Genomic DNA, 281,359 nt, shown 5'->3' with positions numbered 1-281,359 from the left:
GAGCAGATAAAATCAGCTCCCAGCTCGTGAAATCTGCTTCCTCAGAAACTGCCCACCAAGTAAGCGTGAGAAACATTTAATATTTTGAAGCCCCATGGCTACTTTCTGATCTAATTTTACACTTAGATGAGCAAGTTGAGCTGCTTTGAATTTAGCCAAGTAATTTAAATAATTTTTTTGTAGCCCCTTCTCTTCTGTACAGCTGGTGTTGGACAAAAGCTGGAATCCAGCTCTGTGAGGGACAGGACAGGCACAACTGTGGCCTGAATGAATCAGTAGGAGAGGTGTTGATGTCACCTGTGCTTTTTCACACTTTTCTTTATCATTTAGCTTTACTTAACAAAAGCTCTAGCAATAATAAAGGGCTAAACAACTTTTGATAGGCACCTATGATTAAAAATTAATTCAAATGTTCATTATTCCAGAGGGAGAAAAATTAACTTAGATCTGAGGAAACAGGAGTTTGCCTGCAGAGAAACCATGGAAATAGCCTCAAACCCGTTTGTAATACTTAGACCTGGTGATTTGTGGTTCTGTTGTTCTGAGAGCTCTTATGCTCCAAGTGCTTTATGCAGCCAGAGGTCAATCCTGGCTGACTTAGAAGACTGTAAGTCAGCGGCAATAATATGTAACCTGAGAAAGATTTGACCTCTGGACTGTATTTAGGGATCTTCGGCCGTACCTCAAAGTAGGAACGTGCAAATAATAACATACATTAAATTTAAGCCTGCCAGTCTTTCACTACTGGACCTTTATCCTGGCTTATACTGGAAAACCTTTGCAAACAGAACTCCTGTGTAGCAGTAAAGTGGCTGGGCTCAGTAGGAATACATGTAAAGTCAAAGATGCACATGTATATTTAGAAGGTTGGAGCCCTCCCCAAACATCCTGCTTGGTGAATAGTTGAAGCCATGAATAAAAGATCTCTATTTGACTCAGTGGTCTCTCCAGGCTGGGTTCATTTCCACTTACAGATTATTACTCACCAAATGTATAGTCTATGGAAATCTAACTAATTTGTTGTTGTTTTCTGGTAGCTGCATCCTGCTGAGTTATTGATTGTCTGGACTCAAGGTATGCGTGTTATTGTAATAGGCTCCTGAGCTGTTAGCACACCATTGATTCAATATTTCTCTGGAGCAAAAGCCTACTGCCAAGGAATTTCCAGGCACTGAGAGGCTGTAACTATTCCTATAAATTTTATTCTGAGCACTTTGAACTCGGACAAAACTCTTCTAGCTGTTGCCAAAACATTTCTTGTTATTAGCAGTAGGAGCGGGAAGCTAAATAAAAAATGGGAGCAAGAGAAACTCCTCTGCTGAAGGGAAGCTTCTAAATGTGCTTTACTGACTGCCCCTATGTTCTTTCTTACCTGCCCCTAAATTAGGGAGGCAGGACATCCTGGTGAGGGGCAGACACAGTAAATAAGCTCATGGAATTCTCTCCCTGCCTGCCGGGTGCCCCCAAAAATGTGTCTCCCATTTCACAGGCTCACATGCGAGGGTTTTCTCACTGAGCAAGGACTGAGTAAGGAGGCTGAGCAAGCCTTGTGCAATCTATTCCTAATTGTTAGTGGGGTACACAGGCAATCTGGAGACATTTAGAAAAGGAGTGTGTCTGTCACATTTGGCTGCAGGACTCTGCAGGATTATGGACATATTCTCTAACTTATTTCAGATACACTCATGCCCAGCTCTGTGCTTGCCTTTTCTTCTTTTGGTAGGTAGAGTGCTGTTTGCAGGGGAGGTAACATCTCCCGTGGAATAAGTGACACTGGGTGGGGTGAGGGCTTTATAACCATAAGCAAGGATCAGCTCGTATTTGTCCATGGCTAATCCCTCGCCTGTTTCATCACTGATTCTCCCAGCTGAGCAACAAAGCCTGCAAGGAACCAACTTAAAAAAAAAAAAAAGCTGCATGAAACTAAAGGAAATCAAAAGCAAATTATTTTCCAGATTATAGCCCTCCAGAGCTGCTGAGATATTGCCCATTTTTCACAGCAGACAAAAACATTTTCCTGGGGATCAATTTAGCTTCCAGAAGTCGGCTCCTTTCAACCCATAATCCATCATATTTCCCCATTTGCAATCTCTCTGTGTCTGAGTGTTTTAAGTTTCCTATGAATTATTTTATAAAGAGTATAAAGAGGCCTTTTTTCCTGCTGAAATGAGGGAGTTGCCTTTCTGCCCTATCAGGTCAGATACCATTAGACTGTTGTACAAGGGGGCCCTGCCATCCATACCTCCATATTGGCAACTACCTTAGTAGGCTCATCTGTCAAAGAGATCCAGTAATCAATCACTGCAGTGATCAATATGCAGCTTATGCATTCATCATTCCTTTGAGGAGACTATTAGGATGAAGTTGTCAGTGAAACAGGAACAAAGGGAGAAATATACTGAGATGGCTGAGGGGTGGGAATGTGTGTTGGGGCAAGAAAGAGGAGCTTAAAAGAAGGAAATACAGCTCTACTGAAAGAGGGAGAGAATTTTGCACCTTGAGGGAAGAAGTTTGTGACAGATTTATCTGGATGCCCAGGAACGTGGTGCAGAAGGTGACTCATCTTTCAAGAGGCGGAGTGGTGTAAAAATTTCCAGATCTCTTGATTGGTGTGTCACTATGATTTGTGGGCTGCTCTGCCAAGGTAAAACAGGTACCACGAGGAGCTGGGCACAAGCAAGGCGAGGAGGAAGAGGCAGGAAAGCTTGCGAATGAATCCATGAGAAGCACGTTGAGGCAGGGAGAGGACTATTTATTTATTGCTCAGAACTCATGCCTTTATTCCATTTAATCTGAGCCCAGGAATTATTGCAAACATTGATGATCACTTCTGCCTTGAAAAACACACCAGGGTCCCTCCAAGTCTCAGCAGCACAGACACTTGGAGGCATTTGTGATGAGCATAAGCTCCCTGCCTGGGGCACTCTGGCCACAGACCCCCCCCAAAGCCCACACTAAATCTGCCTCAGAGACAGGACTACGCTTCCATGTCTCCTTTTCCAAAGGCAAAGGAGTCAGATTGGTACCCAATTCTCACACCAGGTCCAGTGGAGTCAGAGGAAAGGGTTAATACAATTGGACCTTGGGACTTTTCAGACTCACTTATGATTATTCCCTTATCTGATGCAGAGCCATTACTTAGTCACTGTAATAATTTACATTAATTGGATGTAATGCATAACAAATTTATGAGACTGGGGCTAGGCTCAGCTTTTGCATGAAACTCATCTTTGTGATGTGCTGACCAAGCACAACGGGCTGGGATCTGCCAGTCAGAGGAGAAGTGGTGCTGGCCCACACTGCCCAGGGACAGGAGGGAATGTGCTCAGCCCCAGCTGGACACTGCTGAAAACCCCTCAGCTGTGGTTGCTGTGGGGCTCTTACAACCATTATGTGTTATGGGTATGTCTGTCCAGCAAACAGCTCCCACCCTTTGGAGAGAGGGATACAGTTGTGTTTGCCACAGATTGTCTCCTGTCTGGTTCCAAGCTGAACTGAGAGAGGAAGAAACTTGGATGTTTCTTCAGCTGAGTGTCTGAGCCAAGCCGTGGGTCTGTCAGCCACACAACTGGAGGCAAGTGGTGACTGGGAGGCTCTGACCAGAGGTCAGACAGGACTCAGAAACAAAGAGGAAAGGGAAAAGCCTGTGATGTGATCCCTGGCGCTAATTAGCTTGACCCCAGTGATTGTGTCTTAAAGTAACACAGATGACCTCTGACCGTGAGGTTCTTCAACTGTGATCCACTAAAAGTTGTGGGAATGAGTTTTGCTTTGCATGTGGCCCCAGGGTATTTGCCTCTTAACTGATTTGTGAGAAACCTTGGAAAACATAGAATCCTTCCCCTAACCTTCATATTCTTACTTTACAAGACTTTCCTTCCCAGACCTAATGACCAATCATAAAAGCATTGGTCACCTCTAAACGCTGAAGTCCAGCATGTGCCAAGGGCCAAGTTCTGCTGGTTGGTTCCATTTTGCTGCTTTCCTCCCCTGGTAACTCCACTCTTTTCCTTCTTGGGGTGTCCCTACATTGGCTGGTGACCCCAGTCTTGAGACACTGGGGCTGGCAGGAGCAGGACTGGCTCTGCAGTCAGCTCTTCCTGGAGGTGCTGTAGCTGTCAGGGTTGTACTTGCACACAGTTTACCTTCCCCAGGCTCCGTTCTGCTCCATGATGGTCCAACCAGTGCCCAAGAATCTAAAGTCCTTCTCTCTTGACAGTCTCTTCCAGGGTGCAATGTATCTTAGTCATTTGTCCTAATAATTTATTACAGAATTAAGTGTATTGCCTAGGAAGCATGCCAGTAATGCTCTGCCAGTATATGTACAACACTTTGTTAATTAAAAGTATTAGGCGATATAGACTCTATTGTTGTGAATTAATCCGTTTAATTACAAAGAGGATCAAGTATCATAGTTAAAATAATAGCTTTTGTCATGCACCAAGGTGAACGCCTTGCATTTGGCAAATATTTTTTCTGTCTAAGTAGTAAATCATTGCCCATGTTCATGTTTCCCTTCCTCGCCATGCTGTGTGGTCACCAAGCTGCTGCCAAGGTGGAGTGACAAGGAATAGAATTCACTTTTTTCCTGTCTTTAGCCCACCAGGTGGGACTCTTCCGGAGCTGGGAAGTGCAAGTGCCACAGGCAGCACGGAGCTCTCCCTCCTTCCCGCACCCTCTCCAGACCTGCAGGTATTCATGTGGAGGGCTGGGAGCCGGTGTGACAATCTCACAGGGCTGCCGGAGGTATCGAAATCTATTTCCCTTATTTATTTGGGGGATTACTCTTTTCTCTCGGGCAGGAGTGGAGCGCAGGGGGTTGAAGGAGGCTTAATCCCCGAGACAAGAGGAAACCTTGGAAAAGGTTAATTGCTGGGCTTTGCGTGTTGTGTCGTGTGGCTGCTCAGGTTACAGCAGCGATGCCATCTGCTCAGCACCCCGCCCTGCATAATTCACCAGCCTCGCATGTCGCTGTTGGGATGAGCGTTCGGATGAGCGCTCTTGGGCTATTCATGAGGAAGTTACCTTTAGGCAGAGCTCAGGTAACCGGTTACACGACACCCCAGACTGACTTCTGCTCTCTTGTCCTTTTGCCCTTATTGTTCCTGTCCCCAGCTCGTGGGAGTTTAGAGTCGGTGGAGAGGAGCTGGCTGGGTGGTCTGTCCCCAGCCTCCTCCTCCGAAGGCACAGGGCACTGTCCTGTCCCCAGCCACTCCTCCAAAGGCTGAGGCCACTGTGCTGTCCCCAGATTTCTCAAAGGCACAGGGCCCTGTCACAGCCAGTGCTGCTCCCCACCTTGCCCTGCTCAAGCACCACCTCTTCGTGACTCACTCTTTCAGACTGGCACAGCAGGTTTGATGCTATTCCCTACTCAACCCATCTCCTTTCCCCGTGTGTTTGGGCATGGACAAATGCCATGCAAGGACACTTCATTTTCCTTTTCCCATTAAAAGCTCAACCTGTTTGGAAGTTCCTTCTGGCTTCTCTAATGGCCACAAACTCATGCAGGGTTTCACCTGCCACCAGAGCTGTGCTTTAGGGCTTCAGCCTGCCCAGTGTGCCACTTTATGGGTGATATTTCAGCAGCGCAGTGTGATTGGGATGTTTTCCTACCTCTCCATGCCCAGGCCTTATGTGAGCTAAGCCATTTCCACAGGGTTTAAAAACTTGATATGGAGTCAGTCTCCTCTGCCAGAGCACCCTTCTCATCTCTGCTGTGTAACCTGAGTTCAATAGCTCCCTCCCCATGAATATTTAACTGAGGATCTTAGCAGATGAGCTCCAGCTAACATGTGGCAAACAGATTTCCAGTACAATAGGGCCTGCTAAAATGATGATGCATAAAAGAAACCCTGGAAGGAAAGAGAAGGTTCACATTCTGGAAAGGGAAGCACAGCTGAGCACAGTGAACTCCAACCAGCTGCTCCACTGAGCTGAGGAAGAGGAGCAAGGAGGGCAAAGAGACAAAAACAGCTCAGGCAGATAAACTGGAGCTCTTCTGGTTTGCCTATAAACCCTTATCTATGTGAGCTTGGAGTGGTTTAACTGATATTGCAGCAACCTGCTGATGAGAGACTCCTGGGTTGAGTCCATATAATGGCTTGATGGACATATAATGCATGAATTTGCATAGTCTGTTTTAGGTCTTTCATAGGGATGACTTATACAGATCCTCCAGCAGTGAGTTCTATTGGCCTGTAATACTCTAGGGGAAAAAACAATCAGCCTGATGATTTTACTGTGTTCCACTTAATTCTTCCACAGAAAGGAACTGAGCAAAACTATGTTTTATTCTTTTCCTTGGATATTATCTTGATTATTTGCAGGTAACTACTGTGTACAATTTCTCAATATACTCTATCCAGGTAAATCTGTGGTTCTGAGGTTCATTAACTACAAAATAGAGGATTAATTTCAGATCCAATGAGAGATTAATTTGGCAATTTCCATTCACCAATGAGGTGAAAACCAGCAGTACTGTCAATACCGAAAGGTCTTTCTGCTCTATTGAACAGCCTCAATATTAACAGTAATCTCTGCTGCTCTCTTCAGCCAAAAAAGAGATACTCTGACCCCCACCCCCCAAGGACTCATTAATGATAAAGGGCCCAGATTACCAAATTAAACTGAATTACTTTGACCCAACTAAGGGCAACAGGTTAATTTTTGCATAAACCATGACCATGTTCGTGCCTGAATTGCTCTCCAGGCCTGTGCCTGGGTGTGGGGCTCAGGGACACCGAGAGGTGAAGGTCTCTGGGAGTCTGTGCTGCTGAAATATTGGCTGTTTCACCAGGTTTCCCTCCTGAGAGGGATAAGCAGGATTTACAAGGCAGGGCTGATTTGAACTGAAGCAGCCATTTGCACAGAATAATTTCCTTTTCAAGTCCTAAATTCAGACTTTATGGCTTCCCCTGCTCCTTTTGGTCTGCTGTGTGTCCTCCCTCTGATCCCACTTGTCGTTCACACAGCTCAAAGCAGAGGCTGCCCTGCCAGGGCCAAGGAGAGGTGACAGTCACCTGAAAATTGGGACACTTGTTCCAGTTTGTAATCCCTGGATGTGCTTGTACACCAGAAAAGGCAGGTAGTGAGAAAGGGGCTGCACTGGACCCAGCTGTGGGGCTGGAAACCTTTAACAAAGCTGAGGCTTAGGGCTGTGAATAGAGGTGTAGCTTCTTGGGAGAAAATTCCAGCCACCAACGAGATGGAAGTTTGGCCACGTCTTAGCAAGTCCAGCCAGGAATGCTGGCACAAAGCCTGGGTTCACTCCCGTGCTTCTGGGACTAACAAGACTCTCCTTCCTAATCCATGTTTAGAATTTAAAATTAATCTGCTGCGAGAAGGGGTGAAGAAATCCCTTGGGGAAATGTGAGGCTTTGGAAAAGGACCCTCAGCAGTTAGGGCTCCAAAACAAGGAGCAGGGTCTGCCCTTATCCACCTGCTCCTACCCACCTCCTCTCCCAGGGCCTCCTTGCTCCTTCCCAGTTGTTCAGGATCCCCAGACAAGAGATCCTACAGGGATAACTGGGATTCCTCTATGGTGCAGAGCCTGGGGTGCTGCTGGAGGTGGCTCAAGGCAAGCAGGGTTCAGGCTTCTCCATGAGCAACCTCTGGCTTTGTGCTAAGCTCAGAATTTACTGGTGTTAGTCAGGTTAATGTACTATTACTTTGCATATTAATAATCTCTTATTACATTTGTTCTTAAGAGTGGTATCATGTTGAGGCAATGAGGATTAATGGCACCTCGGTAATATTTACATATTTACATTATTAAAAAGTGATACATCTTTTAGACAGCCCTGGGCACGGTGTAGAATTGCAGATGCTGCTCTGAGCCCACCACAGCCTTCAACCCATGACACCTGTCCTGCTCAGAGTCACCTTCCCCAGGTGTTTAGCAGGTTTAGCCAGGGTGAGGAGACTTGGGCACCCTCCGGGCAGAGCCTGTGGCTCCAGACACCCTCCTGCTATCCCACTCATCCTCCTGGCAAACCTGTCCTGCTCCATGGACCCAGTGACCTCAGCTCTCCCAAAGGGTGCTCAAACCACCCCTCCCTCAGTGGCTGGGAGATGCTGGGGGGCTGCAGCAGGATGTTGGTTCCCTCCCTGGTGTGTCTAAGGACAATGGACAAGGGACCAAAGGTTTCTCCCCTACCACGTTGCATCCCCAGGGAAAGGCTCTGCGACTTGGCTGGAGGCTCCCAATCACTTCTGCAGTCCTAAACTTAATTAAAGCTGCCAGCTTCTAATTAAACTACTTAATTAAGTGCCACATTGTCAGTAGGTAAAGATGGAACAGACTTAATTATTTAACACAATGACATAGAAGAAAAAACCCACTTTAAAAGCGTGACATCTCCTAGACAGACAGGAGCCCACCCTGCCCTTCCGTGTGCCACCCTGCAGTGCCAACGGCCCAGCCGCTGTTCCCACCAGCAGCCTGGTGTGAGAAAAGCCTTTTAGAGCTGTTTCGAGTTTCTCCAGAAAGGAGATATCTAAAATTTCCAATGACACCACCAGCCCTGCCTGGGACACTCCGAGTAGGGTCAGCACCCCTCTTCTCACTGCCTCTCTGCTTTCCTGACTTGTCCCCAGATGTGGATCATTAACCCCAGATCACAGGGCGGTCATCCTGACCCCGCTGAATCAATGAGCAGAGCCCAGCAGCCTGCCCAAGGTCAGGTCTTTGCCTCCACACGTTGGCAGAGGCTGCTGGGTGTGTGCTCTCCCTGCCCCAGGACCCCACAGAGCAGCGCTTGTCTTCACCCACCACCTACTTCATCTCATTTCCATCTTCCTTTTAAAACTCTGGCTAAAGGCTCCTGTCTTCAGGGTGATGTAACCTGAGTGACTCCCAGGCTGGCATTCTGCGGGTAAGATTAATGGCACTGTCTTGTCAATAAATCCATAAAGACCCCAAACCCAGTGATGAACGTGCAGAAGGTAAAGGCAATGGTTAATATCTTCCAAATAGGCCCCAGAGCCTTTGAGTGCAGGGAAAGAGGAAAGCACTGGTGACCCTTGTTAATCTTTTCACTGGCTCCAGCAACTATTGGCACCTTTCGCTGGCCAGAAATTTGCAAGTCTTTGGGGAGCAATGATTTCACAGTCGGGGTCTCTTTGAGAGAGAAAAAAAAATCCCTTTGCTCCTAAAATGGGACCATTCTTCCAAATGAAAATTGACATTTTGGTTTGAACTTCATGACCTCCAGTAATCACACTAATGGCCTTAGCTGGCTGGCTGTGGCCAGGACTGATGGGACCTGTATGGATCGCTGGAAATGGGCCGGGAGACGAGGACAGCACAGGCTGCTAACACTGGGCTCTAACTGGCCAAGGCACTGCAGGGGGTTTCTGACCTGCTCTGGAGACTTTGAACTGCATCAAGTTTGATCTTGGGTATTGACATAGTGGTCACTGAGTGCTCTGAGCCATCCATCCATCCATCCACACCCCTGTCCATCCATCCATGCCAAGCTGTCAAAGCTAAGGAGCACCCATGGAGCTGGCAGAGGGCAGTTCATGTGCTCTCCACAGCTCCCAGCCTTTCTCAGACACTGCCCCTGTGAGTCAAGGACCAGCAGCACGGGAGAGGGGCTCCCTGCCAGCCCCTCAGCCCCAGGCTCTGAGTCCAGCTGTGCACACTTGTCCAGGAATAGCTCCAGGATCCTGGTTCCCACCAGCCCAGCATTGCAGGGGCAGCCCCAGGCAGGGCCGAGCTGGAGGCAGGTTTCCCTTTGCCCCCTCTGCAGACACACAGTGAGCAAAGGTCCTCCCTCTCCCTTCTCTTCCTCAGATGAAAATTCCCATTTCACACTTGTAATCCACCTGCACCGTGGTAGCCGGGGTCAGGAATTGGCTGTAACTAAGAATGCAGGAGGGTACTTTTATTTTATTTTTTTAATACCTCATTTAGTAGGTTAATATTCCATGTTATTTTAGGCTGTTTGTTCTATACATCTGCCACCCAAGCCTGTACAGATGTTTTAGGATTCTTTAATCCTGACAAAGGACTTAGCGTTAAGGAAAAATGGGTTACATAAAGATCCTTATCTCCTTAAGAAATAAAGCATGTTTTGGGCATATTGTGTACAAAACAAGACTAAAATAGAGACAGAACATTCTGGGGCCACTTACCAGATGTCCAGGTTGGAAGATGTGGGTCTGGTTTGCCTGCAGTTTTCCTGCCTGGCTCCTGAACCAGAGCCACAGCCTGGGATGGGCTCTGCTGAGGAAAGAGGGAGATGTTTCTGTGGGAGGCAAAAGTGCCAGCTCTGGTGTAGACCAGGAATTATTGAGCTCATGGAACTTCCCATTAACAGCAGCCTCCTGGATTAGATGGCAGGAGTTTTGCTTGGGAGAGGACTTTTCCCAGGACACCAGCTCAGGCTGATGCTCTGCCCATGGCAGGAAAGGTGATCCCAAACTAAACGCCTCTCCCAGCCTGGAGCTGCTGGAGTTTCCAGGCTAATGTACAGTATTTTATCCCACAAAATTGACACAGTTCTCACATTTTTGTAACTCTGGTGATTGATCCAGCCCGTGTAAATTACAAAAAGGAGTCACAATCCTCTAGAGTCTGAAGCAGAATATCAAAAGAGCATGGGCTTATGCTGCCTTAATTAAAACTTCGTTTAATTAAAAACCTTGAGAGCTTTATTAGACTCAGTAATTGATTTAATTTTCTTGTGGAATTCTATTACAAAACACTTCCAGCACGTTGGCTTTGGGATCCTGGCTTCAGCACCATCCTCCTCCCTGAGCAGCACCTCTGCCCTCTCCAAGAGACAAATCCCAAGCTCCTTGGCCGGCAGATCTCAGAGCCTCACAGGATATTCTCGCTCGGTGTGGGGCTGAGCTCCTGGCTGGAACAGGCAGCACCTGAAAGGTCTCCCTTGTCAGAGAAGTCTCTCCCTGTCCCTCAGCTGGCAGAGCAGCCAAACCGATCTCCTCCTTCCAGAAGAAGTTGGGGAGTAGCTGCATGGGAGATTTGTGCTCTCAAACATGCTCTGATCTCTCCGAGGTGACACAAAACCCTCTGACTTCTCCCTAGGGCTGAGCCTGCTTTGGCACTCTGGGATTCACTGTGGTTTTTGCGAAGAGACCATGTGCAGGGGAAAGGCAGGAAGAACTAATCCCCACCATGACAGGTTTTGCAGCAATTCCCAAAGGTGAGGGTGCCCCACGCCTCGCTGTGCCACCCAGACAGGCTGGCACTTGGCCTTCCTGAATTCCCTTTTTGCTCCCAGCTCTGCTCTTCACTTGCTGCCTCAAACCAAAGCGAGTGGTTCCGTGCTAGGAATCAGCTGCCACATTTCCTCCAACCCAGGCTGCATCTCTGTGCCAGGAAGGATTGGCAAGGGGCAGAGCTCTGGGAATTGCCCCAGCACCACCTCCCCAGCCAGCTGGCAGTGGATACTCTGGAGAGATGATGGGTGTTAAAGCCTTTCTGGTCAGGACACAGGGAATCAAACAGTAAAATAAGAATAATAAAAAAAACCCCTCGCCACCACACAATGATTGTCTGATCTATATCTATTTCATAACATCCAGAATTAATAGGATACAGGAGTTAAAGCAACCATGGCAACTGAATGCAGAAAGGGCTGTCCTTGTAAATAAATGAATTCATAAATAACTCACAAGTGCTGATATAAAAAGTCATGGGAATCTAATGCAATGCTAATGCAATTCAAACCTTCCCTTTTTTCCATGCAGAATTAGAATACTGGGTGCGCCTGGCTTTGCTCCGTTCTACAAGTGTCATTCTTAAGATAATAGAACTTGCTAATTGTACCAGGAGCCAGGCTGTGATTGATGAGGGCTTTGGGTTTTTGTCTCCTTCATGTTCTTCTGAGCAAAATGTTGCACCAGTAAGTTACAGGCTGGAAGTGAATTAGGGAAAGCTAGAGAGCAAGGAGCAGGATTCATCCTGGCAGAGACACTCCAGCAAAATACATCTGTTTGGTGACCCTCAGTGGGGCATTTCTGGATGCAATGTTCTCAACTCCTATTCCTGTGCTTCCTGCGGTGATAAAATATATATAATATTATTGATGAAGGGCAAACTTTGCCATGGAGATCCACATTTCCCCACATAAGGAGAGGGGCAGTGCTACAATCTACACCAAAATCAGCTTTATTTCCTTGCAGTGATTTCCCCCAGTTTGAAAATCATTGCTGATAAATGTTGGTATATTTGAGGACAGTTTGGTCTTATAAACACTTTATTACTTTTTCTTGATAATTTTTATCGCTATGGATTTTGCTACTGTTTGATGCTGGAAAACCATTTTCTCCTTTGCACTACACAGTCTAAGCATAATCAATGTCAAAAAGATTCCCAAAAACTTTTGAACACTGAACTTTCTCTCAAACTGTCAGCAAAGCATTTTTCCAACTTGCAGCCAAACCCTTCCCCAGACCTCTTGGACTGCCAGTGCCGATTGCCCTGGGAACACAGGGACAAACTTCCACTTAGCAAAAGAGACAAAGGGTGCAGTTTGCCCCTCAGAAATGTGAGAGTTCGGTTTATCCCCCAAAAACAGAGGTGAAGAAGGCTCAGGGGCCGGCAGTGCCACAGAGGATGCAGGGGGTTCCCACTGATGGTCCTTCCCTCCGGCACCGCTCCCATCCCGCAGCTTTGATGTATCAGGAGGGACGGGACAGGGCACGAGACGAGGGGGACATGCCCGCTTCACACCGAGAGAGCCTCGGGGAAGAGGTTTCGCCCTGAATTCAAAGCTTCCAGTGTTTTGGAGTTGATTTTCCCCCTGGCCGCCGCTCCCCGTCGGCTGCGGCGCGGCAGCCGCAGCATCCCTGGGGCAGGAGCACCGCCACGTGGGATGCGGCCGCAGGCACAGCCCCGCGCTCGCCCCCGCCGCGGCGACCCTCGGGGGCTGCCCACGCCCCGGCCACTCGGGGCTGACCCTCGACCCGGACGGGAGGTGCTGCCCAGGGAGTTTGAGGTGCGGGGTTGCTCACCTGCTCCTCCCGATTGGTTTTGAAAATTAATAATGAAAAAAGAGCTCTTGCAGTAATGTACATTGAAATTGCACTATTATAAACGTATTTAGAGCACCCCATCAAAAAGCATCTGGTGTTTTGGATTCCTGGCCCAGCGGACCCTCTCGGGCTGACGGCTAATCTTGGCCAGTGAGGACTTGACACCGACTGATGCTCTGGAATGATGCCTAAGAAACAGGGGCAAATTCAGCTTTCCATTGATCCCACCAAACTGAATGCTGTCCCTAAATGTGGCACACAGCCAATGCCCAGGGTAGGTGATTTCATCGATTCAGAGCTCAGGCACAAACCCCTTTGCCAAGCGAAGGTTTGTCTCTGCTCTCTCCTGTCGCTCAAGCATGACATGGCCCAGCACTGTAGGTGACACAAGAGCAGGTTGCTGTGGCCAAACTGACCCCAGAGCAGACAGATCTCATCCACATTGGAGGATCCTGATGGATCTATGCAATGAGTTAAGAGCACCCGCACATCTGCACATGATATGATTGAGATACAGTATTAATGAATGGAAAAACAGGGAACTGAGATTCCCAGAGAAAAAGTGTTACTTTGACCTGAAATATCACCCTTAGAGAAGCACTTTGCAGAGCCAGAGGATTTGGGAGGCTTCCTGATCCTGCCCACCAAAGCTCAGCTCCACGAGGCAGGGATGGATTGGATTTTACTGCCTCCTGCTTAAATTAGACCCAGCCTACAAAGGAACAGAAGGCAGTAATGACACTTCTCCTCAAGAGTTTTCTGCATAATAGGCAGTTTCTGACATCAGCCAGATCGAGACTCGCCAACATGATGCAGCAACAAGCTTTGGCAGGAATTCTGTCCCTGGCAAAGCATCCCATTCTATTTTCATTTGTTTTAGAGACAGTTACTCACTCACCATATGTGTGCAGCTGGCTCCTGCTCCAGCCCCCGCAGGTCAGCAGGAATCTTTCCATGACTCCAGCATCTTTAGAATAACTACCTTCCCATTTTCCAGAGGTGGAGGGAACAGCCAGGCTAGTGAGGCTCTGTCTTTTGGGGTAGTTAAGTGTCCCTGCTATAGGACAACACACATTTTTTATGTGCATCAACCTTTTGTGGGTTCACTGGGATCCCACCCACACTGGCACTGGCATTGGCATTGGACTTTCTCTCTCTGTCCTGATTCCTGCAGCACAGAAGGAGCAGTTTTCTGGGGCAGAGAGGAGGCAGGCAGCCCCCAGCCCCCCTGAGCAACTCCTGGTTTGTTTTTAGAGCAGCAGAGGCTGGCAGCAGCAGATTATTATGCCCGAAAGCAGCCTGAGGTGTCACGTAGATGGAATACATCAAACATTACTGTCTCACTGAGCCTCGCACCAATCATTTATTTCTTTAGAAACTGCAGACTGCTCTAGTTTTATATTTCGCAAGTCACCTGTAAAATATATATCCATAAAACTCTTCCAGGAGGAGGATTCCTGCAGGGATACAGCAGCCTGGCCTCGCTGAGCTGTGCAACCCAACCATCTGCGCGGGCATTCAGCGTCTGAGCTGGCACTGCTGCTCCCCAGCCTCGCAGGGTGTTCAGTGCGGGGTTTGGGGGTCTGTACATCCCTCACTCCCAAAAGGGATCCAAAAGGATCCAAATGCTGCCAAACCCCAAATAACTCCCCAAAACAAGGCTGCTGTTCTGCAGCCCTGGGGAAGTGGGAGAGCCAGGGGCTCGGAGCGCTGCTCTGAGAATGCAACCGGCGGTTGCAGGGCTGCAGGACTGGGAATTAGTTCCACTTTCTGCTACACATCTTTTTATTTGATTAGTCTAATAGACTGCATTATTATTTACCACATGCAAATCTCCTCAAACTGATTAAAGCTCACATTTCTAGCCACGAGATGAGATCTGGAAAGAAGTAATAAGGAAAAAATATTTCACAAGCTTTTGCACTTTAGATTTGCAGGGAGGATCGATTACATTTAAAATTTAAGGGCCAGACTCAATCCTAAATCTCCTTTAAGGAAAAGGAAAGAATTCCTTTAAGATTTCCTTAATTTGTTATATTTCTTGCCCAGCAAAACCCAAGGGAGTTAAGATGTTGCTGGTTTTGAATGGTGCTTTTGGATATGACTTGAAGGCAGCAGTGAATGCTTGAAAAATACCATGTTAACACTTTATTATCTTTAAGCCCTGAAGAATTATGGATGTCTATATGGCCTGGAATTGCTAGGGAAGTAATTGTTTCTGGGTCACCCAAGGAAACTTGTTAGCTATTTTTCTGGATATACTTTTCAGCCCATGGATTTTTATTTACTGATTTGTACTGGCTACCAGATAGTGCTGGATGCCAGACATTTATAAAGCACAATCCCCATTTCAAATAAAAAGTGTCCAAAATGGTCAGTTAGGCTGTAGAAAGTATATGTTGCAGAGATAGAGAGAAAGAGAAAGGAGGAGAGTCTTGCAAAGAGCTCATTCCCACAGCAGCTATGTGGACATTGTTATTTTTTGTAAAACAGGTGTGGAAAGGTTAAAGAACAAATATGGATGTGATTTTTCTGAGCTTCAGGTATTTTATAGGGTTGAATACACCTTACAGCCTCCTTCACACGAACCTGTAAATGAGAACCTCTCCATAAAACCTTGCTTACGCCTGCAAAATGGTGATGTTTTAGCTCTCCACAAGTAATAGTATTGAAAGCTTTCCTAGGCAGGGGTCAGGCCCATTTTATTGTAAGTGCAGATCCATTCAAAGTGCAAAAGGACTGAGCTAAAGGACATCTCGATATTACAGGGCTGTTACTCCAGCTCCAGCCTAAATGACCTGAGCGAGGCTGAAGCATAACGCGGTGCCAGGCAGCAGGGCTGGAGGTCGCCGTTCCCAGGGAAAGATCACATTCACAAAATGGCTCAAAAATGGGGAGGGAATGTCTCTGCAGGTTTGACTCCTTCGCTCATCTCGGGCTGGCATGAGATTGACTCCATGAGCTAACACTGGAGCCATTCATCCAGACAAGGTCTGTCCATGACGGGGAATTTGCTGGCAAAAATTCCCCTCCAAATGGGAAGAAAAAGATGTTTCCATTATAAAAGGATTGTGACGACTCAGCTGTGAGTTTTTTGCCCTCAACCTCGAAGGCATTTCTTGCATTCCTGTCTCAGCACACCACCTTAGCGGCCCTTCACGTGCAGCACCACAGCAATTCATCATTACCCAGTCTCCAAATTATTCTAGTGTTGATTAAATTAGTAAATGCAATCACAATCTGAAGCAAGTTAATTGAGAGAATTTATTTGGCCCTGACAGTTTTATGCATGTTTGATTAAGTATTATAAGGTTTGTTTTTGATTTTGCATAATTTAACTTTAAATCCTGCGCTGGGTGGGGGAGGGAGCATCAACTATTAATGACCAAAATAAACTCTTTTAAGATGCTTATATTTATGATTTATTTCTAAAGGCAATATCTTCCAGATTTTTTTTGTTCTGTTGCCAAAGTGACAAATATGTTTGAAGCAATATTTTGAGCCATTCGCTTCTCGCTATAAATCTTGCGAAATGTGTCCAATTCATTAAAAGTTTTGAAAGAAGTACAAGTTAGCATTTATATTGCAACAAGTGACATATAAATGTGTATGTTTGTCTTCAGAGCGGGCCATAAAGTATCTGAGCCCTCGCCGGCCGCGCTGACGGGGACTAATAGCCCGCTCTCGGGGCTGATGATGAGTTTCATCACAAATCTTCAACGCTGTCAACACAAAACTGTTCAATCAACAGGAATATGAGTTGTGTCTTTAGTAAAATTAGCACAGGGAAGAAATACAGCCCCGAGGGCTGTGGGCGGGGTCCCTGCGGGCTCCACTCGGAGCCCTCCTTCAGGATCTGATCTCTTTGAATGTCAAAGCTTCGATTCATGCCTGACCCCAGGGCAGTTTATTGTTTATGGAGCCCCACGTGCATTTCAGCAGCAGAGAGGTCAAAATGTGCCAGGCAGAAAATTGAATGGGGCTGTCCTGCTTTTTGTCACAGAATTATGGAATGCTTTGGGTTGGAAGGGACCTCAAAACTCAACTCGTTCCACCGCCTGCCAGGGGCAGGGACACCTTCCACTAGACCAGGCCAACCTGGCCTTGAGATGAAGGTCACCCTGACCTAAGAAACTAAAAGAGTCAGCCTTGGCACTGGTGCACACACATGTTTGGGTTGTGGGGTCACTCAGTGGAGCTCCCTGGGGTTTCCTGGAGGGTAGCAAAGACCCTTCCCACCCAAGGGATTCTTGCAGGACGCCGGGGCCCCCTTTGCCGCACTTGCACTCAGCAACATCCCCGTGATTCCCCACGGCAAAGCTGCAAAGACAAAGTGCCTTCATACTTCTGTTGCTAGGGCTGAAATTCCCATCTCTGGGTTATGGCTCGAGTCCCAAAGAATGGCAGAGGGGAATAAATGGAATGTGGCTCTCCTGCTTATCCAAGTCACCAAGCAGATATTCCCAGTTCCATGCTACTGGGGAAATTTATCAGCTCCGCACATCCCCTTCTCCCTCCCACCAGGAGGCGTGTGGGGATGTGGAGACGCCAACTTCCCAGGAGAACTCCCCTGGTGTTGCCTTATCCAGAATTTCCTCTTGTGTTTCAGGATCAAGCTGCTCTGCAGGGCAGGGGAAAGGGAAGGCAGGAGCTCCGGGAGGCACCGGGAAGCCGGGAGAGGTTTGGCTGTGCACAGCAGCAGCTCTCAGAGGTGACAGATGGCCCGAGTTATTATTATTTAATGTTTTTCCACCGTGGCACTGCCCAGACAGCAAGTGGGGCAGGGAGCCAATGCCGAAGTTGTGTATTCTTTCCACTGTGGAGAAGAAATCCTAATTAAATCTAAGGGAAAACAGCAGGGAGGAAATTATTTGTTTTTCTTCCCTTTAGGTCGTTTTGAATTTTTCTCCACCTGTTTGTTTTTTAGGAACATTTTGGGTCTTTTTGGGATTCTCTGGACAACCTTTGGCTGCCGCTCCGGTTACGCTGGACACGGCCGCCTCCTCCGGCACCCTCAGCCCCGGTGTGACCCCCCCGGTGTGACCCCCCCGGAGTGACCCTCAGCCCCGGTGTGACCCCCCCGGTGTGACCGGGCCCGGCCGCCCCTCGCCCCCCGTTGCCCGGGCAACGCGTCCCCGCCGCTTCCGGCCGGGGGGCGGCGCGGCGCGATGACGCCATCACCGCGCGCCGCCGCCGCCGCTCCCCGCCCGCCGCCGCCGCCGGAACCGGAGGAACCGGAGCCACCCCCGCACATGCGCAGAGCGGGCGCCCGGCGGCCCGGGCCTCGCTCCGCCCGGGCCCGGCGCGGCCATGGGCACCACGGTGAGTGCGAGGCACGGCCCGGCGGGCGGCGGAGCCCGGGCCTCGCCCTGCGGCGGCGGGAGCTCCGCCCCGGGGCCCGGCGGTGCGGCAGCGCTCGGTCACTGCCCGCCGGGGCCCGGGGGGTCCCTGTCCCCGGGGTGAGCCGCGGCCGTGCGGAGCTCCCGGGGAAGGCCAGGCCGAGCTCCCTCCCGCAGCTCCTTCCCCGAGAGGCCGCGGTTCCGTTCGGGATCGGTGGGATGTAGGAGGAGTTGGCGTTTCCCCTCCTTCCGGCGCTGCCGGCGCTCATCCCTCGGCTCTAACCTTTATTTGTCATTGTCCCTAACCTTGTGCGGCTCCTCCTGGAGCACTCGGGTCCCGCCGGGGGGTCCCGTCAGTCCGGGCGGCTCGGAGCTGCCCCCGCTCCTCCCGGAACGGGGAGTGCCCCGAGGCTGGGCAGGTCCTGCCTGGAATGTCCGATGGATGCGGAGAGGCAGCGCGGCGTTCCCGTGCCTTTCTCACCGCACGCTCCCTTTTCAAAGGAGAGGCGGTGAAAGCTCGCCAAATCGAAGAGTTATTCACGTTTTTAACGTCCCGGTGAGGCCACCACGAATGAGGTGCCGGGGGTGACAGCGGCGTGGAGGACACGGAGGTGCCTTGAGCTGGAATCCTCTGAGCTGTGGGGTGATGGCCAGAAAAGGCCGAGTTGGCCCCCAAAATTATGGAATGGGTGTCCAAAGCTGTTTATGGGCGTCACGTGCAAAATACAGACTGGGGGATAATCACAGAATCACGGAGGGGTTTGAGTTGGAAGGGACCTTACAGCTCATCCCATTCCACCCCCTGCCCTGGCAGGGACACCTTCCCCTGTCCCAGGCTGCTCCAAGCCCTGTCCAGCCTGGCCTTGGGCACTGCCAGGGATCCAGGGGCAGCCACAGCTTCTCTGGGCACCCTGTGCCAGGGCCTCCCCACCCTCACAGGGGAGGATCTGCTATTCCATATTCAGTTTGGAAGGTCTGTGCTCCCTGCATCGTGTTTCACGTGCCCCAGAACAGTTTGTGACAGGAGAGGTGACCAGCAGGAGCTCATTGTGATTTTCTGTCCTGGCATTGACTACCAGCTCACTGATTCCTCCCAGCATGGATCAGTAAGCTGGAATCCATTTATTGCTAAGTGTTGGATTCTTTTTAGAGTCTTTATGGGCTTAAAAATTCATGCTTGAGGCGGGGCCTAGTAACTGTGAACATTTTAATGCACAAAATGAGCAAATTGAAAATTATTCTGTCATTTTGCCTTTTAGATCAACTCCTGTGCAGAGAATTGTGAGTTTCTGAAGCACCTCAGCAGTTTCTGTCACTCTTCCTAGAAGGTGTCACAGGAAAACTTCACTCTTTTGTTCCAAGAATTCAGTGGCATCCCAGAAGGGCAGCGGAGCCCCGACCTGCTGAGTGGATGGCAGCACCCCTAAAATGTAATAATTCAGAGTTTATTTTGTCCTCCCAATGTCCCCCTGCTCGTGCCTTTTCCAGTGTTGATATTTGAGTTCATCCAAAGAGCAGGAACCCACCAAAGGGTGTTTGTTCCCGTGGTGGGCACAGTAACTGTGCAAGAGGATGCTGGAAAACTTTGTGTCCTGCTGAAGGAAGTTGCAAGGAGAGGCTGCATCGTCAGGAATTGAATGCTCTGCATCCAGAGCATGTGATTTTTGACCTGTCTGCTTTAGTCCTCCAAAAATATCTCTGAGAGCAAACGCTGAGCAGTTCATACCCATCATGTGGGAAGTGTGTCAGGTCACATGCTCCAGGCACAGAACTGGGTTGGTTTTAGGCAGCGTTGGTTCAGTGTCTGAGCAATTTCTGTGCCTTGCAAAAGCCACATTTCTGAGCTGCTTGGCATTTCCTGGCTACAGACAGGAAACAGGGCAAGAGGCACCTAAAATTATGAGGGTGCCTGTGGTAATTGAGGAGAAGCGGAGAACCCTTGGTTTCCTAAATTCCCTAAATCATCATTTAGCCCCTACTCCTTTTTTGGTAGTCCCTGATGCATGTAGAACCAATACTGCCTCGCATTTCTGTAACAGCAAAAAGGAATTGGAAGCTGGAGCTGAGCAGGAGAGATCAGAACTGCAATTTCCATTTCCATGGAATTTGAGGCAGGAAGCAGGGCAGAGACTTCCCCACTGATGCATGTTCTATCAGAGAAGGATTTAGGTATCACAAATACAGTTTCCTGCAGCTTTATAATTTGGTCTGTGGTTAGTTCTGTTAGTAAGGAAACGAAAGAATTTGTTTTACTTTTAAGAATAGCCAGATTTTTGGTTCAACAAAGGAAAGATCTGCCTGGATCTGAACACTTGGGTGTGCGAGGAGTCTGGGGAAGTCCCTGTTGTTTTCCAGCATTATCTGATGAGTGCATTGTCATTTCATAATTCCCGGAATTTGGCACATCAGGAGCCTGGGGTGAAGCAGAGAGCAGCTAAGAGGCTCCTGCTCATCACTCACACAACAACAATGGGTGTGTGGAAGGATGTTAAGATTATAAATCCTAAACACTGCAGAAGATCAAGATAATTTCACTTATCTCTGCAGGTCCCAAGGGGAGAAATAAACTGGTGGATGCCTTTGAAAGGCTGCCTGGCCTTGCCTTGCAGTGACAGCAAGAGCACAAGGCTGGCCTGAGCCAGGGGAGGTACATCCTGTGGAGTGTGAAAAACATGATTGCCTCATTGTTCTTCCAAGACCTTCCATTATTTTCAGTTTGTTTATTTGGTGAAGCTTTGCCAAGTTTGGAAATGAGCACAAATCTAGAATTCACTTGCAAAAGTACTTGGAGACTCTTTTTATTTTTACTTTTAAAGGAAATAACGACCTGATGCAAACACATACATTAATATTACTGCTCTCACATTAATATTATTGCTCACATGGGTGGGCTCTTGCAGGGTGGCTGTTGGATTAGGAAAGATCTGTGAATTAGCCAGGATCATTTCAGACCAAACCTCTTTGCTGAATTAACACTGGATAAAGTTTACAGCAGGCTACAACTGGTGCTGGCCGGGGAATTTATTTGGAATCTGGCGTGGAAATAGAATGCGTTTGTGTGGGGAGTAAGAAGCAAAGAGGAAAAACAAAGATGTTTTAAGGGAAGAAGTTGAGGTTTGGAAAGCAGTAGTAAGTGAGTGCTGATGCTGAAATCAGGCGGGATAAGTTGCTCTATTCAGCAGCTTCAGGAGAACTGAAACTTTCTATTGTGCGTGTTACTTAGAGAAACCTTCAATTGTCTGAGTTATTTGCCAGCACCAAGCCAGACTCTGCTCACTGTGCTTCCCTCCTGTGCCTTCCCGCAGGTGTCTCCCTTCGCGGACATCCAGCCCAGGGTTAGCTGTGCCAGGCTGCCGGCTCTGTCCCGCTGCCATCTGATATGTGCCCTGCGGCTCGTGGCCTGGGGCCGGCTGCGCGGGGCGGGGCCCGATGCCGGTGATCCCCATTCCCCGGCGGGTGCGCTCGTTCCACGGCCCCCACACCACCTGCCTGCACTCGGCCTGCGGCCCCGTGCGCACCACGCACCTGGTGCGCACCAAGTACAACAACTTCGACATCTATCTCAAATCGCGATGGATGTACGGATTCATCCGCTTCCTGCTGTACTTCAGCTGCAGCCTCTTTACCTCCATCCTCTGGGTGGCTCTCTCGATCTTGTTTTGCCTTCAGTACCTTGGCATCCGCATCTTCCTGCGCTTCCAGTACAAACTCTCCATCATCCTGCTCTTGCTGGGGCGGAGGCGGGTGGACTTCAGCCTCATGAATGAACTGCTCATCTATGGGATTCATGTGACCATGCTGCTGGTGGGGGGGCTGGGGTGGTGTTTCATGGTCTTTGTGGATATGTAAATAAAACCAAGCGCATGTGGGATCAGGAGGTGACTTTTCTTCTACCCCTAAAATGTGTCAATATCCTCTTCTTTTTTTTTTTTTTTTTCTAATATAAATTAATTTATTTCTCAGTGCTAATTTTTGTGGATAAATTAACATGCTTGTCTCTGGAATTTGTATCTCTTTGAGGGTCGAGGTGCCATTTTGATTATCAAAGTGCAACACTTGATTGGGTGTTTTATTCTTTGCACAGTGCAGGTTAATATAAGTTTCTTTTAATCCATAAGAGCCTATTTCGTTGGTGTTCCTGTACTCCTGTGGGCATGAAGAAGGCCGTGATTTATCTGGAGGACAGAAGCCAGATAATTTTGCACCCCACACTCTTAATCCATCTTCACCATTTTCCTAAAAACGTTCCTTAATATCTCAGGCCTGTAATAAGTATCTTTCTTGTAGGTTTACATTTTGCATATTCCCAATAAGAATCTGGGGCCAAAATTCAACAGACTGTAGAGCTTTGGGGGCTTTTTTCCCCTCTTTTATTTTTAGATTTGTGCAAGACATACATTTGCCCCACTCTACTGTTTCATCCACTTTAAGGTGATTATATAGCTTTGAGTGGCTTTGTCCTTTTCAGGCAGTTAGTGCTGAGTAATTGAGTCTTTCCCTAATAGCACAAATCCACGGGAGGGATGGGAGCAGGGCTTGCTATCATGTGCTCCTGAAATTCCCAGTCACGGCAAATATGTTCTCATTTTGCAGTGATTAAGGGGGACCCATTGCAATGATCCTCAGCGTTCAGATCTTGGCATTTGGTTCTACTTTTCCCTGAATTGATTAGTTCCAGCTTTCTCACAGAGATTCTTCTGTCTCACGGAGTACAATGAGGTGAGACTGTCTTACCTAGGAGAGATTGGTAGCAGAGTGCAGTCTGAGCTGGCAATAATTGTTCCCTGAAATGACACGAATTGTTCTACCTCTGCAGCGGGGGTGGGGGGGGGGGGGTCACTGCAGAGCGTTACCAACAGCTCAAAAAGGCAGTTGAATTTTAAGCTCAGTTCTACTGGTCTTGATCTAAGTTGTCACTATGCAGTCAGTCAAGTAACTCTATTTATGGAGCCCAGAAGCTGGCCTGAAGTTTATTTTTATATTGCTTTTGTTTGTTTGTTTTGCCTTATAATGGAATATTGCCTTTTTCCCTGCATTCTTTAAAGAAATGTTTGAAAACAAGTTGGTAAAAATGATGGAGAACTTTTTCCCTCTGTCCACAAAATCTTTGGGGTCAATCATAGGGAAATAAGCAAGAGTGGAATTACATGACTGTGTTTTTTATCTTCTCCTTGGTCAAAGCTGTGAGTGCCGTTTGCACACGGGGAAAGATCCTTCACGTTTCAGCTTGCGAGTGGTGCAGCCTTTTGCTGACATACTTCGGTTTGGAGGCTTATGGATAGAAAATAGAGAAGCTTCTGTGTGGAGCCCAAAGCTAAAGCACCCCCCGAAATTCTGTCATTATGGAGTGTTACAGATAACACAGCTGAACAGCAGAGCTGAATAAATAATGGCCACGGTGGTGTGAACTTTAGATTAGCCCCGAGAGAGCCAAAGGCTCTTTCTGCAGCAGAGATGTAGCATCAGCATCTGTCACAAACTGGTGTCTGGAACTTTCCTCCCAACAGAGATCTCCCCAGAGCCTTCTCTGGGATTGTTCTCCAGACCCCAGATCCTGAGTGTCCTGTAGGTCTGAGCTCCAGCTTGCTCTGTGTGCAGAGAGAGCTCCCAGTAATCCCCAGCCCGGTACTTTCCTGCCCAGTACAGCTGCCAGCCCGGAGCGCTGCGGACTGGGGGAGGCTCTCAGGGTGGCTGTGCTCCAGAATTCCTGCAGCAAACCTGTCACAGCCGGCCAGCAAACAGCCCTGGGAGAGCAGCCGGGATCCTCCTTGGGTGGTGGGACCTTGTTTCACCTGGGAGTGGCTGAACTTCAGCACTCCTTGGGTGAAAGGGTGATTTGTGGTCCCGTGCCTGCCAGGCCCGCTGTGATGGACACACTCAACTGCTTGGCCAAAGCTGCGGTGGTTTGGTTCCGGATCCGAAGGAAACAAAGGTTTGGGCCGTCCCCAGGTCGTGAACTTCTCTGGTTTCACGGTGTTCTTTGAAAACCCCCACAGGAACAGGGTGACACAGCCGGCTTTGATGTGTGTGAGCCTGTAAAGCAGAGCAGCGATCATGCGATTAACACATGAATAGCAGGTGGTTCTTCCAGCGCTAATTTGGTCAAGGAACAAAGGAGCTTGTGGGTACAAGGAGTCTCACAACCTTTTTCATCACTTGTAATTTGACTGCGAGCCAACTGCTTTATTCCATAAATATGACAGCCTGAGGGAGCCTTTTTTGAGCTGTCCCCGCTGAGCAGCTGCCGGGGTGGGGGGATCTGCCCTGGAGCTGGAGCCTCACAAGGTCACTGCTGGAGGCTGAGACCCCTTGCCAACTGCAGATGTGGGCAAGTGACTGATGCTGAGCATAACCTCGTTATCACAGAGCGTTCAGATCTCATCTGGGGAGCTTTGGCTCCTTGTCACGTCCTTGGTGCAGGGAGAGGGAGATGGAGCCTCACTTTTGTGCCTTCCTTCAACAAACCCGCTTTGGCCGCTCGGACTTCCATTGGCCCTGTGTTCTGAGGAAGAAGGACGTGTCCTTGTTAAATCACAACAAATAACCTTCGCCAAATGCCCAGATGTTCCTCAAGAGAGACCCTGGGGCTGAGCTGCCTTAGCTCAGTGACTCCCCAGCATCTTCTACAAAGGTGGCCAAGTACCTGCACTCAGAATGGCCTGAAGCTCAGGTCTCCTGTGGCACACAGACACCCCAGAATTAGGTGATTGAGGCAGCCTCAAAGGCACCATGACGTTCAAAAATCTCTGATTTTTGGTCATTACCAGCGCTTGGACCCCTTGGTGGTGTGATCCTACCAGCACAGTTGGGGAAGTGAGGTCCCTGTGAAATCATGCTGGCAAGGAAGAGGAATTAATTTTCAAATTATTTGTTTTATGATGTAATAATTTAGACATTTTAGCTCTACCTGAGTGGAGCAACATTTGGCACTTTTCCTCGTCAAAGCGTTTTCCAACTGGAGCTAATTAAACCTCACAGCATCCCCAGGAGGTTGCAGAATAAGTAAGATCTTGGGAATGATTCAGAATGTAAATTCATTGGTTTTAATTTTTTTAAAAAAGCTTTTAGGATTATTTTGCCAAAGTATTTCTTTCTTGCAGAATTGAGATTCTAAAACTTTCTTAGAAGTTGAAAGGGAGCCAAGCCACAACTGAGGGAGGGAGAAAGAGGCAGATTGAATGTTGTATTAAGGTTATGCAAAGCATAAGTTGAGGTCTTTTCCCCCATTTAGTTTAATTGAAAACCTGGCATTTTTGATAAAGGGACACACAAAACATTGTAGAATACAAGTAAGGAAACAGGGGAAGTTGAACTTTCTGCTGTTCAAGAGTGGTTTATAATGATATTTGCCAGAAATATTTCATGTTGAGCAGGTTCTTGCAGACTGTGCCTCGTTGGGGAAGTTTGTGTTCTTTTGAGTATTTCACTCTTTTCAAATTCAGTGTTGGGAAGGATGGATCCAAAATATTTTAAGTCTATTAAAGCTATATAGATGGATTTAACTCTAAAATTATTGCAATTTTCATTTCAGCATTCCTTCATGCCAATCCCATCCTGAACAGTGAGAGCAGATGGTTTGTTGGGATTTTTCCTTTCTTTCCATGTTTGGTCTTTAAACATTTCTATTCCACGTGGTGGGTTAAAAATGTCCTTAAGACTAACCAAGAAAAATATTAGAAATACTGATCTGGGAGAGTGTATCCTTTGCAGACCTACTCCAAACCCCCTGGAGAAGGAGTCCTGCTCGCTCCAGAGCTTTTGGGGTGTTTGGGTGACAGGGGGATCCCGGCTGAGGAGCCGTGCGGTGGCGAAGCCGCCTTGGGCCTGTTGTTCAGCCTGGGAGTGTTTGAACGAGACTGAAGTGTTGGAGTTTCACCTCGTTAACTCTTCAGAACATGGCACCAGCTGGTGTTTTGGGTGCCTGTAAAATTCTGTATGAAACATGCCACCTACATTAAACTTGGGTGTTTAACATGTTGGTGGATGGGTTGGGAAGAAAAAGGAAGGATTTCCTCTTCTCGTGGTGGTATCGCTGTGATGTGGGGATGTCCTGGTGGTGGGATGGCAGGGTGGGGGCACAGTTTGGGTTGAAGGTTGAACTTGATCTTGGAGGTCTTTTCCAAAATTAATGACTTTGTGGTTCTCTGAAACAGGGCAATGCAGGGTAGAGGAGACAGAAGGAGCTGTCACTTCCCACTGAGGGGCACAGCAATTAATTCCTAGAAGGTCCTGTCTTTCCTCCTTTCCCTGCTGGAGCTGAGCTTGCTGTGCAGAGCTGTAGTTTTGGGACACAATTGTGATGCTTCCTATGGGAATAGGGGAATATTCCTGCCATGGTGGACTTTGGCATTCCTATTATTTTTGTGTGGAAAGTACTACAGTGACGTGCAGCAGCATGAAACCCTAAAATAGATGCTGGACAGGACATGCTCTCCAGCGACTGGCAAAGTTGGAGTCCATGGAGCACAGGTTTTGGAGGCCCAGTATGGACAGGACCATTACAGACCAAACTGGAGACATATTTGTGTGGATAGAGCAGCCCACAAACCCCATGTGTGCAGGAGATGCTCCTTTCTGGTATCCCAAGAGCTGAAGAGTCACAGTGGAGAACTTGAAGGGGAAGGAGGTTTCTAAGAGAGAGAAGGACTTGGGCAAGGACGGATATGTTTTCACTTTCAGTAATATGTGGTTATCGAGCCTTTGCCATCTCCTGGGGAAGAACTTGTTTGCCCAGTTCCTAGAGGGAGTTTTGGGACTTTTGTCCCAGTTTATAGTTGTAACTCTCAAAAAGTCACTGGGAGCAGACTGGAGAAGAAACCAGCCCCTCACCTGCCTGAAGGCTCACTGCAATTCTTCCCAGGGTTCTCTTACATCACTGACTTGATTTCCCTCCCTCCTGGAGGGAGTAAATTCTTTACTTTCAAGTAAATTCTTTACTTCCAGTTGTGGAAAACAGCACGGCACATTTCCCTTCAGGAACAGCTTTGGCTGTTCTGGAGCCTCTAGCACACACAGATAGAACACTGTTCCAGCAAACATGTTGCTGGAAAATATGAAGCCTTGTTATCTTTCTGCGTTTTTATTTAGCCAAACAAGGTTTCCATAGCTCCTGGACAGCTCTGCTGCTGGGGGAAAGAAAAAAAACACCCTGTCATTTCTTCACCTGCCAACTCTCTGCACTAATTTTGTCTCCCTGCTTCAAAGCTCTCGTCGTGCCCAGAAAACGTCAGTTCAAAGCGAAGTTTTGTCCAGTAATGAGCCAGTGAAAATTGTTCAGTGTAAGATCTCCTTGTGCAGCTCTCAGAGCTGTGCTGAGGTGGGAGCAGGCCGGGCGGTGGGGTCTGCTCCGAGCTCTGAGCTCGGGAGGCTGCAATCAAGGCTGATGTTCCACAGGAGTAGCTTTAAGGTAACAGATAAAAGGAGCATCCCTGCACTTCCTGCATCTTCCCATGTGATGAATTCATCTGCTGAGGGGAAAAAGAACCCCATCCCTTGCACAAGGGCTGTAGGAACAGGACACTTCTCTGTGCTGATGCGTGTTAGGCTCCGCAGAGCCTCTTCCCCCGCTGACCTCCACCCCACACTGCCCTGGCTGTGAGAGTGTGCTCCAAGAACGTGGGATGTTCCCTGGGCTGGGGAAGTGTGTGAAAGGGAGCTGCTCCTGCCAGGGCTCAGCCTTGTGACTGCAAGACTGTGGCCTGCAAGGGCCACATCCTGGCCTTGGATGCACAAGACTGTAGTAAATCAGAGCCTCTAATGCAGCCAAAAGCCAACTTTTCCCTGCAAGGAAAGCACTGTGTGTAACACCAAGAGACAAATACCAAAGTCCTTAGCTGGTTCTTGAATAAAAAAAAAATAAATCTCCCGTTGGCCCTGGTGAGAGTTTTGCCTGAGTAAGGACATCCAGATTATGCATGCTAATTAAATGAACGACCCATCCCTTCAGAGTCTGCTCTCTGCTGGGAATTCCCCTCTGAGTAACTTGCTCCCAGTGAGGAAAGGAGTTGCATGAAAAATTTCCCAGATGGTGAATCTGTTAGAGAAAATCACAATCTGTTTGTGGCTTTTTCAAACAAAAAAGAGCACAGGAGACGCTGTGGAATAAATTTGTTGTTGCAAACCATTTGCTCGGTAATGGGGAGAATTTAGATGGGCAAAGACCTTTTTGTTTTTCTTTTTTTTTTTCCAGAGGAGTCTTATCTCCTTGCCTCGAAAACCGAGCAACGGTTTAAAAAATAAATCACAGCGATGTATATTTGAAAAGCCCAGCGCGGTTACTTTAACGCTGCCTGTTCGTTTATTCTGCCATCGAGGGTGTCTGAAGCTGCCGGGGGACAGCGGCCTCGTCCATGCAAAGCTCCCGAGGAACAATTGCTGCTGTGTGCGGCACAAAGGGGCCGTTTCACACAGCGCCGTGTCCCGCTGGCTGCCCTGCCAGCATCCCTGGGCACAGGGACCCACGCAGCCCCGGGCCCCCGGCCAGCCCCGCCGGCTCTGGGGCCAAAACCAACCCCAGACGGTGCGAGGGGGTTGGGGAGCGCTGGGGTGATGGAGCAGGGAGGCAGCCGGGCAGTGGTGCCAAGGCAGGAGCAGCAGAGGGGAGCCTGAGGGGTGCCAGGCTGTGCCCCGGGGGCTGCGGTCCCCGCTCCTTCCTGCAGCCCCTCTGCAGGCAGGGAAGGGACCGGCACCGAGGAGGGCTCGCATCTGTCAGAGCCCAAGACAGCGCATCCCTGCCTGCACTCTGCCTGTGCTGCACCACCGGTGTTGCCCGGCCACGTTTCGCTTCAAATCTGAATTTCATAAAAAGCTCCGAGCCAAGAAAAATCCTTCCAAGTTTGTCTCTTTTTTTCTTTCTTTCTTTCTTTTTTTTTTTTTTTTTTTTTTCCATTTTAACTTCAAATGAGCACTGCTTAATAGTTTCTTGGAAAGGCGTTTGCTTGCAGTTCTGTGCAATGTAGGCACTGTTACTTCCTTCTTTTCCATGTGAGGCTGACTGCAAACTGTCTGGTGGCAAACATGAAACCAGCGTTGTGCAACGGGGACGGGGATGAGAGGAGGGGGGAGCAGCACAGGCGGCTAAAAGGGCCGGAATTTTCAATGTGGAGCTTTCCTAGCAGAACTGATAGGGAATTCTTGTGCATACATTGCTTTAATCAGCCCTTTTAATAACATCAGAAGTGCTAGGAATTACATAACCACGCGCTGTCTGGGTATTGCTGGGTTGTTGAGGAGAGATTTATGTGCCTTCAGGACTTGCTGAACCTCAAGGACTGAGGGTCCAGCACGAGGCACGACAGGGACTTGCCCAGAGTTCTGTGCTCCAGCCTTTCCTTGCAAACCGAGCTGGTAGTGCTGATTTGCCAACAAATTTCCTATTTACTGTTCACCAGAGCATCAGTTGTGACAAATAGACAGAAGAAGGCAGCATTTCACTGAAAGCATTTTATGTACTGATTAAGACACCGTACAAAGAGCTCCTCTGGGTGCATGGGGAGTCTGGGTTGCAGAGTCGCTATTGCAGCGTTTGGGGGGCTGCAGTGGAAGCTTTGCAGGTCAAAAATCACCAAAATTGATGTATTTCTGCACTCTGACTGCCCAAACCAGGGGAGTGCACTGACTGCTCTTTGCAGGAGCAGGGGGTGGTTTCCACAGAGATTGATTGTTCGAGTTGTGCCCGTGCTCACTCATTGTGAACGCCTTCGGAAGGGGCTGGATGCAGAGAAAACACAGGATAATTTTTCTGATCAGTAACGACATGATAGCAATGTGCTACAATAAGGACAAGAAAATTTCATGCTTCAAGGACTGTAGCTGCTTCCAGAGAGGGCAGGAGGGGGCTGGTGCTGCTGGGAATGGTGGGCATGCGGGGAAGGGCTGGAGGATTTTTGGTCTCTTCCTTTAAAGCATCAAGCACCAAAGAAGCAAGAAGCAAGACCTGAACCCCTGGTTATAACTCTGTGTAAATGTCTAATTCTGCTGCAATCAGTGGCAAACTCTCAGCGCTTTCAACAAGGTCAGGGTTTCACCTTGTTTCCTCTCCAACAAACCTGCCTCTTCTTGGGGAAATAAATAAACCAGTTGAAAGCAAAGCCCAGAAGGTCAAGTTGCAACACTCAAACCTACAGAAGATGTACATTGTTTGTGTCCTGTGTCAAACAAGAAATATGAAGCCAAACCCTGAATTCCCTCATTTCAGGCCGCTGCTGGGGGATTTTTCCCAGGCTGACTCTGCTGTAATTCCTGGGTTGCTGCTCCTTTCTGGCTGGTGCAAGAGAGCAGCCCACGGATGGGAAGAAGATGGGTTTGCTTCTCCAATGTGAAGGGCAGGCACAGGGGATTGAATTCAGCCCAGGTGTAGAAGCTGCACCTCCCTAGGGGGTCCAAAAGCCCCCAGCATGATAAGAGGGTGGTTTGGAGAAACCACCCCACTCCTGGAGGTCCTGCTGGGCCAAGGCACCCATCACTCATGGCTTGAGCTCCACATTGGTGACAGAGTGACGTGAGACCACCAAGGACAGACATGGGCAATGAGCAGATTTGTTCAGGAAGAATTTCTTCACAGAAAGGGTGGTGAAACTTTGGAAGGGGCTGCCCAGGGAGGTGGTGGTGTCCCCACCCTTGGAGGTGTCCAAGAAATGCCTGGACATGGCACTCAGTGCCCTGGGCTGGCTGACAAGGTGGGGATCGGTCACAGGTTGGACTCAATGAGCTGGGAGGGCTTCTCCAGCTTCAGTGGTTCTGGGATTCTGTCATTCTGCTCACAGCACGCCCATGACCTTGAACATCTTTTCCATCCTTCCAGCACATGATTCGGGGGAGAAAGCAGGGACGGGGGCGGCGGCACAAGTATCGAAACGTTTGTTCAGCAATTGCTGCAAAAAAGAAAAACTTGCTTCAATCTGCAGAGATGCCAACTGAATTTTGTTTTGTTTTGGTGCTTTGGAGGCGAGCCAAAAGCGGGATGTTGTGAAGTCTTCGGCAGCTACTGCCTGCTTGTTCCATACCAAGCATAACTCTGGCTGTATTTTTATCGGCAAACTCGGTCCCACGCACGAGGATGTGCAAACGGGAGCCGTGGCTGCAGGGCTGCGCTCCCGGGGCACCGCGGAGCAGAGCCCAGCCCCGCCTGCAGCCAGGAGATGCCCTCCAAAGGTTATCCCTCTTCCCTGCCAGCTCTAGGAGGAACAGCGAGCGGTTTGGATTGGAAAGGGGGTGTAAAGCAGCTCTGTTCCCATTCGGGTCGCCGTTCCTCGGTCTCAGGGCCGGTTCTAGAGAAGTCCTGGCTGCGGCTCCGCAAGCTTGCAGGGAATTTCGGGGATTGCTTTTTGCATTTCACGTGGGGCCGAGGCGGTTTGTGCTGTGTCAGCAGAAGAGCCTGTGCTCTGCCTTGCACAATAGATCGCCGCTGGGTATAAATAGCCTTTCGTGCCTGTCACCTCGGTGACTTTAATGGCGATGCCCTGATTTATCCCTGCTTCCAGAGGATGCTTCAGGTGTGTGCTCTCCCCCCGGGACCGAAGGAGCATTTAAATTAAACGCCTGTTTAAGAGGCTCTGAGCAGCGGCACTCTAAGCCCGGGGTTTTTAGCGTTTTCCAAAGCTGGGATGGCACGAGGGGGGAGAAGCGAGCCTGTTGTCGCTGTTTAAGCACTACAACTGTTGCCTTCACAAAGGATCAGTGCTCAGAACAGGGAGACATCTTAAGAATGCCTGACAAATATATGTACATTCGGGGACCACGAGCCTCGCAGCCGGAATAGGATGAAGGGAATTGAACATGACAGAGCTCCACGGGGGGATTGAGCCGATGCTTTACCTGCCTCCAACCAGCCCCCGGGATCTCTGGGGTGGGACAGAGGGGCAGAGGAGGAAATGGGGGCTCTCTCCTGTCCCTTCTGTCTCTTTGTCCAGCTTCACATCTCGCTCTCATCACTGTTTTCCACGTCACAGCCCCGGTATCAGCTGGGGTCAGCAAGTGTTATCAATTCGTGATTTATCTCGGAGCGTTACAGAATCCCAACCCGAGTGACGGGAGATCCGTGGTGAGATCTGACCGGCTGGCCCAGTCCATCCCTCACCCCGTTTGCCCTGCCTGCACCCTGGTTGCCCCTTTGTTCCCAAGAAAAGCCCCCGAGGTGACTATGGATGCCTTTTTAAATGCTCATCGTCACATTATCCATCAGATACATATTTACAATCATTCATTAAATTAGGATGTACGTTTCATTCTTCTTTCTTAGAATATTAATGCCTACTCCTGGCTGAAATGCCATATGAATATTCATTAAAAAATCAATCAATTCCTTTGCCAGGAATGATGTCATTTGAGCAATAACTGAAGCAGTAATCGAGCATGCTATGAAAAAACGATGAATGCCATCAGATCTAATGTTTATTGAACTCCGTGTGGGTAAATCACAGCAGGTTTTTTCCCATGCTTTTGTGTGCATTCACTGGTGCTCCAGTTCCTCCTGGTGCCAGGAGCCCAGCCCAGCCCCAGCAGGAGCGGGAGCACCTCGGAACAGGTGGGAGACATCGCACAGGGATGGATGGGTCTGGGGGCTGGGCAGGACATCCCATCCCTGCCAAGCTCCTTGTGAAGAGTGGATTAAAAATTTCTCTTATAACAATGGGAGACAAAAGCTCTCAAAATAGTTGTGGGAAACCTGGGAAATGAATCAGCTGAAGGCTTCTTCCCAATAGATCTTTGGCTGGTAAAGCTCTCTCCCCTTGCTTGGAGCATTGTCCTGAGTGGGCTGATGTGGTGGCTTTTCTTGGAGTGCCCTCTCTGCTTTAATGGTGCAGCTACCAGGGCAAACACGGAATAAAGAGAAACAATGCGCTTCAGGAGGGATCATTATTACTCTAAATTTTCTCAGACCAAGACTTTCTCAACAATAGCAAAGGAGCTGTGCCTACGCACGGGCCCTGCTGCAGCTCCTGTGATAAGATCACACTCGAGTTCTGTGGGAAATTCAAAGAGGTTTGACTTAACTTCAGCACCAAGAGTCACTTGACCCCTCACAATAAAAATCCAGACCATCTCGTGGCCAGCAGCAATATTTGAGGAGAAGTCTGGGCTGCTCCATGCCCCTGCCTGGTCCATTGTCAGTGACCAAGACAGGAGCCCAGGGTTGCTGGTTTAGCTGTCCATGTGCTGCCATGACCAGGGAAAACCCTCCCTGTGGGTGTCAGCCCATTTCCAGCGGGGACAGAGCCGCTCCCAGCAGCACCTGCTGGTGACACCGGATCCCGGGCTCCCGGGGAGGAGGAGGAGCAGGAGCAGGAGCCAAGGTTACCTGCTCCCACCCCCAGCACTGCAGCACCGACTCGTGAATCAGGCTCTGACAGCGCTGACTTGCTGCATCAGTCACATCACAGACACTTCAACCCAAAATATTCCTCTACAGAAAGGAAGGGGAAACACAGACCGATTATGCCAGTCTAATTTACATGCTTAGCTTAGAAAAATCAAATGCCTGACTCTGTCTCTGGCAGTTTCACGCTCTCATCGAGGGTATCATCATCTCCTGCAGAGCCGACACGTGGCCACCTCCTTCCCTTTCCACCTGGCCAGAGTTATTTGGCCTCTAAGGGTGACCTGAGCATCATGATTTAAAGGCATCTTGCTTGTGTTTCTGAGCACCTGCATCAGAAATAATGAGGGGTGTAAGAGGATCTGTAGGGAGAGCCTGAGCACCATTTATTGGCTCAGCAGTCAACTGAGTGGTCAGCTTTAAATGAATTAAAATTATGAACCAAGAAAGACTTTGAAAAAGTGATGGTTGTATCAAAGAAATGAGCCACACTCTCTGAGAGGCCTGAGGGAGTCTGCAGGGACTTTTGGGTTGAGATACAGCACCAGGTGTTGCTTGGCGTCCCCAAATCCCCCAGGCTGGCCACAGACACCCCTCCACGTTACAGGGGTGCACAGGGTGCAGCTTCACCTCCTCTGCCAGACCCAAAAGAGAAGCTCCTTTCCAGTTTTAAAACTCTTTAAAGCAAACACTGACTCCAATGCAAGAGCTGCAGCAGGAGCGAGTCCCTTGGAGAGCCGCCGCAGTCACCCAGGGCTCTTGGAGCCGGCACTAACGGGACGTCTGCTCCCGCAGCCAAGTGTCAGATGGTTCATCTGGGGAGCAGAAATCATGGGCAGAGCTCAGAGAGAGAGCAGCCAGCCAGAGCAAGGCTTGTGGTGTCCTGTGAATTGCGCCAGCCCGACTTAAATACCATTTCTGAGCTTTAGAGGCAATTAAATATCAAGATCATTTACCAGACAAGGTTCTATCCACCAACACGTTGAGTCTTTAAGATGAAAGCAGATATTTTTATGGAAATTTATTTTAATGCCGCTCCTGGGAAAACAGTCTGCAGGCTGTGTCCAGGGAGGTCAGAGGCTCCCAGGCTGGCAGCCTCAGCTGAGCCAGGCTGTGAGTACCTGCCATGAGTTAACACAGCCAGAAAACGCCTCCCAGGGCTGGGCTTTCTCTTCTCCCTCTTGCACAGGCACCACACCATTATATAATAAATAATTACTAAAACAGGCCAATGATACATGATTTTCTGTTGTTGTCCTGCTCTCACCTCGGGGGACCCAGCTGGAAACAAGCGGCGCCTTGCGCTTCTGGAGCAATTCTCCCAGCAGGATCTGAAGGATTTCTCTATTTACTAACAAGTAAAGCCTTTTTACACACAGCCTTGTGCCAGTTTAGTCAGGACAAGACAGCTGCCTTGGAGACATCTCATTTCTGTTTGGTTTAACTTATTCCTAATCATTTTAATGTAAATCAAATAAGCCTGGTTGGAGTCAAAATAATCCACATCTGCACCGTGTCAGCTGCGTGGCACAGGGTGATGCTCGAGCCTTTTGTAGAGGCTTTGTGTAAAGAACTCAGAGCTTTATTTACATTATTCATCAAAAACAACAACTTTAACTTCACCCCATTCCTGGAAGTGTCCAAGGCCAGGTTGGACAATGCTTGGAGCAACCTGGGATAGTGGAAGGTGTCACTGCCCATGACAGGGGCTTGGATCAAAATGGTCTTCGAGGTCCCTTCCAAACCATTCTGGGATTCCATGAATATCTGACTCCATCCCAAGGGCTCCCTTGTTTTATCCCATGAGTGACTTCATGGGCTGATGTGGGGAAGCCCTGCCCAGAGCAGTGAGGTGGCAGAGGCTGCCAGCAGTGCTTCCCTTTCCTGGCTGACATCACGGGAGCTGGAGTGGATGGAGGGTTGGGAGAGCTGGAGCCATCACACCCCTTCCAAAGCTGGGAAGGAGAAAACCCCATGGAGAAAAAATGTCAGAGCTGAACAGCCACCAAAGACAACAAACAAAAGGCTTTCTTGGGTAAGAAATCATCTCCCCGGGTGCTGTGGCTTTGGCTGAGCAAAGATTTCAGGGGCTTGTCCCAAAATGTGGTGTTAACACCCCGTCTCTCCTCCCGTGTACGGCCCTGGAGGCTGTGGGGGGTGTTCTCCTCCCAGCTGCAGTGGTGACTGCTCTTGTCACAAGAGCCCTGCATGGCAGAGACCTCGCAGGGTCACGGCCGCGTTCGGAGAGCTCAGACACCATCAAAATGCCAATTCTGAGCCCTGGGCCTCCCAGGGGAGCTCTGGGGGCTGACATGAAAACATTGCTGGGCTGGAATGAGACCCCCCGTGACCCAGGAGAGATTTACTGCAGCAGGGTTAGAGCTTTCCCAGTGAAATCCACGCCAGCGAGGCTCCCTGATGGGAGCAGAGAGAAATCCTGGGAGGGAGATGGAGACACCACAACACGGGAGGCAGGGCCGGCAGATGAAGTCCCGGGATGGCCACACGTTGTCATCAAACCTCTTTATCTCCATTTTCCAAGGGGAAAGGCGGTGTAAGAGCTGCCTTCAGTCCTGATTTGAGCTTCGTGGCTGAGAGGGGTGGACCTGGAGAGTCGCTGCTCTCTCTGGCCAGAGCCCCTGCCCAGCTGATTGCCACAAATCCCCCACGGGACCGGTTCCCCCCTCGCTCACAGTGTCGTCGTTTTGTACAAGGGCATTAAAGATTGTCTATTCCTGCAGGAGGGAGCACGACAAGCAGAACTCATAACCTGGCAAAGTTCGCTCGGCTGCTGTGAAGGGGAGAGGAAAAGGCAGATCCCTCTGGCATAAATAAGTAAAGCACATAAACGAGGGGTTCTGATACATTTTGTTTTGTTATTTGCCGCCATTCACGGTGTTATGCTAATCCCAGTGAACTCTGCTCGGCTGTACCAGAGCTGCCGTGTCCTCTCCTGCCTCCATGAATATCAATCGTGCTGAAGTGGTGCCGAAATGGGCCATCAAAGGGAAGGTTTCTGGGGATTTTCTCCACCTACCACGTGGCCTTGTAGTTCACAGCCCGGCACAAGTATCGGTCACGCGTCGGGCGGGGGAGATAAAACTTATTCTACCTACAAAGCAAACTACAAAAATTCTTCCTAATGCGACAACTGATGTGCTTTGCAAAGCCCTCTGAAGGATTGCTGCAGGAAAAGGAGTCTCCCGGCAGACTCCCGGATTTTTGCTTCTCTTCCAGCATCCCTTCCAGCCCGGAGCTGCCCCGATGGGTGCTCAGGGTGATCCCCACCACCGCCAAGTGCTGGGAATCAGCGCATGGCACACCTCAGCCATGTCCAGGGGCATCCCCGCAGCAGCATCTCTGGAGGCAGGAAGATTACAAAGACCTCGAAGGTCTTGCTCATTACCAAGTTCGCTGGAAAGTCACGTCCCCGCACAAAATAAATCAGAGATTGGTGCAGAGATTGATGCTTTGCCATGGGCTGGTCCCCAGCCAGGCTGGCTCCCTCACCCAGACATCCAGAAATACACCTGGAAATCAAGCTGCAAGGTGTATTTTAACCACCTTCAGTGGCCTTAGAGCCTAGAATTTGGAGAAGGAACAAAATCCCTGAAGCTTTGCAGTGAACGAACAGAGAAAGTTCAGCTGAAGAGCTGCAGCCTGAAAGGGTTAAAGGGACGTGGGATGCTGCAGGATTGTTTCTTCTGCTTCACTAAACCACTGTTCGGATGGAAAAAAAAAAAAGTTAGCTTTTCTCCTCCAAGAATGTAAATGTTGGGTATTTTATCAAGTGATTTCTTCAGCCCTCAAGCCTTTCTTCAATTTGAAATGCTAGATTGAAAAAAACGCCGGCAAGAGAGAGAGAGAGAAAGAAAGAAAATATTTCCGCAGCCCAAGAACACTTTGCAGACATTATGGAAAATGTTGCCTGGTTTGTTTCCTCCACTCACTGAACCAATCTTTCGCATTAAAATCAGCAGAGTAGTAAATAAACATGTTTTCTCTAGCCCCGGAGCCATTCCGAGACATCAAATGGTACTTAAGAAATGTTTCTTTCTCCATCACAGAACATTTTAAAAATGTCCATGGCTGAAGGGAGGGAAGATGCTCCTGGACTGGAGCATTAACAGGCTCTGCTGTCTCTCAGAGCTGGGGAGGCCCTGGGCGAGTCACAGAGCTCAGACTTTCTCTCCTGTTGGAGCACTGGAGGAGGAACAGAGGTTTTCCAGCTCTGCAGCCTCTCGCAGCTCCCCGTGGACGTGGCTGGATTTCCTGAGACCCTCGGAGAGGCGCTGGGGGCTTCCAAAGCCCACATCCCTGTGCTGAGCCGGAGCACGGAGCCGCCCAGTGAGGCACCTCGGGACAGCACGAGTGGTGTCCCCACGTCCTCTGTGACACGGGGCTGCTCTGGCATGGGCTTGGAGCTCAGGGAGGGACAGGGGGACAGTGCTGGCCATCCCACAGGGATGTTTGCTCCCGAGGAGCAGTGCTGCAGCCCCAGGAGTGGTTTGGGCACACTTGGGGCATCTCCTGTGCCAGGGAAGCTCTTGCAGGAGGTATTTCTCATATTTCACCTTTCCCTAGCCCAGGTTGCTCCAAGCCCTGTCCTGCCAGGGATCCAGGGGCAGCCACAGCTTCTCTGAGCACCCTGTGCCAGGGCCTCCCTACCCTCACAGGGAAGGATTTCTTCCCAAAATCCCATCTAACCCTGCCCTCTCTAAGCTGGAAGCCATTCCCCCTTTTCCTATCACTACTTCCTGACGAACTGATGTTGAGGTGCTTCAATGAAAACCAAGGAAGGGGAGCTGGGATTGTCACACTGGAAGGGTTGTACAACTGCTCTGCCTCAGAATGCAGTCTGGGGACATATTTCTCAAGCATCATTTCTAAAAAAAACCCCGAATTTATCTTGAGCAGAAAAGCAAATGTGTTTGTCCTGACCTGACACTGTTTTTTAAAGTGTCAAGTGCTAATGAAATTCCTCAGCCTTGAGCAGTTCTAGGCATTCAATGCTGATTTTTAAAATATGGGGATATTTTGCTGCAGATTTTAAGGCAGCCTCGAAATGATGAATGTTCTCGAGTGTGAGAGGAAAGAAACTTCCAGATTCAAAGAAGTTCTGACATAATCTCGCATGCAAAGCAGACAGCAAGAGGCTCCTGCTTTAAAGAGGTTTTTTGTTACTCCTTTGAAATTCCTTTAGCAGACCAACGCCGCACACTTTCATCATGCAAATTTGCTGATTTTAATATTTTGGGCTTAGAGAGGCAACAAAGCAAAAGGACTTTTTTTATTTTTTTTAGGCTATAGGATGAAATTTGGAATGGAAATGTGCCCACAAGGCTCGAGCAGTCCCAGCTCAGAGAACTCTGCTTTTTGTGATGCTTTGAAGGCTTTTTCTGCAGGAGAAGGGTACGGAAGAGGCAGCCCTGGAGCTGTGGGTCAGCATAGGGCATCTCCCTCTGATATTAAATCAGGGCTGGGAGACCATCAAAGACCAAAACTCCAGTGGGTTTTCCTGGGGATGGGAGCTCATTATATAATGAAATAACTGAGATAATACAGGTAAATAAAAATAAATAACAGGAATGAGATTAAATGAAAAAAACCCATTAAATGAAGTGAAAAAATAAAAGAAAAAATAAATTATTAGGTAAAAAAGAAATGAAAATGAAATTAAGAAGGAAATAATAAAATGAAATAAAAAAGAAAAATAAAATGAAATAAAATATAAACAGACAAAATAAATGAAATTTTAAAATGAAAGAACAAAAGGAAATAAAATAAACGCAGAAAAAAAGAAAATTAAAAAGAGAGGACAGAATGAGATAAAAGATAAAGCGATAATAAAATGAAATAAAAATAAAAATTAAAAATTTTTAAAAATAGACCAAAATAGACTAAAATTAAAAACTGAAATAAAATAAATTTAAAAAAAAATGAAATAAAATAAAGTACAAATAAAATGAAATAAAGTAAAAATAAAGTAAAAATAAAATAAAATAAATAAAATAAAGTAAAAATAGAATAACATAAAATAAAGTAAAAATAAAATAAAACATAAAATAAAATAAAATAAAATAAAATAAAATAAAATAAAATAAAATAAAATGAAATAAAATGAAATAAAATAGGCTGAGTAGAACACATTCCCAGCCCAAGGCACGAGCTCAAGCCCCGCGGTTCCCGCCCCGCTCCGGGCCGTGCCCGCCCCTCCCGCGGCCCGGGGCTGGGGGGGAGCGGGCCCGGGGGGGTTCGGGGTGTCCGCGGCCGGTCCCGCCCCCCGCGGCTCCTCCCGCGGGTCCCCCGGGCCGGTGCCGCCCCCCGCGCCCGCCCCCGCCCCGCGGGCGGCCCTGGCGCGGAGCCGCTGCCGGTGCCGGTCCCGCCGGGCCGGTCTGTGCGGCGGCTGCCGGCGCTGCTGGGCGAGGTCAGGGAAAGTCCATGTGAGGAGCGGCTGGAATCACTTCCTGCCGCCGCCCGGCCCCGCCGCGTCAGGCCCAGGGCAGCCTCGGGGGCCGGCGCCCCGCAGGTGAGCGCAGCCCCGGGACCCCGGCCCGGCCCCGACCCCCGCCCCGAGCCCCGGCCCGGCCCCGGCCCCGCCACGGCAGCGCCCGGGGCAGCGCCGAGCCCGCATCGCCCCCGGGCTGGGCTGGGCTGGGCTGGGGGGGGACACGCACATCGCGCCCTTCACCCGCAGCCCCGGGGGTCCCGGCCGGGCCGGGGGGCGCGGGGAGGGGAAGGGGAAAGGGGGACCCGCCGGGGCTGTGCCCCCCCCCCCCCCACCCCACACCCCCGGTACCCCCCGTGGGAAGCGGGGTTTGGGGGGGTCGGGGCGCTGCTGCCGGTCCTGCGGCAGGGTGGGAACCGGGGGTTCGTGGGAGCCCCCCCTCGGAGGGGGCTGCGGGGCTGGAGGTCGCGTTTGGGGGATAAATGCAGGCGCGGGCTCGGACTTTCGCTCCCAGGAGAGGGAAACGCTGCGAAAAGGGAGAGATTGAAATCCAAAACCCGGCCGAACCCTGAAACTGGGATTTGGGGATGGACCCCCGAGCCCTGGGGTGGCGGGGGCTCCCCTTGCACGGCGAGATGCGCCCCCGTCCCAGCGGGGACCCCTCTGCCGCGGGGGGCTTGGGCAGCCTCGGTGGTGCAGAAATTCGGGGTAGGAGTTGGGTTTGGCTGGGGGAGCGCCGGCGCTCCCCTGCCCGCCGCAGCCTGCTGTAGTTACAGCGCTCAAGGACTTCTCCAAACATCTTCCCTGCCGTAGGAAAATCCAACGCCAGCGGTACATCGCGTGCTGCTCCGCCGGCCCGGCCGACGGCGAAGTGCAGGATCACTTCCAGCCAAGTCTCCATTACCCGCCGGCTCATTAATTTGAATATTCCCTTTTTTTTCTTCTTTTTTTTTTTTCCCTCCCCTCTCCTCTCCCCCCTCCTCCTTTCCGGAGGCATTTGCGAGGCTTGTGGGCAGCTTGATGTGCTCACTGCCTGCCAAGTGTTTGCCTCTCGCCCTGCGTAATTGAGGGGCTGGCGTGCCGGCTCACCTTCTCCAGCTGAAATATTAAACAGCAGGAGAAGCTGGGATCGGTAAACAAACCGGGATGATTGCTGCTGCTCCGTGGGGACACTGGCGGTGGGGTCCTCGGGAGAACCGGTGCTGCTCCAAAGTGCAGCATCCCAGCACGGCTCACCCCCAATTTCCTGCCAGATTCACAGCCTGCTCTGAAATTCTGAAAGCTTTTAACTAAAAAGAGCAAAGCTGAGCTGTTCCTTATGAGCTGAATTGCTGTGTTTTGCCCAGCTGAGGACAGTAAGGCTGTGACCCCAAGGTGTGGATGATGGAGGTGATAATGCTTGGATTTGAAGTAAGTGGCAAATATGAAAAAATGAGAGGTCTCATCCTCTCCGCCCTGAGAGTAAATGCCCTTCTGTGGCTGTAACTGCTCTGTTTTGGGGTTTTTCCTCCTGCAGAGGCCTTTTAATTAAGGCTTCACAGGGGAAAAGCTGTCGTATTGGGATGCTGGAGGATGGGGATGGATTTCAGAAACTTAAAATTTGTCGAAAAAACCTCCCAAGGCGGCTGGAATTACAGAGAGTGGGGTAAAGCCTGGCAACAATCAGGACAGGAGCAGGGGGGTCCCACTGGGGCCAGAGATGTGGTTTGTGTGTTGGTTGTGCTGTGGCTGTGCAGGTCAGTGTTCACAGTACATTGTCCAGGGCTCCCCAAGCTTTTCCCAGAGCCCCTCTTTGTTCTGAGAGATGGATGCCATTAGCCAGGATGCGTGTGTTGATGCTGGATCACTTTGGACACGATATTTTTGGAGCCCTCTGGCAATATAAAAGCCTTTTAGCTCCCCCAGCCATGACTGTGCTTTCCTGAGGGAGCCTGCTGGAATTGGAGGCAGATTTTGGCTCCTCTCAGCCGCTGCTGGTGACAGGGCAGCATCCCCACGCTCGGCAGGGACACAGAGCATCCTCACTGCTAGTGAGCCCAGTAAAGAAAAAGCCTTTCTCCTTGAGCTTGAGCCTGGCTGGAGCGTCCAGGTGAGTCCCTCTGGACTGGGCTTTGGCTCAGATCCCAGTTGGAGGCGTCAGGAGGAGCGAGGCCGCTTTGCGGCATCGCTGGCTGGGGAAGAAACACCAACAAAGCTCCTGCCAGAGCCTGATCCACCCAGGGAGCTCTGAGAAACCTCCAGACTGTGCTTTCCTGGCTGGGGACACAACCCAGCTCACCTTGGAATGGAAATATTTATTTCAGGCTGTCTTGTTCCACAGCCTGTGGTCCCTGCCTGGCCTCCTGGAGGGCTCATGCTGGGCTGTGGGACCAGCAGGGATGGGATCGGAGCTGGCTCTGCTGGCACACCAGCACTGGGGTGCCATGGATTGGGGACAAACATCATGGAACAACCTGGGAAAGGGTGCTGAGACTCGGCTCCTGCTCTCCTCTGTGTTTAAAAATACTCGAGCCTGACAAAATGGGGTTAGAAGGAGGATTCAGCCATGGCTTTGAATTTTTCCAGGTTTTCTGAGCCAGCAGCTTTTCAGGGTGGGATGTACTGGGCCGAAGGGAACTGCTCTGGGACAGCTCCAGGGATGCTGAGGAGCAGGGGGGCTGCACTTGAGTATCTTTCCCCCCCTTTTTCTAACCTGTCTGAGTTTACTTGAATCAAATGAAAGAAATAAAACCCAGGCATTGAGCTGGAGGAAATTAAAGGGAATTGTGAGTTCGCTGCCATACCTAATGGCCAGAGCAAGCATCGTATCTTGCTGCAATTAGGCTTCAAATCGAGCTGAGCCTGTGTTTGGCATCCAAAGAGCAGCTTCCCAGCCCATTTATTCCTCATCCAGGGAAGTGGCAGCAGATCCGAGAGCCCTCAGCACCCACTGCGATGGGCACACCTACAGGAGGGTGTGTAGGGTTTTTTTTTTATTTTATTAAATCAAGCCTGTAGAGCAATTGAGAAATAGGTGAAGCGTGCTTAAAAGAGGGTGAGGCTGTTGGTTTTCTCTACCTGACTTTATTTGCGAAGTGACAGGAATTTTGACAGGCTTTGTGTCTTTTTTAGCAAATCAAGTGTCATGCCAGGTTTGCCTGTGGATGAGATCATTTGCAAAATATGTTTCCCAGCTTGCTTCAGGCATAATTCATTGTGTCAACTGCAATTGCTCATTTGCTAGGAACTGTGATTCATTAGCGGTTTATTTTTTGTTGGGGTGTTTTTTTTTTTTTTTTTAAGTTCAACTTGTTTTTAAGCAAATGTTTGGAGGCAGAACAGGAATCTGAAAAAAAACCACCAAAAAAAAGTTAAATCTTACATTCTTTGTAGCCACAAATTCTGCTGTGAAGGGAAAACTTGCTAAAATGCCGTGTTCCCGGGGAGGGAGAGGCAATCCCAGGCGAGCTCCCCGGGCAGGATTGCGCTCGGGTTTGTCATGTGGTTACTCCTAAATGGGGACGGAGGTAATAAAAATCGGACTGCTGGGACAGAGCCTGCCACGAAGGGGATGGAAGCAGCGTGTGGAGCTTCCTCCTTCTCCCTGCTGGGGGGTTCAGCCCGGTGAAGGATCCCACTCCTGCAGGCTGGGCTGGACAGGAGGGCTGGGGGATGCTGGTGCTGGCAGCCCGTGCGCTGTCGGGGCAGTGGCGACGGGAGCAGTTCTTTGGTGCGGTGACCAAGACCCCCCGAAAGCTCCCGGCTCAATGGGATAGAATGAAGATAAATAGCCCTTGGCACAGGTTTTGTGCTGTGTGTGTTCCCGGGGCTGCTCGCAGCCGGCGCAGTTTGGCCTCAGGCTTTTCAGAGGTCCTCGCGTCAGACTTTTTACAGAATTTTGCGTGTCAAGTACATTTTTTGGTGTTGCGTTTCCTATGAAGACAAATATTTCAGTGCATTTTTTTTTCCCTATGGTGGGTGGATGGGGGGGGGGGGGAGCAGGAATCGAAGCTACAAACTACTCTGCCCTAACAAACCAGCCTGTGTGGGCTGAATAAATTGATACACTTTTCACCAAAAGATTGATTTTATTTTTTTTCCATGCAACTCCTAAGTGATTATGAAACGTACATTTAAGCAGAAGTAACTTGACAGGTTGGTTTTCTTTTCCCCCGTGCAACAATTCTCTATAAAGCACTCTTTAAAATGTTTTAGAGTTTTTGGTTTTGTTGGTTTTTTTTTTTTTTTCCTTGAGTATTTGCACATTCTGTTTTTTAAAACTGATAAAAGATTTTTTACAGGCCAAAAAAAAAAAAAAAATTGGGAAAGGGGGAGAGAGAGCACAGGAACGTGGGGAGTCTGCTGACTTCTGGCGCGCCGGCGCCGTGCCCAGGCCCTGCCAGTTTGCTGCGGAGCCCAGTGCCAGGAGCCAAGGGCAGCAGAGCGTGAGCGGAGGGAGGTGGCTCCATCAGAGTGACCATATATAGTCACTGGGACGAGATTAAACCCTTCACCTCCCCGGTGGCACCCCCACGGCCACAAAGCCAATATCGGGGTCTATTCATCGTTTGTTAAAACAGCAGGAGAAAATTCCTCTTTTCCCCCCAGCAGCATCTTGGTGGGAGCAATCAGGGCTCCCCCGGTTTATGGGCTGGTGTTTCTCATCCCTGGCTGTCTGGGGGCTGGATTTCAGCAGCACAGCCTGTGCAAGGAGCTGGGAGTTCAGCGGGGCTGAGGTGGTGGTGGAGAAGGGTCCTGCGTGCGGGTGCCAGCGCTGGCGCCGCTCCACACGCGCGTTCCTGCCGTGGTATCCACTGGGAAGCGTATGGCAGCCTGGGATATATATACATTTTGTGTGGGGGGACATGTTTTACATGCCAGTTCTCCCTGTCATAGGACAAACATTTACGCTCCAGTTACGTGAAGCATTAGGGAAGCAGGGATTAGGTTTGGAGAGAACATCAATCCTTGCGGGGAGGCTGTAGGAGACGCTGGCCAGTGATGACAGGGCAGAGGGGTGATAATGTTTTGGCCCTCCTGAGCTCTGATGGGATTATGCTGCACAGAGGTGTAACATAAATAAAGGGTTGGTGTTTCAAGGTGTGCGCAAAGGAGATGGGGAGTGAGGGTTTATGCATTTGAAGGTGGATAAAAGGACTTGTTTTTCAAGGGAAGAGGCAGATGGGGCTTGCTGGGAGACTTCCAGGGGGATGCATGAGCCTGGCTGCCCTGTGGGACTACAGACCCCTCCTGGCAGAGGCAGTGATCCGTGGCTGAGATGCTGTGGGATGAAATTCCCACAAGCAGGAGTAGCCTCTCTCCATAGGTGCCCCTTCACTGGAAACCTCCCTCAGCACTGCACCGCCCGCAGCGACCTTAAAGGACTGAGCCCGAGTAGGATGATGTGCATTTTGTTTGTTCTGTTGTGGCTGGAATCACATCCTCATGGCAGAAATAGGGATTATGATTTCCTGATGAGCATAAGGAGGCTTTGTATCCCTCTGACTGGATCTTCTCCCTTCTAAGAAGTTCTGATGGACTGTGAGGGAAAACTCTGGGGTTTTTGCATCACCCCTGTAGCTGCAGCCTGGCCTCAGGGCAGGTGACAGAACCGTATCTCTCACACATTTCTACAAACCAAAGTTGTTTGAAACTTCATCTGTCTGCTCCCCAATTATCTGCTCCTTCTGTGCCTCCGTTTATCCATGCTAACATCATCAATACATGCCCATGCTTAATGAAACATTATTGCTTAGGTTTAATTGTCTCCTAATTAAGTAAAATAAAATTTTGCACGGCGGTTGCAACGGCATCTTTCCTGTCTGGGAATTCTGCTGTGCTTGAGGTACCTGAGCCCTGGGAGTGGTGACAGCCACAGCAGTGCCATTCCATGGAGAAAGGGATGGACAACAGCAGCAGGCACCTCCCCTGAACCTGCTGCTCCTCTCTGTCACCCTGGTTAAATTAGATTAATTGCCAGCACCCTTTTTTTTTGGGATAAATCTCTGTGTTTGGTAAACCTGCTGGGATTGTTGCTTCAGCACATCCCCGCTAAAAGACAGGACCTGGGGCCATGCTGAACACCTGCAAAAGGTGCCCCTGTTCAAAGTCAGGGCATGCAAGTATAGGGCTGAATTTTTGACTCTTGTCTGAGCACAGTTTCTACTCTTAATGCATCATTAACATGGTTTTCTGCATTTCATTCAGCTCCCATTACAGCAGTCAGTTCCGTCTGTTAATTTTGGTGTGTTGATATTTTTGTTGTCAGCAGTTTTTTTCTTTTTTGAAGCATATAAAAACCATTAGTGTGAAAGAAGATTAAAAAGATACATTACAATTAAAATGTTAATGAAATCGGCATCATACAACTTTTGAAACCATTTAGGCATTAATCTTTCTTGGTCTCATGTCCATTAACTCGGGCGATTCTTATTCCACACTGACCCCTGCTGAGAGAGTCGTGCTATAATTGGATTTTAAGAACTGGGGGGAAGAAAAGGAGGGAGAGAGAAAAGCCTTGAAAAAAAGTGGAAGTTGGGAAGGTTGCCTTCGCTTTCTGCGTCGTGTCCATGGAAATGAACCCGACAAAACCCAGCCCTGCTGCTCCATCACTCCTGAGTGCTGTGTTCCCCCCACGGGGCAGGTCTTGCCTGGGAATGTGGGAATGCTGGGGTCAGAGGTTGGGCAGAGCCCTGGGAAGCTCCAGGCTGGCTCCTCCTGGGCACTGGCTGTCACCGTGACCTTGGGCAGGACATGAGCACCAGGCTCGGCTTTGGTTGATCCCGGTGTAACGTGAGCAGGGCCGGAGCGGGATGGTGCAAAGGCTTTTTAAGGCTCTGGGAGGAAGGGAATGGGAGAGCAGCAAGGAATCGTTTGTCATTATTGCTTCAGCTTTCCCCAGTTCCTCCACAATAGTATTTCTGCATTTTATCTGTTTGGGTTTGTGTTTTTTAAATGGCTCTTTTGCAGCTTACACAATATTTGAATTGGGACCAGCCCCCCTCCCCAGGCGAAAGAGGAGGATTGACTAATTCACAGGCTGTGTCGTGAATCCAGCATCAGGGCTTCTTGACTCATCACACAGCTCCCAGGATCTGTGCCATGGCCCCATCAGGGCTGTGCTCAGCCTCTCCAGCCTCGCCAAGGCTCCAGCCCATCCAGAACACTCTGTGCTGGTCAATCTGAGCCTTACACACTCCTGGACACCTTCTCCAGAGCTTTGCCTGTGCTGTCCAAGAACTTTACACCTCCTGTGGGATGTTGGATGAATTGGGAAGGGCAGATCCTTTAGGGAAGAACACAACTGTCCTTGCCAGCACGGGGATGGGATTTGGGGTTTTTGGGAGGGTGGGTGGGTGTGCTGCTCTCCAGGCAGTGATGCACCTCAGGGCTGGCTGAGCTGGAAGTCAAGGGATGAGCACATCCCCGCTGAGGGAGGAGTGGGGTACCAGCCCAGCTCATGTTTATGCTGCAAGCATGAATTTTTATTTATTTATTTATTTTAAAGCAAAAAGCTGAATGGGTCCGTGGAAGGCGCAGAGCTGCCGTCTCCCAGCGCTCCGCTCTCCCCGCTCGCGGCGCCGTCGCTCCCCGCGTTACCAGGCGGGCAGGAGAGGAGGGATGGATGGTGGGGGGCTGGCCAGGGAGCCCACTGGAGCTGAAGTATCTGCAGGGCTCGGCAGAACACGCTGGCAGTTTCTCGGGGCTGGGTTCATGCTGTGGGAAGTGAGCCGTGAAGCACAGAGCGTGCTGCTGGCACCGCATCACAGGGACGCGGGCATTGGGCAACGCTGGGCCATGGAAGTGCTTCCTTGGAGCTCTGGAGTGCCTCTGCACACACAGCAGAGCCTGGGGTTTAATTGTTTTCCTCCCTTTTTATGTGGGTAAAAAAAAAAAAAATAATTTATGGTGGTGTTGTTTTGTGTCGAGGCATCGCATGAATTTATAACCTGAGAGAATTTGGGATGAGGATCCAAAATTGTCACATAATGGCAGGAATGGGGAAGGCCTCGCCAGAGTGTGACCCATCCTTGTCCCAGCTCAGCTGGTCAGATGAACTGGGGGTGTGTTCTGGCACAGGAGCACCCCAGAGGGGTGGTTTGTGCCTTTGGGTGAAACCAGCAGCATTGGTGCCAGTCAAGTTAAATGTCCTTAGGGGAAGGAAAATTGTAGGCCCAGGAAGAGGGAGCAAGGAAAAGCAACCCTGTACATTCACAGTGAGTGTTTCTGGCTCAGCACACAGGTGGGAATGATTTCTAGCAGGGTGAATTTCTGTGCTGCAGGCTGAGCGAGAAGCACACCAGAATCAATATCTCAGTAGTCCAATAAAACCTGTGGGAATTTCATTTCAACTCATTTCAAGTGATCTAATAACTGGCCTTTCAGGTGACTGCTGGGTGTTTGGTTTCTTTGTGCAACTGTAAAAATGTAGATTGAGCCCAGTGCAGTGCTTTGGTTTGGCAGTGGGAGCCTCCATCCCAAGGTTTGCTCTGGGGTCAGGCAGTGAGGGCTGGGACTGTTTGGGAGCTTGGGGCTTTGGCTCTGGGTGGTTTTCAGATCCACTGGTGGATTGTACTTCCAGCTTGCAGCACTGATTCAGTGTCCATCCCAGCTCTGCATTCCCTTGGGAGCCAGTGGGAGCTTCAGCAGAGCAGCTGGAGGTACCCGAGCCACATGGTACCCTCATGAATATTTTTGCAATCAAGTTTAGGAAGTTTCCTCATTTACCTTCCCTTTAAGATCCCAAAATGGCTGTTGCTTTGTCTGTGAGTGCCTTAGGAGAGGTGTATCCTGCAGTAGTTGCTGACTAATCTGAATTTGGCAGGAGAAACGATGCAGGAGGGAGGACTTAACTTTTTGCAGGGGGACAGGAGGGCAGCACAACTTGGAGGGGGTGGAGAAACCAAGGGAACCTACAGCCTGTGTGTGTCTGGTCCAGGCTGTCACCCCTGCACAGCTTGGCAGAGCATGGAGCTTAATTTTTTTGCTTGACCATCATCAAAACACAGAGAACTCCAGTGGTACATTGGTGATGTCACAAAAATATCCCAGTGGCCTTTACTACTCTTTCAGAAGGTTTTAGAAAGTGAAAGTCATGACTTGTTGGTTCTTTTCACACCTCCCAACCGGGATTTCCCCCCAGAATCCCTGAAGCACTGTAGATGCAGTTCAGTTGCAATGTATTTATGGGGCATCACAAGTCACGCCAAGTGCCAGCCCCACCACCAGAGCCGTGCTCCTGCAGCCTCCCCTGGCTGTGCCTCAGGGATTTGTGCAGTTTGGGTGGTTTGGTGTCCACTCCCCACCCTGCAGCCTGCCCTTGACCTGTCCTGCGTGCCTCAGGGATGTTGTCCAAAGCCCAAGGTGCAGCTTTAGCAATGGAAGTACTGGGTTCAGGAGGTTCTCACACCCTGGTGCCCGCCCCAGCACGTGCCGGTGCTGCGGTGTTTGCTGGGACCTGGGAGAGGTTTTCCCTCCTGGTGTCTGGGTGACGGCTGTCCAGGTGACAGGAGGTGGGTTGGGAGCTTAGGAATTGTGTCTGGTGGTGCCACCCACCAGCATGGACGGATGTGTCAGTTCGGGGAAGGCAGGGAGAGATTTGCTGGCAATTTTTGGGAAAAAGCCCAACTTCCCAATGCTTGCAAACCCATTTGAGGGAGTCTGGGGTGAGGTGTAGCAAGGAGCTGCTTGGAACTTGTTTCGAAAGGTATGAAAAGGAGAGATGGGATGGAGTGAAGGATTGTTCTCCTGCCCATCACTGGATGTGGTTGGAGAAACTCTCCAAGTTCCCAAAAGTTGTTGAGGGGAGGAATGATCTCATGTGTCTGGGATGGTTTCATGCCCAAGGCAGGGGTTGAGCTGCCTCAGCGAGCTCAGACTGACATCCCAGAGGCTCTTTTCTCCTTGCCTTGGCTGCTCAGATCTGGTATTTGAATTTTAGTCTTCATTTTGTAGGTGGGACAAGAACCACCCACCGTGCAGGCTGAATGATGCCCTGTTGTGCGTGTCACAGGCGTGGGGGGCACTGGCTGCACTGTACGTGCTTCCCACTGTGGTCCTGAGGGTGCCATGGGCAGAGGCTGGGGACAGTGGCTCTGTGGGACGCACACTGGTGTTGGCACTGCATGGCAATGCCCTTGGGAGCACAGCCCACACCATGGATCCTGCTCCGTGCTTTCCCCAGATCTGAGTTACATCATTTGTATGATTGGCCCCAAAGTGCCTTTCCTTGCTTCTCGCACCACTCCTGATTTCGTCTCCTCGTGCAAGGGCTGCCCCAGGAACTACGCTCTGCTCCTTGTCGTTCAGGGGAGGTTAGCTCAGCTTTAAACCACCTGGCTGTGGCTGTTAAGTCTTGGTGACGTATTAAGTATTTAATATCCAAGTGCATTCGCTTCCCACCCACATCCCCCGTTGGAGACGGGCCGAGGGAAATCGCCGGCGCCCACATCTAAGAGGCTGCTGCCCGGCAGAGTTGTATAAATGGCTTCCTCCTGGACCTCTGCTTTTATGTTTAGTTCCTGACCTAATTAGCCTTGAGCGATGGCGTGAGCGGAGATCTCGTGGCTGCATCCAGCACCTCCTCCCTCGCAGAGATTTCGGGAAGATCCCCGGCTGCCCGAGGGGACACCTGGCCCGGTGGGGACGTGGCAGCGGCGTCAGTGTCTTAATTCCCAGCTCTGCATCCGTGAGCCAGCTGGGCCAAAGTAGGAGTCACCCAGCTAAACTGGTGTCCCCCGCACCTGGTGGCAGGCAGGGCATGCCCTGGTGCTGCCACCTCTGCCTGGTGGCAGTGTGAGATGGGAGAATCTGCCTTCCTCACCGCGGGTCTGTCTGTTGTGTTGCAGCTTCATTTCTGGGCCCTTGCTTAACTCGTGCAGTACATCAGAGGCTCTTGTGAAATGTAATGTGCTGGAGCAGCAGCACAGGAAAAAGCTCTGCCTTCTGTGAAGCCAGACTGTTGCAGAGTAATTTGTTTTGTAAGATTTTGAAAGGCAGTGTTGCAATCTGTAACAGTAGAATAGTGGGAAGATGGTCAGGTGGTTCTTGGGACTTCAACAGACAGATTTCATGTCTGTGTGTTTTTGCAACACCTTTCTATAAAGGGAAACATAATTTAAAATATGATTACTTAGTGTTGTAACAGTCTTCTCAAACGTTTTTGCATTATGCAGAGATCATTATCAGAGGCTGATATTAACTTGCAAAGAATATTATGCAAATCATTCTCCTGTTCTTCTAAAAAGAAATTTCCTTCATAATGCAAAGCGTGACAAAAAAAATTGTGCAGAGGCTTTTGGCAAAATTACATTCAGAAGATGTAACAGTTTTTCTGCTTACTAGCACAATCCGTTTCTGCCTTTTGACTGGATTTGCTCAACTCAAGCTGATAAAGGCTGAATTTTAAAACCAGGGCTGGGGCTGGGGGGAGTGTGTTGTACCTCGTGGGTTCAGGGATGGTCAGGGAGGGTTTTCATGCTTAGATGGTTGTTTCAAATCCATCCTGATGGTGATTACAGGCTCTGATATTCTCAGCTGTTCCGTGCTGTCTGAAATTACGTGGTGGTGCCTCGTATTCCATGGGGTGGGGATGCTCTGCATCACCCTCAGCACGAGCAGCAGTTCCAGGGAACAGGACTGGGGTAGATTTCATAGGGACGGACTCCCCACGTGTCCAGGATCACCAGTTTCAGCCTCTGCATCATTGGGACCAGTAAGACCACCCTGAGTGGGGGGCACTGCAGGAGTGGTGGCAGGTTGGACCCCAGATGCCGGCCGTGGGATGGGTGGTCCTGCCCCATCCAGCCTTCACAGAGACACGGGATCACGTGGAAAAGACCTCTGGGATCATCAGGTCCAACCTGTGGCCCATCCCCACCTTGTCCCCAGCCCAAAGCACTGAGTGCCACATCCAGGCCTTCCTTGGACACCTCCAGGGACAGAGACCCCCTGGGTAGCTCCTTCCAATGCCTGACCACCCTTTCCATGGAGAAATTCCTCCTGATGTCCAACCTGACCGTCCCCTGGCACAGCTTGATGCTGTGTCCTCTTGTCCTGTCAGTTGTTACCTGGGAGCAGAGCCTGACCCATCCTGGCTGCCCCCTCCTGTCAGGTGGTTGTAGAGAGCAATAAGATCTTCCCTGAGCCTCCTTTTCTCCAGCCTTGGCATCTTCCTGGTGTTTCTCCAAGCATCAGCACGTTCCTGGAGGTAGTACTGGCCCGGCTGAAGCCATTGAGGATTTTGCCACTGACTTTATCCCTCCTCCATATATTTTTTGTGTGTGTTGCAAACTGGTTGGATCAGTTCAGAGCTGCCCCTTCCTCACATGGAAACCAGACTGTACTGAAATCGAGCGGATTGTTTTACAGGTATTGGCTGTTCTGCTTTTATTATAGATTGATTGACAAAAATAGACCCTGATAAATATTGTAAATGACTAAAAGACTTGCAGGCATCACAGTCAGCTTTGGAGAGGCTCATTTGCTATAGATCCCCGTTTTTCAGGCACTTAACACCATTTTGAGAAAACCAAGTCCTGAATTTTTTTAGGCATTTCTCAATACAAATGTGATTGAGAAAAGTCAGTAATATTCAGACATGTAGATTGAATTACAGCGGCAGGGAGAGTTTTCACTAACACAGGAAATTTTCAGGCTCTCTTTTTGTGTCTGGTTAGATAACTCAATATTTAAAAATCAACCCAAATTAGATAAATAAGCTGGAAGTCATAGTTAGCATTCGTCAAGCAACTTAGGCTGGATGTTCCAGCACAGCCTGACTCCACCTCTAGCTGCAGGGTTTCCCTGTTATGAACGGGTGAATACTAATCCTTGTTTATTCTCTGCTGCAGAGAAATGGATTTATCCGGAGTTTTCTGCCTGGAAAAGGAGCCCTGGGTGCGAGCGGGGTTGGAGCGCCCTGGGGCGGGTGCGATGTGCGCGGTGAATTCCACCCTTCACACCTTCCACCAACACCAAATCCTTTATTTGGGTGACACAGAGAACTTTTAACACCTCGAAAGCGGCCCCAGGGTGTGGTTGTGACATGAAAATCAAAGCAGTGAGGGGTTACAGGGGTTGGCTCTGCCCTCTGCTTCCCTGGCATCTCCTGGGGTCACGCTCATTCCTGATGGGAGCTGCTGGTTGAGCCTGGAGATCCGTGCTGGAACCCACTGGGTGAATTACAGGGAGAGACTGGCTTTTTATTTTTTAAAGATTGCAAGGCAGGCCGAATCAAAGTAGGGAGGTGTTTTATTCTAAACAGTGTGGCAGAAAGGAATCTTTTTATCTTCTGGGTTTCTTTGTTTCCAGAATGTTTCGTAGCACGCACTTGTAGCAGAGCGGTGTTAAGCACATTCCTGCAAATCTCTTTCTGCTATCCTCTGGAAAAGGGTGATGCTGCCAAAATCAAATCAAATATTTAGCTCGAAACTTTCTTTTTTGTTTTGCTTCAAAGGATGCCTCCTTTTGACTGTATTTCTTTGGGTTTTATAGTTTTTCTTAGAAGAGCATTTGCAGTGTTCATCGAGCTCCTTCCAGAGAAGCTGTGGCTGCCCCATTCCTGGAAATGTTCAAGGCGAGGTTGGACAGGGCTTGGAACAACCTGGGATAGTGGAAGTTGTCCTTGTCCATAGCAGGGGGTGGGATTGGATGGGCTTTAAGGTCCCTTTCAACCCAAACTACTCTGGGATTCAGTGATTCCCTTTGTTTTCCCCCTTTTCCCAATGAACCTCATTTTAGGCTGTGAGTATCAGCAGTGGCTTTTATCCTGTGCTGCCCTTCTGCAGCTGTTACATCCCTACCTGCCTCACTCCAGCTGTGTTCTTACCCCCAGGCATTAATAAAACCAAAGCAGGGGCCAGCGTGATCATCTCCTGCCTCTGTCTGCTGCAGGGAAACTCTTCCCAACAGAGTGAAAATTGCAAGTGGTTATGGAAATTATGGGGCAGGGAAGAAATAGCATTCCAACCTGGTTTAATTTGTGAGTGGATATCCTGGAAATAAGTTATAGCAGTGCGTAGCACAGGTTGTTCTAACGTGAATGACGGGCTCGCCCTTGTGCGAGCGTGATGCTGCCTCATGATGTGGGAGCAGATATTATAACCTTGAAGAATCTTGTAGGACATAAAAGTTTTAATTAAAAATCCAGCTTGGTCGAGGGTATTTTGGTTTAGTATGAATGTCTTCATTTCTTTTGAAAAAGAATTAAATGAAACCCTTAGTATTCCTTTTTTTTTTTTTTTTTTTTTGATTTCTGCATATTTATTCTTGAAGTTGAAGCATTAGAAAATAATTGAGTAAAACAAAATCCACAAGGCTTCAAATTACCTCTAGCTTAATGTTTTATTTAAAAGGTTTGCTAACTGACATTCTTTATAATGAATTAGGTCACGCGGCTCCGAAGAGTGTTGTCGGTTTTCTTTTTTACATTTAAATTTGAGGCTGCTTCCCTTGGAACTTGGGCTCTGCTGCCAGAGCTGTGCACGGTTGTGACTCCCCGGCTCAGGGAATCTCACTCTAATTATTCTCAATCACACCAGTGCAAATGAATATATCCATGTTTGGAGGATCGAAGCGGTGTTGTCATGGCAATCTCCGTAAGGTCATGAGAAACTCATGGATATTGTTCACTGCCTTTCCTGGGAGGCTTCTCCTACCTTTGCAAGGCTCTGGATTTGGGGAGTTTGGGTAATAACTTTGAAACACGATTGTGTAGGGGTTTGGTTGGAAGGATTTGCTGTTTCCTGCTGGGGGTTGAAGTGAAGGTGGTGAAGGGTTGGTGGCTCACTGCTCGCCCTCCTCTGGGCACCACATCCCAAGCCAGGACGTGGAGCCAGGCTTGCTCTGGAGTCTGGGATCCTTCTAAATCTCAGGGGTGACAGAAGGGTCCTTTGGTTGGTGCTGGTTAATGGGGCTCAGTGTGCTGGGATGAGCTTTGGCTTGGGTTTTGTTGGGAGAGCTTTGCTTGTATGCAATTTGAAAAAAACCCCAAATAATAACAAAAAAAGTACCCCAAAACAACAACAAAATACCCAACCAAATGAAGCCAACTTTCTTTTCTTTAAGGCTACGTTGAATGAAGCAACCTGGTCTAGTGGAATGTTCCCTGCCCACAGCACCTCTGGTGACTTTATAAATATCTGGTGTGGAAGGACAAAGGAATTCACTGAAATTGGAATTCACTAATATTGGAATTCACTAAAATTGGTGTTTTGCAAGTCTTGGCTGAGGCGATCCATGTAGCTGTGGTTTTATGGTTTTGTGTTTCTAAATTCTTTTTGTTTTTAAAAAAACCCAAAAGAAAACATAACCAAAAGTAAATGTTATTGATAGAGACCCATCAGAGCATTTTAGGCACATTAAAACTGTAATTCTTTTGCTAACCCAAGACATACATATGTGTGTGTATATACATATATATATATATATATATATATATATATATATATATACACATACACACCCTTATCTCTTTGAGCCTTCAGACAGCTCTAGCACATCCCTGTGCCAGTTTTTTACATGCAGGTGGCTTGGTTTGGAAGACCTGACCTTACTTAATGATTGATATCGATATTCGACAAAAATACTGAAAACTGAAAGACAATCTTACACTTTATTGGCTGTGGAGGAGCCGTGGCTGTGCCTGCAGGGTGTCAGCTGAGTCTCTTGCATTATTTTTGTTATCTGCACTTAATTGCTTCTGGTTGCTGAGTCTTTGGAGATGTTGAGCCTCTCTGATCTTGTCCTCTCACACCCAGCGTGTTCTCACGCAGCAGGGGAAGAAAACAGGTTTTCACAGGGTTTTTCACCTGGCAGGTGTGCCCTGTTGGCCCATCCCTGCAAGGCCTGGCTTGCAGAGCCCCTGCCCTGCCCGGGTGTGCCCCTGTCCACACAGGACACCCCGCGCTGGCACCTCTGTCCTGCCACTTGTCTGCCCACCGTGGGTCTGTTTTGACCTGACTTTCTCCAGAACTTGACACACAGGTTGGATTAAAGGGTTTTAAATCAGAGTTTTAGGTAGGCAGAGTCGAGGTGTAGAGATGAGTTGGTGTTAAAACCCTCAACAAAACACTAAGCAAGTGGAATTTATAATTAAAGACCTATTTGCATTTAAAAATCATTTCAGTTTACCTTCTGGCCTAGTGCTTTCTCATTGACTGTGGTATTTCCATCAACACTTCCAGGTCTCCAGGACTTGCCAAAAGCCCTAAGAGCAACTTACTCTGATCCATTCTACCTTGTCCACCCAACACCTGGAGGAGTGGCCAGTGAGCTGTGAGGGGCAAAATGCGTCTGATGAGGTTAAAAAAGGCACAGGGGAGCCTTTAATGCTGGGAAAGCCATTAACTGCAGCTTCTGCAGTATTTAACAGGGCTTCAAACCCCTCTGATTATCTCTCCCGTTGGCTTTTGTCAATCATTTTGTTGACTAACATGTCCCTTTCAGCTTTGTTGACAATAAAATGTGAGTAAGCAGAAAACTCAAATTTCTGAATGATGGCTCGTGGCAATTTCCTAATTTCCTGAGTGAGCACAGGCTTCTTGGCGTTTCATTCCTGTGCCAGAAAGACTATTTGCTCATACAAAGTTCTTCATTGTAACAGGAAAAAATCAATTTGATTACTTTCATGTCAGCATGCATGTCTAATGGCTTAGAAGTTATTGCAGCCATAAAATATACAGTATCATTTCTCTCTCACTCTGAAATTTGACAGGATTAATATAGTCAGCATGAAATCTTAGTCATAAAGTCGACCATAAGTGATGGTAAAATTAGCTGCTGAAATCGTCTGCTTATGGAAAGCATCTTCTGTTTTTCCTTCAGGGAAAAAATACCGAGGGGCTGGCGTGCGGATGGGAAGGGAGTGTTTGCTCTGATGGGAAGATGTCCATTTTATTTCGTGCTCTTCTGACGAGGGGGATCTGTGATGGCCCCGACAGCCCCGAGGGTGGTGTCACCGCCTGTCTGTCGCTGGGGCTGGGCTTCGTGTCCAGCACAGCCCTGCAAGTCATTCCCTGTGTGAGACGCACTGCAGGGCCTGAAGAGCATCATCCCCCACAGAGGCTGGACTTTGGGTTGGGAAGCAGAGCTCGTGGCGTGTCCATTGGTGCTGTGTGTTCCCCAGCAGGGAGTGTGGGCTGTGCTGCCGATTTATCTCGTGCAGAGCAAGCCTCGTCGTGGTTGGAGGCTGTTTCTTCCCTTGGGTCAGTGAGGTTGGAGGGAGGAGAGGTCCAGGTGAGGTGGGTTTCACCCATGGACTTTAAGTGGATGCTCTTCCTCCTGGTGCCACATGCTGCCACCTCTGTGGTCACCTGCTGTCCTCGCCCTGTCCCCTTGGGAAGTGGCTGAGCACCTTCAGGGGGGCTCTGCAGGAAGCTCTGAGCTGAGATGGAGAAAGCTGTGCTTGAAGCTGAGTTTCCTTCTGCGTGACTGCCCTGGGAGGCAGCGGATGGCCGGGACAGCCGTTCCTTCCTGCTCACCCAGCTCCAAACCTGCCCTTGGAAGTGGAGAGGAAGTGCTGGCTTAGGCAGACGTGTGATCCTGCACCAGCCCAGCCTCCAAACTCCTTGTTCATGGGTTTGTTTCATGATGTCTCATTTCAGCTGCATTGGGTAAGGCGCCCGTGCTTTTTTTTTCTGCTTATGAGGCTGATTCCAGTAAGAATTAAAGAGCTTGGTATCTTTAATGGCAATGAGCTACTATCTTTAATATCAACTTTAAAATTAAACCAAGGGAAGGCATCATCTTGCTTATGGACATTAATTGCCCATTCCAGAAGGTCCCAGAGCAGGTTTTGTTGCCGGCCCTTGGCCTGCTTGGCTTTGCCAGGGGAAATTTCTCCTGTTCCTTGAGCAAAGACACAAAGTTTTACTCCTCTGGGGGGAGTCAGGGGTCCCTCACGTTGTATCCGGATGTTCCAGCTTGGCTGGAAGCTGTGTCCTGCTGGTTTCACATGTTGTGCCTGCCTTGGCAGCCTGTGGTGAAAAGTTAATATCTGGTCATTGGTTTTGGCTGCATCTCCAAGGCAACTTCATTCATAGGCAGCTCCCGGTTCATACCGATCCGGACATGCCTGGGTGACTAACTCCAGCTCCTGTTACATCCCAGAGGAGCTGTTAACTCCTTCAGCCCAGCAGGGAATACAGCAGGGAATGGGCACAGAGCAGATGGGTGCCATAAACACCCAGCAAATCAGACCTGCTCTGCTTTGGTTTCCTTCCCAGTGCCTTGTTCAGTGTGGAGAGCAAAGAGCTCGTCACTGTTCAAGATCCTTCTCAGTGCAGGAAGGTCTCAGACTAAGTTTGTTCCTCCTGGAATTATTATGCTTCATTATCCTCTGGTTTGGGCAGAACGTTGCCTGTGGGATCTGCACTTACTGCAGAATTCCATTTGGGGAAAAGGAGCTTGGCTGAGCGCTGTACTGCGCCCCAAAACGCAGGGAAAATGTGATTTTGTATTTCATGCAACACCAAGGGAGGATCTTCCTCCAAGGGGCAGGTGATGAGGGGAGACCACCACGTTCCCAGGTGTGTTCAGGGTCCACGAGCCCTGAGGTGGAGCTGTACAGGTTAAACATGGAGATGTCCTGGTCCCTCACTGATGTGCCTATTTCTGTGTGAGTTCTCCAAATCCAGCTTTACAGCCTCCAGAGACTGCTTCGATTCTCACCAAAAGATGTAGGAAGGATGAAAATGAGCCAAACTCTGGGCTGTTTGCTGTTTGTTTCTCTCACAGCAGTGCTGAGAGGTGCTGTTTCAGGAGATGATGATTTGTCCTTAAAATCCACAGAGCTCGCTGGGATGGATCCTGAAGCACCAGTCCCCAGGAAAGCATCTGTGTCCAGGAAGGAATGGGGCTGGGAGAGAGGCAGAACACATCTAGCTCAAACCAGCACCAAGCAAAGTTTGGCTTGAACTTGCTGAGCGTGGTGGTAAAATCATGGAATGGTTTGGGTTGGAAGAGACCTTGAAGCCCATCTTGTTCCAACCCTGTTCCGTGGGCAGGGAACCTTCCCCAGGCCAGGGTGCTGGGATGTGCCCTCTTCCGTTGTGCATTTGAGTACTGGTGTGGTCCATGTACCCACCCTGGATGTGGTGGTGCTCTTTTGAGGCCCTGGAAGTGATTTGGCAGGAGGGGACAGGTAGGAAAAGCTCGCTGGGTTTCACTGGACACATCCCTGCCCTCTGTGCAGCCCAAGTGGGGCATCACAGCAGGAATCAAGGGTCAGGGAGGCTCTGGGCATGGCTGAGATGTGCAAACCTGAGACCCTGTTAATTTTTTAATGCATTTTGGGAGATCTGTTACGCTGAAACGTCAGGCAGAGAATGAAACATGCTGGGAATATGAACCTGCTGTGACTCGGGGTGGTACCTGTGGGAGAGTTAATGAGGGAGACATGGGACAGATTATCCCAAGGACCTGGGATGCAGCTTGGTTCCCCTAAAACCTGTCTGGCCAACCTCCCTGCTCCACATGCTGCTTTCCCTTCCTAGAGAGGAAAACCTGCTCTTGGACTCTTGTGGAGCTGCCATAACTCTCAAATTTTAATAATAGATTACCATTAGTATCAGCCTTATATAATGCACAGCTCATTATTGCTTACTCAGAATAATTTTGCAGCCTCCTTATAGAACCTTGGAACTTTATTTGCTGAGTATAAAATATGCAGAAATGCATGAATAGTTTTAAGACTTGGTACCCTAAACTAATACAGTGTGCTGCTTTTTTTTTTTTTTCCCTGCACCATGATTGAAGTCAAATTAACATATTTACCTTCAGTGCTCCCAGGAGTAGCATTAAAAAATTCAAGAGGTGATTCAGAATAGTCTCCGATTTACTGTGTTTAAAGCTGGATTTCATTTCTCAGTAAAACCATGCGAACACTTGACTCCCTTTCAGCTTTCCAGCTTCTTTCCTCCCCGTGCAGGTCCTCGGACTTACCAACAGATGGGAGCAGTATTATTACCACTGCGTTCCCAAAAGGAAGCTTTTTATTTTATTTTGTTGGTTTTTCGGGATGGTGGAGAAAGCAGGGGCAGAGGGGAAGGGAGGAAATGAGTTCTAACAAATGGCACAGGAGTGTGGCTGCTGTTTTAATCTCGAGTAAGGAGAAGGATGCAGTGTGGTTTCTGTCTTTCCCAGGGCAAATCATGGAGCCTCATTTTGGCTCTATATTCCCATCTTCCCAGGAAAAAAAGCTGTGTAAAGGCCAGGGTGGAAATGGAAACTTATTTTATTGCCCAGTGGTTTCTTTATTCTTACAAAAGACACCTGTGCCGTCCTGCTGTGCTTTCATTTATCCCTACAGCTATAGGGTGCAGCTCCTTTAACTCCAAGGATTTCAGACCCTGCAACAGTCGGGTTCAGGGATGCAAATCCTGCTCCAAAGCCCCCAGGCTGCTCCAGCATCTCCTCTGTCTTTACAGCGTGGAGCTGCTGCAGGGAAACCTTTGACCTTGTCACTTTTCCTGCCCCAGGGAATAAATATCCCAGGGAGAGGGTCTGTGAGAGGAGCCTGGGTGCGGTCAGCATCCTCTGAGCAGGACAAATCCACCTGCTAATTCTCTTTACCATGCACTAGAGACACTGCAGTGGGTTTTTTCCATGCCTTCTGCTAGATTAGGAAGTTGTTTGAGCAGATGTTGTTTCCTAAGAAAATGGGTTAATGCTTGGTGGTTAGAACGGTGTGGCAAAAAAGCTTATTTGTGTGAGGTTTTGGCTAATTGCCTTGCAAGAGTTACAGAGCGTTGCAACAAATTTCCTGCATTTCGCAATCGCCATGGTTCTGGTTTAACTGGCCAGAAAGATTTGCAAAAATACACAAATAAATGGAAAAAAATAGGCAAATCACTGGCTGGCTTGCTGCAAAAAGCTGGAGGGCCTCGTGAAGAGTCTCCAGGTCTGAGCAAGTGGTTGAGGCTTGGGACTGAGTGGATCTTGGGGTTTTGTAGAATTCCAGAATGGTTTGTGTTGGAAGGGAACTTAAAGCTCATCCCATTCTACCCCCTGCCATGGGCAGGGACACTTTCCACTGTGCCAGGCTGCTCCAAGCCCTGTCCAGCCTGAACTTGAACATTTCCAGGGATGGGACAGGACTACTGCCCACTGCTGCCTTGGCTCGTGGGACTGGTCCCACCAGCACAGATGGAGCTGGGAGCTGCCCTGTGCTGGGAGCATGGGGAGGAGTTTCCATCTGAAGGCAGGGATTTGGTAAAATGGGCCAGGAAAATGCAAATCAGGTGTTGCTGTTTCTAAGAGCATCACCATGAAAAGACTTCTACTGCGTCAAAAAGCGCGGCGGCGATGAGCTGGTGGGGCTGGAAGGGACCTGGGGAGCTCTTCTGGGAGCCTTGGGGTGCTCCAGGGAAGGGTGGCCATCCTTCAGCCACTCCTGCCATCCTGTGCCATGGATAAAAGCTCTGTCTGCGCCTGAATTCCCAGAGCCATGTGCCGGCAGAGCTCTGGGCCGGGGGCTCGGGCATCGGCCAGCGCCGCATCCCCCAGTGCTGCTTAAATCACTAATTAGATTCTGTCTGAGCAGCAGCAGAAACCAGGAATAAATGGACTTGGCTCCATAAACTTAGCGCTTAAATATTTTCCCAGGCAGGGGAAAAAAAAAAAACCCCACAACATTTGCTTTCCATGCAAAACATATAAATCTTGGAAAAGTTCCCGAAGTTGTGTGTTTAACTGTTCATATCTGTGTGTTTGTAGGAGAGAAGTGGTTATTCCCCTGCATAATTATTTTCCTTTCTAAAAGGAAGCTGGAATGTTTGTGAGGAAGGCATTTGAAGCCAGTGGTGGGGATGAAGGAGAGTGAGGGGAGAGTCAGGTCGGATGGTGAAAGGAAGCACCTTCCCCTCAATCCCTCCCCGCCAGGACTAGCCACAAATGCTGCTTTGACTTGCTGTGTTTTGGGGCTGTTCCTGCTTGTCTGATGAGCTTTAGTGGAACATGGATCTGGTTTCTTTTTAATCCTACCCCAGTACAAGAGCTGTTACTGGAGTTTTTTAAAGTCTTTGTGTAGTTAAAATCGTGGATGCTGCATAAAACACAGCTTTTCCCTCCTTCCCAATGCCCTGCTGCGGGTGGATGCTCCTTTATTTCCTGCACTCCCCCTTCCTTGTGCTCACCCTGTGAGAGACCCCACTGTAATCATTCAAATAGGGATGCAAAGATAGATTTATTTTTGTATAAAATCACTGTTTCTCAGAAAATCCCTGAGGAGATGCTGTGGAGACCCATCACTGGGGCTGGGGTGATGCACAGCTCACACTGGCACCCCCCTGTCCCCATCCTGGGGGTGCAGGTGGCACTGGTCATGGCACTGGGATGCAGCTGGGAATGGGGACTGGAGGTGGAGGAGAGGGTCTGTGCTGACTGTCCTGCCTGGAGCAGGGCAGGCTGGAAGTTTTCCATCACACTGACCCTTCATGAGCGCCGTGATCCCACAGTTTGAAAGAATCTGAGAGATAAACCCACCCAAATCTCCTCTGTGGGGGGGGGGGGAAAACCCAATAACCATCCTCCAGCTTCCCCCCACAGCACTCTGTGCCTTGCTGCCATTGCAGCCCCCGTTCCAGAGCTGGAGATGTTTAATTTATTTGTGTTCTCCTAACACCTTTCTGTTTCATAACAGGAATCACTGCCGGGTTTGGCCGGGAGGCAGCGGAGCTGCCGCGTTCCCTGTAATCCAGGAGTGAATCAAAGCAACTTTTTACAAAACAAGATTCTCTCTCACTGTTGCAAAAGAGCTTTGGGGAAATCTGGTTTTTGTGGTTAAGGATCTTACTCTTGATGCACAAGGAAAATTATGTGTAGCTTTTATTTGGCCCAAAGGATTCTTACAACATTATCCGTATTTCCTTTAATTTGTGGGATTTCTAGTAAATGGGCTTAAAAATAGGTCCGGGCAAGATGCCAGGGTACATACGAGGAGCAGAAAAGCTTTGCAGGCTGTGAGCTGCTCGCTTTCACTTCTCCCTGGGCACGGGCTGGGGGCACAGGGCGGTTGCTCACCTTTTGGGGTTAAATTTAATGACATCTCTGGAATTCTTTGGAAGTCGATATTGCAGAAAGGATCGTTTAACTCTTTCTTAGAACTGATGCGATGTTGTTGCTGAGCTGGACACGAGTCTGGAAAGGGGCAGGATGAGCTGCAGCAGCACCAGGGGAGGGCAAGAATGGGGGGGACACAGAGGGAACTCTGGACCTGCTCCCTGGAGGGATTTAGGGACCCTGGAAAACCAGCGTACAAGTAGGAGCAGGATATGGCAGTGATAATATGGTGGGTTTTTTTCTTCTTTCCACTTGTCATTCTCAGAAGACTTTAAGCCTTTTATTAAATGGGAGAAATCTCAGGAGGGAGAGGCAATGGCTCAGAGCCGGGGTGGCCACTGGGTGCCCAGCTCCCTTTAGTGGTATTTAGCTGATTTCTTCAAAATTAGTCCGGGTTCAAGTGACTTAAAAATGCCTTTTTCCCTGGGGACAGCCACCCAGCAAAGCCTTCCATTAAGAGCTGTGAAAGCCCCGACCTCCAGCCACCCCAATGCCGTAGCACAAGTTCACATTTGAGCTGATGCTTCAAATTTGCCTCCTTTGCTGGAGATCAGCTTTCCCAGCCACCCCGGAGGGAAAGGCTCCTGGTGTTCCTCCAAAGACCAAGGTTAAATGGGCAGCTGCAGCCCAGCCCCATGGGAAAGACAGGGTTTTAGGGATGGTTTGGGGGAGATGAGCTGGTGCTGGTGTTCCCAGGGGGTCACATCTGGGAATGCTGCTGGGTCCATCACCGGGGCTGGGGCTGGGATGTGTCAGCTCCTCTCTTAGAACAGACAATGTGAGCCCCTTTGATTTTTCTTTTTAAAAATAATTGGGTTTGTGAGCATGGTTTGGGGGGGTGGGGAGGTGTTGTTTAAAGATTTTTAACTGAGAGCCAGCAAATTTAATATTTTCTGTGTCTTGGATGTGTTGTGATTTACATTTGATTTTAGGCATAATTAGAAATGCAAGTGGAGCGCTTTGTGTTTTACCTCTGCTTCAACTATTTATGGCATGATATGCAAATGAAGCAAGCTATGAATATTAAAGATTAGAGTATGTTACAAAGTATCACTGTCTTTAATGAGTTCGGTAATGGGCACAGCCTTTGGAATATGGAGGTATTTGCTGTTGTGTGCCGGCTCGGCGCTCCGCAGCTCCGGCTTTGGTTACATCCCAGGAGAGCAGGGCTGGGATTTAAAGCCTCTCCAGCCCCTGCTCGGCTGCAATAGGTAGGTGAGATTCCCAAGCGTTCCCATGACAAAGGCGGCTGCGGCTGGCGAGGGGTGGTGATGGATTATTTCACAGAGACTGTTGCAGTTCTTGTCTAGGTCAATCCGTTTCATCTGCGGCAGTGCTGGAGATGGATCTGAGAATATGAAAGCGCTCGTCGACCTTTCAAGGTGCTTTGCAGCACTGGGAGGGAATCTTAAACACGCTCCTGCCAAAATGGAGCTGCTGCTCCACCGGCACAGGCACCCCAAGAAATTCCTTTAGCTGCTCCTCGAGGATTAGGCTCGGTGGCAGGGAATTATTTGGGGGGTTATTGGCACGTCTGAAGGTGTTTGAAGGAGCATCTTATCCACTGGAGAGCAGAGGGGTGGGAATGGGGCTCCTTGGATTAACCCTTTCTTGATGTAGGAGTCAGGGCAGCCTGGTTTTAGCTCTGAATCACTGACTGGTTTTAACTCTAAATCACTGACTGGTTTTAGCTTTAAATCAGTGACTGGTTTTAGCCCTAAATCAGTGACTGGTTTTAACTCTAAATCAGTGACTGATTTTATCTCTAAACCAGTGACTGATCTTATCTCTAAACCAGTGACTGATCTTATCTCTAAACCAGTGACTGATCTTATCTCTAAACCAGTGACTGGTTTTATCTCTAAACCAGCCTCAGGAGCTCCAAAAGAGGAAGGTGGCTGTGTCTTGGGGTGCACACAGAGGTTCTATCCACGGCTGCCCTGCAGAACCAGCTCTGCTCCAACCCTGAGATCCCTGCGGGATCTGGGGGGCTGCAGGAGGGGGGAAAATCCCAGCCAGATACGGAAAGCAAGGGATTTTATTCCAAATGGGGCTTGGGGAGGGTGGGTGGTGGGGAGGGAGAATGAAGCATGCCCCAGGGAGCGTGCTTTTCAGATTTGAGGTATTTAAATTACAAATTTTGATGAGGAAGATTGTCAGCAGTATTCAAAACAGTGCTTAAATTCTTTTGAAACACTGTCGAGCTGTGCTGTGGCAGTTGAAAAGTTTGGCACACAAGAACTTGGCCCAGAAGTTGCTGCTTGGGTTTTTTTTCCTTTAAAACTCAATTCATCTGTATTCAAGTATCCCACATGCTTAAGGAAAAATAACCCCACCAGGCTCATACTGGTTTGAGACAGACCCTTGCCTGCAGGAGAGGCTGCAGAAGTGGTTGGTCTCTAATATTAGGGGGGTTCTGTGTTGGTTAACCAGCAATAATAAGTATTTATACTTGGAAAAAAGGAAGTTTTACAGTGATTGTGTCTACTCATGAAAACAACCAGCAAACTAAACTGGGGTTTGGCATTTCTTGTGATCCACTGGATTGTGAATCCATATGAATTAGATAGACCTATTTGTATTTCTGAGGGTTGGTCACTCTTTGTTGGTGTGGGACCAGCTCAGTGTTTGCAGCATGTCCTGAGCACTGGGGAGACTTTTTCACTCCAACCTCTGACCCTTCTCTGCTGCAGAGATTAAAAAACCCCCAGATTTAAGGCATTTCTGTGCTGGGCATCAGCAGGGCTCTCCCAGCAGCTCAGAACTTGTCAGATGTTGGTGGTAGTTTAGCATATAATATATTTTACCAATATACAATGTATTGGTAATATATAATCTATATTACAATATTTCAGATATAGAATCATAGAATCAGCAGCAGCATATATAGAATACAATATTCTGGGCTGCAGTGTTGTCTGGGGGTGTTTTAGGGTGTGATACAGAAATAGTCACATTCTGAAGCTTTGGGCACAATTTGTTGCCCCAGTGAAGGGTTTTGTTGCAGGAGCAGAGGAGGCAGAAATGAAAAGTCAGTGTTGAGGTCATGTACTCGATGATCCTGGGAGCAGGGATCAGCCTGGAAGGGTTTTCCCCCCCGGGTAGAGGGGAGACAGGGAATTGTGTGCTGGAGTACAAGCAGTAAATACAATATATAGGAAATGCAGGTTTTCAGCTTTGCCTCCATCTGCCTGGGCAGAGTGGGGTGGCCACCTCATGTCCCCAGTTTTAGGTTTCTCAGGGTTTTTGCTGAATGACCAAGCCCCTCATTTTAGAAGAACCTGCTGTGCAGTCTCGTATTCGCCTGTCTGAGCCCAGAAGCGCAGAGTTAAATTTCTGCAGTCTCTAACTTCCCTCGTCTGCAAGCTTCTGTTTCCATTAAGGATCAAGCTCAGATCCAATTGTAGCTTTGCTTTATAGACTATTAAAAGTTTAATGTATAAATGTCTCCCTTCACCAGAACTTTTTGGCCGCCCTGAAATTCCTACAAAACCACGAAGATCCCGATTGCTGCATGGGCACAGCTGCCCTTGAAGGGTTAATTATATTATGTCTTTTTTTTTTTTTTTTTTTTTTTTTTTTTGGTAAAGCAGGGAGAATAAGCTGTAGCCAAAAGTAAAAGTCATTAATTTTAAGACAGAGATGTAAGCAAAGTTTCCTTCCCCTCTGCAGGTTGGTCAGGGTAGGCTATGCAGTAATTGAAAAGTAAAGGCAATTGAATTACAGGCTCCTGTCCAAACCGAGTGCGATTTCTTCTTCTTCTTCTTCTTTTTTTTTTTTTTTTTACAACCTCCATTGCATCAGAACTAGGCAGTATTCCTGATGTTCTCATGTGTGTTAATGCTGACTCACAGACTAACTTGCACAAGAAAAAAAAACACACAGGCAGCTCCACCATACTAGGTAATGAGCTCTAGCAAGAAGCAGCGTCTGATGTTTTGTAAGCTTTTTTTAATTGACCTTTTAAGATATTTACTTTATTTTAAAGCTTTCTGTTCCGTCGTGGCACGGTGCTAGGACTGAGTCATGCATGTTATATATTGCTAGCTCTGCTGTTGTGTACTAGGAGTGAGGAGAACAGGATTCAGCATGGCACTTGTCTTTTTGATGTGTTACGGATGGGAATTAGTGCTTGTGATGGGATGCTGCAGGCAGGGTGATGGGGTGCTCTGTGCTTTCCTGTGGCCGTAACTTACTCGGGGTCTTGAGTTTTTATTAGATGGCAAAATACTCCGTTCTGCAGAATAATTGTATTTTCTAGCCATGTCTCTCCCTTCTCCCTTCCCCTTGCAGCAATCTGAAAGAAAAAAAAAATTTTAAAATGTTGCATTTTCTATTTTTACTTCTCCTTGCTTTGAGAGCTCTTAAGATCAGTGTTAGGGAAGGGGGAAAGAAAAAAAAAAAAAACCAAAAAACCTAATTAAATAATAATGGCAATAACACGCTTCGCCTTGGCTGAATGACGGCACTTTTTGGAGCTGCCGGGTGGGTGACCTCGAGGAGCCGCGGTGCACCCGGGCTGCCGGTGACTCACCTTGCAGCAGGACAGAGCCCGGGCTGAGCCGGGGGGACCCGGGGGCTGTGCAGGGGTCCCCACAAAGAGACCCCTCGGGGCCGTGCAGGGGGATCAGGGAGAGACCCTTTGGGGCTGTGCCAGAGACTTGGGGAGAGACCCTTTGGGGCTGTGCTGGGGGATCAGGGAGAGACCCTTTGGGGCTGTGCCAGAGACTTGGGGAGAGACCCTTTGGGGCTGTGCTGGGGTCCCCACAAAGAGACCTCGGGGCTGTGCAGGGGGATCAGGGAGAGACCCCTCGGGGCTGTGCCGGGCACCGGGGAGGGACCCTAGGACTGTGCCAGGGTCCCCACAAAGAGACCCCTTGGGGCTGTGCCAGGGGATTGGGGTGAGACCCCTCAGGGCTGTGCAAGCAGATCAGGAGGGACCACAGGGCTGTGCCAGGGTCTCCAGGGAGAGACCCCTCGGAGCTGTGCCAGGGGTCCTCACAAAGAGACCCCTCAGGGCTTTGCTGGGGTCCCTGGGGCTGTGCCAGGGTCTCCTGAGAGACCCCTCAGGGCTGTTTTGGGGTCTCCAGGAAGAGGTGCCAGGACTGCTCCAGGATTCCCAAGGAGAGACCCCTCGGGGCTGTCCCAGATCCCCACGGAGAGACTCCGGGGCTGTGCCAGGGTCCCAAGCCGAGCACCCAGCTCCCCATCCCCAGGCTGCCCTGGCAGTGGGGCTGCACACACCTCCTGAGCTGCACCATCAGCATGATTTCACTTTTCCATCTTTCCCCCCCCCATTCCCTGCCCCAGCCTCCGGGGGTCTGTACTTTCCGTGAGAACTTCGAGGATTCTGAAGCCGCGGCGGCTCCGTGCTGCATGTCTGCTGCGTGTGGGCTGCCCGTGTGTTACTGAGTAATATTTGCAAATTCACTTTCTGCTCTTAATAAGGCAGAAATAATCTTCTTTCACCCATTGCCACTGGCTGCTACACTAAAAATAGGGTCCGTCCGCGCCGCTTGCCACTTGCAGCATTTCAAAAATAAATACTTTGGAGCTGCAGATACCAGTGCTGCAGGAGAGGAGTCTCACTGTCATTCGATTACTGAACTTAACCTTGTTTTCTTCCCCCTGCCAAACAGTGTGCAGGAATCCAAAGCTGTGCCCCAATCCCTCTGCCTTCCCCTCCTGGATTTTCACACCCCAGAGAGGGGATGCTCAGTTTTTGGGGTGGGGGTGCAAAGACTTTGAATTTTGGCTTCTTGGCTCCTTGACACAGCCTGCGATGCAGGGAGGAGAATATGCTCAGCCTGGACCTGAAGTGCATTTTATTTGCCTTTATTTGGCTATTTATTTTATTTAACTCTTTTGTTTACTTAACTCTGTTTTATTTAACTCTTTATTTTAATTAAGGCATTACAGCCTCTCTGGGCTCAGGGAATGGTACTTGGCCACCGAGTTTGCAGTGAGCTGTTGCATATTTTCCCCTGGATTTATGCATCTCCTTTGCATTAAAAAGTGGAGAAATAACCCCAAAGTGAGAGCAGGGTGCCAGCCCTGTGCCTGGGGTGGCTTTGGGGACCCCCTGCCCGGTTAGGTGACATCCCCCTTCCAGCCTCAAATCCAAGGGTGGGATTTTTCCCACCTCTCCCCTCATTTACAGAAGAAAGGGAAGTTTCCTTTGACCCTTTGGGGCCTTCAAGGGCAGGACTTTTCAGCTCTTTTCTTTCCAGGGGCTTTGGCTGGGGGGGTGGAAGCCTTTGGCTGCTTTGTCTCCCACCCCCGGAGGGTCCCTGTCCCTTTGTCCTTGTCCCAGCTGCTGCCCAGCTCACCTTCCTGGGGAACTGGGGGACTTGGGGGATATTTAGGGGGTTTTGGGGGAATGATTCTCCACTGAGTCTCTCTGTTGTTTGGCTAAGAAAAAAGACAATTTAAATACATTATCTAATTATTTCTGATTACTCCTGGGGGAGCTCTGATGGCAGCATCTTATTCTAGGTCGATGCTTTTTTCCTTTGTTGCTGTCGCCTCGCCCTGACCTTTCAGGCCTCGGAGCAGGGAATTAGTTTGGAAAAGAGCAAACCCTCTTTTTTCTTTCCCCCGAAGCAGATGAATGCAGAAACTGAGAATTCCCAAACTCTCCTGGAAGTTGTCTCAAATAACGGCTGCATTTTTTATGAACATCTTGTGACAAAGGCTATGACTTTACAGAAATCAGGCAGAGATGTACAAATTACCCTCCTCTATCCACGAGCTGGAAAAAGAGGCTGCCATCAGAAAACAAAATGATGTTTTGCTTGAATGGTCACATATGTAAAATGATCAAGGTTGGGGCATTTGTCTGGTTTTAATCCAGTTTTATCCAAGTTTTCTTGTTTGGAGGTGTCCAGTTGATGGTCTGTCACCTGTAGGACACTCCAGCCCAAAGGGGACTGGATGTTTTTTGGGAGCTGGTGGTGCTGGGGGCTCCTCCTGCACCTTGGGACACAGCTCAGCTTGGGAGATGAGATTGGAAAAATACAGTTTTACATCTGTAATTGCAAAGGTCATTTCTCCTGCAGCGCAGCTCTTGCCATGTCAGATGGGCTGAAGCCATTTCAAACCCTTCAAAAGTCACTTGGTGCTCAATTTAAAAGAAAAATAACCATAATAGAGGAATTTTAAAGTTAGACATTATCAAGCTTTATTGCATTTGCTGTCTAATCACAGTAGTTTTTTGTTGCTGTTGTTTTTAGGGAATGTGAGGTTTGGTGGTGAGCAGGTTCTCCTGGGCTTTCAAGACTGTTCTGTTTTCTTTCTTTGTGATTTGGGGTTGGGGTTTTGGGGGCTTTTAAAATCTATTTTGGTTATGAAAAGACAGGGGCAGAGGGAGGAAGGAGAAACAAAATTCCAGCAGTCCTGGCTGATGGTTTCTTGGGGTGGTTTGGGCTTTTGCAGCTTCCTTGTGTGGCTTTGCTTGTGTTCCTTGATGCTCTTTCTAGACCAAACACCGTTACATTTCCCCCCATTTCCCTGAGAGCCGTATTTTGGGAGGGACCAGTTGTGTGCAGCATCTTGGTTCAAACTCTGACCTCTCCTGGGAGGTTGTACATGAGATCTGCCAAGGATGTGGGGTGCTGAAGCAGTTCAGTGCTTCTCACTGACTTAAACACATCCTAAAACAGCACATTTTTGGTGTTCTTAGGGAGAGACAGGGGTTGCTCCTGACAAGCCTGTTTGTTTATAGAGTAAATTCTAAGTAATATTAATAATTGATATTTATTTTAAGTTTGGCTTCTTCTGCACTACCAAGCTGTCCTTGGCTGGTCCCACACATCCTGCACTGCTGGGTCCAAGAAGGTCCATCCAGGGACTCCCTGGTCTCTCCCCCAGCTCTAAGGGAGTCCTTCCTGGAAGAAAGGAGGAGGAAATCCTTCTCCACCCATGTTCTTCCCATCGCTGTGGATGAGGCTTCCTTAGGTGCCTGAGCGGTGACATTTTTTCTGTAACTCAGGTTTTTCTCAGTAATTTTCACAGATCCAGAGTGGATCTGTGTTTGACAGGGCAGATTTCATCCCTTCTCCAGCAGAGATGGGTGGTGTCATAGCTGGGAGAGGTTTTTGGCTCTCAGGCTTGGTTGTTGTGGTGTCATCTCTGACGTCCTCACGGGATGTCACCTTGGTCCCCTCTTGGCGCCTTCGCCTCCTCACCAGCACCAGGCAGAGATCCCAGTGACCTCCTTTGGGGTTTGGATGAGCGTGTTGAGCATTCCCAAGGCAGGGAGGCCCTGGTGTGGGAGCAGTGTGGCTCTCCAGGCTCTGTGAGGCTGCAGGTCCTGTGGGATTCGGGGCAGCCGTGTCAGAGGGGTTTGCTGGGAGTGCAGCCGGCCCTGGAGCGCTCCAGGGCACAGCACTTCCCTCCCCTGGACTTGAACTTAATGCACCAAACATCCCTTTGGATGTGAAAGTGGCGTTGTGAGCAGGATCAGGAGGGAAGGGTCAGGCTGGAGCATCACCAGCCCTGTGCTCCCTGCAGTTATCCTGCACTAGGGATGGCCTCACCTCTCATCCCTGGAATTTTAACTGTGTGTGACCGTCCGAGCGCAGCAGCTGAACTAAATCCGTGACCAATGGCACAAGGAAAAACGCTCTGGCCAAGGGAGAAATAAGCAAAGGGAGGCCCCACCCTCTTTCCCAGAAAAAAGCACCAAACATGCTCAATAAATGCGAAGGTAATTTAAAATCTGAATCCAGGAGACAATGTGACTGGGATTTCATTACTTAAGCAAATGGATTTGCTTTTAGTGGATTCAGCCACAGACTGAAAGAAGCTTTCCCCAAGGGGTAAACATTTTTCCTGCATTTGAAAGGCTTTCTTGTATTGGGGAGGGGAGCTGGGGGGGCAGGAAGCAGGACTGTGGCTGCCCAAGGAGCGCCTTTATTTTGGGCAGATTTGGGCATTCCCAAAGCTGTGCTTTCGGGCAGGTGGTTTTGGGGAGCTCTTGGGGTGGGATGCTGGGCCAGGTGGGAGGATGCTGGGGGGGATGCAGGGGATGTTGGGGCGGATGCAGGAGGATGCAGGGGACATGCTAAGGATGCTGGAGGGATGCAGGAGGATGCTGGGGGCATGTGGGGGGTAATGCAGGAGAATGTTGAGAGCATGCAGGGGTGATGCAGGAGGATGCTGGGGGGATGCTCGGGGATGCAGGAGGATGCTCAGGATGCAGGGGAGATGCATGAGGATGCTGAGGGGTTACAGGGGATGCTGGGGGTACAGAAGGATGCTGGGGGGATGCAGGGGATGCTCACCACCCCTGCTCCGTGCCTTCCCCTGGCCGCAGGAGTTAACCAGCAGCAGTGCCAGCTCTGCAGACTGTTTGGAATAGTTTAAATGCTTTGACACTCTGGATGTACTAGATGGCAGGGGAGGCAGTTTACAGCGTAATTCATATGCAAAACTGCACTATAAATTTAAAACCTGTCTCAGTTGCCGTGGCACCACTAAGCATTTCATCAGCATACAGTACAGTATTTCTGCCATCTTTGTTTGCATTGCAGTGACTCATCAAAAGTCTGTCTTGTACCAACACTGAGAGCATTCCTCTGGCACTGATATTTCTCTGTTTTTAAAGCTTCGGTTTGAAACTGGCATTTACTTCAGGTCCCTAATCAAAGGGCTCTATTCATTGCAGAGAGCAGCCTGAATGTTAATCTGCATCCGGCCTATTCATTTAGATGCTGTGCGCTGCCGGGGAGATTTGACTTGGTAAAAGCTTGAGCTCCAGCAGATACAAACCCCGGGCTCGATACTATATTTTATTTTCCCCCTCCCCTGAGCTCTCGGCGGTCGGGGGACCGGAGCCCCTCGGCAGCGGCTGCTCTGGGGACGCTGCTCAAGGTACGTTCGCTCCCGGCCGGGTGAAGGCACCGGGAACTTCCTCGCTTGGAAGAATTTTTTTTTTTTTTTAACCATGCAGATACAATTAAATTGGCTCCGAGTGTGTTCCCTTTTCTTCCTGTTACCCCGTGGCCTTGCAGATAGGACTTTTTTTTTTTTTTTTTTTTCCCCTCAGCAATGGGAACAGAGCAGCTCTTTGTGGGTTATTATTTTCTTTCCAGAGATTTTTTTTTTTTAATCTTTCTCAGATAAACTTCTATTTTTTTTTTCCTCTTTTTTTAAAAAAATATATCGTTCTTCTGAGCTTTCAGTATTAGTTAACCGTAGTTTTTCTTCAGTAGTATTAAAGGCAAGCAGGATTTTAAATCTCCTGGACTCTTTGGGGAGGGAGCACGGGGGGGTCTGGGCTCAGTGCATCCGCAGTGCTTTGCTCCGCTGGAGTTTCAGTGCCCAGGCTGCACCAGTGCTACCTGCTCCGGCTTTGCGCACGCGGTCCCTTCCAACGCCAGGCTCTTTTTTCGGGAGGTGAAAGCAGGAATTCTGCCCATGGCCAAAAGGTACAGCTGGCCCTGAAGAGCGGCCGTGGCGGGATGCGGAGCCGGAGCCGTCGCCTCCAGCCTGGGGTCACTCGGAGGGTCCTCGCTGCCGGTACCCGGGGCCACCGGGCTGGGGGCCGGGGGGCTCTGCCTGCGCCAGGGGCTGGGCTGGGGCTCCCTCTGCCCCGCTTGGGATCTGGGGGAGGAAAATAAGAAGACAACTTGGTAGGCGGCTCGCTGCGGCAGGCACGTTGGTTTGTTTTATTGGGGTTCAAATATCTGGCTTAATTTGGAGATAAGCCTCGTTTTGTTGGAGGATAAATCTGTTGAGAAGGGGTTTAACTGTTGAAATGCTCCCTCTTTCTGGTGCAAATGGGAAGATTGCTTTTCAAAGTGCTTTTTCCTGGGAGCTCTCGCTCCGGCAGAATCCTGTATTTATTTCGGGCAGAATGGCACATTGTTTTATAAATATCTTTTCTGTAGTTTCAACATAGCTGCTGGTTGTTGTGTTTCTTATATAATGCTACCGAGATCTGTCTGACTGTCTTTCGTTTGCTTTACTGTTCTCTCCCATTATCGTTCAGATTTTCCTGCATAAAGTAAAAACCCCCAGGGGAATAAATCAGTGGTGCTTATTTAAACAGACCACAACTCGAAGGAAATACTTGCATTTTTGGAATATCCTTTGCCATCCACCAATAGCATTCCCAACATCGCTCGAAACCATCGATAAGTAATTTTTATAAGCGATTGCTTTTCCGTGTTGGCTCTCAGAGCTCGGCTTGGAGCCTTTGATGTTGGGTGAGGTGGGTTCCTGTGCTCCTGCCTGCTTTGGTGAACTGTCTAAAAACGTTGTTCCTCTCTCCCTGCCTTTTCCGTTTTTCAGATGTGCCCTACTTTGGATATTCCTGCATTGAATGTCTGAGGAGCTCCAGCCGATCCTGAGCCATGTCGCAGATGTTGCACATAGAGATTCCCAACTTTGGGAACACCGTTCTGGGCTGCCTGAACGAGCAGCGGCTGCTGGGGCTGTACTGCGATGTCTCCATCGTGGTGAAGGGCCAAGCCTTCAAGGCTCACCGGGCAGTCCTGGCTGCCAGCAGCCTCTACTTCCGAGACTTGTTCAGTGGGAACAGCAAAAACGCCTTTGAGCTGCCGGGGACCGTCCCCCCCGCTTGCTTCCAGCAGATCCTGTCCTTCTGCTACACCGGCAAGCTGACCATGGCGGCGAGCGAGCAGCTGGTGGTGATGTACACGGCGGGCTTCCTGCAGATCCAGCACATCGTGGAGAAAGGGACGGACTTGATGTTCAAGGTCAGCTCTCCCCACTGTGACTCTCAGACCACCATGATCGAAGACCCCAGCTCGGAGCCACAGAGCCCCTGCAACCAGCTGCAGTCGGCCTCGGCGCCCTACGTCATGTCCCCCTCCATGCCCATCCCGCTCCTCACGCGCGTCAAACACGAGAACCTGGAGCTGCAGGCCCTGCCCGGCTTGCCTGGCAAGCGGCCCCTCGAGCCCGGTGCCCGGGACGGGCCCGGCGGCGCCGGCGGCACCAGCGCGGGGCCCCTGAAGCTGTCGCGCGTCTCCTACTACGGGATGCCCAACCTGGCCACCCTGATCCCCAACATGCAGCAGGTGCAGTACTCGCAGGGGGAGCGCACCAGCCCCGGCGCCAGCAGCATCCCCACCACCGACAGCCCCACCTCCTACCACAACGAGGAGGACGAGGAGGACGACGAGGCCTACGACACCATGGTGGAGGAGCAGTACGGGCAGATGTACATCAAGTCCTCGGGAGGCTACTCTGGTAATGGATGTCTCTCTCCTTGGGTTTTCTGCTCCCTCTCGGTGGTTGTGTGGTCCTCGTCCGGCCACTGTGGGCAGTTTTGGGTTGTTCACCAGGCTTTTGTCTTTGGGGGTTTCAGTTGTTGGGTTTTGCCCACGTGGTGGGCTCAGTGCTGGTGTCCAGGAGTGGCATGGGCAGGTCCCCCTGTGCCATCGCTCCCCAACTGGGAGATTCTTTAGGTGAGAGGCTGCATCATCCGCCAGAGTCAGCTCAGCCCTTCACTTTTTGGCTGAGGCTGCCAGTGAGGAGCCTGGTGGTTGCATGAGCCCTGTGGTGGTGACATCCATCCCAAGGTGATGGCTGAGCTCACCAGCCATGGGTCATCCAACAGCAGTGGTCATCCATGGCAAGGGAAGCACCAGCCCTTCTGGCCCGGTGAGGGCGAGGTGGTCAGTTTGGGAGTTAATCTTCTGTCCTGGCCTTTTAGAATAAGATTTTCTAAAAAGTGATGAAGGTGTGGCATTTGGAGAAGGGAGAACATCAACTAAATCATTTTCATAGGTGTTAATTGGGAATATCTGCAAAGGAAGGAAAGAAGGACTTTTCTTCCCACTGCCTGAAGTGCCCCCTTCTCCTTTGCCAGCCTTGTCCCACACATCACTGTCAGAAAGGGAAAAGCAGTTTGGGGACTTGATATTCTTTTATTTCCCCATTAGAAACACAGTGCTCAGAGCTAAGTAAAGTCCCTCTCCTGGCCTTCCAGAATCTGGGGTTAAGGGATGAGTGCCAATCCCTCGATGGGCCTCAGACAGAGGAGGCAGCTTCACTTTGGTGGTGGCTTCACTTTGGCTGCTGCTCAGCCCCAAGGTGGGCACAGGGACACGAGAGGTCCCTTCCCTCTCACTTCCTTGGACACGCAGCCCCTTTCCCTGGGCACCTTGCAGGGCTCAGACCCTCCTGAGGAACCAGGACAGATGAGGTGCAGATCCAGGGGCTCAGTTCCAGAGGGGAGATGCCCGTGGGGTGCTGGGGTGTCTGCATCCCGCATGGAAGCAGCTCCCAGCACCCCGCACACATGGAGCTGGCAGCATCCCCCATGGAAGCTCAGCCTCGCAGTGGCCTCCCCGTGGGAGCTGCAGGTGTTTGTGGCAGCAGCTTTGATCCACAGGAGCTCCCCAGGGAGGGACATCTTCCCGCCTGCTCCGGCCGCACGCAGCATCCCCTCGCTGGAGCTGCTTTCCCTGCTCTGGCTCCTGGAATTGCTGCACTCACGTTGCAAATGTTTGAACTCTGGTTCGTTGATGAGCTTTCCTCAAAGCCATTTGATTTTAGTCTTCACCAAGGAACAAGATTTGGCAAATAGGACAATTTTTGTTACCTAAAGCCAGGCTTCCTTAGTACTGAGAACAGGCTTGCCCCCACACACTATCCCATCCCATCCCATCCCATCCCATCCCATCCCATCCCATCCCATCCCATCCCAAGGAACAGGAGCTCAGCACCCTCTTGGCATGTCCCCCTGCCAGACAGCAAGCAGATAAGCAGTATTTTCCAAGTTTTTTTCACTAAACTATGTGAAAAAGAGGGGGAAACATAGCAAAGTTGCTATTTTAATATTAGAAATATTTGCTGGGAAAAGTGGAAAAGCAGTTGTAGAAAATGAGCCTCAAAAGCCTGAGTGCTCTCCCTGCCCTGCGTCAGGTCCCAGCAGTGGGAATGGGGCAGGAGAGGAGTGGGGTCAGGGATGGGGACAAGGTCATGGTTTCCTCCAGGGCTGCTGTTAGAGCCAGACTGAACAGGAATTGTGCTGTTCCTCAGTTGTTTTGGGTTAATTTTGCTTTTCCCCACTGTAGAGCCTGTGGTGAGTAATGTGGGTTTGCCTCCGGCGTTATTCCTCGGAGCAGTGGGATTATGCCCTTGGACCGTGTTTTCCGTCCCTGTCACGGGGCCAGTTCCTGCAGAAACAGAACAAAACCAATTCAGAAGGCGAGGGCAGGACCAGCCCCGGGACAGTGCAGGCAGCAGCTCTGTCCCTAATCCTTGTGGGGCAGGAGTCATCCCAGTTGGAAAAGTGAAAATCCGAGCAGCTTTCTCGGGTGTCACTGGAGATGCTGCAGCCCTTGTGCCAGAGCTGGGCATGCCACAGCCAAGTTTTCCTGCTTGTTTTCCTTAGGGGGAACCAGGCTGTGGTGCCGAGGCCATGCAGGGAAGGGGCAGGTTGCAAGGCTCTAAATATCCCACATTTCTGCTAAAATTCCTCTTCCACAGCCACACGTTTCAAGGAAGTTTCCTGTTTGAAACAAGCCAGCTGTAGGTACCAGGCTTCCTGGAAAAGAGGGTACGCAAAAAAGAGATTACAAAAAGTAAAACCTAAGCTGTTCCATTATGGTTTGGACTTGCAGAGCTAACTATGTTTTAATTACTCGGGATAAACTGTACCCTCAAAAGGTGCAGAATAATGAAACCGTAAGATGGAAGAGAGAAGGCAGCTAATCCTGCTCCTGGCATGGAGATCCCGACAGCCTCACAAAGGCCTGGGGGAGGGGGCAGCCCTTTAAAATAGGGATTGCCAAGGTTTCCAAGAGCCTTGTTTGTGAAAACAAAAACAAAGCCAAAGAGGAGCAGAGCAGACGAAGCTCTGAATTTCAGAGAGGGTTGTTGGGTTTTTTTCCTTCTTTTTCACTGCTTTTTCGTTCCCCATCTGGAGCGTTCGTGCTGGTGAGGGTGTGGTGGGACACTGGTGGCTGATGCTCTTCACCTGCCTTCAGCCTCACCCACCACCCTTGGAGGGGTCTCCAATCCTCTTCTTGCCCCAAGGCTGGGGGTTTTTAATTTATTTTCTTCACCCCTTTTTGTAGTCAGAACCATTCCGAATCTCCAAAGCTGGATCAGAGCCACATCTCCAAATAAGAGAATCCTTAAGGTTGGAAAAAGCCTTCACGATCAAACTTGGACCAAACACCACCAAGAGCACTGAGTGCCACATCCAGTCATTCCTTGGGCACCTCCAGGGATGGGGACTCCAAACCTCCCTGGGCAACCCCTTCCAATGCCTGAACACCTTTTCCATGAAGAAATTCCTCCTGGTGTCCAGTCTGACCCTCCCCTGGCACATCTTGAGGCTGTTTCCTCTTGGAGGAAACCTGGGAGAAGAGGCTGATCCCAGCAGTGGCGCTGGTGTGAGGGACCAGGACAATTGTTGGACCTGCAAAAGGAACAGCAGGATGAGGCCAGGATTAAACACAGCAGGGTCGGGCTTAGGTGCTGGCAGACAGAGGCAGAGGGGTGTAGCAAAAGGTGCTTCAGTTTCCCCCCAGCCTCTGGCCACGTTTGGTGGCCGTGGTGTCACCGGTGCCGCGCCAGGCTGGGAGCACTGCGGTAAAATGGCTCCTCACTCCATAACTAGGTCTGGTTGTGGAGAACATGTGGGCCTCGAGGACACGAGCGAGACTTAATGAGGTTTCCAGCATCTGATCTGAGGAACGCACAACTCCAGAAAATATTAAACAAAAGCAAAGTATTTTTATCCCTGTTAATTACAGCGTCGTGGGCCTGAGCTGAAGTGGGTTTCAGCAGGACTTGCAGATGCTCGGCGCTTTTCTGCACTGAGCCACGTTCTTGTCAGTCAGCTCTCTGCTGAGCAGATGCAGTTAATTTAATTTTGACAGGCACCAGCGAAGTTGTGCTAGGGTCCATCCTCCTCCCCTGCTCCTGCTGCACCCGTTTGCAGGGAAAAGGGAAAATCTTTTTGCAGCAAATGGCTGGAATGTAAAGGCTGGACTTGAAAGTTATGAAATCCTGAACTGACAAGAGCACACTTCATTAAAAATTCATCTAAAATAGCCATTACAGAGTAGTTGTGGTAATTAGCTGAGAGAATAGTTTTCTCTCCTGGCCTCTGATTCCTGACAGTAAGGAAAGAGGGCAAGGAACAGCCCAGAATCCCGAGTGATGCAGCCCGTGCAGCATCCTGAGCGGAGCCCGGGCACGACGCGCTGCAGCGACGTAAATCACGGCTGCGACGCCGGGTGATTGCAGGGGATGGAAGAGCTGCCTGTGGCTGCAGGGACACTGACCTGATCCTGCAAGGTCCCACGTGTCCCTGTCCATCCTGCCACAGCCAGGCTGACACTGGGCTGCACACGGGGGGGATGCTCGGCAGCAAAGAGCTCGTGGATTTTTAGGAAACGAAGCAGTCATGGGATGCCCTGATATCCACCGGAGCACTCTGGCTTTTTGCAGGGGGATTCCAACACTTGGATGCTGCTGGAAGCCACGCTGTGTGGCTTTAGGTGACAAGGTGGGGGTCTTGGAGGTCTTTTCCAACCTGAGTGGCTTCGTGGTTCCGTGTGTGGTGCTGGCACTGTCCCATCCTGACCCCAGCTCCATTGGAGCTGAGCTGGGGGAAGGCTGAGCCCCACACCAGGGGCACTCAGCCTCTGGCCTTTTTTGGCATTAAACTTCCAGCCCCGTTTTCCTCACTCTGAACCACAGATGTTTAATTTTAGGCTGGCAGATGTTTCACTCCTGGCTGAGATCTGAGGCGAAGGCAAGATAGGGGTATTTATAAACCAGTAATATTTTTCCTATACTAATTCCAGATTACCTCCCTGTATAAATAGGTCACAAATCAAATGGCTACATTTCAGTACGTTGGTATAAATGTACTATTTGGGAAATGTAAACTCCCCCCGTTGGGACTCTGTGATGGATCTATCCCGTGGTGCTTGCGTGTGTCCTCTGGTACAGGTTTACATCTGCAGCAGATGCTGGTGATGCTGAGGCTGTGGAGGGAAGATATTTTTGGGATGGTCCCACTGCCAGCAGAAAACAGGCTGATGGGAGAGAAACGTTGTTAAAATATTGCTGCTTGAAAAGAGACTTCTCGCCATGTAGGGAACAGGGGAGAATCGTCCTTGTGTTTGCATCCGTGGTGGAGCAGGTGGATTCTCAAGCCTTTTCTTCAGGGCTTGAGATGTGTGGTTTCATGTTGGGAGTCTGTAAACATTGATTTTTGGGTGAGGCTCCATCACTCTGATGTTTCTGTGTCTCCAAATCCCATTCCTGAACCAGAAACAGTTGTTTCTTACCCACAGGAGCATCTTGAAATTTACGGGCAGTTTGGAGAACCCAGACTGGTGGGAGCTGGGGGTTCATGACTCATTTTGAAGCCCTGGTGTTTGGATTGTCAGGAACTAAGGAGATAAGTGAGTGCTGGAGCCAGGTGCATGTCCAGCAATTCCCAGGCACTCACCTGAGCAGCCCATCCCCAGTGTGGGCCCAGCAAATCTGGCCCCAAACACCTCAGGTGGGATGTGTAACCATTCAATGTCACCAAACCATTGTGGGCTCAGTACTAAGGTGCTGTAAGGGACCTCTGGGATGGGCAGTGTGTTTTAGGGATAAGGAGGACGTGCCCCAGCATCATGCACAGCCTGGAGCCATGAAGCATGGACCAGTGAGTTAGTTTGAGGCTGTTTCTTGAGGCAGAAAATCCAGGAAAATGGGTATTTCCCATTCTGCACCACCTGTTGCAACTGCAGCATCCAGCTCAGTTTGGGGTGAAAGCATATATCCAAATAAATAAAATATTCCAGTGTTTGGCTGGCAGCTCTCGTGGCTTCCTCTGTAATGATTTCCTGCCCCTCTCTGCTGGCTGGGAGCTCCTTTCTTGCTCAGGAACAAAACTGTATTTAACAATACTTCCCATTGTTTGCCCTTCCATTCAAAGGGAAGGAGCCGCTGCCCTCTGAAGATACAAATTAATTAGAAGCGAATACTCTCCTGTTCTGCAGAGCAGAAAGGCCAAACAGAGTGGCTTTCTTTGGAAACATGGGACCAAAGTGGCTCTTGTGTCCTGCTCCTTTACATAACCCAGTGCTATCTGCTCGATTGAGGTGCCACTGAGAGCCCCGAACCTCTTTTTGTTGGCTTTCGTTGGATTTGTGCTGATGCTTGAATGGAAACTAAGTCCCCCAAAATGATTTGTGGCCGTGTTTAATAAGAGATTTATAGACAGAGAGCCAGCAGGACAGATGTAACCAAAATCCAGCAGTGGGTTGAGTTGCACTTGGTCTTTTTAGTTGAATTTTAGTTTGGTTTATGAAGTGTTTGATTTCATTGGAAGAAATAGGAACTTCTCTGTTTTTCCTTGTGTAGAAAGTGAAATGTCGTCAGAAGCAGAGAATCCCTTGAAGGCAGGACTGTCCCCAACCTGTCCTGAAAAGCTGCTGTTCTTTCAGGAAAGAAGTTTGGCACCAACTCCTTCAAAATTTCTTCAGGGAGGGAGAACGAACACAGTGCTCGTGCCGATCTCTCTCTTCCCTGCCTCGTTAGTGCTACTGTAGGATCCCTTTGGCCCCCAAATCTGGGGTTTCATGGAGTGCTTGCCTGTGGAAGGTGGTAGAGCAGGTGGGTTTGTCCTTGTCCACTGCAGCTGTTTCCACTTGGATGTTGTAGGTGACAAGGCTTGAGGAAGACTCTTCATGGAAAAGGGAGGAGGGCTCAAGACTGAGGTTTCCTCCTCCCTTCACAGCAATGACTGGGTCACAGGCTGCTCTGAACTCTGTCTCATTTGACTGCAACTACATTCCCTGGAAACCTACAGCCCTTGTATCACTCAAAAAACACCTGGAGGCCTCTAATCCGAGAGTCCATGCAGGATTCAGCTTCCCTTCAGCAGCTCCACTGGTTCTTGGGTGGTGATGGATACTGTGGGTGCTTTTGACCTGGGTCATTGGTTAAAGTAAAAATGAAATATTAAAAATTCAGTTTTAATAATGGCAGAGCCCTGTGCTGGGGTGGGACTGTGTGGTCACGTACACAGCTCCTAAGGGGTGTGTATTTAATTTTACCTCTGAGTAAAATTTTACCTCTGGGAGCTGACTGAGGTGTCCCTTCCTCCCCTCAAGCTGCCCTGCCTTGCCCTGCAGAGCCAAAAAGCTGGGGACAGACAGCAGAGTAGGCCTGGTTCCTCCATACCCGCTGTCCCTCTGTCTTTGGTTTCTTTAAGCTGGTAAATATCCGTATTTAATTGAATATGCTTTGCTTAGCACTCTTCGAAAGCCTCAAAATACAGCTGGTCTTTGAGATCCTCCCTCAGTGGGAGTTGACCCCCATCTCCAATGGGATCTTGGATCTGGGTGCTTGGGAGTGCTGGGAATATTGCACTTGGGAATGCCAGTGGCACAGGTTTTGCACAGATAATGGGGCTGTGATGGCACGAGGAGTTTAAAAACACCCTGGGAGTTGTTCTGCTGCTGTAGGGTCCTTACTCAGTGAAAGAAACGCTGCTCTCCCTGAGCAAGGGGCATCCTCCTGGTATTCCAGAATCCCTCCTGGCGTTCCTCAGGGCAAGAGGGAGCCGTGAGGGTGGGGATGCTCCCGCAGGCTGCGATAGGATGCCACGGCCCAGCACGGCACCGCGGGCATGTCCTACTTAGAACACTGCTCCCTTTGTCCCCGAGCCATCGCCCTCGGTTACTGCAGCAACAAGTCTGCAAAACTTGTTATTTTATCTGCAGAGAGGAAAAGTGGCCCCCAGAACTCCGGAATAATCGCAGGGAAAGACACCTCTGGAGCAGGAGACATTTAAGAGTTCAGAAACGCTCATTGCTGGGGTTTCTGCTTCTCTCAGTGTTCACAGATACTGAAGCACAGAGCTGGGTTTGGGTTTGTACGTGGCACTTACCACGTTATCAAACAGTTTTGGGGAAAAAAGGTGGATCATGGTAGAGCTGGGCTGCAGTTTAGTCCTGGAACTGCTCCCACCATATCCTGAAGTTGATGTGCACAATCAGCCCTCATTGCTGTCAAAAATTGTCGTTTTAAGCAATCCGGTGGTCTTGGACTGTAAATGTGCTTTAGAAACGAATCCTCAGCGTGCCCACAAGACCCAGATTTGGAGGTGCTGGCAGGTACTGGCAGGACAGCCCAGTATTTCCAGCTTTTGCATGTTACTGGTTGCTACTGGGGCAGTGGTGGACTCTGGGGATGGTGCATTGGGGTGTTTTGGTTTTGAAGCTACATCTTAATAATATTTTTTGGCTTGTTGGTTGGGGTGTCTCTTGTTACTGAAGGAAAAGCTGTGCTGCAGAAGGCAGAGGAAGAGAAGGTGGGCTGGAGGTGGCTGGTGGGTGCAACCTCAGGAGAGGCTCTGGTGATCTTTCTCAGAGCAGAGGCATCTGCAGGGTCTGGATTTTAACTTCAGCAGGAAAAACCATCAAGAGAAGTAGTGATGGGACTGCTGCAGGTGTTCATCAAACTGGGGCAATTTACTGCCAGTTTAGAACCCCCTGCTGAAGTTCCTGCCCTTGTCCTGGGGGTGTTTGGGGCAGCAGCTCCGTGTGCTGCGCTTGCGGAGTGATGCCAGTTGGGCAGAGATGTCCATTTTCACAAATGATTAACTTAGGAGAAGTTAAAGCATAATTAGATTCTAAGAGTCCCTCTTGCAGAACCTGAGACTGCCATGGTGGGGGAGACCAGGGGATTTTTCCAGGCTTTCAGGTGGCACCTGCCCTGCGGCCGGACGTGGCTGGACGTCTGGAGGGGGGAAATACTTCCAACTGCTGCATGAAAAAGTCCAAGTCTGACCTTCTGTCAGTGTTGTGCCTGAAAATCAGTTATTTTAATGGTTTTCCCTTTTAATTTTGAAGTTGCCCAAGAGAAGCCAGAGCAGATCCCGCTGGAGAACCGCTCCTGTGTCCTGATCCGACGGGATCTGGTCGCTCTCCCAGCCAGTCTCATCAGTCAGATCGGATACCGCTGCCACCCAAAACTCTACTCGGAGGGAGATCCTGGAGAAAAACTCGAGCTGGTTGCAGGTAAGTTTTCTTTAGAATCCCTTTGGATTGCTGCTGGTTTCCTCCTGGAATTGTGTTCTCCCATCTTGCTGGAGTCGTGCATCTTGTGTGACCTTGCTGTGTCTTTCTGGATTATTCGTCACCAATCATCTTTTGAAAAGTTCTGAGTTTCCTTTAATTTGCTGATAGAAAAATGTGTCATTAACAGGATTTATTCAATTGAATTAATTTAGCATTTTAATTGAATTCTGCAGCTTGTGTTCTTCCTGCTCGGTGTGGCTGCAGCAAGTGTGTTTTCATTTAGAATCACAGATTTAAAAACCCAGCAACCCCCCTCCCCCCCAAAAAAAATTACCACATTATAGGACTTACAAAGCAAAGGAGATAAAATTTGTGTCAGTGAACAAGCTCTGAAAAACCTGTAAAAGTTCCTTTAACACTTTACTAAGCAGTCAAGGGCTGCAGCAGGAAGAGAAGGAATTGTGTTTGGTCGTTTCTTCTGTCTTTTTGGGGGGAATTTACAATACTGAGAGAATTTACTCCTTCTCTGTGAAGGATTTCTGGCCAGTGGGAAGTGGAAGATGGTGCTTTTTAGCTTCTGATCACAGTGTAGAGCTTGATGAAGAGTGAAATCAGGTGGCTGTGCCAGCCCAGGCACCCCCCAGCACTGCACAGAAAGTGTTTAACTGGAGTGACCAGGTCAAATTCCAGTGGAAGTAATCATATTCTGGTTTTAGAAGTTCCCCCCAGCTTGGGTTTTTTCCCTTGGTTGTAGCTGCGTGGAGATGACTGGGCAGGACATCTCAGACCTGCCCCCAGGTGGGGAGGTTTAATTAATCCCTGCAAAGCCCTGGGTCCAAAAAGGACATGTGGCAGCACAGTCCATCCAAATCAGTTCTTCCCTTCCAGTAATTTCTCTCTCGGTGAGGAGCATGATTTCATTTTCAGTCTGTAGAAGGAATCAGGATTTCAGGGGATGCCCACAAAGGCTTCCAGCTGATGGAGGACAGGACTCTGATGGAAGGCAAAGCACAGCGTACAACCACAAGTATTTATTTTGTATCTGGAATATTAATTTTGTACCAATTTCCATTTAATGTGAGACTTCTTAAAGCCATCAAGTGGTGCAGGTTATTTTCACAGTGAGAGCTGCAAATTGGCTTGAGGCAACTCTGCTTGATTTACATTTTTCAATCTGGAAAAAGAGTAGATTAATATCACTAACTGATAGCAGCTGCCTGGTTATCTTTCATTTATTGAAGTGAAGTACCCCTCGGTGGTGGCTGCTGTTTGCTCTGATGCCTTATCTCTTAAAATACAAAATAAACCCCCCTAATTCCTGTCTCAAACCTGGGGAGACCTGGAGGGGGAGCTTGATCCTGTGGGGAAAGTTTTCCTCAACTCTCCAAGTGGGAGTGTTTTCCTTTTGTCTCTGCTTTTTCATGCCACAATTGATTCAGCAAACTTGAGCAGCCCTCTCTGAAAGGGTCTTGAACAAGGCTTGTGGTCACCACAGCACATCTGAGGGAGGGACTGAGGCTGTTAGTCAAAAAAACAAAAAACCCTCATTCCATGGAAGAGAATGCAAGGAAAATTCCTGGTGAGACGTGGCCCGGCTCAGAGATCCAGAGTGATGCTGGATCCTGGGGCAGGATGAGCTTCCTGGGCTGCCCCTGTTGCCAGGGAAGGTGCAGAGGGTCAGGCTCAGAGGCTGCCCTGAGCTCCAGCTCCATCCTGAGGTTCAGGTACCATCATCTTCCCTGGAAATTCAGGAGGAGATATTATTTCTTCAGTAGATGTTTTTGTATCTTGAGAACAGAGTGTGTTCTGGATCCAGATATGACCCATTATTTAATCTTAATTAAAAGCAAATACAGAAACCCTCTCATGTAACAGAATGCCTGAGAAATTGGATAACCTCTCCCTGGAAGCGATGCCAAGGCAGGAGCTGTTTGGTCTATGAGCAGAGTAAAAGGTTTGCTATAAAAACTGCTGTAAAGCACTGCCAGACCCCTGGACGTGTGTCCAGCTGCTTTGCAGGGGCTCCTTTTTCTTCCAGAAAACATCCTTAAAGGCAGCATGTTCAAAAGCAGCAGTTCCTGTGCATGAGAAGGAAAATTCCCTGCTCACCAGAGGTATCTAGAGGTGATGGGCTGGGGTTTTGGAAGCAGTTAGATCTATAACCAAGTGCCTCTTCTGTGCTAGATGAGCTTTTTCTTTCATATCCAGCTCTGTGTTCTACAGTCTTGCACCAGAAAAAAAAAAGAAAGGCCAAATGGATTGGGGTTTTCTCCCTTCAGAAAGAATAAATAATCTGAGCTGTACGTATAAAATCACAGTGCAAGCCTTGCACTGCGTGCATTGGTGAGAAAACAAGAATCCTTTCATTTGATTCCCACAGACTTCCTTTCTGTACAGATAAAATTACGAGTTGGTATTGCCTGGGACTTGCCAAGGCCCCAAGGATTCGTTAGGATTTTCCAGAAATCCCACTCCCCTTGTTGCAGCAGGGGAAGAACAGGTTCCCACTGCATCAGGACCGGCCAGTGAGGAGGAGCTGTTGGTGGCTCAGGGGTGACTCTGAGGGTGTGTCAGGGGTTAATTCTGGATTCTCCCTCTCCACCCTTGCAGGCTCAGGCGTTTACATCACGCGGGGGCAGCTGATGAATTGCCATTTATGTGCTGGTGTCAAACACAAGGTGCTGCTGAGACGTCTCCTGGCCACCTTCTTCGATCGGTACGTCCGGTCCCGCTGCTCCTCGTGCTCTCCCCAGGGATTCATTCCCTTCATTTCCCGGGGATTTAACCCTGTGTCACGAGTGCTTCATCCTCTGCACTCCTGTGCGTTTTCTTAATGATGCTTGAACACTTTATTCCATTTCCATGCACATTTCCCATTCCTTGCCTTAAAATCCTGGTGATCCCTCTGCCAGAACCTGAAGGGAGGAGGGCAGGGCAGTGGCTGTCCCCTGGGTCCCCTCTCCAAGGACCTTCCTCTGCCTTCCCCACAGGAACACCCTTGCCAACAGCTGTGGAACTGGAATCCGGTCCTCCACGAGTGATCCCAGCAGGAAGCCCTTGGACAGCAGGGTCCTGAATGCAGTCAAATGTAAGGAGAGGGATGTTCTGCTGCTGGGGTGGAACAGCAGGGCCCAGACCCATCTCTGTTGTGTGATAATGGTGGGATTAGGTTGTAGGAAAATCAATTTGTTTTTTAGTTTGCATCATTTTTTGATTGCCCACAGAAGCTGTGGGTGGGCTCTGCTCTCCATCAGCCACTGCCCCTGCAGTCACTGTGGGTACCTGGGGTGTTTTGGGACAGGAGGTGCTGGAGAGGGAGGAGCTGAGGGTTGGAGGAAACCCTGAGGGATGCAGAAAGTCTGTTTGCCATGGGCTTCATATGCAGTGGAAATCACTGTGTTCTCTCACCCTGGCTGAATTCTGGGGAGAAAATCTTTTGTGTAAATATTACTGGGCTGGAAAACAAAACTAAGGAACTTTTAAAATTTAGTTTTAAGATTTGGAAGAGAAGTCTTTCCCCTCCCTAATTGTTAACTCCAGGGGCCTTCCAGCTGCCCTGGGAGATCTGCGGCATGTGGGGAAAAGGGATAAGAGGGCAGACATTCAGTAATGTGGTTGAACATGGTGAAGTCAGCTCCCCGTTAGCAGTTTCATCCTGGAGAGTCCCAAGTCTGGACCTTCCAGCCGTGGTCCTTCCTGAGGGGGGCTGGAAAGGCATGGCTGTCATGTGCCAGGATATAGGGGGTGGGTTCCTGCTGCCTGGATTTCTCCCTGTGCACAAGCTTTAGCTGACAGTTATTCACCGTGGCAGTTCCTTGGATGCTGCTCCATAACATCAGGTGCTTGGCTCCCGCAGAGGAGCAGGGCACGAGGGATTGCAGGGCTCCTGCAGCTCCCAGCTCCTGCTGGATCCCGGTGGATGTGCCAGCACAGGGGTGTTGGAGCAGCCAGGCTGCTGGGCCGTGCAGGGGTGGCACGAGGAGAGGAACAGGGAGAGGACAATCCCTCAGGTGTCCCCTCAGCCCCGACATTTCCCACAGCACTGTGGGTTTAGGAGCCATCAGTGGAGCTGCTGCTGAGGAGTTTGTGGGACCTTTTCTGTGTCCACCTCTGGTTTGGCCATTCCCACATGCTGTGGTTGTGGGTGCCAGCTCTGGGGCTCCCCATGGAGTGAGGGGCCCTTCTCCAGCTCCCTTCCTCTGCCACCTGGGATGTTCATGCCTTCTGCTTTTATCCCTTCCTGGCTTGTGTCTGCAGCTGAGGAGCCTTGTCTGTGTGTGTCTCCTCGGAGAGCTCAGGCCCGTGGGTGAAGCTCCGCTCCCACCTGGGAGGCTGGGATCACTCTGTGCCCCCTTTGTGCCGCTCCCTCTGAAGCCTCAGCTCTGTGTCTCCCTGTCTTTGCAGTGTATTGTCAGAATTTTGCCCCGAGCTTTAAGGAGAGCGAGATGAACGTGATCGCGGCCGACATGTGCACCAACGCGCGGCGCGTCCGCAAGCGCTGGCTGCCCAAGATCAAATCCATGCTGCCCGAGGGGATGGAGATGTACCGCACCGTCATGGGCTCCTCCACAAACACTGTCCCCCTGGAGCCCGAGTTCCAGCCCAACACTGCTCAGGTCTTCGAGCAGCGGATCTATGCAGAGAGGAGGAGCGACTCGGGGACTATAGTAGCCTTGAGAACTAACACAGTGAATGTAGAGCTGAGCAATGGATCCAACCAGTCCTTCGAGCAGAGCGAGGATGCCGAAGGCGCCGGCTCCGTGATCCAGGAGGCAGCTGCCACAGATGCCATGGCATCGGAAACCCAAAGCACTCCGCAACCTTTTGAACAAGGTTCGGGCTCCTCCAGCCGGCCCGAAACCCCTGTGAGAAGACAAGATGGTACTTATGGAGGGACTTTATAAAGAGAGCAAACATTTCATGACCTATAAGGGATCTGTAATACTAAAGCTGCTTGCATGCATTACTAATACAAAACAAAAAATGTGATCAAGCCACTTACCTACTGAACTGCTACTGTTGCCTGAAAAAAATGTGATTTTTATTCTGCTTGTATTTAAAATTTATGAAGGAAATAATCGCATTCGTTATACTGTAAACGACTAGGTCTGTGGCGACCTACTTAAAAAAATATTGGGCTCCTTTTTTGATATTCCTGAGGTTAGTCTATAAGATTGTAGCTTTTTCTTTTTTTTTTCTTCCTTTCCTTTTTTTTTTTGTTTGTTTTTTGTTTGTTTGTTTGTTTTAAGAAGGGGAGGAGAAAAGCTAGCCACCCCCCACCCACCACCACCCCGTCATCACCCCATCCATCACTCAGCTCAGAAGTAAAGCCATCGTTAACCTTGTCCTCTAAGGAGAGTTTTGTCACTGAACAGGAAAGCGAGGTGTGTTCGGGTGCAGGTGCTGTGACTGGCCGTGTTTGTCTCGGGAAGGGCTCGAGCCAAGTGGGATGGGCTGGGGGAAATCGTGACAGTGATCGTGACCAGATCCCTCTGGTGTCAGGGGGAGCCCTGGCCGTGGGTGCCCGGCGCTGGCGGGGACTCGGTGCTGTTGTCCCGGGGAGTTTCCTCTGGCTCCCGGGAGCAGGGATGGGTCTGCTGGAGTTGAGGCTGGCACGTGTCGGGAGGACTGCGTGGGATGCAGGTGGAGAGCCTGGCCGCTGTCGTGGCTGTGGTCTGGTTTTTGCCCAATACGGCTGGGTTTGGGTTTGGTTTCTCTCTCCCTTCCTCTCTCCCTCCCAGTGACTCCTTTTCCTTTGCTCCTCCGTGTTTGCACCTTCACGTCCCCGCTCCTGGGCAGCCGGGCTCTGTCACCCCTCTGCACCCCAGGGCATGCAGGTCCTGGGGCACCTCCTGGGAGGGGAGGACCCTCCCCTCAGTGCCTGTGAGGGGATTTAGGGAGGAATCTCAGCATGGAGAGTTGTTCTTGCTCCAAAGGACACGGAGCTGGGAGGTTTTGGTGTTGGCTCCTGGCAGCATCTGCACCGGAGGCAGAGCTCAGTGCATGCAGAGCTCACCCTCTGCCCCCTCCCTCCTCCCCAGGCCAACCAGGCTCTCGCTTTTTAATAATGTGGAGTGCATTGGATGCAAAAATTAAAAGAACAAATGAGCTTTGTGCCCTTCTGTGAAGAGGTTTTGGGCAGGAGGAAGCGCTTTGCCTCCTGCTCACCCTCCTGCAGCCCCTTCTGGGGAAAACCCAATGTGGAGTTATTTATCTTTATTTTTGTTGTTGCAGGCTGATGTCCCCAGGCTGTGGTGGCTTTGGTGGCCTCGGGATGGGACTTGTAGGTGTCCCTGGAGCCTGATGGGCAGCAGGTACCTGCTCTGTCCCTCACCTTTACAAACCCCAAAGTGACGGGAATCTGTCCCGCAGACCCGGCTCCAGCGGGACTCTGCGGCTTCCCCCGGAGTGCTGGGGCCAGGCTGGGAGTCCCACGGGGGTGGCACTGCTGAAGTGCCCCCAAGGGATGGGGACAGCAACGTGAAAGCCACGTTTGGCTTTTTCCTTTTTTTCTTTCCCTTTTTAATGATGATTATTTTTACTGTGACTTAACGACCTGCTTTAATGACACTTGCAATGTGCAGCTTGTTCTTTAACACGTTTGGAACGAGGAACAAGGTGCACAAAGAGTCACTTTTTGGCTGCTGTGGCTGTGCTCCTCTTTTCTTTCCTGCTTTGGTTCCCTAATCCAGACAGCGCTTTGCTCAGGGTTTTCTTCCTTCTTTGTATTTCCATTGGGAAAGGGGGAGTGGGGAGAGGATAACCCAACTTTTGGCCATTTGTTTGTTTTCTTTGATACTTGAAGCAGTTTTTTGCATCGTAAATAACGAGGCTGCCCAGCCTGTGCCACTGCTCCTGACACAACAAATCAGCGATGGGAGGGTCCTGCCCCATGTCGGGGTTTGGCACAGCTTTTTGGGGGGGACCGTGATGCCCCAGACCAGGTGTTGGGGGCTGGTGCAGGTGCAGAGGTGTGGGATGCTTCGGAGAAGTGGGAATGAGCACGGCTCTATTTGCACTTTACCCACATCACTGAACAAACCCGGGGACCACGGGCTGAGCTCGGGGGGGCTTTGTCCCCAGCAATCCCCAGGGACATGGAGCAATCCGGTTCCTTGGCCCTGGGGTGTCCCCATGCCCCCGGGAGCAGCTGCTGGAAGGCAGCTCAGCCAGCTCAGTGGGGCTCAGGTTTGGCTGAGGACCCTCCTGATCCCCAAAACTTTGGGTTTGCCAAAAGTTTGAGGCGAGCTGGGAGCGGCTCCGGGTGTCGGAGATCAAAAGTCGTCCCTTGTGTGTGTGTCTGTGTGCATATATATATATAAATATAGAGAGAAAAGATATTGCAGAGGATTCCTCCTGCTCCTTTTTGGCACTTGCTGGGGGTGGGGAGCAGGCTGAGCCCCCCAGCTGGGGCTGCACTTGGCTGTGGGATTAATTCTGGACCAAACCTGTTCCCAGACAGCCGGCGGGGCCACCGGGGGGGCAGCAGCAAAGTACTTGAATGGCTTAGGACAGAGAGTCTGGAGAGAGTCAAGTTGCACAGTGAAAATATATATTTTTATACCTAGCACAACTTCCTGTATATTTTGGGGGTTTTTTCTTTCTTTTTTTTTTTTTTTTTTCTTTCCTTTTTTTTTTTTTTTCCTGATTTGGGTTTGTTTTATTGATTATTATTATTATTATTATTATTAGGAAGGCAAACTTCTAAAATGTGAAGGGCGTTGGGTTTTTCCTTATCTGGTAGATGAGGGCAAGCATTTTGCACTAATGTTTCCTGTGTGTGGAGGATTAATGATATGTTTGAAAATGTTATATGGTAATGATTGTATTCTTCCGAGAAAAAAAAAACAACAAAAAAAGCAAAAAAAAAAAAAACAAAAACCCTTAAAACTGAATGTAAGGTGAGAACAGAGCAGTCCATCGATTGTATGCGGCTTTCCTGAGTGCCTTAGAATTTTTTGATCATTTTTTTTCCAAGGAAAACAGATTAAGAAGATCAGATCATAACCGACTCCTTCCTCCTCTTTGTTTACGACACTATTTTAAATTCTAGAATTTGGGGCTGCTTTATAATGTGAATAGGAAACTGCATTCATCTAGGTCTGACAGTGTAAAATCAGAGCATCAGTATTTATGGTATGTCTGCACCTTTATTCTTATGCTTGACTATTAGCAATATTACCTGTATATTCTATATCTAAAGTTATACCAAGCACCTTTAACGAGCGCAGAGTGTAAAAGCACCCGAGTTCCCCACAGCTGCCATAGTGTAGGACCAGCTCCTCTCCTCCTCGTTAGTGCTAATTAAACACCGCTTTGCCGAGGGGCTGCATGACCCTCTGCCCCCCCGGGCTGGCGGTGACCCCCGGTGTCCCACGGGCCGGTGACATTCCCGACCTTTCCCGGCGATGAGGGCAGAGGGATGTCCCCAGCAGGAGCTGGCAGCGGCTCCTCGGGGCCACCTCCATGGTGGAATCCTTGGAACTGTGATTTCCCTCTGGAAATTCCCCGGAGGACGCGGGGCCAGCGGTGGGAACCGAGGCCACCGCGCTCCGGGGCTCCGAGGGATCCGAGCCCAGCCAGCGCCCCAAAACTGGAACTGCCCCCAGGCTTTGGGGAGCAGAGAGCCCTCCGTGGTGTCCCAGGGGCTGCCCCCAGCCCTTGTCCCCCGGGGTTGTGCTCAGATCCCTCGTTTCTCTGGAAGTGGCTCGCTGCGAGTGGAGAAGGACCCGTGGGAGGCCGGGATGAGCCCCGGAGTGTCCCCAGCTGTCCCCCCAGCCCCCATGGCCAGCCCGCAGCCATCCCGGGATCCACCTGCTGTTCCAAGTGTTCCTGCTCTCCAAACCATGCTGGGAGCGAGCGAGGGGGCGAGTGGGACACACTCACATTGGAAACCCCTGCAGTCCTCCTTGAGTTTCTTCCACTGTTAAAAAAGCGTTTTGCACACACACAAAAAAACAGAAAAACAAAAAAAAAAAATCATGATTTTTATGTCAAGGTTAAAAAGAAAAAAAAAAAAAAAAGCCAAAACTTGCAATACTATTTTTAGCAGACAAGAATAAAGAAAAAAAATAATTAATAAATAATAATTAAAAGAAAACAACTGAGTATAAATGTATAAATATTTTTGACTTGAACATTTGGATGGCACTTGATTCAAATAGAACATTAATCCTTTGGACAGAATGTTTGGGGAAAAAAAAGGACTTAAAGTACAAGGTTGTTTTTAAAGCGTCTTCATAGGGTATTAAGTAGTACTGTAATTCATGACTGTTAAAAATACTTTCTGTGCTGTAAGGAAATCTCACAGTACCACTGAATTATGTTCCTCAACTGTCTCAGCCACGAACGATGCTAGCTTCTTTTTTTTTTTTTTAATTTTATTTTTATTTTATTTTATTTTTTATCGTGCATTATTCACTAGTATTTATGTGCTCTTACTCTGTATAGTTCAGACTGTTATTTTGTAGCCATGGCTGACACGATATATCAGTAACTAAAAAAAAAAAAGAGAGAAAAGATGAAGACCCCCGAGCTGGAACTGTGCTCATAGCTGTTTTCATATGACGAAAAAAATCCATTTAAAAAAAAAAAAAGAAAAAACCAAACAAAAAAAAAAACCAACCCAATGTGATCATTAATTGTAAAACGCTTTGTAAAATTCACATTTACAAAATAATAAAGTAAATTACAATTAAAAGGTTTCCTTTGCTCTGTTTTCTGTCTTTCTGGGTGGTGGGTAGTGTTAAGCAGGGTGTTGTTAATAGGTGCTCGGTCTCCACTTCAAGGTATGAAAGAACCCCCAGATTTGGCTAGTTGAAGGGTTTTGCACAAATTTGGGGGGTTTTGAGTTCCCTGCACTGCCCTGGGCTCTCCCCCCACCTCACCTGATGTGGTTTGAGCATCTTTTGGCTTTTTTCCCTGGACACATCACACCCTCCCTCCATCCACCCTTACTGCTTATAAAAGCTAATGTTTATTGTTATCATTATTTTAAATTGAATTTGCAGCCTCCCCAAATCAACGCTCAGGGCTTTGCCAGAGAGTGGGGCTGAGACTGGAGGATGTGCCAGCAGCCAAAATCCATCGCTTTCCCACTCTGCTGGGAGCTTCCCACCTCTTCATCATGGAAGAACCTCACCCAGGCTCCGAAAACGGGCAGGAGGGCTCCTGCCACCCACCCATGGACACGTGTGATGAGTTTGCCGGGTCTCAGAGGGCGTCTCGAGGCCCTGGTGCAGAGTGAGGAGGCTCAGGGAGATGCAGCATCGGTGGCTGCGTCGCCATCCCTGCTCCGGGGTGAGGGACCGACACCAACAGGGAAGATGCTCCGGAGCACCAGCAGTGCCCCAGGGCTCCTGGCTCTGCCCAGGATGGGGCTGTCGTGGGGGTTGACATTGTCTTTAGGATGGGGAGGGGGGAAAAGGTTCCAAAGCCAGAGAGGCTGAGCTGGAGCGGGGTCCCAGGGAGGGCTGGGGGTGTCGGAGCAGGGTGGGCTGTGATGAGGGTGGTAATTCTCCTCTCTGTAATTTTTGCCTTTTTTTTTTCCCCAACCCAATTGGCCATAAAATTGCTGAGAAGCTGCATTTCCTCAGCTTAGCAAAATAGAAGTGCCCAAAACCACTTGCATTTGGGGTTTCATTTAATCTCATCTCACTGAAAAGGAAAAACACAGAAACTTGGATGCTCGCGTACGGCGCATTCCGCCGCGTTATATAAACCATTTCAAACTGATTTATTCTAAATGAGTTGTTATAATCAGAATTTTCCTTATGAGCAGCTTTCTTGCAAACGTCAGTATTTCAGGGGGGAAGAAAGAAAAAAACAAAACCCCAACCCCATCGTACGCCCGCTCCAATATTTCAAACTGATTACTTCTAAACACCAGCGCTAAAATTAGGTCTTTGGTGTGCGGTATTGTCAGAGTGGGTGTATTATGATCTGCAGAGAGTATAAAAAGATAAATGAGTTATTTAACCAAGTAAACGACGTTGCTGTAGAAATGTGCTGAGGGAAAATGTGCAGGGGGGGTTGGCTCACGCCGTCCGGGGCCCGGGATTGCGGCAGCGACGCGAGGGGAACCGCTGGAGCAGGCAGAGAGGGGGATGGAAAGGGGTTTTTCTTTGCATTAATGTTATTATTTTCATTGCTATTGTTATAAAACAGGCGGTTTCCCTCCTGCCTGGGGTGGAGTCATGGTTTTGGCTGTGTCAAATGAGAGGGGGGTGGCTGAGAGAGGTGATGGGGCGCCCATGGGTGCGCTCTTCCCCAGTCGTTGAAAATGACTGGCTATGGATGTATTCTCAGGACTTACCCTGTGTTGATTTCCTTGGGATCTGTTCCAGAGGGAGAGAGGTTGGAGCACCGCACCCGCTCAAACTCTCTGAATCTGGCTCTTCATTTCCACCCACGCAGTTGGGTGTTACAGGAGCAGGTTGTCCCCAGCGTGGGCCCCCGGGGACACAGTTGGTACTGGGATCAGGGACCACCAGCCCAGGGACGGAAGATGCTGGGCATTGCAGGGGGTGGTCATTGCAGAAGGCATTGACCATTGCAGATGTTGCTGACCATTGCAGATGTTGCTGACCATTGCGGTGTTGACCATTGCGGTGTTGGCCATTGCGGTGTTGGTCATTTCATGTGGTAGCCATTGCAGTGCTGGTCATTTCAGGTGGCACTGGCCATTGCAGAAGTTGTTGACCATTGCTGAAGGTGTTGGCCATTGCAGGAGTTGGTCACTGCAGGCCTTGGCCACTGCAGGAAATGTTGGTCCTTGCCCTTGCAGCCGGGGATGCCGGCAAAGGGAACAAGAGCTGAGCCCCCGGCGAGGGTGGCTCGTCCCCCTTTCTGCACGGAGGGCAGCGAGGGCGGGGACGGCAGGAGGCTGCGAGCCCGGGGGTGCCGGGGGTGCCGCAGCTCCCGCTCCTGCCCCGTAGGTGCGAGGGAAGTGCGAGATTGATGCCAGCCAGGCCCCTGGAGCAGCTGCCATAAATCACAGCCCCGCGCCGGCGGCTCCGGAGCACTCCAGGGCTGCTCTTATTTATATGCATCTTTTGCACCGAGCCATTTTATAATCGACTGCGGAGCGGCACTCCAGCGCCGGCGACGGCTCAGATGGATCGTGCAGGACACAAAATACAAATAAAGGGTGAGGAGTAGGGACTGCATCATTCCTGGCGTGCGCCACCGTGCCCGCCGCGCTCCGGGGCCGCTCCGGAGGATTCACGGTGCCACCGGCACATCCATCAGCTCCGGGCAGGGCTGCGGGGGGGCCTTTGGGGTGTGATTGTAGGGTGGCTTAAGGGTAATAATAATGATAGGAATGATAATTCCACGGCGAAGGGATGGCAGGGATGGGTTGGAGTGCCAGCGCGGCGGACGGCCGCGTCCTTGGGGTGGTGACAGCACTGGCACGGTGACAATTCAGACACTCGGACAGGAAAGCTGCCGAGCATGGGGGGTAATGAGGAGCTGCTCAGGTGAGCCAGGAACTTGAGTTTTGGCCCAGGCGGTGCTGCCTGTGCTGGGGCTGGGGTGAGGCAGGGATGGTGTTCTGGTACCCAAATCCCTCGTGGGGGTTCTGGTCCTTGCCAGGTTGGGGCAGGGTCCTGTGGAGCCAACCCTCATCCCTGTGGGGCTCTGGGAGAGGAATTAGATCAGTCCAATTCAGTGACAGGACAAAAAGGGGAGGGAAAAAAAAGGCAGAAATGCCGAGCCACAAACCAAGGCAGATAAATCCAGGAGGGCAATGTAATCTCACTCACTGGGCCTCAGCAGAAGTTACAATACATAACTTACTGCACCTAAAAGCATCTCTAATTTCAGTGCTGTGTGATTCAGCAGGACGCACCAGGCTGCCCTCTGCATCTCCACATTTGATTAGACATTTGTACCAAGACAGAGCTCACGCTTAAAATAACATTACTGGAATGGAGACGGACAAGAGAATTCATTTGAATGGAAATCAATGTGATTAGAAAAGTAAATTACCCACAGTCTATGAGCAGCACGTTGTGGTTCGGAATAATAATAATAATAATAATAATAATAATAATAATATTAAAAAAAAAATCAGTGGCAGCAAAGGACCTTAAATGTTTTCATGGAATGGAGCTGACCTGGCAGCGACTGAGCTGTGATCACTTCCCACATGGAAACAGGGCTGGATCCCCCACTCCTTGTGCTGGGACACTGCCAGGCAGAGCTGTCCCAGGTCCCCAGGGACCCCTGGGCCACCAGGAGCCTCTGGAGGGGCGAGCCCGTTCCTGTGCCCTGAAGTGACAGTGTGGGCATGGGGCTGCAGGAACTGGGCACAGCCAAGGGGCTGTAAATGGGTTTGTGTGGCTGGAGGTGCCCTCAGGGCTGTGATTTAATTTACCCCGGGGTGATGCTGGTCTGAACCAACCACTGGAACCAGACTGGGTGTCGCTGCTCCCATTTGGGTGACTCTGGGATCCCAGCATGCCAGGGTGCTGGCCTGGCTGGGCAGGACAGCAGTGTCCCTCCTTTTGTGTCCACCCTCCACTGCCAAGTGCCACCACCGAGGTGACAAAGAGCCGGGGAGGCCATGGGTGCCTGGCAGGAGCCAGGGCAGGACCCCTCCAGGTCCCTCCTCCGTGCCAGCTGCGGTGCCAGGACCCGGCTGAGCTGCACACTTTGCTGAGCTGTGGTGCCTTCTAAATAATCAATTGGTATTTAATTCCCATGTGATAACTGTCTTATTAAATCTAAATTTAATGTGTATTTGGGAAACCCTAATTTAAAGTGTTACTGCATGCACCATCTGGTGTGCTCTCTAAATACAAATGCAATAACATAATTCAGAATTACATCATAAAAGTAAGTTATAAGAGATTAAAATGCACAACTCTGTTCTTCAGTCAAGGCAGCTTTTATGCTTTTACTCTTGACTTAGACACAAATCACAACCAAAACATCCCTACCCTGATTAAGTGATTTTCTGTGGGGATTTTGGGTTTAATGGGGAGCAGGAGAGACAGGGGGGAGGTTGGAAGATCAGGAGCACTGGAGATGTGGAAATGTTGCTCAGAGAAGCTGTGGCCCAGTCCCTGGAACTGTCCAAGGCCAGGCTGGACGGGGCTTGGAGCAGACTGGGATAGTGGAAGGTGTCCCTGCCCATGGCAGGGGTGACACTGGATGACCTTGAAGGTCCCTTCCAACCCAAACCATTCTGGGTTTCCATTAAACCCTCTGCTCCCTGATGCCAGGGAGGTTCAGGGCTGGGCACAGGGAGACTCAGTGACCCACTGAGCTGCCTTTTGTTGAAAAATCAGTCAAATATAGCCCAGAGTTGGGTGCATCAATGATCTTTTATAGTGGCAGTAAATCTAATATCTTTGCAAAACCCCCTATTTTCTCTCTACGTTGAATGAAACATGAGATCCCTTAATAGAGAGGGAAATTAAAATCTAGTTTTATTGCAGTTCCTGTAACTGGTATCTAAGCTATTAATAATCAATCCATTCTTGCTTAAAAGCCAACATTTATCACCCCAGCTGAGCTGACGGGCACTGGGGGGAAAGTACAATTGACTGCAATTACACTTTGAAAAATGTTATCTGTGCCACTGACCGCTGGGGATGAATGATGAGGTTCCAGCTGTTTCTTCCCTCCTCAGGTTCATTCCCCCAACTTCTATTGTTGGGTGTTTTCACTTCTCCTTGATGCCTTGAGGAAGGAGCTGAGGGGAGGGATCTGTGCTGTCCCAAATTCGTGAGGGTCCTCCTCGCTGTGTCCTGGTGAGTGCAGAGGGACCCCAAACCCTTCCAGGCCCAGCAGTGGGTGCAAGAGTGACTCTAAATCTCTTCTAACAACCCCCCACACACAAAAGTTTATTGGTTTTACTCCTGCCCTTTCCAACAGGGAGGAAGAGGCTGGTGCAGGAATTGATTTCCTGGAGTTCCTGGTATTAATGAAGCCGCTGACCGCAGATCTCCCGCAGCAATATCCCTCTCCCCACGATAATTCTCCAGACTCCAAACTTTTCAAATGAGTTTTCGCAGTTTAAAATTAATAATTGTTCTGTCTAGAACAAGGATAATTAAATGCCTGTTCATCCTCATTATTGTCAGCCGTGTGATTTGTTGTTTTCTCCGTAATAAAATTAACCGGTTTAACTAATGGGTGCCAAAACTTGATAATTAAAGCTGAGCAAATAATTTGCAACAAATTATTTACCCAGTGGGTTTGGCGGGGTCCGTGGTGGGTCTGGGGCTGATGGTGAGGGGCTGGGAGCCAATAGTGATGCCCAAACCCACACAGGGCACCCCCTTTTCCTTACAATGGTCATTTTTAAAATGAAAAGTCTTTGATTTTTTTTCTTTCTAAGGAAAGAGGCTCCCTCCATGGGCTTCTGCTCACACCTGGAGCACGAGGCAGGTGGTTCACCAGTGTAGGCTCACCTGTGGATGAAATCCCAGAGGAAAGAGCAGCTGCTCTCAGGTAAATCCCAGTGAGGATGTGGAGGTGGCCAAAAAAAGGCACTTCCTGGGGAGCAGAGGAATTAAAATAATGATCCAACAAAAGGAGTTTGGTCAGACACAATCTTCTAACAAGAATGGACTTTGGAATGATGGTTATTAGCCAGCTTTCATTCCAGCAGCAGTTAAAGAAGCTTTCGAAGGTACCGCAATTAATTTGTAAGTTTATATTACACATTATAACGTGAGGGGCCATTAACGAGGTGCTGACATTAAATTTAATGTACTTGGTGAGGGGGACAGTTCGTCTCTCCCTCCTGGGCGTATTCCCTGCATGTTTGGGGTCTGGCACTGCCGGATTTCTCTGTGGGGGCTGCTGGAGAGGTCGGGGAGGATCCGCCAGCACCCGGGGGTTGTCACTGTGATGCCACACGGGGTCTGGGGGACACTGGGGGACACAAAGCTTTGCCCCCAGCTCCGTGGCACAGCCACCGAGGCTCGGAGGAACACAAGGAGAATGTGGAATGTCTCATACCTATAACTTTAAATTAAAAAAGCAATGTGCTGTTTATTGGCGCTGCCGAGTGTCTCCGGAGCGGGAGGCTCATAAAGATCATATTACAGTACAAGCCATTATGCAAAGAGTTTACTATATATACATTTCTAAATGCTTCAGCAAACAGCAGCCTCCTTATGAGCAGAGCAGGATAACTGGTTCGTTTGGGGTAACAAATGATCCTTGATTTGATTTTAAATGCAATGACAGCAAAATTTATTTCTTATTTAATCACTTGCCAGAGCTGTTGAGGACGGGATGGTATTAAACTGCACAATGCAGCATATGACTACTGAATCAGTTGAAATAGGCATAAGAATATATTATGTTTATAGGATAGAAAAAGATTGTACAGCAATGCATATAACTAGAATGGGTATTTTTGTCATTTATACAGTAGCTTATATCATTATTCCTTCCCGCTTCCAATTTTTCAGTAATAAAAATACAGGGGATGTGATTCTCTTTGCATAAACCAACTTGATTCTTTATTAAATATTTTTATTAATCTGAAGTACTACAAAGCATTTGAGCAGATAAATCAGGCTCCGAATAGTCATTTCCTCTCTGCTATGGCTCTATAAAGTGGATTCATTTATGAGCGTGCACTACCCGAAAAGAAGGTTTCCATATTCATTAACATGCTCCCTCATGGCTCTGGTTTTTTATCCCACTGGACCATGCAGAGGGGTCCCCAAAAGGAGCAGGTCTTGGAAATCGGCTCTGTGATCCCTGCCTGGTTTTGTGTCCCATTTAACGAGGAATCACGGCTCGGGTACCTCCCACCAGCCCAGCGGGAGGATGCTCGGGGTCTCTCCAGCTTCTCCTCACGCCCAGTTTGGGGACACCAGCGCCTTTGGGGTGATCTGGGGATGCATCCACAGCCCCAGCGTTGTCCCACATCACCCCGGCCACTCTCCCATAGGATGTGGGGATCCCATGATGCGGCAGAGGGGGATTTGTGGACCAGCCCCTCCTGGGAGGACGCCCGATACCCTGGGACTCCACTGGAGGCTTTTGGATCCCCTCTGGCCTCTTGCTGCCCCTCCTCTCCCATCACCCCACAGAAAGCACATTTTGGGTGCAGCACCGCCCTCTCGGCCAATCCCCTCCGTGCCCAAGCAGCTCCCAGCCTTCCCGGGGGATGCTCCCGGTGGGAGCGGGTGCGGGGGCAGCTCGGAGCCGGCACGTTCAGCCTCCGACAGCTGACGAGTCACTGAGTCACCGGGGGAAGCTGCGGCGAGGCACAAAGGAATTAAACCTATTTAAAACCCAGCCAGGTGTGCAAACAAGTTTATCCTCTTGTAACAGCTCGCGGGGAACCGCGAGGGCTCCAGAAAGGTTACAGCGGCCACGTGGATGTTTGGGGCTCCTTGGGAGAGGTGACATTTAGCACCTGCATTTGGGACTCACCAGGACCCCCGGAGCTGCTGCATTCACCCAGGGCTGCAATTCCCTGCCCTGAGCCGGGATCAGCCTCATCCTGCCCTTCTCCCCTCCTGCACCCCGGGGCTTTGGCTTTGATTTCAGATTTTCCTGCAGCAGCTGTCTAACATTTGTTTGCCGTTTGGGAACAGGAATTACGTGCAAAAAGCGGGGACTCTCCGGAGCTGCTGCTGGCACAGCCCCACAGCCTGCCATCCCAAAATATTCCTGCCGCTCCAGGTGCCATCTTCAGGGGGATTTAGCCATCCACCTGCCCAGACTGCTGCTTGCTCCTGCCCTGGAGCATTCCTGGATCCCAGCAGGGCTGTGGATACCCGACGGGTCCAGCACTCGGGGATGAGCCCACCAACACCACCAGGACGTGGATTTTCCCTCCCTCCCTCCCTCATCCCACTGATCACACTGGAAGAAGGTGAAGCAGGGGTTTGTCCCCACAGGAACAGCTGATTTCACGGCTGGAGTCAATCCAGGGCTGTTTCAGCTCTCCGAGTGCACCGGGGTGTTTTCCATGCTGGGAGCTGCTGGGTCTGCACATAAATCCGCCCTCAGCAGCAACTGTGTCGCAGATGTCCCAGGACGTGAATTTTTTCTCCGGTTTTAGTGCTGGTGTAAAGCTAAATTACGGTCCTTGTCAGCATTAGCAAAAACCACCATCCCCATCCTGCCTGTAAAGCACAGCAGCGGGGCCCGGGGGCTGCAGAGATGGAGGAGAGGTGGGGCAGCTCCTGTTTTCTGGGAATTACAGGTTTTTGTGGAGCTGGGGCCGGTGCTGGTGAGTTTGCCGAGGCCACCAGCATGATGGCAAGAGTGGCAGTGCAGCCACCTCAGCCACGGGAAGCTCTTTCCCATCCCTCCACCTGCCTCTGGAATGTCGCTGCACACTCAGACCCCGCTCAGGGCCCACGGAGAGGAAGGTGAAGGTGTTTTTGAGCTCCATCCAACCCAAAGCCTCCTGGCACGGCCCAGGTTTGCCATGGACACCTTGGGAAGCACCAGAAGTTGGCAGCTCCACCCCAGAGTGGACGTGGAGCACCGGCCCGTCCCAGGACACGCTGACACCGCTCAGCACGGACCCCGAGCAGCAGAAAAGTTTCACACCTTTGCAAAACAACGCTCAAGAAGGAAACGAGCAGCCAGCAGCTGTAATTGAGATGGATGAAAGGGCGGCTGCCTCCCCCAAGGCGTTCCAGGCACCAGACTTGAGAGGAATATGAAGTGCTGCTGCTCTCCAAAGATCGCCACGCTGCCGCTGAATTATTAATGAGCAGGAATGATTTCATATTTAATCTAAAGACTATTAATTACACTGCAGAAGAGCAACACACCATCCTGGGAGCCCCTCTCGCCAACTGAATAATTTAGTGGTGCCCCATATTTTACCTCAGTGTGAGGGCAGGTGGGGAGACCCCTCCTGCCTGAGCAGACAGTGGTGGCCCAAGGGGTGGTGTTGAAGACCCACCCCAACCCCTGAACCCCCTAGCCTGGGCAGAGAGGGATTATTTGGGGTCCCTTGGGGCTGGGGGCAGCGCTGTCCCTCTGTCCCAGCCTCACTCAGAGCCCAGCAGCAGCCCCAGCTGTGGCAACACTGAAGACAGATGTTTATTTGTCCGGGCTTATTTGCTGATCAGTGTTACAGTGATCCAAGATGATCATTAAAAAGTGAAATGGGCTGTTTAATAATGATGCTGGGAGCACGCAGTGTGCCTCGAATTACGAGGGTGTTTAAGCATGAGCCCAATTAAGTCCCTCGCATCCCTACAGAATTACCCCAGTTGTGCAAACGATTAGGCAAACTCCAGGCTCCTCGTACTCACAGGCAATCCTGGAGCCTGGCACTCTGCTAGAGACCCATTTCTGTCCTGAAGCTAAATTAAAATCCTATTGTGCCAGTGCTGCTAATATTTCCTGCTCTTGTTTCCAACAATTAAATTGTGACATTCTGCCAAAACATACAAGGAAACGAGAAAATGCTCTTGATCAGCTGGAAGGAGAAGGCAAATCGTCCCAGCTGCCTCCTGCCACCCAGGTGCCACGGTGACAGGCGCAGGTTAAGCAGCGCCTGATGGATGAGGCAGTGGCTGCTGGATGCGGGGATTCATGGTTCTCTGTGGGAAGTGGGGCTTTGGGAATTTAGATCCGAAGTTGAAAGGTTTTTCTTCTCAGTTTAGGGAAGGAATTTGGGAACTGCCTCCATGCAGTGCCAAAAAGGGGAATGCTGATGGGTTTGTGTGGCAAGGGTTTGGGGGCAGAGGGTTACGGAGGTGGCAGTGATGGAGCAGCTTTTGGTGGCACCTGGAGCCCAGCTGGGGTCACCCCACCACAGGAAGGACTTGAGGGACAATTCCCAGCCCTGCTGTGTCCCCAGCACCACCAGAGGCCTGATCCCGCCGCCCTCCTCACACAAGTACTGCACATCCTTTTAAATGCTCCCCTGAATTCTAATTCTCTTCTCCCCCTTGGTCTGCTCCCCCCAGCACTCCTCAGGGTGGCACAGCTGGGTCCCTGCCCCACACCACCTGCAAACCCCCAAAGTGACCCCACAGTGCCCTCAGAGCGATGTCCCCCTGCTTGGTGTGGGCTGTGGCTGCTCTTGGGCAGGAAAGAGCTGATGGGGACCCCGAGGGTGTTGAGGACACTACAGTGGGACAAGGAGGGACTGGCATCTGCAGAGCTGTGGTGAGAGCAAGTTAACTGGTGGAGGAGAAAGAGGGGATAAAAAAAAAAAAAAGCTGTTTAAGAAGGAAATGGCTGTTTGGTCATGGCTTACAAGTTGGTACTTAGAAATTCCATGAATTTTAAAATAAAGACATCGTGAGATTTGAACTTTCTTTTGAATCCTCACAAACTGCAGTGCCTAATACCTTCCCTGGCCATTAAGGAGCTGTGCTGGGAAGCAGAGAGAGCTAAGTACTACACTGATAGAGCAGTTAAACACCGTAATGGAATTGTGTTTGGAGAGGCTGCAAAGCCAGGTAGAGAGCCCATACATAAACAAGGCCATTACCAGCCAGGGTAAGTGGTGATAGAATTTCATGAATATCCCCACAAAAAGCTTTGTATATTTATAACAACCTGCAGAGTCGTTTTGAACACAGTCAGGGGCCTTTCAGAGTGGCTCTGGAGTTAAATTGTACAATAGATCTGCATCCCTGCACCGGGATATCGGCTCCAGGCAAAGCTGGATGGGCAAAGGGATCCCTGACTGGGCACCCTCCTGGGGTGCTGTGGGTCCTGAAGCAGTGCTGGCAATTTGGTGGTTACTGCCCACAGAGTCCTTCACCTTCCAACTTAAAACACCCTTTTCAGAAAGGTTTTTAAGCTGATTTTTCTGTTTGCAGGCAGGGGAAGCAGAAGGGCGCTGCTTCCCAGCCGGGATGGGGAAGGGAGCAGGAGGAGAGGCCGCTCCTCTGCTGGCTGACTGGAGAAGTTGCCAAAGGACAAGAGACAGAAGTTTCCACGTCTGAGGAAAAGGAGAAATTAATCTGGGAGCGATCAGACCTGAAAGATTGGGATGGGGCTCTGCAAGAGCTGCACAGAGAAGCCTCCGAGCCCAGGTGGGAGCGGGGGCACAGCTGAGATCCCAAACTGGGGCTGTGGGACACAGACAGGTCCTGCTGCTCCCCGGGGCTGCTCTGCTGCTGATGCTACACCAATCCCACAGCATTCCTGGGACAGCCTGTCCAACACAAGGAGAACATGTGTGTGCTGCCAGAGCCCCAAAACCTCTCCACAAGAAACCCACTCTCTCCACCTCTGCAGCTGGAGAACAGCAAAGCAAACTCGTGAGCGTATTTATCGCTTTAATTTAAATAAATAGCTGCTTTAAACTTAGGAAAACTTTGCTCTGCAGCTCTTGCAAAACCTGAAACCAAGTGATAGGCACAGCTCGGGCACGAGCCGTAATAAAATGCTAATTGCAATTCATAAATTACGTTGGGATGCCTGGGGATGTTGAAGCTCCTGGATGAAGTGTAGCATTCAATTTATCCTGTGCACGCTGCCGACAGTGCTGCCAGCCTCCTTCTTGTCCCCCTGTGTTGTTTTGTCATCTCTGTACTATCACCAATTCATCACAAAGGCAACTGAACTCGCCGATGTCCACCCACCGGGTGACTTTGTCTTCGCTACTCTATGACTTCTAAATTAAATTGTCAAAACACATTAGTGAGAAAAATATCGTGAAGGGGAAGTTCTTTACCCTTTTCTCTCAGCTGAAGAGAGAACGGGTTTGATTTGGAGAAAACATGTCTGCTTCATTATCCCTCCCGTTATCATATTTCTTCCCTCAGAAGCAGCAGGAAAAGAGTCGATACACAAGTCTTGGATGACATGATGGAGCATCCCACAGGAGTTGTCTCGATAAATTCTGAGATTGCCCAGGAAAAGCTGGGGGGGGTGTGTGTAATTTTCACTCTCTTTTATTCCTCCCACTCTCAGACAATTTAAAAGAGATTACGGGGTTTGCTGGTGTGGATTTCCCCAAGCTGGATGTTCCCACTCTGCCAGCACCGGTTGGTTTGGAATCAGCTCCTTGGAGAGAAGAAATGAGCCCAGGAATGGGACTGTGGAGGGCACAGGTCCTGCTCCCACACCTCTGCTCTTTGAATCTCAGAATGGTTTTGGTTGGAAGGGACCTTCAAGCTCATCCTGTTCCACCCCTGCCATGGGCAGGGACACCTCCCACTATCCCAGGGTGCTCCAAGCCCCATCCAACCTGGCCTTGGACACTTCCAGGGACTGGGCCTCCCTGGGCAACCTGTTCCAGGGCCTCCCCACCCTCACAGGGAAAGATTCCTTCCTCATATCCCATCTAACCCTACCCTCTGGCAGTTTGAAGCCATTCCCCCTTGTCCTGGCACCCCATCCCTTGTGAAAATTCTCTTTTCATGTTCCTTGTCAGCTCCCTGGTATTTTGTTTCCTGCAGGAATCAGCACTAATACTGAGCTGCTCTCCCTCTATTTCCCTGCACTAACAGGGGGTGTTTGAGTGTTATGGGCTCTGTGCCCCCTCCCCTGGCTCTGCTGTCCCCCCATAACCGGGGTAGAGCCCAGGCCAAGGTTGGAGAGCAGGGAAGGATCCTGCTGCTGCATGCAACCACGGAAAATAATTCCCCCGGGGATGTGAAACAAGAGGAGCCTTTCCTTGAAGGGAAAGAGCTGTTGATTCCCCCTTTCCTCATTCCCACGTTGGTCTCTGGGCATAATGGATCAGCCATAAAAAGCAAGTAACACATTGTGCACTCATTCTTTTGGCTTCGGACAATAGCAACGTAATAGACACATATTGTTTATTTATTCTGCTGTAGAGCAAGGCAAGGAGGCAGTGCCCAATGTTTAGATGGGGTATTTTTAAATGCTCCCATTCCCTGGGCCCTTATGATGCATTAGCCATCAGTAGTCAAATTGCCTCATATTTGCAATTTTATGGGTTCATTTTATCAAGCACACAGGAGCTGCATTCAAAGCACGGAAATAAAGTATTCCACTTTTGTTAGGCAAGCGCTGCTTCAACGCAAGAGATGGCCAGAAAGCAGAAATCTTTTTTTTTTTCCCCGCCTCAGCTGCAGATTCATCTCCAGATATTGCTTCTCCTTCGCAGCAGCGACTGCTCAGAGCCTCTTGATGGCTGTGGAAGGTCCTGGGCACACCAAGAGCTCCACACCCCTGGATTTATCCCGCTGGGAGATCACCCCCTGCTCCCTGGCTGGTTTAAAAGAATTCCCAGCAAAGCCCTATCCTTGTTGTCCCCAACTCCAGGGCCTCCTTCCCGAGTGAGTCCCAGACTTCAGCTCCCTCCGTGGAGCAGGGAAAAGTTGCAGGGAGCAAAACCGCCGGGATCAGCAGGAAAGATGAGTTCTCGGGGTGGATTTGGTGGCCGGGGAGCTGGTGCTCGGCCCTTCACAAGGACTTGGGGTTCCCCCGTGCCAGCCCCGGGAGCACCCCCGGGCTCCGGGGCCGCGTTTTTGGGAGGGAAGCTCGCGTGGTTATTCCCAGAGGGAGCTGCTGCTGGCCGGGAGTTTGCTGAGCAGGAATTTGCTCCCTCTCGTGGGCTCTGGGGCTGCTGGCTGAGCTCGGCACAGCAGAGAGGGATGGGATTCCTCGGCATGCTGGAAAACGGGATAGGGAACCTCCCGTTTGAGCTCTGGGAGCTTCTGGTGCAGCGTGGAGCAAGGGCAAAGACCCGCAGAGCTGCAGCCTGGGGTTGGGGCTTCGTGCAACAGCGTTCGGCAGCCCCAGATTAACTCTGCTTTCTGTAGGATCGAGTTTGGGCTCCCCAAAGCTCTCAGCTCCCCCTCACACAACCCTTTATCGCCTTTGTTGTCTCTGGGCCTGATTCCACCAGGATTTATTTCTTCCACAGAGCTTCAGCTGCCGTTCAACCAACTGCAACACGGGCATTGCGGGGCTCGCTCTCAGGGATGGACATCCCACCGATTTCTCTTCTTTTCTGAACAAGAACAGCTCCATTTAATAAATCCATAAAACCCAGCAGCTGCAGCGCCCTTTTCTCATTTCAGGTCCCTTTTAATGGCGTATTTAACACTAAAAAACCCCGCAGCGTGTCAGGCTGCGGGAAGGAGCAGGAAAGCAATTCAGAGCATACGGGGTGTGCAGAGCGAGCGTGGCCAGCGCTTTGCAGTGGATTACGGAGGGGTTTTTGTTGTTGTTGACGGGCACAGACAGATCCTGGTGTTACCCGAGGCCCCAATCCCGCAGAATTCCTGTCCAACACAATTGGGACAGATGTGTTTTGGGGCTGTCAAAGCCCCAAAATGCCTCCGCAAGAAACCCACACTTTCAACCTCTGCAGCTGGGAAACAGGAGAGCCACTTCTTGAGCGAATCTATCGCTTTAATTTAAATAAATACGTACTTTAAACTCGCGAAAACTTTGCAACGCTTACTAAACCCGAACCCAAGTGACTGGCGCAGCTCGGGCCCGAGCCGTTGGAAACAACACGGTTTGAACAACACGTAAAAATTTTAATAATCTAAGATAAAAACAAATAACCCCCGTGGGCTGGGAATTGAGTCCCCCGGTGAAGAACGGCAGCGGGCCGGGAACCGGCAGCCCGCGGGCCCCCTCCAACGGCCGGAGGGGGAATGCCCGCTGCCCCCGGCCGCTCCATCCCGCTCCGCTCGGGACAGCAGCATCGCCCCGGTGCCTCCCGGTGTTCCCGGAGTGTCCGCGACCCCCCAGCCGTGCCCGGGCCGCCTCAAGGACTGCCCGAGCCCCGAGGAACGGAACTACAACTCCCGGCATGCACCGGGCAGCGCCGCAGTCCCAGCGCGCACCGGGGCGGGGAGAGACCGCGATCCCACAATGGAGCGGGGCAGCTCCGTATTAACTGCGGCGCAGAGGAGCGGTTGATAAACGGTCTTAAACGTCATTAAGTGTCATTAATCGTTTATGTAAGGTTTATTAAAGATTGAAAACCCTAACTGCCCTCCCAGGGGCGGGCGTGAAGAGGTGTTCCTTCGCCTTCACTTCCGGAGGAGCGCGCCGCGGTAGAACTACATCTCCCTGCATGCGCCGCGGTGTTCAGCATTTCCGTTTCCGGTCGCGGCGGGAGCGCCGCCGTGTCCCCGGAGGGACGGCGGGGCCCGGGCGGTGACACCGGCGGTGACACCGGGCAGGGCCGGGCCGGGCACAGCCACCGCCGCGCTCCCCGCGCCGCCCGGGCCGGGCCGTCGCTCTCCCGGGCCGGGCGGGGTCACCTTCATGGGCGGGCGGGAGCGCGCGGCGCTGCCCGGGGCCTGGTGAGGCGGCGGCGGGGGCGGAGCGGCGGGACCGGGACCGGGGGCGATGTTCGTGCAGGAGGAGAAGATCTTTGCGGGGAAGGTGCTGAGGCTCCATGTGTGCACCATGGAGGGCGCCGAGTGGCTGGAGGAGGTGCCCGAGGACACCACGGTGGAGAAGCTCAAGGAGCGGTGCCTGAAGCACGTAAGGAGCGGGCACCGGGGCCGGGCTGGGCCACCGAGAGCGCCCGCAGATCTGCGGGGCTGGAAACCGGGGATCGGGAGAACGACCGGAGTTAACAGTCCCGGGGAAAGGAAAGCTGTCCCGTGAGGAAAACTGATTTTTTCCAACGCCCTGTAAATGTCTTTAAAAAGAGAAAAAAATAACATTAGCTGAGGTAAACAGGTGGCTTTGTGTCCTGGTTTGCTGTGTCTGCTTTCCCCACCCCGAATTACGTGAAACTGTTCCATACGGAAAGAAAACGCCGTGAGAGTTTCCCTACGGAAAGAAAACGGCGAGTTCAGTGTGTTGGGAAAGGAGGATTTGGGCGGAAATGGCTTTGTAACATTTGGTTAGGGAGTTTGGCGTGTGTTCTGCAGCGGTGTCAGAGATCAGCAGCTCCTGCCCGTGCTGTGGGAGCTGGTGGGTGTGCGTTGGATCACAGCCTGGTTTGTTTCTGTGCCTGAACAAAGAGGGAAGGTGGGAACCGTGGAGGAGAAATGACCTGTTTTGTTAAAATCTTAGTGCAGCCTCACCCTGTGCTGGCACGGGAACAACGGAGGTGTTTTCTGGGGGAGATAAAAGCTCTTCTAATGCTCTCCTCGTGCTTAAAACAATAAGGTCTTGATGCAAGTGGCCAAAGGGTCAATCACTTCTCACTGTGTGCAGGGGAAAACGTGTCCAAAGCTGAGGCACAGGCTGTGGAAGCAGAGCAGGGGAGCACAAGCTCTCTGGTGTGTCAGTGTCAGACCCAGTGGTTTCAGGTTTGAGTTTGGAAGCTCTGCCACAGCTGGGTTTTGCTGTCCTGATTGACAACAGCAGCGTGGTGACCCGTGGCCAGGAGTCTGGGGCCAGCACAGCCTGGCCTGGCAGCTGCACTCCTGACCTGCTGCATTTCTTCCTGAGGGACGTGGAACTGTAGAGCTGGCAAAAGCTGGAGCCTCAACTCCTCCCTGTGGGAGCACAGATCACTAAATCACATTTAATGGTGAGGAGGGTTTGTCTTTATAGTCTTGCAAAGACTTTTTTCCACATAAAACCAGCGCAATAGGAGAAGATGCCTGTAGTTGGTAACCACTTAACTCACGTTTGAGGGGTTAAAGGTTTTATTTCCTGGGTGAAATAAAGGTGCCCAGGTGGCCTTCCAGTACTTGAAGGGAGCTGACAGGAAACAGGGAGAGAGATTATATAACAAGGGATGGAGTGCCAGGACAAGAGGGGATGGCTTTGCACGGACAGAGAGCGGGTTTAGAGACAATTGATAACTCAGAGTGACATTTGATTTCGTTCTCTGCTGCTTTGTGCTCCTGGGGTGGATTTCCATAACCATAATGGATAACAGATAGTTGTATGGAGGGGAAAAATAGACCTGGAAAAATCATGGCTCCTGATCATGGCCTGAATCATGATAACCCCTTGAGATAATTGATGCAGCCACCTCTTCTAAGAGACTGATGATTGTGTTCCTGAACATCTTTGAAATCATTCTCTCAGGAAGCAAAGGGAGATGTTTGTAACAGGTTGGAACTGAAAAAGTGGTCACTTTTCCTTCCATAGTATTCAAATGCTGGCTGGTCTCTGAAGTGCCATTCTTGATGTCTTTATTCCCCCTAAATTTGATATTTTGGGATCTTTTGTTAAAGAAATAAACCCTTCCCACTGGTTTGCCTCTTTACCTGTAACATCATTTGTTTAAACAGATGGTTTAAGCCACCCAAGTTTAATAGGAGGGAGTGTCAGGGCTATTTTCAAATGTTCCTGTTATTAAAAGCAGAAAAAAAAAACCAAAACACCCAAGCTATTTCATAGTTATAAACAAACAAAGCCTTGTGGTTTACCAGGATTCCAAGCTTTGCAAGAGGTGCTTGGCATCACCAGTGGCAAATGTTTGTCACCTGCCAGGCAGAGTAGCCTGCTGGGAACTCCAGAATTAAAAAGAAAAGGTGAGAGTGAGTAAAGGCACTGCTGGTCAGGTGTTTTTTCTATTTCCAGGGCATGTTAAAACGTACAGGTAAGCCAGGTGTTTCGCTCAGCAGCCTCTTTGGTGTATGTAGTGCTCCTATCTGCCCTACTATTCTCTGCAGTTGTTAATGAAGTGGTTGGAAGAACAGGAAATAAGAATCGGTGTCCACAGAACTTTAATTTTTTTGCTTAAACTTTTACCTTATTAGTTTTATGATTAATTACTGCCCACATTTATTACGTGATTGTCCTCACACACTCCTTCATGTGTGCTGGGGAAAAATAGGGTAATAGGTCTGTGTGTCCCACCCCAAACACACCTCCCAGCTGCCCTTTTCAGCTTCTCTTACTCTCAGGGTCTGTAACAGGAATATTCTGAGCTTGTTTGCAGAGATGTTCCACTGACGTACCCAGGCATTTTGGGCACCTGATCAGATCCATTACAGGAGGTTCTCCCAGCTGTTAATGGAGTCTTTGGCCCTGGTTCAGCACTTCATGAGCTGGAGGATTCCTGAGAGGCTCCTGTTAGACAAAGCAGGACTCAGATGTTCTCACCTCAGTCTCAGTGAGGCGTCAGAACCGAGCACAGGTTCAGGTGAGGGACTGGAATCCGTGTTGGAAACAAGTGTGTTTTGTTTGGAAAAACAGCAGGGAGCTGAGCTTTCCATCAGTTGCAGTCAGCAGGAGAGGTGGTGATGAACAGCACTAAATGCTCCATCAAAATTAGGGATTTCAGTGGGATTTCTGGGAATGGCTCTGTTGCATGAAGGAGGAACATTCTCTTGTGCAGATATGGGCAAGTGGAAGTGGCTTGGTAGAAACATTTAGAAGTGTTGTTAAAAGCTGTTTGCTGTGAGCAGAGCAGGCGAGGTCAGTATTAAGTGTCCTGTTTTGTGGTGGGAACAGCGGCAGCAATTTCTGGGGTTTGGTAGGTTGTTATTTCTAATTTTGCCTTTCTGGAATTGCAAGCACTTTGATTTCTTCTTGCACTCAAACAAATTGGAAGCCTCTAGATGCACTGATGTAATAATGTTCCTGAAATCTCTCACTGTGCATCTGGAGCCACTTTGGTGTGAGGAGGAGGCAGCTCAAGGCCTGTGTGAGCACTCTTTTTTTAGGATTTGAACTGATTTCCTAGTGAATTAATTGACATGCAATTTAGAGTTGCAATAAAGGAATGAGCACCAAAAAAAAAATTCCGTTGTATTCTGATTATTTATGGTTGGGAAGAAGAGCTGTGAGCAGAACTTTGGTTCAGCCTTTTCAGCAGGAACCCAGGTTAGGGCTCCAGCAGCCAAATCTCTTGATTTCAGCTTGAAACAATGTGCAGAAACTGCCCAGTTTAAGGTCAGATAAACCAAAATCACTGCTGGCAGTGGCTTGTTTACTCTGAGAGTAAATAATAATTGCTAGGTGAAGCAGGGAGTCCTGTTTGGACACTCCAAATGAGAACATACAGCAACATTACAGCCTCCCCTCCTGCAAAACCCTGCTCCTCTTGGCAGATTTGCATTTTTACTTTGTGATACCAATTGCTGCTCACCAAGAGTGAGGGACCCGAGTGATTTGCTGCAGAATTAATGTAGCAGTGGGTCCTGGAGCATCCTTGCTTTGCTCCAAGTCTCCAAGGCTCCCAGCTTTTAGTGTGAGAGAGGTGTCCTGAGAAAGCACAAATCCACTCACACAGGCACAAATCAAACATAATTTTCTTGAATAAAATGCTTTATGTGCACTGACCTCTGGCTTAAGCTGTTGAGAAGCCAGGAAATGATGCACAGTTTGTATGTGGAGAATCCTGAGTGCCAAGTTTGTGTTTTGTGATCTGCAGTATTATTGTCTCCTGCAGTGTGTTCCTGGGAGCTTGGAGGATCCCAAAACTGTGACACATCATAAGCTGATCCATGCTACTTCTGAGAAGGTGCTGACAGACACAAAAACAGTGTTGGAGGAAAACATTCAGGACAGAGGTGAGATTGTCTGGGTTTGAATTCTGTCAGCCTGGAAGCAGGAGGTTGGGTTTCGTTTGGCAAATTCCAAACAGTAACATTTTAAAGATTTACTCTCTGCTTTGACATAGGAAGCTAAATAAATGCCACAGTGGAGCTAACACAGAATTCACCTCCAGGAGCAGTTGAGTTTGTGGGGTATCTCAGAGCAGCTGCTCTCCCAGGCTCTCTAACCTGTGGCAGTGTCCTTCTCTCGCAGATGTGTTGCTGCTGATCAAGAAGCGCGCGCCGGCGCTGCTGCCCAAGATGGCAGATGTGGTGGCAGAGGAGAAGGTGAGTCCGAGACACTTCTGATTAACTTCTGCTTTATCGTTGTTATGTGGAAGGGTTACTGTGATGTGCTCTCCTTGGAGAGGCAGATGCTGCCAGTTAAATTCCAGAGGAATTACTTCCTCTTTTTTTCCCAACGTAGAGGAAGCTGATTTTACGTTTTTAACTGTTGTTCTGAGGACATCTGCCTTAAAATAAGACACACAGATACACTCTGTGGAAATGTTACAGATTTCATCTTTGAACAAATGTCTAATAATTAAAATACATTTCAGCAAGTGCCTTGGTTTGTTTGAAAACCCAAAGAAATATGTTGGCTTGCTGCCAGGTTGTCTTCTGCCTTTAGCTCTGTGTGACTTGTCACCCTCTAACCCTGAAATGTTGCCCCTTACTGTTTTACTTTGTTTTATTGGAATTGTTCCTGAGGTCAGGATGGTGTTTATGCACCAGTGGTACTGCAGTTGATGTATCACATAAACTCAGAGGCCTCCAAGTTCTCTGGGATACATCACTGTCCCTCTTTATGCTGGAATTCCCCTGCATGTTTGGGTGTAAGGACTGAGAGTGGGGCAGCCCAACAGGCCCAGTTCAGTCCTGTAATTGCAGGATACTCCTGGAGCTGTTAATCCATGGCATTACAAGTGACAGAGCACTGCTTGGTGTCTTGGGGAGGAACGTGAAACTCTCTGCTGTGTTCTCTGTCCTGTGGCTGATGGGTTATGAAACCTGCTCCTGTTCCCTTCCCTGCAGAGGAAGCAGGAGCAGAAGGCTCCTGACAAGGATGCCATCCTCAAAGCCACTGCCAACCTGCCCGCCCGCAGCGTGGACCGCACCGTGACCCACCACAACATGAGGGATGTAAGTACTGCATCTATTTGAACCCACACACCAATACCCAAACAGGCTTATATATATATATATATATATATATATATATATATATATATTTATAGAAGCTTTTCTCTTACCTGTGAATGCAGTTCTGTTTTCGTTATAGGAGAAATTCAGGTGTCTGTAATGTACATTAAATAGCTTAAGGTTTAGACACAGCTTATGCTGTTTAGTGATAATAAAATACTGTCCTAAACTATGATTTTAAATGTTTTGTTTGTGCTTGGAAAAGCTTCAGAGCACATTCAGGATTTGTGGCAGATGTGAAGTTGGGGGGGTTTATTTCTTCAGTCTTAAATAGTTCAGGGGGTTGCAGTGGGTTTTTTCCCTTCCTTGACTGCTGCTGGGTGTGGTAGAAATAAAAGGACCTTTCTGCCCAGGAGCTTTTGCTTCTGTGTAACGCTCCACAGGAAGGTCCCAGACCTCCTGAGAGACTAAACAATGAAAATAAAGCCCTAATAAAGCAACCCTGTGTACAGAGGGCCAGGCTGCTGCTGTGTTGCTAACAATAGATATATTAAGATTCACTGATGGCTGGTAACTTCTCTGTCTAAATGTTTTGACAGTTTCCTTTCTTGCAGTTCCAGACAGAGCTCCGGAAGATTTTAGTGTCTCTCATAGAAGTTGCACAGAAATTGCTAGCACTGAACCCAGATGCAGTTGAACTATTTAAGAAGGCAAATGGTATGAACATATCTTTAGAGTTGCTAATTCAATCCTGGGAATTTGTTTCTGGAGCATAGGAGTGGGCTCAGAGTGAAGTTCAGACACTGATGTGGCAGCAAAGCTGCTGAAAACTTTGTGGCAAAAGTTGCACCTTGTGGATGAAAGTCATGGACATAAAAGGTCCCTTTGGGATGGGTGAGAAGTTCCATTTAAAAATTATTAGTGGGGCTGGTAAAGAATAGCTGAAAATGCACAAGGAGGTAGTAAAATGAGGAGAAACTCTGGCTCTTGATCGGGTTGGTGGGAAATGCTCATCCTTGAGATCTGCTACGGCCAGATCCAACTTAATTTCTAGAGAAATGATTAACGGATCTTCAGTGAATCTCATATATTTAATTGTGTGGAAATCCCATGGTCATGTGAGAGTTTGTGGCCTTTTGTTTGAGATCTTGAACACATCTGGGCAAAGTCTTTGTCCTGGAAGAATCAATCTGAGCCGGATCGAGCTGAGTGCAGCAAATTACATGATGAGGTGGCAAACTGGGGGCAGAAACAAAAGGAGGGATGGGAGAGAGAATGGGGGATGAAGTTAACACATGCCATTCCATTGACACAGGGGTTTGTATGAGCCTGGAGTGAATCTGAGCACTGTTTTGTTTGTGTGTGTGCAGCCATGCTGGATGAGGATGAGGAGGACAGGGTGGATGAGATCGCGCTGCGCCAGCTCACCGAGATGGGCTTCCCAGAGAGCAGAGCTGTCAAAGCCCTCCGGCTGAACCAGTGAGTGTTGCAGCACCTGCCTGGTCCCTACTGCTTGTGCTTTAACACAATTTTGCATCTTTTTTGTTTCCTTATATGGGTCACCTAAATGGAGGTTGGAGAAAGTATTAACTCCAAGAAGTGCTGCCTCAGGCCGAGTGCAGGTGGCACAGGGAAGGGGGGATCGGTGCTGGATGTGCTCTGCAAGGTCTGTGGGTATTCAGCTTTTAAAGTCAGATTTTACAGAGGAAAAGGCAAACTTAGCCCATCCACCCTGGCCTTTCAGCTGTAGAAATATACTTGGTGCTGATCTTTAAAAATTCCAAGAATACTGTGAAGTCCAGAGTGCAGGAAAATAGGAGGTTACATTGTTCTTCTCATGCCCCAAGAACAGCCAGCTGTACTGCCTCCCTCCTCAGAGGGGTTTGTTAGGCCATTCTGGAAGAATGTCGGTGATAGAGTCCACAACATATTCCAGTGACACTTTTCCAGTATTGCAGGAAGACTTTCTCCCCTCTTGTCCTGCAGCTTTCATGTGGTAACAGAAAAGCCAAATAGGCAAAGGCTTTCCCTTCCATGAACATGTAACAATTCCTGTGTGTCCCATGGAATTACACATTCATTGCACTATTGTTATCTGTGCTTTTCCCTTTCTACCTGTTGGGAAGAGGTGTTGGGAGCTCTGAGGATCCTTTTGCTGGAGCAGTTACACTGCACAGCAAGTGATGCTGGCACACCATGGTGTTCTGCTGCCTCTCCCTCAGGAACAGAGCTGTTGACACCTGAGATGTGGTTCCAGTGTAAATTAGGAACGTGCTATGTTGGCAGTTCTGTCCACAATTTCAAACAGCCACTGCTTCTTTGGGAAACAACGCAGATGCTGCAGAGAGTGAGGTGACTGCCTCAGAAATGCCTTCTAAAATCTGGGTTGCAGGTCCAAGTTGGACTTGGATCCTCTCTTTTCGCAGCTTCAGAGAAGATTGTGGATGCCCAGAGAATCGAGGTGCTCTGACATTAGCTCCAAAACTTTATTTATGAGTTTTCAGGTACTAATTAACCTGCAGGTGCATCCACCATGAGAATAAATGAATGTATGTGGAGCTGTCACATCTGAGTGTCTCATCCCGGTGTTCCCGCGTTTTCCAGCATGTCGGTGACCCAGGCCATGGAGTGGTTGATAGAACACGCTGATGACCCTTCTGTGGATGCTCCTCTGCCAGGTCAGACTCCTGCAGAAGCCCCAGCTGAAGGTGCTGCCTCCTCTGCTGAGGCAGCTGCGGGCCCCAGCTCGGAGGAGGGCGGGGAAGAGGCCAAGGATGAGCTGACGGAAATATTCAAGAAGATCCGGAGGAAAAGAGAGTTTCGTCCAGACCCACGGGTAGGTGCTGCTTATCCCCTGTGGAACTGATGGCATTGGGAGGGATTTTGTGGGCACCATGAAATCCAAATAAAGGTTTAGTTAATAAGTGAAATGGGACCTGTGGGTAGATGGATATTGGGCTGGCTTGGCAGTATTTCAGTGGAGGTGTTCAGGGAGTGTATAAATTCAGGGATATTGCCTCAGGAATGCATTGCTGTCTGGGATAGCAGGATCTCCATGACTGGCACTGTTACTTCTGCACCTGGAAACTCTGAGAGGACTGAAGTGAGCTCCAGACCCCTGGCATTGTTGTTTTCACTGCAGCCTGGGAGGGAAGGGTGGCAGGACAGGAGCAGATCCTCTGGCTCTAGAAAAGGCTGGATGGGGCTCAGAAAAACCTGGACTAGTGGAAAGTGTCCCTGCTCCTGGCAGGGAGTTGGAACTGGACGATCTCTAAGGTCCCTTCCAAGCCAAACCATTCCATGATTCTGTGGAAATGACAGAACATTATTGTTTTAGGGAACAAGGACGAGTACCACCAGCAGATTGAAGTCTTGCAGTGAACACAGAAGTTGCCTTTTTTTTGGATCTGCAGTGGGAATGTGTTGTTCTCCCAATGGGAACACACCAGGAGGGGCTCTGCAACATCTGGCACCTTGGGTTTATAGCTAGCTGTTCTGAGATTTGGGTTAAGAGCTGCAAATGCATTTGATGGCCTGGGTGCGATTTCTAAACAATGAAACATTCTCATACTAATATCTGGGTGTGTTTGTCTGAATACATCACACTCACCAGCAGTATAATAAGCCTGGGAAGTGAAATTAGATGGGGTGAATAGAACCACAAATGCACATCAGGGTTGATCTGCCAGTGAGATGTGAACAAGAGCTTTGTGACAGGAGAGTTCCCAAATGAGGTGTTTTTCCTCACTTTCCTTCTCTTTTCTACCCCAACTATACTTGCTCTTTGCCTTTGCCTTGCATTCAGCTTCCGGTGTTGAGGTAGGAACCACCTTCACTCCCAAGATTTATTCTTCTTCCATGATAAAGACACTTTTGATATAGAATATTTGAAAACTTTGTCAATAAAATTGCTGAGTGCTCTGCAAACGGAAACTATGAGGGGTTTTACCCCACGTATTGCTCTGGGATATGATTGCTCTCATTTCTGTTCTAAGTGTAACATTCAGCTGTGGGATTCTGCTCTAGGCTGTCATTGCCCTGATGGAGATGGGATTTGATGAAAAGGAAGTGGTGGATGCACTCAGAGTGAACAACAACCAGCAAAACGCAGCCGTGAGTACAGCGTCCTTCCCGCTCCTTGCTGCTCCAAGGGTCTGTCCCACTGATGCTTTCATCCTTGAACTGGATCATGTTTTGATCTGCCATGAAGTCAGCCCTTACTGGAGATTCAGGAGCACAAATTCTGTGCCTCTTTCAGATTGGATACACGGCTGGAATAGAAAGGGTTTGGGCTCCTCAGAGGAGCTCAGGGTCCGTGAGATTGAGGCTGGGTTTTCAAAAAGCTGTTGAGAAACTCCCTCACCACAGTCTGCAAAAGAGATTGTGCTATCATGAGAAAGGAAAAGGTATTCCCAAGAATATCTGGTTTAGGACAGGAATAAATGATCCAGGGTACAGTCAAACCATGCAGTGTGTAAATTAGCATTTGGCAGCAATGCTTCCACCGTTTCTGGAATCAGAAAACAGGAAGTTTTTCCAAGATTGATTAGTCCCCTGCTGTATGTTAAGGAAAATTTTGTGGACACAGCTGACAGCCAGTGAATCCTCTCTTCAGTATCCAGTGCTGGCTGCTGTTGGAGAGAGGATATTGGGCTGGATGGTACAAATGAATGTGTGAAAGGAAATGTACAGCTCAGGCTTTAACCGGGAGAGGGAGAAGTATTTTTAAAATGCCACATTAGCAATGTGAGTAGAGACACTTTGGTTCTAATGACATCTGATGTGCCTGATGATTTCTTTCAGTGTGAGTGGCTGCTGGGAGACAGAAAACCTTCTCCAGAGGACTTAGATAAGGGCATTGACACCAACAGCCCTCTCTTCCAAGCCATCTTAGAAAACCCAGTGGTACAATTAGGGCTCACCAACCCTAAAACTCTACTAGGTAAGTGTGCAGCAGGAACCCACACAGGAGATGTGGATTTGCCAGGAAGTCAAAGGAGAAGCTGGGTGGTGACAGCCCCCTTTGGGGGATAGGGGCAGCTCTGGAGCCTTTTCCTCACTTGCAGCAGCTGTGCTGTTAGTTTGCTTCATCCTGCAGCTCAGCTGAACCCAGAGCAGACCTTGGGGCTGTCCCAGAAATTATTCTAATTCCCCAGGATTACACTTGCTGAACTCAGAACTTTAATAGCTGCTGGCTGCAATGCTTTTGTGGATTTAGGAGACCTTTTGTGTGCTCCCTTTGGCCATGAGGGGAAAAATCAGGAATGTCTGTCTAGAACTCTGATTATTTCACAGAAAAAACAAGGCAGTCTCCTGCTGTGCAGCTCCCTGTGTGTGAGGCCTGCTCACTGAGACAGAAGGGAACTTGTGGAAAAGTGTCCAAACAAGAAGGCTGAGCTAAGGCTTTGCCTATCAAAATGGAGATAAAATGGGAAAACACCCTTCCCCTTGCTTGGGTTTCAGCTCTGTGGTAAAGTCTGTGTGCTCGTGGTCAGAAAGGCTGTGGGCACAGTGTGTACCCAGCTGAGGAGCCTCACAGAGCCTCACATCCCTGAGGAATTGCTCTTTTTGACAACACAGAACAATGACTGGCTCTGTCATGTAGATAAAACGTTCTGCATTTAATCTTTGGCTTCAAAACTTATTTGAAGCAATGCTTTTAAATAAAGGCTGTGTGCACAGCTTATTCAAGAGGACCTTTAAAAATACCACTTTAAATGTAATTAGGAGAGTTTGCAAGCCTTTAAATAATTCAAGAGCAGAACCTTCCCACTCTTGATTTCTGAACAAATGGTCTCTTCATTTCCAACAGGGGTTCCACACTGCAGCTCAGAATATAAATAGAAAATGAAATGCCATTATAGGAGCTTGTGGAGCTTGGATGAACATCAGAGAATATATTCATAATGATACATCTGCAAATTGCTTATGTCACAGGTTTTAATAATGAGGTTTTGCATTTGATGAGTTCCTTACAGAATATCTATAAATCTTTAGTTTTAAGCTTGTGAGTCTGCATAAAAGAAAATAGTTCAAGTGCTGAAAGGGGAGATCTGGATTTTATTTTGGGCTTTCCTGGAGGCAAGTTGCATGACCTTGAGCAAGGTATTAATGAGGAGCCTTTCAGAGGTGCTGGGCACTTCCAGCTCCCACTAATGGCACTTGAGCTTTGTGCACTGACACTCCTGGGAAAATTAGTGCTGACCTTGGACCAGGCTCTTACAACACTGACATTTTGGTGACTGTGCAGCTGCTTTTTTTGTCCCATTCTGTGATGACTGGCTTCAAATGTCCAGGAGCCCAGCTCAAAGGGCTTAAATCAGTGCCTGGCCCATTCCTCTGCCAGATTTGCAGCTTGGCTCTTGCAGTGCCTGTCTGGTTCCTTCAGCATGAGTAGAAGAGTCAAAACTAGATGAAATAAAACAACAAAAAAAAAAGCAAACAAGCAGCAAAGCTTCTTGTAAAGACAGAAAGAATATTAATTAAATATTTGGACCACTTTCCCTGTTCAGAAGTTGTAGTTTTTCAGCACGCCCAACCTTTCCCCTTCTGCCTCTCTGACATCCCCTACTCTCCAGACACCAGGAAGGAGGAACAAGGTGCTGCTTCCCTGGTGGCTCCAGGGGCCTCTATGAAGAGATAAAAGTGCTGAGATTTGGAGGCTTAAGGGGCTACACTTGTGCTGGCTCTGGGCAGCCTTTGGCACATCTGCTGCTGCTTCTGCTGGCTTGATTTCCTCTCCAGAGGAGCCATGGAGCAGGCAAAGGGCAGCACAGGGAACAGGCACGGGGTGACTGTGCTTTCCATGAACTGTCTTGGTTAAGTACGAAGGAAGAAAAGGATACTGGTGCAGGAAATCCAGGCTGGGATGTGGAAAAAGCTTTGATCAGAGGAGTGGAGCTGCAGGAGAGCATTCAGGAATGGATGGATGGATGGATTTCATGATCCTGGAGACTGAGGCTAGGACACATTTGTTAAGGTTTTACCTTTTCAACCCCATGTCCTTGAGGTTTCATGGGCTGGCCCATAATCCAGGCTGAGTATTTAATCACTGTCTGCAGTGAATTTAATGCTGAGGAAAGCACAAAGCCTGTGGCATCATCCGAGGCTGGGAACCCTTGAACACACGTGCATTCCCACATTTCTGGGCACTGCCTTTGAGCTGTAGCTATTTCTCACTGTCCTGCTGCTGAAACCTCCCAGACATTGAAGGACTAATTGTTGCAATCCCTGTTTCTTGGCAGCCTTCGAGGATATGCTTGAAAACCCCTTGAACAGCACTCAGTGGATGAACGATCCCGAAACGGGGCCGGTGATGTTACAGATCTCCCGAATCTTCCAGACGCTGAATCGCACGTAGAGGGAACTGCCAGTGCACTGTGCCACTTCCCCCTGCCCCTCACTCCCCCTCCACCTCCACGGGAGGGTGCCTGGATGGTTGGGAGGGGGTGGATGGAAGGGAGGGAAGGGGGGAGATCCTGGCTGGAGGGGTCTCTCTCACGAGAGCTTTCGTAGTTACGGCCAACAGGAGTGAGTTGCCTTGTGGATTTAGTGTTAGTGGAAGAGGTTTGAGGACTTGTTTATGTTTTCAGGTATTAGGTTTAAAATAAAGTATATATATATAAAAAAAATAGGAAAAAGGTTTTGTGAAAACGCTTAAGAATCTGATTGTTGGAAAGAACTATTGCTCGTTCAAAAGGCCTGTGACAGTTTTCTGGCCAGTTTTGCTAGGATCTGGCTGGTGTTTACAAAAGGTCACTGACCACTAGCATAGGATGTAAATCATCTCCATACAGTATTAATTTATGGCTCTTATCCAATTGCAAAACTGCTTTTTTTTAAAAAAAAAAATTGATTCTTAGGAAATGTTTTTTAAAAACCCAAATCTTGGGAGAGCAAGCACATTTCTATCCAAGCTTGTTTATCTGGCTTTCTAATTTAAGCAGAATCATTCAGAGACGGAATTCTAATAAATAACATTACTTTTTCCTATTTATTTGCTGCATTAGTGTTGTTGCAGTCCCACAGGGCTTGTACTTGCAGGAGGTTCTCTGTCAGGTACCATACAGGTGCAGGATCTCTTTCACCACAGAATTCACCACATCAAGACTTGAATTCCCGAGTGGCTGCAATTCCTAAGCTCATAACTCTGCCATATCCCATTGCAAGGAGGGATATGTTCACACAGTGGTTTTTCTCCCATTTTTATGTGCACCGTTTTGGAAAGGGGCTCGTGGGGGTTTTATTCTGTTTACAAAAAAAAGCAGCTGAATTGCATGGGGAGGGGGTTGCTGGTGATCTGTAAAGCAGCAGAACCACACAGGTTTTTATCTTGTTTAAGGTATTTAAAGCACGCTTGAAATTGCTATCTTTCAGTTAGAAGTGGGTTTTCTTCATCCTTATTTTTATCATGGTCATACCAAGACTGTCAGGTTGGGTCTTTCCTATTTTGCCAGAAGACTGGCTTGAGATTTCAGAGAGGATTTCTGAGCTATTAAGAACAGAACTCACTGTGAATATCCAGCTGGTGTTTGTGACTGGGCTCTGCAGGTGTTACTTTTTTAGCAGTCTGCTAAAAAAAGGGGGTTATTTTCAACTCAGTGAAAATAATGTGATGTGATTGACATCTGTCATCATCCCTGCCATGCCCTGTGCTTCACAGCCCTGCAGGAAAGGCAGAAGAGGCAAATCTTGCAGAGAAGCCAGGTGGAGACCCTGTCCTTAACCAGCACAAAGGTGTCCTGTCAAACAGGGAGATCCTGAGCAGCTCTGCAAGTCACCTCTTTAGGTGTGGGAGGGATTTATGTGCAGTTGGAGTTTTTTTAAACAAAAATGCAGCAAGATGCAATCTGAAACCCTACAACAAGTTTTGGCCTGAACTTGGCATCTGCTCTGTGCTGTTATGCAGCTGAGGCACTGAAGTTGCCAATTTCTCATAATTAATATGAAGGGTGGGGAAATCAAAGCAGCCTGAGATTTTATCTTGTCTTACTATCCCAGGATTCTTTTTTTAAATTTTATTTTGTAATTTCATATTAAGCTTTACAGTTGATGACTGCTGAAATATTTACTTCTACATTTAGAAATTCCAAGCTTTATAGAGATGATGCTTCTGTTCAAATTGGACAGTAAAACCATTTTTGTGGGCTCTTACTAAGAATAGACTGACAACATGACATGAAATTATAACCTTGTCCTGTAACTAAAGCCAGGAGCCTGATCCTGCACTCCAGTGAGCTCAGCACAGCTCCTCATGAGTAGCTGTGACTGAATGTTGTGGTCTTATGAAAGATTTTGATTATTTTACCCATTTTTCTTGCTTACTCCTGAAGCTTTTTGCTTATAATAATACCAGAAGACTCTTCTACTTGAAGTTCTTAATGTCAGAGATAAATGTCCTTCTCTACAGTCAGGATTCTGGTTAATGTACCTTTTAATGAGTGTTTTTAGAAGGCAAAGTTGGAAAAAACTACCCTGTAGTTTGGTGGGAGGTTTTTTGGCTTCTGAATGGATAAGGAGAGGTTCAGACTTAGCAAACAGATCCTTTGGTGCAGTTATGGCCCTTTAAAGAAGGTAAGGGCTTGGGAAATGCTGGGTTTGATTTCAGGAGTGGATGGTGGAGTGGCTGTGGAGCTCAGAGGGATAAAAGTGCTCAGAGCTGCCTCTCTTGGAATGCCAGGACCCCTCAGTGCCACTGAACTGGTTATAAAGTGCAGGGGAAAGCAGCAGCAAAACAAATTATTCCTATGTAATAGAAGGTGAGAATGCCCAGGTTCAGCAGCAGCAGTAAGGAGACCGTAGGGATAAAGGAATTCTGCATCTTTAGGATGCTGGGAGGCTTGAGGAGATGTGGTTATTTCTGGATTTTGTTGTTCCAGAGCTCAACACTTCCACAGCTCATGTGTTGTTTGGGATGGCTTGAGCAGAGCCCTGCTTGGCTTGTGAGAACTGAAGTTTGCAGTTGCCAAAAGCTGCAGGAGACCAGGATTTAGGAAGTTTGGTGTTTGCAGCAAGGCCCAGGAGTTGATTTAAACCCACCAAAAACTACCCTGAGGTTGAAGGGATTGATCAAGACATCTGTGGTGCTGGGGTGTGAATTACACCAGGGGCTGTGTCCCATCACCCCAGGGGTGGGATTGCTGCTTTATCCCTGAAAATGCAGAGGGGAGTTGAGTCCATTGTGCTGGAAAAGGCACAGATTGGCCCAGTTTTTAGACAACCTACAAAAACTGAAATGTCACCACTCAGGAGTTGGAATGTGCAGCCACCAGGCACAAGGAATGTGTATGGCTTTGCCTGGTGAGGAACTGTCCTGTTCCCTGGGGGATCTGCTCTGAGGACCAGTGAGAGATCCCTGGACACATGGGACAGATTTTTGTTCAGTAAAACCAGCAGGTTTTGTGAGGAAGAACTGCTCACAGCAGTGAGGATTTACTTGTGCTTGCACCTCGGGTGCTCAAGTTCAAACTAGCAGAGACATGTCAGAGTTAATTTTCTCTTACCATGGTCAAGGGAATATTTGGAAGCCTGTGAGATGGAGCAGGAAAGGGATGGGGTGGTAGGTGACTAATAGTGTGATTCTTACAGTTCCTGCTCTTTGCCCCGTTGGTAGCCAGACAATCTCATACCTTTTGATGTTGCAGGCCTCTTGCAAGTAGCCAGCTATTTATTTAAATGTATCTAACTTAAAACTGTGTTATCAAAACACTGATATTTTTAATGGAAATGTACTATATGGAAGTTTGTTCTCAGGGCTTCGTATTTATACTCTCTTTTTAGGGGGATGCATTTAAAGGGATGTGTTTGGGAAAAAGGCCAGTGGCTACTTTACAGCTTGGACCTTGATTATCTTGACCTGTGAGCCTGAGCTAGTGTAACTCTCCTGCTGAACCTCTCTCCCTGGTCCAGCCCAAAGAATCTGCCATTCCTCCTCTTCTGGTGAGCAGTGACATTGAGTCTTCCTTTAGGATTGCTGCATCCCTCCTTGGAAATGGTCACACGGGATCACCCGGCTGGGTCAGGGCTCGCCGGGCTTTGCACCATTTCCAGGACGTTTTGTGTTCTCCATGCAGCTGGAAAATTGACTTGCATGGTTCCCAAAGCAGCCATCAGGGCATTCCTCCTCTGGGAAGGTGTGAGGTTCTCTCCTGCACGAGTTCCAAGACCTCCAGCTCGTGGCTTCTTCTTGGCAGCCCCTGTTACAGACCTGTCCCAAAAACCTTGACCCTCCTTTCTTTCCTCCTCTCCTGGAACCAAACTTGCATTTCAGAGATTGATTTTCATATCCAAGCAACTCTTTAGTGGTTATTGAAATCCTTTTTAGTTAGGACTGTTACAATTACTTTTTTTAGGCATTGTGATCCGTGGGCTGAGGATCTTTTAATGTATTTTGGAAGGTGTTGAAATAAGCATCGCACCAAACGAATGTATAGCGACACTGTCAGCAAACGTTGCCTGTGGGAGAGGCACAGGTTGCTGTGATCTCTGCTCCAGTGGCAATTTTCCCAAAGTCTTGTGCACAGGATAGCCAGTGTTTCATCCAAAGTAACCACCCTGGTTTTCTACTTTTAATAATAAATACCATTTTTATTAACAAACAAAACAGCAGCACTTCCAGCTGGTATTTCCATCCGACTGAGAGTCCTGGAGCTTTGGGGCTGGAGGTCCTGCCTGTATCCCCCTCTCTGGGACAGTTCCTCCTCAGAAGGATTTGTGCTGGCTGTGGCAGGGCAGTGTGGGGCAATCCCCACCTCCCTGCATGGGATGTTACGTCCACGTGAATGTTCTCACCTCCATCCCCGCATCCAGGTGTAGCAAAAGGGGTTTTTTAAGGACCTCTTGCCCTAGATTTGAAGATCTTCAATGCAGATCCTGTTTGCAGCATGTGAACTTCAGTAAATGTAAATGCATTAAATTCTTACTGAATTTGGGTATAGTTTTATATCGTGCTCTGGGGAGAGGGAGGAAATTGGATCACGTTTTAAATGAAGCCCCACAAACCCAAGTGTCTCTGTTGCAGCAGGTAACAGAGGCCTGTAGAGATTTTTAATTTGCATATTTTTATCATGGCTTAATGAACTGTACACGAATGTGATTTGCTACCCAGCACTTCCCACGAGGCAGCACCAGTAAAATTACATTGCAAGGTACTGACTTCACATTTTTTCATTTCACCTGTGTATACAACAATTAGGTACCGCATAGGATAACTTTGATCTGGCTCTGATGCCGGTGTGTGGCATGCACAGCTCTTCCTAAGGTGTAACATTACTTTCTGAAGCTTAAACTAGGGCAGACGTCCCTGAGCCTGTGGAATTCGGGATTCATTCTGGCCACGCTCGCGTGGGTCGCTGACCTCTCCCTGAGCAGGAAAACCAGCAGGATTTGTTCCCTGCAGAAGGCCTCCAGGCCAAGAGCAAGGAATGCTGCTAATTTGTGATCATTTTAAGCAGTTGCTGTTGTGTTCTGAAATATATTCCTGGAAGTTAGGGAGGTGTTGGCAAAGCCAGACCTGTTCAGGCTGGAATCTTGTGTGTGTGGAGATGTGGAGCCCACGGCCGGGGCTGGAATGAATGCTGAGGCTTTAAACCTGCTCACACATCACCCCAGACACTGATGTTGTGTGTGCTGTACATTTATAATATATCTTCAAAATAAAGTTTTTTGATTTATTACAAGGTGTTCGGAACCATCATTTGCAGGAGCAGCAAAGGTTTATGGATCCCTGGTTTTCAGTGTTCCTTGTACCTGCAGGTTGCTGGAATTGTTTCTCAGAAAGTGGGGTGTTTTGAGAGCTGGTCACAGAGTTTGTGCAGGAAATCCTGGTTCAGCAGCTGGTTTTGCACCTGCAAGTTATTTCTCTATTTTGCACTTGGGGAGATTCATGCAAGGGCTTTGTGAAACACGATCTGGTGATCCCCTGGGATGTTGCGATGCCATTGAAGAGGGATTTATCTTGACAGTTGTTGACTGACAAATTGAAGTCTTTTCTTTCCCAACAAGGGAACCCTCATTAAGGAAAACAGCCCCAGCAAGCAGCAGCTGGTGGGATGCAGCAAATTGCATGTGACGTAACCAAAATTCCCATCTGGCTGTCAGTGCCAGCACTGCTGCTGGGGATCTGGGAAGCACTTCCAAGCTTTGGCCCCCTCTGTGGGTGCCCTGGAGGCAACTGATGATGGTGTAAATGTGTGAGGTTGTTTCTCTGAAGGAGAGAGAATCTGTAGGGTTCAGTTGGGGGTTTTTTGGTTCAGTTGGGTTAATTCATTAGCATTTTCTTTCATGTTCAGGGCAAGGAACCTGCCAGCAGCCTGTTTATTTAGCAGTTACAGCAACTGCTGAGGAGTTGAGAGGCATTTTCATTGTGTCCCATGAGAGATGGAGGATTAGAGTATGAGACATCAAAATGCTGCTTGCTCAGATCACGTTGGTAAATTTGGTGGTGTTAAATGCAGGCCCTAACTCAGATTTGCTGTAATGCACAGCTCAGCAGCAGGACAATTCAAAGGTCCAGCTCTCCACTAATGTAAAATTAAAACAAAAAAATTACCTTAAAGCAGCTTGGGATGTATCATTAGATAATGACACTTCTGAACCTGAACTGGTACAGCAGGTCTGGGCAGAAATCCACGCCTTGAAAATGCAGAAGTGCTGCTGTGTGAGTGACAGGATGGGCTGCAATTGGTGTGTGTTTGGCGGTTCCCGGCACGCTCTCGGCACAGGGACGCATCCCGGGGTGCTCCAGCAGCGATGAGGAGCAGCTCCAGCCCAGGAGCCACCTCCAGCAAGGCCCAAATCTGTCACGAAGGGCAGGGAAGGGAAGCACAGGTTGCACTTGGCAGTGGAAGAGCAACTTGGTGTTGGCAGGGTGAGACATTGCTGACAGCACAGTGGTGTGGCGGGAGCCATTCCCAGCCCCTCCATGGGTTTGCCGGTGCCATGCCAGCGGTTGGGTTGGGTTTTCTCCTTCCCTGTGCTCACTCTTCTCCCATGGATTGGTGGTCATGGTCACACTGCCCCTGAAAGAGGAGCAGAATATTGTACAATTACCCATCAGCTCCTCTGAATCTCCTCCTGGAGAGGCTTCCAGCGACGGCCCAGAGAAGCTGTGGCTGCCCCATCCTTGGAAGTGGTCAAGGCCAGGTTGGACAGGATTTGGAGCAACCTGGTCTGGTGGCAGGGAGTGGAACAAGATGGTCTGTAAGGCCCCTTCCAACCAAAACCATTCTGTGATCCTGTGAAACAGATGGAAGCAGCAGATGCTTCCCCTGGGAACTCCTGTGCCCTGACAGCCCAGTGAGCTCAGACCAGGCTGCCATCCCCTTGGTGACAATCCTGTCATGTCCTCTCTGCTTGATCATGCCTTTTTTTATAATTGATGTTATTAGAAGAGGAATTGGCCAAAGGAAGCAGCAGCTCTGGAAGCTACTGAGGATGGTTTGGTAGAAGGAAATTGGGTTTGGAATATAATTAAGGGAGAAATTATTTTCTCTTGTAATTCAAAAGCTTTCACTTCAAATGCAGGAATTGAGCTGGATGTTGGTCCTGGGAGATGGCTGGAAAGAGGGCAGGGCTGCAGTGTACGTGTGTGAACTTGGTCCGAGTGCCAGTGAGCGTGACCCGAGCTGGGACACAGCCCGAGCCCTGCGGATCCAGTGTCACCAGGAATCCGGGCACTGGTGGAGCTGGGGGAGGGACACCAGTAACTCGAGATGTGCTGGACCAGTCCCCACTGGACCGAAATAAACCCGGAGAGGTGACCAGCTCTCTAAGCCAGGGGTGTGATTTCAGATGGCTTTTATTTGGGCTGAGGAACTGGTGCCCAAATAAAAGGCCTGAGTTCAGAGCTGTGATGCCAGGGGGTTGCTGGTGGCTCTGGGTGCTGGGCTCCAGCAGCACATCCAGCTGTGGGCTGCAGGTGGGATGCAAACCCCGCATGGTGAGATCCTGCACCCGCCCTGCACCCCGGGATGCAGCAGTGCAGCTTTCCCAGTGCCGTAGGGAAGAGTCCCAGCTCTCCCAACAGGTTTGGTTAGCGATCCATCAGCAGTTGCATAACGAGCTCTCCCACTCTAGGAAGCAGCGTGTGGAGCAGGAGCTGGTTCCAGCCAGGGCTCTGGGTGCACAATGTGAGCAGTGGCTCCAGAGGCTTCACTCCTAATCCCTGGTGAGGGCTGCTGGAGCCTCTCGGGGCTGTGCAGGTGTGTGGCTGCTGCTGCACCCCGAGACTGAATTATTCATGGCAGACTTGCCAGGCTTATGCATGATGTGGTTTCTTGGCTTTTATGAGCTGTAGCTTGGGCATAAACCACATTTATGTAGCAGTGAACCTCTATTTGTCCTCTGAGGGAGGGCTGCTCCACAGGAAATCTGTGCCCGGGAGCCCCGGACCTGCAGCAGCTCCCGCGCGCCCCAAGTTTGGTTGGATTATTTATTGAGCTCCTCCTTGATGGGGCTGTGCAGGACAACCCTTGGAATAGTGAAGCCCCGGGGCTGTGCTGACCCTGCTGCCTCCAGCCATGCACAACCTCGACCCCTTCCTGCTGTGCAAGGGCTGGAGAGGGGTTTGGAACAACTCTCTGGATTTCTTGGCACTTGGGATTGGATTTTTCACTCTGTCCCCATGGCCTCAGTTGGGGTGATCCAGGCACTGTGGGCTGCTGGACCACCACAAGCCCCACACAGCTCCTCCATGAAGTGTGCAAGGGAAAGAATAGTTCAGACCTTCAAAATCGTCCTTAAAAGGACACCAGCCGGCTGTTCCCATGCTGTTGGATCAGTGTTGCAGCATCCCTGTTCCATCTGTGTTTTCCCCTACACAGGAGCTGGTTGCCAGGCTGCCTGGGATGAATCACGGGGTGCTCTCTTCCTGTACCCCCATACTCCTGCCTTCTCACAGACGAGCACCTTCCTCCCCTGCTCCCACATGGGAACATTCACCAAAAAAAGAAAAAATGCACAATCCCCCCTGAAGTCTGTGCTCTGGCCTCCAGTGAACCTTCCCCATCCCTCCTCTCCCCTTTGCTGTCTGAGGGGCAGCAGCCCACTCCTCCTGCCAGCCCCCTCTCCCCACTGCAGCAGCACCGTGCCTGGTGCAGCCCAATTTGTAAGTGGTTTGAAGTATTTCCATCCAGCCCAGGTGTCTGGAAGTAGGACAGAGCCTTTCCCATTGGAGCCCTGGTGGTGCAGCTTCGGCTTCAGGCAGCCACGGGCTTCCCTGGTGCCGTCACTTCCCGGGCTGAGCACTCGCTCAGATTCCCGTGGGTTACCGTGGGCTGTATTTATAGTTTGCTGGGCTAAAAATAAAAGCCCCAAGTGTAGGGTTCCCTAATCCCAGCCTCATGGAAGGAGGGATGCCCAGGAGCCCCTGGGAGGGGATCTGGTGGGGAGTGTTGCCTGGGTCTGTGATGCCCCTGGGCCTGCTCCCATGGAGGGTTGATAAAAGTTTATTTTTTGGAGTTGCTGCATCGCTGGCTGACCTGGCACCGCTCTTGCTCAGTGCAGAGCCTCGTGCAGGACTCTCATCCCACTAAAAATACTTTGTTCTGTCTCATCAGGCTCGATCTAACGGAGCCTGTGAGTGGAGGGGATGGAGCATCAGTGCTCCTGGCTGTGGCTACCAGATGGCGCGTGAGGAAGCCCTGCACGGCCCAGCTCCGAGCAAATGTGCTGCCAAATCCCTCTGAAAAATGTCTGTATGCGGAGCATTCGTTTGTGCTGGTCCTGACCCCCCTGTGTGTGTGCCCAGCAAACATTCCTCCCTGCTCCTGACTGGTTGCCAAGCAAGATCCCTTTTCAGCTCCCACCATGCCAGACACAAGTGCTGGGCACTGCAGGGCAGTGTTGCAGAGGGAGGATGTGCAGGAGAAATGTGCCCGATGATGAGGAGCCCAGCGCATTCCCCTTAAGGAGACCTCCCCCCATTCACACCCCTGGTACCAAGGGAAGCCAAAGTAAGTAATTTCTCAACTGATTTCCTTAATCTGGGATTTTTTTTGAACAGAACTGAAGTCCAAGAGCAGTATGGGGGAGCGGAATCTCATCTGTCCCTCTGGCTCTGTCCCAGTCCCTCCATGCCACCAGCACTGGGCAGCTGATGGGCTCCAGCCTCTTCCCCACTCCTGACTCCTGCAAAAAAAACCCAAGATCCCGGCGTGGCACTGCCTTGCGGGGCTGCATCTGAAAGCTTTCCCCACACTAAACCTTCCAGCTTTAGCCAAAACCAAAGCGGGAATATCTGCTCCCGGCATCGCCCCGCAGCCCCCGGCCCCCTCCTCCGCATCTCTGATGTCACTCGGAAGCAGCGTGAGTCAGCCGGCAGTTGCCGTGGTGATGCCAGCGATGCCGGGGAGCGCAGCGCTGCCCCGCTGCCCCCAGCCCTTCCCGGGGAGCGCAGGGGACCGAGCCCCCCGGCGCTGAGCCCCGGGACGTGCCATGGGCTCCCATGCCACGGGGTGCTGCCCAGAGCCCCCGGCGACCCCCGAGGCTGCGAGGATGTCGACGGCGGCCACCGGTAAGTCAGCGCTGTCGGGGATTCACCTCGCCAGGGGCTGCTGCTGGGGGTCTTTGAGCGGTTGGGGGTCTTACAGCAGCCGTGTGTCCGCCCAGCAGGACAGGCAGCGGCACCCAGTGCCCCAGCCCCACGGATGGCCAGCTGTGGAGTACGGGCTGCTCTCCACCAGTTCTGAATCCCGGGAAGAGAATGGAGCTTGGGGCAGGGTGGTGCTGGGCAGGCATCAGCCTTGGCACGTGTGAGGACCGGGCTGGGGTGGCACGGGGGGACCAGGGCCATACAGCCCCGCACGGGTGGGCAGCATCCACACCAGATGGCCCAAGTGACCAGCACTGTGAACGGGGACAGAGGGGTTACCCCTGTCACAGCAGGATGGGACCACCCCGAGCCATGTTGTGTTTCATCCCCAGGTACTGCTCATGGTTTCATGGTCACTCTCCTCACTCAGACCTATCCTGGTGTGGGGCTGTGTCCTGCCCACATCTCTGCCGACCTCGGCAGGTGCCAAAGCCATTGGAAGGGATTGTGGGGGGTATCTGGTGATGGGCCCCCTCTGTGCCCTCCGTGCAGCAGGGAGGGACACACCGTGTGCCCCTGTGCTTTGGCATCCCTGCCAGGAGTGTGGGGACCGGGCTGGCCACTGCCCAGCCCTTGCCCTGGGAGTGTGCTCTGAGGTCCGTCAGCCAGAGCTCGCTGCCATGGAGGCTCTGGCGTGGTTTGGTTTCCTGCTCGGTGTCTCAATTTTTCAGTCGTCAAGTTCTTGCTGTAAATAGGACCCGGACGAGCAGGATGGAGGTGTTTCAATGCCTCTGACTAATTTGTACATTCCCATATTTCTCTGGCCGCAGATTTAAGAGCGTTGGAGCCTGTGCAAGCTGGCTGGGGCCCAAGTGGGTGAGGAGGGCAGTGTTTGCTTTGGCACCTCTCTGGAGGCAGGGTAGGAGAGGGCAGGGCTGCCAGGTGAAGGGCTCAGCTGTGGCACAGAGCTGGCAGCAAGGGAAACCAGGAGCTGCATCCCACCAGAAGAGCAGGAACTAGAAATACTGGATGGGAATGAGGCAAAATGCAGTGGGAAGCCACCACCCACCCCTGCCAGACCCTGCTGTGGGGGAATTAGAGAAGCTTTAATTTGCTTTTGAGGCAGTTTTTGCTGGGCTGAAGCACATCAAAATCACCCAGAGCGAGTTTCTCTGCTGGCCTCTCAGCCCAGGGCTGAAGGTTTATATTTGTGGAGAAAGAAGCCTTAAAATCCAGAAATGACAGCCCTGTCCTCAAAATATCCCCTCTGTCGCGAGACCATAACTCCAATCTGCCACAGGGAATGGGTAATGCTGGGTCAGGTACATCCCTCCTGTGGCTGGGATGGATTTTCCAGGACCTGGCAGGCAGCGTTTTCCTTTGTGCATCCCCTGGGGGACCTGGAACAAGGCGGCTCCGGATTTGCTCCCTCATGAGCACCTCCCCCTGTGTGATGAATGCAGAACATTTTGGTGAAATCACCATGTTTTAACAGCTTTTTGGAAAAGGTTGGCTGAGTTGGCTGTGACTTCCCAAAGGTAACGCTTAGCAGGGGATCAGGATGTTGTTTTTGAGGATAACCATGTGCCAGTTCATGGCACAAGGAGGGCTCTGTGCCATGCTGATGGATGCCAGGCTATTCCTGTGCCAGGGATTTGTACTGCTCTGCAACCCCAACAGCATTTATTGGGATGACGATGCTGAGTATGTTCCATCTTGCTCTGGGCTCTTGCACTTTGCACAGCCCAGAGCAGGGGGAAGATGTTGCATTTTGGAATCCAATTAGATTTTTTTCTTGTTCGTTCCTCCTGCCTTTCACTTATCCTTTGATTTCCCGCAATGTTTAAGTGGCAAAAAAAAGTTGGAGATAAGTCATTCTGTTTTTGCACAGTTGTACAGTTGTGGTAGATATAGTTTTACTCAAAGTGTCCTCACGAAAAAAATGCATTTTACAAAGAAATCACCTGGGAAAAGAAAATCAACAGTCCCTATTGAATCTGATTTGTTTGGGTTTAGCAACTCAAATGTAGCTGCTAAAAATGGTTTAATGAATATAAAGATACATGGAAACATCTCATTTGCTCGTTAATTAGATCATGGCAACACTCAAAACCCTTTCAGTGCTCACCCAGCTCGTCCCTGGGGTCTCCCTGCTTGGGGTTGCCTGAGAAATGGCAAAGCATGGTGGGATGAGACTCTCGGGAAAACCTTCTGGGCTGTAAATGCTATTGACCCATTATTCTCCTAAACATAGTCCAGGGACTTTAAAAATAAATAATCTTACAGATAAAAATATCTTACAGACTAAACCCCCTCCTATTACTGATGCAGGCACTTAGAACCCACCAGCAGCACTTCCAGAGCTGCAATTGCTGGAGATAACCGGAGGCCTGGGGATGGAGCATCCCGCTCTTCACAGCTGGAGAACGAAGGTCTGGCTCCCAGCAAGGAAGGCAGGCAGGGTGAGCTGTCACCCCTCCCTCTGCCAGCTTTCCCCCTGGCAATAACAGAGTCATTAATTAATGTTTGCACAGCACTTTGAAGATAAGTGCTGAACACAAGTATTCTTTTAAATGTGATGGGGCTTGCCCCTGGCTGGGGGGAAGCCCCTCTCTGTGAGGAGCAGAGCTGCCAGTGCTCCCCGCCTGTCCCAGTTCTTGGGTTTCATACACATCAAACACTCCAAGCAAGGGAGAAAGAAATAAATCTGAATAACTTGTTGCACTCACCAGCATAACAGCTGAGTTACATATACATTACCTTTGAAATAATACAAAAGCTAAATGAAATAGAGTCCTACTACCCACACTTCATTTGTTTTCTTTATTTACATGAAAAACGTTGCTCATTGCCTGTGGTTCCCTGATGCACAAGGCCTTGCCACTGCATATTCCTGCCGAGCTACAGAATTGGAGATAAGGAATTGCTGACAGCGGCGCTGTGCCTTAGACACTGTTCCCGTGCTCTTGGGAACGGCACTGAAGTGACGGTTCCATTACTAAGAATAATATCCTGCTCTCTCCTCCTTGAGGCTGGCTCCGTGATGGACTGTCACAGGAAACTACTCTGTACAAGGGAGAAAAAGACATTTGGAGCTGTAGGAGCAGCAAGAGCATGAGGAGGCTGCCAGCCCCACTCCACTCCCCCTCGTGTGATGGGACCCAGGCTCCAGTCAGCCAGGAGATATTTGAAGTGTCTTTTTGACCCCATCTCCTTTTCCTTATGGAATTTCTAGTAAGGTGTAACTTTTTTCTTTATCTCTCTAGTATGTGCATGCATTTAGGATCCTAAATCCCATGGACACAGAGGAGACAGACCCCTCTGCCCCCCAGGTAGTCGTGATGCCAGCAGTGGCCCCGCGCTGTGACCTCGGGGTGTGCCCAGGCTCTAAGTCAATCCTGGCTGGGGATATTAAGTGCTCAGCACCGGGGCAAATGAGGCCCTGCCAGAACTAAGTACGGGGAAGCAGCTACAGCAGAGTTCAAAATTAGTCCAGGGCTGAAAATAGAGCCCTAAGGAGAAAGCTGCAAGCAGCCAGGGCTGTGAGTGTGCATGAGCTGCTCACTGCTCTGCCGGGGCTGTCTCCAGCACTCATGGCTGTCTTGGAAATTTTGTAAGGGTAAGAGATAAAAATGTTCATTCGAGTGTTTTCTCTCACTGCTCTGGAGAGCACAGGCAGCAGCTGCTGGGCAAGACTGAAGGCAAAAAACCTCTTCCCAGAGAGAGACACTTGCCTTTATTGGCTGCTGAGGACAAGCTGCGGCTGCCCATCCTTGGAAACGTTCCAGGCCAGGTTGGATGGGGCATGGAGAAACCTGGCATAGTGGAAGGTGTCCTTGCCCACTGCAGGGGGTTGGAACACGATGATCTTTATGGTCCTTTCCAACGCAAACAATTCTAGGAATGGAAGCTCTTGCTCTACATGCCCAGGAACTATCTCCTCCCTGTAAGACCCAGGCCACAGCACATTCATATTTTTACAGAAGATACATTTTTTTACAACATTCATTTAGATCTGCTGTCCTTGGGGACATCAGATATTCTGGGAACTGATACTCTTATTCTACACGTAGTCTCCCAATATTGATAGTTGAAACACAGTGGAAGAAACCAAAATCCTAGGTTTTCATCCAGTATGGCAGAAAACAAGCATGACGGTTCAGCTTTGCTACCTGCAATAGGTGTTACGTTTGAATATGGTGATTTCTCAAAGGAATTGCCTGCTAGTAATTAACCTCAGAGCTCTGCTAGAAGACAGGCTGTGCAGCGTGTGTCAGTTCACGTGTACACCCACTCTCAGGGCGTGAGGAATCCAGGAGACTAATAGGGAAATTATTTCATATAGAAAAGAAATGTATTACCATTTTCCAGAAGAAAAGCCTTGGAGCATGTTTAGTAGTGGAGCACAGAGAGAAACAAGCAGCACGCAAATTGCAGATGAATTTGTTGCTGCTGAATACGGGAGAGTCATTTATTTTCTCACGGAAAAAGCAAACACACTTAGCAATCCACGGTGACCCTCCCACTTTAAATGCAGGCTTTTTATCTCCAGGACAAGTTTGAGGACGCTGGTGTGGGATGATGCCGAGTTCCTGACAAACCACTTCATCATCACCTACAAAGTTTCCCAAAACATCAGTTTCAGCTTCCTCTTAAGGACATGCAAATGCCCTCAAATACCAGAGTTTCAGGGAATTACCACAGAGGAAGAGGTGGCAGCACATTCCACACCAGACTGGAAGAAGTGCAGAAAGGAGAAAAAGGGGCAGAGCAAGAGATAATTCCAGGGCCAGGATCCTAAGTGCAGCAGAGGCCTGGGAAAGGACAGTGCTCCCCTCTATGCTTTTTCCATTTTTTTGTTCCAAAAGTTTCAGGGGTTGAGGTGATACTGGCTTGGTTTCGTGGGGGCTGTCTGCCACCTTCTTAGAGCATATTTTTGCTCCTGATAAGTTTAACAACTGGATCCATTCTTTACCTCAAGGAAAAATATGTCAGAGGAAGAAGTAGGTCAGTTTTCTCCCAGTTACACCTTCACCCTCAATACAGGTCACCTGCTCCAGGAGTCCAAGGGCTGTTCTGTTCCTGCTGTGGATCTAATGCCCAATCCACCATGAAAATGAAAACATTCTTCTCAAATATAAGGGGATTTGGATTGTGCCTTAATGCTTAATCTAAAAACAAGAGCAGCTTGTTCTGATGATAACGCCACAAAACGACAGCCTGTAACCACTGGGTTGAAAACTGAACCCCTCGAACAGAGATTATAAAACAACCAGCAAGTTGTTTGCAAAGACACTTTGATTGCACACAATCCTGCAATATGGAAGAGTGACAGAGGCTGGAATAACCTTTGGACACCAGGTTGTATTTCCTGGTGACACAAACAAAGAATGCCCTCCCCTTGCACTTTGAGAAGACACAGGGAAATAAACGTTGAATCTTAAGACAGACCCAAATGAATCCTTAATGATTCTGAAATATTCATATAATCTACCAGTTACATGCAGCAGGAAAATAATTTATGAGAATCATAACAAAATTAGGTAGAATAAGGTCAGTCTGCTATCGCTGTTGTGCAGCTAAACTTATAATCATGGTTTCAGTAGATGGATATGAAGATAATTCATCTGGCCGGCACAGGCATTAAAGGCTCCGAGCTCAATCATGCAGCTTCACTTTTCAGACGAGCCCTAAAACTCTCTTGTCAAGTAAGCTAATCTGCAGGATCCGGGTTTGATCACAAGCCTGGTGCACAGTGGTGGCCAAAACTGCACAGGGTTTTGGGCACCACAATATAAGAAAGATCTGAAGCTGTTAGAGAGCATCCAAAGGAGGCCATGAAGATGGGGAAAGGTCTGCAGGGGAAGCCAAATGAGGAGCAGATGAGGGCCCTTGGCTTGCTCAGCCTGGAGGAAACTGAGGGGAGACCTCAATGCTGTCAACAACTTTCTCCCGAGGGGCAGCTCCGAGCTCTGCTCTCTGTGACCAGGGAACAGCTAGAGCTGAGTCAGGGAGATTTAGGTTGGGTATCAGGGAAAGGTTCTTCCCCCAGAGGGTGCTGGGGCATTGACCAGGCTGTCCAGGGAATGGGTACAGCCCCAAGGCTGCCAGAGCTCCAGGAGTGTTTGGACAGCGCTGCCAGGGATGCACAGGGTGGGATTGTTGGGGTGTCTGTGCAGGGCCAGGGGTTGGACTCTGTGATCCCTGTGGGTTCCTTCCAGCTCAGGATATTCCATGATTCTATTCTACGGCTCTATCACCCCTACTTGTCTCCCAGCCCTGTGTAGCAGGACAGTGGCCTCTAGACAGGGCTGGGAGACAAGACTGTGTCTAACAGCAAAAAACCCCCACATCATGTACCAGTCACACATTTCTTGCTGTTGTTACAGATCATGACATAAAACAGGGAAAGAAATTTGCTTTTTGCCAAGAAATACATAAGATTTGAAAGTCAGGCTTTGGCCTGAAAACTGTCTTTGACATCCTTTGATGGTGAGCAGGGAGTAACTTGGCAAACCTTGAAGGACGTTATTTGTAATACCATGAAGAAAAGTATTGCTGATACTTTTTGACACAAACCCAGTGTTTTATTGAGCCTTGCTGGCAACAGAGAGAAATCTCAACCCTTCTTGCACTTAAGAAAATGACTGCTTCGGTACAGAGGAATCTATCATGCACGTAAAGGTTCCCACAGCTGGTGATTTTTGTGGAGAGACAAAGTTTCTTTGGCATTTCTGTGCTTCCCTGCATCCAAAGGGAAGGCTGGCTGAAGATGCCAAGGGGTTGTGACACTGTGGGGTGAGGATGGGGTCGGGATGGGGTGGGGGCTCAGCAGCCAGACCCCTGCAGACCCCACACGTCCCCCGGGCTGTGGGTTAGGAGGGCCAGGACCTGCCTGACAGGTCACTGGAGTGGGACACAGCTCAAGTGGCTCTCGTTCACCCCTTTTTTAACCAAGAAAGAGGCTCTTTCTCCATCATGACTCCCACAGGGTGGACCGCGGTGCTCCCCCGGCTGCCACAACCCAGGTCACCACCCGCCCCCCAAGGTGGGGTAGGGGATGAGGGCGGCAGGGCTGTGAGGGCAGGAGGACCGTGATGGTTGTGGGTCCGTGAGGGGGCTGTGGGTCCGTGAGGATCGTGGGTCTTTGAGGGCTGTGGGTCTGTCAGAGTTGTGGGTCCGTGAGGGGGCTGTGGGTCCGTGAGGGACCGTGCGGGCGGCGGGGCCATGAGGGGCGGGTCCGCCCTCCCCGCGCGCGCGGGCCGGCGCGGTCGCCACGGCAACGGTTGCCTGGCGCGCGCGGGCGGCGGGAGGCCGTGCCCCGCGCGCGCGCACGCGCAGGCGCTCCCACCTCCCTCCCCGCTCCCTCCCGCCTCTCCCTTTTCCCGCCGAGCGCGCGCCCCGGGCCGGGCGAGGCGGGAGCGGCGGCTGGAGAGGGAGCGGGCGCGGGCGCGCGCGCGGGGCGGGAGGCGGGCGCATGCGCGCGCGCGCGCGCGGCCCCGAGCGCTGTGGCAGCCGCGGCCCCTCGGCGGCGGCGGCGGCGGCTCCGTCCGTGCCTCCCGCACCGGCACCGGCGCCGGGCCCGCCGAGCCTCCCCAGCCCCGCCCCGCCGGGGCTCCGGGCACTGCCGTGCCCCCTTCCCGCGCCGGGGATGAGGCAGCGGTAGCGCGGCAAGGTGAGGCGGCGGGGCCTGCAGGCCGCGGCGGGCGGGGGGGAGAGGCGGCGGCGGGGGCTCGGCGGGGGCCTGCGCGGAGCCGGCGCCGGGTGGGCTGCGCCCCCCGCCTCCTCCGCCCTCGCCGCCGCCGCCTCCTCCTCCGCCCGGGTGGGGCGGGGATGCGGGGAGGGGGCGCCGCCGGCCCCCGGCGCTGCTCGGCCGGGCCATGGGCGTGCGGGCGCGGAGCCTCTGCTGCTTCTCGGGGGCGAGGCGGGGGAAGGAGCCGCAGGTGCTGCCCTGGCTCTGCCCCTGCCCCGGCGCGGCCCCGCGGGCGGGGAGGGGGCGGCGGTACCTGCCCTCATTGTTCGGGAGAGCCCCATCCTTCCTTTATCCCATCGGCAGGTGACGGGGCTGCGCCTTTCTCCGCTGCCTCGGCCGGAGGCTTGCCGGGCCAGGCCCTGCCCTTGACAAAAAAGGATGCTCGCCCCGGGCCCCGATGCTTTTTGATTTCCGAGTGGCTTTGGAATCGCTACATCAGCCCTCCCGATGGAAATCTCGAAGGATGTCGGGCCTGTTGTGTGCAGCCTGGCCAGCCCCTCTCCTGTGTGCCTTTAGAATCGTCGGCTCGTGTAAAAGTCTCTGCCTTTTGTTTTTGTTTTAGATGGTGGATGTTGATGTTTGTGCGGGTGGAGATAGTACCAGAAGAAAAATGGATGCTCTGACAGATAGTGCAGTTGAGATTGTCCCTTTGGAGCTCTATGATTCAGCCAGAGCAAAAATAGCTGCTAATCTACAATGGATCTGTGCTAAAGCCTACGGAATAGGTAAGATCACCTCTGTCAAGAAGTCATTCTTGATTTTGTTCTTACTTTTTCTGTCTCCCCTGCTGTTCCAGGAGTAATTACATTTGGCTTTGTTTTAAATATCAATAATATGGCAGCCTGTTCTCTTGTAATACTGTTATCTCTGCTGGTACCTTAAACAGGAATAACGGGACTGTATGAGATGCCCTGAATCAGCAAACCTAATGGTGAACGCTCCCAGATGGTGCTTGGCAAGAATTGCCAACCTCAAAATGTTTAAATCCTTGCTTTAGCTAAGCAGACTTTGTTCCGCAGAGCTTTATGTCATTGCTTGCAGGCCCCAAGCCCCTCCAGGCTTTAGGTGGTTCCTTGTCTGGTCATCTTGGCCAGCGGATGCTGGGACCTTGACACCTTTTGTGTGCTCAGTTAGGACTTTTTTTTCTGTCAGCTTGTGGTTTTACTTCCAAAATGATCTAAAAAGTAATTCATTTTTGATCAGCAGCATTTTTCTTTTATGGAAAGAAATGTTGAATGAGCAGGTGTAGTTTGGGTGCTGTGACATTAAAGAGCAGGTTGTAGGTGACAGAGGAGTTCTTCCTTTCCTCATATTGTCATAAACTTTTACTGTCAAACGTGGAAAAATAAATATTCTTGGAGTGTATTTGTACAGTGTTTTCTTGGCAGCTATTGAAATTTGCTTTTTTGTTTTGAACTAGATCTGTCTCGATGTACAAGATACCTCTCAAGTTTAAGTAGCTTCATTATGAAGAAACAGGGTGCAATACTAGTGGGTTTGTTTTATCCAGAACAAAAGATATAATAAAAACATGCATAGAGTCTTGTTTTGGAAAATGAGGTGGCCCTGTTAATCTAAGTCTAATTCTCCAAACTCATAATATGCTTAATGGATTAGCACTGGCTTACTTGGTGACAAGGCTGAAGAAAAGTGGTCCATTCCTGCCATTAAATATTAATTCTTGCTGGAATATTTCTCTAAATTATTTTTCTTTTTAAACATTTCCAGCCCTGTCAGTGTCCCCTTCATCTTGGTGATTGTGGGCAAAAGAAAATCAGGGGTTTACAGTGTTTAATGTATTTTGTAACAAGCAACAAGAGGCAGAAAAACCCCACGGATCAGATGATGTTTGAAAATGTGGGAATTTGGGGAGGCTGTCAGGGGAGCATTAAAAACTTAAAAGAGCAGAACAGGCACTTCCTCATGTAAATATTTCTCAGTTACTGGAATTGTTTGTAACATTTCCTGAAACTTTTTAGCAGTCTGTGATAAAATGGCTATTCCAGACCTGGGGATGCACTATTTATATTGTGACTTTGTTTCAAAGGAAAGCTGATCCTAGATGGGAAGGGACTGGCGCGGATCCTACGCTGCAGCGAGAGCTCGGTGGCCTCGTGCTGCTGGGTGGTGTCTGCTCCGGCACTCAGGGTTGTGTCTGAACCTCATGGACCAGTTAATTGCTTAATGGCAAGTCTGTTTATGCTCCTGACAACACAGGTTGTAGAAGTATTTGGCTTTCCTGTGAGTAAAAGATGAAAAGAAACAGCTTTTCCCATGGCAGAGCTGTGATCTCTGGCTGCAGCAGCCTCTGCCAGTTTTTCTGCTTGCATTTAGGCTTGTTCAGATTGCAAACAACAGAAGCTAAATGCCACAAACAATAGGAAAAAGTAATTTTTTCCCCAGTGAGTAAGGATTGGTGTCCGTGCGTGTCTTTGCAGGAATGTGGCCCATGGAAATGTAGTTTGATTTTTGAAATGGCTCCTGCAAGTCGCTGTCACATGTTAGCCATTACTGCTGGAATAGCATTGCACAATCCCTAGAAATTTATAAACCTCTTTAATTCATAGAGAGATGGGTTTAAGAAGGTTTCCTGTGTGATTATAATTTTGAATAATACTTGAATTTAACACATTACTTGTCATCTCTCAGGGTTGTGTTGTAGTTTTAAGATACTGGATGTTGTTCAGTGAGTCTTGGGCAGCTACAATCGTGATTTTTTTATATAAAATCTCACTGTGCAGATTAAAAGGTTTGAGGACATATTATTTTAGACTTATTTCTGGTTAATTTGGTAAAAAAAAAAAGCTTATCTGTTTGTAATATTAAAACACTGCTGTTCTGAAGTAAATCTTAGCAGGCTTCCATAACTGCCTTCAAGTGAATGAGTATTTTTCTGAAATGTTAGATTTGGATTTGATTTGTGAATTGACATAATTTTGTGCCTGATCTTTCAAATTCTGGTGCATTTCATTTTCATCTGGGTAAGGCTGAGTTCGTGGTGAAGAGTGGAAAGGGTGAAGAACAGGAATTGGATGCTGGTGTAGACTGTTACTGAAAGTCATTCATCCCTGCAGGTTCTACCTGCAACTGCATTCTCTCTTTGCTGTTAAAGGATATTTGAATTCTCCACTTCTAAGCTGGCATTTAAATAGGAAAATTCTTCATCCTTTGTTTTCTTTTCCTCAAGGACAAATCACTGGGAACATGCATGACAAATAATTAGAAGTCCTAGTTTGGGCTTTGTTTTATTTGATGATGCAAGATGATGTAGTCCTCCTTTTTTTTTTTCCCTTCTGGCCATGAAAAGAGAATTTTGGTAGCCAAACAACTGAGCAGCTACACAAACACGGCAAGACAACCCCTCTTCTTGCACAGGAATTGGGCTGGATGATTTGTTCCTGGAAACCTGCAGCTCCTGGCTATGGTGGATGCCTGGCTGGCACAGATGGGCTCCAGAGGGAGGTCCTACAACTGCTTGTCTGAATTCCAGAAAACAGAGGGGAAGGATGTCATGAAGGAAGGTGTTTCTCCATTCAGTGTCATCCATCTCCCCAAATAAACCTGGGAGTACTGGCACAGATCACTCTTGGTCTGAGCACATCTGGAAACCTTCTGTACTCTGGAAAGATTCGAAGTCCCTTTAGCTGAGACAGTGGTTTGAGAAAATGGAGTTTAATTAGACCAGAATTATCTTTTTTATCCTCAAACTTTGATGAGAACCAAACGGCCACTTCAGAGAATTCTAATTCCTAATGTTAAAGGGGTTGAGGAGCAAAGCTGCCACTGAGTGTAGGGAACTTCAGTTCACAGGGGGTGAGCATGGGAGGGCTGGGGAGGCTTGGCAAGCCCTCCATGGGGAGATCACTTTTCCACAGTCACTGGAATAATCCAGATTGCCAAGCAGGAATGAGGCCACGCAGAGCAATGGGAAGTGGACCTGGCCCTTCAGCCCCGCTGGCCCCTCAGGCTCTGAGCAACAGCAGTTGCAAAGAACAAACTCAGGATGGTTTTATTTGGTACCACCTGGGAAAATAGACAATGACAATGAAAAATTCTGATTTCTCAGCAGATTTAGTGTGGCATTAATTTATGTGTAGGAATTGTTTTCCATCATCGTGGCTATAATATTAAAATTGAGATACTGAAGGATGTGGAAGTCTCTCAGTGTTGCAGCTTGCTGTGAACACTGGGTTCTTATCAACCCTTTCCATAGCAGATGATGTTGCTCCTGTAAAACACTGTGCAAAATTCAGATTTTTCAAAAGGGACCTGATGGTTTTACTTATTTATTAGGACTGGGAGCTTTATATAGTTTCCAGACTTAATGCTGACAGTAGCCTGAAACCTTTGGCAAGATGCAGGCAGGAAAGCCAAGGACTAATGGAATGCATTGGAGGGGAAATGTAAGTTTGTCTTTTTTTGGTCTTTGAGTACTTTAAACTTACTTGCTAAATAAGGTTTTACAGTACTGTAATAGCTCCCCACAGGTACCACTTGGTAGAGGCAGTGTGAGAATGTTTCCTGGGCTAAATTCCCTAAATCCCTGGATTCCCTGCTTGCCTTTGTCAGCTTTCTTCTCAGGTTGGTAATAAAAATACTTTTAAGAAAGCTGTTGTGTTTAGCAAATATGAACAGTTAAACATTTGTTTCTTTAATAGCACCTGTTTGATAAACACTGAGTATTATTGTGTGAAGTTTACAGGGGTGAAGGATTCCATAATTATTATTTTGTCTCTTCTGCTTTATCCAGGTTTGTGGCTTTATCCTTGATCAAAAGATATGGTAATTAGTGCAGTCACTCTCCCGGCAGTTTGCAAAGCCTTTAGCTTGGGGTTTTTCCTGCCTGTTGTATGTAAATTTTCATGTGTCCTATTACAGATCCCTTACAGGGTTTAGAATTCAGTGCTGTAATGAGAACCAACACAGAATGTTTATATTCTGGTGGTCTTAGTGCTGAGAAGGTGTAGTTTGTGCTCATGCTCTGCAGCTTGGAGGACATTCACCCAGTGCTGAATAATTCTGGGAACAGATACTGATACTAACGAAATCCTACTCAGAATTTGAATAAGCTTCGTGCTGTTTACCAGGACAGCTTGGCTCCCTTTCCATGTGAAACCAGTTCTTCGTGCTTCTGGAGGTAAAATAACATCTGGGGTGTATCCACCCTGTCAGTTCAAAGGATAAATCAAATTTGTTCAGATTGCTGTATTTTTCTTTATCAAGTCATAATCAGGTGGTTGTCTTTGAACAGGTTTTTGTAAGTGAGATGATAATGAAATGGTCCCTCCCCTGAAGCAAGGAGAGTCTGGCAATAATTGTCTCTCTGACAGTTGTTGCAAGTGAAGTTATTTTTGTAATCCTCTCAACGATTTTGTACGTGATGATTTATACTCAGAACTGACAGTTTTTGAGAGATTGGGACTCATTGATATGATGGAACAGACCAAAAGAATTGCTGAATGAAAAATCATAGTTCTTTATTTTTGAGTCCTTCATCTCTTACAAAAATAGGCAGTGGAGGTATCTCCCCATTAGGCCCAGCAGGGCAAGAACACTTGAGAGTTTCTGCTGCTGAAACTTGGAAAAAGTATTATATTCCTTTGTTTTTTTGTAAGTGTGGGAAGCAGCAAAAATGAGCATAAGAGTAATGTGGTATAAACTTATATCGAACTCGTGTGTGGAAGAGATCCAGGCAGCTCTGATACTGAGGGTAGGGTGGTAAATTCTTCAACAATTCTTGTTAGAAAACGTAGGGCAAACTGAATTAATGATGTTCACCTTCACAGAGCTGATTGCTGGTTAGGTACTGTTGGTTTTAAGTTACTGTAAAACCACTGGTGCCTTTTGAACCCCTCAGTTTGTCCAAAATTGGCAGCTCTAAAACTTGTGTTGAAGTTGATGCAAACATTTGACTGGGGAAACAACTCAGAAAGCACATCAGGAAAAGCAGGAGGTGTTTGCAAGCTTTTCAAAGGTGACTTCCTTTGGGAATTAAGATGGTATTGGAAGCTTTTTTATAAGCAGAAAATAAGGACAATTTGGTTTCCTTTAGTACAATTTGTTAAATTGCTTGAGCAGAAATTTTTATAGCTATAGCTTAGGTGTTAATTTCTCAGAGTTTAATTTTTCATGTTGATTTTTTTCCAACGTCCAAGCCATAAATGTGTAAAAACTCAAGTTTTAATGAGCAGAACTTTTCTAACCTCCAAGTTCAGTTATAGGTCATGGAGAGAAGGTGTTGGAAAAGATGCTGATAGAAACTGGGACTTGGAAAGCCTGGGACATTTTCTTCAAAAAGAGCATTGGCACATTCTGTAGTGAGGCAAGGAAAAAGCATGTGACACCTGGAGTTTGTCTGATCCCTAAAAGCTGGGGAGAAAAGGTGTCCATGATGCCAGGGGCTACTTGTGTGTCCATGGTGTGTGGTTTAAATTAGCACTGGGTCAACTCTGGTGGTGTGTAGTTGTCCTAAAAGTGACGAGGTATTCCTGAGGTCTCTGGCAGTGTGGGAATGTTGTCATTTTTAAGGGGGGTTGGAGAATAAGCAGCCCTGGGTGCTGCAGGTGTTTTCTGTGGCATTGTGCTGCAGGTAAGAATATTTAACAGATGTGAAAGGTAAGATCAGTGTCTTCAGTTGCACTTTCAGATGCAGATTTCAAATATTGAAGACACGTCTCAATTCAAGCCCTTTTTTGTCTGTTCTGTGTTACCCCATTTGAGATAACTGCATCACGTACACATCATCGACTCTATTTAGAAGTTTCTCAACTCAGAATTACACACTTATTTAGCATCCTGTTTGCATTGCAGGTTTTCCTGCCATTTATTTCTTATTTGTGCCTGCCATTATGTCCAGCATTAAATAAAATTGAATTAAATAGTAAAGTTAGCATTGCCACTCCTGAGCTTTGATGTGGTTTTTATATCTTAATTTTTTTGTGGATCATTAGTTAGGACATAAATCAGCTACAGGACTGCTCCTGTGTGTGACAGACAGACAGAAGTGTTGTATGTACTACTGTAAAAAATTAACCTGGGCAAGTGTTTACAGTGAAATAAATTGCAATTATGGGAGGATTAATGTTGATGAATAATTTCCTGTGATAGTCTTCAAATTATTAATCATGGTGCTAAAAGTTATTCCCACCCAGCCCTACCCTTAATTCTGGTCAATCCAAATCCATTCAGTCCTTAAGCAGTTATATGGAGATCAGAAATGTGAAATTAGAGGACTTTTTAGTATAAGAGAAAAATATTTCAGGTTTCTTGACTGGACTTTCAGAATGAATTACGAGATTCAAATTGGGCTTTTTCCCTGTTTTTTGTTTGTGTGTTTGTTTCGGGTTGTTCGTTTGGGTTTTTTTTTTTTAACATATTGATTTCTGTGACATGGAATCTCCTCGCTAAGAACTAGATCCATTTAGTGCTAGAAAAGGCTTTTAAAAATCATTGAAATGGAGCTGGTTTAATCGGAAATTGATGTGGGAGGTCTGCCTGCCCCTGTCACGCGGGAGGCTCAGCACCACGCTCCCATGGCCTGTCCTGTGTTAATAATGTGTGTAAAGACCCCAATCCTATAGAGTGGATCCCTCCTGGGCATTTTAGTGTTGCAGAGAAACCTTTTTGCTCGCTGTGGTTGCAGTCTATAAAATAATCACAGTCTCTCTACCTTGTGGAGAAGGGAAAATCCCAAGGAAAACCCGGCCTGTGAAAGGACTGTGGGGCAGGGGATGTCTTGGAGGGATTTCAGGGCTCTTTGTCCACCCCTTCCAGCCCAGTTCCAGGCAGTCACCTCCGTTTTCCCATCAGGGCCTGGGAGCTGGTGGAGAGCAGGTGTTGGTACTGAACCCCTCATCCAAGTGCTTCAGATTTCAGGCATTTGGAATTTGCATTTTTCTTGTTGTCGTTTTACAAAAAGCCTTTAAAACTTGGAGTGGTGCTAATGCTCTGCCAGAGATGTACAACCTCATGGATCTTTTATGAGCTTGTATTATTTCCTTTCACAAATAATTTTAGTACAAAGCAATGTGTCTTTGGTGTAGCTGCTTGTAATGAACTAAAATGTTGAATTATACGAGCTGCTTTGCATTTGGATTTTTGGATCTTTCCTCAGTCTTTAGAAATGGAAGCTTGAGTTCTCTATCTAGAAATGGAAATGGCCATTAAATGGAATGAGCTTTCAACAGCCTTTGATTTTAGGTCAGGTTGACTAATGTTAAGAAGATTAAAAAAATCTGAATTTATTATGTATTTCACTAAAAATGGACACCCATGTTAACAAATGCTACTTAGGTAGTGCCAGTGGGTTTTATTGTGTCCCTTCCAACTATCTTCAGTAAAAAGTCACATTCAATGTCACAGAAAGGAAAAATAATTATCTTAATTTTAATAAACTTCAGAAAGCTTCACATTTTGAAAAATAGATCCAGCACTGTCTGACTAACAGGAGCTGTTAGGGCTGCTAGACAGCAGTGGTTTGCTACATATTTTTATCTAAGTGAGATGTACTTGTGGCAATAACACTCTGTCTCCATTCCTCTTCTTTATGAACATCAAGTGCTCTGCAGTATACAAATATTGTGTGGCTTATTTTGCAGTCAAAGATATGGGTAGCAGTTTCTTGGAATGGGAAAATTTAATTATTCTGGAAATGAGCTGAATGAAAAGTAAATATGCTGCCAAATTAATAATTCTTTTAAGTGTAGATGTGTATATTTAAAATGAACTGTTTAAGTGACTTTGGGGAAAGATATTCAGAGTGACTGGATAGCATTAGATAGAATTTTATGTTTGAAATTTAGGAAATGTCAGGCTTCTATTAAGACAATACACTTGAGGCTAGAAAATATTTTTCTTGGAGTTGCAGACTCTCATTATTCCTGCTCGGTTGTTATAAAGATCAATAGCTTCCAGGCTGATTACCCAATATGAGGAGAAGTATTTATTTTGGGATATAGAGCAAGATTTGAGATGTCTTGGACATATTTAGAGTGATTGGAATGTTAGTTGTTGTTAGTGCCTTTCTCTCCTGCCAGCTCAGAGCTGTGCTGGGGAGCAGTAAAAATGTGTTTATGGCTGGTGGTGTGCAAGGGTGAGGCCTTCTGTGTTGCTAATTTTAACTTCTTCTGAATTGCTACACTCAGGGTCTAGACTCAGTCTGATAAAATCCTAACACAACTTGTGGAAATTGGGCCAAGGCAAAAGAAACTCATTTTTAGACTTGGTTTTGTTCTTGCTTAATCCAAGTGGAGTGGTTTTGCTTCCTAGGCTTGAATTATTTAAGGATTGAAAGCTGCAACAGTTTGTTTCAATGCTCTTGACAAAAAAAATAGATAATCAGCTCACTGGTTGGTTTGTAAAATGTTCAAGGTTTTAGTCAGACGTTTTGGTCTTTTCATTCTGAATTGCCAAAATTCATCAAAAACTTGGTGGCTTAGATTTGAGACTGGCCAGCCCCTCTTGGTGACCCTGCCTTGCAGTTGTCCAGTTGCTGTGCACGGATGCTTTGGGATTTTGCTTTGAAGATAAGGATAAACCTTGCCCATCTGACACCCATTTTAACCTGTGATCTAAACAGTTGATAATCCCAAATAAAATGTGACTACCACTAATATTCACCGATCACTTTGGGTGATGAGTGGTGCCACGTGCTGATGTTGTCTCCGCTGTTTCAGACAACGTCCCGGAGGAGCTGAAGGACCCGTTCTACATCGATCAGTACGAGCAGGAGCACATCAAACCCCCTGTGATCAAACTGCTGCTCTCCAGCGAGCTCTACTGCCGGGTCTGCAGCCTCATCCTCAAGGGGGATCAGGTGGCTGCTCTGCAGGGACACCAGTCCGTGATCCAGGCGCTGTCTCGGAAGGGGATTTACGTCATGGAGAGCGATGATACACCTGTGTCTGAATCTGATCTGGGCTCTGCACCAATCAAAATGGTTAGCTTAATTAAATCCACCTAATCATCTTCTTTTTATTTAACACTATTCAAAATAGTAAATGGAGTGAAGAGCTCTTAATTTCTAGGTCGCTAACCTTAGGAATGTTTTATTTTAAATACAGTTAGAACATACCATTTTTTAAAAGGGATTTTATTTTCCAATACTCTTTGTTTTCTTCTTTCAGAGTTCTCATATGGCAATGATTGATGCTCTTATGATGGCCTACACTGTAGAAATGATCAGCATTGAAAAGGTCGTTGCCAGTGTCAAGCGTTTCTCTACGTTCAGTGCCTCAAAAGAACTGCCCTATGATTTGGAGGATGCCATGGTTTTCTGGATTAACAAGGTAAAACTTACTTGGGGAAAAGCATGCCTGTCTTTTCTTGTCACTTTTCAGATTTTTAAAAAGGTTCAGATGAGTATCTTCCTTCTTATTTGTGCATTTCTATCATCTCTACTTTTGCAACTTGTTTTTCTCAGGCATGAATAAAGCTGGTAAATTTTGAAAGAAGGAAAGTAATCAGGAATTAAGTTAGGAAAAACTGTAAAAATTGGATTCTTTATTTTCAGACAAGTTACTTTGAGGTGTTTTTTTTGGTTGGTGGGATTTTTTTTAGGTGAAGCTCTGTTCCGTGTTAAATAACAGGATGGACTTAACTCTGGCTGGCTGGAACATTTAACAGAAAAACTGAAACTTTTCCAAGGGCAGCAGTTAAGTTACTGTAATTCTTTTGAGTGACAGGAGTCCCATTCCAAAGAGAATGTGTCCTTGCAAACCCAGGATTCCCTAGTTGTGATTACAGCTACTGCTAATAGAGAGTTGGTCTAGAAAACTGCTGTACTGTGTTTTTCTGTGAACTTCTTATGTTTGTAGCATGAATTGACCATTAAGTAACAGGAGGAAGAAGAACACTTGTGGAAACATATCCAGGTGTATTTTAATTCATTTTCCATGCTATGTCCTTTTAGGTAAACCTTAAAATGAGAGAGATAACAGAGAAAGAGATTAAATTAAAACAACAACTAATGGAAAGCCCAGGGCATCAGAAGGTAAAACAAATTTGTCTTCAGTTGTGATATTGTTGTGATATTGTGTGTGGATGATTAATGGATTTAAATATCAGTATTTTCTTTGTCAGAGAAATGTGAGGGCTCCAATCCTCAAAACTGAGATTTTCTGCATGCAGTTTTTGTCTCTGTCATCAGTGCCCTTCCTTGCCTTTGAAGCCCACTGGTATCTTCTGACTTTACTTTAAGTTTCAGTAGGATGAAAACAACTTGTTTCAACTTAAAATAACCTGTATCAGCTGTATGTGGGTAAATATGGCTCAGCTTTCACAGCACAAAATATATGTTATATATTTTGAAAGCTCCTGGGGCATATTCTTTTTGCATGGGTTATTTGTCCAATGTGTATTTAGGGATTTATTCATGTTCTGTCCAGTAAAGGATTCTCTTGGCATTCAAATGTTATATGTGTGTGTTTGTAGTTTTTTCCAGCTTTTTCCCTTGAAATTATATCACAATGCACTAATATTGCAAAATATAGCACACTTTCATTTCTGGAGAATGTCAAATAGGTCTTTCTGAAACAAAACCTTAAGAGAAATTATAAATAACATATTCTTTCCTCAAATTGGCATTGGTGGGCAAGGGGCTCAAAGTGTGATATATGAATAAGGCACAGTTGTTTAATTTTCATGTTAGTGGCAGTGGTTTTTTATGTGCCTTTTATGGATAATAGTAACCTTCAGCAAAAATGAGCTGTTTAATTTACAAGCTGATGTGTGGTCTAAAGGATCCCTTGAACTATTTGACCCTATTGGCTTTTGGGTCTTACTTTAGTATCTTCAAATCTAAATTTCTAGGCTACAAGCCCTCTAAAATATGAAAGTGTTTATTGCTGAAGTGCATTTAAGTATTACTGCTTTTTAACTTGCATTGCTGATGTTCCTTTCCTGTTCCTACGTTCCTTTCCTTGCTTCCTGAGCAGTCTCCTTCCAAATGGTATTGGAAATTAGTACCTGTAAGTGAACTACTTTTACACCAGTTGTCATCCACAAAATCATGGCTTTTTAAACTTCCTCAGAGTGTTTGCTTCCATTCCAATGCTTCTCAGCTGCTCTTTGAAAAACACCTGTGTGAGCTTTTGGGTCATCAGGCTTTGTTTTCATGACACGCTTTTTGCATACTGTACAGCATACAGCATACTCACTTTGCAGCATCTCAAAATTGCTTCCACACTGCAGGAGTGAGGGAGGTGGAGTAGCAGCAAAAAACCCTAGAAAATTACCAGTTGAAATGGTTGCATTTGCTGGGTTTTGTTGTCAGTAGGAACTGATCACAGCGCTGAGGTGAGAGCAAAGCTGGGCGACTTAAATGGCTGCCTAATCTTGGAATCCATAGTTAAGATACTCAGATGTTTGTGCTTAAATAATGCTCTTACACTGCTCCTGCACCTGCTCTGGTGCAGATTTGTAAATCTGTCAGAGCCAGAGCACTGCTGTTCACTGAGGTGGGGTAGGAGATTTGCCAGGCTGGTTTGGATCCGGTGGGACAGTTGCTGGGATTGCGTGCTCAGTTAAGGAGCCTGAGCTGGCGCAGTGGGAGGGAAGACAGTTCACACATTGGAACAAAATGCTGCTTCTGCTTTGTGCTGAACTGTGAAATTGGAATAGCAATTCCACTATATTTAAAAAAATCCAACAAAATTGTGCTTCTAGTACGGAATCCTGCTTTTTTTTTTTTGTCTGACTTTTCTGGGTATATTTCAACAGGCAGAGCCTTTCCTTTGTTCCTTTGCTTTCCTTAGCTTTGATACCCTTTCTCCTGCCCTTGCAGGAACTGGTGTTACTCATTTTCTCTCTGGGAAGATGAGCTGTGTCTCAGTTGTTAATTCCAAAGGGCAGAGCACTTGGAAAAGGCAGGTGTGATCAGGCAGTTTCCCCATGATCACTCTGCCTTCCCACAGAGAGCTCAGGCCCACTGCAGCCTCCTAATCCTTTGTTTGTTTGAACCAAATCTGTAGGCTGCAGTAAAAACTTTAAATATCTGAAATTAAAGGAAGTAGTAAACAAAGGTTGTCTCACTTCTAGCCCACCTAGATTTTAGTGGCTTACTGACAGATTTTGCAGTCTCCAAAGTTGTTGTCAGATTCTGTCAATTCTGTGCTTTTTTATTTTGTGATTTTTGGTTGGTTGGGGTTTTTTTTTAAATACAGAATTATCTCCATTTCAGTAGCACCATTTCTGCAGTTATTGCATACAGATATCATTCATTGTATGCATGGGCAGGAGGGTTACAAACCACAACACTCAGCTTAGAAAAGAAGGAATAATTCAGAATTTTCAGTATAAAAGACTGAATGGTTCAGAGAATAATATTTGAGCGAAAAATAAGGATTTAAATTAAGTCCATAAAACCCCTCTTTGATAAATTTGTGGGGTTTTTCACTAAAGCCAGAAGAAACAAGGAATTTTTACACATTTTAGTTCTTGATATTGACTGTTGTTGATTTAAATTCTGTTTAAGCCTATTGGAAAAGAAATATTTATATCTACTTTAACTACAGGAGGAATTAAAAGTTTAAAAAGAATTTCTGAAGGTGGTTTTTTTTCATATGCTTACTTTAAGTGGATAAATGCTGACCCTTTCAAGCTAACCAGTTCACCTTGTTATGCACACTTCTTTTACCAGACTTAATGAGCACATTTCCAGTGCATAATGGATGTTGCTGATGCCTTTGATTTGTTTCTTGTTTGAATAATCACCATCCTATATCTCACTATTTCTTTTTGTGTAAGCCTGATCTGATGCATGCCCTATCGCACTGCATGCTGGAACCAGTGGAATATGCTCGTGTGGTACAGTATGATTCCCATTCCATTACATCTTTGTGGAGTGCTCCAGGCTGGGGAAAAACCCAATTTGCACCTGGTAAAAGGACAGGAAAAATAGCATTAGCATGCAGAGATAGCTTTGAGTTCCTTGGGAAACTTAGCATAGCATGTGCAAAACAAAGAAAAGAAACTGGTTCTCATTGCTCCAAGCGATGTTCATTGCTCGGAACAGATTTTTTCACAGCCTGTGCCATCCTGAATTGACACCTAGGAGTGTGTGTGTGTGTGTGTGTGTATGTGTGTGTGTGTGTAGAGCTTTCCCAGGCTGGCTTGGGAAGTGTAGGATGCCATTGGTAAAACCCAGCTTTCCTCTGATGATTCAATATGTGACTGGTGTGTCTGCACAGCAGATGAGAGGTTCTGTTAAGTGCCAGTGATATCAGTGCCCTGAAGTGTCCAAGGGATGTTTTTCCAGCACTGCCAGGTGTCTCTGCCAGGCCCTGCAGTGCATTTTGCTTTTGCTTTCCCACCCGCTTTGCTGCTCAGTTTAGACACGGCCGCCCAGTGCAGTAGTGTGCGGATGCTCAGGAAACAGCAACCCTGGAACTTGCAAAACTTGCAAGTAGCAATGCCAAGATTTGTTCTTCAGCTGACTGGCTTTGGCAGCTCCAAATTCCCTGAGGGCTGCAGGGTGGTTTGCACCAGAGTTTGATTTTGATCTGTAGTAAATCAAGGAGAGTTTTGCTGGGGATGTCAAGGCCTCCTCCTCTCTGACTAATTTGGAAAAGGCCATGTTTTTTTATTTTTGCACAATACTTGTATTGCACACTGGCTGGCCAGATGTGCCATGTTCTGGTTCTCTCTGAGAGGACTTTGCTGTCTGTGGACACGACAGCAAATCCGTGGATGTGGGTAAAGTATGAGAGATCAGCAGCTCATCAGAATTATTTTTGCTGTGTTTTGTTTTTCCCAAGCTTTAAATGTTTTCATGTAGTTATCCATGTCTCTTTCTTTGGATCTGCTGCATTGCTGCATCTGTGTGGAAGGATTTTGAGTAAAATTGATTATAATAAGTTAAAATGTGTGAACAAAGTGAGGAATCCGGCAGCACAGATTGCTCCTGGGCATGAGGAGACTAAATGGCAGATGAGCAACCTGCTCCAGTGGAAGGTTCCCTGGCCATGGCAGGGGGTTGGGTTAGATGATCTTTAAGGTCCCTTCCAACCCAAACCGTTCTAGGATTAAACAGGAAACATCACTTCCTTCAGAATTGGCTTCTACAAGGAGAAAAGCACAAGTTTGTCTGGTTTTGACTGGGGGCAGAATGCCAGAGAGGATCCACCGAAAAGAGGTTTCAATGCTTAACACAGATTCCTTTTTCTTTGCCTTTTTTTGGGTCTTTTTTGCCTCTTTAGCATCGTGTGAACCCTTGTTTTCTCTCGGTAGGTGCGTTACAGAAGAGACCACCTCTCCAGCAGGCAGTTACCCTACTTCCCTGTGCTGGAAGATCTGATGAAGGATGGTAGCGATGGTGCTGCTCTTCTAGCTGTGATTCACTATTATTGTCCAGAGCAAATGAAACTGGATGGTATGTAATAAAGGTTTTGAGGGGAGAAAAGGAATAAAAGGCTTCAGGCTTTGAAAGCTGAAGTAGAAATACATTAAAAATTAAAAATGCAGCACATCTAATAGGTGGTGGACTATGGCAAGTTGGAGGCAGGTCACCTACGGAATCTGCATTTAAAAAATAATCTCTCTTCCATCTTTTTTTTTTACTTACTGTATTTAGATGACTGTGCTCTGTGTATTATGAGCTACAAAAGAATCCTTTCTTTTCCAGCTTTAGCTGATGTGGCTTTCTTTGCTGAAGTAACTGAGCTTGGTTTCAATACCATAAAAGAGGAGTACTTGTCCACCACTGTTAGCTGATAATTCTCATGTTTTTCTTTAGGAGTACATAACTTGGCATTTTAAAATCTAGAGTTTAAAATAGTTTCTCTTAATCTGCAGAAACTGTCACTCTTGAGCATTGCAAAACATGAATTCTCTTTCCCAGAAAATGTTTTTCTTAATAAATCAATGTCCTTGTTGCATTAATTTCTGCAAATCAGCTTTTTGTATTGGTTTTTAAATTCTCAGATATGTTGTACCTTGCAGAGCTCCTCAGTGTTTTCAGAAGGAACCAGCACTGTGAATCCTAGGAGTAACCCTTTATTATATGCAAATCAAGATGTCTGGTTTTAATTGCTTTTGTATTTTGTCATTATGTGTGTTCTCTGTAGCCTGTTTACCTTTTCTGTGGCTGTGATAGACAGAATCCCCTGTGGACTCAGAAAATGAATGCAGAATTGATACTGTTCTCTGTGGTTTCCTTCCTCCTTTTCCTGTCCCCTCTGGTATTGAGCAGGTAGAGAAATGTCACTGGTAGCCAGTAAATATCCAGTGCTGGTGTAGAGTCTGTGGAGTTCCTGTACTCAGTGTTTCTGTGAGGTGGGGGTGGAAGGGTGATCCCTTGGGGCAGTGCCATAACTTACTCATCCCTCTCCCCTCCCCAGATATCTGTTTGAAGGAAGTGACATCAATTGCAGACAGCCTCTATAACATTCAGCTTTTGAGAGAATTCTCAAATGAGTACCTAAACAAATGCTTTTACCTCACCTTGGAGGACATGCTGTATGCTCCTTTGGTTTTAAAGGTAAGAAACATAACAGAGGATGTATTTTTCAGTAAAAAGTGGGTGAATCAGGAGTGTTTTGTTAGTGTGAGGTGTAATTTTCCTTTTCTTTCTGTTTCAGCCTAATGTCATGGTGTTCATTGCAGAACTCTTTTGGTGGTTTGAGAATGTCAAACCAGACTTCGTACAACCAAGAGATATCCAGGAAATAAAGGATGGTAAGTTTGTAACCATGGATAGCTGACAGCATGTTTTTTAAAAAATGCTTACATTGCAGTGAAACTATTGCCCAGTGGTGTTTCCTTGGAAGCTTTGTTTCTACCCAAAGTTTATTCTTGCTGGGGATCTTTGGAAGCAGTAAAGTAGAAGGAAAATTAGTCCTAGATCCACTTGAATTCTAATTATTTGAATGGGTAATTTTTGAACAGGTAATTTCCCCCTAAACCCACTAATTAATCATTAATTTATAACTTTCATTAAGCTCACCAGAAGATACATATTTTAAATTAAGACCAGTACTTCAGGTTTCACTGCAGTGTCGTGTCACAGTTTCCTCTGCAATCTGACAGCTTCCTGCTCTGTTCTGCTCTTTCCCTGGCCAGTGTGAGTTGTGTTAATGCTGTCCCTTTGTGCCCAGTCAAGGCAGTGATGCAGCAGAAGAGCAGCCGGCCCCCTGTCCCCATTTCCAACGCCACCAAGCGCAGTTTCCTGGCCACTCCTGCCAGCCCCAGCCCAGCAGAGCTGCAGCCCCCAGCCCAGCCAGCCCCTGAAGCCTGCAGTAGGTACTACCTGCACCCTGAGGAGCCTGACTACCTGTAAGTCAGTCTTCATATTGTTCCTCCTTCAGTTTATGCCTCTGTTTGGATAACCTGGGAATTTGTGCTGCTAGATGTTGTCATTTTGCTGCAACTGCAAGACCTTAGAGTACCTAAAGGGGCTCCAAGAGAGCTGGACAGGGACTTGCTTGGAGCAGCCTGGTCTTGTGGAAGGTGTCCCTGTCCATGGCAGGGACTGGAACTGGATGGTCTTTAAGATCCCTTCCAACCCAAACTATTCTGGGATTCTGTGAAAACAAACTTAAAAGTGATCTGATGTGCAGGAAGGTTAATGACAAGGGTTTTCAGCTGACATAAATTTCATGGTGAAATAAGTTATTTCAGCCTTTGAATTTAGTATTTACATAAGCAACATCTTAGATCTGCTGTGTTTCGAAAATTAGTTGAATTCCAGGTAATAGGTTTACTTTTGTATTGTTACATGTGAAAAACTTTTCTTTAAGGATCTTCTTAAAAATTAATGATATTATGTTTGAAAGAAGATGAGGGTGACTCACCAGTGTAACTTCACAATTCGATGTTTTTTCTGATTATAGAAAAAAATTCTTTGTAGTAATGGTTTTTTGCTTTTCTGAATTAGTGGCAAAGGAGGAAGCCCTGCCTTCAGCCCTTCCCATCCACTGCTCCCTTTGAGGCAAAAGCAACAAAAATCTTTACAGGGAGAAGACAGCCCTGGTGAGTTTGCCTTGAATTTGCCTTCCAGCAGTCAATGACTGTCAATGTTAACAGAATAAAGAATTGAAATATAAGTTCATTTCTAGAAATAATTTTAAATTGTATTAAACTGCAGTAACACAAGTGGGTGAGCATGTTGAGTTGGAATAAATCTTAAAGATCTTTTAAGAAACTTAGTGGATTTTAATTTTTTTCAGGCTTTGACTGTGTCTCTCCAGTGGCAGCTGCAGCAAATCTGTTTTCTGCTGCCATCTGTTGGGGAAGGAGTTGGTTCTGTTTCTAGAGTTGCTATTAAATGAGGTAAAAGTGCTGGTTTAAAGACCATTTCTAAACTGTTACAATTTGAAAACCATTTCAGGCCATCGGCACCGTTCGAATTCTCTGACCCGCGTTGATGGGCAGCCACGAGGGGCAGTTCTGGCGTGGCCAGAGAGGAAACCCAGGTAAGGGAGACATCTATTTTTTTACAGCATTGCTTGAGGAAATGATACTGTGACAAATTTGATTGTGGTAATGTGGTATCACTGCCCTAGAACTGCACTGACAGCCGCTTAATTTTGTTTCCTCTTAATGTGCACTTTGAGAGCTGACTGATTTTAGATTTGCAATTGAAAATGCGTCAGATTTTCAGGAAGTGCTGTTGAAAATGGAAGTGTCAGAAGTTGCTGCTTGGTATTGCTGGTCACTTATGATACAGGATGCATTTTTAAAATAAAACAACAATTTTAGCTTTCTGTATCGTGGTCTTTATTTCAACAAATTGCACCTTGTTGTGCTTGAGTGTCAGTAGACTCTTCTTATCTCTTGTAGGCCTCTGTCTCAGCCAACACCGTTTGCTCTTCATCATTCTGCCAGTACTGATGTGGACCCTGGCTCTGGTGACAGCATTAGCCTGGCCAGATCCATCAGCAAGGACAGTCTTGCTTCCAACGTTGTCAATGTAACCCCCAAAAATCAGCCCCACCCTCCATCAGTGAAAGCTAATGGGAAGAGCTTGCTGAATAATGTAGAAATGGAGGATGAAGATGAAGAGCTTATTGCAATCATCAGATCTGAAGAAAGGCCAAACCGTGGTGACCCTGAGGTGCAGAATGCAGCAGCCAGGGTGCCCAGCATAGCGGCCACAGCGTGGTCTCCAAAAACAAACAGCGACCCTTCGGACAGCAAACCCGAGAGTTTTTACCTGGAGCCTTTAATGCCTGCAGTCCTGAAACCAGCCAAGGAAAAGCAGGTCATCAATAAAGAGGATGAGTGTGGGGAGGGGAAACAGAGGAGTTTTGTAACAAAGAGGTTAAATGAAGGACACTTGTCTTTGATCCGCAAGAAAGCAACAAGCAGTCATGGTGAGCATGACCTCAATAGGACTTTCACTCCCATTTCTAGCTCTGATTTCACTCCAGTTGCAGATCCCAGTACTGCAGATCCAGTGGCCCTGGGGGAAGCAGGTTTAGAAGCTTCCAGACCTTTGGCTAGTAGCAGTTTAGATCCTTCCTCTCAGGAGCTATCCACTGGAGGATTCTTTCTTCATGCTGCTAAACCTGATGATGAGGTAACGAGTAAAGTCAATGTGAGTTATGGGAAAGGTCTCAGCTTGCATGTTCAGGATACAACCTGGGCTATGGTGAGACAGGACTCGGAGTCGGATCTCTTGGACATGGAAGATGCTGACCAGGACTTGGTAGTCATAGACGACCATCCTATAGTCACAAAGTACATTGGTGAGGAAGAATCTGCCAAGCTGCAGGAGGATATGAAGGTGAAAGAACACGAGGACAAGGACGATGCCAGCGGCCGCTCCAGCCCCTGCCTGAGCACCATTTCCCAGGTGAGCAGCGTGTCCATGGCCAGCGGCAGCGTTCGCATGACCAGCTTTGCAGAGAGGAAGCTGCAGAGGCTCAACAGCTACGAGACCAAGTCCAGCACGAGCAGTTCCCAAAAAACCACCCCAGATGGGTCAGAAAGCTGCCCAGCACCACTGACCACGTGGAAACAAAAGCGAGAGCAGAGCCCCAGCAGGCAGAACAAAGACAATGTTAATCTTTTAGCTTCTGAGCTGGTGCAGCTCCATATGCAGCTGGAAGAGAAACGCAGGGCGATAGAGGCTCAGAAGAAGAAGATGGAAGCCCTGTCAGCAAGGCAGAGACTAAAATTGGGCAAGGCAGCTTTCCTGCACGTTGTTAAAAAAGGGAAATCTCCTGATGGTCCACAGCCTATCAAACCAGAACATTTTGCAAAAGAATATTCTCGGCACAATGGGGAAGACTTAGATGAAGTTTCTTTGGGTTCCAAATCTGAGGAGTTTCTTGTGAAAGAGGAGGAGAGAGAAGAAATGCTGAATGATTCTCAAGAAGTAGCAAAAGTAAAAATGCAGGAAAGCCTTGCTTTTGCTGAGCAACACAAACCAAAAGACCCTGCTGCTATACATGATTTGGAAAAAAGTAAAATTATTTCTGTTGCCCTCCTAGAAGACAACGTGACAGAAGCGGATATAAATGAATGTGATCTTTCTATTGAAAAGCTGAATGAAACAATCAGCACCCTTCAGCAGGCCATCTTAAAGATTTCCCAGCAGCAGGAGCTGCTCATGAAATCTCCAACAGTGCCATCCCCAGGAACCAGAAGTAACTCTCAGGACCAAAAGGTGAAACCTTCGATTCATTTTGTCGAGCCCCTGTCTCCAACTGGAATGAACAGCCTGCGGAAACCGCCGCGGTTTGGCCAAGGAAGGACTCCCCGACCGGGAAGGCCATCGGAGCTGAAAGTCCCTAAGGACAGACAGCAGAATTCAGCACGTGTTAAAACCCCAACGCCCAGCCTAGAAAACCTACCACACTTAAGACCTTTCCCACCCAATAGCTTGGCAAAGACGCCCACAGAAATGGGACTGGAAAGCAGCCCTGATCATGGAAGTGGTTCCCAAGAGAAGTGTTTCTTTGATACCTATAGACTTCATGATGAGAGCAATCAAAGGGCACTCGTTCTCTCCACCTCCAAAGATGCAAATATTCTGTCTGAAATGAGCAAAGAGGTGAATAACAGCTTCAAGGAAGCAGGGTTGAATTCTTCCGATGGCTCAGGAAAAGAAAATGTCCCAGTGGATGAGCCCCTGAGAAGCAAGGCTAATCTCATTGAAGTAGATTTGTCTGACTTAAAAGCTCCAGATGAAGGAGAACTTGAAAACCAGGATAGCTCCACGGATATGATTAGTGAAGGTGATCAGAAGTCTGGTGTGGGTTTTTTCTTCAAGGTAAATGTGTTACCTTTCTGTCTTTGGTTCCTGTTACACACTCACCCAGCATTAGACCTGGTGTTGCCCAGTCTCCTGATGGAGCACAGCACTCATTGGTTGTAATATTTGGATATGAAAAAGCTGCATTGGAAAACAATTGCTTTTGGAACTGCTCTCAGAACATTTAGTATCTTTAATTTGTGCTTAGCAATGATTTTTGTCAATACCTCAAATGTGCTGACATGATGATACTTTCTCTTTTCATTTCTCTTTCAAGAAGGTCAAACCAGGCTATCTCAATCTCGGTGAATTTAATTTTGGGTTTTTTGTAGTGTGATTAATTTTGACTGATTGTCTTTGCACTGGGATTATTTGTGGTGTCCATCCTGGCCCACATCATAGTTGCATTGTACTTGGCAGGTCTAGAAGGTTTTGTGATGATTAAGGATACCTAAAAACAAGTCAGAGTAAGATGAACCCCTTTTTTTCTCCTCACAGACTTAAGGGAACACTAAAAACCATGTTACAATTTTTTCTTGATCAACAAGAAGTTTTGATTTACACTCCAATGTAAAGATTTCCAAAAATAATCGTTTTTCTTCAAATTTTCCTGAAATCCTCTTCAGTGTTGTGATGTCCAGCTGAATACATTATCCTCCATTCTTTAACACTCTCCATCCCTTTGGTGTTGCAGGATGAACAGAAGGCAGAAGATGAGCTGGCCAAAAAACGTGCGGCGTTCCTTCTGAAACAGCAGCGCAAGGCCGAGGAGGCTCGGCTGCGGAAGCAGCAGCTGGAGGCTGAGGTGGAACAAAAAAGGGATGAAGCTCGGTAATGATGCCCAGAAAAGAATTTCTCTTTATTTTAAGATGAGGAAGTTGTTCCGTGCTGAATGCACTGTTCTTGTGTTCGCTTGTCAGCCGCAAAGCTGAGGAGGACCGGATACGGAAAGAAGAGGAGAAGGCTCGGCGAGAACTCATCAAGCAGGAATATCTAAGGAAAAAACAGCAGCAAATTTTGGAGGAGCAAGGGCTTGGGAAGCCCAAATCCAAGCCCAAAAAACCCAGGCCAAAGTCGGTCCATCGTGAGGAATCTTACAGTGATTCGGGGACGAAGTGTTCTTCCACACGTAAGAATCTGGATTTGTTTGCTCTCACTGCTCTGCCAATCTGCTGTCACCAAATGTGCTTGACATCTTCTCTCCTGTTTTGTAGCTGATAATTTGAGCAGTGCTCAGTCTGGTTCCAGTCTGTCTTTGGCCTCAGCAGCAACAACTGAGCCTGAAAGTGTTCACTCTGGTGGCACTCCCTCGCAGAGGTACAGCCAGCTTCCCTTGGGTTTCTCTGTGCTGGGGGATGAAATAGTGTTGGGCTCCAGTGCTGTTTGCTTCACCTCACTGGCACAATGAGAATTGCTGAATTCATCTGGTTTACGTGGCTGCCAACTGCAGTGTTCTGTACAAACTTGTGATTTTGTTTTGTTTTCTCCCAGAAGAGTCAGAGTTTTGCTTTAATTTCTAGCAAGGAGAATCTGACTGTTCTGGGGAGGATAAGGGAGAATAGTCTGTTCCATTCAGGGACAGCAGCATTTCTGTGAGATTACAGGGCCAAACCCCAAAATCTTGGCATATAATTTTTTATTTATTTCCCTCCCAGAGTTGAATCAATGGAGTCCTTGCCCATTCTGAGCAGAAATCCCAGCAGAAACACAGAGAGAGACTGGGAGAACGCTTCCACAGCATCTTCTATTGCTTCAGTGGCAGAATACACAGGTGCCTGCTTTGTTTTAGTTTAGCTTGGTTTTGTTTCGTTTGTTTTATTCATTTATTATGAATACTAGGTCAGGAAAACCTGTGGTGTGTTTGATGTTATTTTTGAGAAGCTGTCAGGTGTATTTTGTTCTGTTTAATACCTCTAAAAGTAAGTCATTCTAGAAAAATAATGGGTTTTTTTATTTTTTTCACTTTGAATGAAAATCTTTATGTTCATAAATGTAAGGCAGATAATTGTGACTTACTTATCTTCCTTAGGTCCAAAATTATTTAAGGAACCCAGCAGCAAATCCAACAAGCCTATTATTCACAATGCTATATCTCACTGCTGTCTTGCTGGAAAAGTGAATGAACCACATAAGAACTCAATATTAGAGGTAAACATTAAAATCATTAATGCACTCTCAATCAGATGGCTCTGTAATGCTGATTTCATAATCTCACTGATGTGTGAATTCCATTTCCTAAAATATGGCTGTACTGAGGATTTTTTGCTTCCCACGTGGAAAACACGATCCTGTATTTAGAGTTCTGCTTGGAGGTTTATGAAAGGACTGAGAATCGTAATTACTGACCTAGTGTTAAAAAACCAATTATTCAGCTTAAAGCTTGGCACAATTCTCCCTGTGAACCACCCCTGGACCTGTTTGTTTTTGCTGCAGGAACTGGAGAAATGTGATGCCAACCACTACATCATCTTGTTCCGCGACGCCGGCTGCCAGTTCCGAGCACTTTACTGCTACTACCCCGACACGGAGGAGATCTACAAGCTGACTGGAACAGGGCCAAAGAGCATCACCAAGAAAATGATTGATAAACTCTATAAGTACAGCTCGGACAGAAAACAGTTTAACGTGATCCCGGCCAAAACCATGTCCGTGAGCGTGGATGCCCTCACCATCCATAACCACTTGTGGCAAGCCAAGCGACCCGCGGTGCCAAAGAAGAGCCAGACTCGGAAATGACACCCAGCTCCTGGGGAGAAGGTTGGCTCACTGGGATTGCATTGAAAGAAGACATGTTTACCATTTTCCTCCAGTTTGGTATGAAATGTGCAGAACCATAGACGTTTTTTAAGAAGCTTCGGAACAGAGAACCGTGGATGCAAGTTCTGGAGGATGAAGGAACGTTGCCAGTGTTTTTTATGAATGATCAATCTGCTGTTACACCCAATGCTAACTACTGTGGCTTTCAGCTGACGAGGGACTGTGCATGTAGCAAGATCTTGAACAAGTGGATTTCCTTTTACTTGAAGCTTTTCATCGGTACAAATTGGGAATAATTTAATTCTCTTTCCTCTCCACCTCATTCCCTCCTTTTTCCTGGCATTCTTAAAAGTTGGCAAGCTCCGAACTTGGGTAGAAGGATTGAACAGATCTGGGGTGAAGTGCTTTGGGTTTGGTTTGGTTTTTTTAAACAGTCTTTAGGGAAAACTTCCTTTCAGACCTTTTTGAGGAACTGTTGAATACATCCAGTTGTTGTACTGTATCTACTGCCAACATAAGTCCAGCTCTCAGATTTCTGAAAAAAGCCCCAACTTGTGCTGCTCAGAACAGAGTTTACTTGCAGGATCTGTGTAGGATAAGCATTGCAAGGATTGCAAAAGCCAGTCTTTTTCTAAAAAAAAAAAAAAGTTGTTCACAAACGTAAAGATCTCTGGAATACAATCATGAAGAGGCATAACAGGTGCTACTAGCTGGAATGTGCCTGACTGAAACTTAAGGCAAGCTGAATGGAGCCCAGTGATTACTGATTTCAGTTTCAGGTCGTGTCCTAAAGATTTGTTTGCTTTAATAAAGGTGGATGCTGGTAGGTATAGAACATTTCCACTCTGAGCACGCTACTCCTGTATGATGGTGCACTTAATGATCACAGATTTTAATGTTTTTATTACATCATGAAATGTAATTCTACTTTCTTTGTCCTGTCTTTATTCTGAATGAGCAGCATGCTCTACAATGAAGAGTGTGTTATGTTTTTTATTTTGGGTGATATATTAATATATATTGATTTGTTTTTCTCATTTGAAAGCAATTTTTAAACAGAGACATTTGCATTTGTTTCAAAAGCCCAAATAAGTCGAATGGCTTGGATTTCTTTTCATGTTGAAATATTAAATCTTGAGTTATGACCTTAAAAGTCTTTGTGTTTCAGCAGATTAAATTTTTGTCTGTGGTAACAGGGTATATTTGCAGTTCCTTTTTTTTTTTTTTTTAATTTTATTTTTAACCACTCCCATGTCTCCTTCTTGGCCCCAGCTGGTTCCTGAGTAGGTTTCTGTAGCTATTTTCTAATTTAATCTGCTAACGAGCTCCTGCTCTGTGGGTTTGACACTTAATACCTGCAGCTCCTGTAGGTTCTGACTTGGGTTTGCACATGTTTACTTTTCTTTGAAGTGTTACTTGAATTTGTGTCTCTCGAGTGCAGAAGGCCCTGCCCCATCCTCGAGAGGAACTGAGCTCTGAACTCCAGTGTAATTATTGCCCCTGGAGATGATGGAAGGTACAGAGAGTTCTTGTACATAGGGGGAATTAGGGGATGGGATAAAGTACTGGGTAGGTAGAGCAAAGTGAAGGTCTTCCAGTGCAGTCTCACCATGTTTTTCCTCTCCCAGGACTCCCTGACTAGGCTGCTGCAACTTTGTAAATTATGTTAGATAGTTTGCTGCTTGTACATAATTAAAGGCTTTATGGTTTCTAAAGTGCTAAGTATTAAACACCGTCATGAGTGTAACTTTTGTTACCATGCTTTTCATGCTTGTGCTTTATTTCTCACTGTTTGATATTATAAACCATATTTATTTTATGAAACACTGAAATTTAATAAAAACCATTAACTGATTTCCTTTTTATTTCATGTGTACTTTTGTTGGTGTGACACTTCATCCCCTCCAAGAACTAATACACTTTAAAGATGTGCTGTTCTCTTGAGTAAAGCTTCACCTGCAAGGAGCTGCAATAACTTTGTGACAAGAGCTTGTTTCTCCTGACTACAGGGGGCAAGAATGGGACCAAAAAGCTCTCAGAAAATTGGGAAATAGTTTAAGGATTTATTTCATCAGACTCTTGAATCTGTCTGCTGGGGCTCCTTTGATCTGTGTAGTCCCTCAGTGACAGAATTTTGGTAATTTTCTATCAGCATTGGGGTTTGGGTTAAATTAATGGAATTCTGAATACAGAGGATTTCTAACTGTGCTTTTAGTGACCTCGTGCTTAACCCTTCACTCCCAAGGACTGAAAATCCTGATGTGTAGCACTCATAAGGTGATCTGGACCCTTTTTAGTCACCTCTAAAAATCACTGCTTAGAAAATGGGAATTTGTCCTTCCAGAGCACAGTGTGGACACCTGAAATCAGTGAAATGTGTGGGAATCAGCTGTTCCCTCAGTCCCAGGGGCTCTGATCCCGTGGCTGGGGGCTGCCTGCAGGTAAATGGAATCAATTTGGCAGCCTGCAGCTTAAGCTGCTGGTTTGGGTTGGTTTTCTCCAGGATTAGTTGGAGCCAGGGTTGTTCCCTCTGTCCCAACAAGCAGAACTGGGTAAAAACACTCCCAGCTGCTCCCAGAGGCTCTGGCTGTGCTTCCTGGGAGGAGGAGGAGAAAGTGGGAGCTCTGTCTGTGACCTCTTTCTGTTTCTTACTAACAAATCCAATAATGTGCATCTTTAAAGTGATTTTAAGTGCAATTTCTTTCTCTCAAGCTCTGTCCATCAGTCTCTGTGTTCCATGTGCTGTTTGCATCTGTACCTGGTGTGGTTTTGTCTCATTTTCATCCTGCTCTCAGGGTGGGGAGAGTTCAAGCAAAAATAGTCTGAGTTTGGAAAATACGAATTTCCTTTGAAAGCCTTCACCTACACTGGAAGGGCTGACTGTAAAGAAAATGAAGCTGATTTTTGTCCCCACTGCACTGGGGAGTTGAGTGTAGAAATCTCTGGAATTTCTCTTCCCAGGGGTTTGGGGCTGTACTTTAAACTAAAAGTGACAGGAATGAGTTCTCAGGACTTGAATTTTCCATTTCTTTTGCTTTTCCCCCCATAAATCCCCAGAACAGGCGACTGGAGCAGTGTCAGAGCAGCCCAAACCCCCTCACTTTATGTTTTATTTAATTTATTGATTAAATATAACAACGAATGAGGTGTCTCCTGTTCACTCTGAGCTGACTGTCCTGGGAATTTGGTCCCTGCTGCTCCCACCCCTGGAATGGAGCTGTCCCTATGGATGTGTGCTAAGCTGTTATCCGTGCTCTGCTTATCCAATTAAGTGGCTTGCAGTTAATTAGGGGGTTAAATGTAATTACTTTTCAGCAGATGAAGGAGAGGCAGGTGCCTGGGGGGGGTGGTTGAGGGCAGGGTCTGATTTTGACAGTGGGTTTGGGGGTCAGGACGTGCCAAACATCCTTGGGATGAGGCTGTGCCGGGATTCTCCAAGGACATCACTCCAGAAAGAAGATTCTGGGGAGATTTGGTACCATTTTTGCTGCTGCTCCTGTGCAGAACTGAAGAAATCTGGGGAGTATTTTGGGGGTTGGGTTCTCTGGCTGCTTCACATAAATGAAACTTCATATAAAAATTCTTCAGGCCAGTTCAAAATTGGAATATTCATATGGCCCACTACAATGAAGTGTATTTTCCACATTGCATTGAAAATTTTACAATTAATTCCAGGTCACCACTCAGACATTGGACTTCCCTTACCATTTGTAAGTAAAAAATAATTGGTTTTTTTGAAAATTTTATTGTTCTACAAACAAAATATTTCCCTGAGCTTTCTGTTGCAGGTTTGTTGAGGCTTGGTTTGGTCTTGGAGGGTTTGAAGATCTCAAGCTTCCAGTGGGGCTATGAAAAGGTGCATTTTTACTCTTCTGCTCCAAGTGGTAAGTTCAGCTCTTCTTTGAAGAAAAATAACCCAAATTTTTAAGGAAAATGCCATTCCAGAACTGGAATTTTATGTCCCTTCCTTCCCCAGCCTGGCCCTCCAAGTGCTGAGCACGGGCACGTTCCTCTTGTGAAGATTACAGGGTGGATTGAATTTGCTTGTCTGTGCTAAATATAAATTCACTTTTATCTTGGTGCTGAAATCCTGTCACAGTTTTCTCATCTATCCCTCTGAACTTGTTCAGAAATAATGTATTTATTGCAGTGGGGGAAAAAATAACCTCTTAAACTGATGTGTGCAGCAGGGATGATGAAATATTCAATATCCAGCATTTGTTAAAATTCAAATGAGGCACTTGGAAGAATGGTTGGAAGCCCATAAACCTCCCTGAATTACCGTGGCATTACCTGGAAATCCCAGCAAAGGAAAACCTCTTTCTTTTGACTCTGTCTTCCAGGGAATAACTATAAATTTACAGCAAAATAAAAAATCCTTCCCGGATTTGGTTTCCTTTTTGTTTCCCAGCCACACCAACCCCGTTATTTTTCATGTATATTTTAGTGGTCTGGATATTTTTTCTCTGCTGCAAGGAGTTGGCAGTGTTAGAAGCTGATTTTTCTCAACTGGGGCAAAGATTTAAATGAATTTTGGTTCATTTTGCAGTGTTATTTCCTCTTCTTTTCTGCATCTGCTGCTGTGGAAGGTGGAACAAGAGGAAAAGGTGAAGAATCCACTGCTGGGAAGTGCTGAAATCCACTTGCACAGAGCATTAGATCCTGTTCTGCAGCCTTGGAAGGGTTTTCATACAGTGAGAGCTGCTCGTGGTGGTGATAAAATTACCTTATTTTGGGTGTAATCATTGCAACTTGCATGTCCTGGAAAACCAGAGGATTTTGTTCTCCATGTACAGATTTGTCTGGCTTAAAGCCAATAATTAAAAAGTAATTTAGCAGGGACTTGGCTTCCTGCTGGCCTTCCAGCTTCCTCATGTGTGTGTTCATCCCAGAGTTATCTTCCCTGTTTAAGGGATATTTTTGTGTCCTTCTGTACAATTTTAAATAAACAGATTTTTACAGTATTTGCTTAAAATGCTTAATAAAAACAACCTCTGCTTACCAGCATTTGATCTCCAAGTTACAACATCTACAATGCTCTAGAAATGTTGGGATTTTTCCTGAAAATCTTGGAAACTTTGGAGCCAGTGACAAATTTTGACATGAAGAACATGTACTGAATCCCGGCTAAACATCAGTTTAAGAAAAAAAAACCCTTAAATACCCACAAAATTTAATGCATTTATTAAATCATAGAAAGTAGGATTAAATAAATAAATCAAATGACCTTTAAAAGCTCCCATACCCCACCAGGCCCTTTGTGCATCCAGGCACAAAGAGTCTGAAAAGCTGAAGCTAAAAAATAAAGTTGGGAAGAGCTGCCTTGAGCCTTGGCTAAAGCCACATCTTTCCATGGATTTTAAAACAGACTCCCAGGAAAAAAGAAAAATCAGACAGCAGTGTCTCCTGTTGCTGCATGCAGCTCTTTTATTTTCATTTATCTTTACAGAAATGTGAAGCATCTTCACAAGAATTGTACAAAACCCTCTCCCCTTGGCTGGCTGCATCCCAGCAGAGCAGCTCCCGGAATTCGGTCTCCGAGAGGAAAGACGGGAGGTGCTGTTGCTGATAAAAATCCATGCAGGAGCTGAGCTTGGAATAAAAAGGTCCTGTTCTATAGAGATTAAATAAAAAGGGGTATAACAGGAAATAAATATACTCATAACATTGGTTTGAGTAGTTGAGTTTAATGCAGACTATATGGATTCGGTCCATATTGAGCGTATCAAACTGTTAGTGGACACGGAACATGCGCCGGAGCCGTTGCTGGAAAACCCCAAAATATCCCAGCTGTCCTCGTTTCTGCATCCCCCAGGGCCTGCCAGGTCTCTGCATTAGAACACAACTCTTTCCTCCGGAAAATGGGATTTTTCCATGGTTGGGAGCAACAGCCATTCTCCTCTTGCCATGGAAGCTCCTCGTGCCCCTCTCCCCCTGGGCCCTTTCAGCGGCAGGAACAACTCTTTGTCACTGCATTGACGTTGGCAGGACCATTAGAAAAATAAACTGCTTTTGTTTTTACATTAGTATTGTAACTGAGGCTAAGGAATTAGAAAAATGAACCCTTGGGTCTCAGACTTGCATTACCCCCAGGTGAGTATTTACAGGGTTTTCCCCATCCCGTGGGAAGGACGGCTGGAAATTTACACCAGAGCAGGAACGCCGAGGGTTTGTACACGGAGCTTCCGCTTCAAATGCAGGGATTTATACACTGAACAAACAGAAGCATCGTCAAAGTACAGGACGATTGAGGGCTTTGTGATAGGATCACAAACCACACAGAGGCTTCAGTCCTTTTGGCGTGTGGTTTCCTCTTGGGATCATTTTCTCCCTGGATTAGGGGCAGGAAGGACTTGTGTGTGCCCACCGAGGAAGGAGGGACCCAACACCACGGCCAGTGGAGCCTCTGGAACATGGACCCTGGATTTGGCCACGTGGCTGACCTGGCTGCTCAGGGCTGGGGGGTGAAATTTTAACTACTTTAAGGGTTTTCAAAAGAAATTTAATTTTCTTGCCAGGGGAGGGTTGAGCAGAGGAGCTGCACTCACTTCCCTATGTTCGTACACACAGCTCACAGCCAAACAAACAAAAAATCATAAAAATTGTATGTTCTCAGTAAATACATGCAACTAATCACACCTTTTGTTGAAGTTGGGGTCTGGGCTTTTGTTTGTTTGCTGGTTTGGGTTTTTTTTGTTAACCTGTACCACTGCTTTGTTCCACTCTCCCTTGAAAGCGAAGTGGGGTTTGGAAAATGATCCGAAATGCAGACACTTAAATACATTAACACTCAATGACCTGAGCATCTTGAGGCTTCATGTTAACACAGAGCCCACGTGTCCTTTTGTTTGTACTTCAACCACACCCACTTTTGAACCTCCAACTTCTTTTTGCCATTTGAAATGACAGATTTGATGTGTGAAGCTACAAACAGAAATAAATAAAACATGGGCCTGCCTTAACCAAACAGATACAAAATTAAGCATTAAAAATCCATCAAAACAACCCTAAAAAGCTTTAAAGACAGTTCTGTTTGTGCCCTCAGCTCAGTGGGGCGGGAGGAGTGCACTCATTGCTTTTACCTGTGGTACCTCCCCAAGCCTGGGATGTGCCACCACTCAGGGTCTCTCCTGCCTGGCACTTCAGGAAAAAACAACAATAAAAAAAAATTAAAGATGGACCCCAAACCTCATCCAGGCACAGCAGGGCTCTCTCAACACCTCGAGGTGATAGCAGCCTTGGCACAGATACCCTGGGCATCTCCAGGTCTCCCTCAGGGCCACGGGCAGGATGGGCAGTACATCCCCATAGGCTGGGGCATCTCCCCAGCTGTTTAAAACTCATTTTAAACAGGTTTTGGCTTGTTTTCTTTTTTGTTTTCTTTGTAAACATTGATTGGGGGTGGCATGGGGAGCAAATAGTGAATGTTGATGGCAATAAAACCATTCAGCTGGCAGCGAGAGCAGGAAGCTGATGGATTTCATGGCCATGTTGTGCTTTACAAGCTCCTTGCTAAAAAAAAAAAAAAATCACATTGGAATTGTAAGATATGAACACAAGAGTATATCAAGTTAACAACTCAGTTATTCACTTGGCAGTCAAATAAACCCCTTCTACATCGACGTTGTAGAATGTGCAAAAGTAGATGGAAAACACATCTGGTGTTTGTGGCAGCGCCAGGTCCCTGCGGGGCCGGGGGGACCTTCATGCACCTCTGCTGCAGGGGAAGCCATGGGGACAGGGGGGACAGAGCCCAGCAGGGCTGGCTGGGGCTGCCAGGGGGCCGTGGTGGACGGGGGGACAGGCAGAACCCGCTGCCTTAACGGTGTGACCGACCCGTGACCGCGGGGAGGGGAAGGACAGCAGGCCATGGCCAGGACAGAGCCCAGACTGCCCCTGGCCGGAGGGGAAAGGGCCGAGTGGAGACACCAAACCACCACATCCAAGGGTGTGTGGCCCTGGCCAGCCCAGCCCATCCAACCCCAGGACTGAGATCCCCGAATCCCCCAGGCAGCTCAGCTCCAGCAGCAGCAGCAAGGGGGGACACAAACCCAGGGGCTCAGAGGCACTGCCACAGGGGTGGCCGGGCTTTCAGCCCCCTGGGCTTGGCGTGTTTTGGTTTGTGAGATGCCACGAGGCGCTGGGGGCAGAGCAGCCCCTGCCATGGCACCGTGGGGGCTGCACCACCGTGTCCCATCCACCCCGACTGTCCTACGGCCACCTGAGGGTCCTTTCCCAGTGCCTGGCGCAGCTCCGGGTGCGGACACCTGGAACAGGAACCCAGCAGAGGATGAAGAACATGAGTTGGGTGAAAGAGCAGAAGTTTGGGTACCCTGGGGGACACCTGGTGAAGGAGGAGGAGGAAGAGGAGCAGGGTTTCGGTGCAGTTTTACTCTCGCCTTGACCAGCCCCATAAATGCAACCAACCTGCACCATCCGGGGCGGTATCAAACACAGCCCTGCTCCCCCAGGGCCATCGGCGTCTGGGCTCCGCCACGTCCCACCAGCACCAGTGAAGACTTTCTCACTAGTTGCGGTATTGGTATAAAAAGTTAAAATCCGCGGGGCGCATGGCCACCGGCTGCGGGTGTGTCCGGCTGTGCCGCCCCTCCCGGGGCTCCGGGCATCCCTCCCACGGCGCAGAGCCAGGCTGGGCATCGCCTTTCTCCGGGGCACCGCGGGCAGCAGCCGCCTTCCCCTCCGGCCGGGCCGTCCTCTCCTTCCCCGCCTGTCCCGGAGCCTCGGCCCGGAGGGACGCGGGGCACGGGGGCTGCTCACAGCTGGGTCTCGTCGCGCGTTTCGGGGTTGCCGGAGCCCAGCTTGTTGCTGCAGCTGCTCTTGCGGCTGTGGCCGTCGTTGGCCACGTGGGCCAGCGGGTCGGAGCGGATCAGGTACCTGCGGGACAGAGCCTGGTCACACTGCTGGAACCCGCCCTGCTCCCCCTGGGACTGAAGCCAGGACGCACAGGGATGCCCCACGGGGCTGTGCTGCTTGCAGAGCACAGCAGTTGTTGGAATAACAGATGTTAAATGATAAGAGCTGTTCATGTAAATGCCATAAAATAAGATAATAAATAATCAGGAGTTACTCCTGCTGGAGGCTGCTCAGTGGCCAAAGCCAAGGGAAAACTCCACACTGCCCATCAGAGCTCAGATGGGGTGGTTTGGGCACTGCTCAAGAGCACAGGGATGGGGAATGGCCTGGGAAAGAGGTAAAACCCGTGAGTATTTATGAAAAATCATAGGAAGCAGTGGGACGGGGGCAGCTCACGGCACTGGGGGAGTCTGGGGGCCAGGGGGCGAGGTAACACCTACACGATGTCGTTGAGCTCCAGCCGCGTGTCCGGGGGGGGGTTGATCAGGACGTAGGACAAGGTGTTCTGGTGGTCGTTCATCTCGTCTGCAAGAGGAGGGAAAGGGCTGGTGAGGGAGGGACACCCCCACAGACACCCCAACAGGCAAGGTGACAGCCCCCAGGGGGCAAATGGGTCCCTTCACCAGGAGAAGCTGCGGGCAACATCACTGCCACGGAGAGAGCACCAAGAACGACACTGCCACCTCCCTCCTCGCCTCCCCAGGCTCTCTCCCACCACAGCACGGCCCAGGGGACTGGCAGAGGTAACTCTTCAAAGTCCCCACTTCCCCCCAAAATAAAGTGAGATGTCTTACCTTGGTTCAGTGCAAAAGAGGGAACAGGTTAGTCCTGCTGTGTCCAGCACAAGTCCAACCACGGGGTCAGGGCAGCTGAACCCCCCCGGGGCCGCCCCCAACGCTCTGCCCACCTCTCCCCTTCAGTTACTCAATTTAGCATCATCCAGACACAGGATTAGTCCAGGGATTGCTTCTTTCCCCCACCCAGGGGAAATCGCCTCCGTGGAGTTTCAGAGCCTTCAATGCCATTTTGGGGATGGCTCTAAACCACTGCGACCTCTCAGGGGGGGCTCAGGGCCACCAAGAGCGGCACCCACGGGGGCAAACGGGCGGCCTCAGTGCCGGGGGGGCCCCTGCGCTTCCCGAAATAGCCAAGAACAAGATCATGGTGAAATGGATGGGGGTGCGAGGCTGCGGGCGGCCGGGGGGTGGAAGCTGCGACAGGTGACACCATTTCCAGACGGGGTGATGGGGTGTGGATGGACAGGGTGGAGAGGGGACGGACAGATGGACGCTGGGGCAGCGTGAGGAGCACGGCGGGACACCAGCTCACTGCAAGGCTTGTCACTGGGACACCTCTCCAGGCTTTGGGAAAGGCCCCTCTGAGCAGCACACCGGGGGTTGGACGAGCTCAGCAAATGGAGCTGCTTCGGGGAGCAGCAGGACCAGGACCCGGCCACTGGGATGGGCATTAACTCCAGGCTGGGGGCGGCTGCCTGTGGCCTGTCCTGCTGCTCCCACCACGCCGGCCCTGCTGTCCCCCTGCCCGGCGTGGGGGATCCCCCAGTCAGAGCTGCCCTGCCCCACGGTGGGCACAGCCAGAGTCTTCTGCCACAGCAGTGACAATGGGTGCCAGATCACCCTGGCACGGGGGTGGCCTAGCTGCTCTTCAGCCTCGGCACTGGGGTGAAACTGCTTTTCTCCAGCCACCAGAGCCACCCAGCACAGGGATGCAAACAGCTTCCTCCTGAGCTGCCTTTGCCAGGGCACACCCAGACCTGCCCGGGACCTCCCCAGGGCTGGGCTGTGCCGGTTCCAAACCCAGCGCTGCTTGCAGGGGGACACCAGACCTTTGCTTTGCTGCTCTGACACATCCCTGGCACCTCTGAGACCACAGAAGGTGCTGCAGCCAGGGGACCTGGGACCACCCTCAGGGAGATGCTGCCCGGGACCCCCAGCCTGTGCCAGGGTGTCCTGTCCTGGAGCCACCGGAGAGCTTTGGCCATCCCAGTGCCCAGCCTTACAGGGAGACAGGGATGGGGGTGGCAATGCTGGGGGCAAGGGTGGCACACAGACCCTGGGACCCGACGGGAGACACAGGGTTTGACATGACAGGAGGCGGGGAAGGGCTCTGGCTCTGGGCAGGTTTCCCTGCCCCATGGAAGCGCCTTGTCCTGACCCCGTGCGGCCAAGCCAGGCCCCGCTGAGCACTCCGAGTATATTGCTGCATCCCGCTGCCCCAGGCAATATACTCTGCTGGCCTGGGGCTTCCATGAGCCCCAGCTGCGGCTGCCTCTCGGATGAAGGACACACTTTGTAGGAAAATGCCAACGTTTCACCTTAAGCCTGGGCTAGTGGAGCCAAAAATGAAGCTGTGATGGGCTATTGCTAATCTTGGGGCTGCTGCAGTAAAAAAGGACCTTTCCAGGGCATGTTCCAGGGGAAAAAGATGGGAAAACCTGGCAGGTCCCACAGAGCCCCACGAGGTGCCCAGGGCGGCTGCTGTTGCTGCCTCGGGCTGACCCAGCATCCCCCAGTCAGAAAATGGGGTCTGCAAATGCTGGAGAGGGGTCCAGGAGGGCAAACCAAGGGGTGCAAAGAGATTTTTTAAGCGCTGCCTTGCCCTGGACTGTGGCTGACCCAGCAGGAGCTCCAGCATCTCATCACAACATGCACAGGCAGCTCTGGTGCACCTGTCCCCCTCCTTGTCCCCTCCTCAAGCTGCCACTGGCTGTACAGCCCAAAGCCACCTCGCAGAGCCAAGGAGGGAGGGTTTTGTTAATGAAAGCCGAGGGCTGTGATTTCCCTGTAGGAATTCAGCTGAAAAAGGGTCCCTGAGGTTTCTGTCTCCCTGATCAGGCAGAGCCCTGCGTTTGCACCACCACTACAGGACAGTGATTGGTTTTCCAATGCCACCCGACAAATTAGTGCTGAAAGCTTGGGGATCTAAGGTGAAAACTGGCAAGGGTGAGGTTTGGGCTTAGCTGGCATGATCTTGTTGTACACTGCATGCCATGAGTCACGCGGGACTCCCAGGGAACGGGAATTACCTTGCAAATATCCCAGGTTTACCCGATTCATCACATCACTGGCTGTTAAATTTGCTACATCCTCTACAGAACATACAGGGAAAGGCACAGACATAAACAGAGAGAGAGAGAGAGGTCAGCAAGCCATGGTTCGGCAAATATCAGAGACGAGCTCCTGCGCTGCAGCGATAACGTGAGCAAAAGAAAAAGGAAAGGGGCAGAAGGCAGAGTGACGTTTTTCCACGGGTGTCCAGACACTGACGGTGACACACGGTGACAACACACAGTCCCAGCACCGCTGGATGCCCAAGGAGCTGCCTCCTGGTCCCCACACTGTGCCCAGTGTCCCTGTCCTGTCCTGCACCCCACACTGCCCCTTCTCCCGCCAGTGCTCCCCCAGTTTGATTCAACCAAAATGTGCCAGACGGGCCAGGACAAGGATGCCAGCCCTGATCTGACCCCAAGCTGTGCCCCAAGCTTGGAGGCCTCACCGAGGGCAGACATCTCCCCTGGAACTACAACAGAAACTTCTGGGACCAGTAATATAGGGAAAAAAGGAGAGGGGGTAAACACCACTGCAAGCCCTTGCCTGGCATTCCCTGTCCTCACTCCATCCCACCACAAGCCGGCTCCCCTGCCTCGCTCCCTGGGGACGCTGGCAGTGCCCACATCCACCCCCTGGGCCCCCACTCCAAACCCCTCCTGCACTGAACTTCTGGACATTTTCTCCTCCTCTTTCCCGTGCCTAAAGCCAAGATGGGAAAGGAGGAATCCCACCCCCAAATCAGCTCCCATCCCAGCTGGGGCTCGTTGCCAGCCTGAGTGTGGGCAGGGGCCAGCACAGGGAGGATGGACACTCTTGGAGGATGGAGCAAACAAGCAGCAGCACAGGATGGCTTCAAAGAAAGAAAGAAAAAAAAGAAAACCAAAACCAAACCAACCAACCAAAGGGAGCTGTGGGCTACAGACTTTGTCATAACCAAGGGGTGGGAGCTGTCCAGGGGGACACAGATGCCAGCACCGACGGGCAGGTCAGAAGCTTCACAAGAGATGCGGCTGCACAGAGGGACCCTGAGCGCTGTGGCTGTCACAGCCACACACCGGTGTCACACGCAATGAAGCAACTCAGCCCTGCAGCTACCGAAAGGTTTTCCACGGAAGACTTTATGACGGATTAAAGTCTGTAACAACAGGGGGGCTGCGCCAGCTGACGGGGTCGGGCCTCTCCCTGCCACACTGCGGGGGCTCTGGGGCACGAGGCTGGTGCTGACCTGGGGCCGGGCTGTCCTGAGCCAGCCCCTCTGCACGGCCGGACAGCGCGGGGCGGCGGGGGCTGCGCGGGGGGACACCGGGGCCTGCTGCGGGCACGAGGGCCAGAGTCACTCTGCCACCGCCTGCCTGGAGCCATCCCAGAGCCCAGCGATGGGGGGGCTGCCTGCAGCTGGCCGGGGGCGGCAGGGAGGGGGCTCGGCACGGCTCGGCGCGGCCCGCAGCCCGGGAGGCGCCGGTCTGCACAAGCACAAGCAAGCCAGGGCGTGAGGCGCCGCTCGGAGCAGGCCCGGCAGCGCCCGCGGGAACAGGCGGGGCGCGGCGCTAAGCTCGGCAAGGGGTTAGGCTCGGCATGGGGTTAGGCTCGGCATGGGGTTAGGCTCGGCATGGGGTTAGGCTGGCTCAGGGTCGGGCTTGGCGCGGGGTTAGGCTCGGCCGGGGGTTACCTGAGGAGCCCGCGAGCGGGAGGCACCACCGCAGAGCAGCTCGGCCGAACGGCACTTACCGTACCCGGTGGTGGGCAAGCCCAGGTGCTTCATACGGTTTTTTACGAGCTCGGACAGCTCCTGCCGCTCGGAGCGCCGGTACAGGCTGAGGCGCTGCTGGCTGATCCACTCGGCCGTCTTGCTGGAGTGCTTGTTGCCCTTCCTGCTGAGCCGCCGGGCCCACTGCATGCTCTTGCGCCGCAGCAGCGGGTGCTCCGACTGGTCGCTGGAACACGAGTTGCGGTGGTGGCTCGTCTTGATGCCCCAGTGCTCCTTGACGTCCTTCGTGTCCTCGCAGTCCTCAACATTGATTGAGATCTGTGACTGGAAGCCCAGCAGGTCACGCGGGATGGGGGGTGGCCAAGAAGGGTTTGGCCTGTGTGTGGCAGGGTGGGATCTCTCCCACGGGATGGGTCCTTGCTCTGACCCGAACGGGCTCTCCCAGCACTGCAAGAACCACCTGGCTGGCAGATTTCACAGGATCCCGGAGCGGTTTGGATTGGAAGGAGCTTAAAGCTCATCTGGTTCACTTCCTGCCATGGGCGGGGACATTTTTCACCAGACCAGGTTGCTCCAAGTCCTGTCCAACCTGGGCTTCCAGGGATGGGGCAGCCACAGCTTCCCTTGGATAAGCACTGCTGAGGGGAGTCTCATGGGCACCTGACACCTCACACAGAATCACCTCCAGGGTATCTGCCCAAGGAACAGCCATGCCCTCATCTCCCTCTCTCTCCTCTTACAGCAGCTGTGCTGCCACATCTCTGACCCAGCAATCCCCACTGGCGAGCAGGAATTTATTAATAAAGCCTTTTAAAGCATCTCAAAGAGCTGGGTTGCATTTAATTAAATGTCAACTTTCAGCTCCCTGTCGCTGCTTCCTTACAAAGTTGAAAACTGAAGGTATTTAAAAGGGATCCTGGCTCGCTCCCTTGCTCCTTATCCCAGTTAATTACATCAGGGCACTGAGGACTTTTCCCGGAGCGCTGAGGCTCAGCCAGAACCTCCCTTCCATGGGGACAGGCAGCACTGTGCTGGCACTGGGGCTGAGAGCTGGCACAAAGCACGGGGTGGCTCTCAGTGGCCACAGCCAGCCCAGGGATCAGCCACAGGGTAGGGGAGATGGGGACGCAGCGCCCGAGCGTGCACGGCTGGACATGAGTGGCACTCACCTGTGCTCTGATGTCGTGGGGCTGCAGCGGGGGAGAAGGAAGGGAAAACCAAGAGTCAGCCCAGCAAAGGGGCAGTCCTGCTGTGCCCTCCCTGTTCCCCGAGGTGCCCGGTGGCATGGCAGAGCCGTGCCAAGGACATCCAGCACTGCCCAGAGAGACACGCACAGACACTGTCCCAGCACGTCCAGCTGGAGAGCCAGGACACCGCCACCCAATGCAGCCACACGAATGAAAAAAACACAAATCCCCCTTCCCTTGTTCTCCCCTCCCCTCCCCACTGCTGCAACCAGGTCTGAGGTGCCCCAGGAACCAACTCCCTCCTGGATCTCACCTCTGCTGGGTGATGCTCAGCTGGGACCACCAGCAGCCCCTTGCTGGCACACGCCACCACCGTGCCCCTACCTCGGAGGTTGCGAACATGTGCGACTCCGTCCTGTAAATCCCGATGGGAATCTCGGCACTGGAGGAGCAAAGCTTCTGGAAGAGGCGGCCGTACGTCCGGATCCACAGGTCATCCTCAGTGATCTTCATCTGAGCAGCAGAGGACAAATGTGAACCCTCACGTGCATCTCAGGCTGCTCCTGAGCTTCACCCCGGCTCATCCACCACAATCCCAAAAGCCAGCTGGACTCAACAAGAAAACCAGGGGCAATTTCTGACCTCAGCCCTCAGAACAGAGAGCTTGGTCCTTGGCAGCTCTTGGGTTTTTGGTAGCGCTGAGATTCCCCAGGAGGGGAACAATGACCTGGCAATGCTGCTGCCCCCCAGTTCTGCAGAAGAGGGGAACCCCCAGCCCGTGCACAGGGTGACAAATGCCACCAGGTGCTGCCAGATCCAGGACAACTTGGCCTGATGGTTTCAGCCCCAGGGGCCTTGGCACGTACCGCACAGAGGTACCCGGAGCCCGGCGTGGTGTCGAGGCCCAGCAGCAGCCGAGTGATGGTGATCATGTAATCCTTCACGAACGACTGGGGGAGACATTCGGGCAGGAAACCAGGGAAGGGTTTGCTCAGATACTCCCCGGGGGATGCAATGGGGAAGCCACAGCTGCAGGGCTGCGTCTCACCTGGTAGAGCAGTGTGTCCAACATGCTGATGCTGAAGACCCTCCCGGCCGCGAAGGGCAGCCGGAACATGAAGGCCAGGTTGGAGCCATTCTCGCGCTCTCTCTGGAAGAAGAAGGGGAAGTTTGAGCTCAGATTGCACAGAAACTTAGAGGACTCATGGCAATGGGAGGGCACAGGGATAATGTTTCTGGTGGGTGTGGCAGGAGGGAAACAGGGCAGCATCTTTGCACTGTAGAAAAAGAGGATTTTTCTCTCCATGGAAATGTGCGAGACATGATTGGGTTTTCCAGACATGGGAAGAGCACGGGACTTTGAGGAGCTCAAATGCAGTCACTGTCAGAGTTGACATTTCAGGCCCCTGTGCAGGGAACGACCTCCTCTTACCTTTTCTAGTTTGGAAAGGGCCAGAGAGTAACTGTCCTTTGCTCTGAACTGCATGAACCTCATGTTGGAGGGGTGGGTCAGCTCCGTGATAATGCTGAGGCTGGGGAAGAGCCTGCAGTGGAAAGAGACCTGTTATCCTGCAGCTGTCTCAGAGGATTTAAAGCCTGAGGAAAACCACAGTGACCCCTGTCCTGTCTGAGGTCAGAAATAGCTGATGAGATGCTGTTTTCTAGAGCAAACCCAACACCAGATGTGTCCCACTGCCCACAGCCACCACCCCAGGCACCACCAGCCTCCCCAGTCTTGTCCCCAGCAGTGGTCAGTGGCTGTGACCAAGGCAGTGGTCACCCCTCACCTGAACATGGTCTGGACATTGACAATCGTCTTGGCATCTGCCATGTAGTCCTCCTCGGCACTCATGGTGCTCTCCTTGTCCACCACCACCAGGTTGTCAGCGTAGATGATGCCACACTGCAGCAAACTGTCCAGGCTGGGCAGTCCCCAAAGAGAAGAGCGCAGGGTCAGCCCTTGGAAATGACACAGGGAAGCAGCACAGGGGTTCCACGGCGAGCCCAGGCTGCTCCCGACCTGCTCTTCACCTGCTCCCATCTCCCAGGGAGGGGTTGACAACCCAAGAAGCCCAAGGTGGGCTCAGCTCTATGGTACCAACCCTGGGGCTTCTCATGGGGTGGCCCAAAAGTCTGGGCTGGGGTAAAAGCAACAATTCAGGCACAACAGCCACACGTGGGAACACCTACTTGTCAATGGTGCCCTCCATGTAGTAAACCATGGGGAAACAGCAGATGGCCTCCAGAAAGTGGTGCTCAGGCCTGGGGGGAGAGCCACAGAGAGCGAGGTGGTTCAGCACGGCCACGCAGCAAAGACAGACACAAAACCCAGGGCCGGCCAGCCAAGGTACCCAACGGCAGCACTGCTGCTCCCTCACATCCCACCCCCAGCACGAGATGCTCTTGAAAACACAGGGGGAGTTCTGCGTGAGGGAAAATGTCCGTGGAAAAGTACTTGCTTGTTGTCCAGCAGCAGCACGATGGGGTTGAGCTCCTTGCGGGAGCGGTAGTACGCCCGCAGCGGGACGATGAAGTTGTAGAGCCCGTTCCCTGCCGTCTCCGCAGAAACGATGATCAGTTTGTTCTTGAACCCGTAGGCTTTGGCATCCTCAAAGCTGTTGTGTTTGCAGCCCTGTGCGTGGGACGGCGCAGGGACTTAGTGAACACGTCCTGGGGGGGGGTTCAGCCCCAGGCAGCCCCCACAGCCCCTCCACACCTTGTCCAGCCTCAGGCAGCAGAACGGGGCTTTCTCAGGCAGAAGGTGGCACAGGGTCGGGGAGCTCCCGATGTAGGGTGAGTTCGGGGGGTAGCCCTTCACGTACCTGCAGCAGAGAGAAATCTGTGTGAGGACAGGGGGAGAGCTTTCCATTTATCCAAAGCTCAGGTGCTGGGGAAAATATTCAACAGCAACACCGGCAAATGCCCTGCAACACTCTCCTGAAGCAGCTGGGAATTTCCCCAAATACACATATTTAGGAATATTTTTTGCTATGCAAAGGGCAGTGAGATTGTAAAGTTGCAGGGAGAGAGTCAATTGTGTGCTCATGGAAAAGCCGAGAGGGGCTGAGCCTCAGCATCCCCCGGCTACTACTGAGCGCTGTCACATGCCATGGTCCCAGTGTCTCTGAAACTGGGACAAACTGGATGCAACCACAATGAACCAGAGGGAACTGGATCAAACTGGATCCCACTGGAATGAACCACACAAGGAAGGGCTCCAGCAATGGAGAGCGACTCACTCCACAACCGCCGACCCCTCCTCGTCCGACTGCGTCATCTCGTCCTCGGACTGGTCGCTGAGCAGGTCGCAGGGCAGCAGGGACGAGGTGTCGGCCAGCTCGAGGACGGGGGCGATGCTGGGCCGGCGTGTGCCCGAGCCGTTCTCGGCCGGCAGTGCCAGCTTGCTGCTGTTGGCAGGGCGGCACTCGGTGTTCTGCAGGTCCATGGCCACTGTACCTGGACACGGCGGGGAGGGAGCACAGCAAACACGCTCTAAGCGGGGGAGAGGCAGCAAAGCGTCGAGCCCTGCACAGGGATGAGACAGCCCAGTGGATGCTCAACCATTTGTGGGCACAGGGAGTGCAGGTAAAGCCCCCAGCAGTGACCTCCTCCTGGGCACCGCTGTGTGCAGCATCTCCCCAGGGCACAGCTGTCACTGGGGTCTGTCCCTCTCTCCTTTGCCCCTCACTTCAGCTCCATGCCCAGCTGAACCACTCGCCCACCTGCTGCTCCCTGAACTGCAAAACCTGGATCTGCAGGAGTTTTTATGGTGCTGATGTATCTCTGAGATGACAACCTTGCAGCCTAATCCCTGCCCGCAGCTCCTCGCGGGCTCTGGGGGACACCAGCCAGGTTAGGAACCACATCTGCCCTGGCACTGTCCTTCCTATGGACACCCCTCTGCCCCAGGTGTCCATAGGCAGTTAGGCAGCAATGCCCTCACCCACCTCCCACATCCCTCCTGATCAGCTCCAGATGTTACAATCACAGAATCCTTAAGGCTGGAAAAGTCCTCTAAGATCACTGAGTCCAACCCCTCCCTCAGCACCGGCACCCTGCCACTAAAGCACATTCCCAAATGCCACATCTACGCATCATTTAAATCCCTGCAGGGATGGTGACTCCACCACTGCCCTGGGCAGCTGTGTCAATGCTTGACAACCTTTCCTGTGAAGGAATTTTTCCTAATACCCAGCAAGGGACAAGAAAGACTTCCTCACGCTGTCCTCCAGCAGCCTCCAAAAACCAAATACGTTGATGGAGTGTCCCATTAGGCAGAGCCCAGGCACCAGCCTTGCCAAACACCACTGCCCTGCTGGCACTCGCGTCATTCCTGTCCCTCTGATCACCTTTGGCAAAGGTCCCTCTGTGCAGGAGCCGTGTGAGAACTGTGACAAACACCGCTCAGCAAAGTGCTCTGCAGCTTGCTGGGGGATAATCTATGCAAATTGCTGCTCAGGAGTACAAACACATAAATTATTTGCCTGAAATATAATAATGTGCTCGTGTGGCTCAGCTCCTCCAAAACTTGTTCTCCCCAGATACAAGCGGGAAGTAATGACTCACGATATTTTTCACTTGCACAAATGCAGCGCTCGCTGCAGAGAAAACTACGCTCTTCCTCTGCTCGGGAATCATAAACGTGATTTAGGATGTGGCCCACGGCATTTCTTCATCCAGCCTTGGAAACAATTGAGGGCTAAATCCAGGCTTGGGGCATTTATGCAAATACCCTTAATGATAATGGACATCACGAGGTTTACTAACGATATTTGAGCTTGCTGAGAGCACCCCGGGTGCAAGGAAACGTGTATTTTACTGGTGAGATGACTGGGAGAGAGGATGGAAAGGGGTTTTCAGTGGCTTTGGCACTGGTGGGGGAGGGCATGGCAAGGAGTGTGCAAAACACAAAATAAAACGAATTGTGGGGGAGGAAATGAACCCAAACCTGGGGAAGGTGATGGAGCGGTGTGTGCAGGCTCCTGCTGCCCCGACTCACCCATGCTGGCGATGATGCTGTGCACGGGCAGGCGGGAGGGGCCGTCGTAGCTGTCTCTGCCCGCAAAGCCCTTCTTCTTCTGCTTCTCCTCCTGCTTGAAGATGAAGGCAGAGTTCTCCTCCTTGGTGATGTTGATGTAGAAGCAGGTGTCCGACGCTGCCATGATGTGCCGCGGGCCGGGGTTCAGCAGGATGCTCTTGTTCTCCTCCCTCCGGATGCCGATCAGGCAGACCCCGTACCTGTGCCGGGAGCACGGGGTGGGCATTCCCAGCTGGAGAAAAACCCCTCCGGGGCATTGTCCCTGCACCAAGGACCTGGCAGCGCCCTCCAGCCGCAGCCCTGACCCCCAGGCGTGCAGACTGGACGATACCCGCTGCCCACCGCCCCCCTGCGCTCACTTCTTGTGCGCGTGGAAGGCGGCGTAGGTGAAGCTCTTCCCCTCGTACTCCATGAAGAACTTGCTGTCCCCCATGCGGATGTGATAGACCTCATTGCCCGAGCAGCGCCCGTACATCCGCTGCCACTGCTCCGGGGACTCCTGGCCCTCCCTGCAACGACAGCAGCAGAGGAGGGATGGACCCCCTGGAGCTGGGGTGGGACCCCTTGGGGCTGGCACAGATCCCAGAACTCCAGCCAGATCCCAGGGCAGAGCCCCAATAATCTCTGGAGCTGCCACGGAGCCCGGCGGCGGTGAGGTGACAGTGACACATCGCCACGAGCTGTCGGTGCCCGCCGAGGATGAGCTCGTTTTCATTTTGGGTTTTAAGTGCCTTTTTATTTAATGAGGGCTCCTGCAGAGTGCAGAGGGAGGGTTCAGTGCCCGTGTTGGCAAACAGCTCCGAGCATGGGGCGAGAGGCATCTGGCAAGGATGTTTCATAACAGTTTTGATGGCACTTTACCCAAAATTCAGACATTTCTGACCAGCCAAGGAGTGCAGGGCACACACCACTGCTCTCCTGTGCTGTCAGAGCTCCTTCCAGCCATGCTGGATGATACACCCACCAAAAAACCCTGCAGGGTCTGGGGCTGCTTGTGCTGTGAATTCACCTTCCTGCCAGCAGGCCCGTGCCAATATAAAGATATTTTTATTCCCAGTCTCTGGAAAGTTGGCGTTGCCCAGCCCAGCTGCACTGGTATGGCTCCCTTACAGTATGGCCCTGGGTGGGGGCCCCAGATCCCACTGTGCTCCCCGGACCCATCCCAGACCCCCACCCTCTCCCCCTGGTCTCAGAGGCCTCAGTTCTGCCGTCCCTCCAGGCCCAGGCAGGGGTAGGGGAAGGCAGGGATGTGCAGGGACAGCACTCACTGGCCACGGGAGGTGTGCACCAGCAGCGTGATGAGGGTGGAGGTGGCGGGGCAGACGCAGTTCAGGGCCAGCATGGCGTATTTGCACTCCTCTTCACAGACAACGTGATCTGAAAGGCACAGGGGATGGTCACGGAGGAGAGGGGGACAGAGGGGTTCCCCGGCTGGCAGTGCCCGGGAATGTGGTCATTTCAGGGTGGTGTTGGGCACTGGGTGTTTCCTCCTCTCCTGCCAATCCAGGAGGGCTCCCAGCTGACCAAGAGCTGCTGTGCAGCTGCTCCAACTCACCTGCAAACTTGACATGAAATTTGTTTTCTGGCTTTAAGATCTGAACGTAGAGAGGACAGTTTGGAGCAAAGTCTTTGACAGCCCAGGCCCTCAGGATGGTCTGGTGGTCCTGGACAAGGACAAGAGCAACAAGAGCTGCTTGGTTGATGTGTTATTTTCCCCAGGGCTTCTACACCTGGGATGAACTGCAAAGCACCCAGCCACCCTGGAGATGTATGGCAAGGGCTCCTCCTGCCCCTGCTGCTCCCTGAAACCCAGCACTGACAGGAAACCAGGACAGCAGAAGGAAGGTGAGCCCACAGGGGCTCAGCCACCAGTGTGCCGCTGCAAGTGCCATCCCTGTGCCATCCCCGAGGTTCTCCATGGCACTCAGCCCCTTCCTGTGCTGGGCAGAGGTGAGATCAGCATCACCCCAGTCCTTCCTGCCTGAGAAATGCCCCATCCCTGACCGTGCCACCCGCCAGCCGGGCTCACCGCCGCTGTTCGGTCCACTTCGTTTCGGCTGCTGAGAATGAAGCAAGCTTCTCCATTGTCCATCCTGCCAAGAGAGAGCAGTGACCCCATGAAGTGCACGGCCCCACAGCACTGGGCACTGCCTGTCCCAGTCAGGGCACTGCCAGCCCCCCCTAGACCCAGCAAAAGCACTCGAGGACGCGGCTGGGGTGACATTCCTCGCCGGGGATGTGCAGTGTGTCCCTCTGCTCACTTGGCTCTCATGAGGTCCTGGTCCTTCAGCGCAGAGCCCTGCAGGTAAATCACCCGCTGTGACCACAGGGGGATCTGCAGCACCCGCCGCACCTGGATGTCCATCTCTGTTGGGCAAAGGATCACCACGTAGTAATCCTGGAAGAGAGAGGCCGCCGTGGGTCAGGGTTCTGTGGGTCAGCGAGGCTGTGAGCCCAGCAAGTGACCCAGCGCCGTGTGACCCAGCCTGGTCCTCACCTGCAGGCGTGGGTGGGCGTAGAACTCGTTGAGGAAGTCCATGAGGAGATCAATCTTGAGGGAGCTGACACAGAGCACCACGTGTTTCTCCGTCTGCGCGCGGTGCCGGCTGTAATTCCCGCCCGACTTCTGCCGCTCCATCCACAGGTAGACGAGCTCCTCAAACTGCAGAGGGCACAGAGCTGATGTCCCCACCGGCAGGGCCACCCCAAAGCAGGCTCTGTGGTCCCCCAGCCCGCAGCTGTGCGGGTCTCACCTGGAGCGGCAGCACCACCAGGGCCACGCAGATCATGATGACGACGAGGAGCTGGGAAGGCCAAATCTTTGGTGTCACATCTCCGTAGCCCACAGTGGAAAAGGTGACGATGCAGAAATAGAAGGACTTGAAGAGGGAGAGCTTCTCACCTGCTCTTTCTAAATGCTGGATGCCACAGGTCCTGGAAGGGAAAAGCCCCATCACAGCAGGGGCTGCCCTGCCCAGGACACAGGGCAGCAGAACCCCACAAACCTGCAGCTCAAAGCCATCTTGCTAAACACAAGCATCACCCAAGCCTTCCTGGGCCCAAATTGTACCTCCCCTCCCCCAAACTCATCCAGCAGCAGGGCTAGGAGCACCACTGAGCTCTGAAATAGCATTAGTCATCCACATCAGAGCATCGTCTTTATTGCCAAAAACTCATGAACCTAAAAGCCTCATTTCCTCTCCATTCAGCAACTTAATGGTATAATATGCCTCAAACCCAGACCAAGGGAGCCAGAGGAGGATTCAAAGCCTCATTCGGAGCTAAATAGCCAGTGATGAGCTCTGCTCCCCCTGCTCAGAGGAACACCCTTGATGCTGGCAATGTGGGGGGTAAAGGGCCCAGTTAATTAGCAAGAGCACCAGTGGGCAATTACAAAAATGAGCTCAGGAGCTGTGGCTTGTGCAGGGGGGGGGGGGGGGGGGAAAGAGCTTGGCTGGACCATGGAGTGCAATGGGTTCTGATGAATGAGCCATCCCTGGTCAATGAGCCACCCCACACACGTCCCTGTGGGAAGCTGCTGTCCCTGCCCTCAGCCCTGCTCGGAGACTCACATTTCCACATCCCTCAGCTCCCTCCGACAACACCCTCACATCTGCTAAAAACTTCCTGTTAGAACCCTAGAATTAGGGAGGATAATTAGTTTGACTTTGAAAGCCCCTCAGGGTGTTCAGTGTGCTGCGGGACAGGGGAAGGTGTGAGCACTGCAAGAGCCCAGCTCTGCCAGCCACCCCGGGATGGGCACAGCTGGATTCCCAGGTCAGGAAGGGGGTTTAGTGAAACGGAGAACAACACTCACCCCGTGAACACGAGACACAGGAGGGTGCAGATCAGGATGAGCACCTGGTTGAACATCGCCGACTGGGTCCTTTGGATGGCTCGGTGCAGGTCGTTCTGGGGAGAGAGGGGAGGGCTCCCAGCAGCTCACAGAGCCTGAGGGGAAATATCCCCAAGCACCACCTGCTGCCTTGCTGGCTCCAGCAATGCCCTCCCCAGTGAAGGTCAAGCCTGGATTTAGCCCTTGCGAACGGGTGTGCGTCCCCATCAGCAGGTCTGGGACACATGGGAATGGCTGGAATACCTCACCCCTGGCCACCCCTGTCAATGTGCAGCCAGCAGAGTTGGCGTGCTTCAGGCACTGAGGGATTCCTGGTCACAGCCTGGCTTTCCAGCCTGGCATTCCCTGGCATGGCTGCACACCCCGAGCTCCAAATCCTGCCCCAGAGCCAGGGGCAGCCAAGGGTCCCCCCCAGTCCTGCTGCCCTCCCCATCCCCGAGGAGCTGGACAAAAAGGGTCACTCACAATCATGTTCTCCAGGGCATACTTGGCCAGCCAGCAGTTCAGAAACACGGGAATAAACAAATTCCGCAAAGGAGGCCAGAATATCTACAAAAGCAAGGGTTATTCGCAGAAAAATCCATGTTCTTTTGAAAAATAGAGCTGTAAGCAGCCAATCCACCCTCTGTGGAAGGATCCCACTCCAAGCTGAGCAGAAGCCACCACCAAACACAGCCCTGCTTCCCTGGCTGCAGCGGAGCAGCTGAAAAGGGAGGATGGGTTTTGGGATAACGCTCCAGAGAAAGTCATTATACTGTAAAACACTGAAGGAAAAATTTCCTGCCAGCCTTAAATACCACTTGGCCAGACACTCATTTTCCTTTATTTCACCACCAAAACTACGGCACTGACTACACTTTAGAGCTGCTTTCAAATGTCACCGGGACACACTCACCGTGATGATAAACGGCACCGTGTTGATCATCTCCAGGATGAAGGAAATGCGGAAAATCTGTTCCCAGATGTTCCCCTGAGGGATTAAAAACAAACAAGAATCAAATAAGCTGAAAAATTTGCCAGGGGACAATTAAAACAACCGCACTCTGCCACAGACTCTGCCAGATGAGGGAAATAGGGTGCAGGAACCAGGAGAGGTGCAGTGGTGCTGGCAGCCACGTTGAGGGCAGGAAACATTCCCAAACTCTTCAGTCCCCTCCACAGCCACCACATCCCTCTGTCTGCCACTGCTGCTGCCCAGAACTGGGGAACAACGCTTCATGCAAGGATGGAGAGTGACAGTGACAGCTACAGACCGCTGGCACTCAGACCGGGGGCAACGCAGAGTCCAAGCCTCTGCTGCCAACCCTCCCCTGGTCCCTGAGAAGATGCCATTTGTTAAGGTCACTCTTTTTTTGGCCATTTTAAGGGGCTTTGGTCCAAATGAGTCAGCTTGTGCCTCTCCTTGTCTGGCTTGGAGCGGTGCCACTCTCTCCGGGGGCAGCAGAGCAGGAGTCACCCCGCCGAGCTCAGCCCAGCCTGAGGAAACTCGGGATGTGTCAGCCTGACACTGAAAACAGTGAACCTGCGTTAAACGGGTCTGGATTTCTGAGAAAGCAGAAAAAGAAGATATTCTGCTCTGCACAACGCTTATCCAGCAGCCCGAGGAGGAATAAGAAAGGAAAACATCCAGAGCCAGCTGAGACATCGCCGAGACAAACAATCATCCTCCCGGGACGCTGCAGGCTCCAGACAGCTCCGAGCAGGAGAGATGAGTTCCCGCCGAGGGGCAGAGCCGGGCTGTGCCCTCCCGCCCCGGGCTCTCACCTTGTAGCTGAGATAGATGAGCAGCATGGTCTCCAGGAAGCTGATGAGAGCGATGCTGACCTGCAGGGACACACAGGGGAGGCTCCGAGGGCTCTCTCCAGGTGCTGGCAGTGGATCAGAGCTCGCCGAGCCCCCCCTGCTCCGGGGAGCCCCTGGGTGGGGCACAGCTCCAAGCCCATCTCCCCTGGGCTCCTGCACACCCATCCAGGGCTGCTCACCTGCACGGCCCACAGCGGCGTTTTCCTGTCCACCCAAAAGATGTGTGACCTGCAAAGGAAACCCAGAGGGGATCTGAGCTGTGGCCCAGCTGTCGGTGTCCTTACCCCCCAGCGAACGCAAATCCGAGGCCATCACTGATGCAGGAGCTGCTGTTCCCCACTGCAGTTTGCCCGAGCAGCCCCTGCACTGGGAATAAGCCATTCCCGAGGGTGCAGCCACAGGCATTTACCAATGGATTTGGTTCTGGGATGCTGCTCCACATCCCTCGAGCAGCCCCACGAGCAAGAAATGGCCTCAGGCAGCTGCCAGCAGCAGCCGCCTCCATCCCTGCATTCCCACATCCTGGCAGAGATGACCCCAAGCTCTGGAGCAGCTCCCCACTCACCAGTTTATGTTGGTGGACTGGTTGAACGCTGTGTAATTCTGCTTTTCGCATTCCCAGCTAGGAGAGAGAGCAGGGAAAAGCAGTCAGGGAGGGAACAGGGATGCTGAGATTGACTCCCCGGGCTCACGAGGGGCCCTTGTCGCTGGGGGAGCACTGGACAACATTTCCATGGATCCAACACCCCGATTCCTACAGCCAGGGCTTTCCACAGGACAAGTCTTGCCCAGGCAGCCTTGAACATCCCATTACTGGAGCATAAAACCCCTCAGGTCCTTCAGCCCCTACCTGAGGTGCTGTGGGATGCTGATCCTCCCTGGCACAGTGCGGAACACAGGGCTGCAGGGAATTGGGAACTGGGAATTACCAGGTTACAATCAGCAAAAATTGCTGAGCTGCAGCTTCTGGGACAAGGCTGGCTGGGCCCCCAGCACCCTGCCAGGCAGGCAGCACCGAGCCAAGCTCTCCCTGCCTTGCTGTGAGGGATGTGCTCCTGCTGGCCAGCCTTGCTGCTGCCACACACCCTCAGGAAAGTGGAATTCCCTGAACTGCAGCTGTGCTAAACCTTTCAAGGATGAGCATCTGTGGCCTGCTCCCCCTCTCACAGGTCTGAAAGCACTTTCAGAACGTGCAGGTGCACTTGGTAATCTGCAGCCTTTACAAGGAGAAAATCAGATCGCCAGCTCTCCAAGCTCTTGGAAAAACCCCACATTGTACATGAGCTGAAGGAAGCAAGGACACATTAAAAACAGGCTTATACTGAAACCCAGCACAAAGCTGAGATATGGAATCATCCATCACCTCAAGGATCCACACAGCACAACGTGTTTCCCTCTCAAATGCTTTAACGGGATTTAGTGTAAATGTCTTCAAGGGCGTCAGCCTTCAGACAATATTTGCATGGTGATGCCCTGGAGTCACTGAGCTCTCGCCTGTGTCTGAAGGCTGCATTGAGCCCTGACAGAGTCAGACAGAATTTGGAAATGAACACGACCTGAATTTTTCCACCATGCACTGCACAGGGCCAGCAGATACCCCCACACCCATCCGCAGGGTTGGAGCGGGGAGCAAAGGCCTTGGGCCTGAGAAGTTTTGTTAAACTATCAATTCAAACAGCTGGAGTGAGGAAAAAACCCATCCACATTGAGCCCTGCCTGGGCTGGGGAGCCTGGGGGCACTCACCAGCCTATGCCCTCCTCAGGGTTGTCGAGCAGGACACGGACGATGTACAAGAGGCACGTGAGCAGCTTCAGAGAGAAGTTGAAGAGCCGGATCCTCAGGCCTGCGGAGGAGGAGAGCACGGATGGGGCAGCATTCCTGGGCACCCCGAGCACCCCATGGATCCCAAACACCCCGGGCACCCTCTGCATCCACAACACAACCCCACAAGTTTTGCACAGCCCCAGAGCACAGGAGCCCTCTGATCCCCGGGGAGCTGCAGGAGCCCCAGGACAGCAGCACTGCCCACGCTTTTCCCGGGTCTCCACATGTCCACATATACAGGACACCAACACAGAAATAAATAACGATTTGTCAGCTCCTTGCTGACCCCAATAGATGTGAGAGACAAATGAGGAGCTGCTGGAGTGTGTCCCACTCATTAGCAGGCATCCACTGAAAAGCACCAGACCAGCACTGACCACGTTACAACCAGCTTGCAGGAGCAGGGACGGCGAGGGAAAGCTGCTGCTTTATCCACTCTGCCTCCCCAGCCAGTTCATTGGGTTATTACTCAAATTACAAGTGAGAAATTCATCACATTTTCATTAAAAACTTCCCCGTGGGCACCCTGTTGTGCTGCACTCCAGCTTTTTAACAAGACAACAGGATGCAGGCAGGAAAAGAAAATGTGCATTTATAAATTAACGAGCAGGCCCCCTCCAGACAGCTAATGACATCTCAGAGAAAGAAAATAAAAACACCATTAGTCAAGTGGAGACTAATCCCGATGGCTGGAGCAGGAGTGGGTAACTCGCAGCCTGCCCTGGCTGTCCCCACAGCCTCAGGGGAGCACAGCCAGCCCGTGACGGGGACATTTGCTCCCTGACACCCACCCTGCTCCCAGCCAGCCTGTCCCAGCTGTTTGTCACGCTGCGGCTGTCCCCAGGGAGCAGAGGTGGCAGGGGGCATCCCCTCCTCCCCACGCAAAGCATCCCTCAAACCGAGCTGGCCAACAAAGGGGCCGAGAGGCGGCAGCAGCCCCGGGCTGGGGACACGCGGGGACGCGGCCACCAGCAGATGGCAATGGCTTCTCATCCCGCAGGACAGAGCGCGGCTCTCCCGGCTCGGGCAGGGTTTGCTCTCCCGGAGCGTTCCGCGCACGCAGCACTCACTCGATCGCTGGTTTTTGATGAAGAAGAGCTTCAGCCGCTCCTTGAAGGTGTTTTCATTCACGTAGAACTCGACCTGCACCCTGCGGGGAGAGCGCCCAGAGGGGCCCGTCAGCGGGGCGGCGGGGCAGGCCAGGAGCCCCCCAGGAGCCACCCTGTCCCCCCACCCCAGCTGGGTGACCCCGCTGGCATCCCACAGTGACCCCGGGCTCAGCCTCGGGCTCCCGGCTGTTGCCGCAGCCCCAAACCAGCAGCCGGGAGCCCCAGTGACCACCAAAGCAGCAGATGTGACCCCCGGGCCAGCTCTGCTGTGGGCCCAGGGCTGGGCTTTCGTTCACACACAACCAGCTGACGGCAGACTCACAAAGTTCTCCTTTCACACGCACTTTACAACGTCCACAACCTCCCACAAAAGGCAGCGACCTTGGAGCAGCCTCCCCCAGTTTTATCTGCTCCAGGCCCCCCAGCTGCAGCAGAGCAGGAGCTGGAGAGGGCAGTGTCCCCAGTATGTCCCAGCTCTGCCCGGGGAGGAGAAACACTCAGCATCGAAGCTGTTAAAAACAATTCGGCTCCCAAAGGAGAAAATTTCCCTTTGTTGCTAAGATACCGCATTTGGCTATTCCAGAAAAACCCAGGAGCTGACAACCAGCTCCAGACATCACTTGGCATCCAGGGTCACTGGTGGTGACTCGTGGCACGGGGACGAGGTGCCAGGGCAGAGAGCCACCTGCCAGGGCACTGCACAGCATCCGGCAGCGAGGAGCCGCAGGTGAACCTGGAAATGTCCCATCCCCGCCTTCCTCGGCTTCTCCTGCCTCCCCGCCGGCCCCGCCCGCAGCCCCCTGCCAGTCCCACATCCCGGGCGGGTGCCCACGGCCATGAGGATGGGAGAAAACCTCCCCGAGGCTGGAGGCTCCTCCCCAGGGATGTCGGCAGGGTCTGGGATCGGCGCACCTGGATGAAGGGCGTGCGGGCAAAACTGGTCCCAGCTCAGCTCCTCCGCCACCGCCTCTCGTGGCACTTTATAAACGCCCGCAGCCCTTTGCAAACTCATTATTCATCACCCTAAACCGCGCTGCTGCTGCTGCTGAGCGCCGGTGAAACGCGAGCGGCTCCTCCTGCCTCGGCTTCGGACTGAGCAAGGCAAAGCCCGGAGCGGTTCCCGTCCGGCCCGCGGTGGGGTGAGGTGAATTAGCGATCGCTTCCCCCGTTCACGGCACTCAACACGCCCTAAGGAAGCGCTGCTGTTATTACTCCTTTTTTAACTGCCTGCAAGAGGGCATCGAGACCTCATTAATCAGGCGTGTTCCCCAGCCAAGGCTGAGCAAATGGAGCAAGGTGAGCAAACTCCCGGCGGCAGTCGTTGCCAGCCCACCCCATCCCGCAGGTGTCGGCTTCGGCCGGGCGCTGCCACCGGATCCTGATTTATTGGGAAGCAGCTGCTCCTCGCTCTGACACCGAGGGATAAATATTTACTGAGCGTTCGTGCCCAGCTGATCAGGCAGCAAATTGGGAAGGGGTTTTATCAGACCCTCATTGCTCGGGGGTCCCTCATCCTGGGCTCCGCCCCAGCCGGCCTAAGGGGTAGGGAGGGGCTTTGCACCACACCTGGTCAGTGGTCACCAGGAGAAAGGAGCAGGGAGGCAGGTGGGTAACCCCAGGCCCCAGTGCAGGGAGAGAGCAGGGGTATTTATGAGCCCTGGCTCACCGGCACGATGCCTGAGGAGCAAACAGCGTTAATGCAGAGCCTCAAAGCCCAGCCTTTACACGTGTTAAAATTAATCGTTCCCAGAGCCAGACTCGGCAAATCATTTTTCTGTGCCAGGGCATAAATCAGCTGTCACTGCTGCTCACAACACTGCACACAAGATAATTGCTCCTTCTACTTATTAAAAATGCCCAGGAAGTGCTGGGAACCGGCTTTCAGCTCCGGCAGCAGCGCTGAGCACCCTATTCATCAGCGTCCCCGAGGATTAAGAGCCTTGAGGAGCAGGAGACTTCAGGGAGCACGATTCCTCTCTCAGACATTTGTCTCGTATCAAAGCAAAAAACAGCAGAATAAATCTCTGTCACCAGACAGATGGTTCACTGATCTGTAGAGCTGTGGCTCACCTCGAGACAAGGACTGTAATTGCTGATGGATAAAAGAACTAAATTATTAGATCTAACTTTTTATGATAAAGTAGCCCACGTATTCATCCATCCCGATGGCTGCAGGAAGAAGGAACTCTGGAAAAGCAATAAAGCAGCAAAAGCCATGTCTTGGCTGGGGGGAAGGGGGTGTTTAGCACTGCAGAGAGATGAGGGAATAAAAGAATGTGGAAGGAAGATGTTCCTGTGCAAACAGCCTCCCGAGGTTGAGCCCCAGAGCGCTGTGGGCGTCCCACTCTGCAGGTGAAGCCAACATCCCGCAGCTGGATGAGGGATGGTCCTTCCCAGGCAGCAGCACCATCCCGAAGTATCAAAGCTCCTGCTCCGTTTCCAGCTGAGGGAAGGAGACGGTATCATGTCAAATGTACCCTTTAATTTCATTGTCAGGAAGTTAACTGGAGATAAAAATCGAGCAAAACTCTTCCTGCATTATTACCACCCCAAAACACACCGTGACAGCTCTGCCTTCGCAGCAGCTCAGCCAGGAAGGGGTGTTCGAAGTGTCCCCTCCCTGCTGCTGTGGCTGGACATCCTTCCCACCTGGAACATCGTCCCCATTGTCCGAGCATCTCTCCTGCTGGCCAAGGATCCCTCCCACTGGGACCATCCTTCCCACCATCCCAGCATCCTCCTCACTGTCCGAGAATCCCAGTGCCAGCCCATCCCAGGCCACTCCAAGGGGCAGCAGCCCCACAGGCAGCACACAGCTTCCCCCCCCCTCGTCCCTGCTGAACCCCCCCAGGCCATGCAAACAACGATCCCGGTACAAGTTTAGATACCAGCCCTCTCCTTGGAAGTGTAATTACTGCTGTTATGCACTTCATAACGCCTGAGCGACTTCATTTTCTTTGCTCGGTTATTTATTGTACTTTATTAATCTAAGATTAGAGGCAATTTGTTGTAAGATGATGAGTTCCCAAAAAAAGACACAATAGTTTGTTGGGAAAAGTGCAGGATGAAAGGCTGGGACGAGCACATCCCAGCCCACTGGCATTAAAACAGACACCGAGGAGCACAGCCCCTGCTCCACCACTTTCACTTTCCCCAGAGAGCTGGGACAAGCTTTAGAAAAGGAGGAAAACACAGAAATTATGAACCCAGGTGCAGCCCCCCACACAGGCAGTGCAGGGGAGGTGGAGAAACCCCCAACCTCTGCATCCACGGGACACTTACATGGGCAGTGGGGCACAGGCAGCTCCCTCCGATCCCCTCGGCCTGTGACAGTCGCTGGGCTCGGCCTGAAAGCTGAGACGGCCCCAAAATCCAGCGGCCAGCCAAGGGAGGGAGCTGCCAGCCCTGCCCAGAGATCCCCTGCTCCCTGCTGCTCTCTGCAGAAGGACTTGGCTGCCCAGGGTGGTTTTGAAGTATTTTGTATCAGTCACTTCTTGCCATGAGAAGAGCCTTATTTATTTGAATATTTTATTTATTCAAATAAATAAGGCTCTTGATAGGGAAAAAGAACCCTCAGCCTCTCCCCACAGCTCCGTTTCTTCCCCTCACACTTCGGCTGGGTGGGAAATGCTGGTTTCAGTAGAATTCCAGAATGGGTTGGGTTGGAAGGGACCTTAAAGCTCATCTCATTGCAACCCCCTTCCACTAGACCAGGTTGCTCCCATGCCCACCCAACCTGGGACAATTTCTGGTCCCAGGAAACTTCTTAAGGAATTTCTGCCATCATGTAGCAGGATGCAAACAAGACTCTTCAGATTTTTTTTTTTTTTTTTTTTTTTGAAACAAACAAACAAAACAACAAACCAGCAAAACCCCAGAAATCTCTGCGATCTGGGGGGTGTCAGCACCCACCTCTGCCAGGGCAGCTCAGGTGAGAACCCACTTCACCCCTCCACTCCAGCTCAGCCCAGAGGACAGCTCTGCAAACCCACACGGATCAAACACATAAGGAAAGTGGCTGCAGCCACGTCTGGAATTACAGAAATGTGCTGCTGGCCCGGATGGGCTCCCTGGGGACGGATTGTGGGCACCAGACCAGCTGAGAGGAAGGTGAGGAGCAGGGCTGGCAGTGCAGGTCTGCAGCATTTCCTCTCGCAGCACCCCGAGGAGCAGCAGAGGAGGCTGTGCAGAAGGCAGGATGCTCTGAAGGCACCGTGCCATGGCCAGGCTGCCTCCGGCCCCTCGCTCAGCACCGGGAGAAGCTGGTGCCAGCCGGGCCCTGTGGGAAGCAGGAACCTGAGCAGAGCCAAAATCCTTCCCAAATAAAGCACCAAACCTGCCAGGCTGGCGCTCAGGTACCCGCTGATGAACTACATGAACTACCCAGGCAGCTCCTGATTCCCTTTGGGATGTTTTTCCCTTTTTCCCACCATTTTCTCGGTGTTTGGATACAGAAGCTACAGCGAGACGGATGGCACGGGGTGAGCTCTGTGTCCTGCCCGCCTCTGTGCCCTGTGTTTGCCATCCTCCGTCCACCCCGGGGTGAGCAGAGGACGGGGACAGCTCCAGCCCTGCCCAGCCGAGCTCCCGGCTCGCCGGCGCTCCGAGCCGCTCCCGGAGCAGGGTTTGGGAATGGGAATGGGAATGGCTGTACAGCTGTGTGCACACAGACAGCCTGGGCGCCTGCCAAAGGCACAGACAGGGAACAAGCTGCCCCCACGCTCAATAAGCAGTAATTGAACAATTACTCAAAGGAGCAGGGCTGTGGTTTCGGCAGGGCTGCACCGGCGAGAGAACGGCGAGAGAACTGGGGGGGATCGGCTCCGGGGGCTGCTCCTGCCACGCCGGCTCCCTCATGGGCCGGGAGATTCAGGGATTCACCCATCCCGGCAGGACTGATGCCTTGCCACAAGCCCAGGGCGGCTGGGCACGCTCCCCTCGCCACCGAGCCCCCAGGGATGTCTCCGCTTCCCCAGGGCAGCACCAAACACCCGCGGAGCTCTCCCACTGCAGCAGCTCCTCCGATAAATCTCGGGCCTGTTTTTAAACAAGGAAGCGCAAAACAAACAGGGAGGGACGGGGAGCTGGGGCTGTCTGTGCCTGCTTTGGGGACAGAGATCCCCCGGCCAACGCTGCTGACCCACGGAGGGAAGGGAAGGGAAGGGAAGGGAAGGGAAGGGAAGGGAAGGGAAGGGAAGGGAAGGGAAGGGAAGGGAAGGGAAGGGAAGGGAAGGGAAGGGAAGGGAAGGGAAGGGAAGGGAAGGGAAGGGAAGGGAAGGGAAGGGAAGGGAAGGGAAGGGAAGGGAAGGGAAGGGAAGGGAAGGGAAGGGAAGGGAAGGGAAGGGAAGGGAAGGGAAGGGAAGGGAAGGGAAGGGGTCTCTCTCAGGGGGCGTTCAGGTCCTGAGGGAGGTACAGGAGAGCACTGGGGACACCAGTGACAGGGTCAGCATGGTCCAAAAGGCCGAGTATTGCAAACAGGGCAAATTTGCCCATTTTTAGTGAATTTTCTCATCCCTCATCCCTCTGTAGGTGCAACACTGAAGCTGCTCCCCACCTCACCCCAGAATCCCAGATGATCCCCACGGATGACAGCAGCACCCAGCCCTGAGGCACCCAGCAGGTCCCACATCAGCCTGTGACAGGCACTGTCACATCCACCACAGCACAGGCACCGTGCCACCAGCACAGCCACCATGGCACTGTCAGAGTCACCACGGTATCACCAGAGCTACCGTGGCACTGCCACAGCCACCATGGCACTGTCAGAGTCACCATGGCATCACCAGAGCCACTGTGCCACCATCACAGCCACCACAGCATCACCACAGCCACTCTGGCACTGACACAGCCACCGTGGCACTGTCAGAGTCACCACGGTATCACCAGAGCCACTGTGGCACTGCCACAGCCACCGTGGCACCACTGCTGCCACCATGGCACTGTCACAGCCACCACAGCACTGTCACAGCCCTGTGGAAAGGCAGCTGTTCCTCAGGAATGATTTCCCTGGCACAGCCCGTGCCAAGGCGCATCACAGACCACGATCAGCAGAATGGAGTCCCACATGAACAAACACCACCCAGGGAGCCAGGATGCTGTGGCACATTGCCCCCCAAGCTCAAAGACTCGTTTCTTCAAGGTTTCATGCATTTACCATGGGAATCAAACAGAAAACACATCTCCTGTTTCATTATGGAGTGTGATTTTTTTGCCCAAAGAAAGAATTGATATTGCCAGCCACTCTGCAGCAAATTAAACCCAGCTGGGTGCAGGTAATGTCATCCTGGCTCCAGCAGTAATGCTGCAGTTTTATTTTTGGGGGATGAAAAGCAAATTCTGAGCAGCCACTACAGGAAAAACCCTGCCCAGGACTGGGCCCCTCCAGGGCCGTTTATCTTGCACCATGCCCTGAACTCATCCCACAAACCCTCGTGTGCCAGTGGGACAGGGGCTGACACAGACTGCAGGAAGGGCTTCGTGGGCCTGAAGGGCTATAAAAGAAATCTTCTCTTTGACTTCTAGTTCTTTTTAATATATATATATATATATATATATATATATATAAAATTTTTTATTAGGGAGGACACTGCAGTAGAAATGGAATTTTTATCGATTCCTCATTCCCTGAAGGCGGCTGTAATCCCTCTCCCACTGTGTTCAGCAGCTGCAGAGCTCATTTCCAGGCACCAAACCAAGCACTGGAGGAAACAGCAGCACACTCAGGGGTTCAAGTTGTAGATAATAGAATGCTTTGGGCTGGAAGGACCTTAAAGCTCATCCTGTTCCTCCCCCTGCCATGGGCAGGGACACCTTCCATTATCCCAGGCTGCTCCAAGCCCTGTCCAACCTGGCCTTGGACACTGCCAGGGATGAGGCAGCATCTCCTATCCAAGGTTTGGATGCTGCTCATGGCTGGGCAGTGGCACCACTTGCTCTTCAATAAAATAATTCTTTTCTACTCAAGGTTCAAACCCCGAAAGGGAAGCAGCAATGGGATGACACGCTGTGTTTCCTCTGGCCTATTTGTTTTGCAACATTGGAGACTGACACTCATGAGTCTGCTCCTGTAATTGCTTGTGCTGATGAACCTGCATTGTTTAATGAGGAGCTCATCATTAAGGGATAATCGCCCATTTGCTGCTATCACTTCTTCCCCAAGAAACTTCTCTGTTCCTGGGAGTGAAGAGTCCTCCCCACAGTGGGAATCACTGCAGAAGGGTTTGCTGCTCCCACACTCAACTCCCTGGTGCCGAGAGCAGTAAAGGACAAATCTTGTGCTTATCTGCCCCCTTAAAAGCAGGAAAATCACAGAACCACAGACTGGTTTGGGTTGGAAGGGACCTTTAAAGGTCACCTGGCTCCAACCCCCTGCCATGGGCAGGGACAATTCCACTATCCCAGGCTGCTCCAAGCCCTGTCCAACCTGGCCTGGAACACTTCCATGGATGCACCATCCACTTTAACCCACAGAAATTTACAGCCAACTCTTCTCAGCAGCAGGTTCTGCCCAAAAAACTCAGCTCACCGTGCACACAAGACCCCAAATTCCAAGGGGTTTTTGCTCTCTGGAGAACAGGATTGGCTTTTCCCCCGCGGCAATGACGGTCCCTTGTCCCTCCCCGCGGCACCGGGAAACGCACGCGGAAAACTTACTGTGAGAAGGAGGAATCCACGCTGAAATCCTCGGCGTGAGGCCTAAGAGCGAGAGCAGCACAGAGGGTGAGGGAACGCACAGCCCCGGCCCCAAATCGGCACCAGCAGGGCTGTCCCGCCGGGAATGCCAGCGGCAGAGGGACAAGAGGCCACCCAGGCGCTCAGCCGGGGTCACGCCACGCCTGGGACACGTCCCCACTCAGCTCCCAGTGATGCTCTGGTGGCTTTGCCAATTACAGTCCCTTTCAGGACTCTGCTCCATGGATAAAAATGGGGTTTATGCCTGTTCTATGCCTTTTTAAAAAACTTTTTAAGGAGTCTCACAGAGTGCGTCGCTGCTCTGCCTCTAATCGGTGCCACACGTGGTGCAGAGAAATGAGACTTTGAAGGATTGGTGTTTTCAGGAACTCAGCATTCTGGTTTTACAGACACGAGTGATGAGCAGAGAAGGGAAAAGAAAACAGAATAAAAAATAAACAAAATCAAATCAAATAAACAGAGAGGAATGATGAGGGCAATGAGAGGTTCGAGGCACGGGGAGACAGAACACAGAGGAAAACAAGAGTGGGTGGGAGGCAAAGGGCCTGTGCTTGTGTACTGTACATCCCCCAGACAGACAGACCAATGAAACACAGCAATCACAGCTGCAAAGGGAAAATTCCCCTTGGGAAAATGATGCTCTCCTCAAGACATCCCTGGGATGGCCCTGGGTCCCTGTCATTAACTGAGCCTGAGCCCTTCCCTGTTCCAGCAGTGCCCTCTCTCCTTTCCTTATTTACTGTGAGCCACCGAGAAATATCATCCAAGCCAAGGGGGCTGTTGCAGACTGTAATTTGTCCTGCATTTTGCTTTCGCTTTATGAGTCTGCAGCACTCCAGCACAGTTCAAACTAAATAAAAGCAATAAATTCACATTTCAACAGAAATGCGAGTCCAGGGGAAGTGGATCCATCCCTCAGCTATGAGGAGCAGCCTCCCTGGGACGGGATTTACGCCGCTCCTACTCCTGGGCTCTGCTCCGTGCAGAGGCTGCAGGGAGGAGCTCATTGCTGCTTCCACTGTCCCAGGGTGCTCCAAGCCCCATCCAGCCTGGCCTTGGACACTTCCAGGGATCCAGGGGCAGCCACAGCTTCTCTGGGCACCCTGTGCCAGGGCCTCGCCACCCTCACAGGGAACAATTTCTCCCCAGTATTTAACCTAACCCTGCTTTCTGTCAGTGTGAAGCCATTCTCCCCTGTCCTGTCACTCCAGGCCCTCATCCAAAGTCCTTCTGGAGCTCCTTTGGAGCCCCTTTAGGTACTGGAGGGTGCTGTAAGATCTCCCCAGAGCCTTTTCTCCTCTGGGCTCAGCTCCTAACCTGCTCCCTCCTGCCACTTTCCCCCTCTTCCCTGCTCATTCCCAGCTTTCTCCTGCAACCCTCCTGGAGCATTAAGTTAATTTCCACCAAAGGGGTCTCTTGTGCCACCTCTCCCAGCAAGAACAAGCCCTGGGGTGGCTCTTGCAGCCACGCTGTGCCTCAGAGCAGCCCTGGCATTTATTGTTGCCAAACATCCCAGATTTTCTCCAGCTGCAGAGCAGAGCCTCAGGAAGAAGGCTGCCAGCTCAGGCTCCCTCCAGCTAAATTGGATTATCCCACGTTAGCAGCAGGGGCTGTTCGGGCCCCTCTGCCTGCATTTGGTTTTGCACAGTGGCCTTTTATGCCTCACAGAGATGTTTACAGGGAAAGAATCAGCAAATGATTCGGTTTTCTCCTCATCTGGTGCCAGCTGGAAGCCGGGAAGGCTGGAGGAACGGGAGCTAATTCCAGCTGCAGAGCAACCCTCCAGAAAGCCAAACAGCAAAGGCACAGAACCACACAGACCAATGGGGTCCTGCAGACACTGAAGGTCCTGGAGAGCTGGGATGAGCCAGTGAGATTCCCAGGATTCCTTCCCCCAAAGCCACGGGCTCACGGGGAATAAACACCTCACTCACAGGGAGGCACCATGAACAAAAGGTGTCCAAAGTAGTGGACAGACATAAACTTCCCCAAGGGTGGCTTTGGCCACCCTGTGCTGTGGTTAAAGCCCATGCAATAAAATAACTTTTTTTTTGTTACAAAAAGGTGCTTTTGGCTCCCAAATGAATGAACTTTGTTGTGCTGGTCACAGAGGGAAGAGGTGACTTGAGGTATCGGACACTGAAACCTCTCCGTCTTCCCACCCAGCACCCAAATTCTCATCAGTAGTCCAATCACTGAAAAAATATGGAGATTCCTCTAAGAAAACTAAAAATCATTCCAAATCTCATCAGGAAAACAGCCATTTTCCAGATCCCAAAAACGCTTTAACAGTGATTTACAATGTACAGAACTAAAGCCACTTAATGGAGTCAGAAAGGTTACGCTGGCTTTTAATGTGTTTTAGATAATCTACTTCAAATTGACCTTTTTATTCCATCCAGATCTGGCTCCATGAGCGCAGACGAACCTCGGCTCATCTCATTCCCATGGAAAACAACTCCAGCACAGGCAGCGAAACGACCTTCTCTCCCCTCTGGGATCCTGGGGCTGGGAGAGAAGCGCTGTCCCCAGGCAGGGAAAGCTGAGGCCCCTTGTGCTGGTGCTGCCAACCATGAACCACGATGCCCAGCTCCTGGCTGGCACGAGCAGCATCTCCCAGACAGAAGGGCAGAGCAGGGGAAGGTGGGAGAAAGGAGAGGAGCAGAGGGGGAAGAAACCTCGATGCTTCAGAGACAGGTCTGCCCCCACCTTTCAAGCTGCAGCCCCTGACAAAAGGGGAAGGTTTCATTCGAAGGTGAGGAGACAAAGGCACATTTATTATTAGAACAAAGCCATAATAAACCTTGCTTATGTAAAAGAGAGAGCAATCACCTGCCCACCCATGCTGCAGGCAGCTCCTCGGCTGAGCAGCACCTTCCACCTCATCCTGCCTCCTCAGCTCCGGCTCCAGCACTTCCCAGCAAAGGCAGCTCCCCCCTGAGCCGGGCAGGGATGTGAACAGCAGCCCTGGGCTCCAGTACCCCGAGAATTGGGGCAGCAGAAACAGTCCCTTCTCTCCAGGGGGAAGGCAGCCCCAAGCCCCAGCTCTCCTCCAGCTCTGCCAGGGCGCTGCAGGATCTGGTGGCATTTAGCTCATGTGCCTCGTGCAGATAATTTGAGGCTAAATGCTGTCCCTGTGTTCCAAGTGCTCGAGGATGCTCAGAGGGGGAGAGCAGCAAAGCACAGCAGCAGCTCAGCCCAGCTCACACAGGGACCCGTTCCCTCTCAGCAAACTCCGTGCCTTCACCGCTGTCTCCTGAATTTTTGGTAAATGAAGAGCATTAAAAATTCACTTCTGGTGGTGCATTTCCTATTCCATTTACAGCCATCACTTCCAAACAAACAAAAAAACAAATCACGCCTTGACTTGAAGCCTCTGGAAGTTACAGACACAAGTAATGACCTGCCAACATCGCTCTTGGCTCCAGGCTGCTTTAATAACCACTTGCAAGGCTCAGAGGCATTTCAAGACCAGGGGTGGAAAGGTATTAAATCTGATGACTTTCTCCTCTGGCTCTGGGAAGGATTTAATGCCTTTTCACCCTGATCTCGAAATGCCTTCAAGACGGGGTCAAGGCAGGGGGGTGAAGATGAGCCAGGCAAGGTAAATGCCTGGGGAGGCTTCCAAAGCAGTGCTCATCCTCCAGAGACAGGAGCTGCACCACGGTTCCTACCATACTGACAGTGAGAAACTCAGCCCAAAATAGCCCGACGTGAGAAGGACAGATGGAAGGAGATGAAAAAAGAAAGTAAAGAGGGGGAGAAGGAACGAGCAAGAGGAAGGGGAAAGTGAGAGGAAGAGGCACACGTCTGCTCACAAACTCGTGCGAGAGGGGAGGGAAGGGCAGCCCCCCTTGCTGGCTGCGGGATGACCCCAGCGAAGGGGATTGAGCCTCCAGCAGCCCTGGTTTGGGGGAACTCAGCAAGCAGTGCAGGTGGGCACCTGGAAAAGCCACCAGCAGCTCCAGGGGCTCGCTGACAGCTGCAGAGGTGCCACACGGACGGGCTCCGCCGCCACCGGAGCGGCCGCACAGGCGGGAGGGAGCTCACCGGCAGCGTGGGCTCGGCTGCCTCCCCAGGGTGCTGCTTTAATCACAGGAGTGCTTTTCCTTGGCAGTCCTCTGCAAAGCTCAGATCACAACTGAAACACATAAAGTTTGGGAAGAAGCAGGCGCGGTGCCAGAGCCGCAGCAGCGCTGGCTGCAGCCGGACGGGCTGTTCCCAGCCCAGTGTCCAGCCTGGCCTGGAGTTACCTTCCAGAGACTTGTGCCTCTCCCAGAGTCAGCCACAGATTCATTTAGGTTGGAAAGGACCTCTAAGATCATCAAATCTGTCATCAAACCATTCCCCCAGCACTGCCAAGCCCACCACCAAGCCATGTCCCCAGACACCACAATCACACGTCATTTAAATCCCTCCACAGATGGGGACCCCACCTACGCCAGGGCTGGACAACCCTTTTGGTTAGGAAATCGTGCCCCAAATTCAATCTAAATCTCCCCTGGTACAACTTGAGGCCATTCCCTCTTGTCCTAGTGATCGTTATTTGGAAGAATAGATCAATCCCACCTGGCTACAAGCTCCTTTCAGGTAGATGTAGAGGGCAGGCCCTGCCAAGCCTGGGTAAAAAGGCCCTCCAGATGCTCAGGTGCTCTGACACACAGCTCCCTGCCTTTGCTAATGAGCTAAACGAGTCCCTGCAGTCCTGACAAGTGAAGAAGAACTGTGGATGAGCTTGGAGGTGGGATAGGAGACCCTGATGTGCCACGGACCCTCATGGCCCACTCTGAGGGGTGCCACTCTTACAGCAAGCAGGAAAGCCTCCCCTGGGGGAGGAACACGCTAATCCCTGTGCCCTGACGGGACCTGATGGGAGCAAGGATCCTAAAATAAACCGAGCAGAAGCCCAAGTGCCGAGTGTGGCACTCTTAGGTGAGGATCGTGTCTGCCTGTCAGTGCTATGTAGGGCACCGAGATTCTCAGCGGTGCTGGCAGCTCCCCAGGAGCCGTGGGAGGAGAGCTCAGCACTTCCAAACCTCAGCCTTTGCCCCTCCAGCACCCAGCTCAGGGGGTGGCATCGCCCCGTGCCCCCAGGGCAAACACCTTCTGCCAGAGTGGGCCGGGACCGGGGGTTTGAGGGATGGGGACCACAGACACAGGACCAGCCACAAACGCACCCGAAACCTGGAGGGAGCTCAGGGCTGAGCCCGGGATGGGACGCGGCGATGTCAGCGCTGTCCCTGCGCAGAGGGGCGGCTACAGAACGGAGGATGAGCAGAGCTCGGGGTCATTCCAGCAGTTCGGGGCAGTCCCAGCAGTTCCAGGGCAAGGAGAAGAAGCAGCCGGGCTCAAGCCCCGACTCTGCAGCCCGGGGTGGAATCGCTGCCGTGTTTATGAACGGCTCTGCTCAGTGTGAAGGATGGCAGCTGTCAGCTCCCTGCGCTGCCAGCAGGATATGGGATCGTTTCCTGATCACCAGGATCAAGCAGTGCATTTTCATATTGCCCTGGTAGCTGAGCCCAGCAGCTGAGCTCCCTGCCCCGTTCCTACCCTGAAAACACCCTCAGCATCCCCCAAAAGAAATGCCCAGAAGCGTGAGCAGTGCCACCTCCCCGGCCTGGCAGAGGAAGAGCCCAAGGGAAGCACACTCAGGGCTGGCAGGAGAGGTGATGCTCAGCGCTCCACGGCGACAGCGGGCACAGACCCACGGGAGGGCTGCGTGGCTGGACCCCAACGCTGAGACCAGCCCATGGTTTGGGTACTGCCAGGACAAGGCTGGGAGATGCCACGCTCCAGCATGGGCAGAGATCAACATCCTGCCAGCCAACACCAGTGCCTTCCATCCAGAGACACCCCCTGCCGAAAACCCATCCCAGCCAGGGGCTGCCCAGCCCAGCAGCACATCAAAGCCAAGGTGCTTCATAATCAAAACCTGTTGGAACCCATAGATTCCCTTCCAGGTCTTCTCCATAAAGGCTCCCACAGCCATGCTGCGTCCTGCCCTCCCTCACAAAGGGAGAGCTGGGAGAGCCCCAGCTCAGACAGAGCAGCGCAGGGGCCAGGTCTGGCACAGACCATCCTGACACCCCCGGCCTCAGCCCTGCTCGGATTTCTGGTACAAACCCTCATCCCCAGCCAGGAGAGCAGCAGCAGAAGATCCGAGGCTGGAGCAGGGCAGGGGTGAGCAAACCCCACCCAGGGAATGTCCCCAGCACAGCATTTCTCCTGCACAAAACCACCTCACCCAGAGCTGAGGCAGCAAAGCAGCATATGGCATTTGCTGAGGACAGAGACAGGGCTCTGAAAGGTCTTCGCTGGAAAAAGCTTTTGTTAAAGAAATGTTAAAAATAAATAAATTGACTTCTTGTCCCCGCAGGAGGGAATTCCGCAGCACGGCAATGGTTCAGCAGGGAATTGTATCCCATGGAGAGCATCACCTGGAGAGCTCCTGCAAGGTCTGAGTGGCTGTAGTGGTTTCACTGGCCAGACTGGACCTCTCTGTGGTTCAATTGTGTGCAAGTGTCAGGGAAAAAAAAACACATTTAGCAAGATCTGTTTGTGAATACCAGGCTGCCCCTGGGGGGAACAGACATGGATCGGTCAGAAATTCTATTTTCAGACACATTTGGGTGAATTCCTCACTCTCTGAAGCGCTTTACCTCCAAGAACCCCGCATTAAACTCGGCCTAGCAGAGTGCTGCTCCTTCCCGCTGAGGAGGCTCCAGCCACCTTGTTGACTGTAACAGGGCTGAAGCGAAGTCCCATTTATTGCTGCCAAAAATATCTCAAACTGAGAGACAAGGCAAGGCTGCGGGGGGTGGGAGCGTGCAGCCTGAGGGAGAAAGAAAGGTAGGGAAGGATCCAGCTGCTGCCTTGGGCTGCCTGACAGGAAAGGAGCAGCCAGGCTCCTCTGGGACACACAGCAGAAGGACAAGAGGGAACAGGTACAAGATGCAACAAGGGAAAAATTATTCACCCTGAGAGTGATCAAACCCTGAACCTGGCACCCAAAGAAGCTGAGAAATGTCCAGTGGGATATTCAGAACTCAGCAGGACTGAGGTCCTGAGCCAGCTGGGACAACTTTAAAGCCAGTCCAGCTTCGGAGCAGAGCCCTCCAGGTCCTCTCCAAGCCCAGCTCTTCTGCAATGCTAATCTTCCTCCCGAACCTCAGCAGTTCACATTTCTGTTATCGGCAGCTCAACAAACACAACTGAAGGAGGTGAGGGGGGCCCACGGGGCAGGGAGGGGACACAGAGCCCTGCCAAGGCCTGGGGCAGAGCGTCCAAAGCAGATACAGAACGGGAATGTTTGCAATCCCTCCGGAGTCCCGGTGTGCCCTGGGACAGGCAGTGGTCAGAGCTTCCCCTGCTTCCAGCGGAGCTGCACAAACAGGACATGGTTATCTTGTAAAAATGTCTGTTTGTGTTTTAAACCCACACCTCCTGTGCTACAGGGAGATCACCAGTCCATGAAATGGGATCCAAACAGATGTTTACATGTCCTGCCCCCTGCCAGCAGCTCCTTCCCAAGCACAGAGTGCTCCATGGAGCTGTTTCCCATCACACCTTTCCCTTTCAAACCCCCCCAGCACAAGGGACAAACCCGCCTCAGGGAAAACCTGGCTTGCAGGGAAAAGACTCAGCCTCTCCTGGCTGGTTCCAGTCACTATCACCTGGTGCCAGGGGAGTCTCAGTGCCCAGGCAGCTGGTGTGCAGCTGAGCCTGCCTTCCCTGGCATGGCCAGGAGGCTCCCAGCTCCATCCCCCTCCACAGCAATCCCTGGCACACAGAAGTAGCTCCAAGCCTCTTTGGTAGAGGATACCTCCACATGGGCAGCCTGGGCTGGTCCCATCCCACCTGCAGGTCACCAGACACAGGAAAATATCCCTGTCCTGGATGCCCAGGGACAGCCCTGAATTCCCCTTTTTACTCCCAAGCTGTGGAGTGGTTTCTCCTCAGATGAATTCAAATCCTTTCCTCCTGTTTTGACTGGGAACCCCCAAAAGCTTTGAGATGCTGCAATGACTCAGAGACAGAGTAAGGAGGTAAATAAAGTAGGTGAGAATAAATTTCACTGGCTTCAATCATCGGGAGGAATCATTTGCATCCTGAGAACACCCTGTAACACACACCTCCTTCCACCACCACCTGGAAATCCACTCCCAGCTCCCAGGGACGATTGTCGCTGCAAATTTGGTAACACTGCTCATGTCTGGCTTTGGGAGAGACAAGGCATCTCAAACTCACTGTTCATCACTTCCAAACCAATCTCCCTGCCTTTGTTGCAGCAGCAGAAGAGAAGTGCAGAAATCTGAATCTTAGTTGCCAACTCATTGTTGGGAGAAGCAGCGCCCAGGGACGGAGGAAAGCCTGGCAGTCGGGAATCCGGGCACCGCGAGCTGCAGCTCGCAGGGCTCTGCCCGCCGCCACGGGGGCATCAAAGTGTTCCACCAACTTCCCTACCCACAGCAGCAGCTGCTTACAACCAGATAGCAGCAAATCACTTAAAATTCCAGTGAAACCCAGGGAACTGGGTCTTTATAGAGCCCTGGGGCACCCCGGTGTGCTCCGCACAGTGGCCGCCTCTTGAGGCTCCACTGAAACACCGTAGTGATGCAATGTCTGGAATTCCTGTCCCCCAGATCCAATAGTGCCTAACAGCATCCCTGTGCCCTGTGCTCCCACAAAAGACAAGGAGGATCAGCCCTGGGATGGGATTTGGCCCCCTGGACTTGGGCAGGAACCCACCCAGCTCCTGAGTGCCAGAGAGGAGAAGCCCCTCAGCGATGTTTAATCACTGCTGATCAGTGGAATGAGTTTGCAGCAGTCTCCCAGTTGTATTTTTCTGGCCCCTACACATCTGGCTTTGACCACTGACCCTGTCCTGAGGGGGACACCACCAGGACCTGGAAGAGCACAGATAGGAAGTGGTCTTGCCCCAAAGGCTTTGCCCACAGTGGTGCTCAGGATGTGCCCTCAGACATTCGGGTACCCCCAGGACAGGTCCAACTTTGGTGTCTTTTTGAAGGAATGAAAGCAAGGCACAAAACCAGAGCACAAACAGCCTGACCAGCTCTGGGAGCAGACCCAGATTGTCAAAACGTGCTGAGACCACACCAGCTCCAGGGATTTAGTCCCACTGCACCCACACGATTCCTGTTCTCAGCCTTCACGCGCGTAAGCCCTTGCCTGGTGAAGTCAGAGGCAGCGCCACGCCAGACCCCAGTGTTTGCTCACCAGAGCCCCAGCACCGGTGCCATCTGGAGTGCTGGCACAGCACACCAGGGACACACACTCACAGCTCCCCCAGTGCGCCAGGACTCTGCCTCCCAGACCTGGAGACTGAAGCATGTGCCCAGCTCAGCATGGGCAGCGGCCACGCCGGTGCTCCCCAGCACACACCTCCCTCCTCGGCTTCCCCGGTGGGGACCACAGCTGCTGGTCCTGGCCCAGTGCCACCCTCCCCCCAGATACACCAAGAGGCAGAAGCTGAGGCGTTAATTCATTCCAGTCTAAAGCCAAACAAGTAAAATTCCCCCTGAGCAGAAGCTTTCCTACCGTGCTCGTTTGCACCAGATTACATCCTAGAAGACATACAGTACACAGTCACAGGTGAGGCAGCATGGATGGGCTGAAGGGCTGGCTGGATGGATGGATGGATGGACGGCGGAAAAGGACGAAACAGAAAATGGAACGAACAGAACAGGAACTGAATTAGTGCCATTTGCATCCTCATCGTAACTAGGGGACCTGGCTTCTTCTGAATCACTGAAATCCCAGTGCAGCGCAAAGCATTCTCATCCTCCTGAAAAACAGCTCCTTCCTCGCTGTACACTCAGCTGTGTGCTTGCAGGAAGGCTGCAGCATTTCCTATGGCAGCTTTGTTTTTTTTTAATTGCAGTTACAAATAAATTATTGCTCAGATGGGGGACCGAGCATCTCTCCTGCCATGCAAACATGGTGCTCGTGTACAGTGCGTTACCGTGGCGTTAGCAGTGTAAATAAGCTTGGGCTTTATACTGCACAGGGAAGGTGCAGTGCAAGTTAACAGCAGTGTGTGGCAGCCCCACGGTCTCAGGCTGCCATTCAGACATGCTTCGGGCATATAAAAAAAAAATCAAGAAGCACCTATAAAAAATTTAAAGGAACTGGTTTCCTTCTGCTCCAGCTCCCTATTTCATAACACAACTTTGGAGCTGGCATGGCTCTTTAACACAGCTATCTGAAGGATTTCATCCACCACCCCTCCAGCCCGTGGAGGCACTAATCCTTTCCCTCTCATTTAAAAGATAAAAGGTGCTGCCTCCCCCACCCACCCTCCCCACGCACCACTGCAGTCCTGCAATACCTTTGTCCGACATCACTCCCCATGGATCCCATCCTCCGAGACGGTAACAAGGGGCTCACCCCATGGACATCTTCTGTCGTCGCAGGTGGGACAGTTTTGACATGGGAATTGCTCTCTGAAGGGGAATTCTTCAGCTTGGCTCTTGCCATCCTGCGAGCCTTGGCTGCCTCTGTGACTTCCTCCTCTTTCCCCCCTGAACTCTCTCATACATAGCAATCCTCACCGCAATCAGTTTAGAGCTGTCGGCACGTACCATCTCCTTCCTTCTTCCCTCTCCCCAGTCACGGCTGCTCAGTGGAACAATCCTGCCCTGTACATTTATTTTGGTAGTGAGGGGAGTCAAGGCAAACTCCCCGGCCTTGCTGCTGCAACAAATTTGGTGCAAAACGATTGAGAAAATGTCCACAATGCAGAAATCTCTGAAAGGGGCTTTGTTCGCTAAAGAATGAAATCGCCTTGCCTGACTGTCAAAAAAAGGATTGCACTGCTCTTATCACCACAGGCAGGGCAGGGGCTGAAGGATTATTTTTTCCCCCATCTCTGTTTTTCGGCAGCAACATGAGGAGGAGGAAGCTATTTTATCTTATTCCTCTGTGTACAGAGCAGCGTGCGGACTGCGTGCCAGGGAACAGACTCAGCGGGTTTGGCTCCCTCAGACACAAAGCAGCAGGGCTCGGTCCCCTCCTAAACGCACCCGCTGTGCAGCGAGCCGAGGGGAACTCCCTGCTGTTCCCCCAGAGTGGCCAGCAGGGCTCAGTTCCTGCTCACCTGGCCCGGCAGGTGCACCTTACCTGTCCCAGAGGGACCCGCATTCCCCTCTTCAGGTGACAGCAGAAGCTGCTGCTCCTCCAACACTCTTGGCATCGATTTCTCAAGATACCCAACAGAAAAGGGAATTCACCGTGGCCAGGGGAGAGCTGAGCTGGAGGTAACACCTGAGTGCACAGGTGAGATTGGAAAGGACAGGGGGAAAAGGGTCGTGTACCCCGGCCTCTTTTGGGAATGCCACCAGTCCAGAGCCGCTCCTGCTTGTGTTTGGTGGCCGCCAGCAACAAAGAGCATCTTGAAGGTGCCACAGGCCGGGTGGGGCCCAGGGCTCAGCACCACGGACAGCAGTGTCACGGCAGCACCACGGCGTGGCAACGCCACCCAGCTCCTGCCCTGTCACCCCCAACATGCCAACCCCACCCCAAGCCGTGCCAACCCCACCCCAACATGCCAACCCCACCCCAAGTCGTGCCAACACATCACGCCAGCGCTGCCCCACGGCTCAGCCCCACTGCAGGCTGGAAATAAAGAATAAATTCGCTGAGGGTCACCACGTCGTGCCCTGAACCAATGCAAATAATCAGGCCCCACCACAGGATTTCTTTAAAGGTTTTTGTACAAAAAGTCAACGCGTTGACAGGAAGGGTCTTCTCAGAGCCTGGGACCTGCAGCTGTGAGAAGGCTGCTGTGAGAGGAAGGTAGGAGCTGCCCTGGAATGGGAATTCTGGGATCCAAAGTGCTTTCCTTTCAGAATGAAAAGCTGACACAATTCCCTTTGGCACAGCTCCATGCCCTAACCACACCTTCCATCTCCCTGCCCGGCTGTCAGAGCACCCAGAACCACCGTCCTGTGCCAAAAGCTGGCAAGAGAAGGCCAGCCCTTTGCCTCCTCTGTGCTACCAGGAGCTGTCAGGCACGCTGAGCTCTGCCCTCTGCTCTTCCCCCAGAGATCGGTACCCAACCATCACTTCCCCCAAGGCACAAGGGCAGTCCCTGGCTGTTCTGGGAGGAGAAGCAAAGTCCCCATTTCCTGTTAACCAAATCCCAGTTTCCCTGCTCACAGCATCATTTCTTAATGGGATTTCACCATCTGACATACTTTGTTTCGGTTATTTTGAAATGCAAAACGGATAAAAACCCGCAGCCCTTCCCTTAATGTGCCAGCTTTCAGCGTACATTTAATTTCTTGTTTTGCCTCAAAATGATTCATTAGCTCAATACCTTCATTTTCCACCCAAGTCATTCCTTTCTGCTTCATGGTTTGATTCAGACTCTTCAACTTCCTGCTCCACATCTCTTCACTTCAGGGGGTTGTTCTCAAACACCAGATATAATCTGTCAGCCCTCTGGGTTGGAGTGTGCCCTGATAAATCCTCCTGGACCCCTGAGCCTCGGGGATGGGGCATTCAGGTGTCTCTTTCTGGATGGATTCTACATTCTATTGTATTCCTAATTGCAGAAGAACATTAAGTTTAGGGTTGAGATCAGATGTGAAAAGGGGCTTATGCTTAAGCTATTCATCTCAGCACTAGTGCCCTCACTCAGCAGCATGAACAGAAGAGGGATTAGGGAAAGACCTGGGGAATTTTAACAGAAAATATCAGTGCTGCTGTCATACTTGTGCTGTACAGAAGGCGACAAAAAGCACATCAAAGAGCCCCTTGAGGAACTCAGATCCTGCCCACGGAAGCGTCTCCATGAAGTCGCCTTTTCTGTCAGGCACTTAAACACAAACCAAGAAAAACCAGGGAGAGGGGAATGATCTGACACCGGGTCACAAGAAGCTGCAGCCAGGGCTGCGGCTCTGGGCAACCATCCCCCTTCTGGGGGAGAAAAGAGGTTGCCTGAGCAGAAATCTGTGAGCCCGGCTGATCCCACAGACTGACTCAGAGTGCTCAGCCCTGCCCTGAGCTGCCGGAGCAGCTCCTTTGCTGCGCTTCTGCCAGGAAAATATTCCCCTCTCAGCAACACAACGTGTTCCCCACTTCACCCAGAGCCCAGCAGCCTCTCCCCTCCCAGCCCCGACAGGCACCGAGCGCTGCTGTGTCGAAAAGAGCAGTCGAAGGAGGAGTAGAGCAGGAACTCAGAGCAAAGGCAGCCCAGTACATCCAGTACAGCCAGAACACTCCCTCTGGCTGGGAAACAGCCTGTTCCTAGAAAGAGCTGTGGCTGTGTCACCCGAGCCAGCCCTGCAGGGACACCTCCTCTGCACTCCTGCTCCAGGGGCACAGCAGCGAGCTACACATGGAGCACCTTGTTTGTACAGCACGTCCTCCGAGGGAATCCAGGAAGGCAAAACCAATGAAACACAACCTTGGTAACATCAAAGCCCGAAGAAGAATTCCTCTGGTCCAGAAACACTTTCCGGGCCAGCTGAATGCCAACCATCTGACTGCAAGCCAGGAAATCGATGTTTAATTTTAGTTTGAGAGCCCATTACAAAGTGCTGATTTCTCATTTCAGCATCTACATTATGCAGAGACCACTGCTGTGCCGGGGGCTGGAGGGATGGCTGGGAATTGCTGAGCAGCAGTTGCAAGGGTAATAATATTTCAGAAAACATGATTAAGAAAGAAGCAGATTCTTCATTGCTCTTAATTGAATCCACAGCAACTGCACTGTTAAATAGTCTCCCTTTTATCCAGGTTGCTTTCAGTCCCGACTGCCAAAACTCCTTTTACTCACTTATTAATGATAAAGCATCACCCTGTCCATTAGAAGTAGTTGATGAAGCAGGAAGGGGCTGAGTTTTCCCCATTTTCTGGCAAATGAAGCTGCTCTGCTGAGATACAACCCAAGGGTGTTTGCAAAGCCTCTTTAAGGAAAGCTGGGTTAATGTACTTAAAAATCTTGAAAGGCATCAGCTCTGCAAAGATCACTACAAACCCACAAAAGGTAACCTGGGCAGGAAAACGCACTTTGGAAGAAGAGCTTGTGCTCACGAGCACGTCAGAACCTCACGGGAGACGCTATCAGAGCTGCTGCTCTGAGAGGGGCTGTGTTTGTACAAACAACGTGGTAACTCCAGGGCCTCCGAGCTGAAAAGCCATTAATGCTCATCATCATCCTTCCAGGAACCCCTGGACACGCTTGGCAAGCAGCTCGAGGAAAATCACCTTTCTCTGCAGCCCTGTGTGCTCCTGTGCCTTTGCAGGGAACCCTGACCTCCCTTTATTGAATAACACCAAGGAAAAACAAGATCCCACGTAATTTATTAGTGCCACAAACACCTCCCGCGTTTCGAGACCCCAGTAAATGTCACAGCATGACATTATCAGCTCAATAAACTCCAGAGGGCCACTGACACCCAGATAAATGCACAAAGCTCCCTGGCACAGCTTCTTGTTTTGCACCAAGTGCACACGCACCGGTTCTGCCCCGGAGTCGCCAGGGAATGCCCTACATTGTCACCAGGCACTCTGCAAAATTGCTTTGCAAAAGCTGCCAATGTTTGAAGGTTGCCAAGGCTCAGGCAGAGCCCTGCAAAAACCACTCCTCACCCCCACCCCACCGAGGATCCCGCAGCCAAGCCACAAAAAACACCAGCTGGAACATCCCTCTGCAGCAGAACTGCCTGGAAATGTCCATGTTTCTGAAAATCTAAAGATTTGATTTTTTTCTCTGTTTACTGATCATCCTCTATCCCAATGGGAAGTTAAAATCACAGGAAAAGGAGCTTCTGCTTCCTCACCAGAATGTTTTTTCCTCTGACATTTGTCTCAGTGAAAATAATAAGCTTGCCAGAGAGAAAAAAAAAAGAGAAAAAATGTTGGTGCTTTATCCTCTTTGTGTAGAACTTGGCCTTTCCATCCCTGTGTGGGGCCAGTGCTGCTCCCACGCTCAGGGATGTGGTGCACGGACACCCTCAGAGCCCTCTGAGGCACCCAGGATCCCCTCACCTGCTCCCCTGAGCAGCACACCCTGCTCCAGAGTGCCCCAAGGAACCCTCTTCCTAACAAAACAGGCCCTTCTGCCAGGATTTTTGACTATCCATCAGCTTCTGGAATTCCAGTTAGTGAGAGAGATGAACCCAAAGAGCCTCAGTTCCTTTTACAGTCAAACATACAATACCCATACATTGATTAATTCAGCTTGCAGGTATTAGAATTTACAGGAGATGCCTGGGAACCCTCCCTGAGCAGCAAGGATGTATGTATTTATTAATAAAAGTGCTTAGGAAATACTTTATCTATTGATCCCGAGTCAATTAAAAAAACTTCTCTCCATTTTCTTTCCATTAGCCTGGAGAGGGAGGTCCTCCCTGGCCCATGGCCCCTGGCATGGCAGCAGGAGCTCAGCCCTGCTGGGAGAGCCAGCAGGTCTCTGTCAAAGATGAAATTTAGAACACACAGAGGATCGAATCCTTCCTGAGGGAAGCTGGGGCGGAGGATGACTGCTACCTGCCACTCCCAGAGAGCTGCATCCAGCTGAGCTGGGGCTATCCAGAGGCTGATCCCGTGGGGTTGGAGCTGCTCCGAGGCAGGGCAGGGCCAGGGGAGGCCCCGGCTGCACTTTGCAATTCAAAGCACTTTGCAAACGTGTCCTGCCTTGGAGCTCCGGTGCCCGCTGCAGCCCACGGTGGTGGGTCCTGCCTCCCCCCTCCCTGCGAGCAGAGGCCCTCAGCAGCTGAGTGCCAAAGGTAACGGGAGGATTTCCAGGGATTTCAGCTTCCTTGGAGGTGAATCCATCCAGTAATGGCTGTGAGCAGCAGGGCAGCACACAGAAAGCATCTCAGGGACCTCCTTCCTTCACAGGGCTCGGTTACTCACTGGCCACTACTGTCACACCACGAGGCCCCAGCCAAAACAAGCCTCCACTTCCCTGGGCTCAGCACAAGAACCTGCCCTTCTCCCTGCAGGCTGGAGAGGGCCAGGATGCACCGGGGGGGATGTAAAGCAGGACAGGGAGGAGGGAAAAAAGCCCAAAACTCGGTGACTTCACAGGAAGAGGTTATGGCCCCTTTGAGTCCTCCTGCTAAGAAACTGATTGATTACTAGAGTAATTATTTCAATAGAATTTCTCCACACGCTACACAGAGGGCACTAAGAACCAGAGCAGACTCAGGAGCTGGGAGAATATTCCCAAGCAACGGGGCTTTGAGCAGCTGTGGAGGGGAAGGGCAGAGGGAAGAACACACGACAGGGCTGGGGCAGCCGCAGCTCTCAGAAACACCCACTCAGCAGGAGCCAGGACACCAATAAACCCACACTGGGAACTGTCTTGCCTCACCTTTCCCTGGTTTCTGTTCCCTCCTTGCTCTGCCTTGGCAGGGTTAATGCCTCTGCACCACAGGCTCTGACGAGTTCCCTGAGAAGCCATCAGACAGATCTACACCACTGCGAGCTCTCCTTTGTCTCTAGGACTCCTTTCTGACATTTGTCTTTAAAAAGCAACACCATTCATATGAAAAGTTGATTAATTCCACTTGTTATAATTAGTGTCACAAATAAAAGCAGCCATTCCCCCCTGCGAGCACGGGGGATAATGGTCCTTACCCTCCTCACTAAAGCGTTTCGGTTCCAGGGGTGAGAAGCTCTGTACCGAGCACTAAGTGTTATTATTAAACTGCCATTAAAAGCATTTCAGGAAAAGTTCACAAACTGCAGGGATTTCTGTCATCACAGCATCTGGCGGGGACAGCAGCTGGGCCGAGCGTTACTGCCAAAATCCCAGTGGTACCAAATTCCCTCTCTCCAATCCGGGGTCTCAGCTGCAGCCACGTCCACCTTTGGACCTCCAAGGGTCTCTGTGGGGTCAGCTCCCACCACGGTGGGCCTGGGGGGATGCTCCATCCCCACTGCTCTTCTGGAGGGTCCTTGGCATCGTGGCAAACCAAAGAAACCCACCAGGAGAGAGCCTGGAGCGGGGGAACACCGATATTCACAAACACTGATATTCACTGACACCATCACGCGGCTGCAGAAACCTTTGGCCAAGCGGGGCCACAGCAGACACCAGGGAGATTTGCACGACACAGGCAGAAATTCGCCGCCTGTGCCGTATTCCCTCACTTTCCCTGTTTAGCCTTGGCAGCTGAACCAGGCAGCTCAACCACACAGCACCAGGCAGCAGCTCCTGCGTCGCCCAGTGACTCCTCGGCAGTTTGGGAGGCTCCTCTAATAAACTGGAGCAGCGGAGTTTCGGGGAAGAAGGAACACTTTGGAAAGCACAGAGGAGAGCATATTTAGCAGCAGCAAGAGAGCTGGAAACAGAAGGAAGCCTTTGAAGAGCTGGGCTGATGGAGAGAGATGGAAGAATTATGTAAAGTAAGAAAACACATACAGAGCTTGCAGGCAGGCTGTGAGCCCGGAGGGGGACAGGCTGATACCAGAAGAGCCTTTGATTTCTCTCCTCTTCCCTGCGTTCTCTGCATTAACGTTTCAAATGTTAACAACTTCCAAATGTTAGGGTTTCAAAGAGAGGACCCAGGACTTCAGAAACTGCCCAGTAATAGGATCGGCGGCCTGCATCTCCCTCTCACCCAGAGCCACGAGGCTGCTCCCACTGCTGGGGGCTCAGCTGGTGCCCAACAGCCGTGCCCTGCTCGCTGCAGATGGATGGAGGGGACTCCCAAACAAAACCCCTCTTGGCCGGCCGGGAGCAGGGAGGGCAGGTCCCTTTCCCCAGGTGACTCCCCAGGTAGCCGGGAGTCGGAGCAGCCCTTATGTAACTGCGGCGCAGGAGCCTCGCGCTGAATCCCAGAACTGTCATCGCAGCCTTTGCAAAGCCGTTTTTACCTCTCTAAGTGTGGCTCATCAGCGACGAACATGAAAGCTGCAAACCCAGTGTGGTGACTCGGGACTGCTCAGCAGGGAGAAGGAGAAATAGAGCACGCCCGAGCAGCGGCTGAGCAAATATCCCTACAAAGGCACGGTGCCGCCGCCACGCTTCCCACTCCCGGTGCATCTGACACGCTCACAGGCAGCGCAGTGAGACCCTGAAGCTTTTCAGTGACTCCCAATCTCTTCCTACTTCTTACCAAAGCCGGTGAAAATGGCCGGAGGAAAAGGGGAAGGTAAGCGTGTACCTGCCGCAGCTGCTCAAGCCAGCGAGGAAATTAAAAGCCCTCGGGTAAAATCTAAATATATATCTGCAAGGGAAGCATGAAAAGTCTGCAGGCAGAGCACAGTAATGAGGCACGGCCAAGTCACTTTTCCAGGTGAGTACATAACGGGGTCACACTCTGCTGCCCAAAATGTAACGGGAGCAGCGCCGGGCGCTCCCGCAGCGGGGCCGGCAGCGCTGGGCAGCGCGCCCCGAGCATGAGTCAGCCCCGCAGCGAGCGGAGAGATGCGGGCGCAGCGGGGAGGGAAGGCGGAGATGCGCAGAGGAGGTGGCGGGGCAGCACCCAAACCCGGCCAGGAGGAGCTGGGGGGGCTCAAAGTCCCGCCCCCCTCCGCCAGCAGCTGCTGTTTGCTGCCTGCCGGCAGGAATGATCTTTGCACCATAAATGTTTATGGCTTTAGCATTCGTGCAGCGCTTTCCCACCGGGGATCTGAAAACACCCTGGAAACGCCCCCGGGTACCGCTGGCGATGCCTGAAAGAGGAGCAGCGCAGGAGAGGCCCCGTGCCCGAGCTGTGGGGCAGCAGGAGCAGTAAACCCACGTCGTGTGGCAGAATTACCGTGGCCATTCCTTAATGTCCCTCCAGCCTCTCCGAGGGCCTGAGCCTTGCGGGTGCCTTCGAGGCCGGGATTTCCCCCTTGGTGTCCTCCTTCTGCAGGAACCGAGACCTGCAGAAAGGACAGGGATGCTCTGGGCATCCTCAGCCAGTGGCCAAGGGCAGGACAGGCAGCAGCCACAGCTCCTGTGGCACCTTTCCATCACCCCCAGCTCCAGGGGACACCCTGCTCCCCCGGGATTCACCCCAGCTTCTCCCAGGGGATGTGACAGGCACCCAGAGCTGGAGAGGTGCCTCGTGCTCCCCACGCACCTCTCGCGAACCCTGCTGGAATTTGGGTTCCTGCCCAGCAGCAAAGTGCCTCGAGGAGCCGGCGATGCTCCGGGTGGAGACGGCACCGCGGCATTCCGGGGGCACAGGCGGCTCCCTCGCTGCTGCAAACACCTCCCAGCTGCCTGGCAGAGCTCACCAGGAGGCAATTTCACAGGGACTTGCAAAATGCCAAAGTGATTCCCACTCTGCAGCTTTAAAGGATTCCAAGCCTTTTTTTCTTGCATGACGTTCTCGCAGCAGCTTTTTGCTTTTAAAGTATTGAAATCGTAATGTAATGCAGAGCAGTGTCTGCTTATTAAATGGTGCTAAGGGTTTTCTGCTGGAAAATGTGGAGAATTTTAGCATCTAAAAACTTCCTTAAAACTCCTAAAAAAATCCAAGAAAAATGATTGACATTCAAAGAAGAAATTTTGGCTTTGGGGCTCTCCATCAGCTCTGGTAATTATGTCTCATGGTAAAAACATTTTCTTCCCTCCCTGGGGTTGCTGGATGATGCCAGGTACCATTTCCCATCCATTTTTCATTTCTCTCAGCATTCTTTTTGTAAGGCATTATATAAGACAGAGAAAATGGCAAGTCCCTATAAAGAGGAACTCACAATGTGCTGCAGAAATGAGGCATGAACTCCACGGAGCCTGTGACAGCCTCATCAGGCTGTGTGGGAAGGACTAGAACAGGGGGTTGTACCAGACCATTGATCTCCGAGAACGTTTCTTATTTTAACTTCAATGAGGAAAAATTTGCTTACCCATCAACATCCCACTGTAGCTGAGGGTTCTGCTGTGAGCCGGGAGGCCCTGCAGCCAGGTGAGGTGCCAGAGTCACCTGCCCCCAGGTGACTGCAGTGCTCAAGTGGCACAGGTGCTGTCGTGGATGGGACAGAACAGGGTCTCTCTCTTTCCACATCCAGCCAAAAGCAGGGGTCAGCCCCGAGGCGTTGAAAGGAAAAGGCAATGATGTGTGAAACTGCGTCCCTGAGGAAAGAGGCTCCAGGAAGTTTTGCACAAAACTCCCTGAAATTCCCCCCAGAGGTGCCCCACAGCTTCAAGAGCTGCAGTGCCGCCTGTCAAACCCAGGCAGGAGCCAAAGGTGAGCTAAAGCCACAGGAAAGCATTTTAAATTATTATCCACCATTGCCCTTTTCTGCTTATCAGCTTTTGGTTCAGCTGCCATGACCAAATCATCTGTTGGAAAGGGAATATCCACTCCAGGAGCTGGTGTGACAGCAAACGCTGTTTCACAGATCTTGGCTGCCTCATACATTTACAGTAAAAAGCACAGCAAAAAAAAATGCCTTGGCCTGTTCTCATCTCTCACATAAAGACATAAAAAAATGAACAAGAGAAGGCTGCAATTTTTTACACAGCATCTCCTTAAAGACTGCACTGCAAACATCATCCTCTCCATTTATATCCATCCTGGTCAGGCAAAGGATTTTAGGACAAAAGATGGTTTAATAAACAGACATTTATAACAAGTGCCAGATCTTGCAGCTTCATCATCTGGAAAAGAGTCCATTAAATCAAGTGAGAAACTCCCTGATCACTAAAGGTGTCTAATGGAATTAAAATTAAATTATATCATGATTAATATCTTCACCAGCATGTTCAGCTGTACTCCTTTCTCTCCCTAAAATCTGCTAGTGGGAAACAGAGCAAAAAAGGCTTAGGAGGGAAAAAAGGCCTTAAAAGTTGGGATAATTATTCCAGCTCTCCAAAGTTTCTCAGGAAAAGCAGCCATCAGGTCCCAAAGTGGATCTTGGTGCTCTCCTGTGCTCACTAACGCACGCTGGAACAGGAGCCCTCACTGTGCCTCCAGTGAATCATCCTCCTTTAAAAGGGAACAGGGAATTCTGCCAGCACATCCAAACACCGCGCTGGGAAAGGGCACGGGACTCATCCAGCCGTGCCTCTCATCTCAGCCTCTCACAATTCCCTGCTACAGAGAGGAACATCCCTTCTCTGCCTCCTCCCTGCTGCTAAAATCCCGATCCCCACTCCCCTCTCTCACTCCCTGGGATCTGAGATCCAGGCTTTGCTCTTTGTCAGAGTTTCCTTTAGGTTTGTTTTTTTTTTTAACTCACATCGCTGGGAAGGAATCCAGCCCTGGTGCGTGCGCAGTGAGGTCAGCACATGTCTGCAACCAGAAACATTCGTGCTGCTGAACCCTGGAAGGCTGAACACTTCTGAGGCACAGAGCACAGCATCCAGCACTAAAACCATTCACGAGTTCTTAGCGTGAAAGAAATATTTCCCATTAGAGGCCGTAACAGGAGCTGCCTAGAAATTGTTTTTCCTCTCAATTTTCGCACAATAGCTGGCGGCAATAAATCTCCCCATCAGCACTGGGCAGTTCTAAGTGCAGTTACTGTGTGGGAAAAATCCAAACAAAGTGACAATACTGAGCTTTAAAAGCATTTTGGAGGGAGATGAAAAGGAAAAAATTGTTAAATGACAGCTCTGGAAGAGGCTGGGGAGCTGTAATGGCTTTTGTGTCACTACCTCACACTCCCAGTGACCCCACAGAGCAGGAGCTCCTGCAGCAGAGCCTCCAGCTCATGGCAGTCCCTGAACAACAGCTCTGAGATGACAACTTGAGACATCTCCATGCTGGAATGAGACTGTGAAGTCTTTTTCCACATGGAAAAACCTCATGGTGCTGATTTACTGACCTGGAACTGATGGGTCTTGAGGGACTTCAGAGAAGCAGGGATGAAAGGCTGGATAGAGAACAGGAACTCGCCTTCCTTGTGTGCTGCCTCATGAGTGAGCACATTCCTGCACACGGTCGGTGTGAACACCTCAGGACAGGAATGTCCCTGTGCCAAGGAGCTGGAGCTGCTCCAGATGAGTACAAAGACCGATCTCAGGCCATCTGAAGTGGGAACTGAAGTGTCAGAGGAGGCCTTCACTCTCAGCAGCGTGGGTGTAACTGCATCAAACTGTAATGGAGCAAATCCATCTCCAAAATGCAACTTGAAGAACAGTAACTGAACAGCTTCCTCCAAAAAATGCCCTTCCAGAGCCCAGCTGCAACTTCCTGCTGAGAAATACAGGCGCCACCAAATCCCCATTTCTGTCGTTGAGCAAACACCGTGACTGTGCATTAGAAACACCAAACTAAATTAGCACACAAGTGTCCATGCCAATTATTCCAATTAAACTCTCTTCTAAGAGCCAATTATCACCCATTTTATTAAATTAGAAATTTTCAAACAATACTCCCATACGGAGCTCTCAGCCCAGATGCAATTATGCACTTCACACATTGATACTGGACACTGGGCAAACGAGTTCCTGCCCGTCTCTGCAATGCAACCACAGGCAGAGTTTGTCTGAAAGGAGTTCTAGGCAGTGCTTTAGCTTTGGAAAGCTGTATTTAGCACGCATCTGCAGGACTCCCTTCTGTTTAAGCTGCTTTTTGCTCACCTACAAACCAACACGCTGCATGCAGTGAAAAGGCCACTGTCAAACGAAATTGCTCTGGGGAGCGATTGAGGAGTTCAGAACTAAGGCAGAGCGGCTCAGCCAGATGCTCGTCCTGTCGGTGAGAGTGATGTGAGCTGGAGCAGGATTCCCACTGCTCCAAGGAGCTCACGCTCCGCGAGGCTCCGTGGTGAAAAACGCCCACTTTTGGCAAAGCCCTGCCTCACTCGTAAACATTTCACCGGGGGAATTTTTGCTGCTTTCTGACAGGATAACACATTCCTCAGCAATGTCACTCCTGCCCACAGCATGGCAAGGTCTCAAGCTGACATTTGCTGAACATCTTCACCACCTGCTCCCCAGAAATATTCCTCTCTCCTAGGCAGAGGAGACCTTTTTCTTGACAGCTCCTGCCACCAGGGAGGTGACACATACCTGCCACGGAGCCACCGTGAGCTTCATGCTCCGACTGCTCCGTGACACCCCAGCAGCGGGTGCTGGAGTCACAGGGGCACTGACCCGGGGCCGGGGCTCACAGAGGGCTGGGAGCAGCATGCAGGGGATTTGGGAAGTCCAGTTCCCAAACAAATCTGCCTGCAGTCAGAAAGTCGTTGCAGCAAAGCTCAAGGAAAGTAATGACTTTGCTAATAGTCACCCGCGGCACATCGGGAATGAGGCACGCAGAGCAGCTCGATGGCTCTGCCCACAGCCCAGAAAGCGAGAGCTCCCTGCCTGAAGGAGCTGCTAAATTTGCAGAGCCACACTCGGCTGCTCCGGAGGCTGCGTGGGCTGCAGGAAGCGCGGCAGAGTCTCTAATCCAAACACAGCCGCAGCCTCCCCGCCGCACTCCCCCACGGCTCCTCCCGAGCCCCAGCGCTCCGGGACGGGGGAAGCACCAGCCCGACGGGCTGGGAGTGGGAAGGAGCCGGGGAAGCTCCCGTGGGAGCCACGGCCGGCAGCGTGCGGAGCAGGGAGGGATCACCGCGCAAAGAAATCCGCACCCAAACCTGACAAAGACCCGCAGGTCCCAGCCACGGGTCAATCTGAGGGTGTGCTGGGGTTTGCCTCGCCTTACAATGAAACCCTTTTAAAGAGTCCTGCAGTTGTAGCAGAGGCTGAGAGCACACAGTACCCGTGTCCATCCCCAGCCGTCCAGGAGAGCGACAAACCCCATCCTGGAGCGAGGAACTCGCCACAGCCCTCTGCAAACCAGGACCAGGGAACAGAGGAGAAAACAGGACCAGGAAAAGACGAGAAACAGCACACGAGGAAGGGGGGAATACAACCTGCAGATCGATGTTTAACTCCAAGAGTTTGGGGGCATGCAGAGGGGAGGATGGCAGCACCTTCCTCAGGACCCTCGCTGGGTAGGAGGATCCCAGTTTCCAGCCTCAGCAGAGTGGCCGTGGGTGGTTGCCCAGACAGGAGACATGGACAGACCCACTCCTCGCTCCCCCACACCCCACAGACAGCGTATCCAGCGCCTCAGAGACAAACACTCCCCAGCAGCCAGCTTAAAGTAAAGCTGCAACCAAAAGCTCAATGCCAGGTGACAAGAGAGGGTCCTGGAGAGAATAAGAAAGCGCCAATTTGCCTGGATTTGCGGAGGAGAAGGACAGGAGTGATGTGTGCGCTGTCCTCCAGAGGGCCCCGCCACAGTGAGATGGCAGAGAGGCCGCAAAATCATCTGTGACAAAGGAACTGGTGACCGCAGAGACGTGAAATCCTGTTCAGCAAAGCCACGGCAGCGGGCAGAGAGCGAGGGACAGACTCAGACACCCCACGTGGGTCAGGAGAGCGATGCCACACAGGGGAGGGAGCAGTTTGTGCCGGAGATGGACACCCCCAGCAGCAGCAGGAGGTTTGCACTGAGCACAGAGAGCACCTGCGCTCTTCTCCAGCACTTCGTGCAACACCCAACACCCTGTCCGGGGACACAGACCGCTCTCGGGGTGGCAGAAGATTCCCGAGGGAAGAATCCCAGCCCTGCTCCTCACCCTGCAGCTGGCAGCAGCCCCGGTGCCAGGGAGCCAGGGAGCTCCGACTCCAGCCCACCAGAGCATGCCGTGCACACAAGGGCACGGTGGCACGGTGGCACGGCCAGCACCTCAGCAGAGCCCAGCTCCACTGAGCAAAACCAGGGTATTTCTGCACCAACACAGGCAGCTACAAACCCAACCCTCAGTGTTTCTCAGCTCACATCAGGCAAGACTTCAGCTCGTCAAAGCAGCAACACCACAGGGGGAAGATGTGATTGAAGCTCTCGGCTTCACTGAGGGACACCTGGCTGTGTCCCCCCCTCACCACTCTTCAGTCAGTCGCCTCCCCCAGTTAATTCCTGGCTGTTTCACCCTACGCTACCCGCTGACCTCCCGAGCCCCCCGCCCCCGGCAGCGTGTGCTGTTATCCCTCCCCACCATCCCTCCTTCCTTCCTCCCTTCCCTCCGGCTGCGCCCACGGCCTGGCCCAGCTCTGAACCCTCGCAGGCTGCGGCCGTGGCTACTTGTGCATCATGCTACACACCCACACAACTGCTGCAGGGAAAAAACCAGGGCATCGGGATGGGGAGAGTGTGAGCAAGATGCACCTTCTCCATGGCTAGAGGGATCCTATTCCATGGGGGAAAGCCTCACAGGAAAAACATGGGGGAAACACCAGTGACAGGTACCCTGACACGCAGAAAATACATTTGGCTGCAGAAACTTTCATCCCTAAACCCAGGGCTGGCACCCAGCACGTTGGGACTGAGCACAGAGGGATGGCCCTGGAGATGTCCCAATCCCAACGTGTTGTGTCCATCCACAAATATTGCTCTGCACCTTCCACTCACAAAACACCACTTCCACGTCCTGTTTGACTGTCAGCAAACAGCTCCAGGTTGTCTCCTGAAGGAAGCTGAGCAAAAGAGAACCAGATGGTCTGTCTGGAGAAAGAAGCAAAACCAAGCAATTGTGGCCCCGGTGCAAGTCCGAAGAGGCAAAGCCAACTCAAAGCTCCTGGAGTTCTTCCAGAAAGCCACGGATGGCCCTGGCAGAGCACGCCTGCCCCTGCACCACATGGCTGAGGTAGTTTTAGAACAGAAAATAACTCTTTAAAGTGCTTGCAAGCATTGCTTCACCCACTACTCCAGGCCTCCTGCCTGAAAGGAAAAGTTTTCTGAGTTTGAGAAGTTTGGAAAACATTGAATGTTGGGAAATGTTCCTTTAATCTGCTGGGAACGTGCTGACATCCATGGAATTTCTGGCTCACCAAGGCCTTGTATTTCAACTCTATCACCACAAACTTCTTCATTATCAATTATTTATTACCTAGAATAATTAAAGGGGAAATGCGGAACCTGCCAGGGGATCTGCAACCCTGAAAACTCCTTCCAACCCTCTGGCTGTGCAGGGGAGATCTTAAGACACCTCCAATGAGGTCATGGGGACAGAAGAGAGAGCAGAGTCTGCCACCTCCCCACAGACTGTCACCACAGGGACCTGCCTGCTCCAGCAGGCTGGACTTTGATCATCTCCCTGCAGTAAAACAGTCAGCCATAAATTTGCTAAAATGGCAACAAAAAGCTTCACAAAGAGAGGAAATGAGGTCACGGAGCTGATGAAATTCAATGCTATTAATTTACACAAAGTGTGATGTAGCAACGGAATCTAAACTCTGGACCGCCTGAAAGATTTTTTTTTTTTTTTTAATTGCAGCAATGCAGCAAATTAATTGACTGATAAAGGAAGAAATCTCCAGACTTGGAGACTGGAGGCTGCTCCAGCAGCCTGCACTGCCAAGCCTTGGTGGGCAACCGTGGCCAGCGCAGCCCTGAGAGCAGCTGGCAAGAGCCTTGCCCAGAGCCTGTGTGACCCACTCTGAGCTGCCCGCCAGGAGCAAGAGGAGGCAATTTACTTGCAAATGAACACCTTCATGTCTGCTGTGGATCCAGACAGGTGCCAGTGGAGCAGAAGCAAACGCAGCGTGGCAGGGAAGTCTGCGCTCGCTGCAGGGCTTCACTGGCAACGTGCCCAACATCTGCCTCTTGAAGCAATGCTAAAATAGTGCAGTGAAGGATTGGTCCTGTCTGTTGGTGGAACTTCTCAGAACCAGAGATGTCTGGATTCAAATGCCAGCCTTTTATACCTGTCTAAACCCCTCTGCTGCACAGTCTACAACAAAATGAGGATCTGAGATGCCTCACAGGAGGACTTACTATGCACGGTATTCAGGCTCTGCTGTGATCTCTTTTCCCATGACCGTATGGGTCTGAGGGAGAGCAGCTCACAGCTGAGCAGGGCTGGCACCAGGACAGGGCTGGTGCAGAGGGAGTGGAACCTCTGTGTCCCCCGAGGCTGCGAGCGGGGGATGCCCGAGCTCCAGCCCTCCCTGCACACAGCCAGGCACTGAACAGGTTGTGCAGAGGAAAAGCAATGAGCACCACCATCAGAACAGCAATAAATTATTCCCCTTGGGAACAAAGGTGCAACTGTGATGAGAGAAAGTGGTGGGAAAACACAGCAGTAAAATTTAATGCATTCTCTGCAATTACAGCTCCAGCTGCCAAGTTGTTTCTCGTGCTGTCACTACAGTAGTGGTGACAGCTTTGGTCTCAGCCCGACCTTCCAGCCTCACCTAGAGCAGCACGACACTCCCGGGGATTCCTGCAGGCACAGGGCTTTGCTGTGATGCCAAACATCAGCGTTGCCTCAGCAGGTCTGTGGACACAGATTCACACTCGTGATGCCTCCCTGTGCTAAAGAGAGCTGGGGAGATCTCTGCCAAGGTTTGACAGCCAACCAAGCAGCTCCCCTGGCTCTCATGTGGGAGCTGCTCCCTCCCTGCCCTTTCCCAGCAGGCTGAAGTGGCACAGGAGCTCCAAGGAGCCCTGGCAGAGAGATGCACCAGGAGCAGCCAGTGATGCCCCAGCAGGCTTCAGTGTCACGCCAAGAACACGTGGAAGGAGCTTTGCCCCAGTTAACCACAGCAGCAGCCAAGACCAGCACTGCTCATGTCCCTCTGCACTCTGCTTGCCAGGAAAACTTTCAGTCAGGACTATCAGTGTGTCCCATACAACTGGTTGAGGGGAGTAAAACAATTCATTTTGCCCATTTTGTGTTTAATTTTCCATGAGCAAGGTCAGTGCCAGGCCCCAGGGGCTCCCCTGGGAACGTGCCCACCTCGCTGAGCACCTGCAGCCCCTTTGCTCATGCTCCCCTTCACTCAGGTATCTTCAACACCTTGAAATGCTGTTTTCCCTTTCAATAAACAGAAAAGAAACCAAAGGGAAAGTAAATAAATGGGAAAAAAAACCCGCCCCAGGGAGGGATGGAAATTTGAGCCCACAGTGTTAAATTGCACTAAATAACCGAAAATCAATGTTGTTCTTCCTTCTCCTCAGGGCACAGCCGTGCATTCAGCAGCACTCCAGGGCACCTCTGCTCGTTCCACCAGCCTGCTATGTGCACACACTTTTATTGCAAGCAAGGGCCCACTGCTGACAGTGAAAACAATATCCCTGAAAAAAAGCAATGGCCATTTTTTAAAACAAAATAATAGTTATAATTACGAGAGAACCACATTTCTTCTTTGCTCTATTACTTTCATAACTTTCCTAGGACTCCTGCCAATGTCCAGGGGTACCTGCCTTAAGATGAAGACACCAGAGCACACCAGTAGCTGCAAGGGAACATCAATTAAAGAAACTCCAAGCAGCACAGCAATTAAGACACAGCATTGGGAACCATCCCTGCAAGCCTTTCAGAACAACTCAAAAAACAAACCTCAATTAAGAATGCTATCATTAAAAAAACCTAAAAACACAAGAAAACCCAAATCAATTTCATAAAGCTGCCCCAGGCTTCCAGTGCTCTTCATCCCAGTGTATCCCATCTGGAGCTGGGCTGAGGAATCCAGGGGCAACATATGCTGGATTTGCCTCTGTTAAGAGTGAGGAGCTGCTGGAGAGGAGGTGCCCACACCACACAGGGCTGTGGAATGTGGGGTTCATGGTTATTCCTCCACGTCATGGGGCAAATGGGGCTGGCAGCAGATTTAGGAGCACCAACACCCTGCCCCAGGAGTTTCCCCTACCCTGCTCTAAGCTCTGCTGCTCTGGACCTACCACACCGTGCTCCGTAAGAGCTGTGGGCAGGACTGGAGGCCTGGGATGCTCGTTCCCATTTGATCCAGGAGCAGGAATGAGCCTCTCTGGAGGAGCACAGTGTGTCCAGCCGGCTGCTCCTGGCCAGCAGCTTCTCCAACAACTTAGATGGATCTGGGGATTGAATTTGGTTTGATTTCGCTTTGCCAGGTGGCAGAAGCAGAGGAGAAGCAATTCAATTCCGCTGGCCACAGAGGCACTCCCAAGTTCCTGTGTGGGATCCCACCACCTTCTCCCGTGTCATTTGTTACTTGGTTTGTTCAGGCAGCATCACTGAGTTGTCCCTTGAGAGATTCTGCACCCAGGGCTGGTGGAAACAGGTCTAAACACCATTGTTGAAGGAATTATTAGCAATAAATGCCTTCAGCCTGCTTTACAAGCACGGGGTCAGACTGCTGGGGGATGAAGAGCCCTCCTCAGGGGAATTTTGTGGCACGCAGGCACCAGAGCTGAATCTCCTAATTCCAGGTACAAACCTTCACTGGCACAGATGCTACAGCCTGAGCAGACATTGCAGTGACTTAAAATATTGGCCATTACCTCACCAGCACGGAAATAAATGTCTCTAACTCCTGGATACAAATTGGAGTTTTCAAATTAGCATCTGCATCGGCCAAATAAAATGAGGAAAATTGGCTGTTCAATCAAATGGCAATGAAGTGGGGACTCAGCCACAGACATATTCAGGGAACCTGACTCGGGCACACAGAACAGCCCAGCCCCATTAATGTAATGATGCATTTGATGAGGAAGTCACTTGGGGCATGTTAGCATGAACACTGCAGGGATAAGATCCTCCAAGGCTGGTAATTGCAGCACTTCACTTTGCTCATGCCAAGCATAATCTGACCCTGGATTTACAGCCACCACTTAGTGACAAATTAAAGAGGCAAAGACCAGATGTCAGGTCACAGACAAAGAAGTTGTCAGACTCTAAATAAACTGAAAGCAGAAACTTAAAAGAATTGGCCCCAGTTGTCAAACTCCTCTTTTCTTGGTTATGCAACATCCAAAATATCTTTGATTTGAAATAGGAGATGTTAAAATTTTATGAAGATGTTGCTGAATTCTTCTGCACAAGCAGCTTTTCCAAACATTCTCATCCATCAAAATGATTCCTTGCTGATAATTAGCCTCAGAAAAATGCACTTAATCAAAGTGACATCCATTACTTCTTGCTACTGGAAATAGGACTGTGGCTTCTGACGATGATTTTCTGGAAAGTGTTCAGACTATTTAAATTAGGCAACAAATAAGCTCCTAATGACACTTTTCTGAGCTACAATTTAATTTTATTTATGGGCTTTTTTTTTATACGTGTCCCAACCCAGCTGTCAGCACTGTCCAAGAAAAGAGAATGCAGCAGATCAAAAACTGCCATAGTCAGGACAGCAAACATCAAAGGGATGCCACAGCTTGGGGTATGAAACAATATTTATCAATCCAGCAGATGTGCTTTCTCAGCTGCCTTTAATCAGCAGTTGCAGCATCACTTCAGAACAGGAGCCTCGCTGGCAGAGCCCAGCCCGCAGCTCCGAGGGGATGCTGTGCTCAGCTCCTTCTCCCTCCCCCCAGCACCCCCTGGCCTTGCTCCCACAGCTCCATGGCACAGAGGATTCCCATACCCGGGAATGTGAGGAGGCAGCCAGGCCCCAGCGGTGTTTGTGCCCCCAGTTCTTCACCTTCTCTTTGCTACAGGCTCAACACCTCAAACTCTGCCTTTGCTGCTGAGGCTCCGGGTGCTCTCATGTCCACAAAACATCAGTGAGATAAGAAATGCAGTTCTGCCATAAGCAAGCAGAACAAATCAATTTTTCTCCCAGTACTGGCATTGACAGCACCTTCCAAAAGGGAAAGAAACTTCTGAACCAGGCAGGACTAATGCCAGGCAGCGGAGGTGACTGCAAGGTTCCCAAAGAGAACCTTCCCTCCCCAAAGGAGAAATCACCTCCCAGTCCCTCTCAGTCAGATCCTTGCCCTGAGAGCAGTTTGTCCCCTCTGGAAATTCAGAGCTGAATGACACCTAATCCCATTTCTCTAACCCAAGGACCTGCCTTGCAGAAATGTCAAGGCCAGAATTTAAATACTGCTAAGCCCAAAGCCTTCCACCGCCTCATGGTAGTGAGTTCCAAAGATGAGTAAGATGATCCTGGAAGGAGCACTTCAACTTGACAACTCTAGATTTGGTTGTCATTAGGCTTCTCTCTCTCTGTTTCACAAATCCATTTACCTCCCACATTCCCTTTCCAGTCAGCCGTTTCCTATTTGCTTCCTGGCCAATTTATTGCATCCACCACGCGGCGTTCAAAGTGTTATTTTAATTCTCCTGTCAATCAGTCTACCTGCCAAAGAGCAAGCCCTGCTCAGTTAGACCGACCGGGTTCATCTTTCACATTCTAAAAACAAAAGTAAATTAGGAGCAGCCTAATTTACCCATTCCACCTCCCATTCACTGATCAGTTCCTTCCGTTCCGGAGGTTATCTGGACAACTCTCTCCTCCTACTGTACCACAGCTCTCTAATTATCTGCTTGTTCCAACGAGCTCTCATCTCCTCAAGCTCCAGCATTACCTCATTCCCTTACCTCAGCCCAGGGTTGGTGTCTATTCAGCACCCTCTGTGATGAGGATGCACTAATTCATCTCTAACAGAAAGCGTTTTAATTCTCCAGAAGCAGCAAAACCTGGGCTCCCCTATGGCCTCCCATCCTTTTGGTCTTTGCTGACCCCAGAAACCTCCTCACTTCCAGCAGCACACTCTCATTCCAGGGTAATGTTCAAAAAGCAGATATTTGAGACACAAATGTTTTAAGCATTCCTTTCATAAATAAATGAGATATTCAGCATTATGGGCGTTTTCCCTCAGTGTTACACCTCTAAGTCCAACGAGCTCTGTTTTACCAGTCATGGTTCCCCGCAGGGTTTACGTGGGGGAATTTTCCTCAGCACGTCCCTGTCAGGGCTGTAACAAAGCACTTCAAAGCTCAACTCTGAGCTGCTTATCATCCACAAGCACGGCAAAGCCAAACAGTCTTTCTGCTTTTCATTTTTTTCTTTGCCAGCCAAAATCAGCTCCTGATTCAGTGGGTTTGGAACAGACTAATGAACTAGTCATAATTACACCAGCGAGCTTGATTCAGCCACAAGATCCCACTGTTATTAATGACTTGGACTGGAACTTAGGCCTAACAGCAATATTTCCCAAAGCCCACAGCTCATCTTGGCTCCCAGCGAAGTCAAGCGGGCTCCAGTGAACAGCAAATGTGGGCTCACAGCTCTGTGTTCCCAGACACGATGGAATTAGTGGTATTTTCCAGAGGAAGGGGGAATCAAACAACCAAAGAAAGCAGCACAAAGCCCGTGAAACCGAGAACAATGCTAATGAATTCTTGAGAAACAAGGCTAATGAATTAACAAAATGACCCAGAGTATCTCTCCATTAAAATTAAAGAGAGATGCTGAATCAGAAAGACTCAAATCTAGAGCAAAATGAAGGCTAAGGGGTGTAACCAGAGAAATACAGAAAGAACACAATCTGCAATTGCCATCTTCCATATTCCAGATGCTTTCAAATACTTAAATAGGAAAACTATTAAACCCTCAAACTTGACCAAATGAGCCATATCACAACCATTGTGAAATCCAGACATTTTCTGCAGCCAGAATTTCATGTTAACTTCTCAACTGGTGCCATAAAACTGTATTAATGTTTAAGTGTCTGTTAAGGAAATCTGGGCTTTAAAACCTCCAGGATCGCAGACTCATTTTCAAGCCAGACCAATTTTATGCAGTGATAAAAGTTAGGAACACTTATAGAGAACATTTGTAAAACCCACATTCACAGTCTCAAAGCCAAATTCACTTTTTTTTTTTTTTTTTTTTTTTTTTTTTTTGCAATACACTTGTACATCTAAAAAAGAAATTATCTTTTAAGAGAGATGCGCAAAAGCCTTGATGCAGGTGTAGCAAGCACACAGCAGCTAGTCAAGGACTAACCAGTAATTGAAAGGTTTTTTCCGACAAGAATCACATCTCCCTTTGTTTGCATCATGCAATTAATTGGTGGGGAAAGATAAAAATCCTCCTGACTCCCCATTAGCACTGCAGCTCCTGGGTATTTATGATATGAACAGAGTTGAAGGGAAGGTGCTCGTTCCTCTTCATTTAACTGCTCTGCCCATGGAATTCACCTGCCACTCATGGCATTCCTTCTGTTGCTCACTCAGCCTGGGGATAAACCCCAGCCAGGAACAGCGGGTTGGTGCTCAGCACATAAAGGCCATTCCTGTGGTCAGCCCAAGGAAGGGAGAGTTGCACCACAACCCCAGCAGCTCTTTAGGGTTACCCTGCCACCATCAGCACTCCCTGCTGCAAAGACAGCGGCCAAGAACAGCCTGGAGGAGCCGTCCCCCGCAAATAAACCGATGTGCTCAGCCCAAATTCCGCACATGGTGTCACAGGGAGTTCCACCAGCCCCTCACTTCACCACCCCACACCTCTCCCAGACATCGCTCCCTTTTCCTGCTTGCCAGCCCCTCATGGGACTCCAGGACTCAGCAAGCTGCCCACACAGCGTAGCGTCTGCTGACCCAGTACACCCACAACTCCCAGCACATCCAGCACCCTGGAGCGCCCAGATCATCCGGGAGCCAGCTCTCCGAGCCACCCGCGGCCTCCACCCCCTGCACACCCGCACATCCCAGCGGTCCCACACGCCGCTGGTTCCTGCCAGCACATCCCAGTGCCCGCAGGCTCCGAACGCCCCGGTGCCCCCCAGCCTCCCCCGCCGAGAGCCGCCGGCAGCACCGCGGAGAGCTCCGCGCCGGGCGGTGTCGGCTCCGCGCCCGCGGGAGCAGCACCGCGGAGAGCTCCGCGTCCCCTCCGCGCCGCGCGGGGGTCCCAGCGGGGGCTCCGCGGGTGTCCCACGTGTGTCCCCCCCACCCCAGGTACGTGTCCCCATCCCCGGCAGTGTCCCAGGTCCGCGTGTCCCTCCCGGCGGGTCGGTGTCCCCGCGCCCTCCACCCCGCTGTCCCCGCGGTGCGCCCCGAACCTGTCGTCGCTCTGGAAGGACTGGTCCCCCAGCAGCAGATCGCGGAAGCGGTACCGGGGCGGCAGCGGCAGCACCTCGGACTCCAGCTCCGTCATCTTCAGGGAGGCGATGTCCAGAATGACCCCGCTCTTGCGGCTCCCGCCGCCGTCCCCGTCGCCGCAGCCGCCGGGCGACGAGAGCCTGCGGGAGAGAAGGGGACAGCGGCGATGGGGGGGGAGAAGGGGGAGCCCTGCCCTGCCCGCCCCCGCCGCCCGCCCCAGCGCCTCCCCCGGGGCCGGCCCCGCGCCACCCGCACCCCGCACGCACCGCACCCCCCGGCCGCGATTACATTGCGGGGCAGGCGGCCGTGCCCCCCCTGCAGAGCGCTCCCCCCGGGGGCATGGGTGGCTCGGGGCTCCGCCGGCTCAGCAGAGGGGCCGGCGGGGCGGGCAGGGCGCGGAGCGCGGTCCCCCAGAGCGCCCCGCAGAGCGGCGCCGGGCACAGGACATTTGCTGCTCAGCAGGCGAGCGACGGAGAGCAAGAGGAGCCAATGGCAAAGCCCAGTTGCCGGGAAGGAAATAAAACTGCTCGCAAGATAATCGAGAGCTGACAGCCAAACCCAGATCCACCCCCAGGCTCCCCCCCGCAACGAAAAGTAGGGATGGGAGGCAGGCAAGGCGATGGCTCCACAGCCGTGCTGGAAGCAGAAGCACAACCTGCTCTCTGGACTGCTGGCACTTAAATCATCTGAAGAACCCCAGGATTAAATGAGAAACCACGAACGCTGATGACTCAGTCGCCTGTCCAGCTGCCAGGTGTCGTGGCCAGGAGGATACATCAGCCATCCCTTGGCATGCCAGTGGCTCCGATCGAGGGGTGGGGGATGGCAGTGCCTGGGAGAGACCCAAGGTGATGGCTCAAAGACAGCTGTGTGTGGCCACTACACACAGAGAGGAGATTAAACTCAACCAGCTCTCAGAGGTTATTTCAGAGGGTTAAGGGTTTTCTTTGGTCTCTTTTCTCAAAGCACATTTATCAGCCAGAACGTGAGTACGACCCTGCTGCCCGTCAGCTCGAGCTACCGACCACAGCAGATTTGGATTGAGCTGAAACTTCCCTTTACAAAGCAGCAAAGCTGTTCATTGCAGAGACACCAAAGGCAGGAGCCAAGGTTCTGATCCTTCCTGGTTTGGCTTCATCAGTGAAGTTCATCCATGCCATGACAGGAACACCAATTTCACAGACCCTTTGTGGGAAGAGGGGAGGACAGGGAGAGCTTGGAAGAGAAATGGTGCTTCTGAGCTGGTTCTTTGTGCCTCACATGTAACTTCGGAGTGTGAGGCAGCAAATAGCTGAAAGACTCCAACTCCTGTGTGATATACTTCCAAGAGTCTCACCCAAAGCCTCTCCAATCCATTCCCAGCAGCTTCCCACAGCTTTGCCTCCAGTACACCCTGCACAAACTAAACACAGGCAAAAGAGCTTCTGGCAGCTGGCTGCTGAACTGGCACTGAGCAGATACCCAGGGATTTGCCGCAGGGATGGGAGCCGAGGCTCCTCAGATCATCTTCTATCTTTAACAACTCAGGCCCCTGTAAATCAGTTCCCAGCTGACCAGATTCCAAAGTCCTGCTCAGCTGTTGTTCCCAAGTTTCCAGAAGAGCAACCAGCATGCAGAATTTCTGCTGAACACAGCCCCAGAAGACAACCCCGCTCGCTCTCAGCGCTTCAGATGGTTCTCACTGATGTTATTTGCCACTTAATTCTATCCCCCCCCCGAGCTTTGCAATCCCTTTAGCTGCCATATGCACAGTGCAGCCAAGGCTGTGCACTGACTAATGCATCTGTGCAAGGCCTTGGGCACCAGGGAGGTTATTCTCTGCTACTCATTGATCCAAAACTTGGTCTTTAAGATAAATCAAGCCAAACTCCTGTCAACTCAAGCGCTCCCTCTGGGTCGACTGATACAAACACCGAAATTTGCTGATCGCCTCTAGCTCATGTTGCAAACGAGGATCTAACATTAAGCACACAAAAAAGAAAGCCACAATTAAGTCTTTCCTCTTAGAGCTTAACCATGACAAATTAGGCCAAAAGCACGCTGTTTCTAGGGCATCAGGGCAGCATCCTGAAATGCAAATTTCAGCGAGGGAAAATGCAATTTTGAAAAATTATCCACTCTCTTATTATAACCACGGTTTAAAGTGGGGAGCCAGGTGCCCGACTCCAAATGGGGGTGATTATAATTGCGCCTGAAGGAGACTGTCACACTCAGTGCTCTCCAGTGATTATGAAGTGCCTGTTTAAAGGAGCACCTCGTTTCCTTCCCCAGAGGAAAGGCCGAGTGCTCCGGCTGCACAGCCACGGACACACTGACTGCCACCTGGAAAGGGCACCTTTACCCACAGCTGCCACCCTGTCTGACACTCCACAACTCCCACTGTGGGTCCAGACGGGGAGGTCCATCCTTATCCTGCACCCTCTGGGTGTTATGGATGCTCACAGCTATGCCCAGCCATTCTCTTTGATATCAAATGTCCATCTTTTAGGGTTTGGGTGCTGTTGTTTTTTTAATCCCATGTGATTCTTTTCCAGATTAATTAATCCATCAATCCTGGCCTCAGATCATGTGTCATATTCATGAAACAAAGCAAATATTTACCACTGTCCTCTCTCAGCATTTAGAAACTGTAGTAAAATCCAATTATATCAGCAGCTCTGGAAACACAATTTCTCCTACTTGCATCTGAGTTTCTTCTCTTATTGGCAGTCGCAGCTACACTTTGAATGTATTTTCTCTTATTCTTGCATACAAAATCATTCAGAATTTTAAAATTTTGGCACATTTGTTTATTCTGGATGAAGCTTCACTACAAGAAACACTGCATTCGCTTGTTTGTTAAAATGTCTTTATCAATTACACAGAGATTTTGAGATGTTGCACATCAATGTCATCAACAAAAGTGCTCCTGCACTGCACACAGATCTCCTGACACTGGCACAGAGGACTTGCAGCCTCTCCTCCCAAACACAGGGATACTGAGCTATGGAAATGCCACTGCAACCTGGCTACTTCTTCAAAGCTGTAGTGGTATAAAATAAAAAATTCATGAACAAGCTCATTTATTGCATAGTCTTCAAATACTATATAAAAAAAAAAAAAAATCCTGGAGTGGTTTATAGCTAAATACAGAACCGCAGCTTTATTTTTATCACCCCTTTCCTTCCTTCCTCCAGAACCATGTACCACTAAAAAAGCGAGCTGCAGTCAGCATATGGAAACCTCAACACTCTTCCACTCTCTCGCTACGGCTCCGTCTCTCCCCCAGCTTGGCCAGCTCCCCGCAGCCATCGGGAGCGGGACACGCCCCTGCTCAGCCTCCTGGGACCGCGGGAGCTGGGACCGAACCGTGCGTGACCCAGACCAGACCCCCCCCGGCCTCTGCTCCCATTAAACCGCAGCCAGACCCGGTCACCGCCCAGTGCAGCAAACACAGGAGCCCCGGAGCCGCTCCTGCCTTGGGGTCCTTCAATCCTTTCCTGTGCCTGGGCTGCTCCCAGCCACGTTCTTGCCCTGCTGATTCCACCTGGGACACGCAGGGAGCCTCGCTGCTGACAGCAGCATCCCCCGGGGCTGGAAGTGCCGGCACAAGACCAGTAAGAGCCCACAGAGCTCCCTGTGGCTCTGCAGTGCCACGTGTTCTCCGGAGCTCCTCAGAGCTCGTCAGGTCCCCAGATCCAAGAGGCAGCTTTGCCTCAGAGGAAACCCACAGGCAGGGAGCTTGTAGTAATGAACAGTAGGATTCCCATTATTATTATTCGTGACTACATCTGTCAAAGAAGAGGAAGGACACAGCCCGAGTTCCTCCTCTGCTTTCATGCACATTGCACACCACAAAACCCACAGAGCATCCTCCTGCTTCCCGCCACAAACCAATCCCAAACCTCCCGGGGTCATCACAGACCCCACACTCGTGCTGTGGTACCTGTGTGATGGAACTGCCCAAACCTGCCAGGCACCCTCAGGAGCTCCAAAGCACTCAGTGACACCTCTGCTCTGCCAGCAACAAAAGCTATTGGAGGCCCTCCCGGAACGCTCTTCCTCTCCTCCTTCTGAGGGCTGGAGAACAGGTGAACCCACGTTTGGGGCAAGTCCTTGAGCAACCTCCAGTCTAAACCTCTCCTCTCCCACTCCAAGCTGTAGAAGGAGCCAGAGGCACGAGGTCCTGCTGGCAGCCGTCTGTTCTAACTCCATCTTTCCCCCAGGAGGATGGCCAGGGAGTCTGGATGTGCAGCCAGGAAAGCAAGCACCTCGTGTCCAACATCAGCATCCCCTCCCTGGGCCAAGCCACTTCTCTTCACATTCTGCTGTGCCTCCTGTGCCTCTAACGGGATGGAAAGGACAATCCCTGGCTGAAACGCTGGAGCAAGAATCACGCACGGTGTCTGCCCTTTCTCTTGCTGTTGGCACCGACACAGGACACAATCTGCTGGCAGAACCCAACCTTTGGGCAGGAGTCTCCAGCTGCTCTGCTGGCCCGGATGATCATGGGGTGACAGTGTCTGGATTGCACTCAAGGGCTGGGACACTTCTCCAGAGGGTCCTTGGGGCCAGGCTGCTCCAGGACAGCAAGGACTGTGCCATGTCCTGTCCTCCCTGACCCAGCCATGGCTGCAGAGCCTGGCCCTGCATCCTGGTTCATCCTTGGCAAGCCCAGCCACCCCCAGGCTCTCCAAGCCTCTCCAGGGAGCCAAGCCATACAGGAAATGCTGCCCTTTCTTTTCCTATAGTTATTTAAATATATACAATCATCTTGTGTTTGTTTCTCCTCCCACAGCTCTTCTGGTTACCAGGTTACAGTTGTTCTCCCCTCTCTTTTTTGTCTGGGGTTTCTTTCCCCTCTGAGTGACATCACTGTGGGGTCTCCTAATGGCTGGCGTGCGTGGGGACACAGATTTGGTCCCTAGGGCCAGGCTGGAAGGCAGAACATCCCTCCCTCCCAGCCACTGCAGCAGGGCTGGCACTGCTCTTAGCACAGAGGGGTGGCAGAGCTGGCACAGCACAGCTGAGGAGAGGGCAACGACCCAGCAGGGAGGGAAGGCAGCAGCTCTGCACACGTGGGACAGGCCCCATGGCACGTGTGCCTCACACACCGGCTCAGCATCCCCCTGGCCAGGCACTGCCCTGCAGGGACATCCCCACGGAAGAGCCAGGGTGCTCATTTCAGAGCTGCTTTCCCTGCCAGCACCTCTCTCTGTGAGCAGCAGCCAAGTCACTGTTGGTTCTGTCTTGGCTCGTTGAGGAAGGGCCCCAGATGCTCATCCCACCATCCCCTCTCCCTCCACAGAGGTCTCACTGTGACTCACGGTCACCGCTCATTGACACACCGTTACTCATATGATGCTTGTGGGTTTCATGGTTTTGGATTCTAAGAGTTTAAAGAGCTCTGAGGGACGTGAACAGGCCCATCCCAACACCCAAGTCATTATTCCCTTGTAGCCTGAGCTGCTTTGGCCCAAGTCCTGGTTTTGGGTGCAACAGCTGCACATCTCTATATATACACACACACTCACAATGTATGAAGCGCTCTGTCTCCCAGATCCAATTCCTGCATCCAAATTCCCATCTCCACAGACAGCTGGACTGTCCACGTCAGGAGCTGCTGTTGCTCAGAACTTCTCCAGAGCTGCTGAGCCCTGTGACAAATCCATCCATCGCTTCCAACAAGCACAGGCAATTTAGCACCACAGGCCTCACGGAGAAATTAGCATTTTGTGTGTTTCACGTGGAAAATGAACAGGAAGAGTGAGTCAGTGCAAAGCTCCACAAGCCTTTCCCCCGCTGGCAAATGCTATTTTCTAGAAGATAAAAGTAGAAATTGTACCTTCCAGGTCCAGAGCCACTTTTCTCTTTAGACAGCCCTGCATTAGCAGTTCAGCCCCACATCTCCCCATCCCTTCTGGCCTGGTGCACACGAATGTTTTGTGGGACAGGGCAGAGCTCACAGGAGCCACAGCCCCACGGAGAAGCCTTTTCCCCCTTCTTTGATCCCACAGCAGCACACGGAGCACACGAGTGGCAGAGGCAGCTTGGCATCCCCAGCCCCAGGGAAACTTACCACTGGTGGCCCTGCCAAGGGAAGGGATCCAGGGGGAGTGACCCACAGCCATCCCCTTTTTCCACAGCATCCCATCAGGAAGGGTTGGCAGTGCTGGGGGTTCCCAGCAGGCATAAAGGGAAATAAGCCATGCTGATGTCCCTAGTGACTGCAAAGCCCAAAAAACACCAGGAGAAAGGAGGGAGGGAAAGCTCATCCTGCACATCCTGGGTTCCTGGCAGGTGAGGGGACCAGCTCCTGCTCCTCAGGCCTGGGCTGGGGCCTCCTCATGTTTTCCTGGCAGTACTAAGTGGTATCAAAAGAAAAACCAACTGGAGCAGTGCAAGGTCTGGTAGAACCACTCTGGTCTGTGGAAGGTTCCCTGTCCATAGCAGGGGTTGGAACTGGATGATCTTTAAGGTCCCTGCCAGCCCAAACCCTTCTGCGATTCTTTGACTTGCAACCAGTTTATTCTGTTGTGTAAATATGCAAATAAAATGCAAATTAGCTCAGCTGATCACTTGCAGCACATCATCCCAAGCCTGCTTTCCTAAGGACACAGCTCTGCTCCCCATCCCAATGTCCTTGAGCACAGGGCTCCGAGGGCCTCGTTCCCAGCACCTCACCCAGGATCAGCCTCGGGAGAAGGGGCAAACCCAAAACACGCTCAGCCTGCAGAGCCAAGGTCACCAACCCTGCCAGGAAACTCCTGACTCGGCCATCAGGGCTATTTATGGATCACACCAGGCCCCATCTCTGCTTGCTGAGGTTTCCCGGAGTGTCCCGCCCTTTCCCAGCAGGGACATCACCCTTTTTCTGCGTATCCCAGCGCTGGGTTTGTAGGGTGGCCTGGGAGCACGTGCAAATTCTTTTAAAGCTGAATCAACCCCAGTGCTCAAGAAATGAAGCAACCAGGACTCACTGGCAGAGAAACAATCCCTCAGGGCGAGGCCCCGCTGGTCCCACTGGGGATTTCGGAGCCTGTGCACAGCAGACTCCTCAGAAAAACCGCCCAGCCTTTAATGACAGGGCGCTGCAGCACGCAGGGATAGCACCAGGCTCATGATTCATGCCAACCAACCGCGACAAATCTTAAACCTAAACAGATTATTAAACTAAAAAGAGAACAATTCCCTTGCCACAGCCTCCAGAGCTGTTCCTGGAGAGCCAATAGCCAACCCTCCACCCTTGCCTGTGTCTATGATATCCCAAGGGACGCAATCCTGGCGATATCTCACTCCCCCTCACCCCAAGCTGTTACATCCTCTGCCACATTTGTCAGTGCCCAGTAGCTTCCAGGCTCACGTGAAAATAGAAAGGCTGCAAGATGAGGGAAGTGCTAATTCTTGCTAATAAACTGCTGGGAAAATCCTCCCTTCTGCCCAGCCCCAAGCTGCTACAAGCAGCAAGGGTTGGAGTGTGGAGAAAAAACTTCTCCATGCTCCAGACTCCTGCAGAACAGCCCCTGCTATGGAAGCAGAAAATAATAGAGGGACGTGGGAGGAGGAAGAGTCTTTTCACACTGTTCAAAAATACAAAGTCTTGCAGAAATAAACCCCTAAGAGGCAGGTTTGTCAACACACCTGCCAAGCCAGGATGTGATAGGATGAAGGGGAGATGTCTCCTGGGTTGGAAGGCAGGAGAAAAACAGAAGGGGGGTGCTGAAGCAAATATCAGTGGGGTCCCACAAGGTTCTCCACCGTTCCATGGCTTCAGAAGGGATGGGGATGACTGCAAATTATCTGGTGTAGCCAAGCCAAAGCCAGACTGTAAACAGGAAGATCTTGTGGCACTGACCGACCTCACGATAAAATGTCAGACAAAAATTAGCATCAGTAAATTCCAACTGATCCAAAGGGAGAGGGGGACAATCATCTTCCTGCACAGGCACGAAGAGGTCTGAGTGCAAAACAGCACTCAGAAAAGAGCCAGAGTCACAGTGGATGATGCCACAAAGCCAACGGCTCTCAGTGGTGGTCAAAACCCCAAATGTCAGGGAAGGATTTTCATTCCAGACAAGCCCACCATGGAGTTGCACACACTTCTGGCTCCCCTCCTCAGAGATGAAACAGCACAGAGAACGGCATCAGAGATAACTGTGGGTTATAAAGTGTTTTGTGCAAGGCGAGGCCAAATAGACCAGGAGGAGTCTTTAGCCTGAAAAGAGACATGATGAAAAGCAGATAAAATCAGAGCGGACAACCAGGGAGCAGGAGTATCACAGGAGCTGCAGGAGGGCAGGGAAATCACAGGGCAGCAGCTCAAAGGAGCAGCAGCGTGTTCTGTCATGGAGCAGCTGCATCACACAAGTCCCATCCTCTTGTGGAAGCAGAAGGTACCAGTGGCTTTGAGAGGGAGCAGGTGAATCCCAAGGGAGGTACCATCCAGGCTGTGGAAGCACAGCCACAGGTACAACCTCCAGCCCTGGGAAGGGCTGCTCCACCCTGCCCTCTGTCCCTGCCACAGAATCTCACAATGGTTTGCGTTGGAAGGAACCCAAAGCCCATCTCATTCCCATGGGCAGGGACACCTCCCGCTATCCCAGGGTGCTCCAAGCTCTGTCCAGCCTGCCCTTGGACACTGAGGAATGGGGCAGCCACAGCTTCTCTGGGCACCTGTGCCAGCGCCTCCCCCCCCTCACAGGGGAGGATTTCTTCCTAAGATCCCATCTAAACTTTCCCTCCTGCAGTTTCTGTCACTTCCGAAGGACACCAGGCCAGAGGCACCTGTGCTCAGAGCTCTCCTGGCTCTTGGCCTGGTTTTATTCATGAGAAGGATGAATGAGATGTTCCACACTCCAGCCCAGCCTGGCAGGGATGCAAGAGAAACGTTAACAGGCTCCAAAACAAATTGCGTGCAGCACTCGGGAACCAGGCGTGGGGGTCAGGGAGAGGTCGCTGCAGGAGAATTGGGAGGATTCAAATAGATGCTGTAAATATTTTTGCAGAGCAGAAAGAGCCCTGAGCACAGGCAGTGACCTACTTTGCTGTTCTCCAGAGAACGGTGACATGGCCAAGCCAGAACCCAAGGGCAGCTCCAAAGGAGGGCATTCAGCACACTGGGGGTCCTTTTTTGAGCAGAATAGTGGGGAGGGGTCCCAAAAACTCTTCCCACTGAACCAAGTGTGCTGGTGGGTGCTCCTCTGCAGCAGTCTAGAGCCTCACACTTCCCCTTCCTAAGCATCTGAGGAAAACGAGAGCAGAATTCTGTCTTATCTCTGCTACATAAACACTCTGAAAACACAGCGTGTTTGGCCCGGCAGTTTCATGGCCCCCTATTGCAATTCCTCCCAGAACAGCAAGGCCAGGATGCCCATGGGCAGCCAAAGCAACAGTTGTTGCAGTCCACAGGGCTGACTTTCTGAAAGCTGAGAAATGTCCAAGCTGGTAATCTCACCTGGAGGAACTGATTACTAATTAGCTCCAGAGTCTGGTTCAGTGCAAGCTCTGCCAAAGAAGCATCTTCTCATTCACTTCCAGAAAATAGAAAACTTTAGAGACAACAAGAGGCTGTCAGCTGCAGGGACCATCCTTGTGCTAAACTGAGACAGTTCCTTGGACACATCCAAAGATTGCCAGGAGAAGCCATGGGAGAGCCATCCTGGGCCGGGATGAGTGCTCACACTTCACAAGAATCCCATTTAATCAGTGCTCTTTTTTTTCTGCCTTTGGACTCAGGCAGAGGCTTCAACCAGAGTGGCAGAAGGTGCCTGTGGGCATTTTTAACCTGGCTGCCACAGCTCCAACTCTTGCTGTGAATTCTAGGGCCAAAAGCCCTGTCCTGCCTGCCCAGCCAGGTGGGACTGGGAACAGACCCCACTGCAGCACAGCCCCTGCCGACCAAGCCCCCTGGAGCTGACATTCCATAGGCGCATCCCGAGTCTCTCTGGCTGCTGCTGTCCAGCCCCCAGCTTCAGCTTCTCTGCCACTTGAGAGCAGCTGGGACCCACCTTCGCTCCACATCCCGCTCCCAAACCCATGGCACAGCACCCAAATTCCTGCTCCCATGGGCTGTTTACTCAGATACAAACAGCAGCAGCCACACAGATCCCCCAGAAGAGCCATTTAGAGCAGACCTGAGAAAAGCCACGTACGTCTAACGCAAAGCCATGACCTTCCTAAGCAGCTGCTCCAGGTAGCGCCGCCTTCTTCCAGCTCTTCCTTCTCAGACGAGCCATAGGAGCAGGAGGCAGGGGATGGAAAATCCAAGTCTCCTCCCGCCCACCCCTGCCTCTCCTGCCGGCCCCCTGGCTCTGGCAGGATATTTTTGTGTGAGTCCTTCCATCTGGCTGCTCATCCATCACTCGTGTCCGCAGTGCCCTTACATGGGCAAGGCGGAGGAAGCGGAGCCACTGGCCGGAGGAAATCCTGAGTTCCCCAAAGTGGATCCTTGTGCAAACATTTACCCAGATTTCCCACGAGGTAGGAAAGTAAAATTTAGGCTCTTTGTGCCCTCTGGGAACCAGAAATGTGTATTTGCTGTCCAAACAAATTCTCAAGTGCTTTTATAATTAACTCCTTGCTTTCCGCCTGGGACGGACTTTGGGGACCATTATTCCCTTACAAAGAGGGCCAGGAGGAAGCTCACAGACATTTCCACACACATCTCCACACTCAGGCAACTGAGAAGCTGGAATTTCCCTTTAACAGCTTTTAAGCCACCTCTAGATTTGCTAAGTGAAGGGATAATTGAATTTTCCACTTATTTCAACGGGGCCAGCCCAGCTGAGGTCCCTTGAACATTCAGCAGAAGGTTCAGTGAACGTGTTCTACATCTTTGCTGCTCTATCCTGGCTCTCACATCCCTCACACACACCTCTGGCGACAGCTCTGCTTGTCTGCCATCACACCTACAAGCGCAGAGAGGAGACAAGGAGATGGTGCTGGACTCCAGGGACTGTGCACAAACCCCACAGCAGCCTGGAGAGGAGGGGAAACCCATGGGAGGTGAGGAAGAAGCTCTTGTAGCCGGCAGAGGCTGAGCGATAGCAGGTGGTTAAATGTGGGTGATCATCCACTGGCGGGATTTGTGCCCCCAGCCCAAGCTGCAGGAGAGGAAAGCAAAGAGCAGATCAGCCAGGGGCCCTGGCATCGTCTGATGCTGCTTATTGCCTGCTCCTGCCCTTTCTCCTCAGCCTGCCTGTAACAGTCCTTTCCTGCTTCTTCAGCCGATCAGCTCTGGAAAAGTGCATTAGAGACCAGTCTGCTGCGAGCTGGAGCTGGGGAAGCTGCCGAGTCCTGCAGGCTCCAAGCAGCTTGTTTAATATCTGCAGAAGGGCAGAAAAGGGCTGAGCACAAGGGCAGGCAAGACAAGCCATGGAAAGCAATGGCATTTCAACCTCTCCGGAGCCTGAGGGGGTTAGAAACACATCGAGCTGTAGAACAATAATTAGGAAACAAACCTCCTCTATTCAGATTGAAAGAGACAGGCAGGAGGATCTTGGGGCAAGGATTTTGTAGTGCTATAGATGAGGATAAATGACCCCGGGCAGGGCTGCAGTGTCAGTAATGAGGAGCAGCTCCTCATCATCCCGTCTTGTTGGAGTTGGAAAGCTCCGGGAGCTGTCGTCTCCAACCCGGTCTCTGATCCTCACACACACAGACACATTCAACATCCTCCTCGAGGGTGTCATTTCTGCAGACACTCCAAGCACAGCTGCAAAATGAGGCAGTCTGGGGAAAGCACTGTGCTCCACAGCCACCCTGCTGTGCCCAAAGTAACCAAAAGGGGTTATCCAGAGTTAGGGGGTCCTGAGGCACCTGACAGAGAGGACAGCGGGGGGTAGCAATGAGGGACTTAACCCCAAAAGCCAATATTCAAGGATTTTATTAATTACCCAGTCAGTGGCAATGTACTGAGAGTTAAAGAACAGACTTTCTTCTTTTCCATTTAGGTTTTTAGGAATACAAGATTGTTTCTCTAAGTCGTGGCAAGCGGATGAAGACATCTGGGCGGCCCAGGGCACAAACCCAGCCAAGGTCCTTATCTGCCAAGCAGGAATTGATACACACAATTCATCTGCACATTTCATCTGGCATTTGACGAGTGTGACAGTCAGAAGAGCCACACCAGTAAATTTAATCAGAACAAAGATAACACACAGCATTTATCAGGAAAAACCAGGATACTTCAGCAAGGACCACTTGTGAGAAATAGCTGCTGCTGCCAGGCACAAGAGCACGGTGGCACTGAGTCCCCCTGATCTCCTCAAGCAGCTCTTCCACTCTCACAGCAGCCCCTCCCTCACACTGGACACTGTAACTTCGGCAAAAAACCAGCCCCAAGCTGGAGCAGGGGCTGGGCAGCACCTACGGGAGTGTAGCTTTTTCCCGGGCGTATTTTAGCCCCTTGGCTTTGGGGTGGCTCCAGGGCTCAGCCAAACACTGCCTCACCCTCACACCCCGGAGCACGGCCTCGGTCCGGGCTGGGCTCGACAGAGGGACAGCATCGAGCCTCTTCCCACGAAGGATGTGACTGCTCCAGGGTCTCCAAACACCCCTTCCCCGTACGCAGGCAGCTCCCGACCGGCCCATTCCCGAGGTGCTGTGCCCACGGGGGCATTCGCAGGGACCCCAGCCAGGCCTGGAAGTGCCGCAGAAACTTTCCTCCAGGCTCGGGGCACGGGGAAAGCGGTGGGGACGGGGAACGGGGGTCCTGCCTGCCGCGCCCGGCTCCCCCCGGCAGGGGAACGGGCTCCTCCGGCTGCACCGGGAGCTCCGCGCTCCCGCAGCCCCGCGGCTCCCCACGACGGCAGCACGGGCACCCCGGGGACCCTCCCCAGCCCCGCAGCCCCGGTACCTGTGGGCGCTGCCATCGTCGTAGACGAAGGAGCGGTTGGTGTAGCACTCGGAGCAGACCGGCCGCCCCTCCGCCGGCCCCGCCGGTTTGTAGATCCCCTGCAGGCTCCGCTCCTCGCCCGAGAACGGCATCGGCGCGGCGGCGCGGGGAGCCGGAGCGGCGAGGCGGGGCAGAGCATGGGCGCCCCGCGCTGCCGGGGGCGCGGGCCGGGGGCTGCCGGCCGCGGGCAGAGCCAGCGCCGCCGTCCCGCCGCCGGTGCCGGCCGCCCATCACGGCGAGCCCCGCGGCCGCCGCCGCAGCAGCCCGCGGGCCGCTCGGGAGCTCCGCATGCCGGGGCCGGGCGGCGCCGCGGGGAGCGCGGCGGGGAGCGGGCGGCAACAGGTGCGGGATGCTCGGGGATGGGCGGGGCCGCACCGGGCGGGACCGGGCTCCGCCCAACGAGCACCGGCGGCCGCGCTCGCCACCTCCCCCGGCGCTGCCCCCGCCGGCCCCGCCCCGGCCCCCGCGACCCCCGGGCTGGGGCAGCAGCCGGTGATACCTCCCCGGTCCGCGTCCTTTGGCCTCTGGCCTCTGTCAGCACGACCTTTGGGTGGCTTGGCTTTCTTTATTTCCCTTTTCCCTTCCCTTCCCTTTCCTTTCCGTTTTATTTTTTCTTTTCTTTTTTTCATTTGGTTTTTTTTTGTATTTTTTCTACTACCCACACAAATATTTGTGTTGAGCGCTGCTGCGCCTCGGGGTTGTGCCGAAAGCAAACAGCGCGGCCAAGCACCGGGAATTCCTGTGCCGTGCTGCGCGGCCGGGCCGGGAGCGTTGATCTTCCCGGGGGGCCCTGCTGCAATAACACGGCCCCGCTGGGGAATGGCCCCGAGCCCAGGGACAGCGTGGGCATCCTGGAAACGAGCCGGCCGCCTCCAGAAAAGGGTTAACGGGATGGGCTCCGAGGTGCCTTCCCTCTCGTCCAAGTTCAGCCCCATGTGCCAGGAGGCGGGAGGTGCCACCAGTAATGATGTGGCCAAATGTGAAGTGCCCCAAAACTGTGTCCCCTGGCCACAGTGGGCCAGATGTGAGCGGCTGCAAAGGGAGCGGCCTCTGAGCAGCCCCGGCACACGGCAGCGGCGGCCGTGGGGCAGCAGGGCCCGGGGGTCATTCTGCCCCAGCTCGGGTGCGCTCCTCTCTGCTTTGCTTCTTTTTTCATTTCTCTTTCCGAGCCCAGGCCGTTGTGTGGGCGCTGGGGCGTTCGCTGTGGTGCCATTTCGTGGGACCCCAGAGCTGTACGGATGAGCAGATACCCCAATAAAGGAATTGCTCCCACAAAAACGCAGTGGCCACACAGCCCCTGTGCCTTGTGCAACGCGCCTCTTCCTCCTCAGCCACCCAACACACCAATGCCCCCTTCAGTCACACCCAGGGGAAGGTGACACCGTCCGCGCTGGCATCCCGCTGCTTCCAGAGCTTTGGTTTCTCTCCGGCAGCTCCCAGTCCCGCTGGCCCCGGGATACCCCACCCTCGCACTCGGCCGCCGCTCCCGGGCTCGCGTGATCCATCGGCACACGCTGGATGCCGCAGCCCCCGCTGTGCCACAGCCCCCGGATCCAGAGGGAAGTGCCCCCACTCGGATGCGCTGGGCTTTAGGCTTCTCGCCAGGGCTGGAGACATCGTTTCTCCCGCAGCATCTCTTCCTCCTCCTCTCTCTCCATATGGACTCTCCTACACTGGCAGTCACTGAAGAGAAAAGCAATTAATACTCCCCGTGCAATCCACCCGTGTGATGCTTCCCAAGCCATCCTGCTTTTAAGTGGGAAGGTTATTCTCCATTCACTAATTGCCTCACATTATCTGGTGCAAAACGTTAACGTGCAGCTCCGGGAAGAGAGCAGTGGGTGGCAGAGCATCGTATTGACATGCTGGGTGATAACACAGGCGTGGGGGAGGAATTATTTAAAACAGTTACAGTTAGATGCTGAGAGAAATGAGAAATGAAAGAGAAGGAGGCAGAAGAAGAGAACATCCCCATCCAAATGCTGAAGCTTGAGCAGCAGAGTGGGACTGGTTCCACCTGTCCCTGCCCTGGAAGGGCACTGGTGCCACCCCAGTCCCACCATGGACCAGGGCAGCTGCTCAGGGCACCACAGGGACAAGCTGAGCAACCTGGTGGCATCCTACCTTAGGAAAGAGTCCTTGTCCTGGGGACTGCTCCCAGCTCCAGCACGGAGCAACTCCCTGCATCCCCAAAGCCAAGGGGGGAAGGCAGCAAAAGGCAGGACAGTATTCTCAGCAAAGGCATGGTTCAGAATTTTGGGGGCATGGGGCTGAGCTGGTCCTTCCTGCCTCCAGCTGCAGCACTCCCCAAAATGCCACCGATGCTGCAAGTCCTCGCGTCCCAGGAGTCATTAACACAAAATACAATTAATCAGGATTTCATGCACTGACTATGGGACCATCCTCCTCCTCTCGACTCCCTCAGTCCCGACAGCTCTGCTGGGGAACCCCTTCAGCACCCCAACATTCCTGCTGCACCCCAGGGCTGTTTTTCTCCTGGGCAGGGAATGAGCAGCACACCCAGGAACGGGCACATCCCGAGTGCCATTTCCAGGGCCGGCTGCTGTGTGTGAACAGCTCTCCAGAGCAGAGCCAGGCTCGGGGGCAGCACAGGGGGGCTCGTACAGGGCTCCTGGGGAAGGCAAACCCCCAATTTGAGACCCCCCAGGGATGAGTGTGGGGGAAGGACCGGCTGCTCCAACAGATCCCAGCCCAGCTGCCCGAGGAGGGGCCTGGCACAGGACAGGGAGACTCAACTCTGCTGTTTCTGTGTCTGGGAGAACAATAAATAAATCTGTGGGAGGCAACAGTGGGATGAGTCAGAGGCGAGAGTGAGAGAAAATCATTTCTGCAGAGCACATCATCCGAGTCCAGCAACCCACAGGGCCCCAGGGATTCGTGTCAGGGGGGTCCCTGTCCTGCTCCAGTTCCCTCCAGTTCCTCCCTGTCAGGAGGGCGATGGGGACAGCCCCACCAGCAGGAGCCTTGGCCACGGCTGGGGGGCTGCAGCCCCTCCCCAGCCTGGGGCACCAGTGGGAGCACAGCTGGATCCATCCAGCACCTGGAGAGGATGAGCTGGAGCATCACTTAAGCCCCAAGAGCTGCACCCTGCTCCTCTTCCCCTCGTGACCTTGGGGAAGCTTCGCCTTTTTGGGTGCATCACACAGACACACAGGGACCCCCTGACCCCAGGGCAAGAAATGCTCCAGCTGAAATTTCTCCCAGGAGAAATGCCCAGTGCTGCTGAGCAGTCACGGAGTCAGGAACAGGGACACTGGATCTGCTCCCAGCTGGAAATGTTGTCAGAGCGTGGATGGGATTTAATCAGAGCCTGATTCGAGACTCCGACGTTGTGGATGTTGTGCATGTCAAATGAATTTCATGTGAATCTCCATTTGCCAGGCACAAATACAGCCCCAGTCTGGCTGCAGGGAATGAAAGGGTGAGGCAAAAAGCACCAAAAAAGGATCAAAAAATCAAATCACAAGGCACGCTCTGAGAATTAGTAACAACAGGGAAACTTCTGGTCCACTGCAAAATAAGCAACTTTCCTGTCAAGTTGACATCTTGGCAGGGAGACCACTTGGGGAACCTCCTTGGCCCTGTGGCCTCACAACTCAACGTTTCACACAAGTTTATGCTGTTTCCACTCGGCTCACGTTTTAACTCAGCATTGCTGAGGCTGAATGCAGCACTTGCAGAACACACAGGGGGTTGAGGCTGTCGTTATCCAGGAACACAGAGGTAGGGAGCTGTCAAAGCTGTCACTAATCTCAAGAAGGAACAAACATACCATAAAAAAGGAGAGAGCTCTGTAACTCCCAGACTGACGGAAAGTGTGCCAAGAAAGAAATGCAAAGAAAAAAGAAGAATGCAGGAAACTTAGCTATAAAAACATGGTTTTAGTCTCATCAAGCGAGCCATTGAATCAGGAGCAAAGACACCTTCATCTGCACACCAGGAGCCACAGGAGCTGTTTGTCTGCTGTGCCAGTGCTCAGCTTTGTTGGCTTGGTTTTCAGTTTTCTACTTAATACCCAAAGGGACATTAAATATCAAATAACAAGTGCAACAAACACTGTAGAACTCTTACAAAGCCTCTTCTTCCATCATTTCCCAAACCCCACAGAGAATATAAGGTGAGGAACTGCCTGCAAGAGCTGAATCATGTCTTCAAGCACAAACATTGCTATTAGGTGACTAAGGCCTAAACACCCATCTCTATTTATTGCAACTGATGCTGTTATTAAAAACCAGACATGTCCCTCCACAGCCCCTCGTGCTCTCAGGTCTGCGTGTGCTGGTGAAACACTGCAAGAGGCAGCTCGGAATAACGGGGATCCTTTGTGTAGCATCCAAAACACGTTGGAGACCTGGGAGTGCTTTGTGCTCACAGAGCATTCTGGCTGTGGGGATAAGGGGTATCTCTGAGCCTTAGAATCAGACAGGTGAATCTGTGAGGGCACAGGGAATGCCTCGTGGAAAGGGAGGTTGTGCCAGGTGGGTTCCACAGAGGGGTTCTCACCTGTCTCTGGAGCAGCAGGCAGCAAGTGAAAGTTTGAGAACCTGTGGGAATCAACCTGGCTTTTGGGAAGAGCCTGAGAGCAGGGTTAGCGTGGTGGGCATGGAGAGGGGTGTCCACCCTGCAGAGAAGGACATCTAGGGCAGGCTGAGCTCAAGCTTTTACACTTGAACAAATTTATATTGGGAAACCCAATTTTCCCTGGATTTTCTCCCTCAATCCCATCCATCCGCCCTCTCCTGCTCCATCTCCTGAGAACGGTGCGTCATCCAAAGCCTTCACATTTTCACTAAGTGAAGTCGAGCAGAGCTGAGGGAAGCCAGGCTCTGCTCCCCCTTCCAAATGTTCCCAGCATTGGGAGGGAAGCCAGGAGACTTTAGGAGATGCTTTAAGGAGCTGCAGGTTCGGCTGCTCCCCTGCAGCACCCACTGCCTGCCCCAGGGTCCTCCTGCTCAACAGCACCCTCCTGGCAGCTCTGCTTTGGTCTTTGGATATCACAAATCATGCCCTCTCCAAAAAATCAAACCCCAGCACCCTTCAGCCTGAACACTCACAGCTTTAGGACAGGTCAAGTTGCCCAGAGCGTTACATGCCTGCTCCTGTAATGAGGTTTGCTTGGACATAAAATTTAAAGAAAATGTGAAAACATCCCACAGAAAGCACATTCTAGCCCTGTGGCTCAGGAAAACCTGCTCTCCTGGTTGATTGCATGATTTACAACCCCAAGACTGTGCGGGGTCTCAGTGCAGCTGTAGGAACAGCGTTCCTACCCCCACTGACCTGACTTCAGCCATTCCAGGCTCCTGAATTCACCCTTCTCCAGGAAACTCTTGGATCTCCCTGGGATCAAGGATTTCCCCAAATGAGCTTCACGTCACCCATCTGAAAAGTGAGATAAGGTCACACATGAGCTGCTGGGTGTTGTATTTGCTTGAAACCTGGGTTTAAAGGCCATGGAGGGACCACCCCTAGGCAAACCTCCTGGAGCTGAGGGACTCTGTTATTTTCCCCTTCAGCAGTCTTTGCCTTGCTGTTCCTCAGCTTCCTCTCAGTGGGAATCCATCAGGCTTTGTGGATAAATAAAAACCCACATCCAAGAGCTGCCTGTGCCCTGGCTGGGCTCAGGGAGTGTTAATTTTCTATTAACTTGGTATCAAAGTTGCTGCTGCCACCACAGAGCAATGCTAAAGGAATGACTTCGGCAGTGCTGCCAGCACCACGCTGGGCCTAATTGCACTGGGGATGATACACATGTGGGGCTTATTGTTATTATTATTTTATTATTCTAAAGATACTCAATTTTTAATGTAAGAGGTTTCAAACACTGGCATTTATTTGCTGATTAAATGATTTAGCTGGAGACAGAATATCTTCAAAGAAGGATATTTTTTTCCCCCAGAATGGGTATCTGGAGTTGCATGGCTGTTTTACCGTGCGTGAAAAATATTTCCTTATTAGCCTTTTATTTCAGGGCACACATTTAACTGACACTTCCCGTGCTGACAGCTCACCCAGCTTCAAAGAACAACTTCTGTGAGGATTGCAGAGTGTGAGGCTGGGCCAGATGAAGCTGTGTCCCAGCTGACACACAAGCTCTGGGGAAGGAGTTTTTCCTCTTTTTGGAGAGCCTGAAGCAGAAATCCACACTGGGACCTGCACATTGTGAATGTTTTGGGGTTTTTCAGTGGGGTAAGATGAACTTCCAAGCTGTGAGCAGATTTTGGGAACCTGGTTTCTTCTGTAATTCCTCTATTCCCTCTATCAACACAGCTGGGAGAGCTGAGCAGCTCAGCAAGAGCTGGGGATTAACCCTGGACCCCTCAAGGCAGAAATCAAAGCTCTTGTCCATCTCCCTGGGACATTGGGCTAATCCAGGCTGCCCTAAGGACGCTCCAGGGAGCCTTGCAATGGCCCAGCCAAGACAAACCACAGCAGTGCTGTGTTCTCCTTTCACCCAAGGCTGCAGAACAGAAATGCACCCTGACCTCTGAGAAACCTTTTCAAAATTGAAAAGAAATCACGATCTCCCTGCTCTCCCTTGGAGGCTGGAGTTCCCACAAGGCTGAAACCTCCCACCTCAATCTACCCCTCCAACAGCAGCACTGCCATCACCCAACCCTTCCCTGCCCTCCCAGGGCACTGCTGGGGACCCACAAACCCCTCTCTCCTCAGTGCTGCACAGCCCCACTGCCAAAGCCAACTCCCCCCTGCTGACACCTCCATCCTGTTTGTGGTGTCTTTGGCACTTCCCCCTGCAGCACTTCCAGGCCCCTGTGGCTCCCCAGCCCCGTCAGCTCCGGCACAGCCGTGACTGAGCCAACAGCAACACAGAGAGGCTCTGGAGCAGCCCAAGGCAGAGCCTGTCCAGGAGTAGAGCCCCAGGTGCTGGAGCCAGCCTGGCCTTGGGGTGTCCTTCACGACCCCACACAAGGCAAACCCAAAAGTTCATGCCCAAAGCTCCAGCTCAGGAGATGCAGAGTGCTCAGCACAGGGGTCAGCTGCCCCGGACTGGGGAGCCAACACCACAATGGCACAGCTGTGGAAAACACAACCCCCAGGGCCAGCAGCAAAGCAGCAGATTAAGAACAGACTCACAACAGTACCGGGGATTGCTTCCACCAAGTGAGCCCCAGAATTTGCTTCACTTATCTCTCAGTGTCAGAAATTAATAAAGGGAAAGGCCAGGGTTTTGTTTGTTTTGTGTTTTCTGTGGCTGCAACACGATCAGCCCCTGGGATCACCTTTCCTCCGCCCAGGCAGGTGAGGTGGAAGCCACAGGCTGCAGATACTGGGCAGTAACTGGATCCTGCAGACCCAGATAGATACAGCCACCGCCAGGAGAAACCGCCCAGAGAGCCCCTGCTGCAGGGACAGCTCCCAGCACCATGCAGGTAAGTGCTTCAGCCTTTTGCAGTTTTCACAGGATGGGGGTTGGAAGGGACCTTAAAGATCATCTCATTCCATCCCATTAGACCAGGTAGCTCCAAGCCCTGTCCAACCTGGCCTTTCCCTCTGGATTCTTACCCTGCCAGCTTTCACAGGGCAGTGCCAGGCCAAGTACCAAAAGTTCTCCTTCAAGGACTTGTATTAACTGGCACCTCAGGCCTTCTGTAACAGGTTAAAAATAGTCAGAAAATATTGATAGCGAGTCATTCTCTGGTACTTCCACACATGGATGCACAGAAGAGCTTTCAAAATGGTAACGTCCTTCTCAGTTTGGGATCTCACTGTGCCACAAGAAGTACATTCCTTAAGTTTCTAAGAGAAAAAGGAGCCTCACACTAATAACACAAAGACCACAGTCTAGAAGTTGTGATTGCTTTGCATGGATATATTGTAAAATGAGGGAAAGCCTTTTGGTTTGAGAGGCAAGAGAATTCAGTGTCCACGTTCCTCTTCCCCAGCTGACACTCTGCAGGCTCCGCACACACCAGTGGTGCTTCATCCTCTTCAACGTCTTGCTTTTCCACGTGCTGCTTTTTGGGGCAGATTTGCTGGAGCAATACTTCCTGCATTCCCTGCCTCTCTCTTACACCGACGTGAAGACTCTGGAGATCAGGGAGAGGGCCAGGAAGCTGGATCTGGATCCTCTGAAGGCCAACCTCTCCCACACTGGCAGCAGTGCAGCAACATGCTCCAATCAAGAGATATTTCTGCTCATTGTTGTCTGCAGCAGCCCAGAAAACAGGACAAGGCGCAACATGATCAGGCAGACCTGGGGCAATGTGACAGGCTCCAGGGGTTACAGCGTCCTGACTCGGTTTGCTGTAGGAAAGGCAGCTTCAGCAAGCACCCAGCTGGAGATCAATGAAGAGGCTCAAGAGCACCGAGACATCATTGAAGGCAGTTTCATCGATTCCCCCGAGACACAGACGCAGAAGATGCTGATGAGTGTGGAGTGGACGGTGACTTTCTGTCCCCATGCCAGGTACATCCTTCACACAGCCCAGGACGTGTTTGTTGGCGTTCCCAGCCTGGCTGGGTACCTGCTGAGCTTAACGCAGCGGGAGGACATCTACCTTGGGAGGGTGGTTCATCACAGAGTGCCTGACAGGGACCCCCAGAGCCCGGGCTTTGTCCCCATCCATCAATACCCCGAGGAGTTTTACCCGGATTTCTGCCACGGCAGCGCTTTCCTCATGTCCCAGGACGTGGCTCGCAAGGTTTACGTGGCTGCCAGGGAGGTGCCACTGGCGGTGCCCCCCGCTGCCTTTGTAGGAATCTGTGCTAAAAGAGCTGGAATCGCTGCCAGGCACAGCTCCCGCTTTTCTGGGGAGAAGCACATCAGCTACAATCGATGCTGCTATAAATTCATTTTCACCTCTTCTGACATGAGAGAGGATGAGCTATTTAAAGACTGGAAGGAAACGAGCGATGGGGAAGATTGTTCCTTACTGGAAACCTACTACAGCCTGGTGTCCTGCAAGGTTCTGACCTACATTGATAAGTTCAAACAGTTCAACTTGGATAGGATAAAAAATGAGGTCCTTCATTTTGTCAATTAAGGTTTAACTTCTGCAAAAAGAGTCTGGATTTTCTTTCATCAGCTGTGTTATCCTGTTAACATACAGTACTAAGGATGCCCTCCTAAAGTTTGCTCTTTTCCCTTCAACAGCAAATGAATTCTCACTGTTACAGTGTGTGACAGAGCAGAACTGGATGTACTCTGCCTAAGTACCTACAAGTGCATGCATGAAAGTAAAAAGGAGTATTCCAAGAGACTTTGTCCATATCCAGGGTTTTTCAGACTTCTGAGTCTTCAAAACTCCTTTTTTATCTGAGTGAGGCATCACCTACTTCCAAAGAATTTTGTAACTAAGGGGAAGCTTTCCATCCACAAAAGGAGCTGCCTCTGAGCAGGCTGGGTTACAGAGAAACAGAGCAGCTCCAGAGAACAGCCACTGAGCCATCCTGGAAATTCCTCAAGTTATGCTGCTTGTTAACATCTATCAAGTGACGAGATTTGGTTTGGGGTTTTTTGGTTTTTAAACCAAATGTTCAGCATGTTACCTCAATTCTCCAGCATTCCATTTCTGGTTTTTCCTCAGTTATCTCCACCTGTTACTTCAAGGAGGGGGTGACAAAAACAACACACTTCAATTTTGTCATTTATATCAGATACAGCAGCAGCATGTAATCCATATGGCAATGTACAGCATGGGGAGGGAACTGCATGTGAGTAATAAGGGGAAAGTGATCAATTAATCAATCAACACTGAGCTCAAAGCTCAATAAAATAAAGCATATGTGTATACATAAAAAAATCCCCTCGTTTGGCATCTCTGCACATTCTAAAATATTGTCTTTGGCAAATGTACCATGCAAAGCAGATGCTAAATACTCAGCACACAGAGTAGCCTTCAAAAGCACCAGCTGAAAACACACATGGAACAGGCTCACAAATTGCAGAACAGGTTTATATATTGATTTCTTTTACTGACATTTCAGCATATGGCTTGCACAGAGCCACCAGCACACAAAGCCACCTAAAATAACAGAGCTGAACTGCCCAGAACAAGTGCAAACTAAGGACTTCTACAATCTTTTCATTTCCTTTTTAGTGCTTTGATGTGTTTGCTGGATGCAGGATTCACAAAGCTCCCGTGCTCTCTGCAGTCACGAGACACTGCAGTGCATTTCTCACTGGCAGATGTTTATTGGGCACATTTAGGATAAAAGCAGCAGCACTGGGATGTAGGATGACAACTCTGGTACATCTTGGGTTGTGAGCAGCAAGGCACATCACCTCCATTTAGACAGCTTAGCAAACATTAAGGGATCCTCCCCAGCTCCTCAGAGCCCCCCTGGACTCCTGGGCAGTATTTCTGGCAGGCAATGCCAGCTGCACCTCTACCTACCACAGGCAAAACCAGAGTTACTGCATGACAAGATCCTCCTGCTTCCCCTGGCAGCACAGGGACGTGGAGTCAGTTCTTTCCACAGTCACAGCTGGCTGACACATTACTAAAATAAGCCCCAAAGCAGTAATTTCATGTTTTATTCTGCTCCCCCCAGCTACTCCTCAGATGTATTTCTCAAAAAGAACAACACAAGCCTTTGATATACAGTACCCCGTGGTCTCTGTTTATGGACAAAGACATGTCACATGCCACTGTAGTGCCCAGCCAGTCCTGATTCTCCCTCACAGTTCTCACATCTTCAGAAGAAGATTCCAACTTCCTAAGATGCCACATTTCCACACTCCCAGTTCATTCACTCCCTTCAACACAACAGCTTCACGTTCTTCCCCCTTTCAGTCTAACTCAGGTAACTAAAATACTACATTTCTTTAAACAACACTTAAAAAATTGTATCTCTGTTAAAAAATAGTGTAAACAATTCAAGATTTGGTTCTGAAGTAGCCTTGTAGTGCTCCAGCCACAAAACTGAGCTGCCATCCCACAGCACAGCCAACAAGGGAGACAAAGCTCCCAGGTGGGTTTGATCCCTACAGAGTGCATTGGTTTGTTTGTAAAAGGGCTAAAAGCTTTTTTTTCTTTTTTAAATCCTCAGCAGAAAATGTAAACAATATTTAGGATTATTTATTCCAGCAAGACTCACATCCAGCAGGTTGCAAACAAGAGAATCCAGTCCACACTCCCTCATGTGGACAGTGTCACTGGCTTATTCAGCAACAGGATTCTGACAGAACAAAGAGAGTGCTCCATGCAAGTGCCAACTCTGACAGGTAAAAAAATGAATTAAAAAAGAATAGAAATTATGGCAGCATCTGAGGTTACAAACCTTGAGGTGTTTTGGTGGGGTTTTAACTGAACTGTAACCTACTGAGAAAACACAACAGAAACTCCAAACCCAAGAACAATTTAACCAAACACTGATGAATTCTGCCAAATAAAACACAGTCAGTAGCTGGTAAGTGCTCACCTGGGTTACCTGTCTCATGAGACACAGAGAGAACTTCTGCCGTGACATTTTAGGGGGAAATATACAACAGCTTTTCATTTCCTCTCCTGACTCATCTCAAATAGAGTCAAAATATCTTCACATTCCTTTAAAGAGACAACCTCCAGTGTGGAGAGTTTTTACACCTTGTACCTCAACACCTGTGCCAGGAATATCTTTTGCAAGAAGGGGACCCCAGACACCAAGGACATTATTCTGCTCCTTCCACAGCTGTAGTAGAAACTGCCTTAACATAATAGGGGCCCTCGTGCAGGTAAGCCCTGAGCCTCAGGTAATACTGATTCCCAAAGATCTCTGCAATGGTTTTGGAGTTCACCAGGGCCTTCACCAGTTCATATTTAGCATCCTTTGAAGCTTTGTCAGGCTCCACAGATCTGTCCACAACGTACTCCACAAACCCTGGGCTGTCCAGCATCAGCTTCTGGGCCCATGGTTGATTTGCAATGGCCTAAACAGGAAGACAAAAGACATGAGAGGGGGGAAAACATATTAAAACCCCAAAAAAGCAGTTACACAGTAAGGTTTTCAGTACAAAGACAAGGAACAGGGAAAATTAAATGAGATATTCATTCCACCAGTGGTTACACAACCAGCACTTGAATCAAGCAGCAGGGTTTAACCCTGGAGAACAAGTACAGCTCAGTGCTTATCTTCAAAGTTTTAAGGGAATTATCACAGCAGTGCCTCTGGTAGAGAAGCAGCACCTTAGAGCACAGCTGTTGCCTTTTTTCCCCCTCTCCAATCTAGCAGAAATTAGCATTACAGACATGACGTGTCTGCTGCATTATTTAAACGGGGAATGCACGTGGGGCACGAGGAAAAAAGCCTTTTTCTGACCACTTCTGGGCTTTAACCAGAAGTCTTTGGCATTCACTTCGAAGAACTAAATAAATAAGTCTGAGACTGAATGGCAGCACAAGTCACTCCCTGATCTTTAAAAGCAGAAAGCACTCACAGTGAACACCCGCAAAGCCCCGCAGTGGAGATCAGGGAATGGCTGAGTACTGATGCTCCTGAACAGCTCCAGGGGCTGGCTGGACAAGGATGTGAACCAGGATTCAGTCATTCTTAAGAGATCCTCTGTCTGCTGCTCTGGCTACATAAATGACCAAAATGAAAGAGTTTGATTAGGATTATGAAAGACTTTCAAATTTTCAGGATGTGTTCAAATGTTTCACTCCCTCATTTAGAGCTACACTGTTAACCCAGATCCCTGGATCCAAAGAACGCTACAAGGACTGGAGCAGTTTGCCCCCACCCCTTAAGCACAAGGATATGAACCTGTTTACTCTCATTCCCTTGTCAATGAAGTCTTGACTTCATGTTTTATTAACATTTCAGAACACCTGGCTCCTTACAAACAAACCTAAACCTTTAAGCAAACAAATCAGGGAATTTCAAAACAGTAAATCAGTGACTCAGAACACTGAAAGCACCACAGCCACCCAACCTAGAGGCTGCAAAACGTCTTCTCACAATTACTCAGGTGTGTGATGATTTCATTCTTGGAGATTTGAATCAAAAACAAAGACCAAAACGCCAACTTACAGGCAAGTAAAGCAGAGATGAAATCGCATCCAAGCACCGAAGCCGTAACTCAGTGGGGGCATTCTTGGCCTGGTGCCCTATTTTGCTTAAGAGATTTTGAAATCTACTTCCTTTCAAAACAAAAACAAAGTGCTTTTAATTAATTCAGCCAGATCTCTACAGGAATACAGTTACCCATTATTAATGTATTCACTAGGTAAAGGAATACATTTTTCAATTCCTTTCAGTATCACCCCAAACCAATTAAACCTTGTATTCACTGAAAAGTTTTATTAAAGAAAAGAAAGATACTAACTAGTTTTCTGTAAAACCTGTTTGCCTTCCACATTTGATCCCAGGATTCCCAGTGTGTCCACAGCCACTCCAATCATGGTTGGATCCTGACTTTCTGCCATTTCAAAGACTTTTTCCATAAAGACAGGGTATCGCTCACAGATCTGCTGGGGACTGTCCACAATAGCCAGATTGCCAAAAAATTTAACAAATCCTGAGAAAACAAGTCCAAAAAAAGCACTGAGTGGAAGAACAACAACTTCAGCAATGTCAAAATAAAATGTACGTTAGTGTGAGACTGATTTGTTCCTGAACATGTGTTATTAAGTCTGAATAGTGTTGGTAAAAAGCTCAAAATAAAGACAGAACTAAGCAACAAGCCAAATATTTTGACTGTTGCTTAATTCATGATGTTTGTATTCCTAAAACAGGCTACAATAACACAAACTTTAAAGCTACAGCACAGCCTGTCCAGATCTTACCACTATTACTGAGGAACATTCCTCATGTGTCAGACTGTCCTTCAGCATTATTTAAATATCCAATATTTTATAGATCCAATCTAACATTCAAAATTTCACCTGAGCTTTCAAAAGAGAGGCTTAACAGTCCTGTCAGTTTAACTCATTACCAAAGCAAGCAGCAAACCCTGGCAAGAAGGAACACATGGTGTCACCTGGCAAGTAGAAGCTGGAGAAGGGATCTGACTCTGCCCCAAGGATGATGTTGGAGATTTTGTCGATGACTCCTTGCTGAGCCAGGTACTGCCGCCCATGGGGGGTGTGGGCCAGCGAGGTCACCATCTCTATGCACGTGGCCCTGCAACACACAAAGTTATCTGGGCTTATTTCAGTGGGTTTTGAAGTATTCAGTGATTAAAAAAAAACCCCCATACCCATAAGACAAAATCCTAACAAAAAAACAACAAGTGACCCCAAGTGTCCAACACTCCTCCAAGCTCATTCAGCTCTTTAGATCTGTGGAAGAACTTGAACTGTTTCTATCACAGCCAAACCTCACAATTATCACCTCACACTGGGGCAACTCCCTCTTGGCTCTCAAATTAAGGTATAAAGTATTTTACACTCAAGGCAGTTTAAGAAGAGGCAGATAAGAGCATTTTTCTGAGAAGGGTTTTCCAAGAAACACACACAACTACGTTTATTTTATCAGAATATTAAGAGTTTTAACAATGGGGGAAATCTCCTTGGCAAACTCACCAACATACCTGACCAGCACATCCTCTCCAGTCAGCTCCCCAATCAACTCAGGGATTAACCCACTGTTTGCACAGTAATTCAGAGACTCTGCTGACACTGATGAAATCTCCACAATTAACTAAAAAAAAGCAAAAAGGATGGCCTATAAAAACATTATAATAATTCACAGTGACAGCCAAATACATCCTACAGTGCTGATTAACCCTATATGTATTAAATATGGAATTTAATCATACTTTTATCATTAACCCAAATCTTTGCCTGAAGCAAGTCCAAAAGGAGTTCCAAGTTTACAGCACATGCATCTGACTTCTACTCACAATCAGTTTTTCCTGTGCTATTCCCATTAAGCTCTAGGATGGCTAAGTTGTATAATTTCTCCTTTGACAAACATCTTAGACTGACAGCTGGCATCCCTCCAGAACTTTCAGCAGCACTTCACATCCAAAGGTTAAGAGACTACAAGAATTATTTTACTTTTATTTTCAGAGAAACAAACACTTTAAGGTGTCTTCAGTAATTCTGTGGAGCCCTTCCAATGCCTTAAGCACTACAAGTTAGAAAATAAACAGTAATTCACACTTCTATACCATAACATGGGAAAGAAGTTATTACATCATGAGAGCCCACACTGCTGTAATCTTCCTACTCCTTTCTAGTTTTGATAAAACATAGACATGAAGAGAAGTGTGTAAAGCAGTGAGAAACACTGATTTAAAAGCCATAAAACCCAGCCTGAGAGCCAGCAGAGAACCCCCCCCCACCTCATAGACTCTGTAGCGAACAACGTCACTCGTGGCCATCACATTCCTCAGGTCACTCAACAAAGTGCTCCCAAACAAAGCCTCCAAACCCTCCTGGCTCTGGGCTATTCTCGACAGAGATTTGATAGCCTGCAAGCAAAAACAGGAGCTCGTTATGAAAAATGAACAAAACCACCCAGAGAAGAAAATCCGAGATGAACAGGCTTAGCTCCAATGTTCTCTGTGAACTTATTAACTATACCTGTGCATTTAATTTTAACTATAATTCAATTTTCACTGAGGAGAGCTAGTTATGATCACTGTCATCCAACTACCTCAGCTAGCAGGGGGATGGGACAATAAAGTCACGTTTACCTCTTTAGCCACTGCAATCTTCTCTCCACCAATGCAGTTTATGATCTGCCGTAGCAGCTCAGGGCTGTGCAGAATTTCTGTGACAGCAGCTGAATCTTCAACAATCCTCCCAACCTGATCACAGAATTACAGAAGATAACATTAAAACAAGCACTGGAACAGCTGCACAGAAAGCCAGAATCACCATTTTTTGAGCTTTTTGGATTAAATCTCAACTGGCCAACACCTGCTTTTAGCTGAACCTGAAACTTCCAAAAGTCCATCCCAAACCACAACACCCCACAATCCTGTTCTTTCAAATTAATGCAACAAAAGTTCCCACAGCCTGTTTGGTGTTTCCACAATCACATTTAAAGTATCCTGAATATCAAAATGCTGCTGCTTCTAGTTCTTAGAGCACCTGCTGTCAGTGCTGGCTTGGAAAGCTTTAACCAGGACACGGAGAAAAAGTTTTATTCACAAGTTGCTTTTGTCAGGACATAGTTTTATACATTGTAACTGACATATCATAAAGCATTATATACACACTGCACGGTAATTATCCTAAATGGCACGGGTGTGGAAGGACACAATTCCTGCTTTTATCACAAGCTGAGGCAGAAAAGAGCAGATGGGGACTAACCCAGAGCTCACCACAGAGCTCTGTCCCCTCCTCCTGGAAGAAACCCTGTACCTGCGACATGGTGAGGATTTTCACAGAGTCATCGGGGTGGAAAAGGCCCTTCTGCAGCTCTTCCCTGAGGTTCTGGATCACGTAAAGGGGATCCAAGGCCTGCAGAAGCCTCTCCAGGATAGAAACACACGCGGACACCTGTTCCCTGAGCGGGACGGAGACAAAACCGAGCTCTTGAGTAAAGGGAAACCGCTGTGCCACCTCCCGCCCCGAAACAGCCCAGGGAATGAGCCGGGGAGGCGGCAGGAATCCCCCGCTCCGGGAGAATAGCAGCGAGGGCCCGGCGGGGCCGGTGAGGCCCGCGGTACCGCGCCGGAGCTCACCGGTCATTGACGCCGAGGAGGCCGAAGAGCGCTACCAGGTGGTGCTCGCCGAGGCGGGCGCGGAGGGCGGCGGGCGGTACGGCCTGCACGGCGACCCGCAGGGCCCGCAGCTCCTCCAGCGCCGCATCCCGCCGGGCCGCCCGCTCCAGGAGCTCCGCCGCCGCCTCCGCCATCTTGGCCGCCGCCGCCTCCGCCATCTCCCAGGAGTCTCGCGAGAACTCACGTCGCCCGTGGCAACCGCCGGGCGGAAGTATCGCGAGAACTCGGGTCGGCCTTAGCAACCGCCTCGCGGAAGCATCGCGAGAGCTGCGGCCGCCCTTAGCAACCGCCGCGCCGTCGCTAAGGGCGCCCTTTGCGTCCGCCAAAATGTAAACAAAATGTCCGCGCGCCACGCCCCCCTCGGCTCCGTCCCATTCGGTGCGAGCGGAGAGGGCGTGGCGCCGTGGCGGGCGGGGCGCGTCCCGGTTGGGGGCGTGGTCCCGGTGATGGGCGGGGCGCGCTCCGTTGTGGGGGTGGTCTCAGCGGGCTGGCTGGGCTCTCACCCCTGAGGCGCGGCCTGGGGTCGCTTTGCGGGTCGCCGTCTCTTGGAAAAACCGGGATAAAGGGCGTTGTCGGGGTTCGGGAAGGGGAAGTGCTGATCCCAGGAGTGCGAGGACAGCCGGTCCCATCCCGGTGTTTGCCCGGAGCAGCTCCCTGGGCTGCGAAGAACGTGCCACCCCCCGATGTCTTCAGGCTGAATTTTCTCACCTTTTGCAAACAAATTGATGCCGTCACATAACTTCTACAACAGGAGCTGCTTAATAAAGAACTTTGTGCTTCCAGCTCTGCGAAAGATTACATCCCCCAATTAAATATGGAACAGATAGGCGGGTTCGGGTGTTCTGCAGCCTGGCAAGGAATGAGTTCTCCTGACAGGTTATGGGAACAGACAGGGGGACTGTAAAAAGTTACACAGGGACACAATAAAGTTACAGCGTGAGACAAACAGCGCTCGGCTCCTCTGCCCCGCGTCCCTCACAGGAGATTTTGGGTACAAACACCACGCCAGGACTCAGCACCTGCGCGCTGGTTTCTATCCAAAGAGCCCCGACCAGATGAAATCTGAGAAAGTAACAGTTTTATAGACGGGGAAATCAAAGCGAAGGTGACAAATGCCGTCAGCAACTCTCGGAGCACCGGGGACGGCACTGGGAGGATTCCAGTGCTTGTACTGGAGGGACAACCTGGAAATCCCACCAGATGCTGGTGCGGGCAGTTTGATACCAGCAGCGACAGCACTCGGGTGTCTGACCCCACTTTTGGGGTGCCAGTCCCTGCTATTTGTCCCCCCAGCTCTGCAGGTCAGGCAGGGGCAGAGGACACCGCGCTGTCCCCTGTCCCCGCAGCGGGCGGGCACCAGCCGGGGAGGAAGAGGAGGAGGAGGAGGAGTCAGTGCCGCCGGTCCAGACAGCGCTCCCAGCTCGGGCAGAGCAGGTGGAGGGGCCGCAGGACATGGAGGGGCTGAGCCAGCGCTGCCCGCTGCCCCCGGCTTCCCAGGGCTGCCCCCGGCCCGGCCGCGGCACCTTGGTGCTGGTAAGTGGGACTGGGATGGACAGGGGACTGGGATGGACGGGGGACTGGGATGGACAGGGGACTGGGATGGACGCGGGGCTGGGATGGACACGGGGCTGAGATGGACACGGGACTGGGATGGACGGGGGACTGGGATGGACATGGGGCTGGGATGGGGATGTGGGGCACGGAACACTCCCTGGGGAGCACGACAGACACCGACTCACTCTAAGCAATCATGGAAATACCCGTCTGTACCTTTGTTAGCAAACCTCTCCCCAAAACCATCATGCAGGAGGGGTGGACTCCCTGCATCTGCTGCGAGAGAAGCAAATTTCCAAGTTTTTTCACAACGTTGGCACAAGTTGTGTTTGGGTGGTGTTGTTCAGTTGGGTTTTTTTTTTTAACAGAATCTCATCAAAACTCAGCAAAAAGTCCTAGCGTGGTGATTTTAAACCTAAAGCTGTTTTTAGTTCGCCAAAGGCAAAAGAAGTGTTGCAGAAATCTGAGTCTCTCTGCACTAAAATGGCATTTTGCTGCTCAGTGCTTTTTAGTGAAGTGCTTAAAACCTCGCAGGGGTGTTTTCAGTTTTGTTCACTTCAGTATTTTGGCAATCATGAGTTTAATTGGTTTATCAGGCAAGAATCCCGAGGTTTCACTCCTTCCCTTTTGCACCATCTCTTGGCAAATACAATTATTCGGGGGAAAAACAGGGCGGTTATCTTCCTTTTCAGAAAAAAAAAGAGGGGGAAACACCAGAAAAAACAAGATAGTGTTCATGTTTGTACTAATATTCAATCCCAAATGATCCTGGGGATTTCCTCATCACATGCACGTACATCTTCCAAGAAGATTAATGATCACCAGGCTGAACAGGTTGGATGGTGGTTTTTTTTTTTCCTGAACAAGGACCATGATTACATTTTAATCTGGAAAAATAGGTACACCAGCACATCTCTGTTTGGCTTGTAACTCGCTGAGGAGCTTTTGGGATTTGTTGTATAGTATTTGTTAAATGGCTTAGTGGGGAAAAAAGAGCACAGAAGGAGCTCTAAAAATTATGATGAGAAGTCTTGTGGTAACAAAGAATATTTTCTCAAATGGATTGGGAAAGAGGAGACAATCAGTACAGCACATTGGTCATTTTCCAAATGAGAAAAAGTGGTGACAAGAGAGATTTTTAATTCAATTAAAAAAAAAAAAAAAAAGAGAGAGATTTCTGCATTAGTGCTGCAATGGCAGGTTGTTCAGAGGACAAAGGAGGGTGGAAATAAGGGGGGGAAATGAATATTTTCTTAGTCTTCTAAGCATTTTTTAATCACTGTAGCTGAATCAGGGCCAGATGCTGTTTATGTCGAAAACAAAACAAAAGACAAAGGGAAGGAGCTGCAGCCCAGAACGGCACCATCCTTCAGCTGGTCCTCAGCACTTCAAATTAACCTCACCCTTCCCACAGCATCCCTGCCGGGATAATGATATATTTTTGGGAGGCCGTTTATGGCATGTGAGCACAAACAGCAGCGAAGGGGCTCCTGTGCAGCAAACCCCACTTGTTGCTGCTGCTCTGCCAGGCCACGGGCAGAGCGTTGGTGTTTGTGCTGCCCTGCAGACCTGGGCTGTGTCCTTTAGGATTTCTGTGTCCCACAGGATACAGTTTCACTGTGCTTTTAGTAGCAGATAATTAAGATGAAATGAATTTAAAACCTGCCTTGAAGTCAGGCTGTGAGGCTGGAGCGTGGTCTGGGTGGGCTGCACAGAGCTAAGGCAGAGGAGAATAATCTGACAGGGCAGGATGGAAATTCTGCAGGTCCTGGCACCAGGCTTCAGCCCAAATCTCTTTCCCAAGGACAAATCGCTGACAAACTGCTCTTCTCCTGCCCACATCCCCAGGGAGGCAGAGGGTCCTGTGCCCCCCATTTCCCAGAGGGATGGACACACCTCACCCCTGGTGCACGGCTGAAGGACGGCTGCAGATGTGTCCTGAGCAGGAGAGGTGTGCTGGGTGTGGGAGCCGTTCCCTTCTTGTTCTTTTTTGCAGTAGAAACCAAGACATTCCCTGTCTTAGCTCCTTATTCTTCTTCAGAAAACCAGTGCTGGCTGCTGTGGTCGGGTGGTGGGGTCTGTAACCCCCGTTAGTCTGGGGTGACCTCCCACAGCCAAGGCCTGGGCACCCCTGGGCTGATACAGCTGCAAAACTGCCCCTCTCCTGCCCTGAGCACGAGATTGGTCCTACTGGAGGGGAATGAATCCCCCTAGCAGCAGGTTCTCATCTTAATTTGATTTAACTGGTCCCTGCAATGCTGAGGGAAGCCTGGAAACGTCCCTGCAGCCACGGACAATGTAAATGTTCAGTTTTACTGTGTTTCGCCTCCCATCGCCCGGCTGTTCTCTCCGAGGTGCTGACGCTGTTGGTGCTCATGTACCCCCTGCTCCGGGGCCTGGCTCTGCACCTGCACTCTGCTGTCACTGGCAGCTACATCCCAGGGACACATTCCATCGCCTTCGTCAACTGCCTCAACGAGCAGATCGCCAGGGACATCGCCAGGTACGGAGACGCTTCCCTTGCTTGTCTGCTTGCAGGGTTCCAAAGCTGGAGTGAAGCTGAATATTCCCTTGTCCCTCGAGGGGATCTGTATCCTGTGTACTTTGCATTTCTAGGGGGGTGAGGCCCTGGCACAGGGTGCCCAGAGAAGCTGTGGCTGGACAGGGCTTGGGGTAACCTGGGATAGTGGAAGGTGTCTCTGCTCATGGAAGGGGGTGGCACTGGATGGGCTTTAAGGTCCCTCCAACCCAACCCATTCCATGATTCTGTGATACCCGAGCAATGCTCCTTTCCACAGACTCTGTATCACAACCCCCATACCAGAGCTGCCCTGTCCCAAGGAAAGCTGATATTTGCCTCTGAAGCCAATGCCACGGTAGCATCAAGCAATTCTCAATTTATTTCACTGCCTTGCATTTTCAAGACCCATTTTCAAGTTATGACCATGAATTTCTCAGCCCTCAGATGGATTAAGCTCCAACCTGATGTTCTCTGATTTGCCACAGTCCTTATTCCTCTCCAGAACAACGCAGACAACAAAATGCCCGGAGGGGATTTATAGAGAGGGACAATGCACAGTGCTCTGACATGAAAATAAAGGAAGTATGAAAGTGGTCCACAGCAAATGCTTGTGAGGTACCACCTGGTACCACTCTGCTCACCAGCAAACCTCAGGGAATGAGGGGGTTTTCCTCGATTTTTTCTTCTTCTATTTTAATATATGAGATACTTTGCATGATATTTTGCATGCAGAGTTTTTTCACACGTCTGTCAGTCCCTGACTCAATGGATGCTCTGTTCGAAGTACTGAACCCGTGTTGACTGGGGAAGTGTTTATGATGGACCGTGAAGTTTCCTGCAACACCTCCTGCGCTGTTTTCCTGCTGCCCTGCTCCTGCCAAAACCTCTCCATCTCCAGCAAAGTGCTCCCAAACATGTTCAGGAACTGACAGGCTACTGAAAGGGAGTTTGTGTCACCTTAAATACTGCAACTGTATTAAGAAATTCAAATAGAATTATGTCTGCACTGCTCGATGTCTCCTAAAAAAAAGGGGCAACTGTACCTGGTGAAAAGAGCCTCAGTTCCTGAAAATGCTTCGTCTTAACAGCTTTGCAAATGCTTTCCACTCTTTGTTCCTCATCTTGCAGGGAAGGGAGAGGACATAAATCACTCCGCTGAGATATGTGTACTTTGGTTGTGGTTTTACTGGTGGAGTAATTATTCCTTTGTTCTGGAATTTGGAGCAATGAGCCCTGGTTGTAGGGGATGACACTGGGCTTCTATGCTGATTTTCCCCCACTCATTTTTCCTGTGCTGTCATGTTTATTCTTCCTTTGCACTGCCCAGTGGAGCACTCACTCGGATGGATCTGCAGGGAAATTTTTTGGTTTAAGGAAAAGGGGTTCAAGCTTTGAGAAAGCAGAAGAGCTGCAGGTAGAATCAACATCTCAAGACCTTCTTGCCTGTCCCCTGTGCCTGCTGGGAGGAGCTGACCCCCTTGGCTGGGCGGTGTGGCCACTGCACCTCACCCACCTTACCCAGCCCCCTGTCAGCCCCCACCGCTGCCGTAGATTTGTGTTTATCATTTTCTTTGCTTTTATGCTTATCAATATTTAATCTGTCTCACTTCAGGGCCTATTGTGAGGCACAGACAAAGAAACACACGGTGAAGTGCCCAACCCAAAGCTATCATGTATTATGCAGACATTTTCCACAGATCACATTCAGCTTCTTACAATGTTCCCTGTTCCCCTGGTGGCCTCTTGTTGCTGCTCAGCTTGCTGCACGAAGTTCAGGATCTCAGTTAGGATCACATTTATTGGGACAGAGCACCCAAACCAAAAAGCTCCTGTGCTAAAATGCCTTGCAAGTTGCAGGCAGCAAAACCAAACTGATTTGTGCCATGTGTGACATGACAGTCACAGCAGGGGTGGCTCTGCTCGTGTTGCTGCACTTTGTTGGTGTAAAGATTAACTCAAGATGCTCCACGAGCATTAAATGCCTGGAACTGCCTACACATGGTGAGAGCAAACAACCCTGAGCCTCCTGGGGTGCTTCTCCTCTCCAGCCGTGGTCCCCCCAAGCCAGTGCTAAAGAAACCGAAGGTGGAGTCACTGGTGCCCTGCCTGAAGGGACAGCTGCCACCTCCGTGAGAAGGGCCAGACACTGCTGTGGTCACAAAACACGTCATTTTCCCCCTTTCTTCTAAAAATCCGCCCTGAGTTCGCTTCAGTGCTCTGTAATCGCTGCAGTATCACTTCTGCTGGCAGCCCCGAGCAGCTCTGCAATAACAAACCAGCCCACAACTAACGGAGGCAGCCGGAGGGAAGGAATTTATTTGGGCTTCAGATTTCGAGGACATTTTGGATTGAAAAACCTTGATGTTGTTAATCTAACCAGATGCACATTTAGGCTGCTCAGAGAGGAAGGGGCACAGTTTGACAGTGGCAGACAAACCCCTTCCCATCCATCCCAGCCCCAGTTCTTGCAGCCCCATGGTTCAGCCCTGCCCTGACCCCATGGCCAGAAGGGCACAGGGCTGGCACTGAGCAGGGTCCTTGCACCCTCCAGGCCAGGAGCAACACCTAAACTCCCTCCTCAGCACAGGGAGGGTCCCAGAGTCCTGCCAGGAGGGCCTGATCTGAAGTAGCTCCAGCCAAAGGTCACCTTTGCGTCTGTTTTCTCAGGGTAATAAGTAACCCAAAATTCCATGTCTCCAATGTCAAAGCTGCTGCTGGCAGTCCTGGGCAGCACGAGGGAATGTCCCCATGGCTGGGGGTGAGCACTGAGCTGGCCTGACACTGACTCCCTTCCTGTCTTCCCCAGGGCCATCATGGATAAGAAACTGGCTGCCTATGTGAACATCCTGCCCAAGAGCTCAGCCTTGTAAGTTGAGCTGGATATTCCCCAACAGAGGAGGCAAACCTGGGCTCTGCAGGGAGGGAAGGAGGGGATGGACACAGCCTTCAGTTTCCAGAAGGCTGCTGGGTCTGTTTGTTGTTGCAGATGATGGGGACGATCCTCACCGTGCTCTGAGCTTGTTTAGGAGCACAGATGCTCTGGCTGCCCATGGGGACCATTTATTTATTGGTTACTTGGCTACACAGACATCCACCAATTTAGGATTTATGGTCCTGAGGACATGGTGCCTGTTATCAGAAGCTCTAAAAAGAAGCCAAGATAGGGACCAGAAAAGGCCTTTACAAAATTAAGCAGCTTTTTCAGGCAGGAAGAACAGCATGTTTGACCTTGGAACAGGCCCAGCCCTGCTCTGCAGGTGTCCTCAGCTGTCCATGCAAAGGGACTGCACTTGTTAGAGGGGTTAAAGAGCAAAGCCCCAAAACAGCTTTTCCTCATAGAAACACCCTGGCAGAAGTGAGGAGCAGATCCCACTGCAGCCTTCCCTCAGGAGGGGATCCCCACAGTGCACCCCCTATCCCAGCTGAGGGCAAACCCAGTAATACCCTTCTTCCCCTTATCCATCATTTCCTACAAACCCAAAAGGCGCAGCAGCGCTGCTCCTGCACAGCCCTGGCAGCTCCAGCTGGATTCTGCTCCGTGCCCTGCGCAGGAGACACCGCGACGCCTCCGAGTCCTCCTTGCGCAGGAGCCCAGCAGGCAGATGAGATCAGGACGGGCTCCTGGCAGCAAAAATGTTTTGAAAGGTCATATCTGACTCATGAGAAGTGCAGCTCCTCTCCTGCAGGGAAGGAGAGGAAGAAAGCTCAGCCTCGCAGCCACAACCCCTGCAGGCACTGTCCCCTGGCCACAGCTCAGAGTGAGGCCACCACCACAGGACACCCCAATCCCAGCAAATTTGCCCTGCCAGTCCCCCTGGGCAAATTCTCTGGAGGAGGCTTTGGTCCATAAATCTGGGGTGCTCACTCACGTGCTCAGCAGTTTTGGGGCCAGCGATGCTTCTTGAGCCACTTTGTAAAGAAATGGCCACGTGCAAAAAGCACCAAGCAGGGAAAGTATCCCGAGGGCTGGCATGGCTGCAGCCAGAGCTGGACTTGCTGATGCTGCTTTTCTTTTAAATCCAGGTATTTCTGGAAAGGGGAGCTGGAAGAATCCACTGAAATACTGCTGGTAAGTGAACATTCCCTACATCACAGAAATCCCTGTTGCGAATGGTCCCAGCCAAAAGGGGCTGCAGGGAGGTTTGGGGAGGGTGGCACCAGCCTGCCTGAGGTTTGGGAACATCCCCCAGGGAAGAGCCCAGGAAGGGCTCCTGTTGCACCCCTGGCCATGCTGGGTGGGGGCAGTCAGGAACTGCAGCTCAGGATCCCTCCATCCCTTCACAACTCCCTTGGGGTTTGTGTTGGATTTTTTTACTCTCCACAGTTGGTGAAGACAAGGACGTCCAAAATAGGAGAATTGTCCAACTACGTCAGGTGAGGCTCTGGCTCCGCAGGAGCACTGGGTGTCCTGTCCAAGGTAGGCTTCACCTCCTGCTCCAGCTTTGGGACTTCCTTGAACCCCTTCCCACCCAGGGGGGTTAAGTGCTCCTGCTGTATCTTATGAGCCAGAAAAACCCAGAGGCGGCATCAGCAAAAAGTAAAAAGTGGCAGAAATATCAACTGGGTTTCACCCAGCCCCTCCATGCTGGATTCGAGGAGGGATTCTCCCTCTCCTCACACAGCCTCCTGACAGGATTTCCTGCATTTCCCGAGGGGGGAGCACACTCAGCTTTGGGCCAGGCCCCCGGCAGTCTGTGGTAAACCCCAAACTCAAAGCAGAATTCCCACGTGGCAAAAAGAAGTTGCGGGTGCTTTGAAGTGCGGGGAGGGCGCGGGGCAGGGCTGGGGCGCGGCTGGGAGCGCGGAGCGCGGCTGGCGCTGACTCTGCTCCTCCGCGCCTGGTTCCACTTTAGATCCATCCATCCCTTTGAAACCCCCGAAATCATCAGCCTGCCTATTGACCAAGGAAACCCTCTGTACCTCAAATGGATAGAGGAGAACGTGCCACGGGACTGAGAAGTGCAAAGTGCACCTCACTTCTGGGGAGATCGGGATCCTGCTGAGCCATGTGGGAGGTGGCTTTTATCTTCGAGGATTTGCGGTAACACAGGAGCTTGGGATTGGGAAACATCCTCTCCTCGGCCTGCCCGGGGAGCGCTGAGCAGCCCGGAGCCGGTGCAGGCTGAGCTGGGGAAGGGCCGCCCGCACCAAAGGCTGTGGATGAGGATACGCGGAGATGTTCCTGTCAGGACACTCGGGGGCTGCCTCAGGCTGCCAGCAGCGAATTCCAGCTGGGAGCCGTGGCCTGGCAGCCCCTGCAGTGCCATGTGTCCCCACAGCCAGCCCCTGAACCCTGCCTGGCCCCCTGCTCCCCCGCAGCGGCGGTCCCGGCATCCTGCCCCGCTCTGCCTCTGCTTCCCCAGCCCGGAGGCTGCAGGATGTGGCCGGGCACCCCGCGCCGTGCGGCTCCCGCCCTCCCCTGCTGGCAGCCAGCGTGCTGCTGGAGTCTGACACAATCCAAGGAAGCGGCAAACTCCAGCAGATGCCGCGAGGATTTAGCGGGAGCCGCGAGCAGCACACACAGACTCGGCCCTGCCACGGAGAGCTGGGGTGGGCTGGGCGATATCCACGGCCACTTCAGGGAAGCCAGGTGCCAGCAGGACCACGACACTGCCCTGGCCCTGCATCCCTACCCCCACCTGAACAGGGGCTTTCTGCCTAGGCCACACTGAGCCTTGTAGAAAGATCCTTATGTTAATGGTTCATGGGATATAACTTAATGGAACATTTTCGAGTTATTTATGGGACGGGGAAGGGAATAAACAGGAGCGTTTCTTAGCTGGGCAGGCTCTCGTGGTCGCAGCTGTGCAAGAGGAAGGGCCTGTCCTGGGCTTGCAGGACACACCTCACCTGGAATGGAACACAACCCAGCAGTACCAGCTGCCCCATGGTGGGCACTGGGCATCCCAACTCAATAATCCTCACACTTCAAAAAAACAGTGATGTTGAAAAAAACCCTCACTTTTTAATTGTACATCAGACGTATTAATTACAACTTGGGTATAATGAGAGTTGCTTACAAGCAGCAACCTGAATTCAGAAATCAGAAGGTGCACAGAGTTGTTATAATCTCTATTACAGCGAATGCAAAATATACTCTGCAACAAAAATACTTTTAAAGGCTCCACATTCAATTCTCTGCGAGAAGCCAGGAGAGGAGGAGAGGGAACAGAGAGGGAGCGGAGAGGAGCCAGGGCCACATCCTGTGGGTGCCCCCACGAGTGTAATGTCCAGTGGCACATCCCACAGGCATGACCCTGCTCAGCCCTGGCACAGCTCTTGGCAGCCCCTTGGAATCACGAGGGCTCCATAGGCACTCAAGAAAGGAAAATATTTTAAGTGATCCTTTGAGGACAAAGCTAAGGCAGGACAGGGAGTTTTCCAGCTGCTGGACCCCTCCCTGCCAGGGATGGGGGGGTCTGGCAGCACCTCTCCCAGAAGGACAGGGACACTCTGCTCTGAGCAGAGATCCCATGAGCACAGGTAGGACAGGACAGGGTCTGCTGCTGGACAGGACCCCACAACCCAGCAGGGCTCACCGTCCATCCCATGGGACAGTCATGGTGGGATGGGGGAGAGACGAGGAGGATATCATTAAAAATCTCTCTCTCTCTCTCTCTCTCTCTCTCTTAAGAAAAAAATCTAAGATATCTATCTGATATTAGAATCTTTTTTAAAAAGCCAACTGCTCTGCTCCTGCCCAAGCTGGCAGTATTGCTTTGTTAAAGAAGGGGCTGGTCCTTCTCCCCTGCAGACAAATCAAGCCCAGTGCTCACAAACATCACCACTACGAGAGAGGCACAGCCACGAGGCCCCAGGGATGGCCACAGGGATGGTCACAGGGACCCTGGTACAGCCCCCTCCCCCTGCCCCCGCTGTCCTCTTCAGCCTTTTTTTTGGTTTGTCTGCTGGTTTGGCACATTTGGGATGAAGATTTCCTGTAGGAACAAAGGCCTTGGGCTCCAGTCTGTGAAGTGCCCGTGGTGGTTTTAAGGCAAAGGCGGATTTTTTGGACGATCTCTTCCAAGATCATGATTGTCAGAACAGGGAAATGAAGCTGGTGCAGCATCACACACAGTCCAGGTTGTGGGGTGAGAGCACATCTGCCCCGTGGCTGCAACAGCCACACATGGGCTGGCTTTGGGGCATTTTCCTCTCATGTTAAACAAACCACATTCCTTTAATGAATGGATTCAGGACAAAGTGGAAAACCCCAAGAGCTGTTCCCAGTTTCCCATGAGCATGGGGATGAGCTGTGAAAGCCCAGGGATGAGGAGGGGTTCGTGCTTTGGCAGCAGGACCCCCTCGAGGCTGCTCGGTCAGGCTGAGACACCGGGATAAGCCAGGCTATGCCAGGCACAGGCCGAGGTCCGTCTGTGTGAGCAGGGTGTGGGGTGTCCCCCAAACAGCTGCTGCAGCTGTGGGACCCTTCTGGAGGGCCGGACCCCCTCCCTGCTCTGGCCACCACCGGGATGGTGCCTCGGGCTCGGCCAAAGGCTCCAGGGGGAGAGCACGGCTGGGCCCTGCTCTGCATAAACGCAGCCAAGAAACTAAAAATTGTTAACATTAAAAAAACCAGAGTGTCAGGGCTTCAGGTTTCATTCCCGGTCAGCGCTGCCGGCCTGGGCGCTGCCTCCACCCGCCAAAATTCCCGGGGGGCGGGACCAGCACCTCTCCTGTGCCTCACGGGCTTCCCCAGCACCGCGATCTCCTCTGCTTTGGCTCCGGGAAAGGTTTCGGGGCTGGCGGGGCTCAGTAGGGAGTGGTGCCTTCCCACTCCACCAGGTACTGCACCTTCCCCTCGAGCGTCACCCTCCGGGCCAGCACCTGGTACTTCTCCCCGCACACCAGCCGGCCCGCGGCCCCGAAGTAGCTGCTGATGGAGGACTTGAGGTGAGACAGCGAGGAGTCGTCCTCGCTGATGCTCTCGAAGGTGTGGCTGTCGATGCCGTCGTCGGGGCGGTCGGGGCCGGCCGCTGCCTCGCTGCCCTCGGGGGTGGCCGCGGCCGGGCGCCCGCCCGGCTCCCCTCCTCTCCTCTTGGCCCCCGAGGCGTAGGCTGGCACCGCCAGTTTGCGCTTGCGGCTGCCCACGGTCCTGCGGCTGCCGGGGAGGGCACAGGGCAGGAGTGAGGGCGGTACCCAAAAGGTGCCACCCCCCGTACTGGCTTCTGAAATTTGGGGGAGCCCAGCAAGGACCGACGGCTCTGATCCTGCACAGCCAGCAAGTGCCGCTTCGGGCCCCCCAGCCCGTTTGAGACACAGGGAGGAAAAGCTCCCCAGTATGGGACATGAAGGGGGGAGACACAGGACCTCGCCCCCCTGGCCATGCCACCAGGACCCCTCTGGAAGGGGGCTAGGGGCACAGTCCTCACCTGGACTCGTAGGAGAGGCTTGTGGTGGCCGAGCCTGAGGTGCTGGTGGCGTCTGTGGAGTCAACATCCGACAGGAAAGTCTGTCCTGAGCTGGCACTGTGGACAGGATAGGGTGGGATGGGATAGGCTGGGATGCAGCATCGGCCCCAGCCTGGCGCAAGCAGCACCCCAGGCCCCCCACACCCCTGGCCCGGCTGCACGGACCTTTTCAGGCTCTGGATCTCATCCAGCGTGAAGTCGAAGATGCTGGCCAGGTGGTGGTTGGTGCTCCAGGCTGAGGTGAAGTCACTCTGTGCCACAAAAAGAAGCTCACTCCTCACTGCCTGGCACAGGGGTGCTGCCCACAGCCCACCCCTGGCACCTCTGCCCGGGGCCACCGCGCTCCTTCCCATGGCCCCGCTGCCCTGGGAAGTGGGCTCGGCGTGGGACATTTCCCAGGTGAGGGACAGGAGCTCTCCCTGCCCGTACGAGTGGGGAAAACTTGCGGGGAGCCCCAGGGCTGGGCAGTCCCACACAGCTGCCAAATCCCGGGCTGGATGCACAGGGGAGGGGGCGAAGGACTCACGCTGGGAATGGCATCCTCCAGCAGGAACTTGGCCCTCTTGCGCCGCGCTCGCCGCTTCTGCTGCTGGAGCTGCCGCGGCAGGAGGCTGCAAACAGGGCGTGAGGGGGGCGCGGGCACGGGGGGGGCTACTGCGGGCACGTCCGGGGCAACGGGGCCACTTACCTGTCCTTATGGGCATATTTGCTTTTCCCTCTCTTCTTCAGCTCGCAGGAGCTGCTCTCGCCCTCGCCGGGGGCTTTCTCCGGCAGCACCTTGCTGGGGGGGTTCGGGGGGACGCGGATCCTCAGGCGGAAGATGCATTTCTTCTTTTTTATCTCCTTCCCACACAGAAACCTGGGCGGCAGAGGGGAGGGAACAGCCCTCAGCCGGGCTGGCACGGGAGCACCCTGCATCCCGCCCTGTCCCCATCCCTCGCCCGGGCCTCACCTGCTTTTGTAGCTGTTGAGAGCGTTGAGGAGGTGGGGGCCGCGCTCCGAGATGGGGGTGCCCGTGAGCTGCGGGACAGGGGGGCAGGCAGGGCTCAGTGCCCGCTGTGGTTATGCAAAATCCAAACAGACGGGGGAACCCGAACTCCGGCTTTCGGCTCCTGCCCAGGGTCGGGGAGGGAGGGAGGGAGCCAAGGCCCGGCCAGAGCCACCCGGGTCTGGCACTGCCGCCCTCGGGGAGCCGCCCCGTCCTGCCCCGGGACAGGTTTCCAACACGCTTCTCCCAGCTCCAGCTCCCGCTGGGGAAGGTGTAAGGTCTGACACTCCCACAAGGGAAATCCCAGCACAGAGGAAAGGGATTAAGCTGCTCTGGAGCGGGAGCTGCCATGTCGAGTGCTGCACGAGCTGGGGTGACATTTCTCACTCCCATGGCTGCTCTCCAGCACAAGCCCGGGGTGTGTTTGTACCTTCCCGAGCTGCAGCGGGTCCCAGTGGTGGTTCACGAAGGCCAAGATCTCCTCGAAGTCAAAGTACTTCTTCTTGCTCTGCACACCCAGGTTGTAGAGGGCGAGATGGACGATGTCCACCCTGCAGCAAAGAGGGGCACAGGGTCAGCAGCCCTGGCAGGGTGGTGCCACCGCCATGCCCTGCTCTGCCAGTGCCACTCCAGCTCCCAGGTCCTCCCAAAACCCACCACTGGAACCTTCCCACACTTCACAGGGGAAGCAGTCCAGCCCAGAGGTGTATCCTGGGGGATGCCCCAGCCAGGACTGGGGAGAGGTGAGACACTGCCTGCAGCTGGGGGAACACCCGAACACACAATCCTAGAATGGTTTGTGTTGGAAGGGGCCTTAAGATCGTCCAGTCCCACCCCCTGCCATGGGCAGGAACACCTTCCACTAGACCAGGTTGGTCAGAGCCCCATCCAGCCTGGTCTTGAACACTTCCAGGGATCAGCCAGCCCGGTGTCCCAGAGCCACCCGGGCACATTCCAAAGGAGCAGAGCCCATTTCTCACCATCTCAAGGGCAGGCGCTTGATGTATTCGGGTCCCTGGTTGCACACGGAGCAGAAGAACACATAGAACCTGGAAAACATCAGGGAGGGAAAATGCCAGGAGTGAGGATGACTCCTACAGCCATGCAGGGCCCAGGGATGGGTCAGGTGGGACTGTGCTCCGGGGACCAACTGTGACAGCAAGGCCAGGAGCAGCTGGGCTCTGTGGGACAGGGCCACCTGATCCATGTCGGTGCCAGATGGATCAGGGAGACACAACTGGGATGTGTCCATGAGTCCCGCCTGGGAAGCCACCTCAGCAAAGCCCAGAAGGGACGTACCGGTCTCCGAACATCATGGGGTCGCTGAGGCACTGGGTACAGGCTTCGTGGAACCACTGCCGGCAGCGGTAGCACTGCAGCATCTTCAGGTACCACCTGGGCAGGGACAGGGGGAAGGTGACACTGAGGGCAGCGTGTGGTAGCCACCGCCCCAGTCCCCTCCTAGGCACAGACGCCCCCCAGCCAGGGAGAGAAAGCTGTCCCTAACTTGTATTTCTGGTGCAAACGCTGCCTCCGGGAGCGAGCAGAGATCCGGATGGCAGGGGCAGTGTGGGGAGCAAAGCCACTGGCCCCGGGGCAGTGCCCTGCAAGCCTGGGATCAAGCATCCCCACCCTGATCCCATCTTCCTTTCCCCCACAAAACTAATCCTGACACACAGGCAGGGCCTTACTCTCCGGGGCCCCCGCAGTAGCAGTAGCACTGCTGCTGGTTGGTGCGGTGTGGGGAGTCCCACTCCAGCAGCTCGGGGTTGTAGGACAGCACCATCTTCACGGCTTGCAGCGTCCTGGCAATGGCTCCTTTCTTCAGGGCACCCCCCTTCTGTGGGAGAGACAGGCACGGGGTCCGCAGAGCCACCCGGGGGCCACGTCCTGCCCCGCTGTGCCAGGGCCGGGCAGCGCACGGAGCCGGGTACGCGGGGCAGCCCCACTCACCCGCACGGCCAGGGCAAATATGCAGCGGCGGCAGAACCACGGCGTCCCCAGCGGGCCCTCGCCGCCGCTCGCCACCGGGATGTGGCACTGCTGGTGATAACCTGCGGGAGGGCTCGGTATCAGCACCGCGGGGCCGGCCCCGCCCTCGCCCGGGGTGGGACACGGCAGAGCCCGGGGTGGGACAGCCACACTCACCCAGCCCACACTTCCCGCAGATGAGGATTTCGTTCCTGGGGCCCGACGTCTTCCCCAGGCAGATGCTGCACTTGGGCTCCTCCCCCGGCACACCGGCTGTGGGAGGGGGGCGACAGAGGTGGCACAGCCACGTCCCCGTGCTGCTGGGAAGGGTTCCACAGCACGGCATGGGAAAGGGAGGCTGGCGCAACACTCACCATGCTGGATGTCCTTCCAGAGGACCCAGTACTTGGAGTTATCCTCGAACGTGACGAGGCAGCTCTGCTTGGAGCCGCTCACCTGCCAGGAGAGAGCGGGAAGAGCGGCTGTGTGTCAGCTCCCATTCCCAGCACTTCCCTGTTTTCCTTGGTGAGTGATCCTGTCCCTCGGGGCTGCGGGAAGTCAGGTTTCGGGCGTGACACCCCGGGGCAGGATGACGACCCAAAATGCCCAGCTGGCCAAAGACACATTGCAGCCCAGGCCAGCAGCCCCTGCGCCACGAATTGAGCCAGGGAATGGCACCGGCTCCACTGGCACTGGCACCTCTTCGGGTGCTCCCGTTCCCCTGGGGGTGTCCACGTTACCCTCTTGATCTTGCCGAGGTAGTAGAGCCCGTCTGTCCAGCGGCACAGCACGTACTGCCCCTCGGTCAGCCTGACCATCAGCTCCCGGCAGCCGCTGCCCCTCCGCGCCGAGCCCGCGGCCGCTGCCTGCTGGACACGGCCGGCGGCCGCGTACACATCCCGGATCAGGGGGTTCAGCTTGGTGGTCTCCATCAGCACAGCCTGGAGGGGACACACACGCTGTCACCTGCCCTCTCGACACGGCACAACATCAGCCGAGCACAGCATCCCTGAGGGTTTTGCCTGGGAGGACCGAGGCTGGAGGTGGTTCAGCCCCACCAGCAGGGGCTCAGGACACTGCAAAACAAGTGCCGATGGGACGGTTCCTTTCCACGAAATCCAGGGAGCAGCCAAAATCTTTGCTACTGGTGAACAAGAGGGAATTAACCCCCGACAGGCTCCCACAGCACTGGGACACGCCACAGGTCCGCATGGTTCAGTTTTGGGAGGGGGCACGTAAGAAATAAAAGCTTTACATTTACTGTGATTTTTACAACACAATTTCCGCGCAGTTTTGTGGGCTCCCAAACCACCGGGGCTGCTGCAGGAGTAGGGATGTGCCAGCACCACCCACAGCGAGCGAACCCAGACGGCCAAATGTCACCGCCACGAGGTTTGGGGTGCAGGAGGCAAAGAAACCATCCCCAGCAGAGCTGCGATCCCAAAGGACACCACAGAAACGACTTGAAAGAGACTTTTCTCCCCTTGGCGCTCCCGTCACGGCCACACATGTGGCCTCATGGCAACACGCGTGTCCCGGCGCCGCGGATCGCGACACGAGTCCCCTCTGCCCGGCCCCTGCCGCCCATGAGGACTCTCCCGCTCCCCGAGAGCCCCGGGATGGGCAGAGCGATCACACTCACGGCAAAGCCCGGCGCTCAGGAGCCGCGACACGTCCCGGCAGCGGCGCTCGCCGGGTCCCCGCGTGGGAGCGCGTCCGAGCCCGGCGGCAGCTCCGCTCCGCGCCCCCCGGGCTCCCGCAGACCCCCGCGCTTCCCTCCGCTCCCCGGCGGGGCCCCCGCCGCTCCCCTCCCGGCGGCTCCCGCCGCTCTCCCCCGGGCCCCGCGGACACGTGTGGGAGCGCCCACGCCGCTCCCGTGCCGGGCAGCGGGACCGCTCGGCGGCGGGAGCGCCCGGCCGGGTCCCCCCACGCCCCGGCGGCACCTGCCGGGGGTGGCCGCGGGCAGCCCCGAGCGGCGGCCGCGGCCCCGCCGCCATTGGCTCATTCAAAGGCGGCCGCGGCGCCGTCTGTCCGCCCGCCCGCCCGTCCGCCCGCCCGTCCCGCCCGGTGCCCGTGCGCGGTGCCGGGGCCGCCCTTACCGCGGTGCCCCCGGCGCGCTCAGCGGGCGCTCGGGGCGCGGGGCCGGGGGGCTGCGGGGCGCGGCGGGGGCCGGGCGCGGGGCGCCATCTTCCCGCGCTTCCCCCGCGCTCCCGCCGGCATTGACGTCCCGGTTATGCAATTAGCGGGGCCGCCCCCGCCGCCTCCCACGGGTCCGGTCCCACCGCAGCGCAGCGCATCCCCGCGGCACCCACCGGCACCGCACGGGCCGGACCGGCACGGCACCCAGCGGCACCGACCGGCACCGGCATGGCACGGACCGGCGCGGACCGAACCGGACCGGACTGGCACCGACCCACTGGCATGGCACGGACCGGCAGCGACCGGACTGGCACCGACCCGCTGGCACCGACCGACCGGCATGGACTGGCATCCATAGGCACCTACCGGACCGGACCGGCAGGGCACATCCCAGCTCTGCACGGCACGGCTCGGCTTGGCCCTGGCCGGTGCCCCGGAGGGCGCAGGCGGCATCCCCGGGGCCAGGACGGGGAACCCA

The 281,359-nt window shown here is 50.8% G+C and overlaps 9 protein-coding genes across 12 annotated transcripts; 6 read left to right on the top strand and 3 right to left on the bottom strand.

The window, feature by feature from the left end:
* The first annotated feature begins 18,201 nt into the window (after positions 1–18,201).
* TMEM250 (transmembrane protein 250) lies at positions 18,202–22,512 on the top strand. Its single transcript, XM_082295049.1, has 3 exons — positions 18,202–18,327; positions 19,604–19,774; positions 21,650–22,512. Exon 3 carries the CDS (start codon positions 21,774–21,776, stop codon positions 22,191–22,193), a length of 420 nt encoding a protein of 139 aa, XP_082151175.1. The 5' UTR covers positions 18,202–18,327; positions 19,604–19,774; positions 21,650–21,773; the 3' UTR covers positions 22,194–22,512.
* Positions 22,513–40,048: 17,536 nt separating this feature from the next.
* NACC2 (NACC family member 2) lies at positions 40,049–93,784 on the top strand. Its single transcript, XM_082295369.1, has 6 exons — positions 40,049–40,189; positions 74,441–75,364; positions 83,998–84,165; positions 86,776–86,881; positions 87,156–87,253; positions 88,570–93,784. Exons 2-6 carry the CDS (start codon positions 74,503–74,505, stop codon positions 89,067–89,069), a joined length of 1,734 nt encoding a protein of 577 aa, XP_082151495.1. The 5' UTR covers positions 40,049–40,189; positions 74,441–74,502; the 3' UTR covers positions 89,070–93,784.
* A 15,383-nt stretch (positions 93,785–109,167) lies between these two features.
* UBAC1 (UBA domain containing 1) lies at positions 109,168–127,339 on the top strand. Of its 2 annotated transcripts, none has more exons than XM_082295067.1 (10): positions 109,168–109,551; positions 113,375–113,495; positions 113,734–113,807; positions 114,555–114,662; positions 115,277–115,379; positions 116,033–116,141; positions 117,267–117,498; positions 118,689–118,775; positions 119,466–119,604; positions 121,907–127,339. In XM_082295067.1, exons 1-10 carry the CDS (start codon positions 109,414–109,416, stop codon positions 122,020–122,022), a joined length of 1,227 nt encoding a protein of 408 aa, XP_082151193.1. In that variant the 5' UTR covers positions 109,168–109,413; the 3' UTR covers positions 122,023–127,339. The 2 variants fall into 2 exon arrangements, with proteins under 2 accessions (XP_082151193.1, XP_082151192.1); XM_082295066.1 differs by having other exon boundaries at positions 115,262–115,379.
* A 12,373-nt stretch (positions 127,340–139,712) lies between these two features.
* On the top strand, positions 139,713–165,741 carry CAMSAP1 (calmodulin regulated spectrin associated protein 1). 3 transcript variants are annotated; one of them, XM_082295203.1, is made up of 19 exons: positions 139,713–139,867; positions 140,508–140,670; positions 149,620–149,882; positions 150,070–150,231; positions 150,855–150,935; positions 151,879–151,911; positions 155,171–155,312; positions 156,280–156,419; positions 156,520–156,616; positions 157,036–157,213; positions 157,815–157,909; positions 158,268–158,352; positions 158,720–159,140; positions 161,833–161,969; positions 162,059–162,267; positions 162,353–162,455; positions 162,794–162,909; positions 163,168–163,286; positions 163,572–165,741. In XM_082295203.1, the coding sequence occupies exons 2-19, from the start codon at positions 140,508–140,510 to the stop codon at positions 163,872–163,874; spliced, it is 2,847 nt and encodes a 948-aa protein (XP_082151329.1). In that variant the 5' UTR covers positions 139,713–139,867; the 3' UTR covers positions 163,875–165,741. The 3 variants fall into 3 exon arrangements, with proteins under 3 accessions (XP_082151329.1, XP_082151327.1, XP_082151328.1); XM_082295201.1 differs by having other exon boundaries at positions 158,720–161,156; XM_082295202.1 differs by lacking the exon at positions 151,879–151,911 and having other exon boundaries at positions 158,720–161,156.
* A 3,595-nt stretch (positions 165,742–169,336) lies between these two features.
* KCNT1 (potassium sodium-activated channel subfamily T member 1) lies at positions 169,337–246,750 on the bottom strand (the record flags this gene model as incomplete). The annotated part of the gene is made up of 32 exons (XM_082295480.1): positions 169,337–172,790; positions 173,210–173,294; positions 175,816–175,878; positions 177,569–177,872; positions 178,718–178,738; positions 179,120–179,248; positions 179,602–179,685; positions 179,784–179,885; positions 180,168–180,279; positions 180,523–180,657; positions 180,926–180,990; positions 181,191–181,367; positions 181,452–181,557; positions 181,975–182,191; positions 183,735–183,973; positions 184,133–184,282; positions 185,042–185,150; positions 185,329–185,437; positions 185,803–185,866; positions 186,035–186,171; positions 186,271–186,435; positions 186,527–186,707; positions 187,591–187,685; positions 188,095–188,178; positions 188,525–188,599; positions 189,394–189,453; positions 189,612–189,660; positions 189,998–190,054; positions 191,177–191,276; positions 192,328–192,407; positions 233,745–233,924; positions 246,620–246,750. The coding sequence occupies 32 exons, from the start codon at positions 246,748–246,750 to the stop codon at positions 172,670–172,672; spliced, it is 3,786 nt and encodes a 1,261-aa protein (XP_082151606.1). The 3' UTR covers positions 169,337–172,669.
* A 7,770-nt stretch (positions 246,751–254,520) lies between these two features.
* B3GALT9 (beta-1,3-galactosyltransferase 9) lies at positions 254,521–255,860 on the top strand (the record flags this gene model as incomplete). Its single annotated transcript, XM_082295301.1, is given in 3 exon segments — positions 254,521–254,535; positions 254,537–254,578; positions 254,581–255,860. Coding segments are annotated over 3 exon segments (1,161 nt in total). The 3' UTR covers positions 255,685–255,860.
* A 190-nt stretch (positions 255,861–256,050) lies between these two features.
* PSMD5 (proteasome 26S subunit, non-ATPase 5) lies at positions 256,051–263,455 on the bottom strand (the record flags this gene model as incomplete). Its single annotated transcript, XM_082295300.1, has 10 exons — positions 256,051–258,551; positions 259,059–259,199; positions 259,652–259,761; positions 259,947–260,138; positions 260,601–260,743; positions 261,153–261,262; positions 261,909–262,037; positions 262,263–262,376; positions 262,936–263,080; positions 263,259–263,455. The coding sequence occupies 10 exons, from the start codon at positions 263,453–263,455 to the stop codon at positions 258,294–258,296; spliced, it is 1,539 nt and encodes a 512-aa protein (XP_082151426.1). The 3' UTR covers positions 256,051–258,293.
* A 1,294-nt stretch (positions 263,456–264,749) lies between these two features.
* On the top strand, positions 264,750–272,328 carry LOC309580881 (protein CutA homolog; the record flags this gene model as incomplete). Its single annotated transcript, XM_082295141.1, has 6 exons — positions 264,750–264,830; positions 267,206–267,354; positions 270,179–270,238; positions 271,396–271,441; positions 271,697–271,746; positions 272,226–272,328. The coding sequence occupies 6 exons, from the start codon at positions 264,750–264,752 to the stop codon at positions 272,326–272,328; spliced, it is 489 nt and encodes a 162-aa protein (XP_082151267.1).
* Positions 272,329–275,082: 2,754 nt separating this feature from the next.
* Positions 275,083–280,948, bottom strand: PHF19 (PHD finger protein 19). Its single transcript, XM_082295080.1, has 15 exons — positions 280,842–280,948; positions 279,483–279,683; positions 279,117–279,198; positions 278,920–279,015; positions 278,725–278,825; positions 278,463–278,611; positions 278,071–278,166; positions 277,752–277,820; positions 277,202–277,322; positions 276,736–276,803; positions 276,472–276,642; positions 276,310–276,394; positions 275,949–276,034; positions 275,745–275,840; positions 275,083–275,467 (listed from the first exon to the last, which is right to left on the bottom strand). Exons 2-15 carry the CDS (start codon positions 279,672–279,674, stop codon positions 275,125–275,127), a joined length of 1,755 nt encoding a protein of 584 aa, XP_082151206.1. The 5' UTR covers positions 279,675–279,683; positions 280,842–280,948; the 3' UTR covers positions 275,083–275,124.
* Positions 280,949–281,359: the final 411 nt, after the last annotated feature.

Source organism: Coloeus monedula, assembly GCF_965178545.1.
Source record: "Coloeus monedula genome assembly, chromosome: 21".
NCBI classification, from domain to species: domain Eukaryota; kingdom Metazoa; phylum Chordata; class Aves; order Passeriformes; family Corvidae; genus Coloeus; species Coloeus monedula.
The sequence above is the reverse complement of the archived record's forward strand: the minus strand, read 5'-3'. Positions and strand labels throughout refer to the sequence as shown.

What these genes read in the sequence shown, in the direction of transcription:
- TMEM250 (XM_082295049.1), top strand. Translation starts at nt 21,774, where the DNA reads ATGCCGGTGATCCCCATTCCCCGGCGGGTGCGCTCGTTCCACGGCCCC.
- NACC2 (XM_082295369.1), top strand. Translation starts at nt 74,503, where the DNA reads ATGTCGCAGATGTTGCACATAGAGATTCCCAACTTTGGGAACACCGTT. An exon ending in AAAACTCGAGCTGGTTGCAG is followed by an intron (nt 84,166 to 86,775) that starts GTAAGTTTTCTT and finishes CCACCCTTGCAG; the next exon opens with GCTCAGGCGTTTACATCACG. An exon ending in GGTCCTGAATGCAGTCAAAT is followed by an intron (nt 87,254 to 88,569) that starts GTAAGGAGAGGG and finishes CTGTCTTTGCAG; the next exon opens with TGTATTGTCAGAATTTTGCC.
- UBAC1 (XM_082295066.1), top strand. Translation starts at nt 109,414, where the DNA reads ATGTTCGTGCAGGAGGAGAAGATCTTTGCGGGGAAGGTGCTGAGGCTC. An exon ending in ACAACCAGCAAAACGCAGCC is followed by an intron (nt 118,776 to 119,465) that starts GTGAGTACAGCG and finishes GATTTCTTTCAG; the next exon opens with TGTGAGTGGCTGCTGGGAGA. An exon ending in CAACCCTAAAACTCTACTAG is followed by an intron (nt 119,605 to 121,906) that starts GTAAGTGTGCAG and finishes GTTTCTTGGCAG; the next exon opens with CCTTCGAGGATATGCTTGAA.
- CAMSAP1 (XM_082295201.1), top strand. Translation starts at nt 140,508, where the DNA reads ATGGTGGATGTTGATGTTTGTGCGGGTGGAGATAGTACCAGAAGAAAA. An exon ending in GCTCTGCACCAATCAAAATG is followed by an intron (nt 149,883 to 150,069) that starts GTTAGCTTAATT and finishes TTCTTCTTTCAG; the next exon opens with AGTTCTCATATGGCAATGAT. An exon ending in GGTATTGGAAATTAGTACCT is followed by an intron (nt 151,912 to 155,170) that starts GTAAGTGAACTA and finishes TTCTCTCGGTAG; the next exon opens with GTGCGTTACAGAAGAGACCA.
- PHF19 (XM_082295080.1), bottom strand. Translation starts at nt 279,674, where the DNA reads ATGGAGACCACCAAGCTGAACCCCCTGATCCGGGATGTGTACGCGGCC. An exon ending in TACTGCGGGGGCCCCGGAGA is followed by an intron (nt 278,167 to 278,462) that starts GTAAGGCCCTGC and finishes GTCCCTGCCCAG; the next exon opens with GTGGTACCTGAAGATGCTGC. An exon ending in ACCCGCTGCAGCTCGGGAAG is followed by an intron (nt 276,804 to 277,201) that starts GTACAAACACAC and finishes CCTGTCCCGCAG; the next exon opens with CTCACGGGCACCCCCATCTC.